At 43.2% G+C, this 288358-nt stretch overlaps 2 protein-coding genes and 1 long non-coding RNA gene across 5 annotated transcripts; 2 read left to right on the top strand and 1 right to left on the bottom strand.

Annotated features, from left to right (window-relative positions):
• Positions 1–25332: 25332 nt before the first annotated feature.
• Positions 25333–36780, bottom strand: LOC137417141 (uncharacterized). 2 transcript variants are annotated; one of them, XR_010982389.2, is made up of 3 exons: positions 36723–36780; positions 26558–26678; positions 25333–26434 (listed from the first exon to the last, which is right to left on the bottom strand). It is a non-coding gene; the product is annotated as an uncharacterized LOC137417141 (long non-coding RNA). The 2 variants fall into 2 exon arrangements; XR_013622764.1 differs by lacking the exon at positions 36723–36780 and adding an exon at positions 26930–27483.
• A 29893-nt stretch (positions 36781–66673) lies between these two features.
• LOC137417145 (alpha-(1,3)-fucosyltransferase 7-like) lies at positions 66674–148451 on the top strand. Its single transcript, XM_068102934.2, has 5 exons — positions 66674–66819; positions 122395–122619; positions 131742–131925; positions 138218–138392; positions 144133–148451. The coding sequence occupies exons 1-5, from the start codon at positions 66765–66767 to the stop codon at positions 144739–144741; spliced, it is 1248 nt and encodes a 415-aa protein (XP_067959035.2). The 5' UTR covers positions 66674–66764; the 3' UTR covers positions 144742–148451.
• A 6540-nt stretch (positions 148452–154991) lies between these two features.
• LOC137417152 (alpha-(1,3)-fucosyltransferase 7-like) lies at positions 154992–279499 on the top strand. 2 transcript variants are annotated; one of them, XM_078774823.1, is made up of 5 exons: positions 154992–155154; positions 223170–223340; positions 267349–267532; positions 273483–273657; positions 276936–279499. In XM_078774823.1, exons 1-5 carry the CDS (start codon positions 155067–155069, stop codon positions 277554–277556), a joined length of 1239 nt encoding a protein of 412 aa, XP_078630949.1. In that variant the 5' UTR covers positions 154992–155066; the 3' UTR covers positions 277557–279499. The 2 variants fall into 2 exon arrangements, with proteins under 2 accessions (XP_078630949.1, XP_078630951.1); XM_078774825.1 differs by lacking the exon at positions 154992–155154 and adding an exon at positions 159597–159770.
• The last annotated feature ends 8859 nt before the right edge of the window (positions 279500–288358 follow it).

Here is a 288358-nt window from a genome sequence, read left to right as displayed (position 1 = left end):
TTTTTTGTGCTAATGTGTGTTCAATGTGCTAGCTCTTACACGAGCCTCGATCTTGTATACAATTTTTTTTAATACCCCTAGGCCCTCACCCGGTAGACTAAAAGTATACTACACCGACTAAGGGTATTTTAAACAGTATGACGGTATGTTAAACCAATCTCAGTGGTTGCTAGAAGACATAGAAGACATGTAGAATTATACTAACGAAATCTTAAGACTTTAAACAAACAAAAAATTACCTATTTTAGGGGGTCAAACACTCCGTAGACCTCCTTAGACCCTGATTTTTTTGATGCCATGACCAAACGTTGGTACATCACGGGTGATGAAGGTTGTGGTCAATTTTTATCGAAATAGTGGGTGTATTTTCAGAGCAGAAAGCAAATTCCTATTTTGGGGGATAAAACCTGGATGCACTATGACCCCCCAGTAGACCCCCTTGAACAACAATTCTTTTTTTTATGCCGTTAAATACTAACTTAATTCCACCACTGTACCAACCTTTTCTTCAATCTTCTCAAGCCAGCCGTAAGGGGAGAAGATGTCAGCATCTCTTCGGTAGGTTAAAGTCAAATTGAACATTCCGTCAAGTTGATTTGTGAAAATTTGGTGGAGCCTCCAAGCAAAACCAAATCCATCGTTGATCTTGCCTCCTTCTTGTTGGCAACTGGTACCTACGTACAATAGGTTATGTGCAAGTTCCCATGTCTCAAAACAAAATAATTTTAATTCAGCAACTTACGAGGATGTGCAAGGAAATTGGACACAGAAAGAGGTTGTTTAATCCAACATGTCTGTGCTTTGTCATCACCATATTAAGTCAATATATCAGGTTATGGGCTTAATTTCACTATGGGGGAGGAGACGGGAGGTTGAAGAATCGAGGAGATTTGGGGGAGGATGGAGAGTTGATGATGAATCGTTGATGAAATTGAATGTAGAGAAGAGCAGTGGGACAGGCACAGACACATCACCAGATTGCTTTGATTTTTGTATGATCCACGAAGTGAAAAGCGGGTTCAGCAATTGATTCACTCTAACTTGACGTTCCGCAACCTATGGGTCACGACCCAATGTTTCAGTCGCAAAGGATTTTCAATGGGTCGCACTGTAGCGGTTACCGCTGGATGCACACAATCGCCTTGCACCGGCCAGAACACGGCCAGACGCGCCTCTCCCGGGCATGCCCGGACTCACTGTTCCCGGGCACGCCCGAACCTCCCGGGCACGCCGGGTCTCGTCTTTCCCGGGCATGCCCGCTCTCGCCTTTCCAGGGCTCGCCCAGAGCGTCCGGGCATGCCCGCTATCGCCTTTCCAGGGCTCGCCCAGAGCGTCCGGGCATGCCCGCTATCGCCTTTCCAGGGCTCGCCCAGAGCGTCCGGGCATGCCCGCTATCACCTTTCCAGTGCTCGTCCAGAGCGCCCGGGCACGCCCAGCCTCGAATTGCCAGGCCGCAGCCAAACACGCCCGGGCAGGTCCAGACTCGCCTTTCCAAGGCTCGCCCTTGATACCCGGGCATGCCCGGTATAGCTTTTGCCGGGCAAACTTCCCGACATAAATGTGTATATATATTGCTGCCCGATAAACGGGCTTGTCAGAATACCTGAGCTGTTTTGTTTCAATAAAGCAACTCGGACGAATTCCGTCTTTGGTCGCGTCAATTCTTTCGACTCGCGTTGGAGCGCAGTTCCTTCATTGGTGACCTACCGACATGGATACGGCAGTGACGCTTAAACTGCCTACCTTCTGGGAGGCTCACGCGGCTGTTTGGTTCGCTCAGGCGGACTCTCAGTTCGCCCTGCGAGGCATCACCGCGGACGACACCCGCTTCCACCATGTTGTGGCGGCGCTCGGTTCCGCCACCGCGGCCCGCGCCTTGAGCCTCCTCCAGCACCCGCCGGCTGCTGACAAATACGACGCGCTGAAGACGCTCCTCCTCGACGCTTTCGCCCTCTCACCGGCAGCACGCGCACGGCGCCTGCTTGACCTGCCCGAGCTCGGCGACACGCGCCCGTCCGAGCGCATGGACTATATGCTCTCGTTGCTCGGTGAGCACTCTCCGGATTTTCTGTTCCGCGAGCTGTTCCTTCGCCAGCTGCCTCACCCGGTACGCCTCGCCCTGGCTGGCACGTTGATCACGGATTCCCGCGCCCTCGCCAGGGAAGCCGATAAGATCTCCTCGGCGGGCCAGCACATCGGCGCGGTTACCTGGAGCCCGCCGCCGTCCGAGGCGAAGCCCACGACGCCCAAGCGCCCTGCGCGGTTGGAGGCCGAACTGCCGGTGCAACTGGCGGCCGCCACGCCGCACCGCCCGCTTCCGACACGACAGCCGGGGCCCCCACCTGACCGGGCGTGGTGTTATTACCACGCCAGGTTCGGACACAAGGCTCGGACGTGCCGGCCCCCGTGCACTTTCGGCAGGTCGGGAAACGGCCGGGCCGGCGTTCATTCCCAGCCATGAGCGCCGGCCACTCGGGCAACTTGCTGTTTATTCGGGACAAAGCGTCTGGGCGGCGTTTCCTGTGCGACACCGGCGCCCAACTGAGCGTCATACCCGCCTCCGAGCAGGACAGGCTGGACGCAGTTTGCGGCCCCTCTTTGGTCGCTGCTAATGGCTCGGCCATACGCACTTTCGGCCCACGCGTCGTCACCCTCTGCTTCGGCAGCCAGCGCTTTCAATGGACTTTTGTTACCGCCAGCGTCCCCGTGGCTTTGCTGGGTGCCGACTTCCTCTGCGCGCACGGGCTGCTGGTCGACGTCAAACGACGTCGCCTTGTCCACGCCGAGACCTTCAGCTCCCTGGCGTGCACAATGAGCAGCTCCGCGCCGACCGAACTGGCGTGCGCCCTCCCGGCAACGAACGAGTTCGCTCGCATGCTCGTGGAATTCCCGGCCCTCACGCGGCCGACGTTTTCGGCCGTCACGGTGCGGCACGGGATCGAGCACCACATACCCACTACGGGCCCGCCGGTCTACGCCAGGGCCCGCCGCCTCGACCCAGCCAAGCTCGCCGTGGCGAAGGCCGAATTCGACGCGTTGGAGCACCTCGGCATCGTGCGGCGCTCCGATAGAGCGTGGGCCTCGCCACTGCACATCGTGCCAAAGCCGGGGGGTGGGTGGCGCCCGTGTGGTGACTACCGCCATCTCAATGATGCTACCACCCCCGACAGGTACCCGATCCCGCATATTCAGGACTTTTCCGCCCGTTTGGCGGGACGGGTCATCTTTTCGAAAATTGACCTGATACGGGGCTACCACCAGGTACCTGTCCGGGCGGCCGACGTCCCGAAGATGGCCGTCATCACGCCGTTCGGCCTGTTCGAATTTTTGCGGATGCCGTTTGGCCTCAAGAACGCGGCCCAGGCGTTCCAGCGCTTGATGGACGGCATGCTGCGCGACCTGCCGTTTCTTTTCGTCTATCTGGACGACATCCTCGTCGCCAGCACGTCCCGCGCCGAGCACCTCCTCCACCTCCGAACACTGTTCAGTCGCCTCAGCGAGCACGGCTTAATTGTCAACCCGGTCAAATGCCACTTCGGCACGACGACCGTTGACTTTTTGGGCCACCGCATCACCAAGACCGGGGCCGTGCCGCTGCCGACCAAGGTCGAGGCCATCACCACGTTCCCGCGTCCCCGTTCCATCAAGGCCCTCCAAGAGTTCCTCGGCATGGTGAATTTTTATCACCGATTCGTGCCCCGCGCTGCTCAGCTCATGCGGCCCCTTTACGAGGCCCTCCGGGGCAAGCCGGCCAAGCATGACATTGTTTGGTCCGCGGCCATGGACGCGGCCTTTGCCAGCGCCAAACGGGCCCTCGCCGACGCAACGCTGCTGGCTCACCCGGTGCTCAACGCGCCCATCGCCCTCACTACGGACGCCTCCAACTACGCGGTGGGCGCCGTCCATGAGCAATGGGTGGACGGGGTTTGGCAGCCACTCGCTTTTTTCAGCCGGCAACTCCGGCCGAACGAGTTAAACTACAGCACGTTCGACCACGAGCTGCTCGGGCTATTCCTGGCCGTTCGCCATTTCCGACACCTCCTGGAGGGCCGCCTGTTCACGGCTTTCGTCGACCACAAGCCGTTGGTCTACGCAATGGCTAAGGTCACGGAGCCGTGGTCGGCCCGCCAGCAGCGCCACCTCTCCGCCGTGTCGGAGTTCACCACGGACATCCAGCACGTCGCCGGCAAAGACAACGCCGTGGCCGACTGCCTTTCGCGGGCCAGCGCGAACGCGGTCCACCTCGGCTTGGACTTCGCGCTCATGGCGGCCGACCAGACCACCGACGCCTCGGTGCAGGCACTCCGCGCGGCGGACACGGGCCTCCGCCTGGCCGACATCCCCTTCGCGGGCACCGTCCTGCTCTGCGACGTCTCCCAGGGCCAGCCTCGCCCCATCGTGCCCGTTTCCTGGCAGCGCCGCATCTTCGCCTCCATCCACGGCCTTTCTCACCCGGGCCGGAAAGCTTCTCAGAAGCTGGTGTCGGCGCGTTTCATCTGGCATGGCCTTCGATGAAACATCCGCGACTGGGCCAACGCCTGCACGGCCTGCCAGCGAGCCAAGGTCCACCGCCACACCCAGGCCCCGCTGGCACCTTTCGCCGTGCCTGAACGGCGTTTCGACCACGTCCACGTGGACCTGGTGGGTCCCCTGCCCCCCTCGCGGGGGTTCACCCACCTGCGCACCATGGTGGACAGGACCAGCAGGTGGCCGGAGGCCGTGCCCCTCACCTCCACCACCACCGCCGACGTGGCGCAGGCGTTCATCGCCACCTGGGTCGCGCGCTTCGGCGCACCAGCGGACATCTCGTCCGACCGCGGCCCACAGTTCACGTCTGAGCTTTGGGGTGCGGTCGCCCGTTCGTTGGGGGTCACGCTGCACCGCACCACGGCCTACCACCCCCAAGCCAATGGGTTGTGCGAGCGGTTTCACCACTCCATGAAGGCCGCACTCATGGCCGGCCTTCAGGACGACGGTTGGGCCGACCGGCTGCCGTGGGTCCTTTTGGGCCTTCGCACGGCCCCCAAGGAAGACCTCCAGGCATCCGCCGCCGAGCTCGTCTACGGCCAGCCGCTCCGCGTCCCGGGCGAATTCGTGCCCGACGCTACCAGTCCCTGGTCCGCCGCTCTCCAGCGCTCGGACCTCCAGGAGGCCGCCCGACGACTTGCCCCCGTGCCGACGTCCCGCCACGGTGGCCCCCAGTCCTACGTCCCCCCGGCGCTTCGCACAGAGGAGTACGTCTTTGTGCGTCATGACGCGCACCGGGGGCCACTCCGGCCGCCGTACGACAGGCCCTTCCGGGTCCTGCGACGGGGCGACAAGTCTTTCATCGTCGACTTCGGCGGCCGGCTGGACCGGATTTCTGTGGACCGCCTCAAACCGGCGCACATGGACGTCGACCGACCACCACGGTTGGCCCTTCCTCCGTGGCGAGGCCGCCCCCCGTCCACAGTTCCCCCCGCTCGACCACCCACCACCATGTCGGACCCCTCCCCACGACCCTCCAGGGGTCGCTTCGGCCGGGTCATCCGGACCCCCCTTAAATTGACCCTGCCGGTGCAGGTCGATTCTGGAGGGGTGTGTGTAGCGGTTACCGCTGGATGCACACAATCGCCTTGCACCGGCCAGAACACGGCCAGACGCGCCTCTCCCTGGCATGCCCGGACTCACTGTTCCCGGGCACGCCTGAACCTCCCGGGCACGCCCGGTCTCGCCTTTCCAGGGCTCGCCCAGAGCGTCCGGGCATGCCCGCTATCGCCTTTCCAGGGCTCGCCCAGAGCGTCCGGGCATGCCCGCTATCGCCTTTCCAGGGCTCGCCCAGAGCATCCGGGCATGCCCGCTATCACCTTTCCAGGGCTCGCCCAGAGCGTCCGGGCATGCCCGCTATCGCCTTTCCAGGGCTCGCCCAGAGCGTCCGGGCATGCCCGCTATCGCCTTTCCAGGGCTCGCCCAGAGCGTCCGGGCATGCCCGCTATCACCTTTCCAGTGCTCGTCCAGAGCGCCCGGGCACGCCCAGCCTCGACTTGCCAGGCCGCAGCCAAACACGCCCGGGCAGGTCCAGACTCGCCTTTCCAAGGCTCGCCCTTGATACCCGGGCATGCCCGGTATAGCTTTTGCCGGGCAAACTTCCCGACATAAATGTGTATATATATTGCTGCCCCATAAACGGGCTTGTCAGAATACCTGAGCTGTTTTGTTTCAATAAAGCAACTCGGACGAATTCCGTCTTTGGTCGCGTCAATTCTTTCGACTCGCGTTGGAGCGCAGTTCCTTCAGCACGATCGTTTCAGAAATCGCGGGAAAAAAACTTTATCGATGATTTACTTCTCCCGACTGAACAGAACAGAGATCAAACGAACGCCGACACAAACTTTATAATGTGGACTCTTCTACCGCGATGTACCGATGTACCGCGCATGCATCCGGTCAGTCAGATCATACGTTTAGTTTCCGACACGCGAATGTCCATTGCTTTTCATTCGAAAGATTGAGCTGTGAGCGTAAGGTACTCGCCATGGCTAGAAAGTATCAGCCTGTGTTCCTGAACTATAGGTTCACCTTGAATATCGATAAGCACAATGTTCATCGACCACAGTGTGTGATATGCCTTGACGTGTTGGCCAACGAGTCCCTCAGGCCCCAAAAGCTGAAACGGCACCTCGAGAAGAAACATGGAGATCATGTCAACAAGTCGCGGGAGTTTTTTCTCCGGAAAGAACTCGAGATGAACAACAGCAAGTCAGTAATGAGTTCGGCTGTTTTTCCATCGAAGGGACTGACCAAAGCCAGATACCTGGTGGCGGAGAAGATAGCCAAAGAAAAGAAACCGTACACTATTGCGGGTAAGTTATTTGTTTTTTTGTCGTAAAAGTATTTCACTGCATTGGCGGTTTGTAGGTTCATAAAGTAATACATGGCGCTGTAAGTATAGTTAAATTTAGTTTTTCATTTCGTCTTTAGAATATTGATGTGTCGGGTTCTTGCTTACTATTACTCATGCCATGTATACGTTGGTATATCACAACTCCGTAAGTTTTATTGTTTGTTGCAATACAGCCATTCTTATCTTTGCCTCTTTTTTTAAAGTACGTATGGCAATCACATCGTACATATTGAATTTTTATAATGCCTTCGAACAGCGGTTCTTAACCTGGGGGTCGTGACGTACGCGCATACGCGAACAAAATACTGTGTGGTACGTACCTTTGTTAGGTTCCTAAAAATGGTCTCAACAAATTGATATGTTATTTATGACCCCTTCATGACCCCCCGGAAAACCCCAAACGACCCCCAGGTTCCGACCCGCTACCTTGGAACAAAATCAAGATTAATCATACAGTGAAAAATGTTCATGTTATTTTATTTATCTTGTATTGCAGAGCAACTCATCCTGCCATGCACCAAGGCGATGTGCAGAGAAGTGCTTGGAGAGACGGCGGCTTCCAAGATAAGCACCAATTCCGCTTTCTGCCGACACGATTCGCCGATGGATAATGGACATGGGCGAAGACATCGAGCACCAGCTGTACGCAAACCTAGAGGCCAACAAGTTTGTCATCCAGTTGGACGAGTCAATGGACATCGCACAGAAGGCGTTGATCCTCATCTTTGTTCGTTATCGGCATGGCGATGACTTTATGGAGGATCTTCTGGCATGTGACGAGCTAAAGACCAAGACCACGGCCGCAGAAATATTCACAGTCGTCAACAAACACATCGCATTGCACAGCCTCAGGTGGGAAGACTGTGTTGGCGTTTGTACCGATGGTGCGGCATCGATGACAGGTCGGCGCAGCGGTGTCATTAAGCTCATCCAAGATATGGCACCAGAGGCAAGCTGGACCCACTGCTTCCTCAACCGCGAGGCTTTAGCGGCGAAAGAGATGTCACCTGGACTTGCCGAAGTAATGGACATTGCAGTGAAAACAATCAACCATCTCAGGAAGAGCGCCCTAAATTCGAGGTTGTTTGCAGAGCTGTGTAAGGAGCAAGATGCAGAACACACTACGGTGCTGTATTTTGCAGCTGTTCGCTGGCTCTCCAGAGGAGATGCTTTGGCAAGATTGTATGAACTTCGCGACCAGGTCCTCGCATTATTGGAGGTGGCTAGGTCAGACCTGGCAGTCTACTACAAAAACAACAAATTCATCGCAACATTGGCATACATGGCCGACATCTTCAACTTGTTGAACAATCTGAATGTAAGGTATCTCGACAGACTACGATCTATTGTAGCACACGTTTATTGACACCCCCGATACAGGCCCGATTCACAGCAGCGCCATCCGAGCTGGGCCATAACTTCCAGAAAAACCGAAATAAACCCACGGTCACGGTGTGGGGATACAACGGTGAATATTTGCAGCTTCATACATGACATCCTCCTCTTTAAGTCCAAAATTACCAAGATCAATACGTGCTAGATTTCAAGAATTGACATTTCAAAAGCAACATTTCCAAAATATGTGAAAATATGTGTGCAAACGATTATGAGAATAATGAAAATACGTGAAAATAGAACATGTCACCATGAAAATAGAACGTGTGTCATCGTGAAAATAGAACATGTGTCAACATGAAAATAGAACATGTCAACATGAAAATAGAACATGTGTCAAAGTGAAAATAGAACATATTCAAAGATTCAAACGGTCGGGTGCTTTTCTCTCACACATTGAGCATCGCGGTGTACCAGTGGATACAGAGTCTGAGGTGATTCCTTTGGGTCGCGGTGTACCAGTGGATACAGAGTCCGAGGTGATTCCTTTGGTCTCCACGAAGGGTGTAGCATTCGCAGAGGTTTTCGGGACATCCGAGCCGGCTGGAGCGGAAACGTTCATCCAGTCACGTCCATCAGGAAACGTCCATCCAAACGTGGAGTGGAAACGTCCAGTGGCGGGTCGAACTGTTGTTCTGACTGTGACGATGCTGCAGGCTCTATCGACTCACAGTGACGGTAGGTTATGTGGTCCTGATGTCGACGAATTTCGCGGCCGTCCTGCAGGCGAATCATGCAGGACAATGGACCTGGCTTCTCGATGATGTCCACGTCGCACCTGCACCAAAATTTCGGGCAAACACTGGATCTCCTATGTTGATACAGCGACTGTTGGACGACTTAGCGTGCACCAACTTTTGATTAAGCTGGCTCTGATAAACATTTGATGATATATCTGGTTTGAGATTGTCAAGTGTCGATCTCAAGTGTCGTTTCATCAATAACTCAGACGGAGCTGCACCGGTTGTTGATTGTGGCGTGATGCGGTATTTGAACAGGAGACGAGACAGCTTTGTTTCCAGGGTTCCCTCCAGAAGTTTCTGCAATCCGGAATTGATGATTCTCACGGAAGGTTCGGCCAAGCCATTTGAAGCCTGGTGATGTGGGCTGACAAACTTGTGTTTGATGCCGTTCCGACGTGTGAACTCGGCAAACTCGGAACTGGAAAAACACGAACCGTTATCACACACGATCATCCTGGGCAGACCATGAGTGGCGAAACAGTGTCTGAGTCTTTCGATGACAATGGCTGACGTAGTACCACGCGTCACATAGGCATCAATCCATTTTGTGTGCGTGTCCGTAATTATTAGAATCATGCTGCCGTTAATAGGCCCGGCATAATCGAGATGTAGGCAATGCCACGGTTCGCTGGGCCATTCCCAGGGATGCAATGGCGCTTTCGCATGTGTATTCCGGGTGCTCTGGCAGGGGTAACAATGTCGAACATGATGTTCGATATCAGCATCAAGATTCGGCCACCACACATAGTTTCTGGCGAGTGATTTCATCCTCACAATCCCAGGGTGACAGTCATGGATTTCATCCATGACCCTGGAATGCAGATTTTCCGGGATCACGACACGACATCCCCAGAGTAGGCAACCATTTTCCACGCTGAGTTCGTTTTTACGTGCTTTAAAAGCCGCAAAAGCTGGGTCACCTTCAGGTAGCAAATGCCATCCAAGCTGTACAGCCTGGACAGTTCTAGACAGAACGGAGTCTCGTCGAGTATGAGTGCGGATCTGGCCAGAATCGACAGCACAATCTTCCAGATGATCCATCTGTGCGATAATGGATCCTGGTGTAGGCGAATCATCAACGGATTCTGGAAGGGGTAACTGACTCATGGCATCTGCATTTGTGATAGACGAACCGGGCTTATAACATATGGTGTAGTCATAAGCAGCGAGAAACAGGGACCAGCGGATGATCCTGGGCGGTCGTGTGTCAGATGTCGCCTTAGTTGGACCAAACAGACTGATCAGCGGCTTGTGATCAGTGCGAATCGTGAAATGATGTCCAAGAAGGTACTGGCGAAATTTGCTGATGCCGAAAACGATTCCCAATCCTTCCTTGTCAAGTTGGGAATTTCTTCTCTGCAGGGGACAACGTTCTGGATGTAAATGCAACAGGTCTTTCCGTACCATCAGGCATCACGTGTGATAATACACTCTCCACTCCATACCGACAGGCATCGCATGTCAACACAAGATCCTTCTCTGGATCAAAATGAACGAGAACATTGGACGATTTGAGCAGATCCTTAGAGGTCTGGAATGCTGATTGTTCAGTGGACCCCCAGCTCCAGAAGACTCCTTTCCTCAAAAGCCAATAAAGGGGGCCCAAAACGTCGGTCACATTCGGGATGTAACGACCATAGAACTGAAGCAAACCGAGGTATGACTTCAATTCGGTTACGTCTCGTGGAGCCGGAGCATCCTTTATAGCTCGGATTTTCTCATCTGTCGGGTGTAGACCCTCGGCATCTATCGTATGACCCAGGTACGTGACTGATGGCACCATAAACTTGCACTTGTCTCGACGCAAACGTAGGCCAGAGTCCGAAATCTTCTTCAGAACTCTATCCAGGTTTTGTAGATGTTCCGCGTCCGTACGACCAGTAACCAGAATATCATTCTAGTAACAAACGACGTTGCGTTCGGCGGCAAACAAACTGTCCATGACACGCTGATAAATTCCAGGTGCAGATTTCACTCCAAAACTGAGTCGGTGGTACCTGTACAACCCATGATATGTGTTGATGGTAAGATACCGGCACGCAACTCTGGTTAACACCAGAGTTGCGGATGGCCTAAACGGTCTTATTCGGAGGCAACTACCCCAACACGGATTCAGCTATATGTCGCGCGGGAGGAAGAAGGAAAATGGAAGGCTGCGGCAAAAGCTTACCTCCAGCGCACCAACGTAGCTCTGGTCCTGTAAGGGGATTAACTCAAGCGGGCACAGGTTTAACAGGGGATGCAAAATAATACAAGGGTTTATTAAAGGAAAAAGGCAAGGACAGGAAAAAGCACGTGCCGGTAACAAATATCCGAATCGGGATGTCCCCACATGACAGATTTCAGAAACGAGACGAGGGGATATGAATTAATAAAAATAACACGTTCGTCGTGTAATTGGGAAAGGTAATGTAGTGTGCAGTCTTATCGGTCTGTAGTCTTGCGTGTAACACGGCCCCGCTCACGTGCCACCAGGCCCCGCTCCAAGCCTCTCGCCACTCCCACGAGGTCCGTGCACCAAGCTCCAAAGCTCCGAGCACCGCTCCAAGCACCAGCACCGCTCCCAGCACCACAAGGTCCCACAGCAGGAAAAGCACCGCACGTCAAACGCAGGCTAGCGGCTCCAAGCGAGGTCGACCCTCAACTCAAGCACGAACACAGAATGACGAAGAACGGCAAAAAGGGAAAGAGAGCGCGAGTCCACTGCACGCCAAGTCCCGCTTCGAGCCACGTTTCAGCCAATGAAGCAACTCTCACAATCCTCTCCCTGTCTGAACTCCACTGCTGGCCAACACCTCTGCTTGCCAACTCACTCACTCCACTACATCTCAAGACTCGCTCCAGAAGCAACTCTCCATCCTTCCAACTCAGACCAACTCTCTCAAGACTAACTCGACCAGATCTCCACCTCAAACCAACTGCCGCGCAACTCACTCACTCCACGAAAGTCCTGCCGCCCCTCGTATCACTCCGCGGCGGTGACGTCAGCCTTGGCACGCCACCCAATCAGTGGCCTCCACCGAATCGCAGGCCTGTGGTGTGGTCATAGCACGTGGCACTCGAGGTGGAGAGGCCTGTCGGAGGTGTAAATGGCGGCGGCCATGCGGCGGTGTCCTGGCCTGGTTTCCTTCCTAAGTCATGTCAGGGGAGGGCGTTATTTAGTGTTGTACTGAAGGTCCTACCTACGTGTCTAAGTGGTGTGCAGTGCCAAAAGAGACAAAGGTTTGGCTGACCAGGTGAGACATACAAGGGCACTACTCTTTAATCCCTAACTCTACTTAACACATGAACCTCCTGGTAGATTCACAAGTATACATCTTAACCCGACAAATGCCTACACATACTAACTTAAAGGTACATAGTGGGTTCTAGCTATCGTGACATATCGGAGCATAATCCCTATTCAGATCTAGCTGCTCTACATATTGCTCTACCCCGCCAGACATAACAATACTGTTTCGAATTCTCGTCCAAGCGGAGCTGTAGATAGGCAGATTTGAGATCGAGTTTCGTAAAAGTCTTGCCTCTCGTGAGATGAGCATAGAGGTCTTCGATCCTCGGGATTGGATATTTATCCAATGAAGAACACTTGTTCACGGTCATTTTATAATCTCCACATATGCGGATGGACTGTTCCTATTTTATGACCGGAACGATGGGCTCCGCCCATTCGGCATACTGGATTTGCTCGATGATGCCCAGATTTTCAAGATGATCCAGTTCCTTGTCAATCCGCTCCCGCAGCGCGAAAGGGACTGGGCGAGCTCTGCAAAATATGGGATTGGCATCCCGGTCAACACTGAGTTTAGCCGTATGTCCTTTCAAGGTTCCAAGCTCATCCTTGAAGACATCCGGGTACGTATCCAGCACATTTTTGAGTGTGTATGCTGCGGTAGGAGAAACATTGGCTGCCCGGAGTTGATGAATGCTTTTCCACTTCAGTTGGATTATGCTCAACCAGTTCCTGCCGAGTAAGGAAGGGCCCTTTCCAGGAATGACGATCATGGGTAGGTGAAACTCACAGTTATCGTAGCCCACCGTGACGTCACATGTACTGCAGGGAACAATCTTCTCACCTGTATAGGTGGAGAGTCCATAGGTAGTAGGTTTCAGATGGGGTTGGTCAGCATCACTCCACAGGTTTGTGAAAACAGCATGGCTGATGAGCGAGATGGCCGCACCAATGTCGACATCCGCTTTCCTCCGACAGTCTTTTATATTGCATCCCCGACCCACGAAAAGATCGTTATGAACGATCGTGTGATTTGTGGTTGATAAACCTAGGAACATCTCAGTAGATGATTTGGTCATCTCAATTGATGATGAACTTGTAAAATGGGTTGTTATTGTCCGCATGTCTGTCCGTCCGTCCATTCGTCTGGTTCTCGGTCCGTTAACTTTTTGCTATTTTTGCAACTACTCCCTCACCACCAAGCTCCCTGTTTTGAATCTTGACACATGAATACAAGACAGTAGCCCACACAATCTCAGGCTTAGAATCTTCGATTTTGGACCACAGTGCAGGTTTTTTTGGATCACATACATACATACATACATACATACATACCACCCCTGAGAGATTGTGTGGGCTTCTAGGGGGTCCCCCCAAATCAGCAGAAGTCTGAACTGCAACCTCAGGAGATGATGGTCAGCCTACTAGGGGCTATTTTTAACATCAACCTCCAGCCCCTCCAAACAGAGAAGTCAAACTTAAACTGGGTGGTATCCATTATTCTAGTCAATGTGAGGAGCATAAGGTTCAGGAGTAAAGATAATGTTGTCGTGCGAATCCCTCAAGGTTAAGACCAGGGATCGCGGATGGACCAGAACGGATTTAATTGCGGCGACGACCAACTCGGATTCGGCTATAAAATGCGGGAAGAGGAAGGGAAGTGGAAGCTGCGGCAAAAGCGCTTACCTTCAGCGAACCAAGGGCAGCTTCGATCTTGCAGGGAATTAATGAACTCACAAACGACAACCCAATTCAATGCACACAAATAAACGTTTATTCCGGAACCCGAGACAATGAAACGCGACGATGATAAAATAATGCTCCTAAATTGGGATCCCACACACCAGACTCAACAACAGGACACAGGGATGAATGAACAAAAGAAATCGCTGTGTACTTGTGAATGTAGGGTGCGGTCTTATCTGTCCGTTGTCTTGCAGTGTATTGTCCAACACGGCTCCGAACTCCGGTGCGGAGAAATCCTCCGTTCGCCTTGCACGCTTCGCTAGGCCCGAGCCAACGCCCTCGCCGTTTGCACACGAGGTCCCGCCCATTCACAGCACCGAGCCTCGCTCCCGCACCACGCAGATGGTGAACCAACGACCACCAGGACCTCTCAAGACCAAGAAAAAGCGCAAGAGCTTCAAGCACAGAGAGATGTCGTGCAGCGCAAGACAGCCAGAGACATGCAGCGCAAGAGGCAGAGAGTGCGAGGGCTAGAGCTAGAGCTGCTGAAATGTCGTGCAGCGCACTTTTATAACCTTGGTGGTGACGTCAGCCTTGGCGTGCCACCAACCAGTGCCTTCCACCAAACCTTCCAGCTCCTTCCCTCCAATCACACGTTCCCTGTGGAGTGGTCATAGCTCGTGGTGTAGCTGACGGCGGCCACCCAGCAGTGCCCCGATCTGGCTTCTTCCAAAGTCGTTGTAAGGGATGGGGATTTAATTACTGTGTGCGCTAAAGGGCCTATCTAAGTGTTTACAGGTGTGCGTTGCCATAAGGGACAAAGGTTTGATTACCAGGTGTGACACACAAGGGCTGTTATCTTTAATCCCTACAACTACCTAGCACACGAACATCCTGGTATGTTCACAGGTATACTCCTTAACCGACAAACCGGACTAAACACACAGAACTTATTACAGAGCAGATTCCTTATCGCGACAGACGAAGCATGTTACCTATGTAGATATACCTGACTCTAGATATTGCTCTACCCTCCCGACATAACAATATTGATGGTAACAGCAACATAAAGCAGAAAATATCTCATGTGGGGGATCTCCAAAAAATCAATGAAAGATATTTTTGGACAGATCTTGATGAGATCGACAACAATCAAGCAAAATATTTTGGTATCTGTGGAGTTTTGAAGTTGCATTTATCGTGCTTATTACCTTATTACCACTGTATTCGAGGACACCAAGTACAGTAAGTACAGCGGTTAACCAACCAAATTTACCTTAAATGTTCAAATCATGATAGAAGCATGATATTTGGTGGAAAGGTACTTTATTATCTATAAAATAGCCTCGAATGGGCTGACAGTCACCTCGAGGTTGTAGTTCAGACCACTGACCACTCCCCCCTGGGAGTCCTCCGTAACCTTTCGGGAGGCCCCCCTGATAGGAAATTGAAACATCTAAGACCGGGCGATGCTGCGGACCATCGAATAGAAATGCTACATCGGGTTTCAGAGCAATCGATTGGTAAATAAGGGATAAGTATGGATCCGAAGTTTTGGGGGGAAACCTCGCTGGGAGGTCCCATAATCCGAAATTTGGATGGACATCCGCACATCACGACCCATTTTATAAGTTCATCTCTTCGAGAATCTAAATTAGATGACCTAACAATGCAATTTGGATATGGATCATGCCAGGTGTACTTGACACTGAAACCAGAACGAATCAGGATTTTGTATCTGGAGACTCTTTCATTCATATTGATGATTTCTCATCACAATAGAACTTGCAAAATACCTTCATTGGTCATCATTATAGTGAAGAGGTACTATTTAATAGTTATACAATATGGTACAGCTTGTCATCTCAACTCTAAAGGCAAGTGGTTCCCCAAGGTATGGTGTGACCATGTATTCTAGGCTCTGTGGGCTCGGTTGTATATGTTTGTTTGTCCATGTACTATGGCCCTTGGCCTGCAATATGTATGAGTATATTAGTCGGACAAGCTTTATACAATTGTGTACTTTAGTCGTAGCCATGGGGCTGTAGTGCACATCCTTGGCTTTGTTACATTGTTTGATTTTTTTTTTTACATACTCGTACACCCACTTAATGTGGGTGTGGCAGAGGGAGTCATGTTATTATCATTATTGCCAATAATTATTACAATTACTAATGTTAGATCAGAATAGTTAAGAGGTCACACCAATTAAAGTTGTATGGCATGTTACTATTTGTTTTGCAGCAATCTCCACCCATACCACCTGCACAAGAATCCATCCTCCCCAAAAAGCAGGAGCTTGCTGTCTGGGTGACATCACACTGGACTGAAAAGCTCGCTCGTGTGATACATTTCCGTTGTCTCCAACCGCACATTTCTGTTAAGGTTTTTGGACGCTACGACCAACCACTTTGCTCAGAATGGCCTTGCATGAAGGCCAGGCTTTCTCTCTACAAGTTCTACCTTGCTTTTGAGAACTCAAAGCAAAGAGACTACATCACTGAGAAGTTCTGGCACAATTAATTTCTGGCGGGGCTCGTTCCAGTTGTGTTTGGCACAACCAGGAAAAATTACGAGGATTTTGTGCCTGGGGACTCTTTCATTCATGTTGATGATTTTTCATCACCTGCAGAACTAGCAGCACACCTTCACTACCTGGATCAAAATGACTCAGCTTATCAAGCTTACTTTGACTGGCATGCCAAATTTAGACTGCACACCAACAAAACATTTATCTCACGATTATGTGACATTTGTCACAACCTGTCAAGCTTACCAGGTTATAAGGTATATCAAAACCTTACAGCATGGTATTGGAGCTAAAGTCTTTCGTCAAATTTTCCAAATTCTAGATATAAAAAGAAACAGCCACTACAGCCACAGCAACTTTATTGAAAGAAATGCCGGCAACAAAGAATGCACAGCAGAATATAAAATCCTTAATTTAAGATCCTCCTGACGGACTCAAATACACACAAGGGGAGAAATAAATGAAAGTAACAAAATGTCAAATGCGTGTACTCAGCTTCAAGCAGCTCTTGAACCTCATCGGAGATCGTCACAGTCCCCGCGTCCTTGCAAGGCAAAACGCGCTTTGCCGCGAAGCTCGTAAGCGAGAACCAGGCCCAGAGGTGCGCAGTCTGCTCCTCCAGCCGCCACACCCATTCACCTGCCATCTGCCACACACAGTACCCAGACGACGTATAGCCAGCACCGACTAGCCAAGGAGAGGACAACGCGGTCGCTCGAACTGATGAAAGCCAGGGACCAAGAGGACCAAGTGCATGACCGCGTCCGTTCGTGTTGAAATCCAGATGCCGCGAGAGATAGAAATACGACTGCTCATAATCACTGTCCCAACGCTAGATATATAAAATGTGACCGTTCTCAATGAAATCCCGAAGCAGAGAGAGAGGTAATGAATCCGACTACTCTTCACCGAACCCTAAATCCGACTGCTTCCTTCCCACGCCTCCTCCCCCCAAGCAACTCTCCCTCCCATAGATCTCCCGATGTCCCTGCTCTCAAATGTTGTGCTTGTGTCTTTCCCCTCTCTCCCCATCTCGTCTCCCGCTCCCTTTATTATGTCTTATGTGTGCGTTTGTTTTTTGTCATTAATGTTAGCTCTTACACGAGCCTCAATGTTGTATACAAAAAAAAAAAAAGCTAAGAGCAAAAATGTTGGGAACACAGTCTTTTTGTTTCCAAGGCTGTTACGTCACCCGACGATGTCCACGCGCGTCCCAATCATTGGCCGCCACCACATCACTCTATGTCTAACCAATCTTCAATCATCATCAATGGTACCCGATCCAATGTTTCTTCGGGCGTGGCCTCATCGCCACTTGTCGGCTTTTGTGATCACCAGATCAGTGGTATTAGCAGTATTTGAATAATGTCCTGGTTCCAGTTGCTTTATTTAGTGTTGTTGATGTGCTTGCTTGTCTTGACTAGGTGTGTGTGCTGCATTGTCATAAGGAACAGATGGGAAATAACAGAGGCTATTACATACAGGGGATTTACCATTAATCCCGAATTAATTAACATAACCCCACCCCTCGTCATGGGGACAATTATACGCTTTTACACAACATCCGGTCTAACGGGTTCCCTACTTATTTAAATGGGGGTTCTTCTTCTTCATCACCACATTCGGAGCACACTACCAATACAAGTCTACCTGCACTGAGGTATTGCATTGCCTACCCCCCACAAAGGTAACTATGTAAACCAGAAATGAGTACCTTCCCCTCCCTCTCTTCATATTCGCTGGGCACCTTTGCTATTCCTTGCTATAATTGAAGGACCAGTGTGCATGTGTGTGTGTGTGTGTGTGTGTGTGTGTGTATGTGTGTGTGTGTGTGTGTGTGTGTGTGTGTGTGTGTGTGTGTGTGTGTGTGTCAAAGGTCAAAGTCTATAATAGGTCTATAACTTGAGAATGGCTGAAGTGATTTAATTGAACCTTGGTACAGGTATGTATAATGATGTAAAGATTCAATGATTAGAATTTGCAGTCAAGAGGTCAAAGATCAACGTCTGTAATAGGTCTATAACTTGAGAACGGCTGAAGATATCTAATTCAAAACTTGTTTCAGGTATGTATAATGATGTAAAGCTTAACTCATTTGATTTTGGGGTCAAAGGTCAAAGTCTGTCATCTATTATATAATAGAGATGTATGTCTGTGTGTGTGTTTGTCTGTCTGTGTGTCACCATTTTTCTCAGAGATGGCTGAACGGATCTTCGTCAAACTTTCAGAGGATTATCAGTGAGTGCCTGGGAGTGTTCTAGGCAAAAAAATCCAAAAAACAACAGTTTGAAAAAAAAATAAATCGTTTTTTTGGAGTTAAAAAAAATAAATGCTCGATAGTGCCTAAGCCTTTTAAAATTAATGACAGTTCTCTGTGTACTTTCTTCCTGACAAGGTGGAAAAGTTTATGTCAACCCTCGACTGATTCTGCAACTGGACCTGACGGCATCAGTCCTCGGGTCCTAAAATCCTGTTCTTCCGCTCTTTCACTCCCTCTCTCTGTTCTCTTCACCCTCTCTTTTGCTCAAGGTCAACTGCCATCTGCTTGGAAATCAGCCAACATCACCGCTTTGCACAAAAAAGGTGCAAAAACAGATCCTAGCAACTACAGACCAATCAGCCTTCTCCCAATTATCAGCAAAGTCATGGAATCCATCATTGCTTCACATATGAAATCTTTCCTCTTCTCCCATGGCTTGATCTCTGATCATCAATTTGGTTTCAGACCAGGTCACTCTACTCTGGACATGCTGCTTCTGCTGTCTCAACAATGGATGGAGGTCCTCAATGCCAAACAGGAAATTAGAGCTGTCTCCCTCGACATATCACGTGCCTTCGATACGTTCTGGCACCCTGCTCTGCTCACCAAACTCTCCTCCTTTGGTATCCATGGAAATCTCCACGCATGGCTGGTGGACTTCCTCTCTAGTCATAGTCAACGTGTGGCCCTGAATGGGTTTCTCTCATCTCCTCTTCCTGTTCAGGCTGGAGTACCCCAAGGTAGTGTTCTGGGCCCTGTGCTTTTTCTGGTCTTCATCAATGATCTCTCCGACTCTCTTGAAAATCCTCTCTATCTCTCTGCTGCTCCATTCCTCATCGCTCAGATCGGCAGTCTGCAGCCTCCTCACTCTCTGCAGACCTGGACAAAATCACAGACTGGGCAAACAAGTGGAACATGTCTTTCAATCCTGACAAATCTCACACTCTTACGATGTCTCTCCGAAAAGACCGACTGGACAACCTTCCCATCCACTTTCTGAATAATCCTCTCCAAGAAGTTCTGTCACTCAAGCTTTTGGGTCTCACTATCTGCCATGATCTTTCCTGGGAAAACCACATTTCCAAGCTGGCCTCGAAAGCAAGTCGCCGACTGGGCATCCTCCGTCGTGCGAATTCCTTGGCACACCTGAATTCCTCACCACATACAAGGCTTTCATCCGCAGCTCAATGGAATACTGCTCTCCCCTCTGGGCTGGTGCTCCTGCCTCACACCTAGCTCGTCTTCACGCTGTTGAAACCAAAGCGTTCAGAATCATTGGAATCTCCTTCAATGGCGGGGCTCCAGCTCCTTCCCTTATGGCTTATGATGCATAAGCACCACAAAAAAAAACAACATTGCCAATATTAACTTTCATGTGATTGGAAAAGACTATTTCGAAACAAATCAAGCATTCGAAACGAATTTTGTCATATCGAGTGCAGTATCTTATTCTCTACTCTCATAAGATGACAGAGGAGACAGAGAATATCACTTTCTTGTGAACGATTTAATCAACACTTGAAAGAACAAACTAAATTCGAGTTTACACCATATTTATTTCATTACAGCGCACACGAGGTTCCAGCGAGGTTCCATGACCTTTCCCAAGTGTCATGTTTATTATTACTAGGGCATGCCCGTACGTGGGTGCAATGCCCGTACGTGGGTACGTGGGTACGTGGGTGCGAGTACGGTGACAATCCCCCCCCCCCTCTATTTACATGAAATGGTTTGGTCCATGAAATGTTTTGGTCCATTCGCAACGCCAAAGCGAACGGCGAACGGCTTGCGAGTACAGTGACAATCCCCCCCCTCTATTTACATGAAATGGTTTGGTCCATTCGCAACGACCACAGAACCCCCCCCCCTCTATTTACATGAAATGGTTTGGTCCATTCGCAACGCCAAAGCGAACGGCGAACGGCTAAATCGCCATAGCTCGGTAAGTACTTGTCCGATTAATATGAAACCTTGAAAAGGCACATCCTCGGGTCCCCAGCAATATACCTGGCAAGTTTAAAGTATATCGGACCCGTGGTTGTCGAGAAACAGCGGTCACAGACAAACATACAAACACACATACACACATACACACATACACACATACACACATACACACAGAGATTAATGGAATTATAGATAGACTAGGGCATGCCCGTACTATATATAAGCTAGGACGTGCCCGTACGTGGGTGCCCGTTCCTTGCAAAAAAAAAAAAACTGCAAAAAAAAAAAAAACTGCAAAAAAAAAACAATGGTTTGGTCCATTCGCAACGACCACAGAACCCCCCCCCCCTCTATTTACATGAATGGTTTGGTCCATTCGCAAAGCCAAAGCGAACGACCACAGAACCCCCCCCTCTATTTACATGAATGGTTTGGTCCATTCGCAAAGCCAAAGCGAACGACCACAGAACCCCCCCCCCCTCTATTTACATGAATGGTTTGGTCCATTCGCAACGGCAAAGCGAACGGCGAACGGCTAAATCGCCATAGCTCGGTAAGTACTTGTCCGATTAATTTCAAACCTTGAAAAGGCACATCCTCGGGTCCCCAGCAATATACCTGGCAAGTTTCAAGTATATCGGACCGGTAGTTGTCGAGAAACAGCGGTCACAGACAAACGTACAGACGTACAGACGTACAAACGTACAAACGTACAGAGATTACTGGAATTATAGATAGACTAGGGCATGCCCGTACTATATATATATCTAAAATTATATCCCCCCCCTCTATTTACATGAAATGGTTTGGTCCAAAGCGAACGGCTTGCGAGTGGTGACAATCCCCCCCCTCTATTTACATGAAATGGTTCGGTCCAAAGCGAACGGCTTCCGGAGTTTGGTAAAGAAATCGCCATCGCGTGCACAAACGCGCAGGAAAGCGAATGAATCGCAAATTCGTTTTTATTAGTTTTAAAACATAGTTTAACGCCAACATAGTTTGCAAACGTGAAATAAATGAATACGCTCTCAAATGTGCCATCCGAGGCAGAGTGTGTCCGCCACGTTCGGCACACGCGATAGTTCGCTGCTCTCTGATTGGTTGAATCGTTTTTTGGACATAGCTCGGTAAGTAATTGTCCGATTAATATGAAACCTTGAAAAGGCACATCCTCGGGTCCCCAGCAATATACCTGGCAAGTTAAAAGTATATCGGACCCGTGGTTGTCGAGAAACAGCGGTCACAGACAAACAAACGTACAGACGTACAAACGTACAGAGATTACTGGAATTATAGATAGATTAGCACTGGCGTGACTCGGCACGCTCTGCGCACCTCACCACACGTCGTTTCAGAGTGGTAGGCATCTTTGACCATTTTGGTGTCTTTTGGGTCTTCATGGGGTTTTGGGTCTTCAGGGCCATTTGGGTCTTCAGGGTCTTTTGGATCCTCTTGGCCTTTAAGGGTATTTTGGGTCTTTGAGGTGTTTTGGATCTTCAGGGTCTTTTGGGTCTTCGATGTCTTCAGAGGCTTTTGGGTCTTAAGGGTCTTTTGTTTCCTCTGGGTCTTTAAGAGTCTTTGGGGGTGTTTTGCTTATTTGGGGTATTTTGGTTCTTTGGGGGTATTTAAGGGTCTTTTGGGTCTAAAGGGTCTTTGTGGTCTTCAGGGTGTTTTGGGTCTTTGGAATCTTCAGGGTGTTTTGGGTCCTTAGGATGTTTGGGGTCTTTGGGGTCTTTTGGGTCTTCTGGGTCTTTTTGGTCTTTGGGGGTGTTTTGGGTATTTTGGGTCTTTGGTGTCTTTTGGGTCTTCGTTGTCTTCAGGGGCTCTTGGGTCTTTCGGGTCTTTTGGTTATTCTTGGTCGTTAAGGGTCTTTTTGACTTTTTGGGTCTTCAGGGTGTTTTGGGTCTTCAGGGTGTTTTGGGTCTTTTGGGTCTTCATGGTCTTTTGGGTCTTCGGGGTATTTTGGGTCTTTGGTGTCTTTTGGGTCTTCGGTGTCTTCATGGGCTTTTGGGTCTTTCGGGTCGTTTTGTTATTCTTGGTCTTTAAGGTTGTTTGGGTCTTTTTAGGTCTTTTGGGTCTTCAGGGTATTTTCGGTCTTCAGGGTATTTTAGGTCTTCGGGGTCTTTTTGGTCATCAGGGTTTTTTTTTTGGTTTTTTTTGTATACTGAATCGAGGCTCGTGAAAGAGCTAACATTTACTTCACAAACAAATCAACCAGACAAACAAAACACACAAAAAGCGGAAAACAAGATGGGGAGAGAAGGTGAAGCACACAAACACAACATTTGAGAGCAGGGAGATGTGTGGAAGGGAGAGGGCTTGGGGGGAGGAGGCATGGGAAGGGGGGGGGGGTGGAGGGAGAAGTATAAAACACAAGGACACCAATGACTTCCAGGACAGAAGTTGGTATTTCAAAAAAGTGGAATTGGGGTGAAATTAGCGGGGGTAGAAAAGATCAAGGTTTTGGATGGGGGAAGATAAGAGATGGTGGTGAACAGCTGTTTTAAAGACCTGGAGGGTGGAGTGGGATTGAAGAGAGTGAGGGAGTTTGTTCCAGAGGCGGGAGAAAAGAGGAATGAAGGAGTGAAGGTGAGCAGAGAGTCTTGATTTTGGCAGTTTGACCATAAGAGGGTTGCTGGCAGATCTTGTGCGACCTGTAGGAATATTTGCGGGACAGAGCCCAGAGAGAGACCAGAGGCCAGAGAGGAGTCGGTAGAAGATGGAAAGACCACCAACCTGCCTGCGGTGAGTGAGTGAGAGGCCCTTGGAGTTAGCTTCATCGCGGGAGATTCCAATGATTCTGAATGCTTTGGTTTCAACAGCGTGAAGACGAGCTAGGTGTGAGGCAGGAGCACCAGCCCAGAGGGGAGAGCAGTATTCCATTGAGCTGTGGATGAAAGCCTTGTATGTGGTGAGGAGCTCAGGTGTGCCAAGTAAGGACTTCGCACGACGGAGGATGCCCAGTCGGCGACTGGCTTTGGAGGCCAGATTTGAAATGTGGTTTTCCCAGGAAAGATCATGGCAGATAGAGAGACCCAAAAGCTTGAGTGACAGAACTTCTTGGAGAGGATTATTCAGAAAGTGGATGGGAGGGTTGTCCAGTCGGTCTTTTCGGCGAGACATAGTAAGAGTGTGAGATTTGTCAGGATTGAAAGACATGTGCCACTTGTTTGCCCAGTCTGTGATTTTGTCCAGGTCTGCAGAGAGTGAGGAGGCAGCAGACTACCGATCTGAGGGATGAAGAATGGAGCGACAGAGAGTAGAGTCATCAGCAAAGAGATACAGAGGATTTTCAAGAGAGTCAGAGAGATCATTGATGAAGACCAGAAAAAGCACAGGGCCTAGAACACTGCCTTGTGGAACTCCAGCCTGAACAGGAAGAGGAGATGAGAGAAACCCATTCAGGGCCACACGTTGACTACGACTAGAGAGGAAGTCCGCCAGCCATGCGTGGAGATTTCCATGGATACCAAAAGAGGAGAGTTTGGTGAGCAGAGCGGGGTGTATTTTGGGTCTTCGGGGTGGTTTGGGTTTTCTGGGTGTTTTTGGTCTTTGGGGTGTTTTGGGTCTTTGAGGTGTTTTGGGTCTTCGAGATGTTTTGGGTCTTTGGGGTCTTTTGGGTCTTCTGGGTGTTTTGGGTCTTTGGGGTGTTTTGGGTCTTCGGGGTGTTTTGGGTCTTCGGGGTGTTTTGGGTCTTCGGGGTGTTTTGGGTCTTCGGGGTTTTTTGGGTCTTCGGGGTGTTTTGGGTCTTTGGGGTGTTTTGGGTCTTTGGGGTGTTTTGGGTCTTTGGGGTGTTTTGGGTCTTCGTGGTGTTTTGCGTCTTCAAGGTGTTTTGGGTCTTCTGGGTGTTTTGGGTCTCCGTGGTGTTTTGCGTCTTGAGGGTGTTTTGGGTCTTCTGGGTGTTTTGGGTCTTCTGGGTGTTTTGGGTCTTTGGGGTGTTTTGGGGCTTCGGGGTGTTTTGCGTCTTGAGGGTGTTTTGCGTCTTGAGGGTGTTTTGGGTCTTCTGGGTGTTTTGGGTCTTTGGGGTGTTTTGGGGCTTCGGGGTGTTTTGGGTCTTTGGGGTGTTATGGGTCTTCGTGGTGTTTTGCGTCTTCAGGGTGTTTTGGGTCTTCTGGGTGTTTTGGGTCTTCGTGGTGTTTTGCGTCTTGAGGGTGTTTTGGGTCTTCTGGGTGTTTTGGGTCTTTGGGGTGTTTTGGGTTTTTGGGGTCTTCAGGGTTTTTTTGGGTCTTCAGGGGTCTTGGTGTTCTGAAGGGTTTTGGGGGAATTAAAGGGTCGTCAAAGGCCTGAGGGGTCTCAGCAGCCTTAGTTTTTTTCGATTGCTTAAACACGATTTTGAAAACAGGGCCCATTTTGTCAAAACACTACACACAATTCACACAACCACACACACAAGTAGCAGAACACCTCAGATCCTTTGCAAAATGAAACACTCTTGTAAAAACTATACACTCATTTATAAAAACCATATTTTGTTACCATATGAAACACACACGTTTCATATGACTTAATTCTGTTTGAACCAGTTACACACTGCTGTTGCTAACCTAAAACACTTTTAGCAATTCTACTTCTCAGTGATTAGAGTACTGCAAGGGAAGCACACAGAGAAAGTGCAAATATACAATAAATTCACCAAACACCACACAAGACCAATGCTGCAGACTGATGAAAATATAATTTATTTCTCTCCATATACCCAAATCAGTCAACATGTCAACATGGAGAATCACAACAAAACATGTCCCAGTTTTCATGCTACTACAGTAGTGTGCATAACACTGTAAGCCCAGCAAATATCAGACAAACATAAAATACTGTATCCAGTACAGGTTACAATTACAGTAAAAAGAAGAAAAAAATCTGAAAAAAACTGAAAATACAGTACAGAAAATACTAGACATTATCTCTTCGACGAGCTGGATCTAGCCAGAGAATGTCATCAACATCACAGGCGATATCCTGATTGGCAAGACAACGTGGGAAGAACCGTCCTGAATGTCGGATCCATCCTTGCACAGCTCATGAATTCCATCGTGACGGAATCACCATGTGCACTCTAATTTTGAACATATAAGGTAATTATCTTGAATGCTAAGAAGAGCAGAGAGAATTCAATTATATGTATTGAACCAGAACTGTCACATGGCTACAGACGAGTACTACTCTCAGTGAGGCAGACCAGGTAATGTGACGGAATCACACGTGGGTGACGATTTTCATGGAATTCATCAGCTGCGGCGTCGATTTGGTCACAGGCCTCCTCCATGGCCTGAATGAGGAGTACCTGAGCCTGGGGCCCGAGATCGTAAACCCTCCACCGCCATGACGAGAAAAACTCTTCGATTGGGTTTAGAAACGGAGAGTATGGTGGAAGGTATAGTACTGTAAACTGTGGATGGTGTTGAAACCAGTTCTGGACCAGAGCAGAGCGGTGGAACGACACATTGTCCCAGACGACAATGTATTGCATCTGGTGCACTTGGTTTACTGCTGTGACGATGTTGTGCAATCGGTCCAAAAATGTGAGAATGTGAGGTGTGTTCTAAGGGCCCATACTGGCATGACGGAGGAGGACCCCAGTCTGTGTAATGGCAGCGCAAAGGGTGATGTTACCCCCACGTTGCCCTGGGACATTGATTATAACCCTGTGGCCAATGATATTTGTGCCTCTCCTTCTTGCTTTTGTGAGGTTGAACCCTGCCTCATCTATGTATATGGAGTCATGCGGGATTTCCTCAGCATCCATCTGTAAAACTCTCTGAAATACAGTGAAAGACAAGATTGTGTAGTTCAGCATCGATCTAGTACACAGTAAATTTACATGTAAAAAGGTTACGTGTGCAGTATGCAACATCACAGTGCTAAAGTGAACAATACACACCTCCACATACTCATGCCGCAGCTGTTTGACCCTCTCTGAATTCCGCTCAAAAGGCACTCGATAAAGTTGTTTCATTTGAACCTGATGTCCTTTCAGGATGCGTGCCAGTGTTGACTGAGACCTGATGGACATTATTGAAAATGGCATGGTCATGGTCACCGATAACGTTGGCTTGAATTTCTCTGAGCCTGATAGCATTATTGGCCAAAACCATGTTTATGGTTTTGTAACCATAACCATGTATACTGTAACCATGTATACTGTAAAATGTCACAGGAAGGGGTATCAAAAGTGCTGACATGGTGCATACAATAAGCAGCTGATTACTGTAACTGTAGACAGATATTTTTTTACCTGTTTTCTTGTACTTACCTGTTTTTTTTACCTGTTTTCTTGTCATTAGGACGAAATGTCCTAATGACAGATGCCACTGTATATCTGCTAAGATTTGGCTGAACTCTTAGTCCAGCCTCCCGCAGCGTCAATCCGTGGTTCACGACATGGTCAACTAGCGTTGCGCGAATTTCATTTGATAAATTTGGTCCTCTTCTTCTTTGAGCACGTTCTCCTCCTGCTTCAGGTCTTCCTCTTCCTCTACCTCCTTCTCCTCCTCCTCCGTGGATTCCCCCTGTCACCCTCACTCTTCTTCTTCTGACTCCTTCCATTTTGGTTGAAGACAGGTGAACTCACCTGCTGCATTTTTATAGTGCTTAAACCTGATTGGTGTGTCTACAATTAAGCAATCATGTGTTTGCGCACCTGATGGCTGTGTTTAACCAATTGGCTCATAGGTGTGGTAATTTGACAGTCAGTGCTTTGGAATTGCAAGGAAGTGACATTGAAGAGCCGGGGCTCTTGCTTGATACGGACGAAAATGACGGGCAAGACACAAACTCGTCCGAGAAGATGTTTATTCTCAAAACCAACTCGGGAACACTGAAAAGCCCGTTTATCGGGCTGCATTATAAAGCACAACCAGAAACCGAAACCGAAAGCCACGCCTCTCAGGCGAGGCGTGCTTCGGTGGTCACGTGATCAACAGGTGTAGCTGATTATACCCGCACGCGCGGCACGCTTTGGTGGTCACGTGACCAGCCACTCTGGCGCCGCGGATCCCCGCCGGTGACGTCACCGGCTGGAGCAAGGAGATTTTGATGCTGGTCTTGCTTGGGGGACCCATGGGTCGCTACAACATCATGATATACTTCTGTGTCTAATGTATACAAGTGTGTTTAGTGTTTTGCAAATCACTGTGTGTATTGTTTTGCAAAAAGTGTGAGGCTGACATTGTGCTTATAGTGGTGCAAATCTGGGCCGATGTTTTGCTCCTTGAGTGTAAGGTTTTGATAATTGTGTAATACTTTTGATTTTAGTGTTTATGCAATCGGAAAAAACTGTAATGCAATTAAGAGGGTTAATTAAGAGGGTGGTAATTTTTTTTAAAGAAGAAGAAGACGTTTTCGTCGCATATAGACATCACGATATACATAACCATATACGTTTGCTCTATTATAATAATATTTTATTTTAATAGCTCTAAGTAAACAAACAAAAGAATATCCATGTATCGGTTACACTCTGCGTTGTTAAAAAAACACCCAAGCACCAATTACAATTTGTTAGCTGTGAGTAAAAACTCACTCACATTATTAAATCTTCCAATCACAAGGAAGTCCTGAACAAGGACTTCCACACGAGCAATTCTATTCTGACCTCTGACTGCCGACAAAACATGTACATCAGTGTAATATGAAGTCTTCAAACTTACACTTCATTCATCAAACATTGACTCAAATATATTGATCATGCAATCACACCATCTCCTCTCATACACCTGTTTTCGCCATCACCCGCACCAATCCTATACGAGTAAAAGGTGTATCCCTCACCACATCTCAGTTTCTGCTATATTTACCTTAGACTGATCTGATGCTTTCATGACATCATTCACTTCTTCCCCAACATCAGACACACCACATTTTTGCACAAATACAAATTCAACCGCTCTCTTCACCGTAATCTTAATCACCAAATGTCCGTCCGTCTGTCTGCCCGTCCGTCCGTCCGTTCGAAGGTACCGCAAAAACGGCTGAACCGATCGCAATGATATTTTGGGTGGGTAAACCTGGGATCCGCTGGAGTAAAATAGGCCATATTGTTTGTCCAATTTCAGCTTTCGTCTCCAGCATTCTCAGGTTTGGACTCCCGCATAACGTTCGCTTCGCATCGCAATGACGGAGAGCACCAACATGGCGGCTGTTAGATCAACGTGCATGTACATCTGATTACTTGATAAACGTACCAGAGAAAACAAATCGTTTGGGCAATGGGCTCTCCAATATTCCATGTGTTCACGGTTTGAATAACGTAACGTAACGTTTGTGACGATGTTTCATTGTGACGATGTTGTGACGATGTTTGTGTTCACGGTCGTGTTTGATGTGACGGTGTGAACGTAATTTCGTAATGTTTTTCGTTTTTATTTTCGTAATCGTTTAATGAACGATTAATGTTTAATAAACGTTTAATAAGCGTAAGAATAATGATTAATGATCATTAAATGAATGAATGAATGAATGAATGTATTGAATAATGCCATGGCGTCGCGTTGGCAGCAGTGACAAAATAAAACTGTTTGCCAAGAACTTCAAAGAGAGAAAAGGAACTTTTATCAGCAATGTCGTCTATCCTGAAATTCGTCGTCTATCCTGAAGTTCGAAGATGAAGAAGAGGTACAAAATCATTCCATTTTTTTCCTAAAGAAAAGCGGAGCCGACCGACAGTTGATATCACGATTTGAAACACGATGGAATAATATTTACCGATATGAACAGTGATGTGGTATTTTTATTGCAATTCTAAAAATACTGTTTAGATTTTGATGATTTGCTTGTGATATTTCACGGATGTTTATATAAATCGATAAATAATCATTTGCGCCTCCCAATTGAAGCCCCGCCCTGAGGGCGGGTACCGTTGCCAGTAAGATAAAAAGCAATGAAATATAGTGAAACATGTTTTTTTATTTGCATGTTTATTGCACGCCTCTTTATTAGTATTCGAGAACAAAATGTGAAAAAAATTACATGATTCAACAATACTTTAAGAATAGACAGTGAGGACATTTTGTACAATTTCGTGTGCATGTGCATACTTGTGGTTTCTCAAATTCCTTGAGACCTGTGAAATGGGTTTCGTTACAAGAACTATGAAAGGGTAGAACTGGGTACACTTTTCAAGCATTAAATCAGAAGCATCTGATCTGCCGGTCATTGTTGGTCATTTAAAACCAGAAGCATCTGATCTGCCGGTCATTGTTGGTCATTTAAAACCAGAAGCATCTGATCTGCCAGTCATTGTTGGTCATTTAAAACCAGAAGCATCTGATCTGCCGGTCATTGTTGGTCATTTAAACCAGAAGCATCTGATCTGCCGGTCATTGTTGGTCATTTAAAACCAGAAGCATCTGATCTGCCGGTCATTGTTGGTAATTTAAACCAGAATATTCTGATCTGACGGTCATTGTTAGCCATTTAAACCAGAATCATCTGATCTGCCGGTCATTGTTGGTCATTTAAAACCAGAAGCATCTGATCTGCCGGTCATTGTTGGTAATTTAAACCAGAATATTCTGATCTGCCGGTCATTGTTGGTAATTTAAACCAGAATATTCTGATCTGACGGTCATTGTTGGTCATTTAAACCAGAATCATCTGATCTGCCGGTCATTGTTGGTCATTTAAACCAGAAGCGTCTGATCTGCTGGTCATTGTTGGTCATTTAAAACCAGAAGCATCTGATCTGCCGGTCATTGTTGGTAATTTAAACCAGAATATTCTGATCTGACGGTCATTGTTGGTCATTTAAACCAGAAGCATCTGATCTGCCGGTCATTGTTGGTCATTTAAACCAGAAGCATCTGATCTGCCGTTCATTGTTGGTCATTTAAAACCAGAAGCATCTGATCTGCCGGTCATTGTTGCTAATTTAAACCAGAATCATCTGATCTGCCGGTCATTGTTGGTAATTTAAACCAGAATATTCTGATCTGACGGTCATTGTTGGTCATTTAAACCAGAATCATCTGATCTGCCTGTCATTGTTGGTCATTTAAACCAGAATATTCTGATCTGACGGTCATTGTTAGTCATTTAAACCAGAATCATCTGATCTGCCTGTCAGTGTTGGTCATTTAAACCACAATATTCTGATCATTGTTGGTCGTTTAAACCAGAATAATCTGATCTGCCTGTCATTGTTGGTCATTTAAACCAGAAGCATCTGATCTGCCGTTCATTGTTGGTCATTTAAAACCAGAAGCATCTGATCTGCCGGTCATTGTTGCTAATTTAAACCAGAATCATCTGATGTGCCGGTCATTGTTGGTAATTTAAACCAGAATATTCTGATCTGACGGTCATTGTTGGTCATTTAAACCAGAATCATCTGATCTGCCTGTCATTGTTGGTCATTTAAACCAGAATATTCTGATCTGACGGTCATTGTTAGTCATTTAAACCAGAATCATCTGATCTGCCTGTCATTGTTGGTCATTTAAACCAGAATATTCTGATCTGACGGTCATTGTTAGTCATTTAAACCAGAATCATCTGATCTGCCGGTCATTGTTCGTCATTTAAACCAGAAGCGTCTGATCTGCTGGTCATTGTTGGTCATTTAAAACCAGAAGCATCTGATCTGCCGGTCATTGTTGGTAATTTAAACCAGAATATTCTGATCTGACGGTCATTGTTGGTCATTTAAACCAGAAGCATCTGATCTGCCGGTCATTGTTGGTCATTTAAACCAGAAGCATCTGATCTGCCGTTCATTGTTGGTCATTTAAACCAGAAGCATCTGATCTGCCGGTCATTGTTGCTAATTTAAACCAGAATCATCTGATCTGCCGGTCATTGTTGGTAATTTAAACCAGAATATTCTGATCTGACGGTCATTGTTGGTCATTTAAACCAGAATCATCTGATCTGCCTGTCATTGTTGGTCATTTAAACCAGAATATTCTGATCTGACGGTCATTGTTAGTCATTTAAACCAGAATCATCTGATCTGCCTGTCAGTGTTGGTCATTTAAACCACAATATTCTGATCATTGTTGGTCGTTTAAACCAGAATAATCTGATCTGCCTGTCATTGTTGGTCATTTAAACCAGAATCATCTGATCTGCCTGTCATTGTTGGTCATTTAAACCAGCCATGAATGAGCCAATGAGCCATGAATTCCTATAGCCATTAATGAGCTTCCTTCACCTCTCTACTGGCAGTTTGGCCCACCCTGCTTGTGCAAACTGCTCCAGTTCTCCCAGATTTGAAGGGTGCCTTCTCCCAACTGCTGTTTTCAGATCTCCCCACAGGTGTTCAATGGGAATTATATGTGGACTCATTGCTGGCCACTTCAGAACAGTCCAGCGTTTTGTCTTTTATTTTTTTGGTATACAAGATCGAGGCTCATGTAAGAGGTAACATTAATGGTCTTGAACCATTCCTGTGTGCTTTTTGAAGTATGTTTGGGGTCATTGTCCTGCTGCAAGGTCCATGACCTTCGACGGAGACCCATCTTTCTGAGATTGGGTTGAACATTGCGCTCCAAAATGCCTTGGTAATCTCCTGATTTAATGATGCCATGCACACATTCAAGGCACCCAGTGCCAGAGGCAGCAAAGCAACCACAAAACATCACTGAACCTCCTCCATGTTTGACTGCAGGGAAGGTGTTCTTTTCTTTGAAGGCTTTAATTTTGTTTTCTGTAAACATAAAGATTATGTGTTTTAGCAAAAAGCTCTAATTTGGTCTCATCTGTCCACAGGACATTCTCCCAGAAGGATTTTGGCTTGTTCAGATGAGTGTTGGCAAACTCCAGTCGCGCTTTCTCAGCAGTGGGGTCCTCCTGGGTCTCCTACCATAGAACCCCCTTTCATTGAGATGGCGACGGATGGTGCGGGTTGAAACTGTCGTACCTTGTGTCTGAAGGTCAGCTTGAATCTGTTTGGCAGTTGATCGAGGTGCTTTCTCCACCATTCGAATAATCCTTCGCTGCAATCTTCAATCAAGTTTTCTATTGCGGCCACGTCCAGGGAGGTTGGCTGCAGTGTCATGGACCTTAAACTTCCTGATAACATTGCATGCGGTGGACACAGGAACATTAATGTCTCTAGTGATGGACTTGTAGCCTTGAGATTATCCATGCTTGGCTATAATCTTGTGTCTGACCTCCTCAGACAATTCTCTGGTTTTCTTTATTCTCTCCATGCTCATTGCGGTACACACAGTGACACAGCAGAATGACTCCTTTTCTCCATTCAAACTGGTTGATTGATGATTTTTTTATGTTGCAGGCACCTGCATCTCACCACAGGTGAGTTCAATTCCAAAGTAAAGGAGAATTAACTGCTTGAAATCTAATTATTTCTAACAACTTCTAAAAGGTGCCAATAATATTGTCCGTGCCATTTTAGGATTCGTGTGTGGAATAAGCTGCTAAGACTTAGTAATTTTTCAGCTTTTTCTTTTGTTCCATTGCAAACCAAAAAACACATATGTGGATACCAACAGATTTTTTAATTTCAACAATTTTCTGGAAGAAATGGTGCATTATTTGAAAAAAGTGCAAGGGTGCCAATATTTTTGGCCCCGACTGTTTGTCTGTATCAGCTTTGCACATCTGGATTTGGGAAGTTTTTCCCATTCTTCCTTGAATGAAGATTTGCTCAAGCCCTGTCAAGTTGGATGGGGAGCATCGGTGAACAGTAATCTTCCAGTCTTTCCACAGATTCTCAATGGGGTTCAGGTCTGGGCTTTGGCTGGGCCACTCACGGACTTTCCCATTATTATTGATCTGAAGCCATTCCGGTGTTGCTTTGGTTGTATGCTTGGGGTCATTGTCCTGTTGGAACATAAATCTTCACTGCAGTCGAAGGTCTTTTGCACTCTGAAGCAGGTTCTCCTCAATGGTTTGCCTGTATTTGGTTCCATTCATTGTTCCCTTTATCCTTCCAAGTTTCCCAGTCTCTGCCGCTGAAAAGAATCCTCATAGCATGATGCTGCCACCACCATGCTTCACGGTAGGGATGGTATTAGATGGGTGATGGCGGTGCTCTGTTTCTACCAGACGTAGCGCTTTGCATTCAGCCCAAAGAGTTCAATTTTCATCTCATCAGACCACTGACTTTTTTAGCTCATGGTCTCAGTCTTTCACATGCTTTTTTGCAAACTCTAGGCATGCTGTTATGTGCCCTTTTCTCAGGAGTAGCATTTGCCTGGCCACTCTCCCATAAAGCCTAGATTTGTGAAGTGCTGCTGAGACTGGTTTCCTTCCAGTACATTCTCCCACTGCAGCCAAGGAACTCTGTAGTTCTGTCAGAGTGGTCATTGGGTTATTCTTGGTCACTTCCCTAACCAAGGTCCTTCTTTCCTGGTTACTCAGTTTGGTCGGATGGCCAACTCTCGGAAGAGTCTGGGTGGTTCCATATTTTTTCCATTTCCCAATGTTGGAGTTCACTGTGCTCTTGGGAACTTTCAACACTCTAGAAATTGTTTGATACCCTTCCCCAGATCTATGCCTCCTCCCAATTTTATCGTGGAGTTCTACGTACAGTTCCTTGGTCTTCATGGTAGAGTTTCTGCTCTGACATGCACTCTCAACTGTGGGACCTTATTTAGAAAGGTGTGTTTGTTTCTAAATCATGTCCAATCAATTGAATTTGCAACAGGTGGACTCTAATCAAGTTGTAGAGACATCTCAAGGTTGATCAAAAGAAATTGGATGCACATGAGCTCAATTTGGAGTGTCATAGCAAAGGGGTTGAATACTTATTGATTCATGACATTTCAGCGTGCCAAGGGAAGAGAGAAAACGCCGGCCAGTGAGACGTTTTACTCGCCGTCCGTGACGTCTGCCCTCCTCTCGAATCTTCCGATCGCGTTGGTCTCCTCTCATTGGCCAAGTGCTTTTTTCCCTTCGTGTCACGCCATCCGTCGGTGGCCAATCAGTGTGTCGCTCCTTCCACTAATCACGGGGAAGCTATCTGCCCTTCCCCTGACCAATCACACGTCCTTCCCTACCCTGCCAATCGGTGGCCTGCTCTTTGCTCCCCCGACCCCCCTGTCAATCAAGAGTCCTTCTGGGCGTGGCTCTCAGCCTGCCTGGTCGATGTCTGATCGTCATGGTGTACCACTGCACAGCCGCTTGCTGTCTGCTCTTCCGGTCAGTTTTATCGTCTTGTGGCAGAGGGTGGATTTAATTCATGTGGGCGCTAATGGGGCTAACTAATGTATGTGATGTGATGCCATGAGGGACAATGGATAAATCACAGAGGTTTGACATACCTGGGAGTTAGCCGTATCCCTATTCTACCTATCACCCGATCATCCTCGTATGATCACAGGTACACACCTAATCCGACAGTCGGGCTCCATAACTTATTGCATCAAGATTCCCTATCCCGACGGATGAAGCACCTACCTATGCAGATCTACCTGGATTTATATATGCCCTACCCAACCGACATAACACTATTTTATAAAAATTTCTGCAACGGAAATTCCACTTTGATGTCATGGGGTATTATGTGTCGATCAGTGACAAAAAAAATCTCAATTTAATCCATTTTAAATTCAGGCTGTAACACAACAAAATGCGAAAAGGTCAAGGGGTGTGAATACTTTTTGAAGGCACTGTATGTGCTCAATTGAACAAGACCAAAAGTCTAACAGCGGTGTAGCCAGGCTTGTAAAATATTATAATCCACAAACACACATGATTATCTTTTTAAACAGTCGCTAATGCTGCTTATAACATAATACAAAGAAATTTGGAGGAATCCCAACATCCATGAGGTAAGTTGTACTTCCAGAAGAGAGCGAAAATATACTGTAATCTATATACCCCACAAGGGTTGTGGGTGTGCTCATTCACCAAGCAGCTAGCTAGCGCTTGCCAAGCCTGCCGTTCCTTAAGGGTTTTGAATGGAGTGCTTGCTCGAATGCTTAAACCACTTGGCGATCTCTCCACAAGAAACTTGGGAAATGAATACAAACCCAATGTTCTTGAAGCCCAACCATAGATTGACTGTAATCTATATACCCCAAAGAGGAATGACCCTTTCTGCCGCTCCCGTAGTGAGCTGGTGTAGGCCTACTCGTGAATGAAAAAGTCGGTCGGTGGTCAGCCGTCGTAATGACATCATCGATGTAATGACGTAATGGACACAAAACTGACACTACGTTAATATGTAGAAGATTGTCCGTTTAACTTCCAGTATGTTTGCAGTCACTACAAAGGGAATAGTGTTACGATTAGATTTACTATAATATTAACGTTACGTTAACGTTATTTCGAAAATTATATTACCATTTAAAAAACGAGACAAATTCATTACTTCCGCGGTTATTAATATTAGTGCCGAACACCGCACATCGTTGATCATGAACCATACACCGCTTCAATCCATTAACTTTCCATTCACGACATTGGGATTAAAGTGTTATGGAATATATTTACCATGTTATTATTATTATTAATAATACGAAAACGATACTCCTGAAACGATACTCCTGAAACGATACACTACTGTATTAAGAAACCTGGGATTAATTTGTCTGAAGCGCTCCGAAGTTTAGCCATAACGCCTTAGGCCTATACCTACTGTACCGTATTGTTGGAAGAGCCGTAACGCTGTTGCTTTCGATATTTGATGGTCATTTCAACAATCGGTTTGTGCTTCATACTGAATGACAAACGTGAAGGTAGAGCATGGCGATTGTGATATATGACAGGTTCGACGATATGTTCGGCATGAACAAAATTGGAATTAAAATGGTGGATTGTGGAGAGTCAGCCGTTGTATGCCGTAATGACATCAGATGTAATCACATCACCCTGTCATGTGACCAGATCCTCAGCTCTGATTCGTCTACGTTTGAGGGGACATACATACATACGGATGGACAAACACTGTTCTGGACCGCTTTGCCCTATGGGCTATGCCGTAAAAAGTACAGCCTCACACAATGCAGGGCGAAGGAAGGAATGAAATGGGTAATGCAGAGGAGGAATCGGCACTTGGGACTTAACTCTTAAGCACTGTGGACTTGGACAATGGAGGACTCAATCCCTGGAAGGATTCAGGCTCATCTAGAATCGCTTACCTTTGACTCTGCTCTTTGCGCTATTCTCGTCCTTCACCAAACCGCACATTTACCCACGAGCCTGTTAACAGCAACAATTGAGTATTTTTTTAGAGAAAGAAAAGTAGCAATTGGACCATCAGTTGTTGATATATGAATGAAAATATGAGGGCGAGAAACTGATATTAAGAGGAATTTAGGGCAAATTCACAAATAAATATGGGGTTTCCTTGTCATATAACATTTTGGATACTTTTCTGTTCAAACACGATCAATAATGTATTATTACTCCCGCCAGGGAGTAATGCATTCGATCGTGTCTGTGTGTGTGTGTGTGTTCGTGTGTTTGTGAACAAGATATCTGGAAAAGTTCTGAACGGATTTGGATGAAAGTTGGTGGGATGATTGCCCTTGGGATAAGGAAGAATTGATTAGTTTTTGGTGAAGCTCAGGATATTATTCCCGATCCAGGAATTTTTTGAAGGATTTTTTTTACCATTAGAAGACAGGGCTCATTTTTTTTTAAACATTATCTTCTATATATTCTATATTTAACATTGTGATATGAAAATAGTTTTCATATTTGTTGTAAATGTAGTTTAAACTCGTGGTTATGCGTTAGAGCGGTGTATTTTTTTTAGCAGCGTCGTCTTCAATGTTCATTTTTTTTTCTAATAAAGACATATTCTGTCATTTTAAAACCACCAAAGTGTGTATTAGGTTTCCCCGTTTCATAAAATGTATCGTTTGATACGTATAATGCTTTAAAACAGTTTTTTTTTTAAAACCTCAGAAGAGATATCAACATTTAGCTCAGCGAATGTCATTCGCGGTGTCAGTATTTGATGAACTTATAAAGACTTAGTTCCAGATTTTTCAATGGCTGAGGTATATTAACAAACGAATAAGACAGATTTGGCAAAATTCGAACTTTTAAAAAAAAGATCGCATATTCACCCAGGGTTGTGAGAGGCTGAAGAAGAAGAAACCTCGCATGGGCTTCCCAGACCAAATAAATAATTCTGGCTCTGCGATTTTCAGGTTTATTTATCTATATATCTACATATCTGGGCAGTGTCTTGTTGTCACTGAACTACTCCCTGAAACTTTTATTTCCATGGTTGTGGTGTTTTTAATAACGTGGTGGTGGTTTTGAATCACGTGGTGGTGAGGTATTTTGCATTATGTGGCGGTGAGGTGTAAAATGACATGGTGGTGAGGTGTTTTTAAATCACGTGGCTGTGAGGTGTTTTTAATTTCGTGGCTGTGAAGTGTTTTTAATTTCGTGTTTCGTGGCTGTGAGGTGTTTTTAATCTAGTGTTTTGTGGCTGTGAGGTGTTTTTAATTTAGTGTTTTGTGGCTGTGAGGTGTTTTTAATTTCGTGGCTGTGAAGTGTTTTTAATTTCGTGTTTCGTGGCTGTGAGGTGTTTTTAATTTAGTGTTTTGTGGCTGTGAGGTGTTTTTAATCTTGTGTTTTGTTGCTGTGAGGTGTTTTTAATCTAGTGTTTTGTTGCTGTGAGGTGTTTTTAATCTAGTGTTTTGTTGCTGTGAGGTGTTTTTAATTTCGTGTTTTGTTGCTGTGAGGTGTTTTTAATCTAGTGTTTTGTTGCTGTGAGGTGTTTTTAATTTCGTGTTTTGTGGCTGTGAGGTGTTTTTAATCTAGTGTTTTGTGGCTGTGAGGTGTTTTTAATCTCGTGTTTTGTGGCTGTGAGGTGTTTTTAATCTAGTGTTTTGTGGCTGTGAGGTGTTTTTAATCTCGTGTTTTGTTGCTGTGAGGTGTTTTTAATTTCGTGTTTTGTGGCTGTGAGGTGTTTTTAATCTAGTGTTTTGTTGCTGTGAGGTGTTTTTAATTTCGTGTTTTGTGGCTGTGAGGTGTTTTTAATCTAGTGTTTTGTTGCTGTGAGGTGTTTTTAATCTAGTGTTTTGTGGCTGTGAGGTGTTTTTAATTTAGTGTTTTGTGGCTGTGAGGTGTTTTTAATCTAGTGTTTTGTGGCTGTGAGGTGTTTTTAATTTAGTGTTTTGTGGCTGTGAGGTGTTTTTAATTTAGTGTTTTGTGGCTGTGAGGTGTTTTTAATTTCGTGTTTTGTTGCTGTGAGGTGTTTTTAATTTCGTGTTTTGTTGCTGTGAAGTGTTTTTAATCTAGTGTTTTGTGGCTGTGAGGTGTTTTTAATTTAGTGTTTTGTTGCTGTGAAGTGTTTTTAATCTAGTGTTTTGTGGCTGTGAGGTGTTTTTAATTTAGTGCTTTGTGGCTGTGAGGTGTTTTTAATTTAGTGTTTTGTTGCTGTGAAGTGTTTTTAATCTAGTGTTTTGTGGCTGTGAGGTGTTTTTAATTTAGTGTTTTGTGGCTGTGAGGTGTTTTTAATCTAGTGTTTTGTGGCTGTGAGGTGTTTTTAATTTAGTGTTTTGTGGCTGTGAAGTGTTTTTAATCTAGTGTTTTGTGGCTGTGAGGTGTTTTTAATTTAGTGTTTTGTGGCTGTGAAGTGTTTTTAATCTAGTGTTTTGTGGCTGTGAGGTGTTTTTAATTTAGTGTTTTGTGGCTGTGAGGTGTTTTTAATTTCGTGTTTTGTTGCTGTGAGGTGTTTTTAATTTCGTGTTTTGTTGCTGTGAGGTGTTTTTAATCTAGTGTTTTGTGGCTGTGAGGTGTTTTTAATTTAGTGTTTTGTGGCTGTGAGGTGTTTTTAATCTAGTGTTTTGTGGCTGTGAGGTGTTTTTAATTTAGTGTTTTGTGGCTGTGAAGTGTTTTTAATTTAGTGTTTTGTGGCTGTGAAGTGTTTTTAATCTAGTGTTTTGTGGCTGTGAAGTGTTTTTAATTTCGTGCTTTGTGGCTGTGAGGTGTTTTTAATTTCGTGTTTTGTGGCTGTGAAGTGTTTTTAATTTCGTGTTTTGTGGCTGTGAGGTGTTTTTAATCTAGTGTTTTGTGGCTGTGAGGTGTTTTTAATTTAGTGTTTTGTGGCTGTGAGGTGTTTTTAATCTAGTGTTTTGTGGCTGTGAGGTGTTTTTAATTTAGTGTTTTGTGGCTGTGAAGTGTTTTTAATTTAGTGTTTTGTGGCTGTGAAGTGTTTTTAATTTCGTGCTTTGTGGCTGTGAGGTGTTTTTAATTTCGTGTTTTGTGGCTGTGAAGTGTTTTTAATTTCGTGTTTTGTGGCTGTGAGGTGTTTTTAATTTCGTGTTTTGTGGCTGTGAAGTGTTTTTAATTTCGTGTTTTGTGGCTGTGAGGTGTTTTTAATTTCGTGTTTTGTGGCTGTGAGGTGTTTTTAATTTCGTGTTTTGTGGCTGTGAGGTGTTTTTAATCTAGTGTTTTGTGGCTGTGAAGTGTTTTTAATTTCGTGTTTTGTGGCTGTGAGGTGTTTTTAATTTCGTGTTTTGTGGCTGTGAGGTGTTTTTAATTTCGTGTTTTGTGGCTGTGAAGTGTTTTTAATTTCGTGTTTTGTGGCTGTGAAGTGTTTTTAATTTAGTGTTTTGTGGCTGTGAAGTGTTTTTAATTTCGTGTTTTGTGGCTGTGAAGTGTTTTTAATTTCGTGTTTTGTGGCTGTGAAGTGTTTTTAATTTCGTGTTTTGTGGCTGTGAAGTGTTTTTAATTTCGTGTTTTGTGGCTGTGAAGTGTTTTTAATTTCGTGTTTTGTGGCTGTGAAGTGTTTTTAATTTCGTGTTTTGTGGCTGTGAGGTGTTTTTAATTTCGTGTTTTGTGGCTGTGAAGTGTTTTTAATTTCGTGCTTTGTGGCTGTGAAGTGTTTTTAATTTCGTGCTTTGTGGCTGTGAAGTGTTTTTAATTTCGTGTTTTGTGGCTGTGAGGTGTTTTTAATCTCGTGTTTTGTGGCTGTGAGGTGTTTTTAATTTCGTGTTTTGTGGCTGTGAGGTGTTTTTAATCTAGTGTTTTGTTGCTGTGAGGTGTTTTTAATCTAGTGTTTTGTTGCTGTGAGGTGTTTTTAATCTAGTGTTTTGTGGCTGTGAAGTGTTTTTAATCTAGTGTTTTGTTGCTGTGAGGTGTTTTTAATTTCGTGTTTTGTGGCTGTGAGGTGTTTTTAATCTAGTGTTTTGTGGCTGTGAAGTGTTTTTAATCTAGTGTTTTGTTGCTGTGAGGTGTTTTTAATTTCGTGTTTTGTGGCTGTGAGGTGTTTTTAATCTAGTGTTTTGTGGCTGTGAGGTGTTTTTAATTTAGTGTTTTGTGGCTGTGAGGTGTTTTTAATTTCGTGTTTTGTGGCTGTGAAGTGTTTTTAATTTCGTGTTTTGTGGCTGTGAAGTGTTTTTAATTTCGTGTTTTGTGGCTGTGAAGTGTTTTTAATTTCGTGCTTTGTGGCTGTGAAGTGTTTTTAATTTCGTGTTTTGTGGCTGTGAGGTGTTTTTAATTTAGTGTTTTGTGGCTGTGAGGTGTTTTTAATTTCGTGCTTTGTGGCTGTGAAGTGTTTTTAATTTCGTGCTTTGTGGCTGTGAAGTGTTTTTAATTTAGTGTTTTGTGGCTGTGAGGTGTTTTTAATCTAGTGTTTTGTGGCTGTGAAGTGTTTTTAATTTCGTGTTTTGTGGCTGTGAAGTGTTTTTAATCTAGTGTTTTGTGGCTGTGAGGTGTTTTTAATTTAGTGTTTTGTGGCTGTGAAGTGTTTTTAATTTAGTGTTTTGTGGCTGTGAGGTGTTTTTAATTTCGTGTTTTGTGGCTGTGAAGTGTTTTTAATTTCGTGTTTTGTGGCTGTGAAGTGTTTTTAATTTCGTGTTTTGTGGCTGTGAAGTGTTTTTAATTTCGTGCTTTGTGGCTGTGAAGTGTTTTTAATTTCGTGCTTTGTGGCTGTGAAGTGTTTTTAATTTCGTGTTTTGTGGCTGTGAGGTGTTTTTAATTTCGTGTTTTGTGGCTGTGAAGTGTTTTTAATTTAGTGTTTTGTGGCTGTGAGGTGTTTTTAATTTCGTGTTTTGTGGCTGTGAGGTGTTTTTAATCTAGTGTTTTGTGGCTGTGAAGTGTTTTTAATTTCGTGTTTTGTGGCTGTGAGGTGTTTTTAATTTCGTGTTTTGTGGCTGTGAGGTGTTTTTAATTTCGTGTTTTGTGGCTGTGAGGTGTTTTTAATTTCGTGTTTTGTGGCTGTGAGGTGTTTTTAATTTCGTGTTTTGTGGCTGTGAAGTGTTTTTAATTTCATGTTTTGTGGCTGTGAAGTGTTTTTAATTTAGTGTTTTGTGGCTGTGAGGTGTTTTTAATTTCGTGTTTTGTGGCTGTGAGGTGTTTTTAATCTAGTGTTTTGTGGCTGTGAAGTGTTTTTAATTTCGTGTTTTGTGGCTGTGAGGTGTTTTTAATTTCGTGTTTTGTGGCTGTGAGTTGTTTTTAATTTAGTGTTTTGTGGCTGTGAGGTGTTTTTAATTTCGTGTTTTGTGGCTGTGAAGTGTTTTTAATTTCGTGTTTTGTGGCTGTGAAGTGTTTTTAATTTCGTGTTTTGTGGCTGTGAGGTGTTTTTAATTTCGTGTTTTGTGGCTGTGAAGTGTTTTTAATTTCGTGCTTTGTGGCTGTGAAGTGTTTTTAATTTCGTGTTTTGTGGCTGTGAGTTGTTTTTAATTTAGTGTTTTGTGGCTGTGAGGTGTTTTTAATTTCGTGTTTTGTGGCTGTGAAGTGTTTTTAATTTCGTGTTTTGTGGCTGTGAAGTGTTTTTAATTTCGTGTTTTGTGGCTGTGAGGTGTTTTTAATTTCGTGTTTTGTGGCTGTGAAGTGTTTTTAATTTCGTGCTTTGTGGCTGTGAAGTGTTTTTAATTTCGTGTTTTGTGGCTGTGAGGTGTTTTTAATCTCGTGTTTTGTGGCTGTGAGGTGTTTTTAATTTCGTGTTTTGTGGCTGTGAGGTGTTTTTAATCTAGTGTTTTGTTGCTGTGAGGTGTTTTTAATCTAGTGTTTTGTTGCTGTGAGGTGTTTTTAATCTAGTGTTTTGTGGCTGTGAAGTGTTTTTAATCTAGTGTTTTGTTGCTGTGAGGTGTTTTTAATTTCGTGTTTTGTGGCTGTGAGGTGTTTTTAATCTAGTGTTTTGTGGCTGTGAGGTGTTTTTAATCTAGTGTTTTGTGGCTGTGAGGTGTTTTTAATTTAGTGTTTTGTGGCTGTGAGGTGTTTTTAATTTCGTGTTTTGTGGCTGTGAAGTGTTTTTAATTTCGTGTTTTGTGGCTGTGAAGTGTTTTTAATTTCGTGCTTTGTGGCTGTGAAGTGTTTTTAATTTCGTGTTTTGTGGCTGTGAGGTGTTTTTAATTTAGTGTTTTGTGGCTGTGAGGTGTTTTTAATTTCGTGCTTTGTGGCTGTGAAGTGTTTTTAATTTAGTGTTTTGTGGCTGTGAAGTGTTTTTAATTTAGTGTTTTGTGGCTGTGAGGTGTTTTTAATTTAGTGTTTTGTGGCTGTGAAGTGTTTTTAATTTCGTGTTTTGTGGCTGTGAGGTGTTTTTAATTTAGTGTTTTGTGGCTGTGAAGTGTTTTTAATTTCGTGTTTTGTGGCTGTGAAGTGTTTTTAATTTAGTGTTTTGTGGCTGTGAAGTGTTTTTAATTTAGTGTTTTGTGGCTGTGAGGTGTTTTTAATTTAGTGTTTTGTGGCTGTGAAGTGTTTTTAATTTCGTGCTTTGTGGCTGTGAAGTGTTTTTAATTTAGTGTTTTGTGGCTGTGAAGTGTTTTTAATTTCGTGTTTTGTGGCTGTGAGGTGTTTTTAATTTAGTGTTTTGTGGCTGTGAGGTGTTTTTAATTTAGGGTTTTGTGGCTGTGAAGTGTTTTTAATTTCGTGTTTTGTGGCTGTGAAGTGTTTTTAATCGAGTGTTTTGTGGCTGTGAGGTGTTTTTAATTTAGGGTTTTGTGGCTGTGAAGTGTTTTTAATTTAGTGTTTTGTGGCTGTGAGGTGTTTTTAATTTCGTGTTTTGTGGCTGTGAAGTGTTTTTAATTTCGTGCTTTGTGGCTGTGAAGTGTTTTTAATTTCGTGCTTTGTGGCTGTGAAGTGTTTTTAATTTCGTGTTTTGTGGCTGTGAGGTGTTTTTAATTTCGTGTTTTGTGGCTGTGAAGTGTTTTTAATTTAGTGTTTTGTGGCTGTGAGGTGTTTTTAATTTCGTGTTTTGTGGCTGTGAGGTGTTTTTAATCTAGTGTTTTGTGGCTGTGAAGTGTTTTTAATTTCGTGTTTTGTGGCTGTGAGGTGTTTTTAATTTAGTGTTTTATGGCTGTGAGGTGTTTTTAATTTAGTGTTTTGTGGCTGTGAGGTGTTTTTAATTTCGTGTTTTGTGGCTGTGAGGTGTTTTTAATTTCGTGTTTTGTGGCTGTGAGGTGTTTTTAATTTCGTGTTTTGTGGCTGTGAAGTGTTTTTAATTTCGTGTTTTGTGGCTGTGAAGTGTTTTTAATTTAGTGTTTTGTGGCTGTGAAGTGTTTTTAATTTAGTGTTTTGTGGCTGTGAGGTGTTTTTAATCTAGTGTTTTGTGGCTGTGAAGTGTTTTTAATTTCGTGTTTTGTGGCTGTGAGGTGTTTTTAATTTCGTGTTTTGTGGCTGTGAGGTGTTTTTAATTTCGTGTTTTGTGGCTGTGAGGTGTTTTTAATTTCGTGTTTTGTGGCTGTGAAGTGTTTTTAATTTCGTGTTTTGTGGCTGTGAAGTGTTTTTAATTTAGTGTTTTGTCGCTGTGAGGTGTTTTTAATTCCGTGTTTTGTGGCTGTGAAGTGTTTTTAATTTCGTGTTTTGTGGCTGTGAGGTGTTTTTAATTTCGTGCTTTGTGGCTGTGAAGTGTTTTTAATTTCGTGTTTTGTGGCTGTGAGGTGTTTTTAATCTCGTGTTTTGTGGCTGTGAGGTGTTTTTAATTTCGTGTTTTGTGGCTGTGAAGTGTTTTTAATTTCGTGTTTTGTGGCTGTGAGGTGTTTTTAATTTCGTGTTTTGTGGCTGTGAAGTGTTTTTAATTTAGTGTTTTGTGGCTGTGAGGTGTTTTTAATTTCGTGTTTTGTGGCTGTGAAGTGTTTTTAATTTCGTGTTTTGTGGCTGTGAAGTGTTTTTAATTTCGTGTTTTGTGGCTGTGAGGTGTTTTTAATTTCGTGTTTTGTGGCTGTGAGGTGTTTTTAATTTCGTGTTTTGTGGCTGTGAAGTGTTTTTAATTTCGTGTTTTGTGGCTGTGAGGTGTTTTTAATTTCGTGTTTCGTCGCTGTGAGGTGTTTTTAATTTCGTGTTTCGTCGCTGTGAGGTGTTTTTAATTTCGTGTTTTGTGGCTGTGAAGTGTTTTTAATTTCGTGCTTTGTGGCTGTGAAGTGTTTTTAATTTAGTGTTTTGTGGCTGTGAGGTGTTTTTAATTTAGTGTTTTGTGGCTGTGAAGTGTTTTTAATTTCGTGTTTTGTGGCTGTGAGGTGTTTTTAATTTAGTGTTTTGTGGCTGTGAGGTGTTTTTAATTTCGTGTTTCGTCGCTGTGAGGTGTTTTTAATTTAGTGTTTTGTGGCTGTGAGGTGTTTTTAATTTCGTGTTTTGTGGCTGTGAAGTGTTTTTAATTTCGTGTTTTGTGGCTGTGAGGTGTTTTTAATTTCGTGTTTTGTGGCTGTGAAGTGTTTTTAATTTCGTGTTTTGTGGCTGTGAGGTGTTTTTCATTTAGTGTTTTGTGGCTGTGAGGTGTTTTTAATTTCGTGTTTTGTGGCTGTGAAGTGTTTTTAATTTCGTGTTTTGTGGCTGTGAGGTGTTTTTAATTTCGTGTTTTGTGGCTGTGAGGTGTTTTTAATTGTGGCTGTGAAGTGTTTTTAATTTCGTGTTTTGTGGCTGTGAGGTGTTTTTAATTTCGTGTTTTGTGGCTGTGAGGTGTTTTTAATTTCGTGTTTTGTGGCTGTGAAGTGTTTTTAATTTCGTGTTTTGTGGCTGTGAAGTGTTTTTAATTTCGTGTTTTGTGGCTGTGAAGTGTTTTTAATTTAGTGTTTTGTGGCTGTGAAGTGTTTTTAATTTCGTGTTTTGTGGCTGTGAAGTGTTTTTAATTTAGTGTTTTGTGGCTGTGAAGTGTTTTTAATTTCGTGTTTTGTGGCTGTGAGGTGTTTTTAATTTAGTGTTTTGTGGCTGTGAGGTGTTTTTAATTTAGTGTTTTGTGGCTGTGAAGTGTTTTTAATTTTGTGTTTTGTGGCTGTGAAGTGTTTTTAATTTCGTGTTTTGTGGCTGTGAAGTGTTTTTAATTTCGTGTTTTGTGGCTGTGAGGTGTTTTTAATTTCGTGTTTTGTGGCTGTGAAGTGTTTTTAATTTAGTGTTTTGTGGCTGTGAAGTGTTTTTAATTTAGTGTTTTGTGGCTGTGAAGTGTTTTTAATTTCGTGTTTTGTGGCTGTGAAGTGTTTTTAATTTAGTGTTTTGTGGCTGTGAAGTGTTTTTAATTTCGTGTTTTGTGGCTGTGAAGTGTTTTTAATTTAGTGTTTTGTGGCTGTGAGGTGTTTTTAATTTCGTGTTTTGTGGCTGTGAAGTGTTTTTAATTTCGTGTTTTGTGGCTGTGAAGTGTTTTTAATTTCGTGTTTTGTGGCTGTGAGGTGTTTTTAATTTCGTGTTTTGTGGCTGTGAAGTGTTTTTAATTTCGTGTTTTGTGGCTGTGAGGTGTTTTTAATTTCGTGTTTTGTGGCTGTGAGGTGTTTTTAATTTAGTGTTTCGTGGCTGTGAAGTGTTTTTAATTTCGTGTTTTGTGGCTGTGAGGTGTTTTTAATTTCGTGTTTTGTGGCTGTGAGGTGTTTTTAATTTCGTGTTTTGTGGCTGTGAAGTGTTTTTAATTTCGTGTTTTGTGGCTGTGAAGTGTTTTTAATTTAGTGTTTTGTGGCTGTGAGGTGTTTTTAATTTCGTGTTTTGTGGCTGTGAAGTGTTTTTAATTTCGTGCTTTGTGGCTGTGAAGTGTTTTTAATTTCGTGTTTTGTGGCTGTGAGGTGTTTTTAATCTAGTGTTTTGTGGCTGTGAAGTGTTTTTAATTTCGTGCTTTGTGGCTGTGAAGTGTTTTTAATTTCGTGTTTTGTGGCTGTGAGGTGTTTTTAATTTCGTGTTTTGTGGCTGTGAAGTGTTTTTAATTTAGTGTTTTGTGGCTGTGAGGTGTTTTTAATTTCGTGTTTTGTGGCTGTGAAGTGTTTTTAATTTCGTGTTTTGTGGCTGTGAAGTGTTTTTAATTTCGTGTTTTGTGGCTGTGAGGTGTTTTTAATTTCGTGTTTTGTGGCTGTGAGGTGTTTTTAATTTCGTGTTTTGTGGCTGTGAAGTGTTTTTAATTTCGTGTTTTGTGGCTGTGAGGTGTTTTTTATTTCGTGTTTTGTTGCTGTGAGGTGTTTTTAATTTCGTGTTTTGTGGCTGTGAGGTGTTTTTAATCTAGTGTTTTGTGGCTGTGAAGTGTTTTTCATTTCGTGTTTTGTGGCTGTGAGGTGTTTTTAATTTCGTGTTTTGTGGCTGTGAGGTGTTTTTAATTTCGTGTTTTGTGGCTGTGAAGTGTTTTTAATTTCGTGTTTTGTGGCTGTGAGGTGTTTTTAATTTCGTGTTTTGTGGCTGTGAGGTGTTTTTAATTTAGTGTTTTGTGGCTGTGAGGTGTTTTTAATTTCGTGTTTTGTGGCTGTGAAGTGTTTTTAATTTAGTGTTTTGTGGCTGTGAAGTGTTTTTAATTTCGTGTTTTGTGGCTGTGAAGTGTTTTTAATTTCGTGTTTTGTGGCTGTGAGGTGTTTTTAATTTAGTGTTTTGTGGCTGTAAAGTGTTTTTAATTTAGTGTTTTGTGGCTGTGAAGTGTTTTTAATTTCGTGTTTTGTGGCTGTGAAGTGTTTTTAATTTCGTGTTTTGTGGCTGTGAGGTGTTTTTAATTTCGTGTTTTGTGGCTGTGAAGTGTTTTTCATTTCGTGTTTTGTGGCTGTGAGGTGTTTTTAATTTCGTGTTTTGTGGCTGTGAAGTGTTTTTAATTTAGTGTTTTGTGGCTGTGAGGTGTTTTTAATTTCGTGTTTTGTGGCTGTGAAGTGTTTTTAATTTAGTGTTTTGTGGCTGTGAAGTGTTTTTAATTCAGTGTTTTGTGGCTGTGAAGTGTTTTTAATTTAGTGTTTTGTGGCTGTGAGGTGTTTTTAATTTCGAGTTTTGTGGCTGTGAAGTGTTTTTAATTTCGAGTTTTGTGGCTGTGAAGTGTTTTTAATTTCGTGTTTTGTGGCTGTGAAGTGTTTTTAATTTCGTGTTTTGTGGCTGTGAGGTGTTTTTAATTTCGTGTTTTGTGGCTGTGAGGTGTTTTTAATTTCGTGTTTTGTGGCTGTGAAGTGTTTTTAATTTCGTGTTTTGTGGCTGTGAAGTGTTTTTAATTTAGTGTTTTGTGGCTGTGAGGTGTTTTTAATTTCGTGTTTTGTGGCTGTGAAGTGTTTTTAATTTAGTGTTTTGTGGCTGTGAAGTGTTTTTAATTTAGTGTTTTGTGGCTGTGAAGTGTTTTTAATTTAGTGTTTTGTGGCTGTGAGGTGTTTTTAATTTCGAGTTTTGTGGCTGTGAAGTGTTTTTAATTTCGTGTTTTGTGGCTGTGAAGTGTTTTTAATTTCGTGTTTTGTGGCTGTGAGGTGTTTTTAATTTCGTGTTTTGTGGCTGTGAAGTGTTTTTAATTTCGTGTTTTGTGGCTGTGAGGTGTTTTTAATTTCGTGTTTTGTGGCTGTGAAGTGTTTTTAATTTAGTGTTTCGTGGCTGTGAAGTGTTTTTAATTTCGTGTTTTGTGGCTGTGAGGTGTTTTTAATTTCGTGTTTTGTGGCTGTGAAGTGTTTTTAATTTCGTGTTTTGTGGCTGTGAGGTGTTTTTAATTTCGTGTTTTGTGGCTGTGAAGTGTTTTTAATTTAGTGTTTTGTGGCTGTGAAGTGTTTTTAATTTAGTGTTTTGTGGCTGTGAGGTGTTTTTAATTTCGTGTTTTGTGGCTGTGACGTGTTTTTAATTTCGTGTTTTGTGGCTGTGAGGTGTTTTTAATTTCGTGTTTTGTGGCTGTGAAGTGTTTTTAATTTCGTGTTTTGTGGCTGTGAGGTGTTTTTAATTTCGTGTTTTGTGGCTGTGAAGTGTTTTTAATTTCGTGTTTTGTGGCTGTGAGGTGTTTTTAATTTCGTGTTTTGTGGCTGTGAAGTCTTTTTAATTTAGTGTTTTGTGGCTGTGAAGTGTTTTTAATTTCGTGTTTTGTGGCTGTGAGGTGTTTTTAATTTCATGTTTTGTGGCTGTGAAGTGTTTTTAATTTCGTGTTTTGTGGCTGTGAGGTGTTTTTAATTTCGTGTTTTGTGGCTGTGAGGTGTTTTTAATTTCGTGTTTTGTGGCTGTGAAGTGTTTTTAATTTCGTGTTTTGTGGCTGTGAGGTGTTTTTAATTTAGTGTTTTGTGGCTGTGAAGTGTTTTTAATTTCATGTTTTGTGGCTGTGAAGTGTTTTTAATTTAGTGTTTTGTGGCTGTGAGGTGTTTTTAATTTCGTGTTTTGTGGCTGTGAAGTGTTTTTAATTTCGTGTTTTGTGGCTGTGAAGTGTTTTTAATTTCGTGTTTTGTGGCTGTGAGGTGTTTTTAATTTCGTGTTTTGTGGCTGTGAAGTGTTTTTAATTTCGTGTTTTGTGGCTGTGAGGTGTTTTTAATTTCGTGTTTTGTGGCTGTGAGGTGTTTTTAATTTAGTGTTTCGTGGCTGTGAAGTGTTTTTAATTTCGTGTTTTGTGGCTGTGAGGTGTTTTTAATTTCGTGTTTTGTGGCTGTGAGGTGTTTTTAATTTAGTGTTTTGTGGCTGTGAAGTGTTTTTAATTTCGTGTTTTGTGGCTGTGAGGTGTTTTTAATTTCATGTTTTGTGGCTGTGAAGTGTTTTTAATTTCGTGTTTTGTGGCTGTGAGGTGTTTTTAATTTCGTGTTTTGTGGCTGTGAGGTGTTTTTAATTTCGTGTTTTGTGGCTGTGAAGTGTTTTTAATTTCGTGTTTTGTGGCTGTGAGGTGTTTTTAATTTAGTGTTTTGTGGCTGTGAAGTGTTTTTAATTTCGTGTTTTGTGGCTGTGAAGTGTTTTTAATTTAGTGTTTTGTGGCTGTGAGGTGTTTTTAATTTCGTGTTTTGTGGCTGTGAAGTGTTTTTAATTTCGTGTTTTGTGGCTGTGAAGTGTTTTTAATTTCGTGTTTTGTGGCTGTGAGGTGTTTTTAATTTCGTGTTTTGTGGCTGTGAAGTGTTTTTAATTTCGTGTTTTGTGGCTGTGAGGTGTTTTTAATTTCGTGTTTTGTGGCTGTGAGGTGTTTTTAATTTAGTGTTTCGTGGCTGTGAAGTGTTTTTAATTTCGTGTTTTGTGGCTGTGAGGTGTTTTTAATTTCGTGTTTTGTGGCTGTGAGGTGTTTTTAATTTCGTGTTTTGTGGCTGTGAAGTGTTTTTAATTTTGTGTTTTGTGGCTGTGAAGTGTTTTTAATTTAGTGTTTTGTGGCTGTGAGGTGTTTTTAATTTCGTGTTTTGTGGCTGTGAAGTGTTTTTAATTTCGTGCTTTGTGGCTGTGAAGTGTTTTTAATTTCGTGTTTTGTGGCTGTGAGGTGTTTTTAATCTAGTGTTTTGTGGCTGTGAAGTGTTTTTAATTTCGTGCTTTGTGGCTGTGAAGTGTTTTTAATTTCGTGTTTTGTGGCTGTGAGGTGTTTTTAATTTCGTGTTTTGTGGCTGTGAAGTGTTTTTAATTTCGTGTTTTGTGGCTGTGCGGTGTTTTTAATTTCGTGTTTTGTGGCTGTGAGGTGTTTTTAATTTCGTGTTTTGTGGCTGTGAAGTGTTTTTAATTTCGTGTTTTGTGGCTGTGAGGTGTTTTTAATTTAGTGTTTTGTGGCTGTGAAGTGTTTTTAATTTCGTGTTTTGTGGCTGTGAAGTGTTTTTAATTTAGTGTTTTGTGGCTGTGAGGTGTTTTTAATTTCGTGTTTTGTGGCTGTGAAGTGTTTTTAATTTCGTGTTTTGTGGCTGTGAAGTGTTTTTAATTTCGTGTTTTGTGGCTGTGAGGTGTTTTTAATTTCGTGTTTTGTGGCTGTGAAGTGTTTTTAATTTCATGTTTTGTGGCTGTGAGGTGTTTTTAATTTCGTGTTTTGTGGCTGTGAGGTGTTTTTAATTTAGTGTTTCGTGGCTGTGAAGTGTTTTTAATTTCGTGTTTTGTGGCTGTGAGGTGTTTTTAATTTCGTGTTTTGTGGCTGTGAGGTGTTTTTAATTTCGTGTTTTGTGGCTGTGAAGTGTTTTTAATTTCGTGTTTTGTGGCTGTGAAGTGTTTTTAATTTAGTGTTTTGTGGCTGTGAGGTGTTTTTAATTTCGTGTTTTGTGGCTGTGAAGTGTTTTTAATTTCGTGCTTTGTGGCTGTGAAGTGTTTTTAATTTCGTGTTTTGTGGCTGTGAGGTGTTTTTAATCTAGTGTTTTGTGGCTGTGAAGTGTTTTTAATTTCGTGCTTTGTGGCTGTGAAGTGTTTTTAATTTCGTGTTTTGTGGCTGTGAGGTGTTTTTAATTTCGTGTTTTGTGGCTGTGAAGTGTTTTTAATTTAGTGTTTTGTGGCTGTGAGGTGTTTTTAATTTCGTGTTTTGTGGCTGTGAAGTGTTTTTAATTTCGTGTTTTGTGGCTGTGAAGTGTTTTTAATTTCGTGTTTTGTGGCTGTGAGGTGTTTTTAATTTCGTGTTTTGTGGCTGTGAGGTGTTTTTAATTTCGTGTTTTGTGGCTGTGAAGTGTTTTTAATTTCGTGTTTTGTGGCTGTGAGGTGTTTTTAATTTCGTGTTTTGTTGCTGTGAGGTGTTTTTAATTTCGTGTTTTGTGGCTGTGAGGTGTTTTTAATCTAGTGTTTTGTGGCTGTGAAGTGTTTTTCATTTCGTGTTTTGTGGCTGTGAGGTGTTTTTAATTTCGTGTTTTGTGGCTGTGAGGTGTTTTTAATTTCGTGTTTTGTGGCTGTGAAGTGTTTTTAATTTCGTGTTTTGTGGCTGTGAGGTGTTTTTAATTTCGTGTTTTGTGGCTGTGAGGTGTTTTTAATTTAGTGTTTTGTGGCTGTGAGGTGTTTTTAATTTCGTGTTTTGTGGCTGTGAAGTGTTTTTAATTTAGTGTTTTGTGGCTGTGAAGTGTTTTTAATTTCGTGTTTTGTGGCTGTGAAGTGTTTTTAATTTCGTGTTTTGTGGCTGTGAGGTGTTTTTAATTTAGTGTTTTGTGGCTGTAAAGTGTTTTTAATTTAGTGTTTTGTGGCTGTGAAGTGTTTTTAATTTCGTGTTTTGTGGCTGTGAAGTGTTTTTAATTTCGTGTTTTGTGGCTGTGAGGTGTTTTTAATTTCGTGTTTTGTGGCTGTGAAGTGTTTTTCATTTCGTGTTTTGTGGCTGTGAGGTGTTTTTAATTTCGTGTTTTGTGGCTGTGAAGTGTTTTTAATTTAGTGTTTTGTGGCTGTGAGGTGTTTTTAATTTCGTGTTTTGTGGCTGTGAAGTGTTTTTAATTTAGTGTTTTGTGGCTGTGAAGTGTTTTTAATTTCGTGTTTTGTGGCTGTGAGGTGTTTTTAATTTCGTGTTTTGTGGCTGTGAAGTGTTTTTAATTTAGTGTTTTGTGGCTGTGAGGGGTTTTTAATTTAGTGTTTTGTGGCTGTGAGGTGTTTTTAATTTAGTGTTTTGTGGCTGTGAGGTGTTTTTAATTTCATGTTTTGTGGCTGTGAAGTGTTTTTAATTTCGTGTTTTGTGGCTGTGAAGTGTTTTTAATTTCGTGTTTTGTGGCTGTGAGGTGTTTTTAATCTTCTATATATTCTATATATATACATATACTGTATATATATTCTATATATATATACATATATATATATATATATATATATATATATATATATATATATATATACATATATATATATACATACATACATACATACATACATACATATATATAATTATATACTGTATATCTATATTATAATAGCCGCAGATGATTCTGTCTGTCTGTCTGTCTGTTCGCCGTCTGTCCAGGGTGTGGCTTACTCGGTTTGCAGAGTAGCTCCACCCATAGCTCCACCCATTCTGGGAGAGGATTCATATAATTATAAACAAATATCCACCATTTTATTAACTCGCATAGCTTTGAGGCATGTTTTGTAGGCCCGTGGTGTCTTGCTCTCTCTCCCAGTTTTATTTCAAATCAAATTCGATATATCATTTCATTTTTCACAGTCGCTAACATAGTTTTAGACTCGGTTGAAAAAAAACGGGAAGAAAATCCGATGAAAGTTGCCGTTTATAGAACGAAATGATTTCTCAAACGCCTGTAAACTAAAGCCCATTCATTGAGTCACCCTCACGATTTTATCTCGAATTCACCATCTGATTTAATTTTTATCGATGGTTTTAGACTCGGTGTCAGAAATAATTGAGAACACTCACTCACACACGGGAAATTGCCGAGATATATTTATAAAAATCGTGCCACGAAAATACACCGCCTAAAATAACAGTCGGGGAAAATGTCGACATATATTAAAAATTCGCTTTTTCTTTTCCGTTAACATATACTAGTACCCGACTGCAAAGCCGCAATGAGCCGGTGAAGCCAAAGCCTCTTGCCACTATTTTACCCATCACGATGGCTTCAGTGGGTTAGGTAGTTGGTAGTAGGTAGGTGTAGTAGGTACTGTACCTGGTAAGACTTGGTAAAAGAGAAGAGCAGACAGTCCTCCCCAATAGCAATACCTACATACAATAAATCAAATGTCACAAGAAGCTTAAGGAAGTAACTATACGATGTGCTAGCTTAGGGCCTATTTTAAGAAATTTTAACTGGGCTTAACATACGTTTTCACAGTATGTGTGTCGTCTTCTAACTTCAGTCGCTGTCAGGACTGGTTCTCTCCGGGCACTGCGGCTTCCTCCACCAGAAGAAGATAGCTTGCAGTAAGATCAGTGCCGACAGGTCAGATGACGCCGTTTCAACGGCAATGTGTGACTGTCATTAATCAAACCATGTCGATCGCGCTGATTGGCTGACCTAAGCTGATCGCTGATTCGTCAGCTCACAAAATCTCGCAAATTCAGACCTAAAATGAGAAATGACACCATTTGCATTCTGGATGAGATTAAAATTGATAAAATTTCCTTCTTGATTAATTCGGTGAATTCCGTCTCAACTTCGGATATTTCCGGCTGTGAAAAACTATCCCCTACGGCCGCGAGATTTCTAAAAAATAATTATTAGTCAATTTTAGAATATTTGATGCCGTTTTCACCCTCCGAAACGCGTAATAAGCTTTTTTGAAATAATTTTTGAAATGCTCGAATCTCATTGGTTCCGGTGTTTGGTGACTATTTTCGTTGAAGATAACGAGGTTGGTTTTAAAATATTTTAATGACACATTAGAGGTGCATCAGATGGTGAATCAAACAAAGACGGGTGAAACAAACTCCTATTGAACGTTTTCTCAATTTTTTAATGCAAACTTCCGTATCCGGACGATGGCGGCCTCCATTGAGTGATTTGGTTTCTGAAATATTTTTTCAAATGCTCGCATCTCATTGGTTCCGGTGTTTGGTGACGATTTTCGTTGAAGATAACCAGGCCCGTGCAGGCCGAGGTTGGTCCTAAAGTATTTTAATTACAAATTGGAGGTGCATAAGAATGTGAATCAAACAAAGACGGGCGAAACAAACTCCTATTGAACGTTTTTCAATTTGTTATGCATACTTCCGCATCCACAAGATGGCGGCCTCCATTGAGCGATTTGGTGCGTCACAGCTTCAGAATTCTCAAGCCAAGGGATCCAGCATAATCTGGTGACTGGTTTTCAACATAATACGTACGCGTTTATTCACAACACCGGCTTCGCCGGCTATTACTTTTATTTTGATGACAGTCGTCACAAAAACGACATATATTTCTTCATTCTTATTTCATTCAACATCATTATCCGGAAGTAAAACATGTTTCAGGAAATTACCGAGATATTTCTTCGTTTTTTTGTTTGTTCGTTATGTGCGCATACACTTTAAATAGGTTTATTTGAAATCTTTAATTTTCACAATCTTGCCATTTGTCATTTGATGATTACGAGACACTTCTTCTTGAGGATCATGACAATTCATGCATTGCATGGAAACTTCCATTTCCAAAATGAATGAGACGATCGATGAAGAACGCAGACTTGAACAGGATCAGGCAAGAAAACGAATGAGACGGGAGAAAAACGAGAGAAACGAGACGGAAAAAAGCCGATTGGAGAGGTGAGTGAGGGGCGATTGGAGAGGCGAGTGAGGAGCGATTGGAGAGGCGAGTGAGGAGCGATTGGAGAGGCGAGTGAGGAGCGATTGTAGAGGCGAGTGAGGAGCGATTGGAGAGGCGAGTGAGGAGCGATTGGAGAGGCGAGTGAGGAGCGATTGGAGAGGCGAGTGAGGAGCGATTGGAGAGGCGAGTGAGGAGCGATTGGAGAGGCGAGTGAGGAGCTATTGGAGAGGCGAGTGAGGAGCGATTGGAGAGGCGATTGAGGAGCGATTGCAGAGGCGAGTGAGGAGCGATTGGAGAGGCGATTGAGGAGCGATTGGAGAGGCTATTGAGGAGCGATTGGAGAGGAGAGTGAGGAGTGATTGGAGAGGCGAGTGAGGAGCGATTGGAGTGGCGAGTGAGGAGCGATTGGAGAGGCGAGAGGTGCGATTGGAGAGGAGAGTGAGGGGCGATTGGAGAGGCGAGTGAGGTGCGATTGGAGAGGAGAGTGAGGAGCGATTGGAGAGGAGTGTGAGGAGGTATTGGAGAGGAGTGTGAGTAGGTATTGGAGAGGAGATGGAGGAGCGATTGGAGAGGAGACGGAGGAGTGATTGGAGAGGAGTGTGAGGAGGTATTGGAGAGGAGTGTGAGGAGGTATTGGAGAGGAGTGTGAGTAGGTATTGGAGAGGAGTGTGAGAAGGTATTGGAGAGGAGTGTGAGAAGGTATTGGAGAGGAGTGTGAGAAGGTATTGGAGAGGAGTGTGAGAAGGTATTGGAGAGGAGTGTGAGAAGGTATTGGAGAGGAGTGTGAGAAGGTATTGGAGAGGAGTGTGAGAAGGTATTGGAGAGGAGTGTGAGAAGGTATTGGACAGGAGTGTGAGAAGGTATTGGAGAGGACTGTGAGAAGGTATTGGAGAGGAGTGTGAGAAGGTATTGGAGAGGAGTGTGAGAAGGTATTGGAGAGGAGTGTGAGAAGGTATTGGAGAGGAGTGTGAGAAGGTATTGGAGAGGAGTGTGAGAAGGTATTGGAGAGGAGTTGTAGAAGGTATTGGAGAGGAGTGTGAGAAGGTATTGGAGAGGAGTGTGAGAAGGTATTGGAGAGGAGTGTGAGGAGGTATTGGAGAGGAGTGTGAGGAGGTATTGGAGAGGAGTGTGAGGAGGTATTGGAGAGGAGCGAGGGGTTGGAAAGGAGCGAGGAGCGATTGGAGAGGAGTGATTGGAGAGGCGAGTGAGGAGCGATTGGAGAGGTGAGTGAGGAGCGATTGGAGAGGCGAGTGAGGAGCGATTGGAGAGGCGAGTGAGGAGCGATTGGAGAGGCGAGTGAGGCGCGATTGGAGAGGCGAGTGAGGCGCGATTGGAGAGGCGAGTGAGGCGCGATAAGAGAGGTGAGTGAGGCGCGATTGGAGAGGAGTGTGAGGGGTTGGATAGGAGTGTGAGGGTTGGAGTGGAGTGTGAGGAGGTATTGGAGAGGAGTGTGAGGAGGTATTGGAGAGGTGTGTGAGGAGGTATTGGAGAGGAATGTGAGGAGGAGTGGGATTGGAGAGGCGTGAGAGTGGAGAGAGGAGAGTGTCAGGTGGAGAGGAGTGAGGGGTCACATATTATCTGAAATAAATAAATTGTGTTCATTACATCATTTCTGGATCTGATGAATTGCCAGTAACCATTTTGAAAAATTGAATGTGCAGCTTCTAACTCAATATGTCGAAATGTCACACACATCCATGCCCATGGGATTCCCACGGGTGACCCCACTCGTGTATATATACAGACGTGGCATTTAATATGCAATATTTTTTTTGTGGGGGTGAACTTACTTTTCAAGATGACTTAGAACCAAAAGTTCTTTGGAATTATGTTTAAATTATTCTAGATTTTGTTATTGTGACCTTTAAAAGAAACAAAAACCACATTTGACATTTTTTTTTTTTTTTTTTTTTTTTGTTGTATACAAGATCGAGGCTCGTGAAAGAGCGAAAATTAATCACACAGAAAGACAAACAGACACATAAAACAAATAACATCGGGAGCGGTAGACAAGATGGGGAGAGAGGGGGAAGGACACAAACACAACATTTGAGAGCAGGGACCGAGAGACATGGAGACATCGAGAGATCTGTGGGAGGGAGAGGGCTTTGGGGGGAAGGCATGTGAAGGGGGGAGGCATGTGAAGGGGGGGAGGCATGTGAAGGGGGGGGGGGGGGGTGGGAGAGGTATAAACATATGGACACTGCCAGGATTTCCAGGAAATAAGTTGGAATTTCAAACAAGGTGGATCTGGGGTGAATTAGTGGGGGTAGAAAAGATCAAGGTTATGGATGGGGGAAGATAAGAGATGGTGGTGAACAGCTGTTTTAAAGACCTGGAGGGAGGAGAGGGATTGAAGGGAGTGTGGGAGTTTGTTCCACAGGCGGGAGAAAAGAGGAATGAAAGAGTGAAGGTGAGCAGAGAGCCGAGATTTCGGCAGTTTAACCATCAGAGGGTTGCTGGCAGATCTTGTGCGACCTGTAGGAATATTTGGGGGACAGAGCACGGAGAGAGCTGGGGGAGCAAGGCCGGAGAGGAGTCGGTAGAAGACAGAAAGACCACCTACCTGCCTGCGGTGAGTGAGTGAAAGGCCCTCAGAGATAGCTTCATCGCGGGAGATTCCAATGATTTTGAAAGCTTTGGATTCAACAGCGTGAAGCCGAGCCAGGTGTGAGGCAGGAGCACCAGCCCATAGGGGAGAACAGTATTCCATTGAGCTGCGGATGAAAGCCTTGTATGTGGTGAGGAGCTCAGGTGTGCCGAGGAAGGACTTCGCACGACGGAGGATGCCCAGTCGGCGACTGGCTTTGGAGGCCAGCTTGGAAATGTGGTTTTCCCAAGAAAGATCATGGCAGATAGTGAGACCCAAAAGCTTGAGTGACAGAACTTCTTGGAGAGGATTGTTGAGAAAGTAGATGGGAGGGTTGTCCAGTCGATCTATTCGGAGAGACATAGTAAGAGAGTGAGATTTGGCAGGATTGAAAGACATGTTCCACTTGTTTGACCAGTCTGTGATTTTGTCCAGGTCTTCAGAGAGTGAGGAGGCTGCAGACTGCCTATCTGAGGGAAGAGGAATGGAGCGGCAGAGAGTGGAGTCATCAGCAAAGAGATAGAGAGGATTTTCCAGAGAGTCAGAGAGATCATTGATAAAGACCAGAAAAAGCACAGGGCCCAGCACACTTCCTTGGGGAACTCCAGCCTGAACAGGAAGGGGAGATGAGAGAAATCCATTCAGGGCCACACGTTGACTACGACCAGAGAGGAAGTCCGCAAGCCATGCATGGAGATTTCCATGGATACCATAGGAGGAGAGTTTGGTGAGCAGAGCTGGGTGCCAGACTGTATCAAAGGCCCTTGATATGTCAAGGGAGACAGCTCTGATTTCCTGTTTGGCATTCAGGACCTCCATCCATTGTTGAGACAGCAGAAGCAGCATGTCCAGAGTAGAGTGACCTGGTCTGAAACCAAATTGATGATCAGAGATCAAGCCATTGGAGAAGAGGAAAGATTTCATATCCGAAGCAATGATGGATTCCATGACTTTGCTGATAATTGGGAGCAGGCTGATTGGTCTGTAGTTGCAAGGATCTGTTTTTGCACCTTTTTTGTGTAAAGCGGTAATGTTAGCTGATTTCCAGGATGCTGGCAGATGACCTTGAGCAAAAGATAGGGTGAAAAGAACAGAGAGAGGGTGAGATAGAGCGGCAGAGCAGGATTTTAGGACCCGTGGGCTGATGCCGTCTGGTCCAGTTGCAGAATCAGAGTCGAGGTTTGACAAAAACTCCTCCACCTTGTCAGGAGAGAAGGACACAGAGTCCAGGAGCATTTGGGTTCGACTGGGAAAGGTGGGAACAGAGAGAGATGGGTTTGGGACTAAGGATTTCGAGGCGAACACAGAGTTGAGGCATTCGGCTTTGTCACGTGCGATGTCAACTGTGTGGCCATTTGAGGTAAGGGAGGGGATGGAGGGGGAACAAACACCAGAAACGGATTTGACCAGACGCCACCAGGATTTGGAGGAAGGAGACAGGTTTGAGAGTTCATTCTTGAGTGAGGAGAGATAGTGCTTCCTGGCACTCCTGAGGGTAGACACACACTTGTTCCGAGCTTGGTGGAAGGAACTGAGATTTCCTTCAGTTGGATTAGCCTTCCAAGAGGCAAAGGCAAGTTGTTTCAGGGCAACTGCCTCACCACAAGATTCAGTGTACCATGGACGGGAGGAAGGGTAAGACAATTGAAGGCGAGATGGGATAAATCTGTGCATGAGAGAGATCAGTTTGCTTTGGAAGAATTCCCAGGAAGAATTGATGTCAGAGGCAGTGGAGATGGGAGACCAATCCAGACGATTGATGGCTGCTTGAAGACCGTCCCAGTCAGCCTGAGTGAAATGCCAGACTCGTCGACGCTGAGGAGGCTCTCTGAGAATGGCCAGAGAGATGTCCACTTTGACAAGCACATGATCAGAAGAACCGATTGGAGCAGAAGAAGAGCAGCAGACATTAGCAGGGAAGTTTGTCATAACCAAGTCTAGAAGAGAAGATACTCCATTGGCTGAGATCCGGGTCGGGAAATTGACAGATTGTGTCAATCCCAGTGAGTCACAGAAGTCCTTTGCTGAGGTGCCATGACTAGTGAGAGAGGAACCCACACCCAACCAGGTGGCATGATGACAGTTGAAGTCACCACATATGAGGAAGAGAGAGTTGGGATGAGTGGATAGAAGTTGGTCCATGTTGTCAGACATTGAAATGGAGATGGAGTCATCACTGTTTGGGGGACGGTACAGAACACATATGAACAAAAGGTGGGAGCGGAGAGGAAGCCGTAACCAGAGGTACTCCTGCGGGTGAGGAGGAAAGAGAGCAGTGCAAGGAGAGTGAGGAAGAGAGTTTTTGACAAAGATAGCCACCCCACCACCAGGCCGAGGCTCAGGTCTATCATACCGGAGGAGGGAGTAACCAGGAAGAGATATTAAGGAATCAGAGACATCTTGAAGGAGGAAAGTCTCTGTTAAGCAGATCAAGTCTGGATTGTCAGAAGCAACCTGTATGGAGAGATCAGTCAGGTTTGAGCGAAGGCCCCGGATGTTTGAGGTCCATACCGTTAATGAAGAGAGAGGGGGAGCATCGGGTACAGGACAGGGGAGGGGAGGAGTAGGGTAAGATGAAGGATGAGAGGGGGAGGTAGGGAGAGCAGTTGATAGTGTTTCAGATGTTGCAGAAGAGTTCCAAGAAAGGGAAGGATGAGGAGGATGAAAGGTTTGCTGGTGAAGGGATGCGGCACAGTGAGGGGTTGTTTGAGGGGGGGCAGAGGAAAGTAGAAGGTTTGGGGGGGTGGAGGTATGAGATAGAAGGGAGACGAAGTGGGGAGGAGGCAGCTTGGAGGAGGAGGGTGGAGGAGAGAGAATTGGAGAGGAATGGTATGGGGGGAGAATTGAATGGGAGGGATTGGGGGGGAGTTTTGAAGGGGAGGAGTGAGGGGGGAGTTTAGGAGGGGAGGGGCAAGGGGGGAGTTTTGGAGGGAAGGGGAAAGGGGGGAGATCAGGAGTGGAGGGGCAAGGGGGGGGATTAGGAGGGGAGGGGCAAAGGGGAAGTTTAGGAGGGGAAGGGCAAGGGGGGAGTTCAGGAGTGGAGGGGCAAGGGGGGAGTTTAAGAGTGGAGGGGCAAGGGGGAAGTTTCGGAGTGTAGGTGCAAGTGGGGGGATTTGGATGGGAGGGGCAAGAGGGGAGTTTAGAAAGTGGATGATTAATGAAAGACGAACATTGACAACAAATTGGGTTTGTTGTGATTTTCAAGTTAGCAATCCGGTTCAGGATGATGGAGGAGGGATGGAATGAATGTGAATTTAGACCATGTAGTGAGGGAGACGTATAAGATATTGAATTTCTTTTTTTTGAAGTGGAATGAGTTGGAGAGGAAATTGAGAAAAGCCTTTTAAATAGGAAGAAAAACAGCGTGTTGTAATATACCACTGAATAAAAAACAGAAGGGGAAAGGTTAAACATATTTAAAAATATTTAAACAGAACTATGAACAATCTTATATGCACAAAAATACCAACGGGGGGAGAGCCGAGAGGGACCACCACGAGTCACGTGAACAGGGCAAACGGTGGATGGCAAGGAGATAATGGGGGTGGGGCGAACAGCACACCTGGACAGAAAATACAGGATGAGACAACAGTACACGTGGAGAAAATAAAATAAATGTTTTTTTTTTTTTTTTTTTTTTGGGGGGGGGGGGGGGGGGGAATTAGAACGTTAGACAGTATTATGTTCGGGGTAGAAGGGAAAAAACCAAGAGCCAAGCAAAACACACTTAAGTTAACAAAACACCGACGGGGGTACAACTACAGTACAAGGCCACACACAAGGGCAGAAAACGATTAATTAATTACGAGTTACAGGAAATTCAAACCAAAACTAACTATAATCAAACAATATCACATGGACGATAAAATAACGAATTGAAATTTGACAATCTATCTGGGGAAATGGGGGAGAAACACGTGGTCGAAGAACGAACGAACGAATAAGAATGAATAAACGAATGAGCACAGAGAAGGTAGTCTTTTTTTTTTGTTTTTTTTTAGTTGAGATTTACATAAGGAAGTAGGCTTTGGGGTGGAAAGACTGCGAAAACAGAGAACGAAAGTTATTGGATCACAAACGACAGGCGCTGAGAGAAAAACAAAGCCTCAAGGTTGTACAGTGTACACTGTACAAGACCTCGAGACGACACGAATTAACGCGATTTTCAATACAGGTATGAAAGATTTGCACCGAAAATCTTTGACGGGACAATAAACGTACATACACCATAAAAGAAATACAGTTATAACGAAAATACAAATTGGAACAATGACTTAACTTCGATTTCGATGGAGAGCGTGGAGACCTGCGAAAAAACGAACCGTCGCCCATTGTTATTTCGAAGCAAATAAATTGATCCTTGAAAGTGATGTAAACTGATATCGAACTCAATTCACAGACAGTACTGTGTTAAACTTCTGTACGTTTTCCAGAAGTATCTCTTTATTTTGCACATTAGCCAAAAAAAATTTCAACAAAAACAAAAGCTAAATTATGACTGGGATTAAGGACAGTAAAATTACAATTCAGTACTTCGTGTAACCCCCACGAGCATTCAGGAGAGCACGTACACGTTGAGGAATGCTGTTCACGAGATTTGCCAAGGTCTGGACAGGAATCGCTTGCCATGCAATGACAATAGACTGCTACAATTCACGCACAGAGGTGGCTGCTGGTCCAAGTTGTCGATTTGACGCGTTAATTCTGCCCACATGTTCTCTGTCGGATTCATATCCGGGGACATGGCAGGCCACTCCATATGCTCTACACCACGGTCAGCAAGAAAGTGTTGGATCATGCGAGCATGATGAGGCCGTGCATTGTCATCTTGGAAGACAAAGTTTCCTCGAAAGGCTGCACGAGCAAATGGAAGCAATGTTTCTTCCAGAATGACCCTGTACTTGAACTGGTTCAGGTTTCCATTCAGAACAACCATGTCAGTTTTGCCCCGTGCATGAAAAGCAGCCCAAATGGTCACCCCACCACCTCCAGCTTGGACTCTTGACACTATACAATCTTCGTTGTGGGCTTCGTGCACTTGTCTGCGCACTTGGACGTGGCCATCTTGACGATAGACCAGAAATCTAGACTCATCACTGAAGGTCACGTGATTCCAGTGTCCTGGCTGCCATTGACGGTGCTCTCTGGCCCACTGCAATCGGCGCTGGCTGTGTTGTCTGGTCAGGCGTGGCTTTCTCAGGGGACACCTGGCACGATAGCCTGCTTGAACCAGTCGTTGGTTGACTAGCCTTCTGGATACAGGCACATTTGTCAGTTGCTGCCACTCAGCCCTAAGCCGATTAGCTGACTTGGTACGGCCATTGCAGACTAACCGGTGCAGCTGGCGATCATCTCTCCTTGTGGTTCTGCGTGGACGTCCTGGCCTTGGTATTGGAGTAGGGACACCCCTCTGAGCATTTCGTTTCAGGATCTTTGACACCTGACCTTGAGTGATGCCATACTGCCGAGCAACAGCATGCTGTTTCATGCCAGAATTTCATAAAGCCACCAGTCCATGACAAACAGCATTGTCAAGTTGACGGACCATCTCCAGAGGAAGCGGCAATAACTTTTGTAGACGTGCAGCAGTTGTTTTCCACTAATACAGAACGCAACAACCCTTATATACCCGATTGTGAAGCCAATCGTCAAATGTACCTGTCCTTACATTTTGTCACGCCACCTGTGATATAATCCTGTTATTGACTTCTTGCTGCGAAAGACAATCAGTGACATGGTTCTTTCAACAAAGACATCACCGAAGGGTAAAATAAACTCACCAGATTGATATACAGAGTTCAGAAAGTAAACCCAAGTCACGGAAAAAAAAAAATTCCATATTAAATGCCAAGTCTGTAGTTAGTAGAGTGAAGTGCGTTTTTGTGTATTTCGGAGTTTTAGGAACCAACAATATAAGTAATTGAAGTTTTGCATTTTTCTTGTATTCGTCATCTATCTATTGGAATAATAAAAGAGAGTGTGTGTGTCTGTCTCCATAACTCCAAAACCATGAAACCTAGCAGCCCATGAAACCTTAACTACTGTCAAAAAGCGACAGGTACTCCTGTTAATCCACCTTGTCGCTCAGGTCTATTATCTCATATCCTTCAGCATGAAACTCTCATGCTCACAGGACTCATTTTCCCCAAGATACCTTTGGTGTCCTTCAAGGTTTTTCCTCATTTGTCTCATCTGTCGTACTGACAAATTCAAAGGGAGGCACAACGCGCCCCTCCCTTTATATTATTGGGTAAAATGCCAGGGGTATATAAAAGGCCCCTATATATAAGGGTATCTGCCAATGTGCCATGTGGCAAAGTATAGAAAAGAAGAGACATTCAAAAAAAAATCTCGTGTGCATGCTGTACTACCCTAGTGTTCTAGAAATGTTCATATAAAGGGGCGCCCCACATCTGGAAAATAAAATACATTTACTTCTTCATGCAGGTGTACGAGAAAGGGGCGCCCCACATCTGGAAAATAAAATACATTTACTTCTTCATGCAGGTGTACGAGTCAATTTGGCACCCCTTTACATGAAATTTTGGTATAAAAGAGGTATAAAACAAATGGACACTGCTCGGACTTCCAGGAAAGAGGTTGGTATTTCAAAAAAGTGGATCTGGGGTGAATTAATGGGGTATTGGGGTTCAAGGTTTTGGATGGAGGAAGATAAGGGATGATGAACAGCTGTTTTAAAGAGCTGGAGGGAGGAGAGGAATTGAAGAGAATGAGGGAGTTTGTTCCAGAGGCAGGAGAAAAGAGGATTGAAAGAGTGAAGGTGAGCAGAGAGTCTTGATTTTGGCAGTTTCAACAGAATAGGGCTGCTGGCAGATCTTGTGCGACCCGAAGGAATATGTGGAAGATAGAACACAGACAGACCTGGGGGAGCTAGGCCGGAGAGGAGTCAGTAAAGGACAGAAAGACGACGAACCTGCCTGCAGTGAGCGAGTGAAAGGCCCTCTGAATCAGCTTCATCGCGGGAGATGCCAATGATTCTGAAAGCTTTGGTTTCTACAGCGTGAAGCCGAGCTTGGTGTGAGGCAGGAGCACCAACCCAGAGGGGAGAGCAGTACTCCATTGAGCTGCAGGTGAAAGCCTTGTATGTGGTGAGGAGCTCAGGTGTGCCAAGGAAGGACTTTGCACGACGGAGGATGCCCAGTCGGCGACTGGCTTTGGAGGCCAGCTTGAAATGTATTTTTCCCATGAAAGATCATGGCAGATAGTGAGACCCAAAAGCTTGAGTGACAGAACTTCTTGGAAAAGACTGTTGAGAAAGTAGATGGGAGGGTTGTCCAAACGGTCTTTTCTGAGAAACAAAGTTAGAGTGTGAGATTTGTCAGGATTGAAAGACATGTTCCACTTGTTTGACCAGTCTGTGATTTTGTCCAGGTCTGCAGAGAGTGAGGAGGCTGCAGACTGCCGATCTGAGGGATGAGGAATGGGGCGGCAGATAGTGGAGTCATCAGCAAAGAGATAGAGAGGATTTCCGGAGAGTCGGAGATATCATTGATGAAGACCAGAAAAAGCACAGGGCCCACAACACTACCTTGGGGAACTCCACCAGAACAGGAAGGGGAGATGAGAGAAATCCTCTCAGGGCCATACGTTGACTGCTTCCGGTGAGGCAGTCCACAAGCCATGCGTGGTTTCCATAGATACCATAAGAGGAGAGTTTGGTGAGCAGAGCGGGGTGCCAGACCGTATCGAAGGCACGTGATATGTCAAGGGAGACAGCTCTGATTTCCTCTTTGGCATTAAGGACCTCCATCCATTGTTGAGACAACAGAAGCAACATGTCCAAAGTAGAATGACCTGGTCTGAGTCCAAATTCTGAATCTCGTCTTCACGCTGTTGAAACCAAAGCATTCAGAATCATTGGAATCTCCCGCAATGAAGCTAACTCCAAGGGCCTCTCACTCACTCACCGCAGGCAGGTTGGTGGTCTTTCCGTCTTCTACGGACTCCTCTCTGGCTTTGCCCCCCAGCTCTCTCTGGGCTCTGTCCCGCAAATATTCCTTCAGGTTGCACAAGATCTGCCTGCAACCCTCTTATGGTTAAACTGCCAAAATCAAGACTCTCTGCTCACCTTCTCTCCTTCATTCCTCTTTTCTCCCACCTCTGGAACAAACTCCCTCACTCTCTTCAATCCCACTCCACCCTCCAGGTCTTTAAAACAGCTGTTCACCACCATCTCTTATCTTCCCCCATCCAAAACCTTGATCTTTTCTACCCCCGCTAATTTCACCCCAATTCCACTTTTTTGAAATACCAACTTCTGTCCTGGAAGTCCTTGGTGTCCTTGTGTTTTATACTTCTCCCTCCCCCCCACCCCCCTTCCAATTCCACTTTTTTGAAATACCAACTTCTGTCCTGGAAGTCCTTGGTGTCCTTGTGTTTTATACTTCTCCCTTCCCACACCTCCTCCCCCCAAGCCCTCTCCCTTCCACACATCTCCCTGCTCTCAAATGTTGTGTTTGTGTGCTTCCCCTTCTCTCCCCATCTTGTCTTCCACTCCCTCTTTTTATATATTTTGTTTGTCTGGTTGATTTGTTTGGGAAGTAAATGTTAGCTCTTTCACGAGCCTCGATTCAGTATACAAAAAATAATAATAATAATAATAATAATAATAATAATAATAATAATTGATGATCAGAGATCAAGCCATTGGAGAAGAGGAAGGATTTGATATCAGAAGCGATGATGGAATCCATGACTTTGCTGATAATTGGGAGAAGGCTGATTGGTCTGTCGTTGCAATGATCTGTTTTTGCATCTTTCTTATGTAAAGCGGTGATGTTGGCTGATTTCCAAGCAGATGGTAGATGACCTTGAGCAAAAGAGAGGGTGAAGAGAACAGAGAGAGGGAGTGAAAGAGCTGCAGAGTAGGATTTTACCATCCGTGGGCTGATGCCGTCGGGTCCAGTTGCAGAATCAGAGTCGAAGTTTGACAAAAACTCCTCCACCTTGTCAGGAGAGAAGGACGCAGTGTCCAGGAGCAGTTGGGTTCGACTGGGTAAGGTGGGTACAGAGAGAGACGGGACACAATATTTTGAGGCAAACATAAAGTTGAGGCGTTCAGTTTTTTCACGTTCAGAGTGAGCTAAATACAGGTTAAACATAAATACCTGTATTTTCACCTGCGACTACAGGTGCTGACAATGAAGGGCGTTTTTTTTTTTATGTCTCGAAACTGCTTACCTTTAAAAAAGAAGCATCCTCCCTATCTGATGACGTGCTGTATAATTTCCCTCCGCCTCTAAATCTCAATACGCCCTTGTATTATACATTTTAGTAGTTTCCGTGTACATGCCTTTAACCCTCGACTAATGTAAGGTGTGAAACCTAAAGTGAAACATCGTATCATAACGTTGATTTCAAAAGAATCCTCGAGTCCATCAATGATGGATAACGTCATCAACAGGAATCTGCAGGTACCATCTTGGAAGAAAGCAGGTAAACATAATAGCGCTTTTAAATGTGACCGACCTGTTCACACAAAAATATTTTACTCCTAAATAATGGAAACATCTCTCAAGATGTTTCAAATATAAAGTTCCAGCAATGATAGAACATGTTACGTTTGTGAAAAGTTCGTAATTCTTGTCAATCATTAGTTCTTGTTGGAGTTGGAACGAGTCCCGGCAGGTGTACGGTAGAAATAACACACTTAACATTATTGAGGTTTCTACTCTGCTTTCAATTTCTCACTCGACTATAAATATTGGATTGGTGTTTCGCAGGCATGCTGCTGTACAACTACCAAGTGTGCTGTCCTGTCTCTCGGATTGATGTTAAGCCGGATGTCCGGTCTGCTCGTATTTCTTGTTGGACGTTAATGATCCCATTCAAATTTTTTTGAGGCACCTTCTTTGCAAGAGCGAGGCTCATGGAAGCGCATGGTACAACTGACATTGAGACAAACATCAAGGTAATGAACAAACAGGAAACGAGGAGAGGGAAAGAGATAAGTGGGTTTGTTTGACGATCATTCCGAAGAATGCAGTGAGTGAGGATGTGGTGCACATCAAAATCGAGTCGATTCGGTCTTGTCACACAACCAACATGTCCACCAAGTTTCGTCCAAATCCGTCCATAACTTTTTGAGATATCATGCTATGTATCGTTTTTGGCCCCATCTCCCAATGGTGAACTAGAACGGGCACTCGGTAGAGCGCATACCTTCGCCGCAGCTACTGTTCTGTACTTGGCATGGGAGTGTAGGGAACAGAACAGTGAACAGTTTGGTGCTGATTTCATGCAAATCGGATAAGAATTGACCGAGTTATGACAAAAAACGCACATTTTGCAAGGTCGTGACCCCCCTGACCTTTGACCCCCAACCGCTAACAAGGGTAATGTCTTCACTGGGTCATGTCGTATATCACAAGATCGGGCATTGAATTCTGAACATTTTGGCATTAGTTGCATGCCAATTGGATAAAAATTGACCGCGCTATGGTAAAAATACGATTTTGACCTTTTCGTGACCTTGACCTTGACCTTTGACCCGATTGCTCCCAAAATCTAATCAAATGTGTCCCGTATAATAACCAATCATCCCACCAAATTTCATGCAATTCGGTTGAATACTTTTTGAGTTATGCGAATAACATACACACACACACACACACAGACATACAAATAAATACACAGCGATCAAAACATAACCTTCCGCTTTTGCGAAGGTAACAATGAATGAATGAAAAATATATGCATTCATTCTTCACCATTGGGAGATGGGGCCAAAAAACGATACATAGCATGATATCTCAAAAATTATGGACGGATTTGGACGACACTTGGTGGACAGGTTGGTTGTGTGACAAGACCGAATCAACTCGATGTTGGTGAAGATTTACATGTGGATTCGGATACGCGAATTATTTAATTTCAATTTGATTCTTCACCATCGGGAGATCGGGCGAAAACCGATACATAGCACGACATCTCAAAAAAAAAAAAAATGGTGAAGAATCACTTAAAAATCCGAGTAGCCGGACCCGAATCCGGATGTTCCCCAAAATCTCATCATTTTGTCGTTGTCACATACGCTACCTCTCTGCCAAATTTCGTCGGAATCCCTCCACAACTTTTCGAGATATTTTGTTTACAAACAAACAAACAACCAAACGGAGAAACGGGCAGACAGGAGTGAAAACATAACCTCCATCCACCATTGGTGGCGGAGGAAATTAAATAACCCTCGTATCCGAATACATATTCAGATCTTCACCATAATCGAAACAATTTGGGCTTGTCACACACCGAACCTGTCCACCAAATTTCGTCGGAATCCGACCACAACTTTTTGAGATATCTTGTTCACAAACAAACAGACAAATGAAAAATCGGTCAGAGTCCGAGGACTTGCCGGAATTTACATTTTTATCGGCCATTTAGGACAAATATCGCGGCCGAACCACGTGACCAATGACGTCATCATTAACATATTTTATTTCCCATGGAGAGTTCTTTACAATGAGCCATGTCTCAATTTTTTCTGTTCAGCAGTTTTGGAGATATAGTGGTGCAAAGTTTTGCCGTTTTTCCAAGATGGCGGCCGACCACGTGACTGATGACGTCATCATTAACATATTTTATTCCCCATGGAGAGTTCTTTACAATGAGCCATGTCAATTTTTTCCATTCTGCACTTTTGGAGATTTAGTGGTGCAAAGTTTTCCCATTTTTCCAAGATGGCGGCCGAACCACGTGAACGATGGCATCATCATTAACATATTTTATTCCCCATGGAGAGTTCTTTCCAATGAGCCATGTCTCAATTTTTTCTATTCAGGACTTTTGGAGATGTGGAGGTGCAGAGTTTTTTGGTTTTTCCAAGATGGCGGCCGAACCACGTGACCGATGACGTCATCATTAACATATTTTATTCCCCATGGAGAGTTCTTTACAATGAGCCATGTCTCAATTTTTTCTGTTCAGCACTTTTGGAGATATAGTGGTGCAAAGTTTTGCCGTTTTTCCAAGATGGCGGCCGACCACGTGACATATGACGTCATCATTAACATATTTTATTCCCCATGGAGTTCTTTACAATGAGCCATGTCACAATTTTTTCTGTTCAGCACTTTTGGATATAGTGGCGTAACGTTTTGCCGTTTTTCCAAGATGGCGACCGAACCACGTGACTGATGACGTCATCATTTACATATTTTATTCCCCATGGAGAGTTCTTTACAATGAGCCATGTCTCAATTTTTTCTGTTCAGTACTTTCGGAGATATAGAGGTGCAAAGTTTTTCGGTTTTTCCAAGATGGCGGCCGAACCACGTCACCGATGACGTCATCAATTGTGCACAGTCTATGCCAGGGCAAGACCAATATGTGTGCAAAGTTTGGCGATTCTACGTGCAACGGTGTAGACGCAGTGCTGCAAACAGACAGACAGACAAACAGACAGACAGACAAATGAAAAATCGGTCAGAGGCCGAGGACTTGCCGGAAAGTACTTTTTTATCGGCCATTTAGGACAAATATGGCGGCCGAACCACGTGACATATGACGTCATCATTAACATATTTTATTCCCCATGGAGAGTTCTTTACAATGAGCCATGTCTCAATTTTTTCTGTTCAGCACTTTCGGAGATATGGAGGTGCAAAGTTTTTCGGTTTTTCCAAGATGGCGGCCGAACCACGTGACTGATGACTTCATCAGTAACATATTTTATTCCCCATGGAGAGTTATTTACAATGAGCCATGTCTCAATTTTTTCTGTTCAGCACTTTCGGAGATATGGAGGTGTAAAGTTTTTCGGTTTTTCCAAGATGGCGGCCGAACCACGTCACCGATGACGTCATCATTTGGGCACAGTATATTAGAGGGCAAGACCAATATGTGTGCCAAGTTTGGCGATTCTACGTGCAACGGTGTAGACGTAGTGCTGCAAACAGACAAACAGACAGACAGACAGACAGACAGACAGACAGACAAACAAACGAACAGATCAACATACTTGCCGGAAATTTTTTCCGGCAAGTAACAAACAGACAAACAGACAAACAGACAAACAAACGAACAGATCAACATACTTGCCGGAAAATTTTTCCGGCAAGTAATGAAAAATCGGTCAGAGACCGAGGACTTGCCGGAATGTACTTTTTTATCGGCCATTTAGGACAAATATGGCGGCCGAAACACGTGACCGATGATGTCATCATTAACATATTTTATTCCCCATGGAGAGTTCTTTACAACGAGCCATGTCTCAATTTTTTCTATTCAGCACTTTCAGATATGGAGGTGCAAATTTTTCCCAAGATGGCGGCCGAACCACGTGACATATGACGTCATCATTAACATATTTTATTCCCCATGGAGAGTTCTTTACAATGAGCCATGTCTCAATTTTTTCTGTTCAGCACTTTTGGAGATATAGTGGTGCAAAGTTTTGCCGTTTTTCCAAGATGGCGGCCGACCACGTGACATATGACGTCATCATTAACATATTTTATTCCCCATGGAGTTCTTTACAATGAGCCATGTCTCAATTTTTTCTGTTCAGCACTTTTGGAGATATAGTAGTGCAAAGTTTTGCCGTTTTTCCAAGATGGCGGCCGACCACGTGACATATGACGTCATCATTAACATATTTTATTCCCCATGGAGTTCTTTACAATGAGCCATGTCTCAATTTTTTCTGTTCAGCACTTTTGGAGATATAGTAGTGCAAAGTTTTTCGGTTTTTCCAAGATGGCGGCCGAACCACGTCACAGATGACGTCATCAATTGGGCACAGTCTATTCCAGGGCAAGACCAATAAGTGTGCAAAGTTTGGCGATTCTACATGCAACGGTGTAGACGCAGTGCTGCAAACAGACAGACAGACAGACAGATGAAAAATCGGTCAGAGACCGAGGACTTGCCGGAATTTACTTTATTATCGGCCATTTAGTACAAATATGGCGGCCGAACCACGTGACCGATGATGTCATCATTAACATATTTTATTCCCCGTGGAGAGTTCTTTACAATGAGCCATGTCTCAATTTGTTCTATTCAGCACTTCCGGAGATATGGAGGTGCAAAATTTTTCTGTTTTTCCAAGATGGCGGCCGAACCACGTGACTGATGACATCATCATTAACATATTTTATTCCCCATGGAGAGTTCTTTACAATGAGCCATGTCTCAATTTTTTCTGTTCAGCACTTTCGGAGATATAGTGGTGCAAAGTTTTGCCGTTTTTCCAAGATGGCGGCCGACCACGTGACATATGACGTCATCATTAACATATTTTATTCCACATGGAGAGTTCTTGACAATGAGCCATGTCTCAATTTTTTCTATTAAGTGCTTTTGGAGATATGGAGGTGCAAAAATTTTCGGTTTTTACAAGATGGCGGCCGAACCACGTGACTGATGACGTCATCATTAACATATTTTATTCCCCATGGAGAGTTCTTTACAATGAGCCATACCTCAATTTTTTCTATTCAGGACTTTTGGAGATGTGGAGGTGCAGAGTTTTTCGGTTTTTCCAAGATGGCGGCCGAACCACGTGACCGATGACATCATCATTAACATATTTTATTCCCCATGGAGAGTTCTTTACAATGAGCCATGTCTCAATTTTTCTGTTCAGCACTTTTGGAGATATAGTGGTGCAAATTTTTGCCGTTTTTCCAAGATGGCGGCCGACCACGTGACATATGACGTCATCATTAACATATTTTATTCCCCATGGAGAGTTCTTTACAATGAGCCATGTCTCAATTTTTTCTGTTCAGCACTTTTGGAGATATAGTGGCGCAAATTTTTGCCGTTTTTCCAAGATGGCGGCCGACCACGTGACATATGACGTCATCATTAACATATTTTATTCCCCATGGAGAGTTCTTTACAATGAGCCATGTCTCAATTTTTTCTGTTCAGTACTTTCGGAGATATAGAGGTGCAAATTTTTTCGGTTTTTCCAAGATGGCGGCCGAACCACGTCACCGATGACGTCATCAATTGGGCACAGTCTATTCCAGGGCAAGACCAATATGTGTGCAAAGTTTGGCGATTCTCCGTGCAACGGTGTAGACGCAGTGCTGCAAACAGACAGACAGACAGACAGATGAAAAATCGGTCAGAGACCGAGGACTTGCCGGAATGTACTTTTTTATCGGCCATTTAGGACAAATATGGCGACCGAACCACGTGACCGATGACGTCATCATTAACATATTTTATTCCCCATGGAGAGTTCTTTACGAGCCATGTCTCAATTTTTTCTATTCAGCACTTTCGGAGCTGTTGAGGTGCAAAGTTTTCGGTTTTTCCAAGATGGCGGCCGAACCACGTGACATATGACGTCATCATTAACATTTCTTATTCCCCATGGAGAGTTATTAACAATGAGCCATGTCTCAATTTTTTCTGTTCAGCACTTTCGGAGATATGGAGGTGCAAAGTTTTTCGGTTTTTCCAAGATGGCGGCCGAACCACCTGACCGATGACGTCATCATTAACATATTTTATTCCCCATGGAGAGTTCTTTACAATGAGCCATGTCTCAATTTTTTCCATTCTGCACTTTTGGAGATATAGTGGTGCAAAGTTTTTGCCGTTTTTCCAAGATGGCGGCCGAACCACATGACCGATGGCATCATCATTAACATATTTTATTCCCCATGGAGAGTTCTTTACAATGAGCCATGTCTCAATTTTTTCTATTCAGCACATTCAGAGATATGGAGGTGCAAAATATTTCGGTTTTTTCCAAGATGGCGGCCGAACCACGTGACATATGACGTCATCATTAACAAATTTTATTCCCCATGGAGAGTTCTTTACAATGAGCCATGTCTCAATTTTTTCTGTTCAGCACTTTTGGAGATATAGTGGTGCAAAGTTTTGCCGTTTTTCCAAGATGGCGGCCGACCACGTGACATATGACATCATTAACATATTTTATTCCCCATGGAGAGTTTTTTACAATGAGCCATGTCTCAATTTTTTCTGTTCAGCACTTTTGGAGATTTCGTGGTGCAAAGTTTTGCCGTTTTTCCAAGATGGCGGCCGACCACGTGACTGATGACGTCATCATTAACATATTTTATTCCACGTGGAGAGTTGTTTACAATGAGCCATACCTCAATTTTTTCTATTCAGGACTTTTGGAGATGTGGAGGTGCAGAGTTTTCGGTTTTTCCAAGATGGCGGCCGAACCACGTGACTGATGACATCATCATTAACATATTTTATTCCCCATGGAGAGTTCTTTACAATGGGCCATGTCTCAATTTTTTCTATTCAGCACTTTCGGAGATATGGAGGTGCATAGTTTTTCGGATTTTCCAAGATGGCGGCCGAATCACGTGACCGATGACGTCATCATTAACATATTGTATTCTCCATGGAGAGTTCTTTGCAATGAGCCATGTCTCAATTTTTTCTATTCAGTACATTCAGAGATATGGATGTGCAAAGTTTTTCGGTTTTTCCAAGATGGCGGCCGAACCACGTGACTGAGGACGTCATCATTAACATATTTTATTCCACATGGAGAGTTCTTCACAATGAGCCATGTCTCCATTTTTTCTGTTCAGCACTTTTGGAGATATAGTGGTGCAAATTTTTTCGGTTTTCCCAAGACGGCGGCCGAACCACGTGACTGATGACGTCATCACTAACATATTTTATTCGCCATGGAGAGTTCTTTACAATGTGCCATGTCTTAATTTTTTCTGTTCAGGACTTTCGGAGATATGGAGGTGCAAAAATTTTCGGTTTTTCCAAGATGGCGGCCGAACCACGTGACTGATGACGTCATCATTAACATATTTTATTCCCCATGGAGAGTTCTTTACAATGAGCCATGTCTCAATTTTTTCTGTTCAGTACTTTCGGAGATATAGAGGTGCAAATTTTTTCGGTTTTTCCAAGATGGCGGCCGAACCACGTGACTGATGACGTCATCATTAACATATTTTATTCCCCATGGAGAGTTCTTTACAATGAGCCATGTCTCAATTTTTTCTGTTCAGGACTTTCGGAGATATGGAGGTGCAAAAATTTTCGGTTTTTCCAAGATGGCGGCCGAACCACGTGACTGATGACGTCATCATTAACATATTTTATTCCCCATGGAGAGTTCTTTACAATGAGCCATGTCTCAATTTTTTCTGTCAGCACTTTGAGATATCGAGGTGCAAAAATTTTCGGTTTTTCCAAGATGGCGGCCGAACCACGTGACTGATGACATCATCATTAACATATTTCATTCCCCATGGAGTTCTTTACAATGAGCCATGTCTCAATTTTTTCTGTTCAGCACTTTTGGAGATATAGTAGTGCAAAGTTTTGCCGTTTTTCCAAGATGGCGGCCGACCACGTGACATATGACGTCATCATTAACATATTTTATTCCCCATGGAGTTCTTTACAATGAGCCATGTCTCAATTTTTTCTGTTCAGCACTTTTGGAGATATAGTAGTGCAAAGTTTTTCGGTTTTTCCAAGATGGCGGCCGAACCACGTCACAGATGACGTCATCAATTGGGCACAGTCTATTCCAGGGCAAGACCAATAAGTGTGCAAAGTTTGGCGATTCTACATGCAACGGTGTAGACGCAGTGCTGCAAACAGACAGACAGACAGACAGATGAAAAATCGGTCAGAGACCGAGGACTTGCCGGAATTTACTTTATTATCGGCCATTTAGTACAAATATGGCGGCCGAACCACGTGACCGATGATGTCATCATTAACATATTTTATTCCCCGTGGAGAGTTCTTTACAATGAGCCATGTCTCAATTTGTTCTATTCAGCACTTCCGGAGATATGGAGGTGCAAAATTTTTCTGTTTTTCCAAGATGGCGGCCGAACCACGTGACTGATGACATCATCATTAACATATTTTATTCCCCATGGAGAGTTCTTTACAATGAGCCATGTCTCAATTTTTTCTGTTCAGCACTTTCGGAGATATAGTGGTGCAAAGTTTTGCCGTTTTTCCAAGATGGCGGCCGACCACGTGACATATGACGTCATCATTAACATATTTTATTCCACATGGAGAGTTCTTGACAATGAGCCATGTCTCAATTTTTTCTATTAAGTGCTTTTGGAGATATGGAGGTGCAAAAATTTTCGGTTTTTACAAGATGGCGGCCGAACCACGTGACTGATGACGTCATCATTAACATATTTTATTCCCCATGGAGAGTTCTTTACAATGAGCCATACCTCAATTTTTTCTATTCAGGACTTTTGGAGATGTGGAGGTGCAGAGTTTTTCGGTTTTTCCAAGATGGCGGCCGAACCACGTGACCGATGACATCATCATTAACATATTTTATTCCCCATGGAGAGTTCTTTACAATGAGCCATGTCTCAATTTTTTCTATTCAGCACTTTCGGAGATATGGAGGTGCTAATTTTTCGGTTTTTCCAAGATGGCGGCCGACCACGTGACTGATGACGTCATCAACATATTTTATTCCCCATGGAGAGTTCTTTACAATGAGCCATGTCTCAATTTTTCTGTTCAGCACTTTTGGAGATATAGTGGTGCAAATTTTTGCCGTTTTTCCAAGATGGCGGCCGACCACGTGACATATGACGTCATCATTAACATATTTTATTCCCCATGGAGAGTTCTTTACAATGAGCCATGTCTCAATTTTTTCTGTTCAGCACTTTTGGAGATATAGTGGCGCAAATTTTTGCCGTTTTTCCAAGATGGCGGCCGACCACGTGACATATGACGTCATCATTAACATATTTTATTCCCCATGGAGAGTTCTTTACAATGAGCCATGTCTCAATTTTTTCTGTTCAGTACTTTCGGAGATATAGAGGTGCAAATTTTTTCGGTTTTTCCAAGATGGCGGCCGAACCACGTCACCGATGACGTCATCAATTGGGCACAGTCTATTCCAGGGCAAGACCAATATGTGTGCAAAGTTTGGCGATTCTCCGTGCAACGGTGTAGACGCAGTGCTGCAAACAGACAGACAGACAGACAGATGAAAAATCGGTCAGAGACCGAGGACTTGCCGGAATGTACTTTTTTATCGGCCATTTAGGACAAATATGGCGACCGAACCACGTGACCGATGACGTCATCATTAACATATTTTATTCCCCATGGAGAGTTCTTTACGAGCCATGTCTCAATTTTTTCTATTCAGCACTTTCGGAGCTGTTGAGGTGCAAAGTTTTCGGTTTTTCCAAGATGGCGGCCGAACCACGTGACATATGACGTCATCATTAACATTTCTTATTCCCCATGGAGAGTTATTAACAATGAGCCATGTCTCAATTTTTTCTGTTCAGCACTTTCGGAGATATGGAGGTGCAAAGTTTTTCGGTTTTTCCAAGATGGCGGCCGAACCACCTGACCGATGACGTCATCATTAACATATTTTATTCCCCATGGAGAGTTCTTTACAATGAGCCATGTCTCAATTTTTTCCATTCTGCACTTTTGGAGATATAGTGGTGCAAAGTTTTTGCCGTTTTTCCAAGATGGCGGCCGAACCACATGACCGATGGCATCATCATTAACATATTTTATTCCCCATGGAGAGTTCTTTACAATGAGCCATGTCTCAATTTTTTCTATTCAGCACATTCAGAGATATGGAGGTGCAAAATATTTCGGTTTTTTCCAAGATGGCGGCCGAACCACGTGACATATGACGTCATCATTAACAAATTTTATTCCCCATGGAGAGTTCTTTACAATGAGCCATGTCTCAATTTTTTCTGTTCAGCACTTTTGGAGATATAGTGGTGCAAAGTTTTGCCGTTTTTCCAAGATGGCGGCCGACCACGTGACATATGACATCATTAACATATTTTATTCCCCATGGAGAGTTTTTTACAATGAGCCATGTCTCAATTTTTTCTGTTCAGCACTTTTGGAGATTTCGTGGTGCAAAGTTTTGCCGTTTTTCCAAGATGGCGGCCGACCACGTGACTGATGACGTCATCATTAACATATTTTATTCCACGTGGAGAGTTGTTTACAATGAGCCATACCTCAATTTTTTCTATTCAGGACTTTTGGAGATGTGGAGGTGCAGAGTTTTCGGTTTTTCCAAGATGGCGGCCGAACCACGTGACTGATGACATCATCATTAACATATTTTATTCCCCATGGAGAGTTCTTTACAATGGGCCATGTCTCAATTTTTTCTATTCAGCACTTTCGGAGATATGGAGGTGCATAGTTTTTCGGATTTTCCAAGATGGCGGCCGAATCACGTGACCGATGACGTCATCATTAACATATTGTATTCTCCATGGAGAGTTCTTTGCAATGAGCCATGTCTCAATTTTTTCTATTCAGTACATTCAGAGATATGGATGTGCAAAGTTTTTCGGTTTTTCCAAGATGGCGGCCGAACCACGTGACTGAGGACGTCATCATTAACATATTTTATTCCACATGGAGAGTTCTTCACAATGAGCCATGTCTCCATTTTTTCTGTTCAGCACTTTTGGAGATATAGTGGTGCAAATTTTTTCGGTTTTCCCAAGACGGCGGCCGAACCACGTGACTGATGACGTCATCACTAACATATTTTATTCGCCATGGAGAGTTCTTTACAATGTGCCATGTCTCAATTTTTTCTGTTCAGTACTTTCGGAGATATAGAGGTGCAAATTTTTTCGGTTTTTCCAAGATGGCGGCCGAACCACGTGACTGATGACGTCATCATTAACATATTTTATTCCCCATGGAGAGTTCTTTACAATGAGCCATGTCTCAATTTTTTCTGTTCAGGACTTTCGGAGATATGGAGGTGCAAAAATTTTCGGTTTTTCCAAGATGGCGGCCGAACCACGTGACTGATGACGTCATCATTAACATATTTTATTCCCCATGGAGAGTTCTTTACAATGAGCCATGTCTCAATTTTTTCTGTCAGCACTTTGAGATATCGAGGTGCAAAAATTTTCGGTTTTTCCAAGATGGCGGCCGAACCACGTGACTGATGACATCATCATTAACATATTTCATTCCCCATGGAGAGTTCTTTTCAATGGGCCATGTCTCAATTTTTTCTATTGAGCACTTTCGGAGATATGGAGGTGCAACGTTTTTCGGTTTTTCCAAGATGGCGGCCGACCACGTGACATATGACATCATCATTAACATATTTTATTCCCCATGGAGAGTTCTTTACAATGAGCCATGTCTCAATTTTTTCTGTTCAGCACTTTTGGAGATATAGTGGTGCAAAGTTTTGCCGTTTTTCCAAGATGGCGGCCGACCACGTGACATATGACGTCATCATTAGCATATTTTATTCCCCATGGAGAGTTCTTTACAATGAGCCATGTCTCAATTTTTTCTGTTCAGTACTTTCGGAGATATAGAGGTGCAAAGTTTTTCGGTTTTTCCAAGATGGCGGCCGAAGCACGTCACCGATGACGTCATCAATTGGGCACAGTCTATTCCAGGGCAAGACCAATATGTGTGCAAAGTTTGGCGATTCTACGTGCAACGGTGTAGACGCAGTGCTGCAAACAGACAGACAGACAGACAAACAGACAAACAGACAAACAGACAAACAAACGAACAGATCAACATACTTGCCGGAAAATTTTTCCGGCAAGTAACAAACAGACAAATGAAAAATCGGTCAGAGACCGAGGACTTGCCGGGATGTACTTTTTTATCGGCCATTTAGGACAAATATGGCGGCCGAACCACGTGACCGATGATATCATCATTAACATATTTTATTCCCCATGGAGTGATGATGGAGATGTTCCCAGCGTGATGGAGAGTTCTTTACAATGAGCCATGCCTCAATTTTTTCTATTCAGGACTTTTGGAGATGTGGAGGTGCAGAGTTTTTCGGTTTTTCCAAGATGGCGGCCGAACCACGTGACCGATGACATCATCATTAACATATTTTATTCCCCATGGAGAGTTCTTTACAATGAGCCATGTCTCAATTTTTTCTATTCAGCACTTTCGGAGATATGGAGGTGCTAGGTTTTTCGGTTTTTCCAAGATGGCGGCCGACCACGTGACATATGACGTCATCATTAACATATTTTATTCCCCATGGAGAGTTCTTTACAATGAGCCATGTCTCAATTTTTTCTATTCAGGACTTTTGGAGATGTGGAGGTGCAGAATTTTTCGGTTTTTCCAAGATGGCGGCCGTACCACGTGACCGATGACATCATCATTAACATATTTTATTCCCCATGGAGAGTTCTTTACAATGAGCCATGTCTCAATTTTTTCTATTCAGCACTTTCGGAGATATGGAGGTGCTAAGTTTTTCGGTTTTTCCAAGATGGCGGCCGACCACGTGACTGATGACGTCATCATTAACATATTTTATTCCCCATGGAGAGGTCTTTACAATGAGCCATGTCTCAATTTTTTCTGTTCAGCACTTTTGGAGATATAGTGGTGCAAATTTTTGCCTTTTTTCCAAGATGGCGGCCGACCACGTGACATATGACGTCATCATTAACATATTTTATTCCCCATGGAGAGTTCTTTACAATGAGCCATGTCTCAATTTTTTCAGTACAGTACTTTCGGAGATATAGAGGTGCAAATTTTTTCGGTTTTTCCAAGATGGCGGCCGAACCACGTCACCGATGACGTCATCAATTGGGCACAGTCTATTCCAGGGCAAGACCAATATGTGTGCAAAGTTTGGCGATTCTCCGTGCAACGGTGTAGACGCAGTGCTGCAAACAGACAGACAAACAGACAGACAAACAGACAAACAGACAAACAGACAAATGAAAAATCGGTCAGAGACCGAGGACTTGCCGGAATTTACTTTTTTATCGGCCATTTAGGACAAATATGGTGGCTGAACCACGTGACCGATGACGTCATCATTAACATATTTTATTCCCCGTGGAGAGTTCTTCACAATGAGCCATGTCTCAATTTTTTCTGTTCAGCACTTTCGGAGATATCGAGGTGCAAAGTTTTTCCAAGATGGCGGCCGAACCACGTGACCGATGACGTCATCATTAACATATTTTATTCCCCATGGAGAGTTCTTTACAATGAGCCATGTCTCAATTTTTTCTATTCAGGACTTTTGGAGATGTGGAGGTGCAGAATTTTTCGGTTTTTCCAAGATGGCGGCCGAACCACGCGACCGATGACATCATCATTAACATATTTTATTCCCCATGGAGAGTTCTTTACAATGAGCCATGTCTCAATTTTTTCTATTCAGCACTTTCGGAGATATGGAGGTGCTAAGTTTTTCGGTTTTTCCAAGATGGCGGCCGACCACGTGACTGATGACGTCATCATTAACATATTTTATTCCCCATGGAGAGTTCTTTACAATGAGCCATGTCTCAATTTTTTCTGTTCAGCACTTTTGGAGATATAGTGGTGCAAATTTTTCCTTTTTTCCAAGATGGCGGCCGACCACGTGACATATGACGTCATCATTAACATATTTTATTCCCCATGGAGAGTTCTTTACAATGAGCCATGTCTCAATTTTTTCAGTACAGTACTTTCGGAGATATAGAGGTGCAAATTTTTTCGGTTTTTCCAAGATGGCGGCCGAACCACGTCACCGATGACGTCATCAATTGGGCACAGTCTATTCCAGGGCAAGACCAATATGTGTGCAAAGTTTGGCGATTCTCCGTGCAACGGTGTAGACGCAGTGCTGCAAACAGACAGACAAACAGACAGACAAACAGACAAACAGACAAACAGACAAACAAACGAACAGATCAACATACTTGCCGGAAAATTTTTCCGGCAAGTAACAAACGAACAGATCAACATACTTGCCGGAAAATTTTTCCGGCAAGTAACGAACAGATCAACATACTTGCCGGAAAAAAATTTCCGGCAAGTAACAAACAGATGAAAAATCGGTCAGAGACCGAGGACTTGCCGGAATGTACTTTTTTATCGGCCATTTAGGACAAATATGGCGGCCGAACCACGTGACCGATGACGTCATCATTGACATATTTTATTCCCCATGGAGAGTTCTTTACAATGAGCCATGTCTCAATTTTTTCTGTTCAGCACTTTTGGAGATATAGTGGTGCAAAGTTTTGCCGTTTTTCCAAGATGGCGGCCGACCACGTGACATATGACATCATCATTAACATATTTTATTCCCCATGGAGAGTTCTTTACAATGAGCCATGTCTCAATTTTTTCTGTTCAGCACTTTTGGAGATTTCGTGGTGCAAAGTTTTGCCGTTTTTCCAAGATGGCGGCCGACCACGTGACTGATGACGTCATCATTAACATATTTTATTCCCCATGGAGAGTTCTTTACAATGAGCCATGTCTCAATTTTTTCCATTCTGCACTTTTGGAGATATAGTGGTGCAAAGTTTTCCCGTTTTTCCAAGATGGCGGCCGAACCACGTGACCGATGGTATCATCATTAACATATTTTATTCCCCATGGAGATTTCTTTACAATGAGCCATGTCTCAATTTTTTCTATTCAGCACTTTTGGAGATATGGAGGTGCTAAGTTTTTCGGTTTTTCCAAGATGGCGGCCGAACCACGTGACCTATGACGTCAGCATTAACATATTTTATTCCACATGGAGAGTTCTTTACAATGAGCCATGTCTCAATTTTTTCTGTTCAGCACTTTTGGAGATATAGTGGCGCAACGTTTTTCGGTTTTTCCAAGATGGCGGCCGAACCACGTGACCTATGACGTCATCATTAACATATTTTATTCCCCATGGAGAGTTCTTTCCAATGAGCCATGTCTCAATTTTTTCTATTCAGCACTTTCGGAGATATGGAGGTGCAAAGTTTTTCGGTTTTTCCAAGATGGCGGCCGAACCACGTGACTGATGACGTCATCATTAACATATTTTATTCCCCATGGAGAGTTCTTACCAATGAGCCATGTTTCAATTTATTCTGTTCAGCACTTCCGGAGATATGGAGGTGCAAAGTTTTTCGGTTTTTCCAAGATGGCGGCCGACCACGTGACATATGACGTCATCATTAACATATTTTATTCGCCATGGAGAGTTCTTTACAATGAGCCATGTCTCAATTTTTTCTGTTCAGCACTTTTGGAGATATCGTGGTGCAAAGTTTTGCCGTTTTTCCAAGATGGCGGCCGACCACGTGACTGATGACGTCAACATTAACATATTTTATTCCCCATGGAGAGTTCTTTACAATGAGCCATGTCTCAATTTTTTCTGTTCAGTACTTTCGGAGATATAGAAGTGCAAAGTTTTTCGGTTTTTCCAAGATGGCGGCCGAACCACGTCACCGATGACGTCATCAATTGGGCACAGTCTATTCCAGGGCAAGACCAATATGTGTGCAAGGTTTGGCGATTCTCCGTGCAACGGTGTAGACGCAGTGCTGCAAACAGACAGACAAACAGACAGATGAAAAATCGGTCAGAGACCGAGGACTTGCCGGAATTTACTTTTTTATCGGCCATTTAGGACAAATATGGCGGCCGAACCACGTGACCGATGATGTCATCATTAACATATTTTATTCCCCGTGGAGAGTTGTTTACAATGAGCCATGTCTCAATTTTTTCTATTCAGGACTTTTGGAGATGTGGCATTGCAAAGTTTTTCGGTTTTTCCAAGATGGCGGCCGAACCACGTGACTGATGATGTCATCATTAACATATTTGATTCCCCATGGAGAGTTCTTTACAATGAGCCATGTCTCAATTATTTCTATTCAGTACTTTCGGAGATATGGAGGTGCAAATTTTTCTGTTTTTCCAAGATGGAGGCCGAACCACGTGACTGATGACGTCATCATTAACATATTTTATTCCCCATGGAGAGTTCTTTACAATGAGCCATGTCTCAATTTTTTCTATTCAGCACTTTTGGAGATACAGAAGTACAAATTTTTTCGGTTTTTCCAAGATGGCGGCCGAACCACGTGACTGATGACGTCATCATTAACATATTTTATTCCCCATGGAGAGTTCTTTACAATGAGCCATGTCTCAATTTTTTCTATTCAGCACTTTCGGAGATATGGAGGTGCAAAATTTTTCGGTTTTTCCAAGATGGCGGCCGAACCACGTGACTGATGACGTCATCAATTGGGCACAGTCTATTCCAGGGCAAGACCAATATGTGTGCAAAGTTTGGCGATTCTACGTGCAACGGTGTAGACGCAGTGCTGCAAACAGACAGACAGACAGACAGACAAACAGACAGACAAACAGACAAACAAACAAGATGGCGGCCGACCACGTGACTGATGACGTCATCATTAACATATTTTATTCCCCATGGAGAGTTCTTTACAATGAGCCATGTCTCAATTTTTTCTGTTCAGCACTTTTGGAGTTATAGTGGTGAAAATTTTTGCCGTTTTTCCAAGATGGCGGCCGACCACGTGACATATGACGTCATCATTAACATATTTTATTCCCCATGGAGAGTTCTTTACAATGAGCCATGTCTCAATTTTTTCTGTTCAGCACTTTTGGAGATATAGTGGCGCAACGTTTTTCGGTTTTTCCAAGATGGCGGCCGACCACGTGACTGATGACGTCATCATTAACATATTTTATTCCCCATGGAGAGTTCTTTACAATGAGCCATGTCTCAATTTTTTCTGTTCAGCACTTTCGGAGATATGGAGGTGCAAAGTTTTTCGGTTTTTCCAAGATGGCGGCCGAACCACGTGACTGATGACTTCATCAGTAACATATTTTATTCCCCATGGAGAGTTATTTACAATGAGCCATGTCTCAATTTTTTCTGTTCAGCACTTTCGGAGATATGGAGGTGTAAAGTTTTTCGGTTTTTCCAAGATGGCGGCCGAACCACGTCACCGATGACGTCATCATTTGGGCACAGTATATTAGAGGGCAAGACCAATATGTGTGCCAAGTTTGGCGATTCTACGTGCAACGGTGTAGACGTAGTGCTGCAAACAGACAAACAGACAGACAGACAGACAGACAGACAGACAGACAAACAAACGAACAGATCAACATACTTGCCGGAAATTTTTTCCGGCAAGTAACAAACAGACAAACAGACAAACAGACAAACAAACGAACAGATCAACATACTTGCCGGAAAATTTTTCCGGCAAGTAATGAAAAATCGGTCAGAGACCGAGGACTTGCCGGAATGTACTTTTTTATCGGCCATTTAGGACAAATATGGCGGCCGAAACACGTGACCGATGATGTCATCATTAACATATTTTATTCCCCATGGAGAGTTCTTTACAACGAGCCATGTCTCAATTTTTTCTATTCAGCACTTTCAGATATGGAGGTGCAAATTTTTCCCAAGATGGCGGCCGAACCACGTGACATATGACGTCATCATTAACATATTTTATTCCCCATGGAGAGTTCTTTACAATGAGCCATGTCTCAATTTTTTCTGTTCAGCACTTTTGGAGATATAGTGGTGCAAATTTTTGCCGTTTTTCCAAGATGGCGGCCGACCACGTGACATATGACGTCATCATTAACATATTTTATTCCCCATGGAGTTCTTTACAATGAGCCATGTCTCAATTTTTTCTGTTCAGCACTTTTGGAGATATAGTAGTGCAAAGTTTTGCCGTTTTTCCAAGATGGCGGCCGACCACGTGACATATGACGTCATCATTAACATATTTTATTCCCCATGGAGTTCTTTACAATGAGCCATGTCTCAATTTTTTCTGTTCAGCACTTTTGGAGATATAGTAGTGCAAAGTTTTTCGGTTTTTCCAAGATGGCGGCCGAACCACGTCACAGATGACGTCATCAATTGGGCACAGTCTATTCCAGGGCAAGACCAATAAGTGTGCAAAGTTTGGCGATTCTACATGCAACGGTGTAGACGCAGTGCTGCAAACAGACAGACAGACAGACAGATGAAAAATCGGTCAGAGACCGAGGACTTGCCGGAATTTACTTTATTATCGGCCATTTAGTACAAATATGGCGGCCGAACCACGTGACCGATGATGTCATCATTAACATATTTTATTCCCCGTGGAGAGTTCTTTACAATGAGCCATGTCTCAATTTGTTCTATTCAGCACTTCCGGAGATATGGAGGTGCAAAATTTTTCTGTTTTTCCAAGATGGCGGCCGAACCACGTGACTGATGACATCATCATTAACATATTTTATTCCCCATGGAGAGTTCTTTACAATGAGCCATGTCTCAATTTTTTCTGTTCAGCACTTTCGGAGATATAGTGGTGCAAAGTTTTGCCGTTTTTCCAAGATGGCGGCCGACCACGTGACATATGACGTCATCATTAACATATTTTATTCCACATGGAGAGTTCTTGACAATGAGCCATGTCTCAATTTTTTCTATTAAGTGCTTTTGGAGATATGGAGGTGCAAAAATTTTCGGTTTTTACAAGATGGCGGCCGAACCACGTGACTGATGACGTCATCATTAACATATTTTATTCCCCATGGAGAGTTCTTTACAATGAGCCATACCTCAATTTTTTCTATTCAGGACTTTTGGAGATGTGGAGGTGCAGAGTTTTTCGGTTTTTCCAAGATGGCGGCCGAACCACGTGACCGATGACATCATCATTAACATATTTTATTCCCCATGGAGAGTTCTTTACAATGAGCCATGTCTCAATTTTTTCTATTCAGCACTTTCGGAGATATGGAGGTGCTAATTTTTCGGTTTTTCCAAGATGGCGGCCGACCACGTGACTGATGACGTCATCAACATATTTTATTCCCCATGGAGAGTTCTTTACAATGAGCCATGTCTCAATTTTTCTGTTCAGCACTTTTGGAGATATAGTGGTGCAAATTTTTGCCGTTTTTCCAAGATGGCGGCCGACCACGTGACATATGACGTCATCATTAACATATTTTATTCCCCATGGAGAGTTCTTTACAATGAGCCATGTCTCAATTTTTTCTGTTCAGCACTTTTGGAGATATAGTGGCGCAACGTTTTGCCGTTTTTCCAAGATGGCGCCCGAACCACGTGACTGATGACGTCATCATTTACATATTTTATTCCCCATGGAGAGTTCTTTACAATGAGCCATGTCTCAATTTTTTCTGTTCAGTACTTTCGGAGATATAGAGGTGCAAATTTTTTCGGTTTTTCCAAGATGGCGGCCGAACCACGTCACCGATGACGTCATCAATTGGGCACAGTCTATTCCAGGGCAAGACCAATATGTGTGCAAAGTTTGGCGATTCTCCGTGCAACGGTGTAGACGCAGTGCTGCAAACAGACAGACAGACAGACAGACAAACAGATGAAAAATCGGTCAGAGACCGAGGACTTGCCGGAATTTACTTTTTTATCGGCCATTTAGGACAAATATGGTGGCTGAACCACGTGACCGATGACGTCATCATTAACATATTTTATTCCCCATGGAGAGTTCTTTTCAATGAGCCATGTCTCAATTTTTTCTGTTCAGCACTTTCGGAGATATCGAGGTGCAAAGTTTTTCCAAGATGGCGGGCGAACCACGTGACCGATGACGTCATCATTAACATATTTTATTCCCCATGGAGAGTTCTTTCCAATGAGCCATGTCTCAATTTTTTCTATTCAGCACTTTCGGAGATATGGAGGTGCAAAGTTTTTCGGATTTTCCAAGATGGCGGCAGAACCACGTGACAGATGACGTCATCATTAACATATTTTATTCCCCATGGAGAGTTCTTTACAATGAGCCATGTCTCAATTTTTTCTGTTCAGCACTTTTGGAGATATAGTGGCGCAACTTTTTGCCGTTTTTCCAAGATGGCGACCGAACCACGTGACTGATGACGTCATCATTTACATATTTTATTCCCCATGGAGAGTTCTTTACAATGAGCCATGTCTCAATTTTTTCTGTTCAGTACTTTCGGAGATATAGAGATGCAAATTTTTTCGGTTTTTCCAAGATGGCGGCCGAACCACGTCACCGATGACGTCATCAATTGGGCACAGTCTATTCCAGGGCAAGACCAATATATGTGCAAAGTTTGGCGATTCCACGTGCAACGGTGTAGACGCAGTGCTGCAAACAGACAGACAGACAAACAGACAAACAGACAGACAGACAGACAAACGAACAGATCAACATACTTGCCGGAATCTTTTCCGGCAAGTAACAAACGAACAGATCAACATACTTGCCGGAAAAAAATTTCCGGCAAGTAACAAACAGATGAAAAATCGGTCAGAGACCGAGGACTTGCCGGAATGTACTTTTTTATCGGCCATTTAGGACAAATATGGCGGCCGAACCACGTGACCGATGACGTCATCATTAACATATTTTATTCCCCATGGAGAGTTCTTTACAATGAGCCATGTCTCAATTTTTTCTGTTCAGCACTTTTGGAGATATAGTGGTGCAAAGTTTTGCCGTTTTTCCAAGATGGCGGCCGACCACGTGACATATGACATCATCATTAACATATTTTATTCCCCATGGAGAGTTCTTTACAATGAGCCATGTCTCAATTTTTTCTGTTCAGCACTTTTGGAGATTTCGTGGTGCAAAGTTTTGCCGTTTTTCCAAGATGGCGGCCGACCACGTGACTGATGACGTCATCATTAACATATTTTATTCCCCATGGAGAGTTCTTTACAATGAGCCATGTCTCAATTTTTTCCATTCTGCACTTTTGGAGATATAGTGGTGCAAAGTTTTCCCGTTTTTCCAAGATGGCGGCCGAACCACGTGACCGATGGTATCATCATTAACATATTTTATTCCCCATGGAGATTTCTTTACAATGAGCCATGTCTCAATTTTTTCTATTCAGCACTTTTGGAGATATGGAGGTGCTAAGTTTTTCGGTTTTTCCAAGATGGCGGCCGAACCACGTGACCTATGACGTCAGCATTAACATATTTTATTCCACATGGAGAGTTCTTTACAATGAGCCATGTCTCAATTTTTTCTGTTCAGCACTTTTGGAGATATAGTGGCGCAACGTTTTTCGGTTTTTCCAAGATGGCGGCCGAACCACGTGACCTATGACGTCATCATTAACATATTTTATTCCCCATGGAGAGTTCTTTCCAATGAGCCATGTCTCAATTTTTTCTATTCAGCACTTTCGGAGATATGGAGGTGCAAAGTTTTTCGTTTTTTCCAAGATGGCGGCCGAACCACGTGACTGATGACGTCATCATTAACATATTTTATTCCCCATGGAGAGTTCTTACCAATGAGCCATGTTTCAATTTTTTCTGTTCAGCACTTCCGGAGATATGGAGGTGCAAAGTTTTTCGGTTTTTCCAAGATGGCGGCCGACCACGTGACATATGACGTCATCATTAACATATTTTATTCGCCATGGAGAGTTCTTTACAATGAGCCATGTCTCAATTTTTTCTGTTCAGCACTTTTGGAGATATCGTGGTGCAAAGTTTTGCCGTTTTTCCAAGATGGCGGCCGACCACGTGACTGATGACGTCAACATTAACATATTTTATTCCCCATGGAGAGTTCTTTACAATGAGCCATGTCTCAATTTTTTCTGTTCAGTACTTTCGGAGATATAGAAGTGCAAAGTTTTTCGGTTTTTCCAAGATGGCGGCCGAACCACGTCACCGATGACGTCATCAATTGGGCACAGTCTATTCCAGGGCAAGACCAATATGTGTGCAAGGTTTGGCGATTCTCCGTGCAACGGTGTAGACGCAGTGCTGCAAACAGACAGACAAACAGACAGATGAAAAATCGGTCAGAGACCGAGGACTTGCCGGAATTTACTTTTTTATCGGCCATTTAGGACAAATATGGCGGCCGAACCACGTGACCGATGATGTCATCATTAACATATTTTATTCCCCGTGGAGAGTTGTTTACAATGAGCCATGTCTCAATTTTTTCTATTCAGGACTTTTGGAGATGTGGCATTGCAAAGTTTTTCGGTTTTTCCAAGATGGCGGCCGAACCACGTGACTGATGATGTCATCATTAACATATTTGATTCCCCATGGAGAGTTCTTTACAATGAGCCATGTCTCAATTATTTCTATTCAGTACTTTCGGAGATATGGAGGTGCAAATTTTTCTGTTTTTCCAAGATGGAGGCCGAACCACGTGACTGATGACGTCATCATTAACATATTTTATTCCCCATGGAGAGTTCTTTACAATGAGCCATGTCTCAATTTTTTCTATTCAGCACTTTTGGAGATACAGAAGTACAAATTTTTTCGGTTTTTCCAAGATGGCGGCCGAACCACGTGACTGATGACGTCATTGTAGTGAAATCGTATCCGTACTGAACCCGGGTGGGGATGCTCGCTGCTCGCTGTCATTGTTGTCCCCCACTAGGGGCGTAACTATAAGACCCGTTGCTGTGTCAGTGCTCCGAGACTTCTCCCTTGTGACATGTTACATCGGTAGCCTCGTTAATGGTACGCCTTTATAGAATATCTAGCTTGCTTGCATTGACTGATATGAATGGCTTTATGAGATGTCGCATCGTATGCTTATTGTGTATTTCTACTTACAGGAATGATGTGATGATCTAAATGCAATTAAACCAAACCGTTGGACTAAAAGTTGTGCGGACCTGAATGGTTTTCCACAACACTTAATTGCATTTATGATCTGCTGACATGGCTGGCAACAAGACGTTGACGGTGTCCATTTTCAGCGCCGACCCACAAGCCACGGACGGAGGCTTGCAACTCAAGCACTGGCTCAAGCAACTGGAGCATCTCTTTAATGAGCCTGATACCGCTCCGACGCCTGCCGCGAAGCTGGCAATATTACACTCAAAAATCGACTACCGGGTCTACCACGCGGTCGCTCAATGCACGACGTATGATCTTACCGTCGCGGAGCTCAAGCGGCTTTATATAAAAGAAAAAAGCCCTGTGTATGCGCGTTATTTGCTGCAGACGCGACGGCAGCAACCCAACGAGCCTATGGATCATTACGCCCAGGAGCTCCGGCAGCTCATGCTGGACAGCGCCCAGCCACGGACTCCCGAGCAGGCTAAAGATGATCGTCTTTTAGATGCCTTCATAGCAGGGGTCTCCTCTCAGGAACTACGTCTCAAACTCTTGGAGAAGACTGACCTGACCTTCGCTACGGCGGTTGAGCAAGCGACGGTGTATACTGAAGCGCGGATGCAATCGAACGCCTATGATCGCACGCGCCTTTTGGCGGGCACCTCACTACACGCCCGGCCGGAGAGGACCACTGACGAGGACGTGGATCCGCCTGCTGAACTCCGGGATGCTCCGGAGGATGACCCTACCCTGACAGCTGCCGTTACGACCAGCAGACCCAAGGCCTTGCGCGGGGCCGCATGTTTTTTTTGTGGAGGGCCTCGTCATGCCCGAGTCGTGTGTCCGGCACGTGACGCTATTTGCCATTTGTGCTCGCTAAAGGGACATTACGCGAAAGTGTGCAAGAAATCGGCACGCGGCTCGCGGCCCTTCGACTCGCGCAGCCGCGGTCGCGCAGGCGCGGCAACCTTGAACGGGCTTGTAGCAGAACCCACGAGCCCAGCGCCTTACCCGTCTTCGAAGGGGAGGGCCCCTCGCTGCGGCCCGCTGGGCGCTCAGACAACCTTGACTGGCGCCACCGGAAAGCCACCACCGTCTCATTCTCCATCGGGGACAAAGGCCGCGTCCTTGGCCAAACCTCGAGCCACGCAAGGGAAGAAACAGCTTTCGAATACTACGGAAGCCTTTTGTCAAAGCGACCAAACGAAAAAGGCGATTTCGACTACTACTACGGAAGCCATTTGTCAAAGCGACCAAACGAAAAAGGCGATTTCGAATACTACGGAAGCCTTTTGTCAAAGCGACCAAACGAAAAAGGCGATTTCGGCTACAACGGAAGCCTTTATCTGCCAGGAGTGTCAAAAGGCGATGTCAAATACTACTGAGGCCTTTTCTCATCGGATTTTGAATCGCGAAACACCGGAATGCTGGGGAAAGCCCTCTGATGACGATAATGGATTCCCCATGGTCAACGCAGACTCCGGCCACGATCGCAAAACTGCTGCTGGTGTAGGATCCACCCGCGAGGCTGGTCCGACCCATTCGGGGGGCTCAGTCCCGCTCCCAGCTGCCTCGTCTGGCCTGGCTCAAGCCCTTATTCCCCTTATGGTTGAGGGCCATTGTGTTCAGGCCTTGGTGGACACCGGATCTACGGATAGTTTTATCGACCAGCGACTTGTGCTCAGGCATGGATGGCGGATCGGGCGGTCTACACGACGGATCTTCATGGCATCCCAGGGACTCCGGCTTAGCACAAAAGGGGAATGCCGATTGAAACTAGTGCTAAAGGGACGGGTCTTCCCTGATGTACACCTTATGGTTTTACCCGCATTATGTGCTGATATTCTGCTAGGACACGATTTTCTTAAGCTGCATGGACGTCTGGTAATGGAGTTCGGTGGGCCTGACACTCTTGTTGTGGGGGCGGACGACGCGCTAACGGTGTGCGCCCTAGCGCAAATGGACGTCCGTCCGCTTTCGCTGTTCCCCAATCTAACCTCCGACTGTACCCCTGTCGCGGTAAAATCGAGACGCTACTCCCGCGCGGACATGCAATTCATTGCGGACGAAACGACTCAGCTCTTGAAAGACGGCATCATAGAACCTAGTAGGTCGCCGTGGCGTGCCCAGGTCTTAGTGGTGCGCAGTGAGGCCCATCGCAAACGCATGGTAATCGACTATTCCCAAACGATTAACCGCTTTACACAGCTGGATGCCTACCCCCTTCCGGGGATGGACGCGCTAGTGCAACAGGTGTCCCAGTATTCGGTCTATAGTACTCTCGATCTCCGTAGTGCGTACCACCAGATCCCTATCTCTAGGGCGGGTCGTATCTATACCGCTTTCGAGTCGGGGCAGCGGTTGTACCAATTTACACGATTGCCCTTTGGGGTGACGAACGGGGTCGCTTGTTTCCAGAGGGCCATGGATGACCTCGTTGCGCGGGAGCACTTAACCGATGTTTTCGTCTACCTCGATAACCTTACGGTTTGTGGATATGACCAAGGGCACCATGACGCTAATCTGAAGCGCTTCCTTGAGGTCGCGCAACGGTATCACTTAACTATGAACGAGGATAAGTGCCGATACTCCCTACGCACCATAGATCTTCTGGGGTACACCGTGACCCATGGCTCTGTCTCTCCGGATAAGGAACGTCTGCGACCTTTGCTCGACATGGCCCCTCCCTGCGATCGGGCTTCCCTGAAACGCGTCCTTGGGCTGTTCGCCCATTACTCCAAATGGGTGCAAAATTTCTCCGCGAAACTTCGCCCCCTTGTGGCCTGCGACACCTTTCCCCTGAGTTCGGCCGCATTGACGGCCTTTGAAGGACTTAAGACCGACATCGCCCGAGCCGCCGTAGCAACCATTGACGAGAGCGGCTCGTTCGTCCTCGAAAGTGACGCCTCGGATCAGGCCATCGCGGCGACCCTCTCCCAAGGGGGACGTCCCGTGGCTTTCTTTTCACGGACTCTTACCTCCGCTGAGCGGCGGCACTCGTCCGTTGAAAAGGAAGCGTATGCGATCGTCGAGTCTATTCGGCGATGGCGCCCGTACCTACTCGGGCGGAGCTTCCAAATCATCACGGACCAGCAAAGCGTTGCGTTCATGTACGACACCTTACACGCCCAGCGCATTAAGAACGAGAAAATCACTCGCTGGCGTATCGAACTCGCCGACTTCTGTTACACCATCAAATATCGCCCAGGGAAGGATAACCAGGCCGCCGATGCCTTATCGCGCCCCACTACATGTGCTGGTATCACCTCGTTGGAGGGCCTACGGGTGCTGCATGCTACTGCGGGCCATCCCGGCGTAACGCGTTTCGCTCATTTCGTGCGGAGTGGGAATCTCCCTTACTCGATTGACGATATCCGCCGTATCTGTCGCGACTGCGCTATCTGCGCGGAAATCAAACCGCGTTTCTATAACCCCCCTATGGGGACTCTGGTGAAGGCTACACGCCCGTGGGAACGCTTGGCGATGGATTTCAAGGGCCCTTTGCCGGTGTCGAGCGGCTCTCGCTATCTGCTCACTATCGTTGATGAGTACTCACGATTCCCCTTTGCTTATATGTGCGCGGACATGACTGCTGCCACGGTGATGCGTTGCTTACAGAACTTGTTCTCAATGTTCGGTTACCCGGCCTATGTCCATACCGACCGGGGTGCAGTCTTCTTGTCTCAGGAGGTGCGCGGCTATCTGCTCCAAAACAACGTTGCGTCTAGTTACACCACGCCGTATAGACCCCAGGCTAATGGGCAGATCGAACGCTTCAACGGGATTATCTGGAGGGCCGTCATGCTCCATCTCCGGACCCACGGCCGGGGCCTCGATAAATGGGCTTGGTCGCTACCTGCGGCGTTGAACTCAATCCGGGCACTCCTGAGTACGGCAACTAACCAAACTCCCCACGAGCGTCTTTTCCACCACCCCAGGAGCTCGGGGTGTATACGGTCTTTGCCCAGTTGGCTCGCTGGGCCCGGGCCGGCCTACCTTAAACGGGCAGTTCGCGCGAGCAAGTACGACCCCCTTGTGGACAAAGTGCAGATTCTCCAGGCTAATCCTGAGCATGCTCGTGTGATGACGTCTGATGGTCGTGAGACTACTGTCTCCGTTCGTCATCTTGCCCCTTGCGGGGTCGACGACCTTAGTAGGGAATCGGACGAACCAGTCGAACCCGTCTATGAGACTATGACCTCTCCCGACGCTCCCATCGCCGACAGTCCACCGACCCTCCCCCCGTCGAGACTGCCCGGGTCCGACGACTTGGCGTTACCCCCTTCATCACCCGACCCTGTTGACGCCTCTGACACCGGGGATACAGGGTTACGAGACGCCGTACCCGGGGAATTTCGAACGCGTGCTGGCAGAGAAATTCGCCGCCCGGCCCGCTACGGTTGGGCCGACTAATACTCCGCGCCCATGCTGACGCTCACTCGCTTTTAGCCACGCGGCCGTATAATCCTGACGGGGGGTGAATGTAGTGAAATCGTATCCGTACTGAACCCGGGTGGGGATGCTCGCTGCTCGCTGTCATTGTTGTCCCCCACTAGGGGCGTGACTATAAGACCCGTTGCTGTGTCAGTGCTCCGAGACTTCTCCCTTGTGACATGTTACATCGGTAGCCTCGTTAATGGTACGCCTTTATAGAATATCTAGCTTGCTTGCATTGACTGATATGAATGGCTTTATGAGATGTCGCATCGTATGCTTATTGTGTATTTCTACTTACAGGAATGATGTGATGATCTAAATGCAATTAAACCAAACCGTTGGACTAAAAGTTGTGCGGACCTGAATGGTATCTACTTTCGGAGATATGGAGGTGCAAATTTTTCTGTTTTTCCAAGATGGAGGCCGAACCACGTGACTGATGACGTCATCATTAACATATTTTATTCCCCATGGAGAGTTCTTTACAATGAGCCATGTCTCAATTTTTTCTATTCAGCACTTTTGGAGATACAGAAGTACAAATTTTTTCGGTTTTTCCAAGATGGCGGCCGAACCACGTGACTGATGACGTCATCATTAACATATTTTATTCCCCATGGAGAGTTCTTTACAATGAGCCATGTCTCAATTTTTTCTATTCAGCACTTTCGGAGATATGGAGGTGCAAAGTTTTTCGGTTTTTCCAAGATGGCGGCCGAACCACGTGACTGATGACGTCATCAATTGGGCACAGTCTATTCCAGGGCAAGACCAATATGTGTGCAAAGTTTGGCGATTCTACGTGCAACGGTGTAGACGCAGTGCTGCAAACAGACAGACAGACAGACAGACAAACAGACAGACAAACAGACAAACAGACAAACAAACAAGATGGCGGCCGACCACGTGACTGATGACGTCATCATTAACATATTTTATTCCCCATGGAGAGTTCTTTACAATGAGCCATGTCTCAATTTTTTCTGTTCAGCACTTTTGGAGTTATAGTGGTGAAATTTTTTGCCGTTTTTCCAAGATGGCGGCCGACCACGTGACATATGACGTCATCATTAACATATTTTATTCCCCATGGAGAGTTCTTTACAATGAGCCAAGTCTCAATTTTTTCTGTTCAGCACTTTTGGAGATATAGTGGCGCAACGTTTTTCGGTTTTTCCAAGATGGCGCCAGAACCACGTGACTGATGACGTCATCATTTACGTATTTTATTCCCCATGGAGAGTTCTTTACAACGAGCCATGTCTCAATTTTTTCTGTTCAGTACTTTCGGAGATATAGAGGTGCAAAGTTTTTCGGTTTTTCCAAGATGGCGGCCGAACCACGTCACCGATGACGTCATCAATTGGGCACAGTCTATTCCAGGGCAAGACCAATATGTGTGCAAAGTTTGGCGATTCTACGTGCAACGGTGTAGACGCAGTGCTGCAAACAGACAGACAGACAGACAGACAGACAAACAGACAAACAGACAGACAAACAAACAGATCAACATACTTGCCGGAAAATTTTTTCCGGCAAGTAACAAACAAACGAACAGATCAACATACTTGCCGGAATCTTTTCCGGCAAGTAACAAACGAACAGATCAACATACTTGCCGGAATCTTTTCCGGCAAGTAACAAACAAACGAACAGATCAACATACTTGCCGGAAAATTTTTCCGGCAAGTAACGAACAGATCAACATACTTGCCGGAATCTTTTCCGGCAAGTAACAAACGAACAGATCAACATACTTGCCGGAAAATTTTTCCGGCAAGTAACAAATGAAAAATCGGTCAGAGACCGAGGACTTGCCGGAATGTACTTTTTTATCGGCCATTTAGGACAAATATGGCGGCCGAACCACGTGATAGATGACGTCATCATTAACATATATTATTCCCCATGGAGAGTTCTTTACAAAGAGCCATGTCTCAACTTTTTCTATTCAGCACTTTTGGAGATATGGAGGTGCTACGTTTTTCGGTTTTTCCAATATGGCGGCCGAACCACGTGACCTATGATGTCATCATTAACATATTTTATTCCCCATGGAGAGTTCTTTACAATGAGCAATGTCTCAATTTTTTCTATTCAGCACTTTCAGAGATATGGAGGTGCAAAATTTTTCGGTTTTTCCAAGATGGCGGCCGAACCACGTGACATATGACGTCATCATTAACATATTTTATTCCACATGGAGAGTTCTTTACAATGAGCCATGTCTCAATTTTTTCTGTTCAGTACGTTCGGAGATATAGAGGTGCAAAGATTTTCGGTTTTTCCAAGATTCGGTTTTTCCAACCGTTGCCCTTACACACATAGTCAAACTGCGCCAGGTACGCGCGTAGATCACTCTTGCCGTCATACGGCGCGAGTGGGACCTTGTGGGACCACCTCGTATGCGAGTCGTTGCCCGCCTGCCGGACCCCGTGCGTCGCCCCTTGCGGGGTCAGCGCGGGGCCGAACCGGCCAGGCCCCCACAGTACATTACCCCCAAGGGGCTCCCGTTCCTCCCCTGTCCCTCTAAAAACTACCCCTGTTGGTGTCGATGCATGGGTCACACTTCCACAACCCGCTACCCATTCCATCCCACCACAACCTTGCTCACTCACACCTCGCACCTCTCCCATCACCGGACCCTCTCGCTTGCACCCTCGTTCCATACCCTCCGGACCAGCCATACACCTCACTCTTGGCCTCTCACGAACATCCGGGTCTATCTCGACCCCCAAGCTTATTAAATCACCTGGCGCATCATACGCACGACCATATTGGTCACCACTTACACCGGGTCCTCTTTCTCTTCGCTTCTCCTCCATCACCTGCGAATGCCTCATCCGGTTAATGAGCACATCATCACGATCCGAACACAGACTTTGGACCAATTCTTTTACTTTCTCCTTTATCTCTTTCTTATCCTCTCTCCGTCGCTTCTTAATTTCGCTCACCCCTTCTTCCACTTCTTCTAATTTCTGCTTCACCTCCTTCATCTCCTCGTGCGCCCCCTTAAGTTCTTCCTCTAACTCCACCTTATTTTTTTCTATATGCTCCCGCACCTCCCGCTCTTTAACCTCCATCACCTCTACCACCTTGTTCATTTTCCTCGTCAGGTCCTCATGTACCGTCTGACACTCTTTTTTAATTACCCCTACGTCCTTTTTCATCTCCTTCTGTGTCGATTTTAAACCCTCTATTACCGCTGTGTTCTTCTTTACCTGGCCCCCAACTCCTTTTGTCCCATTGTCAGTTGTTCTACTCCCAGCGTCAACTCCTCTATACCACCTTGCAATTTTACAGTCCCCTTTCTCACCTCCTTCTCCATGCGCTCCTTACAGTGCCTCACCTCCTCGCGCACTCCTCCGACCTCCTCACTCACACCTCTTCTGATCTCTTCTCCCATCACTTGCATCTCCTGCCCAGATGCCACCCTCATCTGCTCCATTTCCTCCCTGTGAGCATCCAATTTAGTTTCTACCCCCATTCTGACCCCCTCTATCTGCTGCCCCATTTGTTTAACTTCCCTTTCCGCTTGGTCCCTCATGTCCCTCAATTTGCCTTCCATACTGTTTTCTAACCCCTCTAACCCCTTTTTCATCCCTTCCATTTGATTCTCTTGAGCGGCCATTCTGTTTTCTACCCCCGTTAACCCCTCCTGTATTTCCCCTAATCTATTGTCTAATCCCTCAAATTTGTTTCCTAATCCCTCTATTCTACTCCCTAACCCTCCGATCTGGACCCCCATGTCCTCCCTCAATTTCTCGCTATTGGACCCCATGTCCTCCCTCAATTTCTCGCTATTGGACCCCATTCTTTGTTCTAACCGTTGGCTATTGGCCCCCATGTCCTCCCTCAATTTCTCGCTATTGGACCCCATCCTTTGTTCTAACCGTTCGCTATTCTGGGCCATAAGGGCCTTCATTTGTATTAAAAAAAAGGTTCAAATCACCAGCGGCGCTGCTACGGTCGCGGGCGCGGTCGCCGTAGCCATCTGCGAGGCGCCATTTTGCGCGCCCGTAACCTCGTGCGCGAGGACGCCATTTTGCGAACCTGCCGCCCTCACTGCTTCGCTCTCCTCATGTCCCTCAATTTGGTCCTGGATCGACCCTGCCTCACTCTCCTCTACCGGAACCCAGCCGTCTTGATCTGCCATAGCGCGACTTTCAAAATTCGGGTTTTTTGTAAAACAAAACAATTTCCAACTGCTCGTAATTTTGAGCGCGTTAAGCGCGCTTCGGGCCTCGTATCTCACTCCTCGACACCAATTGTTACGGATCGCGGATTAGATGTTATTATGGGCCGAGCGGATGGTCCACCGCGACCTAACAGTTCCCCCGATTCTTCCCCAACTCACCCGATTCCACTCGAACGTTGGCCAAATCGCGCTACGCTAAATCAATGATGGAAAGGACACAACGACTGGGATAGATGAAACGATGCAAGGGGTACAGTTCTCAAGACCTCCGGAGGAGGATATAATTACAGTGGGGGAGAAAAGGGGTAGATTACAAGGTAGAGTGAGGTAAAAGACACAGAAGAGATAGGCACTTAAATACCGTCTTATCTTAACCCAGACAGACCACAGACAAACGGAACAAGGCTGACTTACACAGGGATTGATGGCAGGAAGGGACAGGTAGTCGATAGCACAAGGTGCACCTTGGCTCGGGGACAGGATCAAGCATGGTCCAAGAGATGCAGGGAGGCCTCACAGCGCTCGGAGGTGGCGTCTTTCTTTCTCCAAGCTCAGCGCGTATCTGACGTCACCTCCCTCTTCCTGCGCATGCTCAGCGGGGAGTGACACGCCCTCGGCTGATTGGCTCCGCCCCAGATGGGACCGTTCCGCCGCTTCTATTGGGTGCGGGGGTTACCGGGCTCCGCCCTTGACGAGGAGCTGACAGGGAGCCCCTATTTGGTAACCCCGTCGAGCACATGTTCGATGGCGGCTCGTTGGAAAGGCCTGGTGCCCTCCCAACACCCCCTACCAACCAAGCCGGTGTGAGGACGCGCACTCCCCGCGCCCGCCGCTGCTGTTGTTGTTGTTGTTGTTGTTGCTGAACCGTGAGGAAGAGCTGCGGGGAGGTATTGGGAGGTCCTAAACTTCCTAACGGTGCCATACAATCACATTCTCGTGCAACCAAGAGTCAGAATTAATGGAAACGAGTCCTTAACTGACATAGACTAAGAATAACTAGCAAGATGTCCTATAGTTGTCTTACATGAGATGCGGTGAACCTGGGCACGACATTTAATGGGGGAAATAGGGGGAGGTCGGGTCTACAGAGTGTTGTTTACAGAAAATGGGACTAGGGAATGGGGGATTGGGGATAGTTGGGAAGTATTGAGGAAATAGGGGAATATTTACAAGCGGATATGGATGGATGCAAATCCCATATCCGCAACAATATGTACAGTTGGTTTGTCCAATTTTTCAATCATTCCCTCTCTTCCTCTCTTCCTCTCTTTCTCTCTTTCTCATGTAGAATATTTCATCATCTGGATTAGACAATTTCTTTCACTGAGGTGTCTTTCACTGAGGTGAGGCTTCCGTCTGACCACCCTGCCATAAAGCCCAGATCGGTGGGGTGTTGCAGTGATGGTTGTCCTTCTCGAAGTTTCTCCCATCTCCACACAGGATCTCTGGAGCTCAGCCAGAGTGACCATCTGGTTCTTGGTCACCTCTATTACCAAGGCCTTTCTCCCCATTTGCTCAGTTTGGCCGGGCAGCCAGCTCTAGGAAGAGTCCTGGTTGTTCCAAACTTCTTCCATTTAAGAATTATGGAGGCCACTGTGCTCTGGGAACCTTCAATGCAGCAGAATTTTTTTTTAGGCTTCCCCAGATCTGTGCCTCGACATAATCCTGTCTCTGAGCTCTGCAGGCAGTTCCTTCGACCTCATGGCTTGGTTTTCGCTCTGATATGCATTGTCAGCTGTGAGACCTTACATAGACAGGTGTGTGCCTTTCCAAATCATGTCCAATCAATTTAATTTACCACAGGTGGACTACAATGAAGGTGTAGAAACATCTCAAAGATGATCAAGAGAAATGGGAGGCACCTGAGCTAAATTTCAATTGTCATAAAAAAGGGTCTTAATACTTATGTAAATGTGATTTTTCAGTTTTTTTTCTTTTTAATAAATTTGCAAAACTTTCTAAAATCCTGTTTTCTATTTGTCATTATGGGGTATTGAGGGAAGATTGATGAGGGAAAAAATGGATTTAAACGATTTCAGCAAAAGGCTGCAACATAACAAAATGTGAAAAACATGAAGGGGTCTGAATACTTTCTGGATGCACTGTATATATGGATATATACATATATATATATATATATATATATACATATATATATACAGTATATATTATTATATATATATATATATATATATATATATATATATATATTTCTTTTTTTTTAAGGGGTATAAAAGTGTATATATATGTATATTTATCTATCTATATAATATTCTCCATGGGTGATTCTGTCTCTAAGTCTGTCTGTGGGTCTGTCCGGGGGTGTGGCTATACCTGGTCTGGGAGGGGCTTCAAAAACAAATATCCACCATGTTGTTTACTCGCATAGCTTTGAGGCCTCTTTTGTTAGGCCCACGGTTTCTTACTCTCTCACGGCTTTATCTCGACTCTAATTCACCATCTGATTCCATTTTTCACAGTCGCTACCATGGTTCTAGACTCGGTTGCATAAAACGAAAAGGAAATTCAATTAAAAGTTGCCCTTTATAGAATGAAATGCATTTTCGAAGGCCTGTAACATAAAGTCCATTGAGATTCTCTCACGGCTTTATCTCGACTCTAATTCACCATCTGATTTCATTTTTCGCAGTCGCTAACATGGTTTTAAACTCGGTTGCAAATAATGGGAAGGAGATTTGTTAAAAGTTAACGCACAGGCAGGAAATCATATCGGCATCATCAAATCGGCACGGTTTATCATCTTCCACCCAAATTACACAGACGATAAATATTCGATGAAAGTTAACTTTTATAGAGCAAAATGCATTTTTAATGAGAAGGCCAGTATAATGTTAACTAACTATGGAATACAATATTTATTAATAACGTTTGGTTTTAATCTATTTTTACTTTTTAAAGCGAAAAGTTTTCGATACATTCAAGTTTAAAAATGAAGTCACCCGTGACTGATGTGCATTTTTAGACTTAATCAACACGTCTTCGATCATAAATTACTTTTTGAAGAAACAAAGGTACATTTTAATTACAACTCAAGCAAAGGAAACCAGGCAATGCCTGTTTCGTTCGGAGCGATTATACACCGCCGTGTTTTCTTCACAAAATCGTGAAATCAAACACCTTGAAATCAATCGTGAACCTTCGCTCAAACATGTCTGATCTCTCCATACAGGTTGCTTCTGACAAACCAGACGTGATCTGCTTAACAGAACCTTTCCTCCTTCATGATGTCTCTGATTCCTTGGTATCTCTCCCAGGTTACTCCCTACTCCGGTATGATAGACCTGAGCCTCGTCCTGGAGGTGGGGTTGCTATCTTTATAAAAAAACTCTCTTCCTCACTCGCCCTGCACTGCCCTCTCTCCACCTCACCCCCAGGAATACCTTTGGCTACGGCTTCCCCTTCGCTCCCACCTTTTGTTCATATGTGTGTTGTACCGTCCACCAAACAGTGATGACTCCATCTACATCTCGCTGTCTGAGAATATGGACCAACTTCTATCTACCCATCCCAACTCTCTCTTCCTCATATGTGGTGATTTCAACTGTCAACATGCCAGTTGGATGGGTGTGGGTACGTCTCTCACCAGCCATGGCTCTTCAGCAAAGGACTTCTGTGACTCACTGGGACTGACACAATTTGTCAATTTCCCGACCCGGATTTCAGTCAACGGAGCATCTTCTCTTCTGGACTTGGTTATGACTAACTTCCCTGAAAATGTCTGCTGCTCTTCTTCTGCTCCAATCGGCTCTTCTGATCATGTGCTTGTTAAAGTGGACATCTCTCTGACCATTCTCAGAGAGCCTCCTCAGCGTCGACGAGTCTGGCATTTCACTCAGGCCAACTGGCACGGTCTTCAAGCAGCCATCAATCATCTGGACTGGTCTCCCATCTCTACTGCCTCTGACATAAATTCTTCCTGGGAATTCTTCCAAAGCAAACTGCTCTCTCTCATGCACAGATTTATCCCATCTCGTCTTCTGTTGTCATACCCTTCCTCCCATCCATGGTACACGGAATCTTGTGGTGAGGCTATTGCCCAGAAACAACTTGCTTTCGTCTCCTGCAAAGCAAATCCAACGGAAGGAAATCTCATTTCCTTTCACAAAGCCCGAAACAAGTGTGTGTCCACCCTCAGGAGAGCCAGGAAACAATATCTCTCCGTTCTCAGGACCGAACTCTCTTATCTGTCTCCCTCTTCCAAATCCTGGTGGCGTCTGGTCAAATCTGTTTCTGGTGTTTGTTCCCCCTCCATCCCCTCCCTCACCTCAAATGGCCACACGGCTGACTCCGCACGTGAAAAAGCTGAATGCCTCAACTCTGTGTTTGCCTCTAAATCTGGTGTCCCAAACCCATCCCTCTCTGTACCCACCGTACCCAGTCGTACCCAGCTGCTCCTGGACTCTGTGTCCTTTCCTCCTGACAAGGTGGAAAAGTTTCTGTCAACCCTCGACACGGATTCTGCAACTGGACCTGACGGCATCAGCCCACGGGTCCTAAAATCCTGTTCTTCCGCTCTTTCACTCCCACTCTCTGTTCTCTTCGCCCTCTCTTTTGCTCAAGGTCATCTTCCATCTGCTTGGAAATCTGCCAACATCACCGCTTTGCACAAAAAAGGTGCAAAAACAGATCCCAGCAACTACAGACCAATCAGCCTTCTCCCAATTATCAGCAAAGTCATGGAATCCATCATTGCTTCAGATATGAAATCTTTCCTCTTCTCCAATGGCTTGATCTCTGATCATCAATTTGGTTTCAGACCTGGACACTCTACTCTGGACATGCTGCTTCTGCTTTCTCAACAATGGATGGAGGTCCTCAATGCCAAACAGGAAATTAGAGCTGTCTCCCTTGACATATCACATGCCTTCGATACGGTCTGGCACCCCGCTCTGCTCACCAAACTCTCCTCTTTTGGTATCCATGGAAATCTCCACGCACGACTGGCGGACTTCCTCTCTAGTCGTAGTCAACGTGTGGCCCTGAATGGGTTTCTCTCATCTCCTCTTCCTGTTCAGGCTGGAGTTCCACAAGGCAGTGTTCTAGGCCCTGTGCTTTTTCTGGTCTTCATCAATGATCTCTCTGACTCTCTTGAAAATCCTCTGTATCTCTTTGCTGATGACTCTACTCTCTGTCGCTCCATTCTTCATCCCTCAGATCGGTAGTCTGCTGCCTCCTCACTCTCTGCAGACCTGGACAAAATCACAGACTGGGCAAACAAGTGGCGCATGTCTTTCAATCCTGACAAATCTCACACTCTTACTATGTCTCGCCGAAAAGACCGACTGGACAACCCTCCCATCCACTTTCTGAATAATCCTCTCCAAGAAGTTCTGTCACTCAAGCTTTTGGGTCTCACTATCTGCCATGATCTTTCCTGGGAAAACCACATTTCAAATCTGGCCTCCAAAGCCAGTCGCCGACTGGGCATCCTCCGTCGTGCGAAGTCCTTCCTTGGCACACCTGAGCTCCTCACCACATACAAGGCTTTCATCCGCAGCTCAATGGAATACTGCTCTCCCCTCTGGGCTGGTGCTCCTGCCTCACACCTAGCTCGTCTTCACGCTGTTGAAACCAAAGCATTCAGAATCATTGGAATCTCCCGCGATGAAGCTAACTCCAAGGGCCTCTCACTCACTCACCGCAGGCAGGTTGGTGGTCTTTCCATCTTCTACCGACTCCTCTCTGGCCTTGCCCCCCCAGCTCTCTCTGGGCTCTGTCCCGCAAATATTCCTACAGGTCGCACAAGATCTGCCTGCAACCCTCTTATGGTCAAAGTGCCAAAATCAAGACTCTCTGCTCACCTTCACTCCTTCATTCCTCTTTTCTCCCGCCTCTGGAACAAACTCCCTCACTCTCTTCAATCCCACTCCACCCTCCAGGTCTTTAAAACAGCTGTCCACCACCATCTCTTATCTTCCCCCATCCAAAACCTTGATCTTTTCTACCCCCGCTAATTTCACCCCAATTCCACTTTTTTGAAATACCAACTTCTGTCCTGGAAGTCATTGGTGTCCTTGTGTTTTATACTTCTCCCTCCACCCCCCCCCCCCCTTCCCATGCCTCCTCCCCCCAAGCCCTCTCCCTTCCACACATCTCCCTGCTCTCAAATGTTGTGTTTGTGTGCTTCACCTTCTCTCCCCATCTTGTTTTCCGCTCCCGCTTTTTGTGTGTTTTGTTTGTCTGGTTGATTTGTTTGTGAAGTAAATGTTAGCTCTTTCACGAGCCTCGATTCAGTATACAAAAAAAAACAAACAAAAAAAAAAACAAAAAAAAATCTTTCCCAAAAATTTTAAAAAAATTTAAATCAATATATTAGAAATGAATTTTTATTATTATGAATATAAAATTCTATATCTATCTATAATTCCAGTAATCTCTGTCTGTCTGTCTGTACGTCTGTACGTTTGTTTGTTTGTCTGTGACCGCTGTTTCTCGACAACTACCGGTCCGATATACTTGAAACTTGCCAGGTATATTGCTGGGGACCCGAGGATGTGCCTTTTCAAGGTTTCATATTAATCGGACAATTACTTACCGAGCTATGTCCAAAAAACGATTCAACCAATCAGAGAGCAGCGAACGATCGCGTGTGCCGAACGTGGCGGGCACACTCTGCCTCGGATGGCACATTTGAGAGCGTATTCATTTATTTCACGTTTGCAAACTATGTTGGCGTTAAACTATGTTTTACAACTAATAAAAACGAATTTGCGATTCATTCGCTTTCCTGCGCGTTTGTGCACGCGATGGCGATTTCTTTACCAAACTCCGGAAGCCGTTCGCTTTGGACCAAACCATTGCATGTAAATAGAGGGGGGGGATTGTCACCACTCGCAAGCCGTTCGCTTTGGACCAAACCATTTCATGTAAATAGAGGGGGGGGGATATAATTTTAGATATAGATATAGTACGGGCATGCCCTAGTTAATAATAATAAGAATAAGTATTTATTATGAATATTACTATTAATTTATTTGAATATGAATATTTATGAATAAAATAAATTATTAATATTAATTTATTATGAAATGAATTTTTTTGATTTGAATTAGAAATGAATGAAATTTGAAATATTAGGAATTTGAATGTTTCATTCTTTGGACGTAGTCACAATAAAAAGTTTCAATTAGGTACTCTGCACACGGGGGCAAGGGGTGAGCATCGTTTACATGTCGCCACTCACGTTTGTAAATGCTATCTCCAAAATGAATAAAATAATGAGGAACAGAACGAGACCGCCAATGAACGTTAACACAGACTTGCACGGGTTGCTGAGCAACAAAGACATTGGAAGGTAATATGTGCTCAGCAAACATATACAAGAGCAGCTGTAATGAATCCAGATGAAGTATCGGATAATATTGTTGAAGGTCATCATTGCGGTGAGAGTCCGATGACATCACCGTGCGTGTACTGTTCTGCGAAACATTTCACTAATGAATGAACAGGACAAGGGGACGATTTTCACAGTATTGCTCCAAGAGAAAAGTTCATTTACCTCTAATATTTGCCGTACCTGCTCGATTGGAACAACTGCCAGAGTGAGGGGGGAGAGGAGACTGAGGGAGGGGGAAGAGGAGACTGAGGAGGGGGAGAGGCGACTGAGGAGGGGGAGAGGAGACTGTGGGAGGGGGAGAGGAGACTGGGGAAGGGGGAGAGAAGACTGGGGGAGGGGGAGAGGAGACTGGGGGAGGGATGAGAGGAGACTGGGGGAGGGGAGATTGGGGGTGGGGGAGATGATGAAGGGAGAGGACAAGAGGAGACTGGGGGAGGGGGAGAGGAGACTGAGGAAGAGCAAGAGGAGACTGGGGGAGGGCGAGAGGAGACTGGGGGAGAGACTCAGGGAGGGCGAGAGGTGACTGAAGGAGGGGGTGAGGAGACTGGGGGATTGGGAAAGGAGTGAGGGGGAGTTGGAAAGGAATGAGGGGGGAGGAATAAAGCGACCCCCACTCTCTCCTGTGTGTGACCCACTCTCCCCCGTGTGTGACCCACTCTCCCCCGTGTGTGACCCGCTGTCCCCATGTGTGACTTATTCTCCCCCGTGTGTGACCCTGTGTGTGACCACAAAGGTCAAATTTTCCCACAAAGGCCAAGACCACAAAGGACCCACTCCCCCAGTGTGTGACCCACTCCCCCAGTGTGTAACCCACTCCCCCAGTGTGTGACCCACTCCCCCAGTGTGTGACCCACTCCCCCAGTGTGTGACCCACTCCCCCCATGTGTGACCCTCTCCCCCAGTGTGTGACCCACACACCCCATGTGTGACCCACTCTCCCCCGTGTGTTTGACCCACTCTCCCCCGTGTGTTTGATCCACTCTCCCCCGTGTGTGTGACCCACTCTCCCCCGTGTGTGTGACCCACTCTCCCCCGTGTGTGTGACCCACTCTCCCCCGTGTGTGTGACCCACTCTACCCCGTGTGTTTGACACACTCTCCCCCGTGTGTTTGACCCACTCTCCCCTGTGTGTGTGACCCACAGGGAGGGAGAGGATTTGAGGCCTTGAAGTCACATTTGACATGCGATGTAATTGCACATTTCAAACTGTATTTCCCATGTGCACACACATGCATTCACATGTTATCAGAAGTAAATAAATTCTGTAGATGACATCATTTGTGGATCTGATAAAGTGCCAGTAACCATTTTGTAAAACGGAATGTGCAGGTGCAGCATTTAACTCAATATTTTCAAATGTCACACACGTCCATGCCCGTGGGATTCCCACGGGTGCCCCCACCAAGGGGTGTTGCAAAACATTTTACCTTTTTTCCCCCAAATAACCCGTCACGGTTGTGCATCAAACGTGCATCAAAGGAAGCATGCCTCGGGGGGAAAGAAGGTAAAATGTTTTGCAACACCCCGTAGTATCTTTCTATAATTCACCAAATGTCTGTCTGTCCGTCCGTTTGAAAGTACTGCAAAAACGGCTGAACCGATCGCAACAATATTTTGGGTGGGTAATCCTGGGACCTCCTGGAGTAAAATAGGCTATATTGTTTTTCCAATTTTCCAATTTTTCCAATTTTCCAGTTTTTCCAAACACGATGGAATAATATTTGCCGATATGAACAGTGACGTGGTTTTTATTGAAATTCTACAAATACTGTTTCGATTTTGATGAGAAGTATGAACCTGCCGCTAATGCGGAAGTGGACAGATGACGGCAATGCGCGGGTTTGATAATATCCCAATACAACCGTCATTCAATCATAATGTTAAATCGTTAAACGTTAATCGTGTTCATCGTTTTGTGAAAGTATCAATTGATAATTGGAATTGAGTGAATACAATTACGATTTTGAATTCGTAATTGTATTCAACCAACCATACGGAACTTCACATCAGGATTTAAATATTTGTTTATGTCACGAATGTTGTTAAAAGTTTATTTTTTATATTAATGTTATTTAATTTGTGGTTGGAGTTATGCTGTTTGGAATGAAAAAAGAGTTATCGAGTTCAAGTGAATGACGGAATGCCGTGATGGTTTTTACTTTCTAATCGTGAAATTCGGGGATCACCATAGTGCAGATTTGCCATTGACTGGGAATGGAACAAACGTACCCGTTTGTTTGCGAACGGGTACGTTTTTCATGGAAGTGTTTCACAAACTTGCTGTCCATGTCTGACGTGCGACTGAAGGTGCTGCAGGAATGTGGAATTTATTGGTTTCATGCTTTAGCATTCGCCGTTTCTGCATTGTCTGTTTGTTTCTGGCCTCCCACCGGTGCATAGCACGGGTACCACACCAGTTTATATAATATACCAGTGGAAGCCGACAAACGAATTTTCAGTCCCCATGTTGAAATTGCATAAAGAGAAACGATCTCATATAAAGGGGGGAGTGCTTTGCGCCTCCGTTTGATTGTGTCCTTTGAGCGGATCAGGATGTCTGAAGCGATCACACTTTCATGAAATGATCCAGATTGCCACAAAGTGGCAGTGTAGAGACAGATCTGAAGAAAAGAAGACCGAAAGTCTAACAGCGGCCCATCCGGGCTTGTTTGATACTTTAGTTGAAGAGCATCGTCTGACCTGGGTGGGGATACCAGCAAGCAAATAATGTAAGTATTTAATTTTTAATTTAAGTACTGTAAGTCTCTAAGGTCTGTCACCAATTTTTTAGGTGATTCTTCACCATTGAGAGATTGGGCCAAAACGATACATAGCGGGATATCTCAAAAGGTATGGATGGATTTGGACGAAACTTGTTGAACAGGTTGTGTGTGTGACAAGGAAGAATCGATTCAATTTTGGTGAAGATCCGGATCCGGGTCCAGCCAGTAGAATTTTTTTAGTAATTCTTCACCATTGAGTGATATGGCCAACCAGGCAGAGGTATGCTCTCCACTGAGTGCCGTTCTAGTTACCCTGTGCTTGCGAAGCGAAAAGCAGGGTTAGGCATTCGTTGCGTACGTGTGCCGTGTCTGCATTTTTAAAATTCATTTTCTCGTCAACCGTTGGTCCGATTGACACAAAATTTTACTATAGGAGTGCCTCTGCCTGTAGAATTTCTTATTCATAATTATGACGTCATAGGTCACGTGGTACAACCGCCATCTTGGAAAAAAGTTACACCTCAATATCTCCCAAACCACCCAATGGAAAAAGTTGAAACGAGGCTCATTGTGAATTACTCCCCTTGGCGAACAAGATAGTTTAATGATGATGTAATTGGTGGCTTAATTATGACATCATAATTCGACAAACAAGTACAATTCTTGATTTGATGAGTATGAATTTTTTTCGCTGCAATTCCTGGTCCGATTGACATGAAATTTTCACCATAGGAGCAACTCCTCCTGTAGAATATTTTAATGATAATTATGACGTCATAAGGCACGTTGTATAGGCGCCATCTTGGAAAAACTTTGCACCTCTATATCTTTGAAACCATCAATGGAAAAAATTGAAACATGGCTCATTGTCAAGTCCTCCCCATGGGGAATAGCATATGTTTGTGATGATGTCATGTCATTTGTGATGATGCCTTCGTTATGACGTCATAATTTGACAAGAACAACGCTTGATCCGATCAGTATGAATTATTTTTCTCTGCAACTGTTGGACTGATGGACACGAAATTTTCACCGGAGCGTTTACTCCTGCATGATATTGTTGCGGTTTTAGAACAATCACTTGTAAATACAACATTAAAGGTTAAAGGTAGCACCGTTAGTTAGGCCACAGCAACACGTAGGCCACCATAGGAACTCAGTTATTTCATTATTATGTGTTTCAGATAAGGCCGTGTTTCCAATAGTTGAATCTGCGTTGCATCAATTAAATAAGAGGAGGTCCCCAATTCATTTCGTTCATTTTGCAACCTCTCTCTCCCAATTCTATTACGCACCTTTTGTTAGCAGCGTTCGCTGCCTCGCTGAGCTTCCGCCCAGGCACCGCCATTAACCATGCGGTCGGCTCGAGGAAGAAGGGGGCGGGGCGCCAGGAACAAGGTGTGGCCACGTCAACTAGCCATCAAAGGTGTGGCCGGTAAGCCCCCACCAGCCAACCAGGGCTGAGGTGAGCTCACTGGCGGGCGTGGCTTGATGAAGTGCGTCGTGATCTGGGAGCGCGTGATATAAGCGCGAGCGCAAGCCTTTTCATCAGGTCCGATGAGAGAGACGAAACTGCGCAGAGCCCCTTTTATGGACTTCGAGGAGAGACGGCTTGTGGTACTGCTTCGGACTGCGCAGAGAACCTGTTCAGCGGCGCCCTTGCATACGAACATTGAGCGAGAGAGAGTGTTTGGCACAATATACGTATTACGTATGGAGCATCCCAGTCCCCCCCGCTATATGTAAGGTCCGCTCGCGGGCAACGACATGCGGTGCGCTGCCGGCCTGCTGCCTTTTCCACCACCACCACGGCACGAGTTCGGACCGGACGACGAGCCTAGACATCTACCTGGACCTTCCACCATACCCACTACAATCCCGTGTGAGTGTGTATGTTTGTCCGGGGTTGCAAGTTAAGACTGTATAGCTAAGCCTGCCCTGTGTCCTTCTCCTTCTTCTTCTTTCTTGTATTTTTTTTTTTTTTTTTTTATTTTTTTTTTTGTATACAATATCGAGGCTCGTGAAAGAGCGAACATTAATCACACAGAAAGACAAACCGACACATAAAACATATAACATAGGGAGCGGTAGACAAGATGGGGAGAGAGGGGGAAGGACACAAACACAACATTTGAGAGCAGGGACCGAGAGACATGGAGACATCGAGAGATCTGAGAGAGGGCGAGGGCTTTGGGGGGGGGGGGCGTGGGAAGGGGGCAGTGGGAGAGGTATAAAACATATGGACACTGCCAGGACTTCCAGGAAAGAAGTTGGAATTTCAAACAAGGTGGATCTGGGGTGAATTAGCGGGGGTAGAAAAGATCAAGGTTTTGGATGGGGGAAGATAAGAGATGGTGGTGAACAGCTGTTTTAAAGACCTGGAGGGAGGAGTGGGATTGAAGGGAGTGAGGGAGTTTGTTCCAGAGGCGGGAGAAAAGAGGAATGAAAGAGTGAAGGTGAGCGGAGAGCCGAGATTTCGGCAGTTTAACCATCAGAGGGTTGCTGGCAGATCTTGTGCGACCTGTAGGAATATTTGGGGGACAGAGCACAGAGAGAGCTGGGGGTGCAAGGCCGGAGAGGAGTCGGTAGAAGACAGAAAGACCACCTACCTGCCTGCGGTGAGTGAGTGAAAGGCCCTCAGAGATAGCTTCATCGCGGGAGATTCCAATAATTCTGAAAGCTTTGGTTTCAACAGCGTGAAGCCGAGCTAGGTGTGAGGCAGGAGCACCGGCCCATAGGGGAGAACAGTATTCCATTGAGCTGCGGATGAAAGCCTTGTATGTGGTGAGGAGCTCAGGTGTGCCGAGGAAGGACTTCGCACGACGGAGGATGCCCAGTCGGCGACTGGCTTTGGAGGCCAGCTTGGAAATGTGGTTTTCCCAAGAAAGATCATGGCAGATAGTGAGACCCAAAATCTTGAGCGACAGAACTTCTTGGAGAGGATTGTTGAGAAAGTAGATGGGAGGGTTGTCCAGTCGATCTTTTCGGAGAGACATAGTAAGAGTGTGAGATTTGTCAGGATTGAAAGACATGTTCCACTTGTTTGACCAGTCTGTGATTTTGTCCAGGTCTTCAGAGAGTGAGGAGGCAGCAGACTGCCGATCTGAGGGAAGAGGAATGGAGCGGCAGAGAGTGGAGTCATCAGCAAAGAGATAGAGAGGATTTTCGAGAGAGTCAGAGAGATCATTGATGAAGACCAGAAAAAGCACGGGGCCCAGAACACTGCCTTGGGGAACTCCAGCCTGAACAGGAAGAGGAGATGAGAGAAACCCATTCAGGGCCACACGTTGACGACGACTAGAGAGGAAGTCCGCCAGCCATGCGTGGAGATTTCCATGGATACCAAAGGAGGAGAGTTTGGTGAGCAGAGCGGGGTGCCAGACCGTGTCGAAGGCACGTGATATGTCGAGGGAGACAGCTCTAATTTCCTGTTTGGCATTGAGGACCTCCATCCATTGTTGAGACAGCAGAAGCAGCATGTCCAGAGTAGAGTGACCTGGTCTGAAACCAAATTGATGATCAGAGATCAAGCCATTGGAGAAGAGGAAAGATTTCATATCAGAAGCAATGATGGATTCCATGACTTTGCTGATAATTGGGAGAAGGCTGATTGGTCTGTAGTTGCTAGGATCTGTTTTTGCACCTTTTTTGTGCAAAGCGGTGATGTTGGCTGATTTCCAAGCAGATGGCAGTTGACCTTGAGCAAAAGAGAGGGTGAAGAGAACAGCGAGAGGGTGAGATAGAGCAGCAGAGCAGGATTTTAGGACCCGTGGGCTGATGCCGTCGGGTCCAGTTGCAGAATCAGAGTCGAGGGTTGACAGAAACTTTTCCACCTTGTCAGGAGGAAAGGACACGGAGTCCAGGAGCAGCAGGGTACGACTGGGTATGGTGGGTACAGAGAGGGATGGGTTTGGGACACAAGATTTAGAGGCAAACACAGAGTTGAGGCATTCAGCTTTTTCACGTGCGGAGTCAGCTGTATAGCCGTTTGAGGTAAGGGAGGGGATGGAGGGGGAACAAACACCAGAAACGGATTTGACCAGACGCCACCAGGATTTGGAAGAGGGAGACAGATAAGAGAGTTCGGTCTTGAGAACGGAGAGATATTGTTTCCTGGCTCTCCTGAGGGTGGACACACACTTGTTTCGGGCTTTGTGAAAGGAAATGAGATTTCCTTCCGTTGGATTTGCTTTCCAGGAGACGAAGGCAAGTTGTTTCTGGGCAACAGCCTCACCACAAGATTCCGTGTACCATGGACGGGAGGAAGGGTATGACAACTGAAGACGAGATGGGATAAATCTGTGCATGAGAGAGAGCAATTTACTTTGGAAGAATTCCCAGGATGAGTTGATGTCAGAGGTGGTAGAGATGGGAGACCAGTCCAGATGATTGATGGCTGCTTGAAGACCGTGCCAGTTGGCCTGAGTGAAATGCCAGACTCGTCGACGCTGAGCAGGCTCCCTGAGGATGGTCAGAGAGATGTCCACTTTAACAAGGACATGATCAGATGATCCGATCGGAGCAGAAGAAGAGCAGCAGACATTTTCAGGGAAGTTAGTCATAACCAAGTCCAGAAGAGAAGATGTTCCGTTGACTGAGATCCGGGTCGGGAAATTGACAGATTGTGTCAGTCCCAGTGAGTCGCAGAAGTCCTTTGCTGAGGAGCCATGGCTGGTGAGAGAGGTACCCACACCCAGCCAACTGGCATGATGACAGTTGAAATCACCACATATGAGGAAGAGAGAGTTGGGATGAGTAGATAGAAGTTGGTCCATATCATCAGACAGCGAGATGTAGATGGAGTCATCACTGTTTGGTGGACGGTACAACACACATATGAACAAGAGGTGGGAGCGAAGGGGAAGCCGTAGCCAGAGGTATTCCTGGGGGTGAGGTGGAGAGAGTGCAGTGCAGGGCGAGTGAGGAAGAGAGTTTTTGATAAAGATAGCAACCCCGCCTCCAGGACGAGGCTCAGGTCTATCATACCGGAGGAGGGAGTAGCCCGGGAGAGATACTATGGAATCAGAGACATCATAAAGGAGGAAAGTTTCTGTTAAGCAGATCACGTCTGGTTTGACAGAAGCAACCTGTATGGAGAGATCAGTTAAGTTTGAACGAAGGCCCCGGATGTTTGAGGTCCATACCGTTAATGAAGAGGAAGGGGGAGCATCAGATACAGAACAGGGGGGAGGAGGGGTAGGGTAAGATGTGGAAGAGGTGGAAGAGGTAGGGAGAGCTGTTGAAGGTGTGTCAGAGATTTCAGAATAGCTCGGAGAAAGGGAAGGATGGGGCGGACAAAAGGTTTGATGGTGATTGGGTGAGCCACAATGAGGTGTTATTTGAGGAGGGGGAAGAGCGAGGCAGAAGGTTGGGGGAGATGGAGGTGAGAGTTTGAAGGGGGAAGAAGCGGGGAGGACGCTTTGAGGAGGGGGAGTGAGCGGGGGGAAATTGAGAAGCAATGAGGGTGGGGAGATTTGAAGGGGAGGGGTGAGGGGGGAGTTTGGGAGGGAAGGGACAAGGGGAGGGATTTGAAAGGGATGGGATATGGGGGAGATTTGGAGGGGAGGGGTGAGGCAGGAGTCTAGGAGGGGAGGGGCGAGGGGGCGTCTTGGCGGGGAGGGGTGAGGGAGTAGTTTAGGAGGGAGGGGGCAAGGGGGGAGATTTGAAAGGGATGGGTGATGGGGAAGATTTGGAGGGGAGGGGTGATGGGTAAGATTTGGAGGGGAGGGGTTATGGGGAAGATTTGGAGGGGAGGGGTGAGATTGGATTTTTGAAAGTGTACGATTTATGGGAAACGAACATTTATTGCAAAATGAGTTTCTTGTGACCTTCGAGTTAAAAATACGTTTAAGGACGCTGGATGGAGGATGGAGTGCAGGAGAGTTTAGGGAATGTAGAACAAAGGCACTATAGGAGATGGATATTTTTTTTGGGATGAATTGATTTGGTGAGCAAGTCGAAAGCAGCCTTTTAAAGAAGAAGAAGAAAAAGGTGTTATAAAATATGACGGAATACATAACTTGAGGGGAAAGTGTAAACATTGAAGGTTAATGAGTGAAAACTATCTGGGGAAATGGGGGAGAAACACGTGGTCGAAGAACGAACGAACGAATAAGAATGAATAAACGAATGAGAACAGAGAAGGAAATGTTTTTTTTTGTTTTTTTTTTTTTTTTTTTAGTTGAGATTTACACAAGGAAGTAGGCTATGGGTGAAAAGCCTGGGAATACAGAGAACGAAAGTTATTGGATCACAAACGACGGACCACTGAGAGAAAAACAAAGCCTCAAGGTTGTACAGTGCACACTGTACAAGGCCTTGCTCGCGACACGGCAAACAGACGATCAATTTATGAAAGATAAACACCGAGAAACAACCAAAGTTGCACACAATAACTTCACACACCGAAAGATAAATACAGTTTCGACAAAATACAATTGTGAACAGACTTAACTTCGAAAAACGTGGAGACCGTGTGGAGCTTCGAAAATCCCTGCCGCCGTCTCCAAGATCTCGCGAGATCGAGATCGAGTATATTTCTTTCCTTTCCTCTTCTTTTTGGTTGTTAATAAATTCACCTTGTTCTTTCTTGGTTTTTCCCTAATCCGATCGCCTCCGTCTTTTCTTCCATTGAGTACATGTGGCACGATTTTGGAACCGCTATAATCGGGTTAGTCTTTGTTAACGGCCTGAGTCGCGGCTCGCTTCGCTCGGCGTGTCCACTAACGCCGCGGCTCCGGCGGGGCTCATTTCCTCGCTCCCCGGAAGGCGCTGGTAATTAGGTAATAGGAACAATTTGGCCTACCACCCTATTCAGTGCTGACTGGAAGTGAGGTCATAGCTCCAGGACTCGGGACGGCCAGCTTAAAGGACAAGGGGATTAACCCCCCCTTGATAAGGGGATTAACCCCCCCTTGATAAGGGGAGCGCCGACCCCCGAAGCCATAACAATATTTAAATGATAATTATGACGTCATAGGTCACGTGGTGCAGGTGCCATCTTGGAAAAACCGAAAAACGTTGCAACTCTATATCTCCAAAACCGCTCCATGGAGAAATTGAAATATGGGTCATTGTAAAGAACTCCGCATGGAAAATAGGTGTTGTTACCAACGACGTCATTGATGCCGTAATTATGACGTCATAATTCGAGAGGGACAACGCTTGGTCCGATCAGTTTGAAATTTATTGTGTGTGATCTATGCAACAATTATGTTAGAGAATATAAATTTTTGATGTAATTGCTCATGTGGTCTGGCAGCCATATTGGATCAAAGAAATAAAACGTTCAAAAACAGAAGAGTTGGCTCACACCAAGTTCACTGTGCAGGCAGGGTAAGTATTCTATGAATACCATTTCGTTTAACTATGTTATATGTCGTTTTTCGACCGATCTCTCAATGGTGAAGAATCACTTACGAAATTAAATAATAATCGTATTATAATCCATATTCAGATCTTCACCAACATCGAATCGATTCGGTCTTGTCACACACCCAATCTATCCACCAAGTTTCGTCCGAATCTGTCCATAATTTTTTGAGATATCCTGCTATATATCGTTTATGGCCCTATCTCCTGATGGTGAAGAATCATTTAAAAACTCATAGTAGCCGCATCCCGATCCGGATCTTCACCAAAATCTAATCGTTTCGTCGTTGTCAAATACACAACCTCTCCCCAAAGTTTCGTCCGAATTTGTCCACAACTTTCTGAGATATCCTGCCTGCTATATATCGTTTTTGGCCCCATCTCCCAATGGCGAAGAATCACTTAGAAATCATATTAGCCGGATTCTAATCCGGATGTTCACCAAAATCTAATAATTTCACAAATAAACAAACCCACAAACGGACAAACGGTCCGATCTCTCAATGGTGAAGAATCGCTTTAAAAAATATATTAGCCGGATCCGGATTTGGATCTTCACCAAAATCTAATCGAATTCTAAAATCCTCAATTTTCATCCGATTGACTTGAAATTTGAATAGGATTTTTATATCAGCTAACTGAATTAAAACACCAACTATTTTTGAGATCAGCTTAGGCCAAGAGGTCAACATAGGCCAACCACTTTTTTTCGAATTTCTAAAATCCTCAATTTTCATCCGATTGACTTGAAATTTGAATAGGATTTACAGATGGGCGAAGTGAATTGAACCACCAACTATTTTTGAGATCAGCATAGACCAAAAGGTCAACATAGGCCAAAGGTCAACAACGATTTAAAATTTTGAAAATCCTCAATTTTCATCCGATTGACTTGGAAATTTGAATTGGATTTACATATCAGCTTACTGAAACCAACCAACAACTATTTTTAGGTCAACATAGGACAAAAGTTCAACATAGGCCAAATTTCTAAAATTGTCAATTTTCATCCGATTAACTTAAACTTTGAAGACGATTTGCATATCAGGTTACTGACTTCAACCACTAATTATTTTTGAGGTCAAAAGGATGCTTTACTGAGTGCCATTCTACTTTGTTCTGTTTTGCCAAGTGTCACTCTATGAGTGATTTTTTCATTTGTCTGTCCGCTCACTTATACTTGCCTACAGGTCACAGTTTTTAACCGATCTTCACAAAACTTCAGCAAATGGTAGAGTTCGTGGTCCAACAAAATCCTATATACCTTTGAGGTCAAAAGGTGAAAAGGTCAACATAGGCCAAAGGTCAACCACTTTTTTCGCATTTCTAAAATCCTCAATTTTCATCCGATTGATTTTAAATTTGTAAAAAAAAATTCATATCAGCGAACTGAATTCAACCACCAACTATTTTTGAGATCAGCATAGGCGAAAAGGTCAACATAGGCCAAAGGTCAACAACAATTTAAAATTTTGAAAATCCTCAATTTTCATCCGATTGACTTGGAATTTGAATGGGATTTTCATATCAGCGAGCTGAATTCAACCACCAACTATTTTTGAGATCAGCCTAGGCCAAAGGTCAACCACTTTTTTTTGAAATTCTAAAATCCTCAATTTTCTTTCAATTGTCTTGAAGTTTCAAACTCAGCTTTACTGAGTGCCATTTTACTTTGTTCTGTTTTGCCAAGTGTCACTCCATGAGTGATTTTTCATTTGTCTGTCCGCTCACTTATACTGGCCTACAGGTCACAGTTTTTAACCGATCTTCACGAAACTTCACCAAATGGTGAATGGTAGTTGAATGGGATTTTCATATCAGTGAACTGAATTCAACCACCAACTATTTTTGAGATCAGCATAGGCCAAAGGTCAACCACTTTTTTTTGAAATTCTAAAATCCTCAATTTTCTTTCAATTGTCTTGAAATTTGAATATGACTTTCATATCAGCAAACTTAATTCAACCACCAACTATTTTTGAGATCAGCGTTGGCCAAAAGGTCAACATAGGCCAATGGTCAACCACTTTTTTTTGAATATCTACAATCCTCAATGTTCATCAGATTTGCTTGAAATTTAAATAGGATTTACATATCAGCTTACTGAAACCAACCACCAACTATTTTTAGGTCAACATAGGCCAAAAGGTCAACACAGGCTAAATTTCTAAAATTGTCAATTTTCATCTGATTAACTTAAACTTTGAAGACGACTTGCATATCAGGTCACTGACTTCAACCACTAATTATTTTTGACGTCAAAAGGATGCTTTACTGAGTGCCATTCTTCTTTGTTCTGTTTTGCCAAGTGTCACTCGATGAGTGATTTTTCATTTGTCTGTCCGCTCACTTATACTTGCATACAGGTCAAAGTTTTTAACCGATCTTCACGAAACTTCACCAAATGGTAGAGTTCTTGGTCCGACAAAATCTTATATATCTTTGAGCTCAAAAGGTCAAAGGTCAACGCAGGCCAAAGGTCAACCACTTTTTTCGAATCTCTAAAATCCTGCATTTTCATCCGATTGATTTGAAATTTGAATAGGATTTAAATATTGGCTAACTGAATTTATCCACCTACTATTTTTGAGATCAGCGTTGGCCCAAAGGTCAACATAGGACAAAGGTCTACCACTTTTTTTTGAATTTCTAAAATCCTCAATTTTCATCCGATTGACTTGAAATTTGGAAAGGATTTTCATATCAGCTAACTGAATTTATACACCAACTATTTTTGAGATCAGCTTAGGCCAAAAGGTGAACATAGGCCAAAGGTCAAGCACTTTTTTCGAATTTCTAAAAACCTCAATTTTCATCCAATTCACTTGAAATTTGAATCAGACTTTCATATCAGCAAACTTAATTCAAGCACCAACTATTTTTGAGATCAGCATAGGCCAAAAGGTCAACATAGGCCAAAGGTCAACCACTTTTTAAAATAACTACAATCCTCAATTTCCATCAGATTTACTTGAAATTTGAATAGGATTTACATATCAGCTTACTGAAACCAACCACCAACTATTTTTAGGTCAACATAGGCCAAAAGGTCAACATAGGCCAAATTTCTAAAATTGTCAATTTTCATCCGATTAACTTAAACTTTGAAGACGATTTCTATATCAGGTCACTGAATTCAACCACTAATTCTTTTTTTTAGGTCAAAAGGATGCTTTACCGAGTGCCATTCTACTTTGTTCTGTTTTGCCAAGTGTCACTCTGAGTGATTTTTCATTATTGTCTGTCTCTCTGTTTGTTTGTCACTCACCTACAGGTCACAATTCCAAATCGATCGTCGTGAAACTTCATCAAGTTGTATAGGTCGTCACAATTGAGAAGCCTCTTGATTTTAAGGTCAACATAGGCCAAAAGGTCAACATAGGCCGAATTTCTAAAATCCTCAATTTTTATCTGATTGACTTGAAATTTTAAGAGGATTTGCATATCAGTCACTGAATTAAACCACGAAATATTTTTTGGGTCATCATAGACCAACAACTTATTTTCGGGATTTTGCAAGTATCATGCTATGCACGACATATTTCTTGTTTGTTTGTTTATACTCTCGTGATTGGTGACCTTCAGGCTTAAATTGTTGTGCAATTTGATGATGACATGTTGTGCAATTTCCCTGTGCCTCGAAACTGCTTTCGTCCTCACGTTAGATATTTTATTAATCTCCATGCTCATGCCTTTTACGTTCGACTCATGTGATCCCAAAAGGGAAACACAAATCGTAATGTTGAATGAAAATAATCTTTTTAGTTAAGCTATAATGGACAAAGTCATCAACACGAAGCAGGTGCCATCTTGAAAGAAAGCAGGTAACGCATTGCGACCTACCTGTTCACACGAAAGCTTTCACTCTTAATGTAGGTGTTTTAAATATGAAATTTAAATAGTGAAAAAATACACTGCGGAGTGAAGGCGAGCAGATCGTCTTGATTTTGGCAGTTTAACCATAAGAGGGTTGCAGGCAGATCTTGTGCGACCTGCAGGAATATTTGGGGGTCAGAGCCCAGGGAGAGCTGGGGGAGCAAGGCCGGAGAGGAGTCGGTAGAAGACAGAAAGACCACCAACCTGGCTGCGGTGAGTAAGTGAAAAGCCCTCGGAGTTAGCTTCATCACGGGAGATTCCAATGATTATGAAAGCTTTGGTTTAAACAGCCTGAAGCCGAGCTAGGTGTGAGGCAGGAGCACAAGCCCAGAGGGGGAGAAGAGTATTGCATTGAGATGCGGATGAAAGCCTTGTATGTTGTGAGGAGCTCAGGTGTGCCAAGGAAGGACTTCGCACGACGGAGGATGCCCAGTCGGCGACTGGCTTTGGAGGCCAGATTTGAAATGTGGTTTTCCCAGGAAAGACCATGGCAGATTGTGAGACCCAAAAGCTTGAGTGACAGAACTTCTTGGAGAGCATTATTCAGAAAGTAGATGCGAGGGTTGTCCAGTCGTCTTTTCGGAAAGACATAGTCAGAGTGTGAGATTTGTCAGGATTGAAAGACATGTTCCACTTGTTTGACCAGTCTGTGATTTTGTCCAGGTCTGCAGGGAGTGAAGAGGCTGCAGACTGCCGATCTGAGGGATGAGGAATGGAGCGGCAGAGAGTGGAGTCATCAGCAAAGAAATAGAGAGGATTTTCAAGGGAGTCAGAGAGATCATTGATGAAGACCAGAAAAAGCACAGGGCCAAGAACACTGCCTTGGGGAACTCCAGCCTGAACAGGAAGGGGAGATGAGAGAAACCCATTCAGGGCCACATGTTGATTACGACGAGAGAGGAAGTCCGCAAGCCATGCGTGGAGATTTCCATGGATACCATAGGAGGAGAGTTTGGTGAGCAGAGTGGGGTGCCAGACCGTATCGAAGGCACGTGATATGTCAAGGGAGACAGTTCTAATTTCCTGTTTGGCATTAAGGACCTCCATCCATTGTTGAGACAGCAGAAACAGCATGTCCAGAGCAGAGTGATCAGAGATCAATGCATTGGAGAAGAGGAAAGATTACATATCCGAGGCATTGATGGATTCCATGACTTTGCTGATAATTGGAAGAAGACTGATTGGTCTGTCGTTGCAATGATCCGTTTTTGCATCTTTTTTGTGTAAAGCGGTGATGTTGGCTGATTTCCAAGCTGATGGCAGATGACCTTGAGCAAAAGAGAGAGTGAAGAGAACAGAGAGAGGGAGTAAAAGAGCGGCAGAACAGGATTTTAGGACCCGTGGGCTGATGCCGTCAGGTCCAGTTGCAGAATCAGAGTTGAGGGTTGACAGAACTTTTCCACCTTGTCAGGAGGAAAGGACACAGAGTCCAGGAGCAGCTGGGTACGACTAAGTACGGTGGGTACAGAGAGGGATTCTATTTGGGACACAGGATTTAGAGGCAAACACAGAGTTGAGGCATTCAGCTTTTTCACGTGCGGAGTCAGCTGTGTAGCCGTTTGAGGTAAGGGGGGGGGGGGGGGGGATGGAGGCGGAAGAAACACCAGAAACGGATTTGACCAAACGCCACCAAGATTTGGAAGAGGGAGAAAGGTTTCTGAGTTCGGTCTTGAGAGTGAAGAGATATTGTTTCCTGGCTCTCCTGAGGGTGGACACACACTTGTTTCGGGCTTTGTGAAAGGAAATGAGATTTCCTTCCATTGGATTTGCTTTCCAGGAGGCGAAGGCAATTTGTTTCTGGGCAACTGCCTCACCACAAGATTCCATGTACCATGGATGGAGGAAGGGTATGACAACTGAAGATGAGATGGGATAAATCTGTGCATGAGAGAGAGCAATTTACTTTGGAAGAATTCCCAGGATGAGTTGATGTCAGAGGCGGTAGAGATGGGAGACCAGTCCAGATGATTGATGGCTGCTTGAAGACCGTGCCAGTTGGCCTGAGTGAAATGCCAGATTCGCATTAAACATTTTGTGAGTTACTTTAGCAAGCTTTGAACTGGCTCTCTGCTCACCTTCACTCTTTCATTCCTCTTTACTCAGGCCTCTGGAACAAACTCCCTCACTCTCTTCAATCCCACGCCTCCCTCCAGGTTTTTAAAACAGCTATTCACCACCATCCCCGTTTATTCACCCCATATCGACTTTTTTGAAATACCAACTTCTTTCCTGCCTAGAAGTCCTTGCAGTGTTCAAGTGTTTTATACTTCTCCCACTCCTCCCTCCCCATTCCCACGCCTCCTCCCCCAAAGCCCTCTCCCTCCCACAGATCTCCCGATGTCCCTGCTCTCAAATGTTGTGTTTGTGTGCTTTCCCTTCTCTCCCCATCTTGTCTACCATTACCCTTATTATATGTTTTACGTATCCGTTTTTTTTTGTGATTAATGTTAGCTCTTTCACGAGCCTCGATCTTTTTCCAAAAAACAAAATTCAAACTGAAATACAACTCAAAAGTACAAAATAATTTTGTTGCATTTCTTGAGATAATAATTGTTTAGGAAGAATTATCAGTTGGGGATGATTTTACAATAATTTCTTTAAGATTATTGATATTTATCTTCTTCTTTAACAGGAAGAAAACTTCTGGATGATATTAACTGTTCGTTGAAACTACTGAAGATTTTTGTTGCGCTGTTGATGATCTTCTCTTTTATCATCATTACCCTGCCTTATACAAGAGAGATACTTACATCAAAAGGGCTGCCTCCATCAAAAGAGCTTCCTTCATCAAAAGAGCTTCCTTCATCAAAAGGGCTGCCTCCATCAAAAGAGCTTCCTGCACAAGCAACTCAAAAAAGCTAAGAGCCTTCCTTGTCAGTAGATATTCTCAGATACACTACCGGTCAAAAGTTTTAGAACACCTCAATTTTTCCAGTTTTTATTGAAATTTACGCAGTTTAATGTCTCAATGTACTCTGAAATGAAGCATAGAACAAATAAACAATTGGAGATAAAAAAGAAATCGTAGAATCATTTTGTTTAACAAAATTTAATTTAAATTTTTGACTCAGCAAAGTAGCCACCTTTTGCAGATATACAGTCACGTGAAAAAGTAAGTACACCCCATCTAAAGTTTCGACTTTTTCAACATATTTCAACATACAGCTATTTGATCTTCATTTCAACAATATTGATAGATAAAGGTGATATAATAGAACAAATATCATCAAACATTTAGGGGGGTTGACTCAGCCTGTCATCCTTCCGAGGTCGGCTAATTGAGTACCAGTTCACTGGTAAATCCCTGTTTGTCGTTAAAGGCGGCAAAAAGGGTTGGCGTCAGGAAGGGCATCCGGCCGTAAAACATTGCTTCAAAAAGGGGACCAAAAAACAACAACCACGGTTCCCGAAAAAGGCCAACCCCCGCTTTCCGGGGAAAAAATGGCCTCTAAAGGTGGTTATTATTATATATATATTTACATTTTGTAGTCTATTGTATAATTTAAATAAACATAAATGCAAATTTCGCATGTGGAAAAAGTAAGTACACCCTTGGCTCCAATAGGTGGTATTGCCCCCTTTGGCAGAAACAACCTGAAGTAAGCGTTTCTTATAACTGTCTACCAGTCTCTGACATCCACTGGGAGAAATTTTTGCCCACTCCTCCATGCAGAATTCTTTCAGCTGTGCGATGTTTGAGGGGTTTCTTGCATGCACAGCTCGTTTCAAATCCCCCCACAACATCTCGATGGGATTTAGATCCGGGCTTTGACTTGGCCATTCCAGAACCCTCCATTTCTTTCTTTTCAGCCATTCCTTGGTGGATATACTGGTATGTTTAGGGTCATCGTCATGTTGCAAAGTCCACCTTCGGTTGAGCTTCAACTTTCTGACAGATGGCCTCACATTATCCTCAAGCACCCTCTGGTACAATGAAGAATTCATAGTAGATTCTATGATGGTGAGCTGCCCAGGCCCTGATGCAGCAAAGCTGCCCCAAACCATAATTTTCCACCACCATGCTTTATAGTTGGTATCAGGTTCTTGTGGTCAAATGCTGTCTTTGTTTTTCGCCAAACATGTCTTCTGGTACTGTGGCCAAATAGCTCTACCTTTGACTCATCTGTCCAGAGCACATTGTTCCAGAAGTGCTGGTCTTTGCCTAGGTGTTCATTGGCAAACTTTAGTCTTGCCCTGATGTTCTTTCTGGACAGCAAAGGTTTCCTCCTGGCACACCTCCCATGGAGATCAAATTTATGCAGCCTCTTTCTAATGGTAGATACGTGCACTTTGAACTCGTGCACTCTAGAGCTGAACTTGCCGGGGCGGCCTGGCCTGAACAAGTTGGCAGTTGTTTGGAATCTTCTCCACTTGTAAATGATCTTCCGGACAGTCGAATGATTGATTTCAAATTGTTTGGAGATCTTTTTAAATCCCTTCCCAGACTCGTAGGCATCTATAACCTTCTTTCTGAAGGCCTCAGAGAGCTCTTTTGGTCTAGGCATGGTGACGCCGCAGACTTCAACAACAAAGAGCAAACCAAACTAAATGTCTGAGGTTTAAATAAGACAGGTTCCTCCAAGATCCTCTCTAACAATGTTCTAATCATTTGCACCTGAGCTGGTGCACCTGATTCTAATTTTAGGTATTTGAAGTAGTGATAAATGTAGGGGTGTACTTACTTTTTCCACATGCGAAATTTGCATTTATGTTTATTTAAATTATACAATGGACTACAAAATGTAAATGTTTCATGATATTTGTTCTATTATATCACCTTTATCTATCAATATTGTTGAAATGAATTTCAAATAGCTGTATGTTGAAATATGTTGAAAAAGTCGAAACTTTAGATGGGGTGTACTTACTTTTTCACGTGACTGTATACTCAAAAGGTTATGTATGGATTCGGACAAATCTCGGTGGACCTTAAGACCGTTTATAACTCTTAACACCCATTAAGACCCTTAAGATCACACAGCCCCTTTTTAACCCTAATAGCCCTGAAGACCCCCAAGACCCGTTTTACCTTTCATAACCCTAAGAATATTTAAGACCCCGAATATCCCTCAGAGCTTTTAAGACCCTTTATAACCCCAAGACCCTTTCAGACCCTTTAGACCCCGAAGACACTTGAGATCACGAAGACCTAAAATACCCTTTATAACTCTAATATCCCTTAAAACCCCTTGGAACCTTTGCAACCCTAAGGCTCCATAAGACCCCGAAGATCTCTATGAATTACCGACGATCAGAACATATCTTTTAGACATGTAGACCTTTAGAGCCCTTAGTTGGTTTTCTCAGGTCGGTTGGTTTTCGTGTAAACAGGTTCCCGCAGCAATGCAAGTTGTGTGAAAGGAAGTTTTGTGTAAGAATTCAAATAAATAAACAAGAAGACGTCATGCAGAGCACGATATTTGCAACATCCACCCCCCCCCCTTTTCCCCCCAAAAAAGGTTTCCATTGATCCAGCAAACTGTTTATTTACTCAAGATTAAAATTGACGATATTGATCAAAGCTCGGGTCAAGAGGATGAAAAGTGACGATTTTTCAGATGAAAATTGATGATTTTGGAAGTTTGACGTTGAGTTAACCTTTGACCTTTTGACCTCAAAAATAGTTGGTTTCCCAATTCAGTGAGGCACTGTGCAAATGCTGTTAAATATCCAAGTCAATCAATGTGGAATCAGCCGTTGTACTCCGTAATGACATCACAGGCATAATCACATCACATCACCCCTGTCATGTGACCAGATCCTCAGCTCTGATTCGTGTAGGTTTGATAGGGACATACACACACACACACACACACACACACACACACACACACACACACACACACAAAACTCATTCTTATAATATACCATCGGAAGTAATCGATGTCCTCCAGGGAAATTCAATGAAATATGTATTTAAATATTTCCTGCATGACAATCACAAAACATATTACTCAATAACCCCCAGGCAAATTGAGGCATAATGATCTTTCTTTCTGTCTTTGTTTGTTTTTTGTTCTTTCTGTCTTTCTTTCTGTCTTTGTCGCGCCACCCACTCATAAGAATGAACTCACTTGAGGCCTGAGCACGGAGGTGTTGTAATAAACCTGTGTAAAGTAATCTATATTATAAAAGGAGGCGTGTCTATCTGTCTGTCTGTTTGTTTGTTTGTCGTGTTATAACTTGAGATCTACGATTTCAATAAATCCATCTACCGTGGAATCAGGGAACTCCCGGGAAGGGTTGTGATGCCAAAAAGGGTCGGTTTGTGTGTATGAATACACGGGCACTCGTCTCGAAACTGCAAAAGCCAACTTGCAATACTGGTTATTCCCACACGAAGGGCAGGATCTCCCAGGAATCCTTTTTTGTTCTTGCTCCACAGAATCTTACGCACACACAGCGCATGCGCGAAAGGCCTCCTTCGAATTAATATGTCGTTTTGTGATCTGATTACGAGCCAATCCTGGGCAGATCACGAGAGCAGTAACGTCCTGTCCAGGATTGGTTCATAACCACATAAATGTTTACAACTTGTATTGGGCACGTTTGTGCTCTGTCAAGAGTGTGGCCCTCCACCGTCCACACCAACAGTCAATCGTACAAATATCGGGGATGCCTCTTCACGGTGGTTGTACCCCCGAATATATATATATACAGACGGCATTTTATATGGAATATTTTTTTTGTGGGGGTGAACTTACTTTTCAAGATGTCTTAGAACCAAAAGTTCATTGGAATTATGTTGAAATTATTCTAGATTTTGTTAATGTGACCTTTAAAAGAAACAAAAACCACATTTGACATTTCGAAACAAATAAATTGATCCTTGAAAGTGATGTAAACTGATATCGAACTCAATTCACGGACAGTACTGTGTTAAACCTCTGTACGTTTTCCAGAAGTATCTCTTTATTTTGCACATTAGCCAAATTTTTTTTAAACGAAAACAAAAGTTAAATTACGACTGGGATTACGGACAGTAAAATTACAGTTCAGTACTTCGTGTAACTCCCACGAGCATTCAGGAGAGCACGTACACGTTGAGGCATGCTGTTCACGAGATTTGCCAAGGTTTGGACAGGAATCGCTTGCCATGCAGTGACAATAGCCTGCTGCAATTCACGCACAGAGGTCGGCTGCTGGTCCAAGTGGTCGATTTGACGCGTTAATTCTGCCCACAAGTTCTCTATCGGATTCATATCCGGCGACATGGCAGGCCATTCCATATGCTCTACACCACGGTCAGCAAGAAAGTGTTGGATCATGCGAGCACGATGAGGCCGTGCATTGTCATCTTGGAAGACAAAGTTTCCTCGAAAGGCTGCACGAGCAAATGGAAGCAATGTTTCTTCCAGAATGGCCCTGTACTTGAACTGGTTCAGGTTTCCATTCAGAACAACCAGGTCAGTTTTGCCCCCTGCATGAAAAGCAGCCCAAACGGTCACCCCACCACCTCCAGCTTGGACTCTTGGCACTATACAATCTTTGTTGTGGGCTTCATGCACTTGTCTGCGCACTCGGACGCAGCCATCTTGACGATAGACCAGAAATCTAGACTCGTCACTGAAGATCACGTGATTCCAGTGTCCTGGCTGCCATTGACGGTGCTCTCTGGCCCACTGCAATCGGCGTTGGCGGTGTTGTCTGGTCAGGTGTGGCTTTCTCATGGGACGCCTGGCACGATAGCCTGCTTGAACCAGTCGTTGGTTGACTAGCGTTCTGGATACAGGCACATTTGTCAGTTGCTGCCACTCAGCCCGAAGCCGATTAGCTGACTTGGTACGGCCATTGCGGACTAACCGGTGCAGCTGGCGATCATCCCTCCTTGTGGTTCTGCGGGGACGTCCTGGCCTCGGTATTGGAGTAGGGACACCCCTCTGAGAATTTCGTTTCAGGATCTTTGACACCTGACCTTGAGTGATGCCATACTGCCGAGCAATAGCACGCTGTTTCATGCCGTAATTTCGTAAAGTCACCACTCCATGACAAACAGCATTGTCGAGTTGACGGACCACCTCCAGAGGAAGCGGCAATAACTTTTGGAGACGTGCAGCAGTTGTTTTCCACTAATACAGAACGCAACAACCCTTGTATACCCACCCGACTGTGAAGCCAATCATCAAATGCACCTGTCCGTACATTTTGCCACGCCACCTGTGATATAATCCTGTTGTTGACTTCTTGCTGCGACAGACAATCAGTGACATGGTTCTTTTAACAAATAAATCACCAAAGTGTAAAAGAAACTCACCAGATTGATGTATTGAGTTAAGAAAGTAAACCCAAGTCAAGAAAAAAATATATATTCCATATTAAATGCCAAGTCTGTATATATCTCTATATATATATATATATATATATATATATATATATATATATATATATATATATATATATATATATATATATCTGTCTCTGTCTCTGTCGTGGCGTCATGACGGCTGTGAGCAACTTCTCTGTGTTGTGGTGAGTCCTTTGTGTGTTTAATCTCCTCTCCTGCCCTATCCCTCCCTCTCCTTTTCCATCCTGTGTGGTTTGGCGTTTTGTTTTCATCTTTTCTGTCCGTTTGTCTTCGAGAGAGAGAGAGCGCACAGTCCGGTGTTGAGAGGGTCCTAAGCCGGCGGTCTGGCATGGCCGCCGGGGGGCGGTCTTTTCTTCACTTTCTGGCTGTGTTCAATGGCTTGATGCTATAGCTGATCTGTTTGTTGGTGTTCGACAAACATTGGGTTTTCTCGGTTCTCGGTTCCGAACGTGTCTTTGGTCGAGTTAGAATGGCGGGCGAACGTTTCCGCATTGATACGTACGAATCGCTAACTCGTAAACACGGGCTAGCTTGTGTTCCTCCCAACGAGGTGGAAATTAACGATGTGATTTCCGCCATTGGAAACATCGTTGGTGCACACAGCATTCGCGCTGCCTCGTATGAATAAGAAATTCGTCGTATTTTTGTCCGAGGAGCACATGGTAGCGAGTGTAGTCGAACAAGGCTTGTTCATTGAGCCGAACACGTTCCTCTCTGTTTTCGCTTTACAAGCCCCGACGGTAAAGATTAACATCAGTAATATCCCGCCATTTATTAGAAATGAGGATTTACGTGAACAATTAAACAAGTTCGGTAAGGTCGTATCGAGGATTTCGATGGTGCCGATGCGAAATGTTTGCGATCGATTCAAACATGTCATGTCCTTCAAGTTCAAGAGAGTGGTGTACATGATACTGCCTGCAAATGTAAAAACGCTCAATGTCGTGTTGAGTGTGAAAATCAACGGATTTGAATACAAAATGGATGCCTCCTCGGAGGCTATGACGTGTTTCGAGTGTGGGGCTTACGGGCATGTGAGGAGTGCCTGCCCCAATGCGGTTACACCGCAGGAAAGCGGAGGATTGGTGAGGGGCGACTCGTCTTCACCGCACACCGACGGGGAGGAGGCACATCGAGTGGTTAATCCATCCACCGCACCGACTGCGGTAAGCGAAGCGCCAGACCCGACCACTCCGACCGGGGGGAGGGAGTGATAGATTTAGAACGTGAGGTGACTAACCCCGCCCCCAAGCCCCGCCCGACCATCCACCGCCAGACCACCTACCACCCCCACACGAATCGCCAGGGGTCGTTTCGGCCGGGTCATCATGACCCCCCTCAAACTGACTCTCCCGGTGCATGTTAATTCTGGGGGGGCGCATGTAGCGGTTACCAGAAGCATGGCACATTGGCACAATTACCTTGCACCGGCCGATGACGCAACCAGCGAGCGGTCTCTTGTCTGGACTCGCCCGGGCGTGTCCAGACTTGCCTTTCCAGCGTGAACACTTGTCTTGCATACCACGCCCCGTTGAGAGGCGTGGCTTACCTATTTGCATACCACGCCCCACCTGAGAGGCGTGGCTTTTTGTGTGTTGAGTTTGCCTTATAAATTGCCGCCCGTTCGATGGGCTGATTCAGTGCTTTTGAGTTCTTTCGTGTTGAGCTAAAATAAATAGCTCGGTGAAACTTCGTTCCTGTGTCGTCCATTTTGTCTGGCTTTATTGTGCGAGCACAGCTCCCACAACCTCAATTTTTCCAGTTTTTATTGAAATTTAAGCAATTCAAGTCCAGTGAATAACCTGAAATGGTACAAAGGTAAGCAGTAAACTGCTCGAGGTTAAAAAAAATGTTTAGGTCAGCAAAAACGGGAAAATAATGTAAATTGCTCAGTTATATTGTAAAAAAAAAAGGCCTTCTTCAGGGAACAAATAATGGGTTAACAACTTACAGCTTTTCTGCAGCAATGTAAGTAAACTAAGCCTTGAAAGTTGATGCAAACAATTCCTACAGGTGTCCCAACCTCTGCTGATTACTTGATTACAAACCCCCTGTCTGTATAAAAGCAGTATTGGAACAGACTGTTATTACACCCTCTGAAGCATTATTTGGACAATATTGCACTGCAGGAAGAAGTATATTGGAAACTGGAGGAAACTCTGACAGGAAGAGGTCTGGCAGACCCAAAGCCACAACAGAATCAGAAGACAAGTTTCTGAGAGTCAACAGCTTGCGTGATAGGCGGCTCACAGGACAACAGCTTCAAGCACAGCTTAACACTGGTCGAAGTAAGCAAGTCTCAGTTTCAAATGTGAAGAGAAGACTTTGAGCTGCAGGTTTGACAGGTCGAGTGGCAGTAAGAAAGCCATTGCTAAGATGGCAAAATAAGAAAAAGAGGCTTGCCTGGGCCATGAAGCACCGCCAGTGGACTACTGAAGACTGGAAGAAGGTCTTATGGACCGATGAATCAAAATTTGAAATCTTTGGTTCATCACGCAGGGTTTTTGTATGCAGTCAAGTAGGTGAAATGATGGTTCCTCAGTGTGTGCGACACCAACTGTCAAACATGGAGGAGGAAGCGTGATGGTCTGGGGCTCTTTTGCTGGATCCAGAGTCGGCGACTTGCACAGAGTGACTGGCACCCTGAACCAAAAGGGCTACCACAGCATTTTGCAGCACCATGCAATACCCTCTGGTATACGCCTAGTTGGTCAGGGGTTCATCCTACAGCAAGATAATGACCCTAAACACACCTCCAGGCCATGTCAAAACTACCTTCGAGGAAAAGAACAAGACGGTAGGCTTCAAATCATGGAATGGAAAGCACAGTCTCCAGACTTGAACCCCATCGAGCTGGTTTGGGATGAACTGGACAGAAGGGTGAAAGCAAAGCAACTACAAGTGCAACACATTTGTGGGAACTTCTGCAACAGTGTTGGGAAGAACTTCTCGAACAATATTTGATTTCCATTGTATATAGAATGCCACTCGTGTGTTCGGCGGTTATATTTAAATTAAATTTTGTTAAACAAAATGATTCTATGATTTCTTTTTTAAATCTCCAATTGTTTATTTGTTCTCTGCTTAATTTCACAGTACATTGAGACATTAAACTGCAATAAATTTCAATAAAAACTCGAAAAACGGAGGTGTTCTAAAACTTTTGACCGGTAGTGTATGTATATATATATATGTATATATATATATATATATATATATATATATATATATATATATATATATATATATATATATATATATATGTCTCAAAAAACTATAACGTGTTGATAAATTTGTGAAATTTAATCAGCAATTTTGGATCATTCATGTTTTGGATCAAACTATCATCCAACAAGAAAAATGTCTTGTACAAATTATCGAAATTTAGCTTACGGTTTATAAATAAATGAAATTAAAATTTCTGCAATAGGTTTTACACAAGCTTCTTATGTTGCAGAACTTTACTCTTTTAGATTTGCTTTATAAGTAACACAATGATGATGTACATTGTACAGGTGGATGAGAGTTGGATGCTAACTTGCCTGCAGAGTTTACCAACCTCTGCTCTTAATAAAGTTCACAATGCTTTTGGAATTGCACTTAAAAGCAGAATGTTCGATAATAAACTATGGAGTTTTATCACATTATTGTGAAAGTGATATTTTTCTCTGCAGATACTTCTATTTTGATACTCCTTTGGTGGACACCGTGGGGATTGCCGCAAACCAGAGAGAGACATGATTGCCAAAGATATGGCTTCAACAATTGTATCCTATCCACTTACCAAAGTGACATGGATGCTGCAGACTTCTTTATCCTTCACCATTCACAGCTCAGTGGGTACCCAAAATCCATGAGGTAAGGCATGCGAAATTGTTGATCGTTTGTTAGCCCCCATTAGACTTAGTCCAAAATGGGGGCTTTGGGATTGGGTCTCGTCCGTTCATCTGTGCGTGCGTCTTCAACCATATCTCGGAAATGTATGGACCGATTTTGTTCATAATTGTCAAAAACACAATATGCGATGGTAAAACACAATATGCGATGGTAAAACACAATACGCGATGGTATACATATGCACATCATTTTGTTATGTGCTGTGATCAAAGATGGCCTACTGGCAGCCATTTTAGTTGTATAAAAACCCCGATGTTGAACACGTCTTCAACCATTTCTTGGACTTGCATTTACCGATCTTGTTCAAACTTGGCACACAGATAACGAATGATGGCTTACAGATGCACGTCATTTTCTTTCGAGATCGGATCCAAAATGGCCGATTGGTGGCCATTTTGTTACTTAAACGTGTCCCCAACCATTTATTGGACATGCATGGACCGATTTCGTTAAAACATGGCACAAAGACAATACAAGAGAGTATTGGGAGGGAGAGGTGTACAATAATTGATTGATTAATTGTGAAATTAAAATAAATATATAATAATCGTAAAATAAATAATTTATTAATCAATTGGCTAATGGCATACCTCAACCACCAGTGTTTCATCCGAATGTGTAACTTTTTAAAAAACTAATTAAATAATTAATTAATCAAATTTTTTATAATTTATCGATTAATTGACTAATCGATAAATTATTAAGTGATTAATCAATAAATCCTAAATATCCTTTATAATTATAGCCACATCATTTGGTCACTATCATGTGCAAATATTAGCTTCCCAGCTTAAAAGGTGCCCGAGATATTGCCCAGATGAGAAAAAATAAATAAGGGATTAATAAGGAAAATAAATAAATAATAATCGTAAAGTAATTAAATTATGAATCAATTGGCTAATAGAATACCTAAACCACCACCGTTTCATCCCAATCTGTAACTTTAACTGAGTACTCCCTTTCAGTGCGCGAATCACCCTTTCACCCTTTCGGTGCCCGGCGATGACATCATTCAGCGTCTTGGGATGGAATAGGAAAGGAGCTGTGTACAATTGTACCCAGACTCTGGACAAATCATTGATGGATGTCATAGGTCAGTATAGCATGTCGGATATGAAGATTGAATTGAACTAAAATAACCAATGGGGTGGAAACAACTCGGAGGAAAAGGTATCACATGCGTCGGCGTTCATCAACAATCAGCAATCACTGGAAAACATGACTGCAGATATATGTCTTTGCAATCTCAACACAATCAGGATAAGATGCAATCGTGCAGACATCCAGGAGGTTGCCAAGCATGACGCAGGCAGGTCGGGTGCAGGGGATAGTTGAGGGCCGGCCAGCGATAGCACCGAAGAACGGATGAATGGCTGAGTGGACAGTGGACACCGATGGATGGTGGAAGGTAGTGATCCATACCAGGCTGTACAGCTGTGGCAACCTCCAAAGGGACCTCCAGGACCCAGAGTGGCACAGGCAGCAGGAGCGGTATACGTGGTGGCACAAGGGGTGGTGGTGTCCACCAATCCCAGGTATACTCCAGGTTGCAATCAGACGAAAAAGGATAGGGTTGGAAAATCATGCCTGTTGGGGAATGATGGACGTGAGCCTGGAGCCTACAACATTCGTCCTTGCGAACCCCATAGGCGGTTAAATGCAGCTGACCATCCACGATCCGACGGACGTAGTACCGTGGGTGGTCCAGTGATGACACAATATGTCTCTGTCGTGCCGAGGACTCACCACGTTCCACAGTGAGGCACACAAGGCCACCACCAGGAGGCAAATCCATACACAAATGATTCAGGGCATCGAGCAGTGTCGCCCTACACCTGTCGTTGACAAAACAGGCAGTAGTGAAGGAAGCGACAGTCCCCCAAAGAACAAAAACCACCCTGCGGTCGTATTTAAGAATGTCAGCAGCAAAGGAAACTGCAACTGTGTCTGGGGAGCTCACAGTTGTCTGCTCAATGACCGGGTATGGAAAGTGTCCACCGAGCTTTATGGGGAGGTCTGTGGTGCTGGACATTCTGCTCTGATCAGTCACAGAGTGGGCAAAGCAAGGTTCTGGCTAAATTCGTAGAGTTGGCTCTCCATAGTAAATCTGCTCAAAGTCAGAGGATATCATAAGTTGCTTATAGCTTGATGCAGGCTGTTATCATTTGTAATCAACAATGGGATTGCAGCTAGTACGTGTCTATCCACACGTCTGGCGGTCAGCTTGGGTTAGGCCTTGAAGGCCTCAAAAGGGCGACTCGTTGGTTTCTTTCCCCAGGTTAAGCCGTCGCTAAGAGAATATAAAACGTTTAGGTGGAGGGAAAGACTATTCAGGACATTTTGTCACCAGTTCTCAAAAGACTGACAAATTGGAATCTCCCGCGATAAAGCTGAATGTGAGGGCCTTTCACTCACTTGCCGCAGGCAGGTAGATGTTCTTTCTGTCTTCTACCGACTCCTCTCCGGCCTTGCTCCCCCAGCTATATCTGTGCTCTGTTCCCCAAATATTCCTACAGGTCGCACAAGATCTGCCTGCAACCCTCTTATGGTTAAACTGCCAAAATCAAGACTCTCTGCTCACCTTCTATCTTTCATTCCTCTTTACTCCCACCTCAGGAACAAACTCCCTCACTCTCTTCAATCCCACTCCTCCCTCCAGGTCTTTAAAACAGCTGTTCACCACCATCTCTTGTCTTCCCCCATACAAAACCTTGATCTTTTCTACTCCCGTGAATTCACCCCAGATCCACTTTTTGAATTACCGACTTCTTTCCTGGAAGTCCTAGCAGTGTCCATTTGTTTTATACCTCTCCCCTCCCCCCTTCCCATGTCTCCTCCCCCCAAGCCCTCTCCCTCCCACAGATCTCACGATGTCCCCGTTCTCTGCTGTTGTACTTGTGTGCTTCCCTCTCTTTCCCCATCGTGTCTTTTTTGTAATTAATGTTAGCTCTTAGACGAGCCTCGATCTTGTATGGAACAAAAATAGAAAGAAAAAAGACGTAACTGTTTCCAACTTCATCAAACTCCATTGTTTGGGACCCGATGTGTCGATTCCGATGTGTCGATTCCGATGTGTCGTCCCAATAAGCCGCCATATAGCAGTGCGGAGTTCTTCGGCTGTTTCGGGGAGCCGGTCAGGCATTTACATATGACCAAGTCGGTGGAGAAATCGTCTTGGTGCTCGATGTATATTTGCCACGTTTTACACCGCCCTGACGAAATGACAAAGCCCGTGATATACAGATAGTATTCTCCTGGCTGGTTGCTCACGTACATGTGAATGCGCTCGTGTAGAATGAGGCGCCATTTTTACCGATCGTTCGTCGCCGATTGGTGAGCCAGCGGGTGAATGAGTTCGAAGACGCTGTCACCACGCCAGCAAAGGAACGCCCTCTCCTTCCTTTGGAGCAAACGTCCAAACAAACACGTACAGGCTTATGTTATAACGTCAGCTTTTAATAATCACACTTTCGGATGACGAGGCAACATCGGTCCAGGATGGACACGACACCGGAACAGCCGGACCACGCATGCGCAATACCGACCACGCATGCGCAATACCGACCAAGCATGCCTACATCACTTCACTAACAGCTGTGACATTAACATATAATGGTGTAGAGTATTGGTGAACTACAGGTTTGTTTTCTGACTCGTGCTCCGATTTGTGTTCAAAATATATAATTTAATTGAAATTGTGTCGTTCATCGATTATATAGACTGACGTCTGTGGACAAACAGACAGACAGATAGTTAGAGTGAATCAAATGCTGAACCTGCTTTTCACTTCGTGGATCATACAAAATACGCCATTTCTGTCTGTCTGATGAATTTTTGACCCCAATACATTCTGTGGTTACTTGTCCAATCTCAACCAAACTTGACAGGATGACCAAGGGTTACATCATGAAGGTTGTGGCACATTCATTTGCCCCCCTCCCCAAGGGGGTTTTCTCCCCCGAGTGGGTTTTCCCCACCATTGCAGTCAATGGGTTGCATATTGAGGTGTATAGCCATATTAAGTTAGCTTTATCGTGGCGTTTTTCCAAGGCCGCTTCGAATAACAAATCCAACGACAATAGCGTTATATTAATGTTATTACAAAACAATATGAACACCAATAATATCCACCCCCCCCCCCCCCAAAGGGATTTCCAGCGAGTCAACGTATATAAATAGCTTATCATGGCGATGTCGTGGGAGCAATGGCCTCCACCAGCAGTAATGAACATTAATGAACAGTAATGATTACTAGTACCGACTGCAAAGCCGCAATGAGCCGGCGAAGCCAAAACCTCTTGCCACTATTTTACCCATCACCATGGCATCAGTAGGTTAGGTAGTTGGTAGTAGGTAGGTAGGTAGTTGGTAGTAGGTAGTTGGTAGTAGGTAGGTGTAGTAGGTACCGTACCTGGTAAGACTTGGTAAAAGAGAAGAGCAGACAGTCCTCCCCAATGGCAATACCTGCATACAATAAATGTCACAAGAAGCTTAAGGAAGTAACTATACGATGTGCTAGCTTAAGGCCTATTTTTAACTGGGCTTAACATACGTTTTCACAGTAAGTGTGTAGTCTTCTAACTTCAGTCGCTGTCAGGCGCCAGGGCTGGTTCTCTGACTCTCCGGGCACGGCGGCTTCGTCCACCAGAAGAAGTTAGCTTGCAGTGATTAATTCGGTGAATTCCATCTCAACTTCGGATATTTCCGGCCGTGAAAAACTATCCGTATTTCTAAACTAAATATGTAAACCGCTTATACCGTATTTCTGGCCGTGAAAAACTATCCCATACGGCCGCGAGATTTCTAAAAAATAATTTTTCGTCAATGTGAGAATATTTGACGCCGTTTTCACCGTCCGAAACGTGTAATAAGCTTGTAAAAAAATATTTTTTCAAATGCTCGAATCTCATTGGTTCTGGTCTTTGATGACGATTTTCGTTGAAGATAACGAGGTTGGTCTTAACGTATTTTAATTACTAATGAGAGGTTTCATTAGATTATGAATCAAAGAACGACGGGTGAAACAAACTCCTTTTGAACTTTTTCGCAATTGTTTTATGCAAACTTCCGCATCCGGTCGATGGCTGTCTCCAGCACTCCATCCAGTGAGCACTTTCATTTTAGAAATATTTTTGCAAATGCTCGACTCTCATTGGGTCCGGTGTTTGGTGACGCGTTTTGTTGAAGACAACCAGACCCGTGCGGGGCGATGTTGGTCTTAAATTATTTTATTAATACATCGGAGGTGCATAAGATTGTGAATCAAACGACGACGGGTGAAATAAACTCCTAATGAACATTTTAAATTTGTTATGCATACTTCCGCCTCCGCAAGATGGCTGCGCCCACTGCGCTTCGGATTCTCGAGCCAAGGCATAATCAGGTTTTCAACATAATACATACTCGTTTATTGACAACACCGGCTTCGCCGGCTATTATGAACCACAAACACGTATGATTAGCTTTTCAAACAGTCGCTAATGCTGTTTATAACACTAAATGAAGAAATTTGGAGGAATCCCGACATGCATGAGTTAAGTTTGACTTACAGAACTGAGCGAAGATCTACTGCACTCTAGGTACCCCATAAGTGTTGGGGTAATATCATGACCCTTCTTGGCGCTCACGTGGCGTTTTTCGTCGTGAACTTTGGAAACTCGCTCCTTCTGTTTAACACGAAACTGAAAGGGAGGAAGCCCGGGTTATGCACATTTACCAAGCAGCTAGCTAGCGCTTGCAAAGCCAGCCGTTCATGAAGGGTTTTGAATGGAGTGCTTGCTCGAATGCTTAAACCACTTGGCGATCTCTCGAAAAGAAAGTTGGTAAATGAATACACACCCAATGTTTTTGAGACCAGACAATAGATCGAATGTAATCTATATACCCCAAAGAGGAATGACCCTTTCTGCCCCTCCCGTAGTTAGCGGATGTATGAGTAAATCAAAGCAATCTGGTGATGTGTCTGTGCCTGTCCCACTGCTCTTCTCCACATTAAGTTTCATCAACGATTCATCATCAACGCTCCATCCTCCCCCAAATCTCCTCGATTCTTCAACCTCACATCTCCTCCCCCATAGTGAAATTAAGCCCATAACCTGATATATTGAATTAATATGGTGATGACAAAGCACAGACATGTTGGATTAAATAACCTCTTTCTGTGTCCAATTTCCTTGCACATCCTCGTAAGTTGCTGAATTAAAATGAGTTTGTTTTGTGACATGGGAACTTGCACATAACCTATTGTACGTAGGTACCAGTTGCCAACAAGAAGGAGGCAAGATCAACGATGGATTTGGTTTTCCTTGGAGGCTCCACCAAATTCTTTCACAAATCAACTTGACGGAATTTTCAATTTGACTTTAACCTACCGAAGAGATGCTGACATCTTCTCCCCTTACGGCTGGCTTGTGAAGATTGAAGAAAAGGTTGGTACAGTGGTGGAATTGTCAGAAAAAGCAGTAATATTATATACTGTATAGTATAGGGTTACAACACACCCATGAGCTCGCAATCTAGCCCCTAGTCCAATGTCGAACCAGCTATGCACTTTCGCCCTGATGTTTCACAGGCAGGGCGATTCCTCAATGAGAGCACCATGCATCGGAGGAACGTTAAACTCGGCGTCCTGTCTGCGAACATTAATTGGTGGACGTTAAAGATCCCACTGTGTGCTTCGCAAAGTTTATTTTTGTTATTGTCTTGACAAAGTACAAATACCTGCCCAAATCACCATAAGTCATTCGTCAGGTTCTTGAAAGCAGAGGCCAAAAACGTTCCCTGGTCGACCTCACAATGAGGTGGAAATAATTTGGGCAGTTGAAGTAGTTGAGACCTCAGTGATTTTTAGCTCACCTGGAACACAGTTCCAGGGAGCTTATGGGATGGTCGCATCGTCAGTCTGTCAGTCTGTAAACATTTGCAACTTCTCGGAAACTGCTGCTGGGATTGTGACAAAACGTGGCACAAATTATACTTGGTATGTTGCAACTCAAGTTTGTTCTCGGCATTGAAAAAAAAAGAATCGGTGTTCAAGGGGGTCTTCTGGGTGTCAAAGTAGATCCAGGTTCTATCCCCCATAATAGTGTTGTGGATCTCCTGGTCGGCCTTTCCCCTTACCAAGGGGGGATTAGTCCCGTTGTCTTTGACTAGCCGACGGGATCCGGAGCTATGACGTTTCTTCCGTATGGCGTTAAATAGGGTTGTAGGCCGAATTCCTATTACCTAATTACTAACGCCGCCCAGGAAGCAAGGAAATAACCTCTGCCCGAATCACGGATACAGGTGGAAACGCCGAGCAGTAGCGATCCGTGACCCGAGCCGTTATCAAGGACTAGATCCCGATCTGAGCGGTTCTAATCGTGCCACGCTTACCCAATGGAGGAAATCACTGATACGGTTGGATTAGGAAGAAAAGGAATAAGAAGTGATTTATTTACACAATGTACAGTACCAAGAAGAAGACACAGTGCAGCTTAAATACAGTCTTAACTTATCCCAGGACACGGGCCCGTTTCACACTCAGACACACTCACACGGGGTTTGAGATGGACAGGTCGATGGTCCAGGGATGGCGTCCGGCAGCTTGTTCCGGTCCCCGACTCGCACCGCGAAGAAGGTTGAACAGACGGCAGGCATTCCCCGCGGTTCGTTCGCGCGGATCGGACAATTACAGGGCGAACGGTAAGCTGGGCTAGGCGGTTACACTTGCGTGGCTGCGTACGTAATAGACGAATATTCGCTCTCAATACCAGTTCAATATGAGTTCAAGTTCAAGCCACTGATCCAATTCTGTAACCAAGCGCCTCTCCCGCAGAAGTCCTCTTTGCCACAGTGTCCCCCAGCGAGTCCTTTCGACGCAATCCTTTGGTTCAATGCGCTCTCCCACAAGTCCTGTTAGCACACTCGCTCCCCTCAGAGGTCCTTGACGATGCCAAACATGCGAGTCCTTTTCCACACGTCCTTTCCACAATGCCACTGGTGCAAGTCCTTGCGAGGGCTTTGTGCGTGCGCTTATATAGACACGCCCAGCGAACCCTCTGGAATCTCCCAGCCGCGCCATTACCACGCCCTATCAGGCCATGTCACCTCAGCCCTGATTGGCTGGTGGCCCTTACCATTGCTGTCTCCCCCGCTCCAACCTCGACGCCGCCCCCACCCCCCCTTTTCGGGCCTACCTCGTGTCCCTTGACTAGTGAGCACCCTACTTCACTGTGGAACGAATTGTACCCATAGAGGTAGAATCGGAGGGTGGAGGCAAAATGAAAGGGGGGCTATCTTATTTCGTTTACACAATGCAGATGATTACTAAGGGAAATGGCCTTATCCTCACACATACTAAGACATAACTAACATCCTAAGTGGGTCTACGTGTTGCTTGGGGACTAACTACGGGGGCAACCTTTAACCTTTAATGATGTTACTTGTGTGCGTTCTCAAAACCGCAACAATAGGAATTTGCTTTCTGCTCTGAAACTACACACACTATTTCGATAAAAATTGACCACAACCTTTATCACCCGTGATGTACCAACGTTTGTTCATGGCATAAAAAAAAATCAGGGTCTCAGGAGGTCTACGGAGAGTTTGACCCCGTAAAATAGGTATTGTTTTGTTTGTTTAAAGTCTTATGATTTCGTTAATATAATTCTACATGTCTTCCTTGTCTTCTAGTAACCACTGAGATTGGTTCAAAATACCGTCATACTGTTTAAAATATCCTTAGTCGGTGTAGTATACTGCTTTATTCTAACGGGTGAGGCCCCAGTGATATTAAAAAGGAAAAAATTGAATACAACATCGAGGCTCGTGTAAGAGATAGCACACATTAGCACATAAAACACAAAAAACATAAACGGACACATGAAACAATAAAGGGAGCGGGAAACAAGATAGGGAGGGAGAGGGAAGCACACAAGCATAACAATAGAGAAAAAGGACATTGGGAGATCTGTGGAAGGGAGATGGCTGGTGGGAGGGGGACGGAAGGGGTACATGGTATAAAATAAATTGACACCATTAGGAATTTCAGGAATGAATTTGATGATTGAAAGAGGTGGATTTGGGGTGTATTAACGCCGGTAGTAAATATCAAGGTTATGGATGGAGGAAGACAAGAGATGGTGGTGAACAGCTGTTCTCAAGACCTGGAGAGAGGAGTGGGATTGAAGAGAGTGTGGGAGTTTGTTCCAGAGGTGGGAACAAAGAGGAATAAAAGAGTGAAGGTGAGCAGAGAGTCTTGATTTTGGCAGTTTTACAAGAAGTGGGTTGCTGACAGTTCTTGTGCATCCTGCAGGAATATTTGGGGGGGACAGCACAGACAGAGCTGGAGGAGCGAGGCCGGAGAGGAGTCGGTAGAAGACAGAAAGACCACCAACCTGTCTGCGGTGAGAGAGTGAAAGGCCCTGAGAATCAGCTTCATCGCGGAAGAGACCAATGATCCTGAAAGCTTTGGTTTCTACAGCGTGAAGGCGAGCTAGGTGTGAGGCAGGAGCACCAGCCTCGAGGGGAGAGCAGTATTCCATCAAGCTGTGGATGAAAGCTTTGTATGTGGTGAGGAGCTCAGAGGTGCCAAGGAAGGACTTCACATCACAGAAGATGCCCAGTCGGCGACTGGCTTTGAAGGACAGCTTGGAAATGTAGATTTCCCATTTAGTAGTCGTAGATATAATTAATGAATACCAAAAAAAGCACAGGGCCCAGAACACGGCCCTGAGGAACTCCAGCCTGAACAGGATGGGGGAGATGAGAGAATTCCATTCAGGGTCACACGTTGACTGCAACCGGAGAGGAAGTCCGCAAACCATGTGTGGAGATTTCCATGGATACCATAGGAGGACAGTTTGGTGAGCAGAGTGGGGTGCCAAACCGCATCGTAGGGATGTGATATGTCAAGGGTGACAGCTCTGATTTCCTGTTTGGCATTGACGACCTCCATCCATTGTTGAGACAGTAGACGCAGCATGTCCAGAGTAGAATGACCTGGTCTGAATCCAAATTGATGATCCGATATCAAGCCGTTGGAGAAGAGGAAGCATTTCATGTCAGAAGCAATGATCGATTCCATGACCTTGCTGATAATTGGGAGCAGGCTGATTGGTCTGTATTTGCAAGGATCTGTTTTTGCACCTTTTTATGTGAAGCGGTAATGTTGGCTGATCTCCAAGCGGATGACAGATGACCTTGAGCAAAGAAGACGGCGAAGAGACCAGAGAGAGGGTGAGATAGAGTGGTGAGCAGGATTTTAGGACCCGTGGGCTGATGCTGTCAGAGCAGGATTTTAGGACCGTGGGCTATTGCCTCTATTTTTAGCTCACCTGGAACTTATTTCATACTCTTACATTTGTAGGGGGTAGGGATATCCTAGACCAGGAAGAGTGTATGAATTAGTATGGTCCGTGTATCACGATGTGGAAGAGGAACCACCATGTAATAATGAGGGAATCTGTTTATCCCGGATGTCGTGTGAGGTGTATCTTCATCCCTATTGAGGAGTGGGGTATGTTAATTAGCTCAGGGATTATGGGTAATTTATCCTTTGTGTGTCGTTACCTCTGTAATTTATTTTCTATGTCCCTTTTGGCACCACACCATAAACAAGAGCCAATCACACGCATTTAAACACCTTAACTAAAACCTACCGAAAGCCAGGACATTGAGCGCTGCTGCTGATGACATTGACTTTGGAAGCGCACAGGACGGGTGGGCCAAGGGCCACGCCTAGAAGGGCAGTGATTGGTCAGGGATTTGATTGGCACAAGCCCGGGGTAAGATTGGACTTTCTGATAGGAGCAGTGCAGGACAGGTAGGGATCGACTCACTGATTGGTGAATCACCCCATATGACATCATAGCCTGGGTGATAATAGACATTATCTATAGACGCTAGTAGACATAATAGACGCTAGTGGACATTTCTCTCTTCTTCTTGGCTTTTCACTCTAGCGGACATTTTGCTCTCTTCTCCTTGGCTCCTGGGTCTGACTGAGTTCCCTCTTGCGCTTTTTCTCACCTGGACTTCGTACGAACGGTGGCATTTTTCTCTCGGGCTCAAGGGAGCGATCGTGAATGGCCGTGTTTGGTGATCTTGCTGGTGGTCGTGAGGAGGAAGAGCCGCGGCTTTCCAAGAAAGAGTGATGGGTGGACGAGCGCTACTGGCTCGCTCGGAGTGAGCGCCACAAACAGCGAGGCCTCATTCCCGCCAACGAATGTGTGGTTCCCGCCAACTAACGTGTGGTTCCCACCAACTAACGTAGGGTTCCCGCCAACGAACATGCGATTCCTGCCAACAAACGTGCAGTTCACACCAACGAATGTGCGGTTCCAGCCAACAAACGTGCGGTTCCTGTCAACGAACATGCGGTTCCCGCCAACGAACGTGCGGTTCCCGCCAACGAACATGCGGTTCCCGCCAACGAACATGCGGTTCCCGCCAACGAACATGCGGTTCCCGCCAACAAACGCGCGGTTCCCGCCAACGAACGTGCAGTTCCCGCCAATGCCCCGGACGATTTCCACGATTACTGACAAGACGCCACCAGTGATCAGAGTTAAGTGCACACAGAAACATATTTATTTTCAGTTATCTTTCCCTTTCGTCTTTCTTTGGGTCTGTTTGTGGGGACGTCCCATTTAGGAATTTAGTTTAGCATGCATTTTCTCTGTTCCGGCATTTATTTAAATAAATCTGTTCTTTTTGTACATTTTAAAACCTTTTGCGTTTGAGTTATTTTTTTTTCAGGTGCGGAGACGTTGAGTGGAAGCCGTTCAGGTATGGTTCCGGTTTCTCCCCCTCCCTCTTGCTTCCCCATGCGTATTCTCCACCATTTGAACTGAACACCTCGGAGTAACAGCTCGTTTGGTCATCCGTGATACCCCATGGTGTTCACCAAGGGTAGTCACACGACAATACTTTGACAAGAAAGACAAGATTTATTGTGTGGTGAATGCGTTTTTACGCCATGTCACCTGAACTTTTCTTGATGTTTTTGACAAAAAATATAATTGATTATGTCCTTGCAAAGCATGTCATGCACAGAAATCGTTTTGGTTTTTTTATCTTCAAATAGTATTGGTTATCATATCAGTAAAATTTACAGTCACTGCCACAAAGCAAATGACAAATTGAGAGTGGAATCGTGTCAACTTTGCCGTCTTTTTCTTGCTCTAGGCCAAAAATACTTCTGCCATAAAAGCGAATATGAATGCAACCACACCCCAAGTGCATCGTCCTACCATGAAACCTCCAAAGGAGCTTGCTGTGTGGGTGGTATCACACTGGGGTGAACACCTCGCTCGAGTGAAATATGTCCACAGACTACAGCCACACCTCTCTATTAAAATCTTTGGAAGCCACGGGGAACGACTTTGCAGAGATTGGACCTGCATGAAAGCCACACTTTCAAAATACAAGTTCTACCTTTCATTTGAAAACTCAGAATTTCGCGACTACATCACTGAGAAATTATGGCATAATGCATTTCGGGCAGGGCTCGTGCCGGTTGTGCTTGGCACAACCAGAAAGAATTATGAGGATTTCATTCCTGCGGACTCTTTCATTCATGTTGATGATTTCTCATCACCAGCAGAACTTGCTGCATACCTTCACTACCTGGACCATAATGATACAGCTTATCAAGCTTATTTTAACTGGCACACAAAATATATTCTACATGACAAGTACCCACTTCATGAACGACTATGTGACATCTGCAAACATGTGCCTCACTTTCCAGCATATAAAACATACAAGAGTATCAAACAATGGCATTGGAACTAACAAGTTTTGTTCCTCTCCTTCTTTAATCAAATAAATCAGGTATTTGCATTCCAACTCAAACTTCCTTCTACTTTTGCGGTAATAACTTGTCAATTTCTAACATCAGTAAAAGAACTGGCAACACTTTTGAGGGCATCTGCACATCATCCAAATGGAAATTATTGGTAGAAATTGATCATTGGTAACACTCAGCACCCTGTGACCTCCACCACCCTCACATTCCCATTGGTCCTCCTCAAAAAGCCAGCAACATTAATAATAATAATAATAATAATTCATTTATTTTGTATAGCGCTTTTCCAGAAGCCCAAAGGCGCTTTGACAGAGTGGCAAACATAATGCATAACAATACATGAAAACAACAATTGCAAAAAGACAAGAATCAATAGGGAAATATTTAAAGCAAAAGGAGGGAGAAGGAGAAGAGATAGTCAGGGGTTAAATGCTGTGGGTTGAATGTTGAATGCAGTGTTGAACAGGTGGGTCTTTAGTGATGTTTTGAATGTGGTGAGTGAGGAGGAGTCTCTGATGGTGTGAGGTAGTGAGTTCCAGAGGGTGGGAGCAGCGATGGAGAAGGCCCTGTCCCCCCAGGATCTGAATTTGGTCCGGATGGAGGGGGTCAGGAGGTTGGTACCAGCAGAGCGGAGGTTGCGGGTGGGAGTGTGTCTGGAGAGGAGGTCAGCCAGGTAGGATGGGGCCAGGTTATGGAGGGCTTTGTATGTCAAGAGGAGGATTTTGTACTGGATTCTCTGGGGGATGGGGAGCCAGTGAAGCTTGTAAAGGACGGGGGTGATGTGGTCACGGGTCCCGGAATGGGTGAGTAGACGGGCAGCGGAGTTCTGAATGTATTGGAGTTTATTGGTGATTTTTGAGGGTGAACCATAGAGGAGGCTATTGCAGTAGTCCAGACGGGAGGTGATGAAGGCGTGGATGAGGGTTTCTGCAGCCGTGGAGGAGAGGGATGAGTGGAGACGGGTGATGTTTTTCAGGTGAAAGAAGGCTGACTTTGTGATCTGTTTAGTGTATTTGTTGAAGGAAAGGGTTTGGTCAAAGATGACGCCAAGATTCCGGATGTGAGGGGAGGTGGATACTGGGATACCGTCGATGTTGAGGGCAAAGTTATGGGTGGATTTTGTGAGCGTTTTTGGGCCAATGATGATTATTTCAGATTTATCACAGTTAAGCTTGAGGAAGTTGATTTGAAGCCAGGATTTTATTTCAGTGATGCAGTTTGTCAGGATAGAGTGGGTGTCGGTGGAGACGGACTTGGTGGAGATGAAAAGCTGGATGTCATCGGCGAAGCAGTGGAATTGGAGACCATGACGGCGGATTAAGTGACCGAGCGGGGACAGGTAAAGGATGAAGAGGAGGGGGCCAAGAACTGAACCTTGGGGGACACCTTGGGGGAGGGGAGCAGTGGGGGATTTGCAGTTATTGATGGAGATGAACTGGCATCTGTCAGAGAGGTATGATTTAATCCAAGAGAGGGCAGTGCCGGTAACGTTAAAGGTGGATTCAAGTCGGGTGAGGAGGATAGTGTGATCGATGGTGTCAAAGGCAGCGCTGAGGTCGAGGAGGACGAGAATGTTGAGGTTGCCAGCGTCAGAGGAGAGGAGAAGGTCGTTGGTGATTTTGAGGAGAGCAGTTTCAGTACTGTGGTTGGAGCGGAATCCGGATTGGAATGTTTCATACAGGTTATTGGCAGAGAGATGATGTTTGAGTTGAGTGGCTACAGCGCGTTCCAAAACTTTTGACAGAAAGGGTAGGTTGGAGATGGGTCTGAAGTTGTTTAGGGTGTCAGGGTTTAGACCAGGTTTTTTTAGAATGGGGGTAACAGCAGCAATTTTGAGGGAAGGTGGGACGATGCCTGTAGACAGGGAGGAGTTTATTGTTGCAATGATAAGTGGAGAGAGAGCAGGGAGGGAGGCTTTGACAAAGCTGGAGGGGATGGGGTCAAGAGTGCAGGTGGCAGTTTTCATTCCTATGAGGAGTTCAGAGAGGTCAGTAGGGGAGATTGGGGAGAACCGAGACAGGGGATGGCAGGACAAGGGGGGGCAGAAACATTATCATTGGCAGAAACATTAACATTGTGGACCACGGCACAGAAAATAAAACTATAAATTGGCGATGAATAAAAATATTTCAAGGAATCGATAGCTTGAAGGAGTATAATTGATCAGGATTCTGAAAATGTGGTGTAATGTCCCCCATTACCAATTGGCTTGTACTCATTTTGCCAACCTGGGAAGGATGACAGTCTGAGTCAACCCACCTGGTGTACAACTATTGGGGACGCCTCTTCGCGGTGATTGTGCCCTCCAACGCAAGTCGGGGGATAAATCTTCCCCAATCTTCCCGGATTCGTCAAGGCAGCATGGTCACGGTTAAAGTGCCCCATGGACCGGCCCTTTCCCTTTTGTCTCTCTCTCGCTTTAGTAGTAGTACTTTAGTGGTCATAGTAGTAGTATATGTAGTAGTCGTAGTAGTTGTATATGTAGAAGTGGTAGTGGTCGTAGTAGTACTAGTAGTAGAAGTAGTTGTCATAGTAGTAGTTTATGTAGTCGTGGTAGTCGTAGTAGTACATGAGTCGTCGTAGCAGCAGTCGTTGTAGTAGTAGTAGTAGTAGTAGTAGTATATGTAGTGGTATATGTTGCAGTCATCATTGTAGTCATAGTATATGTAGTAGTCGTCGTTGTAGTCGTAGGAGTAGTATATGTAGTAGTAGTAGTAGTCATAGTCGTAGTAGTAGTAGTCGTCCTCGTTGCAGTGTATGTAGTAGTAGTTGTAGTATATGTAGTAGTCGTCGTTGTAGTATATGTAGTATTATATGTTGTCGTCGAAGGAGTAGTATATGTAGTAGTAGTCGTCGTCGTAGTAGTAGTAGTCGTTGTCGTTGCAGTATATGTGGTAGTAGTTGTAGTATATGCAGCGGTATATGTAGTAGTATATGCAGTGGTCATCAATCTAGTATATGTAGTATTCTATGTTGTAGTCGTAGGAGTAGTATATGTAGTAGTAGTAGTCGTCGTCGTCGTCGTAGTAGTAGTCGTCGTTGCAGTATATGTTGTAGTAGTTGTAGTATAAGTAGAAGTATATGTTGTAGTTTATGTAGTAGTCGTTGTAGTATATGTAGTATTATATGTTGTAGTCATAGGAGTAGTATATGTAGTAGTAGTCGGCGTAGTAGTAGTAGTGCTTTTGTTGGAAAGGCTGTTGGAAAGAGTTGCGCTCAGAGCTCATGAAAGCTCAGGCAAACATATGTTCCCAGTTTAATGTCGCTCAATTCCTCATCTCTGCAAGTCCATGGTTTGAACTACAGTAGACAAGGTAGAGCATTTTGAAGAGAAAGCACGACCCAGACAGATAAGGGGAAGGGAAAAGCACACCAAAGAACACCAAAAAAAGAACCAAATCACACATTTATACAAATAAGAGCAATGTTCCTTGCGGGGAAAAACTACAAAGTGCATCATTTATGGTCCAGGTTTCCTTAAACTTTTGAACATTGTTACTATATTCTGCCGCCTTGTACTCCGAAATAATGCGTGAGCGTATCTTGATACGCTTTGTACCCTTCGTACAAAAATCTTTGTACCCTTTGTACCCTTCAGACATACAGAACTGTGTTCCACCACATTCCTCTCAATTTTTCCTTCCTGGTTTTATATATTGCCATTTTCTCACAGGCTACAATAAAGTTAACAAGGAGATCTCGTGACTTGCTTCGTTTCTTTACCGGGTGCCCGATGATAAAAAGTGTTGGAGAGAAGTGAAGCCAGAAGCGCAAGAGAAGATTTTTCATCAGTAAGAAAACTGGTTCAAGACGAACCATTGAAGGTATATGTGAAATATAGTTTCCCTTTCACCACGAAAGCAGCATTCCTCTGGGAAGTTAGTGAAATGCCGCATCATAGATCCAGAGCTCAGTGCACCATGTAGCAACCTCCAACTTAAATCTGCCATCATTTTTGGCGTTGGGTAGATATAGAGTGAATCCCAATGTGGATGAACAGTCGAAGGAAGTGGAATAATCTCACGCCAGGGAGTATCCAGTCGGGTTGCAAGAGCTATATAATGGAGCGAGTGGATCACTAGCAGGTATATATTTTTCCTTGATAGCCCACAGAACGACATTCCCACTGTGCCAGGGGTCTTACTCATATTGTTTGCAGGTATTGGCTGAGAGAGCTCGCAACATCGTGGTCCGATTTTAAAATCCATGGAGTTACCGATGGACATCTGTCCAGTTCCATCGCCCTCTTTGGGATTTTCTAGATATTCCAGACAATCGGGAGGCAAGGAGCTTTTGACCTCTTCACGTCTCCTGGAGGGGATCCTGATTGTCCTTAGGCCCATTTTCGCTGCGAGTTCCTTGGGTAAAAGAAGACTTCTCTTCCCATCGTTCAGAAGGTCTCCCACTGTGGATATGCTACCAGTGAAGAGGTTCCTTCTTACTGAAAAGGAAGCCAGAGTTAGGCCCTGTAGAAGAGGGTTGAGAATGAGCGGTTCTTCTAACAGGTCCTTGCCTGGATGAGGAACTGTTCTTTGTATGTCGACTACATTCCAAGCCTTCAGCATTTCTTGATAAAAAAGAGGCAATGTAGAACGAGACAGGCTCCGAGTTGTAATGAAAAAAAGATTCCTTTTGTACCCAAGATTGAGCACTTTGCTGAAGACGTATGATGCCAGTGAGCACCATTGTGGTGCATGGTTCACATGTAGGTAGCGTTGAATGGTCTTTAGCCTGGATGCGTGGTCGTGGCTTCGAAGGCAGCCTCCTCACTCTCTGCAGACCTGGACAAAATCACAGACTGGGCAAACAAGTGGAACATGTCTTTCAATCCTGACAAATCTCATACTCTTATGATGTTTCTCCGAAAAGACCGACTGGACAACCCTCCCATACACTTTCTGAATAATCCTCTCCAAGAAGTTCTGTCACTCAAGCTTTTGGATCTCACTATCTGCCATGATCTTTCCTGGGAAAACCACATTTCAAATCTGGCCTCCAAAGCCAGTCGCCGACTGGGCATCCTCTGTCGTGCGAAGTCCTTCCTTGGCACACCTGAGCTCCTCACAACATACAAGGCTTTCATCCACAGCTCAATGGAATACTGCTCTCCCCTCTGGGCTGGTGCTCCTGCCTCACACCTAGCTCGTCTTCACGCTGTTGAAACAAAAGCGTTCAGAATCATTGGAATCTCCCGTGATGAAGCTACCTCCGAGGGCCTTTCACTTACTCACCGCAGGCAGGTTGGTGGTCTTTCTGTCTTCTACCGACTCCTCTCCGGCCTTGCTCCTCCAGCTCTCTCTGGGCTCTGTTCCCCAAATATTCCTACAGGTCGCACAAGATCTGCCTGCAACCCTCTTATGGTTAAACTGCCAAAATCAAGACTCTCTGCTCACTTTCACTCCTTCATTCCTCTTTTCTCCCGCCTCTGGAACAAACTCCCTCACTCTCTTCAATCCCACTCCTCCCTCCAGGTCTTTAAAACAGCTGTTCACCACCATCTCTTATCTTCCCCCATCCAAAACATTGATCTTTTCTACCCCAGCTAATTTCACCCCAAATCCACTTTTTTGAAATACCAACTTCTTTCCTGGAAGTCCTTGGTGTCCTTGTGTTTATACTTCTCCCACCCCCCCCCCTTCCCACGCCGACTCCCCCCAAGCCCTCTCCCTCTCACACATTCCCGACGTCCCTGCTCTCAAATGTTGTGTTGATGTGCTTCCCCTTCTCTCCCCATCTTGTCTACCGCTCCCCTTTTTATATACTTTGTTTGTTTGTCTGTTTGATTTGTTTGTGTGATAAATGTTAGCTCTTTCATGAGCCTCCATTATGTATACAAAAAAAAAGAGAGGTCAAAGGTCAGAGGTCATGTCAGGTAAAAATGTGATAACGTGAGAACAGCTTAACCGATTTAAATCAAACTTGGTGCCTGTGTTATAATGATCTAATAATGTGGGCGGGGGCATATCGGTCGACATCCTGACGTGATGATGATTGTCTGGAAAATGTGACCGACATTCCAAAAAGTCTGTTTTGTTTTTTTGGATACAAGATTGAGGCTCGTTTAAGCGTGAGCACATCAAACACATGTTAGCACATAAAACACAAAAAACATAAACGGACATGTAAAATAATAAAGGGAGGGGGAGACAGGATGGGGAGAGAGGGAAGCTCACAAGCACAACAGTAGAGAACAGGGACATCGGGAGATCTGTTCGAAGGGAGAGGGCTGGGGGGGGGGGGGAGGGTGGAGAGGAGGAAAAGGGTACATGGTACAAAACAAATTGATACTACAAGGAATTTCAGGAATGAAGTCGGGGATTGAAAGAAGTGGATTTGGGGTGTATTAACGGGGGTACAAAATATCAAGGTTTTGGATGGGGGAAGATAGGAGATGGTGGTGAACAACTGTTTTAAAGATCTGGAGGGAGGAGTGGGATTGAAGAAAGTGTGGGAGTTTGTTCCAGAGGCGGGAGAAAAGAGGAATGAAAGAGTAAAAGTGAGCAGAGAGTCCTGATTTTGGCAGGTTCACCAGAAGAAGGTTGCTGGCAGTTCTTGTGCGTCCTGCTTGAATATTTGGGGGACAGAGCACAGAGAGAAATGGGTGAGTGAGTGAAAGGCCCTCAGAATCAGTTTCATCGTGGGAGATTCCAATGATTCTGAAAGCTTTGGTTTCAACAGCGTGAAGACGAGCTTGGTGTGAGGGAGGAGCACCAGCCCAGAGGGGAGAGCAGTACTCCATTGAGCTGCGGATGAAAGCCTTGTATGTGGTGAGGAGCTCAGGTGTGCCAAGGAAGGACTTCGCACGACGGATGATGCCCAGACGGCGACTGGCTTTGGAGGCCAGCTTGGAAATGTGGTTTTCCCAGGAAAGACCATGGCAGATAGTGAGACCCAAAAGCTTGAGTGACAGAACTTCTTGGAGAGGATTATTCAGAAAGTGGATGGGAGGGTTGTCCAGTCGGTCTTTTCGGAGAGACATTGGAAGAGTGTGAGATTTGTCATGATTAAAAGACTTGTTCCACTTGTTTGACCAGTTTGTGATTTTGTCCAGGTCTGCAGAGATTGAGGAGTCTCCAGAGTGCCGATCTGAGAGATTAGGCCGTGGGACGAGCGCTAGAAAACTCGTTTTCGAGTTTCGTTCACAAGATCCGAGGCACTGCAAAATACACAGCTTACAATTATGCTAAAAATCTGTATTATAACAATCGAATTGTTCTTTTTGACAAAAGTTGCACATTATGGACAAATCTACGAACAAACCACAGACATACTGCGCCAGAAACATTGACAGCACAATGTACGAACTGGCGGCGTTTGGTGAGACACAACACACGTGCGTGCACTGAGTACTGTGTGTATCTGTGCATAAGCGCCACACACGTACGTTCACTGAGTACGGTGTGTATCTGTGCATAAGCACCACACATGTGCATGCACTGAGTACGGTGTGTATCTGTGCATAAGCACCACACATGTGCGTGCACTGAGTACGGTGTGTATCTGTGCATAAGCACCACACATGTGCGTACACTGAGTACGGTGTGTATCTGTGCATAAGCACCACAAATGTGCGCGCACTGAGTACGGTGTGTATCTGTGCATAAGCACCACACATGTGCGTGCACTGAGTACGGTGTGTATCTGTGCATAAGCACCACACATATGCGTGCACTGAGTACGGTGTGTATCTGTGCATAAGCACCACACATGTGCGTGCACTGAGTAGGGTGTGTATCTGCGCATAAGCACCACACACGTGCGTGCACTGAGTACAGTGTGTATCTGTGCATAAGCACCACACATGTGCGTGTACTGAGTACAGTGTGTATCTGTGCATAAGCACCACAAAAAAAAAACATTGCCAATATTAACTTTCATGTGATTGGGAAAGCCTATTTCGAACCAAATCAAGCATTTCAAAACGAATTTTGTCATATCGAGTGCAGTATCTTATTCTCTACTCTAATAAGATGACAGAGGAGACAGAGAATATCACTTTCTTGTGAACGATTTAATCAACACTTGAAAGAACAAACTCCCTTGGCGTTTACACCAGATTTATTTCATTACAGCGCACACGAGGTTCCAAGACTTTTCCCAAGTCTCATGTTCATTATTATTTGCACTAGCGTGACTCGGTGCGCTCAGCGCGCCTCACCACACGTCGTTTAAGAGGGGTAGGCATCTTTGACCATTTTGGTGTATTTTGGGTCGTCATGGTGTTTTGGGTCTTCAGGGCCATTTGGGTCTTCAGGGTCTTTTGGATCCTCTTGGCCTTCATGGGTATTTTGGGTCTTTGAGGTGGTCTGGGTCTTTGGTGTCTTCAGAGGCTTTTGGGTCTTAAGGGTCTTTTGTTTCCTCTGGGTCTTTAAGAATCTTTGGGGTGTTTCGGTTCTTTGGGTGGGTGGGGGGGGTATTTAAGGGTCTTTTGGGTCAAAAGGGTCTTTGGGGGTTTCAGGGTGTTTTGGGTCTTCAGGGTGTTTTGGGTCTTTGGGGTCTTCTGTGTCTTTTTGGTCTTTGGGGTGTTTTGGGTCTTCAGGGTATTTTGGGTCTTCTTGGTGTTTTGGGTGTTCAGGGTATTTTGGGTCTTCGGTGTCTTTTGGGTGTTCGGTGTCTTCAAGGGCTCTTGGCTCTTTTGGGTATTTTGGTCCCTCTTGGTCTTTAAGGGTCTTTTGGGTCTTCAGGTATTTTTTTTGGTCTTTGGGATCTTTTTGGTCTTCAGGGTTTTTTGGGTCTTCGGGGTGTTTTGGGTTTTCTGAGTGTTTTGGGTCTTCAAGGTGTTTTGGATCTTCGGGGTGTTTAGGCTCTTTGGGGTGTTTTGGGTCTTCGGGGTGTTTTGGGTCTTTGTGGTGTTTTGGGTCTTCGGGGTGTTTTTGGGCTTCAGGGTGTTTTGGGTCTTTGGGGTGTTTTGGGTCTTCTGTGTGTTTTGGGTGTTCGGGGTGTTTTGGGTCTTCGGGGTGTTTTGGGTCTTCGGGGTGTTTTGGGTCTTCGGGGTGTTTTGGGTCTTTGAGGTGTTTTGGGTCTTCGGGGTGTTTTGTGTCTTCGGGGTGTTTTGGGTCTTCGGGGTGTTTTGGGTATTCGGGGTGTTTTGGGTCTTCAGGGTCTTTTGGGTCTTCGTGGTCTTTTGTGTTTTTGGGTATTCAGGGTCTTTTTGAGACTCGGGCCTTGAAGGGTATTTTGTTTCTTTGGGGTGTTTTGGGTATTTGGGGTCTTCAGGGTATTTTGGGTCTTCAGGGGTTTTGGTGGTCTGAAGGGTCTCAGCAGTCTTAATGCAATTAAGAGGGTTAATTAAGAGGGTGGTAATTTTTTGGAAGAAGAAGAAGAAGAAGAGGACGTTTTCGACGCATATAAACATCACGACATAACGACATACATAACCATATACGTTTGCTCTTTTATAATAAGACTAGTGGGGTCACCCGTGGGAATCCCACGGGCATGGACGTGTGTGACATTTCGACATATTGAGTTTGATGCTGCACATTAAATTTTACAAAATGGTTACTGGCAATTCATCAGATCCAGAAATGATGTAATGAACACAATTTATTTATTTCACATAATATGTGACCCTCACTCCTTTCCACCTGACACTCGCCTCTCTCCACCCTCACGCCTCTCCAATCCCACTCCTCCTCACACTCTCCTCCAATACCTCCTCACACTCCCCTCCAATACCTGCTCACACTCTCCTCCAATACTCCCTCACACTCCTCTGCAATTCCTCACACTCTTCTCCAATTCCTCACTCTCCTCTCCAATCGCCTCACTCTCCGCTCCAATCGGAGAAGAAGAAGAAGACGTTTTGTCGCATATAAACATCACGACAAAACGACGTACATAACCATATACGTTTGCTCTATTATAATAAGATTTCATTTTAATGGCTCCAAGTAAACAAACAAAACAATGTCCATGTATCGGTTACAATCTGCGTTGTTAAAAAACACCCAAGCACTAATTACAATTTGTTAGACGGGTTTGGGACACAAGATTTTGAGGCAAACACAAAGTTGATGCGTTCAGGTTTTTCACGTGCAGAGTGAGCTAAATACAGGTCAAACTTAAATACCTGTATTTTCACCTGCGGCCGCAGGTACTGGCAATGAAGGGCGTTTTTTATTTTTACCTCTCGAAACTGCTTACCTTTTAAAAAGAGCATCCTCCTTATCTGATGACGTGCTGTATAATTTCCCTCCGCCTCTAAATCTCAATACGCCCTTGCATTATACATTTTAGTACTTTCCGTGTACATGCCTTTAACCCTCGACTAATGTAAGGTGTGATACCTAAAGGGAAACATCGTATCATAATGTTGATTTCAAAAGAATCCTCGAGTCCATCAATGATGGATAAAGTCATCAACAGGAAGCTGCAGGTACCATCTTGGAAGAAAACAGGTAAACATAATAGCGCTTTTAAATGTGACCGACCTGTTCACACAAAAGGATTTTACTCCTAAATAATGGAAACATCTCTCAAGGTGTTTCAAATGTAAACATCCAGGAATGATAGAACATGCTACGTTTGTGAAAAGTTCGTAATTCTTGTCAATCATTAGTTCTTGTTAGAGTTGGAACGAGTCCCGGCAGGTGTACGGTAGAAATAACACACTTAACATTATTGAGGTTTCTACTCTGCATTCAATTTCTCACTCGACTGTAAATATTGGATTGGTGTTTCGCAGGCATGCTGTTGTACAACTACCAAGTGTGTTGTGCTGTCCCTCGGATTGATGTTAAGCCGGATGTCCGGTCTGCTCGTATTTCTTGTTGGACGTTAAAGATCCCATTCAAACTTTTTTGAGGCACCTTCTTTGCAAGAGCGAGGCTCATGGAAGCGCATGGCACAGCTGACTTTGAGACAAACATCAAGAGAATGAACAAACAGGAAATGAGGAGAGGGAAAGAGATAAGTGGGTTAGTTTGACGATCATTCCGAAGAATGAAGTGAGTGAGGATGTGGTGCACATCAAAATCGAGTCGATTCGGTCTTGTCACACACCCAACATGTCCACCAAGTTTCGTCCAAATCCGTCCATAACTTTTTGAGATATCGTGCTCTGTATCGGTTTTAGCCCGATCTCCCAATGGTGAAGAATAACTTTAAAATCCTCGTAGCCGGACCCGAATCCGGATGTTCACCAAAATGTTATCATTTCGTCGTTGTCACATACACCACCTCTCTGCCAAATTTCGTCGGAATCCCTCCACAACCTTTCGTGATATTTTGTTCACAAACAAACAAACACACGGACAGACAGACAGGAGTGAAGACATAACCTCCATCCACCTTTTTGGCGGAGGTAAATAAATAACCCTCGTATCCGAATACATATTCAGATCTTCACCATAATCGGAACAATTTGGGCTTGTCACACACCCAACCTGCCCACCAAGTTTCGTCCGAACCTGTCCACCAAGTTATTTTTCTGACCCAAAAGCTTGAGTGACAGAACTTCTTGGAGAGGATAGTTCAGAAAGTGGATGGGAGGGTTGTCCAGTCAGTCTTTTCGGAGAGACATAGTAAGAGTGTGAGATTTGTCATGATTGAAAGACATGTTCCACTTGTTTGACCAGTTTGTGATTTTGTCCAGGTCTGCAGAGAGTGAGGAGTCTCCAGAGTGCCGATCTGAGAGATTAGGCCGTGGGACGAGCGCTAGAAAACTCGTTTTCGAGTTTCGTTCACAAGATCCGAGGCACTACAAAATACACAGCTTACAATTATGCTAAAAATCAGTATTATAACAATCGAATTGTTCTTTTTGACAAAAGTTGCACATTATGGACAAATCTACGAACAAACCACAGACATACTGCGCCAGAAACATTGACAGCACAATGTACGAACTGGCGGCGTTTGGTGCACTGAGTACTGTGTGTATCTGTGCATAAGCGCCACACACGTACGTTCACTGAGTACGGTGTGTATCTGTGCATAAGCACCACACATGTGCGTGCACTGAGTACGGTGTGTATCTGTGCATAAGCACCACACATGTGCGTGCACTGAGTACGGTGTGTATCTGTGCATAAGCACCACACATGTGCGTACACTGAGTACGGTGTGTATCTGTGCATAAGCACCACAAATGTGCGCGCACTGAGTACGGTGTGTATCTGCGCATAAGCACCATACATGTGCGTGCACTGAGTACGGTGTGTATCTGTGCATAAGCACCACACACGTGCGTGCACTGAGTACGGTGTGTATCTGTGCATAAGCACCACACATATGCGTGCACTGAGTACGGTGTGTATCTGTGCATAAGCACCACACATGTGCGTGCACTGAGTAGGGTGTGTATCTGCGCATAAGCACCACACACGTGCGTGCACTGAGTACAGTGTGTATCTGTGCATAAGCACCACACATGTGCGTGTACTGAGTACAGTGTGTATCTGTGCATAAGCACCACAAAAAAAAAACATTGCCAATATTAACTTTCATGTGATTGGGAAAGCCTATTTCGAACCAAATCAAGCATTTCAAAATGAATTTTGTCATATCAAGTGCAGTATCTTATTCTCTACTCTAATAAGATGACAGAGGAGACAGAGAATATCACTTTCTTGTGAACGATTTAATCAACACTTGAAAGAACAAACTCCCTTGGCGTTTACACCAGATTTATTTCATTACAGCGCACACGAGGTTCCAAGACTTTTCCCAAGTCTCATGTTCATTATTTGCACTAGCGTGACTCGGTGCGCTCAGCGCGCCTCACCACACGTCGTTTCAGAGGGATAGGCATCTTTGACCATTTTGGTGTATTTTGGGTCGTCATGGTGTTTTGGGTCTTCAGGGCCATTTGGGTCTTCAGGGTCTTTTGGATCCTCTTGGCCTTCATGGGTATTTTGGGTCTTTGAGGTGGTCTGGGTCTTTGGTGTCTTCAGAGGCTTTTGGGTCTTAAGGGTCTTTTGTTTCCTCTGGGTCTTTAAGAGTCTTTGGGGTGTTTCGGTTCTTTGGGGGGTGGGGGGGTATTTAAGGGTCTTTAGGGTCAAAAGGGATCTTTGGGGGTTTCAGGGTGTTTTGGGTCTTCAGGGTGTTTTGGGTCTTCGGGGTCTTCTGGGTCTTCTGTGTCTTTTTGGTCTTTGGGGTGTTTTGGGTCTTCAGGGTATTTTGGGTCTTCTTGGTGTTTTGGGTGTTCAGGGTATTTTGGGTCTTCGGTGTCTTTTGGGTGTTCGGTGTCTTCAAGGGCTCTTGGCTCTTTTGGGTATTTTGGTCCCTCTTGGTCTTTAAGGGTCTTTTGGGTCTTCAGGTATTTTTTTTGGTGTTTGGGGTCTTTTTGGTCTTCAGGGTTTTTTGGGTCTTCGGGGTGTTTTGGGTTTTCTGAGTGTTTTGGGTCTTCAAGGTGTTTTGGATCTTCGGGGTGTTTAGGCTCTTTGGGGTGTTTTGGGTCTTCGGGGTGTTTTGGGTCTTTGTGGTGTTTTGGGTCTTCGGGGTGTTTTTGGGCTTCAGGGTGTTTTGAGTCATCGGGGTGTTTTGGGTCTTTGGGGTGTTTTGGGTCTTCTGTGTGTTTTGGGTGTTCGGGGTGTTTTGGGTCTTCGGGGTGTTTTGGGTCTTCGGGGTGTTTTGGGTCTTCGGGGTGTTTTGGGTTTTTGAGGTGTTTTGGGTCTTCGGGGTGTTTTGTGTCTTCGGGGTGATTTGGGTCTTCGGGGTGTTTTGGGTATTCGGGGTGTTTTGGGTCTTCAGGGTCTTTTGGGTCTTCGTGGTCTTTTGTGTTTTTGGGTATTCAGGGTCTTTTTGAGACTCGGGCCTTGAAGGGTATTTTGTTTCTTTGGGGTGTTTTGGGTATTTGGGGTCTTCAGGGTATTTTGGGTCTTCAGGGGTTTTGGTGGTCTGAAGGGTCTCAGCAGTCTTAATGCAATTAAGAGGGTTAATTAAGAGGGTGGTAATTTTTTGGAAGAAGAAGAAGAAGAAGAGGACGTTTTCGACGCATATAAACATCACGACATAACGACATACATAACCATATACGTTTGCTCTTTTATAATAAGACTAGTGGGGTCACCCGTGGGAATCCCACGGGCATGGACGTGTGTGACATTTCGACATATTGAGTTTGATGCTGCACATTAAATTTTACAAAATGGTTACTGGCAATTCATCAGATCCAGAAATGATGTAATGAACACAATTTATTTATTTCACATAATATGTGACCGCTCACTCCTTTCCACCTGACACTCGCCTCTCTCCACCCTCACGCCTCTCCAATCCCACTCCTCCTCACACTCTCCTCCAATACCTCCTCACACTCCCCTCCAATACCTGCTCACACTCTCCTCCAATACTCCCTCACACTCCTCTGCAATTCCTCACATTCCTCTGCAATTCCTCACACTCCTCTCCAATTCCTCACTCTCCTCTCCAATCGCCTCACTCTCCGCTCCAATCGGAGAAGAAGAAGAAGACGTTTTGTCGCATATAAACATCACGACAAAACGACGTACATAACCATATACGTTTGCTCTATTATAATAAGATTTCATTTTAATGGCTCCAAGTAAACAAACAAAACAATGTCCATGTATCGGTTACAATCTGCGTTGTTAAAAAACACCCAAGCACCAATTACAATTTGTTAGACGGGTTTGGGACACAAGATTTTGAGGCAAACACAAAGTTGATGCGTTCAGGTTTTTCACGTGCAGAGTGAGCTAAATACAGGTCAAACTTAAATACCTGTATTTTCACCTGCGGCTGCAGGTACTGGCAATGAAGGGCGTTTTTTATTTTTACCTCTCGAAACTGCTTACCTTTTAAAAAGAGCATCCTCCTTATCTGATGACGTGCTGTATAATTTCCCTCCGCCTCTAAATCTCAATACGCCCTTGCGTTATACATTTTAGTACTTTCCGTGTTCATGCCTTTAACCCTCGACTAATGTAAGGTGTGATACCTAAAGGGAAACATCGTATCCTAATGTTGATTTCAAAAGAATCCTCGAGTCCATCAATGATGGATAACGTCATCAACAGGAAACTGCAGGTACCATCTTGGAAGAAAACAGGTAAACATAATAGCGCTTTTAAATGTGACCTACCTGTTCACACAAAAAGATTTTACTCCTAAATAATGGAAACATCTCTCAAGGTGTTTCAAATGTAAAGATCCAGTGATGATAGAACATGCTAAGTTTGTGAAAAGTTCGTAATTCTTGTCAATCATTAGTTCTTGTTAGAGTTGGAACGAGTCCCGGCAGGTGTACGGTAGAAATAACACACTTAACATTATTGAGGTTTCTACTCTGCATTCAATTTCTCACTCGACTGTAAATATTGGATTGGTGTTTCGCAGGCATGCTGTTGTCTAACTACCAAGTGTGTTGTCCCTCGGATTGATTTTAAGCCGGATGTCCGGTCTGCTCGTATTTCTTGTTGGACGTTAAAGATCCCATTCAAACTTTTTTTGAGGCACTTTCTTTTCAAGAGCGAGGCTCATGGAAGCGCATGGTAAAACTGACATTGAGACAAACATCAAGAGAATGAACAAACAGGAAAAGAGGAGAGGGAAAGAGATAAGTGGGTTCGTTTGACGATCATTCCGAAGAATGCAGTGAGTGAGGATGTGGTGCACATCAAAATCGAGTCGATTCAGTCTTGTCACACACCCAACATGTCCACCAAGTTTCGTCCAAATCCGTCCATAACTTTTTGAGATATCGTGCTCTGTATCGGTTTTAGCCCGATCTCCCAATGGTGAAGAATAACTTTAAAATCCTCGTAGCCGGACCCGAATCCGGATGTTCACCAAAATGTTATCATTTCGTCGTTGTCACATACACCACCTCTCTGCCAAATTTCGTCGGAATCCCTCCACAACCTTTCGTGATATTTTGTTCACAAACAAACAAACAAACGGACAGACAGGAGTGAAAACATAACCTCCATCCACCTTTTTGGCGGAGGTAAATAAATAACCCTCGTATCCGAATACATATTCAGATCTTCACCATAATCGGAACAATTTGGGCTTGTCGCACACCCAACCTGCCCACCAAGTTTCGTCCGAACCTGTCCACCAAGTTATTTTTCTGACCCAAAAGCTTGAGTGACAGAACTTCTTGGAGAGGATAGTTCAGAAAGTAGATGGGAGGGTTGTCCAGTCAGTCTTTTCGGAGAGACATAGTAAGAGTGTGAGATTTGTCATGATTGAAAGACATGTTCCACTTGTTTGACCAGTCTGTGATTTTGTCCAGGTCTGCAGAGAGTGAGGAGGCTGCAGACTGCCGATCTGAGGGATGAGGAATGGAACGGCAGAGAGTGGAGTCATTAGCAAAGAGATAGAGAGGATTTTCAAGAGTCAGAGAGATCATTGTTGAAGACCAGAAAAAGCACAAGCCGCAGAACACTGCCTTGGGGGAACTCCAGCCTGAACAGGAAGGGGAGATGAGAGAAACCCATTCGGGGCCACACGTTGACTACGACTAGAGAGTAAGTCCGCAAGCCCTGCGTGGAGATTTCCATGGATACCATAGGAGGAGAGTTTGGTGAGCAGAGCGGGGTGCCAGACCGTATCAAAGGCACGTGATATGTCAAGGGAGACAGCTCTAATTTCCTGTTTGGCGTTGAGGACCTCCATCCATTGTTCAGACAGCAGAAGCAGCATGTCCAGAGTAGAGTGACTTGGTCTCAAACCAAATTGATAATCAGAGATCAAGCCATTGGAGAAGAGGAAAGATTTTATATCCGAAGCAATGATGGTTTCCATGACTTTGCTGATAATTGGGAGAAGGCTGATTGGTCTGTGGTTGCAAGGATCTGTTTTTGCACATTTTTTGTGTAAAGCGGTGATGTTGGCTGATTTCCAAGCTGATGGCAGATGACCTTGAGCAAAAGAGAGGGTGAAGAGAACAGAGAGAAGGAGTGAAAGAGCGGCAGAGCAGGATTTTAGGACCCGTGGGCTGATACTTACTTAAGTATTGTCGCGCAACTCCAATTAACATCAGAGTTGTGGATCGCCTAAACGGTCTTATTCGGAGGCAACTATCCAAACACGGATTCAGCTATGGCCGCGCGGGAGGAAAAAGGGAAATGGAGGCTGCGGCGAAAGCACTGAACTGCAGCACGCTGGCGTAGCTCCGTCCTGTGAAAGGAAATTAACTCAAGCGGCACAGGTTTGAATGGGGATGCAAAATAATACAACGATTTATTCAAATAAAAGCAAGGACAGGAAAAGCACGTGCTGGTAAATCTAATATCCTAATCAGGACGTCCCCACTCACACTTCAGATACAAACGAGGGGCTGCGAATGAAAGAAAAGAACACGTCATGTCGTGTACAGTGTACGCGGAGCTCGGGCTTATCTGTCTCGTTGTCTTGGTGGCTGCCGTCCAACACCGCTCCGTCCAACACCGCTCTGACCGGCCCGATCGCACACCATGAGGTCCCTCGCTCTAAGTTCCACAAGGCCTCTCAGCACCGAGCACCAAGCACCGATCACCACGAGGTCGACAGCAGGACAGCGAGCTCCACTCAGGCTACACCTCAGCCCAACTCGGGTCGGGATCTCTGAACGACTCAACCGGGCTGCTCAAAACAACCCCTATGGCTCAACTGCCAACTCTGCGAACTGCGCACTGTGAACTGCCAACGCAACACGGGCTCTCTCTCCTCGTGCTGAACTCAGGATCTCAACTCGACTCGGGTGCACACAAACTCTTGACTCAGACCTCACTCAACGTGCTGAACTCTCTACTCAACTCAAACCTCACTCCTCCGGCTCAACTGCCGAAAATGGCGTCCGGCCCTCGGTAATATCTCTGCCGATGACGTCAGCATTGGGCCACTCCTCAGCCAATCAGAGCCTCCCCCGGCTCGCCGGCTTGTCCAGGGGCACGCCCACTGCGCCACTGCCACTCCCGTCCCCTATTCCTTGGGTTATAGCACGTGCTAGGTGAGGTGGGTAGGCCTCTCGGAGGTGTAAATGGTGGCGGCCAAGGGTGGCGGTGTTCCAGCCTGATTTCTTCCTAAGTCATGTCAGGGGGGGAAGGGCGTCATTTAGTGTTGTACTAAAGGTCCTAGCTAGTGTTTAAGTGGTCTGCAGTGCCATAATGGACAAAGGTTTGACGACTAGGTGAGACAGACAAGGGCTCTACTGATTAACCCCTACACTAACTAACACACGAATCTCCTGGTAGATTCACAATTATACACCTTAACCGACAAAACGCCTAAACATGGACTTATTACAGGAAGTATTCCTTATCGCGACATCTCGAAGCATGTTACCTACTGAGATCTACTCTGTTCTACATTTTGCTCTACCAAATTCGTAACAGTATTATCTGCTCATCTGTGTCTTTTGTAATTCCTGTGAATAAAATTAACCTTAAATCTCTTCTCCTTTTAAATCATATAATTGGTAAGTCAAAGGAATTGTATTCATTACATCAACAATTTTAAAGAATTCATCAGTCCATCTTTGTGTAAACTTTCTCAAAACGACTTTTCCATCTATATATCTTACAATATCACCAACTTTGAACTTTGGCTTTCTCATATTAATCTCCTTTTCGTATTCTAATTTTGAAAATGTTTCCGATGGTTTTGATTTTGTTGATGAATGAACTGTATTATAATAATTGTCTACAATGTCCTGAATCATAGATACCCATTGTTGAGAACCGAGTGGAGTGAATTTTTTATATTGTCTCTCTTTCAAAGTGTGATTAAAACGCTCAATAACAACTGCCTTTTCATCGTTAAGGTGCTGTATAATGTAATATTGTTATGAATTTGGGGTAGGGGGGAATATCTATATCCAGGTAGATCTGCATAGGTAGGTGCTCCGATGATTGTGACAGAAGAACCATCTCGATGTACATACAGTAACTCAGGGACCTGTAGCTCGGATGTCGGATAAGTTGGATATTTGTCCCTGTTATGAGGGGGCGGGGCATGCTCATTAGTTCAGGGATTATGGGTAAAATTCCCTTGTATGTCATGCCCCCTGTCACTATCCCGTTGTCCCTTTTGGCACCGCACCATGGACACTCAGTTAGCCCCACTAGAGCACACATTAATTAATCCCCTCCGCCACAATCAGACTTACAGGAAGAACGGGCAGGAAGCCTGATCGGGGCACCGCCGATGGGGCCGCAGCCAGCCACATCACCAGCTGGCACAGCAACACAGATTGTGCAAGGCAGGCAATAGCCACGCCCTGAAGGACTCTTGATTGACAGGAGGGGGGAAGGGCGAGCAACACCAAGAACACCGATTAGAAAGTAAAGAAGGACTGGTGTTTGGCCACCGACCAATGGCATGGGAGCAGGGCTCCAAGTGCTCGGCCAATGGGAGGGGCCGGAGGAGATGAGAAGAATCGAGAAGTCGATGGGGTACCGCACTGGTTGGTGGAGAGGATGGCTGACGTCACGGGACGGCGAGTAGAAACCTCTCGCTTGCCGGCATTTTCTCCCTTCCTTTGGCCCTCTCGCCTTGGACTGTCCGATTGAGCTCTCCCCTTTGTCCTTCTGGTGTTGGCTGCCTTCCTGTTTGGACCTCCCTTCTGCCCTAGCTTTTCATTTCCGTTTTGGAGTTTCGCTTCGAAAGACGTTGGAGCGCCGACGGTTCTCTTCCCCGGGGTTCATGTGCGAACAGTGAGCGCATGAGCTGCAGCAGCCGGGAGACCATTGCATGCTCGCTCGCTTGGCTCGAGAGGCCTGGTGAATGTGGGAGGGGTGGAGGCGGTGGAACGCCAGCAGACGGGACCGAGCGTTTCACGCTGACTAGAGCTGCATCGTTTGGAGCCTGAACGATCCCTGACACTGCCAGACACAGATAAGACGCACCACAGAACACAACACGACAAACTGTTTATTGTATTATCCTTCCCATCGTGTATTCGAAGTCTGTGTGTAAGAGCGCTCAATGGGGGGTTTAGTTTTTATTGTCGCGTTCCATTGTTCGCGGGTTCCGTAATAAATATTTCTTTCTTGTACATTTTACCTTCGTCTTGGGCTGTTATTCATTTGCAGGTGAAGACATCGTCGGACCGACAGGTAAGTTTGGTAGTGTTGGCAGCAGGTGCTCACCACATTGGCCAGCTGGAGCTAGAGCAGCTGTGTTCCTCACAGGGGGTGGGGGGGGGAGGTGAGGGATGGATGGTGGGTCACACCGTTATGGACACTGATGGGCCATGTTGGCGTTTTGACTGCTCGGCTTGTCCCGATGACCCTTGCACGGTAGAGGTGCGGAGCTGTCGTGGCCAAATATAGTAGAGTAGTGATAATCACTGTTGGATGCAGTTCCACATACCTGCCAGTACAGTGGGGATAAAAGATCAATTTGGAGAAGTTTGATTGGTCCAATGAGAAATTTGGGGATTTTGAGGGTGGATAGCACTTTGGACCTGACCAACTGGTAGATACCTGCACATCAAGGTAGAGGTAAGGCCTTGATGGTTACTGTCCCAAGATTCAGGACTTGCTATGTAAATTGGGGACATCTAATTTGGAGTAGGGGGCGGGTGAGAGTGATGACATGGTCGGTGAGGGGGATGGGATGTGTGTCACACAGTGTCTTGTGGGTGGCGTTTGTTTATGTGAATAGGTGGTGTTTTATGTGGTCGTGAGTTTGGAAATGGAGATATGAGTGACTGTGATTATTGAAATGTGCTTTTTGGAATGTGTGATTTAAATGTGAACGGGGATTTCACATAATAGCAGGCCATGGCAAGTCTTGTAACGAACGTAAACGAACGTAAACGAACGAAACGAAAAAACTTACGAAAAAACGAAATGTGAAAAATATTGTTACAGACGCGGTGGTGGATGTTGGTTTACCGAGCGGTTTGGTATGACCGCGCCTGCACGTTTACCCGATTATACTCGAACGTTGACTAAGTCGCGCTATGCTAAATCAATGATGGAAAAGACACAACGGCTGGATTAAAATGACACGACACCAAGGGTTCAGTTCTCAAGACCTCCGGAGGAGGTTATATTAGGGCGGAAGGTCAGATTACAACGACAAGAGGGACAGCATAGAAAGGCAGGCACTTAGACACACTCTTATATTAACCCCGACAGACGACAGATAAACGGGACAAAAACTGACTCACACGGGGATTGATGGCAAGGAAAGCGGGTAGTCGATGGCTCAAGGTGCACTCTTGGCTCAAGGACAGAATCGACCCGGTCCGGTCCAAAGATGCGGGGAGGTATCGTCGCGCTGGGGGTGGCATCCTCTGCTCTCCGTAGTTCAGGCGCATCTCTCCACATCCGGTAAGTCGCTGCGTATATCCGGCGGGGAGTGACACGCCCTCGGCTCGTTAGCTCCGCCCCAGATGGAATCGGCCCGTTGCTTCTCATTGGGTGCGTGCGGGGGGGTTACCGGCTCCGCCCTTGACGAGGGGCCGACAGGCAGCCCCTTCTTGGTAACCCCGTCGGCGCACATGGGTAATGGCGGCTAACCTAGCCGGAGTGAGGACGCACACTCCCCGCACGCCGCGCCCCTCTGTTGTTGTAGTTGTTGTTGTAGTTGTTGTTGTAGTTGTTGTTGTAGTTGTTGTTTCATGGGGAAGATGGGAGGAGGTAAGGGGAGGTCCTAAACTCACTACTGGTGCCATACGATCACATTCTGGTGCAACGAAGAGTCAGAATTAATGGAAACGAGTCCTTAACTGACATAGACTAAGAATAACTAGCAAGATGTCCTATAGTTGTCTACGTGAGATGCGGTGAACCTGGGCACGACATTTAATGGGGGAAAAAGGGGAAGGTCGGTTCTACAGAGTGTTATTTACAGGCAATGGGACTAGGGAATGGGGGATTGGGGATAGTTGGGGAGTATTGGGGAAATAGGGGAGTATTTACAAGCGGATATTGAGGCCAAATGCCATATCCGCAACATTGCACCCTTCTCTACCCTCGGGGCGTCCCGAACCGATAAATTTTTACCTATTTTAGTGTGGCACTCAGATGTAGTTCCCTCTACTATTAACTCTACCCTGAGTGCGACAGTTTTACAGATGTTCACAAATGAGTAAATATGTCCCCCTGCGACGTTGCACCCTTCTCCTCACAGAAACACACCCACAGGATAACCGAATTGCGGAAAGAATTCGCAAACTACACATACAGCCGGTAGGGAGCATTATTTACACAAGACTACGCTGATATTTACACTACGATCCAGGACCTGTTTTTGGAGGAACACATGCAGATGTTATGCATAGAGAGAGCACGCATGCCAGCATCGATACACCAACCCACGAGTGCTCTGTGGCCTTACGGCCTTTAATAATGTGCAGAGCACCCCATCCAAGCACCAAAAGCACCACCCCATAACACAGTCAGCACCATCCGGTGCACCAATAAAGTGTTTATAAATCACCGGTGGTGTCGCAGCCGGCCGATGTTCTGCCGCTGGTCTTGCCTTCATGTGGTGCACTTGGCCTTCTTGCTTCTTTAAAAATAAAGAAAGGCACCAACCGCGTCCATTTCTTTATTGTGGCCGTCAGGGGGCCAACTATTAGTGGTTCACCTGTATGGCATAGGTGCCACGTTGACCCATAGGTCCATCCATGGGTGGTGCTTGCCCGCAAAAGAACTGCGGTCCATGGTGGGTGGCCACAAACATTGCGGTCCATATGGTGTATCGATCCCGGCAGCAAGCAGCGAAAGTGCAGGCCCACAACTGCGGAGCCAGCACCTCTCTCTCCTCTCTCTCTGCCCCAAAGCCAGATCCTCGGAGGAGGGAGACAAAAGAAGAAGACAAGTGAGTAAGGTGATAAGGGCGCAAAAGTGCACGCAATATTAGGTAATGCACACTAGGGGCACATGGGAACCAGGTGAGACAGGTACGTTCCTACCGTACGCCCCCCCCCCCACCAGGTAACCTACATGGCCCCTCCCTTACCCCTTACTGTATCCACAAAACACAACACTACCCATAAACATCTACTTTACCAATCAACAAACGTCCCTACTGTCTTCCCCGTTCCTCCCATAAACCAAATTCGTCTTCTCTCCCTCCTAACCAATCAAATTTGCCATTTTCAACTCAACATCATAATTTGCTATCACCAATTCATCATCAGTCCCTCCTAGGGAGGGAGAGATGGAATCACCCCAATGTCTCATCCACGTCGTGATGCGTCTCACAAATCCTCACAGCAATTCTCATTTCCTGCAACAAAACAAAGAAAACACAGGTGTGGAGTCATCATCATCACCACAGGTAAGTGGCTGCGTATGGTGCGACAGGTTCATCAATCCTAACTATTTCCTAAATGACTTTAACAACTTTACACTACCCGGGGTCTTTCTCCGGCCAAACCATTGGCCCTCTTACACTATGGGTTCTAAAAACCAGTTCCCATTGACCAAACTGTGGTGCTTTTCAATTTGGGGTCTCACTCCCCCGATTCATCTCCCGGTGCCCTCGCACAATTTCTGGGCCGCGACGTGTAGCTCTCCCAACAGGTCTACCCACCTGCACACCTCCACCACTGCAGTTGCCTCCGAGCTTACCTGCTCCTTACCCTAACCTAACTACCTGGGGAAGGCCCTCTGGCGCTCTCCCCACTCGGTGCCCTCTCTGGCACTGGGCTACCCGGGTCCGTCCTCCGGATCCTCGGGCCCCATCCACAACTCTACCGGCTCCCAGAGCCCACCTGCGGCCTCACCTGGCCGACATCCTCACAGTGGTGGAGTGCCCAACCAACTACACACACTAACAGGCTACACGCCCAGCCATTTCCACAACACTAATGCACCCATTCACAATACCATTCTGCAACCGCACCACAAATGCCAATATCCAACCACAATTTACCTGTACCCTCTACCTAACACTTACACTACCCGCCCCGGGTACTCGTGAAAGGGGTCCACTCTTCCCCCATCCACACCTTCGCACCATGCACACCACTCCGTACCACTTACTCCAACTCTCTCCACACACCTGTACCTGCACACCTGTGCTCTCACACCTGGTGCCACCTGCACCCTTCTCTCCCCAAGCGCATTCGCGCTGATCCACAACACTCATTACTCACACACTGTTCCACACACCTGTCCAGTTGCACACCTGTGCAATCACACCTGTTCAATTCTCACACACACGGCATCATCTCAGCTAACTACTCCCTTCTGAAACTTGCGCTTCCCAGTCGTCCCTTTAAACTATTGCGCTCCCTCGTCATTATCATCCATACTAATCTACCTGCGTCCCCACTACAGGTATCAGTCACTAACTAAACTTAACGTCACCTAATGTCATCTTCGCTAGATCCCTACAATATAACCTAACCCACCCGGGCTAGTTTCCACTGCCATACACCCCATAAGCTATTGCGCATTTGCCCCACATGGGAAGGGTGGCAGGGATGCCCCCCTTACCCACCGGGCCCATCGCTCACTACCAATTTTGCACATCCAATTTCAACAAATCAAAAATTTGCCAATCACTACCCATCATCTGCCAATCACGACTGCCAATCCCTTGCCAATCATCAAATTTTGTTTTTCTCTAATTTTGGGGCCAAAACACTAACCTCATCACACAGTCTACTCACTAATGCCTCTCGGTGCGCCAATTCCTGTCCAAAGCCCGGCTTCGTAAAGCCAAGCCATGAATGCGGGTTGTTCTGTGCCAGCGGCAGGATGCGTCCGGCACTCGGTGCAGGGACGGGGGCTTACCCGGGCCGAGATCCCACGCACCATCTCGGCGTGGAGCCATCCAATGTCCCGATCTCGACCTGCCGGACTGCCTCAACAAAAAGTGGTCGCCATGACGACCCTTTCTATCGGGCTGCCCGCTCCGCCTAGTGGAGCACGGACGCGGCCGTTCAAAGCGAGGCCCAGCACGCACCGAGGGCCCGCTTCGGCTAAAAGTCGCTCTAACCTCTAACCCGTTTAACGTCGATGCTTCACCTGCATGCTTACACCCCGCAGCCCGTTCCTTGCTCACACATCCAGCCGTGCCCATGCTCCTCGTACCTTTCCTTACACACCCAGGTACCCTCATTCTACTCACAGCCTTGGTCACACACCTGACCACCGAACACTTTGGCACACATTCGTTGGTCGCACACCTCACCAACACACCTCTTCGCGCCCCCTCCTCGGTCACCTCCTCTGTGACAATCACAGGTGTGCCCTCATTCGCACACCCAACCACGTGCCTCACTACCAATTCCAGCGTGCATTCCCACTCACGCTCTACCATTCCAGGTGTGCATCCTTCCATCCCAGGTGTACATCCTCGCTCACCTGTCACAACCAACTCACTCTCCTTGTCACTCTCACTACTCTCACCTCCATTCTTGACAGCGCACTCACCCTTACTCTTGACAGCGCACTCTTTCCTCATGCACCTGTCCATCACACACCTTTCTCGCGCACACTCTCCTGTTACACCCTCTGTAACACTCACCACAGGTGTGCATTCTTCCTTGCCTTTGACAGCGCACTCTTTCCTCATGCACCCGTCCGTCACACACCTTTCTCGCGCACACTCTTGCGCACACTCTCCCGTCACACCCTCTGTAACACTTACCACACCGCGCTTCCATGTGCTCCCTCGCACACGCGCTACGACCGACTCACTCTCGCCAGCACCCTCACTCCTTGGCACGCACTTTTTCCTCACACACCCCAGAGTCGGACTTTCTCGCACACCTCTTTTTTCGCACACCAGACCTGTCGCACACTTCACCAACGGCCTCTCACGAACACCCGGGTCCATCTCGACCCCCAAGCTTCTTAAATCCCCTGGCGCATCATACGCACGACCATATTGGTCACCACTTACACCGGGTCCTCTTCCTCTTCGCTTCTCCTCCATCACCTGCGAATCCCTCATCCGGTTAATGAGCACATCATCACGATCCAAACACAGACTTTGGACCAATTCTTTTATCTCCTCTTTTATCTCTTTCTTATCCCCTCTCCGTCTCTTCTTAATTTCGCTCACCCCTTCTTCCACTTCTTCTAATTTCTGCTTCACCTCTTTTATTCCCCGGTACGTCTCCTCTAGCTCGTCCTCCAAGGCTACCTTGACCGTTTCCATATGCGTCCTCACCTGCCGGTCCTTCGTCTCCATTACCTCTATCACCTCGTCCAGCCTCGTTGTCAGTCCCTCACGTACCATCTGACATTCCCTCTTCGTCGCTATCAAGTCATCTTTTAGTTCTTTCTGTGTCACTTTTAAACCTCCTAATACCGCAGTGTTCCTTTGAACCTGCTCCACTAACTCCGTCTGTCCCACCGTCAGCTGCTCCACCTCCTGCGTCAGGTCCTCTATGCCCCCTTGTAACTTTACAGTCCCCTTTCTCACCTCCTTCTCCATGTGCTCCTTACAGTGCCTCACCTCCTCGCGCACTCCTCCGACCTCCTCACTCACACCTCCTCTGATCTCCTCTCCCATCACTTGCATCTCCTGCCCAGATGCCACCCTCATCTGCTCCATTTCCTCCCGGTGAGCATCCAGTTTAGTTTCTACCCCCACTCTAACCCCCTCTATCTGCTGCCCCATTTGGTTAACTTCCTTTTCCGCTTGGTCCCTCATGTCCCTCAATTTGCCTTCCATCCTGTTTTCTAACCCCTCTAACCCCTGTTGCATCCCTTCCATTTGATTCTCTTGAGCGGCCATTCTGTTTTCTACCCCCATTAACCCATTTCTCACCTCTTTTATCCCGTTGTCTAACCCCTCAAAATTATTGTCTAACTTCCCAAATTTCTTGTCTAACTCCTCAAAATTATTGTCTAACTTCCCAAATTTCTTGTCTAACTCCTCAAAATTATTGTCTAACTTCCCAAATTTCTTGTCTAATCCCTTAAAATTATTGTCTAACCCCTCACCGGTACCCCTCGCTTCGTCCCTCATTACCCCCATTTGGTTTCCCATTACCCCCAATTGCTCACTCTGAGCATCCATCCGGTTCCCCATTACCCCCATTTGGCCCTCCATTCGCTCACCCTGAGCCCTCATTCCCACAATTTGGTCTCCCATTCGTTCCATAAGGGCCCTCATTTGCAGGAGGAAAAGGTTCGAATCCACCAGGGGCGCTGCCACGGTCGCGGGCGTGGACGCCGTGGCCACCTCGTGCGCGACAACGCTATTTTGCGACCCTGCCGCCCTCACTGCTTCGCTCTCCTCGCGTCCCTCAATTTGGTCCTGGACCGACCCTGCCTCACTCTCCCCTACCGGACCCCAGCTGTCTTGATCCACCATAGCGCGACTTTCAAAATTCGGGTTTTTATTTTCGTAAAACAAATTCAAATTTCGCCGTTATAATTTCGAGCGCGGGAAACGCGCTCCGGATCGAATTCTACCTCCCCAACACCAATTGTTACCCTAGTGGTACAATTGGTGTTCCAAAATTTGGGCCTAATAAATTTAGTCCCAGGTCCGAATTCCACTCCTCGACACCAATTGTTACAGACGCGGTGGTGGATGTTGGTTTACCGAGCGGTTTGGTATGACCGCGCCTGCACGTTTACCCGATTATACTCGAACGTTGACTAAGTCGCGCTATGCTAAATCAATGATGGAAAAGACACAACGGCTGGATTAAAATGACACGACACCAAGGGTTCAGTTCTCAAGACCTCCGGAGGAGGTTATATTAGGGCGGAAGGTCAGATTACAACGACAAGAGGGACAGCATAGAAAGGCAGGCACTTAGACACACTCTTATATTAACCCCGACAGACGACAGATAAACGGGACAAAAACTGACTCACACGGGGATTGATGGCAAGGAAAGCGGGTAGTCGATGGCTCAAGGTGCACTCTTGGCTCAAGGACAGAATCGACCCGGTCCGGTCCAAAGATGCGGGGAGGTATCGTCGCGCTGGGGGTGGCGTCCTCTGCTCTCCGTAGTTCAGGCGCATCTCTCCACATCCGGTAAGTCGCTGCGTATATCCGGCGGGGAGTGACACGCCCTCGGCTCGTTAGCTCCGCCCCAGATGGAATCGGCCCGTTGCTTCTCATTGGGTGCGTGCGGGGGGGTTACCGGCTCCGCCCTTGACGAGGGGCCGACAGGCAGCCCCTTCTTGGTAACCCCGTCGGCGCACATGGGTAATGGCGGCTAACCTAGCCGGAGTGAGGACGCACACTCCCCGCACGCCGCGCCCCTCTGTTGTTGTAGTTGTTGTTGTAGTTGTTGTTGTAGTTGTTGTTGTAGTTGTTGTTTCATGGGGAAGATGGGAGGAGGTAAGGGGAGGTCCTAAACTCACTACTGGTGCCATACGATCACATTCTGGTGCAACGAAGAGACAGAATTAATGGAAACGAGTCCTTAACTGACATAGACTAAGAATAACTAGCAAGATGTCCTATAGTTGTCTACGTGAGATGCGGTGAACCTGGGCACGACATTTAATGGGGGAAAAAGGGGAAGGTCGGTTCTACAGAGTGTTATTTACAGGCAATGGGACTAGGGAATGGGGGATTGGGGATAGTTGGGGAGTATTGGGGAAATAGGGGAGTATTTACAAGCGGATATTGAGGCCAAATGCCATATCCGCAACAATATCAAATAAGTCTTGTTGAAGAGATAACCAAAAGAAAAGTAAATAAAACAAATAAGCGAATACATTTAAGTACAAATAAATTAGATGCTCATCCCAGAGGAGTCAGCATCCTTGAATGGAAAGAAAATTTTGATGCTTGCCAAGAAATCAATGGGAAAATAATTTACTGCAACTTTAAAATGATATGTGGCTCAGGAGGTGCTCAAACAAGGACATTAAGAGAGGTGTATCATTTCATCTCTGCTCAACAAAGATACTTGAACCAAGAACCAAGTTCCAACATATTGTTTGTTAATACACTTGATGGTGATGAGTGTTATAAGAACATTAACTTATTCCCAAAATTAAAACATAAACAAATATTAATTGGTCCACTTAGTGAGTATAATCAAATGCAGTCCCCCTCACAAATCCCCTTTACCCCAATTTTCCCTTTCACCACAGGTAGTAGGAAAATGTGGTGTCTTGAATGCGCCGACTAACAGCAAACAAACGTAGTGAGTGAGAATGAGCGTCAGTGAATGTGTGTTGAACATCTTGAAATCTTGAGAATGGGAATGAATTGAAGGATAAAATCTAATTGAAAATCCAGTGAGTCAATAACTAATTAACCTTAATTTTCTCCATTGACTTCAATGTTAAATTTTAGTGCGCTTCAGAACCACTTTTCTTTCAGCACCCCATTTTCCCACTACTGACCTATGTTGACATTTTGGCCTATTTTGATCTCAAAAATCGTTGGCAATTGAATTCAGTTCACTGGTATAAAAATCCTATTCAAATTTCAAGTCAATCTGATGAAAATTGTGGATTTTAGAAATTTGAAATGGTTGTTGACATTTGGCCTATGTTGACTTTTTGTCTTGTGTTGACCTCAAAAATAGTTAGTTGTTGAATTCATTTGGCTGATTTGAAAATCCGATTCCGATTTCAAGTCAATCCGATGGAAATTGAGGATTTTAGAAAATTGAAATAAAAGTGGTTGATCTCTGGCCTATGTTGACCTTGTGACCCATGTTGATCTCAAAAATAGTAGGTGGTTGAATTCAGTTCGCTGATATGAAAATCCAAATCAAATTTCAAGTCAATCGGATTAAAATTGAGGATTTTAGAAATTAGAAAAAAGTGGTTGACCTTCGGCCTATGTTGACCTTTTAGCCTATGTTGACCTCAAAAATAGGTGGTGGTTTAATTCAGTTCGCTGATATGAAAATCCTATTCAAATTTCACGTCAATTGGATGAAAATTGAGGATTTCAGAAATTTGAAGAAAAGTGGTTGACCGTTGGCCGTCAAATTTTCACCATAGGAGGGACTCGGTCTGTAGAATATTTTAATGGTAATTATGACGTCACACGTCACGTGGTTCGGGTGCCATATTGTTTTTCTTGAAAACACGAAAACCCCTTTTTCTCTGCAACGGCTGAACAGATCGAGGCCAAACTTTGCAGGCAGAATCGCATACCCATAACGAACAAAAAAGTCAAGGAGCATGACGTCATGCGTCACATGGTTTCAGAGTTATGACGTTTTTAAGCATGAACCTTTAAAACCGAGCCGCTCCCTCATTTTTGATCCAATCGAGGGGAAACTTCACATATCTGTTCAGCACGTCAGTCTACTAAAATGTCCTTTTGGAATTTGCGATAGGTCACGTGGTTTGGCAGATATCGTTAATTAAACGAAAATATTTTTTTTTAATGGATATCTCTTGTTTATTCTCGAGTTCTCCTCAAGCCGCACCGCGCGCCCTCAGCCTCGTCTGCGACGTCAACAGCGCGACACAGCGAGCGCTTTCGGGAGCCAAGCCGAACAACATATAGGTTTGGGACTATATGCCGATATTGTTAGTGCCAAGAACACATCGATTATTGATCGTGAACTGGAAAATATAATAAATTACTGATATTAAAGCGCCTTTGGGCTTCTTGAAAAGCGCTATACAAAATAAATGAATTATTATTATTATTATATTATATTTAGCGACTCGAAAGGTTCTTTTTCAACAAATTATTTTGTCGTGCTTCTGCTGACCTGTCTGCAAGGTGTATAAATCGAAGTCCCGATTGCGAATCACATGTGAGCCCGTCCTGAGGTAATTAGTGATTGGGAACGATTCAGAACCTGTGGATAAATAACCCTTGGTAATTTCCCCAACAGTTTTCCGGACGACAGACTGCCGGTAGGGGACATGTATTGCAGCGCAATACTCAGAATGCTTGTTTATCCAGGAATATATAATGTGGATGGAGGTTATATATTCATCCAGGTTATTTATCCAGGAATATATAATCTGGATGGAGGTTATATATTGTTATGTCAGTAGGGTGGTGATATGTAGAGCCAGGTAGACTGAATAGGTATCATGCTTCGTCTGTCGTGGTAAGGAATCTGACCTTGTAATAAGTTCTTCATGTGTAGGCGTTTTGTCGGTTAAGATGTATACCTGTGAGCATACCAGGATGTTCGAGTGATAAATAGAGTAGGGATTAAAGAGTAGCACCCCTGTGTGTCCACACCTGGTAGCCAAACCTTTGTCCCTTATGGCAATGCACACCTGTAGACATTTAGTTATGTCCCTAGCGCAACATTAAATAATTCCCTTCCCTGACAGTGACTTCGGAAGGAAACCAGGCCAGGACACCACCGATGATGGCCGCCGCCACCTACACCTCCGGCAGGCCTATCCACCTCGAATAGCACGCGCTATGACCATGCTACAGAGAACGAGTGTTGGGGTGGCGCGGTAGGCGCGAACCTCCAGCCAACGAGTCGATGGAGGGCACTGATTGGGTGGCGCGCCAGGGCTGATGTCACCACCGCGGGAAGGTTATTTAAGGGAGCGCTGAACGCCATTTGCTCTCTTGTGGTTCATGTTCTTGGAGATCCAGCAGTTCATCGCACATGCGGTTCTTGCTTGCGCAGCTTCCTCTTGCAGCACGTCCTTCCCTGGCTGTCGTGTGTGATCGGTGCTCCTGAAGCTTGGAGTGGTGTACGGACCTCGCGGGCGTTGGCTCACCATCTGCGTGTGCTTGGAGCGGTGTTCGGTGCTGTGGTGCTGGAGTGAGGGACCTCGTGGGTGCGTCGGGGCCGAACCGAGCCGTGTTGGATGGCAGCCAAAGACAAGACGACAGGACAGATAAGGCCAATCCCCATTGCAAATTACACGACGAGACATTTCTTTTCGTAATTCATTTTCCCCCATCTGTGTTTGAGATCTGGTGTGTGGGATCCCAATTTAGGAGTTTTAGATTTATTATCGCGTTTTCTTGTCCCTGTGATTCTTTTCAATAAACCCTTTAGTCTAGTAGGAAGAGGTGGGTATCATGCAACCCCCGGAAATATACTTCTAATCAGTGTTACTAGATTGGAAAAATTGTGTAGAAAATGATGAGCTATGTTAAAAAGTTGTCAAAATGTCCCCCGTATTATTTTTATGCAAATTAGTGCCGCCATTATAAAAAAAATCTAGTTTTACTATATCTCGGCCAATATTGCAGATAACTGAACAAATAAGGTGGCTAGACCCATGTTTTGAGGGTCAAAGATCATGACAAAACTATTCTTAAAGTGATCACATGTGTCTGTGTCATGCTAGTATGCAAATTAGTGCCGCCATTATAAAAAAATCTAGTTTTACTATATCTCGGCCAATATTGCAGATAACTGAACAAATAAGGTGTCTAGACCCATGTTTTGAGGGTCAAAGATCATGATAAGACTATTCTTAAAGTGATCACATGTGTCTGTGTCATGCTAGTATGCAAATTAGTGCCGCCATTACAAAATAATCACATTTTTACCAATTAAGAGACTCTTGTATTGCAGATAACTGAACAAATAAGGTGTCTAGACCCATGCTTTGAGGGTCAAAGATCATAATAAAACTATTCCTGAAGTGGCCACATGTATCTCTGGCATGCTATTATGCAAATTAGTCCTGCCATTACTGCCATTTCCTATTTTCGTAAATGTACTCAATACCTCCGTTAATAGGTCTGCATCCTCGTCGATGCCAACTGATGTTGCTGGATATTCAACCTCCAAACCAACAAGGTAAGAAGTTAACTCAGCTACACACACACATGTGGATGTCAGTTTCTGCATGGAATCAGAAACAAGCAGCATCACAGCTGAGCTAGCTAGCACCATGTTAGCTATAGCTAGCCTCTTAAAATCTACGTAGGGTTCCAGCTTAATTGTTGTTATCATTGCTGGTATAACTAAAACATTTGTTAGTGCCAAACATTAGCTACACACACATGTGGACGTCAGTTTCTGCATGGAACCAGAAACAGGCAGCATCAGAGCTGAGCTAGCTAGCACCATGTTAGATATAGCTAGCCTCTTAAAATCTACGTAGGGTTCCAGCTTAATTGTTGTTATCATTGCTGGTATAACTGAAGCATTTGTTAGTGCCAAACATTAGCTACACACACATGTGGACGTCAGTTTCTGCATGGAACCAGAAACAAGCAGCATCAGAGCTGAGCTAGCTAGCACCATGTTAGATATAGCTAGCCTCTTAAAATCTACATAGGGTTCCAGCTTAATTGTTGTTATCATTGCTGGTATAACTAAAACATTTGTTAGTGCCAAACATTAGCTACACACACATGTGGACGTCAGTTTCTGCATGGAACCAGAAACAGGCAGCATCAGAGCTGAGCTAGCTAGCACCATGTTAGCTATAGCTAGCCTATTACAATCTACGTAGGGTTCCAGCTTAATTGTTGTTATCATTGCTGGTATAACTAAAACATTTGTTAGTGCCAAACATTAGCTACACACACATGTGGACGTCAGTTTCTGCATGGAACCAGAAACAGGCAGCATCAGAGCTGAGCTAGCGAGCACCATGTTAGCTATAGCTAGCCTCTTAAAATGTACGTAGGGTTCCAGCTTAATTGTTGTTATCACTGCTTGTATCCCAAAAACATTTGTTCGCATCAAGCATTAGCTACACACACATATGGACGTCAGTTTCTGCATGGAACCAGAAACAGGCAGCATCAGAGCTGAGCTAGCGAGCACCATGTTAGCTCTAGCTAGCCTCTTACAATCTACGTAGGGTTCCAGCTTAATTGTTGTTATCATTGCTGGTATCACTAAAACATTTGTTCGTGCCAAACATTAGCTACACACACATGTGGACGTCAGTTTCTGCATGGAACCACAAACAGGCAGCATCAGAGCTGAGCTAGCGAGCACCATGTTAGCTATAGCTAGCCTCTTAAAATGTACGTAGGTTTCCAGCTTAATTGTTGTTATCACTGCTTGTATCCCAAAAACATTTGTTCGCATCAAGCATTAGCTACACACACATATGGACGTCAGTTTCTGCATGGAATCAGAAACAGGCAGCATCAGAGCTGAGCTAGCGAGCACCATGTTAGCTATAGCTAGCCTCTTAAAATGTACGTAGGTTTCCAGCTTAATTGTTGTTATCACTGCTTGTATCCCAAAAACATTTGTTCGCATCAAGCATTAGCTACACACACATATGGACGTCAGTTTCTGCATGGAATCAGAAACAGGCAGCATCACAGCTGAGCTAGCGAGCACCATGTTAGCTATAGCTAGCCTCTTACAATCTACGAGGGTTCCAGCTTAATTGTTGTTATCATTGCTGGTATAACTAAAACATTTGTTAGTGCCAAACATTAGCTACACACACATGTGGACGTCAGTTTCTGCATGGAACCAGAAACAGGCAGCATCAGAGCTGAGCTAGCGAGCACCATGTTAGCTATAGCTAGCCTCTTACAATCTACGTAGGGTTCCAGCTTAATTGTTGTTATCATTGCTGGTATCACTAAAACATTTGTTCGTGCCAAACATTAGCTACACACACATGTGGACGTCAGTTTCTGCATGGAACCAGAAACAGGCAGCATCAGAGCTGAGCTAGCGAGCACCATGTTAGCTATAGCTAGCCTCTTAAAATGTACGTAGGTTTCCAGCTTAATTGTTGTTATCACTGCTTGTATCCCAAAAACATTTGTTCGCATCAAGCATTAGCTACACACACAGGTGGACGTCAGTTTCTGCATGGAATCAGAAACAGGCAGCATCACAGCTGAGCTAGCGAGCACCATGTTAGCTATAGCTAGCCTCTTACAATCTACGAGGGTTCCAGCTTAATTGTTGTTATCATTGCTGGTATAACTAAAACATTTGTTAGTGCCAAACATTAGCTACACACACATGTGGACGTCAGTTTCTGCATGGAACCAGAAACAGGCAGCATCAGAGCTGAGCTAGCGAGCACCATGTTAGCTATAGCTAGCCTCTTACAATCTACGAGGGTTCCAGCTTAATTGTTGTTATCATTGCTGGTATAACTAAAACATTTGTTAGTGCCAAACATTAGCTACACACACATGTGGACGTCAGTTTCTGCATGGAACCAGAAACAGGCAGCATCAGAGCTGAGCTAGCTAGCACCATGTTAGCTATAGCTAGCCTCTTACAATCTACGTAGGGTTCCAGCTTAATTGTTGTTATCATTGCTGGTATCACTAAAACATTTGTTCACATCAAGCATTAGCTACACACACATGTGGACGTCAGTTTCTGCATGGAATCAGAAACAGGCAGCATCAGAGCTGAGCTAGCGAGCACCATGTTAGCTATAGCTAGCCTCTTAAAATCTGCGAGGGTTCCAGCTTAATTGTTGTTATCATTGCTGGTATCACTAAAACATTTGTTAGTGCCAAACATTAGCTACACACACATGTGGACGTCAGTTTCTGCATGGAACCAGGAACAGGCAGCATCAGAGCTGAGCTAGCGAGCACCATGTTAGCTATAGCTAGCCTCTTAAAATCTACGGAGGTTTCCAGCTTAATTGTTATCATTGCTGGTATCACTAAAACATTTGTTAGCATCAAACATTAGGCTACTGCAGAACATGATGGTTGCATTCAGAACATCTGTTATCAGATTGAGAAGTCCAGATTTCATAACAGGGCGCCTTTAACATTAATGGTGATTTCTCATTCGTTTCTCTAACAGTGGTGGTCGAAGTAGACATTAAGTCGGCATGCCCAAAAGAAAACGGAGTGTAGATCCTGCAGCCCACAAATGCTCTCCACCTGCATGCATCCTTCATGTGCCATCCATGTCTGATCATGGTCATTTTACACCCCTCACTAAAATCAAAGGAACTGCTACAGAAAAACTACAACAGCTTCAGAAGATCCGGAATCGACGTCTCCACCAAACACATGAGTCCCCATATCGTATGCAATCAGTGTGTGACCAGATCCCGACAACTCTCCCCGATGACCTGGAAAGTGTTGGGTATCACCGCAACTGGTATCAGCGCTTTACTGGCAACCTTCAGCTTCTGGGAGATGGTACAGAACCAGAACCATCAACCTCACAGTGGCATCACTCCCCTCGTAAATCAGGGGGTTCTGCTGGACCCATCTTCCCGCCAGAGTGCATTTTCTGTGACAAAGTGGAGATCAAAGATGGTCATCGCAAAACTGAGAGACCTGTATACTTCACATCTTATAAGAACAAAGAAAATGCATGGGAGCAAATTGAATCAGGGGCTGAGAAAATGGGTCTAGTTCGACTTCATAGACAGGTGAAAAGCAAAGACCTCTTTGCTTGTGAGGCCAAACACCATCCGTCATGCTTTACATCTTTCCGCACAGCATTCAGTAACGACGAGCGCGGGACTTGCAGAGCCGAAGGAGCAAAATATACCGAGCAGGCTTGCATGTCAGCCGCCCATGAAAATGCATTCGTCTCGGTACTGAAACACATTCCAACTCAGGTCGTCCAACAAAATGAGGTCCTGCAGCTATCTTCCTTGCGCTTGCTCTATATCGAAGAACTTAAATCGAATGGGTACGAAAACTCAAATTATCGCTCCGAGAAACTACTGAAACGCCGACAGAATGACCCAATCAAGGAGCATATCCACTTCATGAAGGTGATGCGATTTTTTCTTTCAGTCTTATATTTAAATATTGGTAAAATTGGTAAATTATAAGTGATTATCTGTGATTTTTGTCTAGATCTAGAATTGGTTGTGACTGAAGTGCAATGCCCCTTTGTGTTTCAGGTTGAGGTGCGTGAGCTCCCCACAATCTACAGCAACCAGGAAGAGACTGATACAAGGGTGGTACTGTACCAGTACCTCCATCATGCTGCTGCCCTCGGATACAAGAATGCTGTGGTCAGAACACCTGACACAGATATCTTCATGATTCTTCTCTACCATGCTCATGCCATCAAGCTGATTGTATACCTGGATACGGGGTCAGGGAAACATCGACAACTTCTCAACCTCTCTGAGCTTGCAGAATCCCTGGGAGAAGACTACTGCGCCGCTCTTCTTGGGTTCTATGTGTTCAGCGGAGAAGACTGTACCAGTGCCTTCAAAGGGATGGGGAAGGTGGGGCCCTTGAAAAGGCTGGAGAAGAACCCCAGGTTTCACAAGGCGTTTAGTCAACTCTGTGACTACTGGACTCTCAAGCCTGAGGTGCTGAAGCAGTTGGAGCAATTCACCTGTCTGATGTATGGACAGAGTCGTGAGTCTTCAGTGGACGTCGTCCGTGCCAAGTTGCTACGCAAAATGGTTGGGGAAGACAAGAAACTCACTTCCAAGTCTAAGGTCGACCTGGCTCGACTTCCTCCATGCCACTCTGCTCTGAAGCTGCACGTCCAACGTGTGAACCGCCGTGTCGCCTTGTACAAGCGAGCTGATGACGCTATTCTGGAAAAGCCAAAACCCTATGATGAGGGGCAAGGATGGATGAGGACTGATGAAGGAGTGTTGAAACCAGTATGGTCCTGCGGTCCTGTCCTACCAACCTCGCTAGTTGATCTCTTGGACACTGGAGAGCGTGAACAGGAAGAGGAGGAGGACGAGGAAGGAGAGGATGAGTTGGACTCTGAAGATTTCATTGAAAACGATGATGAGTGATTCATAGTGGAGAAGCATTTACCTGACTGTTTATCTGGAATGGGAAAGAGAAGAGTTCTATTATGATGTTTGACCCTTGTACTACAAAATAAATAAACATTGGTTAAAAACACAACAACATCTGTCTAGACACCTTATTTGTTGTTATTTGCAATATTGGAGTCTCTTAATTGGTAAAAATGTGATTATTTTGTAATGGTGGTACTAATTTGCATACTGGTATGACACAGACACATGTGATCACTTTAAGAATAGTTTTATTATGACCTTTGACCCTCAAAACATGGGTCTAGACACCTTATTTGTTCAGTTATCTGCAATATTGCCTGAGATATAGTGAAAGTAGATTTTTCGATAACGGCGACAATAATTTGCATAAAAATGATACGTGGGACATTTTGACAACTTTTTAACATAGCTCATCATTTTCTACACAATTTTTCCAATCTAGAAACACTGATTAGAAGTATATTTCCAGGGGTGCATGATACCCACCTCTTCCTACTAGACTACTTGTATTATTTTATATTCTCTGTTACACCTGTGCCCGTGTCGAGTTAATTTTCCCTGCAGGATCGGAGTGTCCGTTGGAGTTCGATCGCCGTCCACAGTTAAGCGCTTACGCAGCTTCCACCTTCCTTCTTCCTCCCGCGTGACCATAGTAAAATCCGTATTGATTGTTGCCTCCGAATAAAGCCGTTTAGGCCTATCCGCTGTCTCTGTTGTTAACCGGAGTCGCACGACAATATTCACACAGGTTATTTATCCAGGAATATATAATCTGGATGGAGGTTATATATTCATCCAGGTTATTTATCCAGGAATATATAATCTGGTTGGAGGTTATATATTCATACAGGTTATTTATCCAGGAATATATAATCTGGTTGGAGGTTATATATTCATCCAGGTTATTTATACAGGAATATTTAATCTGGTTGGAGGTTATATATTCATCCAGGTTATTTATACAGGAATATATAACCTGGATGGAGGTTATATATTCATCCAGGTTATTTATACAGGAATATATAACCTGGTTGGAGGTTATATATTCATACAGGTTATTTATACAGGAATATATAATCTGGATGGAGGTTATATATTCATACAGGTTATTTATACAGGAATATTTAATCTGGATGGAGGTTATATATTCATCCAGGTTATTTATCCAGGAATATATAATCTGGATGGAGGTTATATATTCATACAGGTTATTTATACAGGAATATATAATCTGGATGGAGGTTATATATTCATACAGGTTATTTATACAGGAATATTTAATCTGGATGGAGGTTATATATTCATACAGGTTATTTATACAGGAATATATAACCTGGATGGAGGTTATATATTCATCCAGGTTATTTATACAGGAATATATAATCTGGATGGAGGTTATATATTCATCCAGGTTATTTATACAGGAATATTTAATCTGGTTGGAGGTTATATATTCATCCAGGTTATTTATACAGGAATATATAACCTGCTCGGAGGTTATATATTCATCCAGGTTATTTATACAGGAATATATAACCTGGATGGAGGTTATATATTCATCCAGGTTATTTATACAGGAATATATAACCTGGTTGGAGGTTATATATTCATACAGGTTATTTATACAGGAATATTTAATCTGGATGGAGGTTATATATTCATCCAGGTTATTTATACAGGAATATATAACCTGGATGGAGGTTATATATTCATACAGGTTATTTATACAGGAATATTTAATCTGGATGGAGGTTATATATTCATACAGGTTATTTATACAGGAATATATAATCTGGATGGAGGTTATATATTCATACAGGTTATTTATACAGGAATATATAATCTGGATGGAGGTTATATATTCATACAGGTTATTTATACAGGAATATATAACCTGGATGGAGGTTATATATTCATCCAGGTTATTTATACAGGAATATATAACCTGGATGGAGGTTATATATTCATCCAGGTTATTTATCCAGGAATATATAACCTGGTTGGAGGTTATATATTCATCCAGGTTATTTATACAGGAATATATAATCTGGATGGAGGTTATATATTCATCCAGGTTATTTATACAGGAATATATAATCTGGATGGAGGTTATATATTCATCGGGGTTATTTATACAGGAATATATAACCTGGTTGGAGGTTATATATTCATCCAGGTTATTTATACAGGAATATATAATCTGGATGGAGGTTATATATTCATCCAGGTTATTTATACAGGAATATATAACCTGGTTGGAGGTTATTTATTCATCCAGGTTATTTATACAGGAATATATAATCTGGATGGAGGTTATATATTCATCCAGGTTATTTATACAGGAATATATAACCTGGTTGGAGGTTATATATTCATCCAGGTTATTTATACAGGAATATATAACCTGGTTGGAGGTTATATATTCATACAGGTTATTTATACAGGAATATATAATCTGTATGGAGGTTATATATTCATCCAGGTTATTTATACAGGAATATATAATCTGGATGGAGGTTATATATTCATCCAGGTTATTTATACAGGAATATATAATCTGGATGGAGGTTATATATTCATCCAGGTTATTTATACAGGAATATATAACCTGGTTGGAGGTTATATATTCATCCAGGTTATTTATACAGGAATATATAACCTGGTTGGAGGTTATATATTCATACAGGTTATTTATACAGGAATATATAACCTGGTTGGAGGTTATATATTCATACAGGTTATTTATCCAGGAATATATAATCTGGATGGAGGTTATATATTCATCCAGGTTATTTATACAGGAATATATAACCTGGTTGGAGGTTATATATTCATACAGGTTATTTATCCAGGAATATTTAATCTGGATGGAGGTTATATATTCATCCACGTTATTTATACAGGAATATATCATCTGGATGGAGGTTATATATTCATCCAGGTTATTTATACAGGAATATATAACCTGGTTGGAGGTTATATATTCATCCAGGTTATTTATACAGGAATATATAACCTGGTTGGAGGTTATATATTCATACAGGTTATTTATACAGGAATATTTAATATGGATGGAGGTTATATATTCATCCAGGTTATTTATCCAGGAATATATAATCTGGTTGGAGGTTATATATTCATACAGGTTATTTATCCAGGAATATATAATATGGATGGAGGTTATATATTCATCCAGGTTATTTATACAGGAATATATAATCTGGTTGGAGGTTATATATTCATCCAGGTTATTTATACAGGAATATATAATATGGATGGAGGTTATATATTCATCCAGGTTATTTATACAGGAATATATAATCTGGTTGGAGGTTATATATTCATCCAGGTTATTTATCCAGGAATATATAATATGGATGGAGGTTATATATTCATCCAGGTTATTTATACAGGAATATATAATATGGATGGAGGTTATATATTCATCCAGGTTATTTATACAGGAATATATAATCTGGTTGGAGGTTATATATTCATCCAGGTTATTTATACAGGAATATATCATCTGGATGGAGGTTATATATTCATCCAGGTTATTTATACAGGAATATATAATCTGGATGGAGGTTATATATTCATCCAGGTTATTTATACAGGAATATATCATCTGGATGGAGGTTATATATTCATACAGGTTATTTATACAGGAATATATAACCTGGTTGGAGGTTATATATTCATACAGGTTATTTATCCAGGAATATTTAATCTGGATGGAGGTTATATATTCATCCAGGTTATTTATACAGGAATATATCATCTGGATGGAGGTTATATATTCATACAGGTTATTTATACAGGAATATATAACCTGGTTGGAGGTTATATATTCATACAGGTTATTTATACAGGAATATATAATCTGGTTGGAGGTTATATATTCATACAGGTTATTTATCCAGGAATATATAATCTGGATGGAGGTTATATATTCATCCAGGTTATTTATACAGGAATATATAACCTGGTTGGAGGTTATATATTCATACAGGTTATTTATCCAGGAATATTTAATCTGGATGGAGGTTATATATTCATCCACGTTATTTATACAGGAATATATCATCTGGATGGAGGTTATATATTCATCCAGGTTATTTATACAGGAATATATAATCTGGATGGAGGTTATATATTCATCCAGGTTATTTATCCAGGAATATATAATCTGGATGGAGGTTATATATTCATCCAGGTTATTTATACAGGAATATATCATCTGGATGGAGGTTATATATTCATCCAGGTTATTTATACAGGAATATATAATCTGGTTGGAGGTTATATATTCATCCAGGTTATTTATCCAGGAATATATAATATGGATGGAGGTTATATATTCATCCAGGTTATTTATACAGGAATATATAATATGGATGGAGGTTATATATTCATCCAGGTTATTTATACAGGAATATATAATCTGGTTGGAGGTTATATATTCATCCAGGTTATTTATACAGGAATATATCATCTGGATGGAGGTTATATATTCATCCAGGTTATTTATACAGGAATATATAACCTGGTTGGAGGTTATATATTCATCCAGGTTATTTATACAGGAATATATCATCTGGATGGAGGTTATATATTCATCCAGGTTATTTATACAGGAATATATAACCTGGTTGGAGGTTATATATTCATCCAGGTTATTTATACAGGAATATATCATCTGGTTGGAGGTTATATATTCATCCACGTTATTTATACAGGAATATATCATCTGGATGGAGGTTATATATTCATCCAGGTTATTTATACAGGAATATATAACCTGGTTGGAGGTTATATATTCATCCAGGTTATTTATACAGGAATATATCATCTGGATGGAGGTTATATATTCATCCACGTTATTTATACAGGAATATATCATCTGGATGGAGGTTATATATTCATCCACGTTATTTATACAGGAATATATCATCTGGATGGAGGTTATATATTCATCCAGGTTATTTATACAGGAATATATAATCTGGTTGGAGGTTATATATTCATCCAGGTTATTTATCCAGGAATATATAATCTGGTTGGAGGTTATATATTCATCCAGGTTATTTATACAGGAATATATCATCTGGATGGAGGTTATATATTCATCCAGGTTATTTATACAGGAATATATAATATGGATGGAGGTTATATATTCATCCAGGTTATTTATACAGGAATATATAACCTGGTTGGAGGTTATATATTCATACAGGTTATTTATCCAGGAATATTTAATCTGGATGGAGGTTATATATTCATACAGGTTATTTATACAGGAATATATAATATGGATGGAGGTTATATATTCATCCAGGTTATTTATACAGGAATATATCATCTGGATGGAGGTTATATATTCATCCAGGTTATTTATCCAGGAATATATAATCTGGTTGGAGGTTATATATTCATCCAGGTTATTTATACAGGAATATATAATATGGATGGAGGTTATATATTCATCCAGGTTATTTATACAGGAATATATAACCTGGTTGGAGGTTATATATTCATACAGGTTATTTATCCAGGAATATTTAATCTGGATGGAGGTTATATATTCATACAGGTTATTTATACAGGAATATATAATATGGCTGGAGGTTATATATTCATCCAGGTTATTTATCCAGGAATATATAATCTGGTTGGAGGTTATATATTCATACAGGTTATTTATCCAGGAATATATAATATGGATGGAGGTTATATATTCATCCAGGTTATTTATCCAGGAATATATAATCTGGTTGGAGGTTATATATTCATCCAGGTTATTTATCCAGGAATATATAATCTGGTTGGAGGTTATATATTCATACAGGTTATTTATCCAGGAATATATAATATGGATGGAGGTTATATATTCATCCAGGTTATTTCTACAGGAATATATAATATGGATGGAGGTTATATATTCATCCAGGTTATTTATACAGGAATATATAATATGGATGGAGGTTATATATTCATCCAGGTTATTTATCCAGGAATATATAATATGGATGGAGGTTATATATTCATCCAGGTTATTTATCCAGGAATATATAATCTGGATGGAGGTTATATATTCATCCAGGTTATTTATACAGGAATATATAATCTGGTTGGAGGTTATATATTCATCCAGGTTATTTATACAGGAATATATAATCTGGTTGGAGGTTATATATTCATCCAGGTTATTTATACAGGAATATATAATCTGGATGGAGGTTATATATTCATCCAGGTTATTTATACAGGAATATATAATCTGGATGGAGGTTATATATTCATCCAGGTTATTTATACAGGAATATATAATCTGGTTGGAGGTTATATATTCATCCAGGTTATTTATACAGGAATATATAATCTGGATGGAGGTTATATATTCATCCAGGTTATTTATACAGGAATATATAATATGGATGGAGGTTATATATTCATCCAGGTTATTTATACAGGAATATATAATCTGGATGGAGGTTATATATTCATCCAGGTTATTTATACAGGAATATATAATCTGGATGGAGGTTATATATTCATCCAGGTTATTTATACAGGAATATATAATCTGGATGGAGGTTATATATTCATCCAGGTTATTTATACAGGAATATATAATCTGGTTGGAGGTTATATATTCATCCAGGTTATTTATACAGGAATATATAATCTGGATGGAGGTTATATATTCATCCAGGTTATTTATACAGGAATATATAATATGGATGGAGGTTATATATTCATCCAGGTTATTTATACAGGAATATATAATCTGGATGGAGGTTATATATTCATCCAGGTTATTTATACAGGAATATATAATCTGGATGGAGGTTATATATTCATCCAGGTTATTTATACAGGAATATATAATATGGATGGAGGTTATATATTCATCCAGGTTATTTATACAGGAATATATAATCTGGATGGAGGTTATATATTCATCCAGGTTATTTATACAGGAATATATAATCTGGATGGAGGTTATATATTCATCCAGGTTATTTATACAGGAATATATAATATGGATGGAGGTTATATATTCATCCAGGTTATTTATACAGGAATATATAATCTGGATGGAGGTTATATATTCATCCAGGTTATTTATACAGGAATATATAATATGGATGGAGGTTATATATTCATCCAGGTTATTTATCCAGGAATATATAATCTGGTTGGAGGTTATATATTCATCCAGGTTATTTATACAGGAATATATAATCTGGTTGGAGGTTATATATTCATCCAGGTTATTTATCCAGGAATATATAATCTGGTTGGAGGTTATATATTCATCCAGGTTATTTATCCAGGAATATATAATCTGGTTGGAGGTTATATATTCATCCAGGTTATTTATCCAGGAATATATAATCTGGATGGAGGTTATATATTCATCCAGGTTATTTATACAGGAATATATAATATGGATGGAGGTTATATATTCATCCAGGTTATTTATACAGGAATATATAATCTGGATGGAGGTTATATATTCATCCAGGTTATTTATACAGGAATATATAATCTGGATGGAGGTTATATATTCATCCAGGTTATTTATACAGGAATATATAATATGGATGGAGGTTATATATTCATCCAGGTTATTTATACAGGAATATATAATCTGGATGGAGGTTATATATTCATCCAGGTTATTTATACAGGAATATATAATCTGGATGGAGGTTATATATTCATCCAGGTTATTTATACAGGAATATATAATATGGATGGAGGTTATATATTCATCCAGGTTATTTATACAGGAATATATAATCTGGATGGAGGTTATATATTCATCCAGGTTATTTATACAGGAATATATAATATGGATGGAGGTTATATATTCATCCAGGTTATTTATCCAGGAATATATAATCTGGTTGGAGGTTATATATTCATCCAGGTTATTTATACAGGAATATATAATCTGGTTGGAGGTTATATATTCATCCAGGTTATTTATCCAGGAATATATAATCTGGTTGGAGGTTATATATTCATCCAGGTTATTTATCCAGGAATATATAATCTGGTTGGAGGTTATATATTCATCCAGGTTATTTATACAGGAATATATAATATGGATGGAGGTTATATATTCATCCAGGTTATTAATACAGGAATATATAATCTGGTTGGAGGTTATATATTCATCCAGGTTATTTATACAGGAATATATAATCTGGATGGAGGTTATATATTCATCCAGGTTATTTATACAGGAATATATAATCTGGATGGAGGTTATATATTCATCCAGGTTATTTATACAGGAATATATAATCTGGTTGGAGGTTATATATTCATCCAGGTTATTTATACAGGAATATATAATCTGGATGGAGGTTATATATTCATCCAGGTTATTTATACAGGAATATATAATATGGATGGAGGTTATATATTCATCCAGGTTATTTATACAGGAATATATAATCTGGATGGAGGTTATATATTCATCCAGGTTATTTATACAGGAATATATAATCTGGATGGAGGTTATATATTCATCCAGGTTATTTATACAGGAATATATAATCTGGATGGAGGTTATATATTCATCCAGGTTATTTATACAGGAATATATAATCTGGTTGGAGGTTATATATTCATCCAGGTTATTTATACAGGAATATATAATATGGATGGAGGTTATATATTCATCCAGGTTATTTATCCAGGAATATATAATCTGGTTGGAGGTTATATATTCATCCAGGTTATTTATCCAGGAATATATAATCTGGTTGGAGGTTATATATTCATCCAGGTTATTTATACAGGAATATATAATCTGGATGGAGGTTATATATTCATCCAGGTTATTTATACAGGAATATATAATCTGGTTGGAGGTTATATATTCATCCAGGTTATTTATACAGGAATATATAATCTGGATGGAGGTTATATATTCATCCAGGTTATTTATACAGGAATATATAATCTGGTTGGAGGTTATATATTCATCCAGGTTATTTATACAGGAATATATAATCTGGTTGGAGGTTATATATTCATCCAGGTTATTTATACAGGAATATATAATCTGGTTGGAGGTTATATATTCATCCAGGTTATTTATACAGGAATATATAATCTGGATGGAGGTTATATATTCATCCAGGTTATTTATACAGGAATATATAATCTGGTTGGAGGTTATATATTCATCCAGGTTATTTATACAGGAATATATAATCTGGATGGAGGTTATATATTCATCCAGGTTATTTATACAGGAATATATAATATGGATGGAGGTTATATATTCATCCAGGTTATTTATACAGGAATATATAATCTGGATGGAGGTTATATATTCATCCAGGTTATTTATACAGGAATATATAATCTGGATGGAGGTTATATATTCATCCAGGTTATTTATACAGGAATATATAATCTGGATGGAGGTTATATATTCATCCAGGTTATTTATACAGGAATATGTAATCTGGTTGGAGGTTATATATTCATCCAGGTTATTTATACAGGAATATATAATCTGGATGGAGGTTATATATTCATCCAGGTTATTTATCCAGGAATATATAATATGGATGGAGGTTATATATTCATCCAGGTTATTTATCCAGGAATATATAATCTGGTTGGAGGTTATATATTCATCCAGGTTATTTATCCAGGAATATATAATCTGGTTGGAGGTTATATATCCATCCAGGTTATTTATACAGGAATATATAATATGGATGGAGGTTATATATTCATCCAGGTTATTTATCCAGGAATATATAATCTGGTTGGAGGTTATATATTCATCCAGGTTATTTATCCAGGAATATATAATCTGGTTGGAGGTTATATATTCATCCAGGTTATTTATACAGGAATATATAATATGGATGGAGGTTATATATTCATCCAGGTTATTTATACAGGAATATATAATATGGATGGAGGTTATATATTCATCCAGGTTATTTATCCAGGAATATATAATCTGGTTGGAGGTTATATATTCATCCAGGTTATTTATCCAGGAATATATAATCTGGTTGGAGGTTATATATTCCTCCAGGTTATTTATCCAGGAATATATAATCTGGTTGGAGGTTATATATTCATCCAGGTTATTTATCCAGGAATATATAATCTGGTTGGAGGTTATATATTCATCCAGGTTACTTATACAGGAATATATAATCTGGATGGAGGTTATATATTCATCCAGGTTACTTATACAGGAATATATAATCTGGATGGAGGTTATATATTCATACAGGTTATTTATACAGGAATATATAATATGGATGGAGGTTATATATTCATCCAGGTTATTTATACAGGAATATATAATATGGATGGAGGTTATATATTCATCCAGGTTATTTATCCAGGAATATATAATCTGGTTGGAGGTTATATATTCATCCAGGTTATTTATCCAGGAATATATAATCTGGTTGGAGGTTATATATTCCTCCAGGTTATTTATCCAGGAATATATAATCTGGTTGGAGGTTATATATTCATCCAGGTTATTTATCCAGGAATATATAATCTGGTTGGAGGTTATATATTCATCCAGGTTATTTATACAGGAATATATAATATGGATGGAGGTTATATATTCATCCAGGTTATTTATACAGGAATATATAATCTGGATGGAGGTTATATATTCATCCAGGTTATTTATACAGGAATATATAATATGGATGGAGGTTATATATTCATCCAGGTTATTTATACAGGAATATATAATCTGGTTGGAGGTTATATATTCATCCAGGTTATTTATACAGGAATATATAATCTGGTTGGAGGTTATATATTCATCCAGGTTATTTATACAGGAATATATAATCTGGATGGAGGTTATATATTCATCCAGGTTATTTATACAGGAATATATAATATGGATGGAGGTTATATATTCATCCAGGTTATTTATACAGGAATATATAATCTGGTTGGAGGTTATATATTCATCCAGGTTATTTATACAGGAATATATCATCTGGATGGAGGTTATATATTCATCCAGGTTATTTATCCAGGAATATATAATCTGGTTGGAGGTTATATATTCATCCAGGTTATTTATACAGGAATATATCATCTGGATGGAGGTTATATATTCATCCAGGTTATTTATCCAGGAATATATAATCTGGATGGAGGTTATATATTCATCCAGTTTATTTATCCAGGAATATATAATCTGGTTGGAGGTTATATATTCATCCAGGTTATTTATCCAGGAATATATAATCTGGATGGAGGTTATATATTCATCCAGTTTATTTATCCAGGAATATATAATCTGGATGGAGGTTATATATTCATCCAGTTTATTTATCCAGGAATATATAATCTGGTTGGAGGTTATATATTCATCCAGGTTATTTATCCAGGAATATATAATCTGGTTGGAGGTTATATATTCATCCAGGTTATTTATCCAGGAATATATAATCTGGTTGGAGGTTATATATTCATCCAGGTTATTTATCCAGGAATATATAATCTGGATGGAGGTTATATATTCATCCAGGTTATTTATACAGGAATATTTCATCTGGTTGGAGGTTATATATTCATCCAGGTTATTTATACAGGAATATTTCATCTGGATGGAGGTTATATATTCATCCAGGTTATTTATACAGGAATATATCATCTGGATGGAGGTTATATATTCATCCAGGTTATTTATACAGGAATATTTCATCTGGATGGAGGTTATATATTCATCCAAGTTATTTATCCAGGAATATATAATCTGGATGGAGGTTATATATTCATCCAAGTTATTTATACAGGAATATTTCATCTGGTTGGAGGTTATATATTCATCCAGGTTATTTATACAGGAATATTTCATCTGGATGGAGGTTATATATTCATCCAGGTTATTTATACAGGAATATATCATCTGGATGGAGGTTATATATTCATCCAGGTTATTTATACAGGAATATTTCATCTGGTTGGAGGTTATATATTCATCCAAGTTATTTATCCAGGAATATATAATCTGGATGGAGGTTATATATTCATCCAGGTTATTTATACAGGAATATATCATCTGGATGGAGGTTATATATTCATCCAGGTTATTTATACAGGAATATTTCATCTGGATGGAGGTTATATATTCATCCAGGTTATTTATACAGGAATATTTCATCTGGTTGGAGGTTATATATTCATCCAAGTTATTTATCCAGGAATATATAATCTGGATGGAGGTTATATATTCATCCAGGTTATTTATACAGGAATATATAACCTGGTTGGAGGTTATATATTCATCCAGGTTATTTATACAGGAATATTTCATCTGGTTGGAGGTTATATATTCATCCAGGTTATTTATACAGGAATATTTCATCTGGATGGAGGTTACATATTCATCCAGGTTATTTATACAGGAATATTTCATCTGGATGGAGGTTATATATTCATCCAGGTTATTTATCCAGGAATATATAACCTGGTTGGAGGTTATATATTCATACAGGTTATTTATCCAGGAATATATAATCTGGATGGAGGTTATATATTCATCCAGGTTATTTATACAGGAATATATAATCTGGTTGGAGGTTATATATTCATCCAGGTTATTTATCCAGGAATATATAATCTGGATGGAGGTTATATATTCATCCAGGTTATTTATCCAGGAATATATAATCTGGATGGAGGTTATATATTCATCCAAGTTATTTATCCAGGAATATATAATCTGGATGGAGGTTATATATTCATCCAGGTTATTTATACAGGAATATATAATCTGGATGGAGGTTATATATTCATCCAGGTTATTTATACAGGAATATATAATCTGGATGGAGGTTATATATTCATCCAGGTTATTTATCCAGGAATATATAATCTGGATGGAGGTTATATATTCATCCAGGTTATTTATCCAGGAATATATAATCTGGATGGAGGTTATATATTCATCCAGGTTATTTATACAGGAATATATAACCTGGTTGGAGGTTATATATTCATACAGGTTATTTATCCAGGAATATTTAATCTGGATGGAGGTTATATATTCATCCAGGTTATTTATACAGGAATATTTCATCTGGATGGAGGTTATTTATTCATCCAGGTTATTTATACAGGAATATATAACCTGGATGGAGGTTATATATTCATCCAGGTTATTTATCCAGGAATATTTAATCTGGATGGAGGTTATATATTCATCCAGGTTATTTATACAGGAATATTTCATCTGGTTGGAGGTTATATATTCATCCAGGTTATTTATACAGGAATATATCATCTGGATGGAGGTTATATATTCATCCAGGTTATTTATACAGGAATATTTCATCTGGTTGGAGGTTATATATTCATCCAGGTTATTTATACAGGAATATTTCATCTGGATGGAGGTTATATATTCATCCAGGTTATTTATACAGGAATATATAACCTGGATGGAGGTTATATATTCATCCAGGTTATTTATCCAGGAATATTTAATCTGGATGGAGGTTATATATTCATCCAGGTTATTTATACAGGAATATTTCATCTGGTTGGAGGTTATATATTCATCCAGGTTATTTATACATGAATATTTCATCTGGTTGGAGGTTATATATTCATCCAGGTTATTTATACAGGAATATTTCATCTGGTTGGAGGTTATATATTCATCCAGGTTATTTATACAGGAATATTTCATCTGGATGGAGGTTATATATTCATCCAGGTTATTTATACTGGAATATTTCATCTGGTTGGAGGTTATATATTCATCCAGGTTATTTATCCAGGAATATATAATCTGGATGGAGGTTATATATTCATCCAGGTTATTTATACAGGAATATATCATCTGGATGGAGGTTATATATTCATCCAGGTTATTTATCCAGGAATATATAATCTGGTTGGAGGTTATATATTCATCCAGGTTATTTATACAGGAATATATAATATGGATGGAGGTTATATATTCATCCAGGTTATTTATACAGGAATATATAACCTGGTTGGAGGTTATATATTCATCCAGGTTATTTATACAGGAATATTTCATCTGGTTGGAGGTTATATATTCATCCAGGTTATTTATACAGGAATATATAACCTGGTTGGAGGTTATATATTCATCCAGGTTATTTATCCAGGAATATATCATCTGGTTGGAGGTTATATATTCATCCAGGTTATTTATACAGGAATATTTCATCTGGTTGGAGGTTATATATTCATCCAGGTTATTTATACAGGAATATTTAATCTGGATGGAGGTTATATATTCATCCAGGTTATTTATACAGGAATATTTCATCTGGTTGGAGGTTATATATTCATCCAGGTTATTTATACAGGAATATATAACCTGGTTGGAGGTTATATATTCATACAGGTTATTTATCCAGGAATATATAATCTGGTTGGAGGTTATATATTCATCCAGGGTATTTATACAGGAATATATAATATGGATGGAGGTTATATATTCATCCAGGTTATTTATACAGGAATATATAACCTGGTTGGAGGTTATATATTCATACAGGTTATTTATCCAGGAATATTTAATCTGGATGGAGGTTATATATTCATCCAGGTTATTTATACAGGAATATTTCATCTGGTTGGAGGTTATATATTCATCCAGGTTATTTATACAGGAATATTTCATCTGGTTGGAGGTTATATATTCATCCAGGTTATTTATACAGGAATATTTCATCTGGATGGAGGTTATATATTCATCCAGGTTATTTATACAGGAATATTTCATCTGGTTGGAGGTTATATATTCATCCAGGTTATTTATACAGGAATATTTCATCTGGATGGAGGTTATATATTCATCCAGGTTATTTATACAGGAATATTTCATCTGGTTGGAGGTTATATATTCATCCAGGTTATTTATACAGGAATATTTCATCTGGATGGAGGTTATATATTCATCCAGGTTATTTATACAGGAATATTTCATCTGGTTGGAGGTTATATATTCATCCAGGTTATTTATACAGGAATATTTCATCTGGTTGGAGGTTATATATTCATCCAGGTTATTTATCCAGGAATATATAATCTGGATGGAGGTTATATATTCATCCAGGTTATTTATACAGGAATATTTCATCTGGTTGGAGGTTATATATTCATCCAGGTTATTTATACAGGAATATTTCATCTGGTTGGAGGTTGTATATTCATCCAGGTTATTTATCCAGGAATATATAATCTGGTTGGAGGTTATATATTCATCCAGGTTATTTATACAGGAATATATAATATGGATGGAGGTTATATATTCATCCAGGTTATTTATCCAGGAATATATAATATGGATGGAGGTTATATATTCATCCAGGTTATTTATCCAGGAATATATAATCTGGTTGGAGGTTATATATTCATCCAGGTTATTTATACAGGAATATATAATATGGATGGAGGTTATATATTCATCCAGGTTATTTATCCAGGAATATATAATCTGGTTGGAGGTTATATATTCATCCAGGTTATTTATCCAGGAATATATAATCTGGTTGGAGGTTATATATTCATCCAGGTTATTTATACAGGAATATATAATCTGGATGGAGGTTATATATTCATCCAGGTTATTTATACAGGAATATATAATCTGGATGGAGGTTATATATTCATCCAGGTTATTTATACAGGAATATATAATCTGGTTGGAGGTTATATATTCATCCAGGTTATTTATACAGGAATATATAATATGGATGGAGGTTATATATTCATCCAGGTTATTTATCCAGGAATATATAATCTGGATGGAGGTTATATATTCATCCAGGTTATTTATACAGGAATATATCATCTGGATGGAGGTTATATATTCATCCAGGTTATTTATCCAGGAATATATAATCTGGTTGGAGGTTATATATTCATCCAGGTTATTTATCCAGGAATATATAATCTGGTTGGAGGTTATATATTCATCCAGGTTATTTATACAGGAATATATAATATGGATGGAGGTTATATATTCATCCAGGTTATTTATCCAGGAATATATAATCTGGTTGGAGGTTATATATTCATCCAGGTTATTTATACAGGAATATATCATCTGGATGGAGGTTATATATTCATCCAGGTTATTTATACAGGAATATATAATCTGGATGGAGGATATATATTCATCCAGGTTATTTATACAGGAATATATCATCTGGATGGAGGTTATATATTCATCCAGGTTATTTATACAGGAATATATAATCTGGATGGAGGTTATATATTCATCCAGGTTATTTATACAGGAATATATAATCTGGTTGGAGGTTATATATTCATCCAGGTTATTTATCCAGGAATATATAATCTGGATGGAGGTTATATATTCATCCAGGTTATTTATACAGGAATATATCATCTGAATGGAGGTTATATATTCATCCAGGTTATTTATACAGGAATATATAATCTGGTTGGAGGTTATATATTCATCCAGGGTATTTATACAAGAATATATAATATGGATGGAGGTTATCTATTCATCCAGGTTATTTATACAGGAATATATAATCTGGATGGAGGTTATATATTCATCCAGGTTATTTATACAGGAATATATAATCTGGTTGGAGGTTATATATTCATCCAGGGTATTTATACAAGAATATATAATATGGATGGAGGTTATCTATTCATCCAGGTTATTTATACAGGAATATATAATCTGGATGGAGGTTATATATTCATCCAGGTTATTTATCCAGGAATATATAATCTGGTTGGAGGTTATATATTCATCCAGGTTATTTATACAGGAATATATAATATGGATGGAGGTTATATATTCATCCAGGTTATTTATACAGGAATATATCATCTGGATGGAGGTTATATATTCATCCAGGTTATTTATACAGGAATATATAATCTGGATGGAGGTTATATATTCATCCAGGTTATTTATACAGGAATATATCATCTGGATGGAGGTTATATATTCATCCAGGTTATTTATACAGGAATATATAATCTGGATGGAGGTTATATATTCATCCAGGTTATTTATACAGGAATATATAATATGGATGGAGGTTATATATTCATCCAGGTTATTTATCCAGGAATATATAATCCGGTTGGAGGTTATATATTCATCCAGGTTATTTATACAGGAATATATAATCTGGTTGGAGGTTATATATTCATCCAGGGTATTTATACAGGAATATATCATCTGGATGGAGGTTATATATTCATCCAGGTTATTTATACAGGAATATATAATCTGGTTGGAGGTTATATATTCATCCAGGTTATTTATACAGGAATATATAATCTGGTTGGAGGTTATATATTCATCCAGGTTATTTATACAGGAATATATCATCTGGATGGAGGTTATATATTCATCCAGGTTATTTATACAGGAATATATAATCTGGTTGGAGGTTATATATTCATCCAGGGTATTTATACAGGAATATATAATCTGGTTGGAGGTTATATATTCATCCAGGTTATTTATACAGGAATATTTCATCTGGATGGAGGTTATATATTCATCCAGGTTATTTATACAGGAATATATAATCTGGATGGAGGTTATATATTCATCCAGGTTATTTATACAGGAATATATAATCTGGATGGAGGTTATATATTCATCCAGGTTATTTATACAGGAATATATAATCTGGATGGAGGTTATATATTCATCCAGGTTATTTATACAGGAATATTTCATCTGGATGGAGGTTATATATTCATCCAGGTTATTTATACAGGAATATATAATCAGGTTGGAGGTTATATATTCATCCAGGTTATTTATACAGGAATATATAATCTGGATGGAGGATATATATTCATCCAGGTTATTTATCCAGGAATATATAATCTGGATGGAGGTTATATATTCATCCAGGTTATTTATCCAGGAATATATAATATGGATGGAGGTTATATATTCATCCAGGTTATTTATCCAGGAATATATAATCTGGTTGGAGGTTATATATTCATCCAGGTTATTTATACAGGAATATATAATCTGGATGGAGGTTATATATTCATCCAGGTTATTTATACAGGAATATATAATCAGGTTGGAGGTTATATATTCATCCAGGTTATTTATACAGGAATATATAATCAGGTTGGAGGTTATATATTCATCCAGGTTATTTATCCAGGAATATATAATATGGATGGAGGTTATATATTCATCCAGGTTATTTACACAGGAATATATAATCAGGTTGGAGGTTATATATTCATCCAGGTTATTTATCCAGGAATATATAATATGGATGGAGGTTATATATTCATCCAGGTTATTTATACAGGAATATATAATCAGGTTGGAGGTTATATATTCATCCAGGTTATTTATACAGGAATATATAATCAGGATGGAGGTTATATATTCATCCAGGTTATTTATACAGGAATATATAATCTGGATGGAGGTTATATATTCATCCAGGTTATTTATACAGGAATATATAATCTGGATGGAGGTTATATATTCATCCAGGTTATTTATACAGGAATATATCATCTGGATGGAGGTTATATATTCATCCAGGTTATTTATCCAGGAATATATAATCTGGTTGGAGGTTATATATTCATCCAGGTTATTTATCCAGGAATATATAATCTGGATGGAGGTTATATATTCATCCAGGTTATTTATACAGGAATATATAATCTGGATGGAGGTTATATATTCATCCAGGTTATTTATACAGGAATATATAATCTGGATGGAGGTTATATATTCATCCAGGTTATTTATACAGGAATATATAATCAGGTTGGAGGTTATATATTCATCCAGGTTATTTATACAGGAATATATAATCTGGTTGGAGGTTATATATTCATCCAGGTTATTTATACAGGAATATATAATCTGGTTGGAGGTTATATATTCATCCAGGTTATTTATACAGGAATATATAATCTGGATGGAGGTTATATATTCATCCAGGTTATTTATACAGGAATATATAATCAGGTTGGAGGTTATATATTCATCCAGGTTATTTATACAGGAATATATAATCTGGTTGGAGGTTATATATTCATCCAGGTTATTTATACAGGAATATATAATCTGGATGGAGGTTATATATTCATCCAGGTTATTTATACAGGAATATATAATCTGGATGGAGGTTATATATTCATCCAGGTTATTTATACAGGAATATATAATCTGGATGGAGGTTATATATTCATACAGGTTATTTATACAGCAATATATAATCTGGTTGGAGGTTATATATTCATCCAGGTTATTTATACAGGAATATATAATCTGGTTGGAGGTTATATATTCATCCAGGTTATTTATACAGGAATATATAATCTGGATGGAGGTTATATATTCATCCAGGTTATTTATACAGGAATATATAATCTGGATGGAGGTTATATATTCATCCAGGTTATTTATACAGGAATATATAATCTGGATGGAGGTTATATATTCATCCAGGTTATTTATACAGGAATATATAATCTGGATGGAGGTTATATATTCATCCAGGTTATTTATACAGGAATATATAATCTGGATGGAGGTTATATATTCATCCAGGTTATTTATACAGGAATATATAATCAGGTTGGAGGTTATATATTCATCCAGGTTATTTATACAGGAATATATAATCTGGATGGAGGATATATATTCATCCAGGTTATTTATCCAGGAATATATAATCTGGATGGAGGTTATATATTCATCCAGGTTATTTATCCAGGAATATATAATATGGATGGAGGTTATATATTCATCCAGGTTATTTATCCAGGAATATATAATCTGGTTGGAGGTTATATATTCATCCAGGTTATTTATACAGGAATATATAATCTGGATGGAGGTTATATATTCATCCAGGTTATTTATACAGGAATATATAATCAGGTTGGAGGTTATATATTCATCCAGGTTATTTATACAGGAATATATAATCAGGTTGGAGGTTATATATTCATCCAGGTTATTTATCCAGGAATATATAATATGGATGGAGGTTATATATTCATCCAGGTTATTTATCCAGGAATATATAATATGGATGGAGGTTATATATTCATCCAGGTTATTTATCCAGGAATATATAATCTGGTTGGAGGTTATATATTCATCCAGGTTATTTATACAGGAATATATAATCTGGATGGAGGTTATATATTCATCCAGGTTATTTATACAGGAATATATAATCAGGTTGGAGGTTATATATTCATCCAGGTTATTTATACAGGAATATATAATCAGGTTGGAGGTTATATATTCATCCAGGTTATTTATCCAGGAATATATAATATGGATGGAGGTTATATATTCATCCAGGTTATTTATACAGGAATATATAATCAGGTTGGAGGTTATATATTCATCCAGGTTATTTATACAGGAATATATAATCAGGATGGAGGTTATATATTCATCCAGGTTATTTATCCAGGAATATATAATCAGGTTGGAGGTTATATATTCATCCAGGTTATTTATACAGGAATATATAATCAGGTTGGAGGTTATATATTCATCCAGGTTATTTATCCAGGAATATATAATATGGATGGAGGTTATATATTCATCCAGGTTATTTATCCAGGAATATATAATCAGGTTGGAGGTTATATATTCATCCAGGTTATTTATACAGGAATATATAATCAGGTTGGAGGTTATATATTCATCCAGGTTATTTATCCAGGAATATATAATATGGATGGAGGTTATATATTCATCCAGGTTATTTATCCAGGAATATATAATCTGGTTGGAGGTTATATATTCATCCAGGTTATTTATACAGGAATATATAATCTGGATGGAGGTTATATATTCATCCAGGTTATTTATACAGGAATATATAATCTGGATGGAGGTTATATATTCATCCAGGTTATTTATACAGGAATATATAATCTGGATGGAGGTTATATATTCATCCAGGTTATTTATACAGGAATATATAATCAGGTTGGAGGTTATATATTCATCCAGGTTATTTATCCAGGAATATATAATATGGATGGAGGTTATATATTCATCCAGGTTATTTATCCAGGAATATATAATCTGGATGGAGGTTATATATTCATCCAGGTTATTTATCCAGGAATATATAATATGGATGGAGGTTATATATTCATCCAGGTTATTTATCCAGGAATATATAATCTGGTTGGAGGTTATATATTCATCCAGGTTATTTATACAGGAATATATAATATGGATGGAGGTTATATATTCATCCAGGTTATTTATCCAGGAATATATAATCTGGTTGGAGGTTATATATTCATCCAGGTTATTTATACAGGAATATATAATCTGGATGGAGGTTATATATTCATCCAGGTTATTTATACAGGAATATATAATCTGGATGGAGGTTATATATTCATCCAGGTTATTTATACAGGAATATTTCATCTGGATGGAGGTTATATATTCATCCAGGTTATTTATCCAGGAATATATAATCTGGATGGAGGTTATATATTCATCCAGGTTATTTATACAGGAATATATCATCTGGATGGAGGTTATATATTCATCCAGGTTATTTATCCAGGAATATATAATCTGGTTGGAGGTTATATATTCATCCAGGTTATTTATACAGGAATATATAATATGGATGGAGGTTATATATTCATCCAGGTTATTTATACAGGAATATATAATCTGGATGGAGGTTATATAATCATCCAGGTTATTTATACAAGAATATATAATATGGATGGAGGTTATATATTCATACAGGTTATTTATACAGGAATATATAATCTGGATGGAGGTTATATATTCATCCAGGTTATTTATACAGGAATATATAATCTGGATGGAGGTTATATATTCATCCAGGTTATTTATCCAGGAATATATAATCTGGTTGGAGGTTATATATTCATCCAGGTTATTTATACAAGAATATATAATATGGATGGAGGTTATATATTCATCCAGGTTATTTATACAGGAATATATAATCTGGATGGAGGTTATATATTCATCCAGGTTATTTATCCAGGAATATATAATCTGGATGGAGGTTATATATTCATCCAGGTTATTTATACAAGAATATATAATCTGGATGGAGGTTATATATTCATCCAGGTTATTTATCCAGGAATATATAATCTGGATGGAGGTTATATATTCATCCAGGTTATTTATACAAGAATATATAATCTGGATGGAGGTTATATATTCATCCAGGTTATTTATACAGGAATATATAATATGGATGGAGGTTATATATTCATCCAGGTTATTTATACAAGAATATATAATATGGATGGAGGTTATATATTCATCCAGGTTATTTATACAGGAATATATATTCTGGATGGAGGTTATATATTCATCCAGGTTATTTATCCAGGAATATATAATCTGGATGGAGGTTATATATTCATCCAGGTTATTTATACAGGAATATATAATCTGGATGGAGGTTAAATATTCATCCAGGTTATTTATCCAGGAATATATAATCTGGATGGAGGTTATATATTCATCCAGGTTATTTATACAGGAATATATAATATGGATGGAGGTTATATATTCATACAGGTTATTTATACAGGAATATATAATCTGGATGGAGGTTATATATTCATCCAGGTTATTTATACAAGAATATATAATATGGATGGAGGTTATATATTCATCCAGGTTATTTATACAGGAATATATATTCTGGATGGAGGTTATATATTCATCCAGGTTATTTATACAAGAATATATAATATGGATGGAGGTTATATATTCATACAGGTTATTTATACAGGAATATATAATCTGGATGGAGGTTATATATTCATCCAGGTTATTTATCCAGGAATATATAATCTGGATGGAGGTTATATATTCATCCAGGTTATTTATACAGGAATATATAATCTGGATGGAGGTTATATATTCATCCAGGTTATTTATACAGGAATATATATTCTGGATGGAGGTTATATATTCATCCAGGTTATTTATACAGGAATATATAATATGGATGGAGGTTATATATTCATCCAGGTTATTTATACAGGAATATATAATATGGATGGAGGTTATATATTCATCCAGGTTATTTATACAGGAATATATAATATGGATGGAGGTTATATATTCATCCAGGTTATTTATACAGGAATATATAATATGGATGGAGGTTATATATTCATCCAGGTTATTTATCCAGGAATATATAATATGGATGGAGGTTATATATTCATCCAGGTTATTTATACAGGAATATATAATATGGATGGAGGTTATATATTCATCCAGGTTATTTATACAGGAATATATAATATGGATGGAGGTTATATATTCATCCAGGTTATTTATACAGGAATATATAATATGGATGGAGGTTATATATTCATCCAGGTTATTTATCCAGGAATATATAATCTGGTTGGAGGTTATATATTCATCCAGGTTATTTATACAGGAATATATAATATGGATGGAGGTTATATATTCATCCAGGTTATTTATACAGGAATATATAATATGGATGGAGGTTATATATTCATCCAGGTTATTTATCCAGGAATATATAATATGGATGGAGGTTATATATTCATCCAGGTTATTTATACAGGAATATATAATCTGGTTGGAGGTTATATATTCATCCAGGTTATTTATCCAGGAATATATAATCTGGTTGGAGGTTATATATTCATCCAGGTTATTTATCCAGGAATATATAATCTGGTTGGAGGTTATATATTCATCCAGGTTATTTATACAGGAATATATAATATGGATGGAGGTTATATATTCATCCAGGTTATTTATACAGGAATATATAATCTGGTTGGAGGTTATATATTCATCCAGGTTATTTATCCAGGAATATATAATCTGGTTGGAGGTTATATATTCATCCAGGTTATTTATACAGGAATATATAATCTGGTTGGAGGTTATATATTCATCCAGGTTATTTATACAGGAATATATAATCTGGTTGGAGGTTATATATTCATCCAGGTTATTTATCCAGGAATATATAATCTGGTTGGAGGTTATATATTCATCCAGGTTATTTATACAGGAATATATAATATGGATGGAGGTTATATATTCATCCAGGTTATTTATACAGGAATATATAATATGGATGGAGGTTATATATTCATCCAGGTTATTTATACAGGAATATATATTCTGGATGGAGGTTATATATTCATCCAGGTTATTTATCCAGGAATATATAATCTGGATGGAGGTTATATATTCATCCAGGTTATTTATACAGGAATATATAATCTGGTTGGAGGTTATATATTCATCCAGGTTATTTATCCAGGAATATATAATATGGATGGAGGTTATATATTCATCCAGGTTATTTATTCAGGAATATATAATATGGATGGAGGTTATATATTCATCCAGGTTATTTATACAGGAATATATATTCTGGTTGGAGGTTATATATTCATCCAGGTTATTTATCCAGGAATATATAATCTGGTTGGAGGTTATATATTCATCCAGGTTATTTATACAGGAATATATAATATGGATGGAGGTTATATATTCATCCAGGTTATTTATACAGGAATATATAATCAGGTTGGAGGTTATATATTCATCCAGGTTATTTATCCAGGAATATATAATATGGATGGAGGTTATATATTCATCCAGGTTATTTATACAGGAATATATAATCTGGATGGAGGTTATATATTCATCCAGGTTATTTATACAAGAATATATAATATGGATGGAGGTTATATATTCATCCAGGTTATTTATACAGGAATATATATTCTGGATGGAGGTTATATATTCATCCAGGTTATTTATACAAGAATATATAATATGGATGGAGGTTATATATTCATACAGGTTATTTATACAGGAATATATAATCTGGATGGAGGTTATATATTCATCCAGGTTATTTATCCAGGAATATATAATCTGGATGGAGGTTATATATTCATCCAGGTTATTTATACAGGAATATATAATCTGGATGGAGGTTATATATTCATCCAGGTTATTTATACAGGAATATATATTCTGGATGGAGGTTATATATTCATCCAGGTTATTTATACAGGAATATATAATATGGATGGAGGTTATATATTCATCCAGGTTATTTATCCAGGAATATATAATCTGGTTGGAGGTTATATATTCATCCAGGTTATTTATCCAGGAATATATAATCTGGTTGGAGGTTATATATTCATCCAGGTTATTTATACAGGAATATATAATATGGATGGAGGTTATATATTCATCCAGGTTATTTATACAGGAATATATAATATGGATGGAGGTTATATATTCATCCAGGTTATTTATCCAGGAATATATAATCTGGTTGGAGGTTATATATTCATCCAGGTTATTTATCCAGGAATATATAATCTGGATGGAGGTTATATATTAATCCAGGTTATTTATCCAGGAATATATAATCTGGATGGAGGTTATATATTCATCCAGGTTATTTATACAGGAATATATAATCTGGATGGAGGTTATATATTCATCCAGGTTATTTATACAGGAATATATAATCAGGTTGGAGGTTATATATTCATCCAGGTTATTTATACAGGAATATATAATATGGATGGAGGTTATATATTCATCCACGTTATTTATACAGGAATATATAATCTGGATGGAGGTTATATATTCATCCAGGTTATTTATACAGGAATATATAATCAGGTTGGAGGTTATATATTCATCCAGGTTATTTATACAGGAATATATAATATGGATGGAGGTTATATATTCATCCAGGTTATTTATACAGGAATATATAATCAGGTTGGAGGTTATATATTCATCCAGGTTATTTATCCAGGAATATATAATATGGATGGAGGTTATATATTCATCCAGGTTATTTATCCAGGAATATATAATCTGGTTGGAGGTTATATATTCATCCAGGTTATTTATACAGGAATATATAATCAGGTTGGAGGTTATATATTCATCCAGGTTATTTATCCAGGAATATATAATATGGATGGAGGTTATATATTCATCCAGGTTATTTATCCAGGAATATATAATCTGGTTGGAGGTTATATATTCATCCAGGTTATTTATCCAGGAATATATAATATGGATGGAGGTTATATATTCATCCAGGTTATTTATCCAGGAATATATAATCTGGATGGAGGTTATATATTCATCCAGGTTATTTATACAGGAATATATATTCTGGATGGAGGTTATATATTCATCCAGGTTATTTATACAGGAATATATAATATGGATGGAGGTTATATATTCATCCAGGTTATTTATACAGGAATATATAATATGGATGGAGGTTATATATTCATCCAGGTTATTTATACAGGAATATATATTCTGGATGGAGGTTATATATTCATAGAGGTTATTTATACAGGAATATATAATATGGATGGAGGTTATATATTCATCCAGGTTATTTATACAGGAATATATATTCTGGATGGAGGTTATATATTCATCCAGGTTATTTATTCAGGAATATATAATATGGATGGAGGTTATATATTCATCCAGGTTATTTATTCAGGAATATATAATATGGATGGAGGTTATATATTCATCCAGGTTATTTATACAGGAATATATAATATGGATGGAGGTTATATATTCATCCAGGTTATTTATACAGGAATATATAATATGGATGGAGGTTATATATTCATCCAGGTTATTTATACAGGAATATATAATATGGATGGAGGTTATATATTCATCCAGGTTATTTATACAGGAATATATAATATGGATGGAGGTTATATATTCATCCAGGTTATTTATACAGGAATATATAATATGGATGGAGGTTATATATTCATCCAGGTTATTTATCCAGGAATATATAATATGGATGGAGGTTATATATTCATCCAGGTTATTTATACAGGAATATATAATATGGATGGAGGTTATATATTCATCCAGGTTATTTATACAGGAATATATAATATGGATGGAGGTTATATATTCATCCAGGTTATTTATCCAGGAATATATAATCTGGTTGGAGGTTATATATTCATCCAGGTTATTTATACAGGAATATATAATCTGGTTGGAGGTTATATATTCATCCAGGTTATTTATCCAGGAATATATAATCTGGTTGGAGGTTATATATTCATCCAGGTTATTTATCCAGGAATATATAATCTGGTTGGAGGTTATATATTCATCCAGGTTATTTATACAGGAATATATAATATGGATGGAGGTTATATATTCATCCAGGTTATTTATACAGGAATATATAATATGGATGGAGGTTATATATTCATCCAGGTTATTTATCCAGGAATATATAATCTGGATGGAGGTTATATATTCATCCAGGTTATTTATCCAGGAATATATAATCTGGATGGAGGTTATATTTTCATCCAGGTTATTTATACAGGAATATATAATCTGGATGGAGGTTATATATTCATCCAGGTTATTTATACAGGAATATATATTCTGGATGGAGGTTATATATTCATCCAGGTTATTTATCCAGGAATATATAATCTGGATGGAGGTTATATATTCATCCAGGTTATTTATACAGGAATATATAATCTGGTTGGAGGTTATATATTCATCCAGGTTATTTATCCAGGAATATATAATATGGATGGAGGTTATATATTCATCCAGGTTATTTATTCAGGAATATATAATATGGATGGAGGTTATATATTCATCCAGGTTATTTATCCAGGAATATATAATCTGGATGGAGGTTATATATTCATCCAGGTTATTTATACAGGAATATATAATCTGGATGGAGGTTATATATTCATCCAGGTTATTTATACAGGAATATATATTCTGGATGGAGGTTATATATTCATCCAGGTTATTTATCCAGGAATATATAATCTGGATGGAGGTTATATATTCATCCAGGTTATTTATACAGGAATATATAATCTGGTTGGAGGTTATATATTCATCCAGGTTATTTATCCAGGAATATATAATATGGATGGAGGTTATATATTCATCCAGGTTATTTATTCAGGAATATATAATATGGATGGAGGTTATATATTCATCCAGGTTATTTATACAGGAATATATATTCTGGTTGGAGGTTATATATTCATCCAGGTTATTTATCCAGGAATATATAATCTGGTTGGAGGTTATATATTCATCCAGGTTATTTATACAGGAATATATAATATGGATGGAGGTTATATATTCATCCAGGTTATTTATCCAGGAATATATAATCTGGTTGGAGGTTATATATTCATCCAGGTTATTTATACAGGAATATATAATATGGATGGAGGTTATATATTCATCCAGGTTATTTATACAGGAATATATATTCTGGATGGAGGTTATATATTCATCCAGGTTATTTATACAGGAATATATAATATGGATGGAGGTTATATATTCATCCAGGTTATTTATACAGGAATATATAACCTGGTTGGAGGTTATATATTCATCCAGGTTATTTATACAGGAATATATAATATGGATGGAGGTTATATATTCATCCAGGTTATTTATACAGGAATATATATTCTGGATGGAGGTTATATATTCATCCAGGTTATTTATACAGGAATATATATTCTGGATGGAGGTTATATATTCATCCAGGTTATTTATACAGGAATATATAATATGGATGGAGGTTATATATTCATCCAGGTTATTTATACAGGAATATATAATATGGATGGAGGTTATATATTCATCCAGGTTATTTATACAGGAATATATATTCTGGATGGAGGTTATATATTCATCCAGGTTATTTATACAGGAATATATATTCTGGATGGAGGTTATATATTCATCCAGGTTATTTATACAGGAATATATAATATGGATGGAGGTTATATATTCATCCAGGTTATTTATCCAGGAATATATAATCTGGATGGAGGTTATATATTCATCCAGGTTATTTATCCAGGAATATATAATCTGGATGGAGGTTATATATTCATCCAGGTTATTTATACAGGAATATATAATCTGGATGGAGGTTATATATTCATCCAGGTTATTTATACAGGAATATATAATCTGGATGGAGGTTATATATTCATCCAGGTTATTTATACAGGAATATTTCATCTGGATGGAGGTTATATATTCATCCAGGTTATTTATCCAGGAATATATAATCTGGATGGAGGTTATATATTCATCCAGGTTATTTATACAGGAATATATCATCTGGATGGAGGTTATATATTCATCCAGGTTATTTATCCAGGAATATATAATCTGGTTGGAGGTTATATATTCATCCAGGTTATTTATACAGGAATATATAATATGGATGGAGGTTATATATTCATCCAGGTTATTTATACAGGAATATATAATCTGGATGGAGGTTATATATTCATCCAGGTTATTTATACAAGAATATATAATATGGATGGAGGTTATATATTCATACAGGTTATTTATACAGGAATATATAATCTGGATGGAGGTTATATATTCATCCAGGTTATTTATACAGGAATATATAATCTGGATGGAGGTTATATATTCATCCAGGTTATTTATCCAGGAATATATAATCTGGTTGGAGGTTATATATTCATCCAGGTTATTTATACAGGAATATATAATCTGGATGGAGGTTATATATTCATCCAGGTTATTTATACAGGAATATATAATCTGGATGGAGGTTATATATTCATCCAGGTTATTTATCCAGGAATATATAATATGGATGGAGGTTATATATTCATCCAGGTTATTTATACAGGAATATATAATCTGGATGGAGGTTATATATTCATCCAGGTTATTTATCCAGGAATATATAATCTGGATGGAGGTTATATATTCATCCAGGTTATTTATACAAGAATATATAATCTGGATGGAGGTTATATATTCATCCAGGTTATTTATCCAGGAATATATATTCTGGATGGAGGTTATATATTCATCCAGGTTATTTATACAGGAATATATAATATGGATGGAGGTTATATATTCATCCAGGTTATTTATACAGGAATATATAATCTGGATGGAGGTTATATATTCATCCAGGTTATTTATACAAGAATATATAATATGGATGGAGGTTATATATTCATCCAGGTTATTTATACAGGAATATATATTCTGGATGGAGGTTATATATTCATCCAGGTTATTTATCCAGGAATATATAATCTGGATGGAGGTTATATATTCATCCAGGTTATTTATACAGGAATATATAATCTGGATGGAGGTTAAATATTCATCCAGGTTATTTATCCAGGAATATATAATCTGGATGGAGGTTATATATTCATCCAGGTTATTTATACAGGAATATATAATATGGATGGAGGTTATATATTCATACAGGTTATTTATACAGGAATATATAATCTGGATGGAGGTTATATATTCATCCAGGTTATTTATACAAGAATATATAATATGGATGGAGGTTATATATTCATCCAGGTTATTTATACAGGAATATATATTCTGGATGGAGGTTATATATTCATCCAGGTTATTTATACAAGAATATATAATATGGATGGAGGTTATATATTCATACAGGTTATTTATACAGGAATATATAATCTGGATGGAGGTTATATATTCATCCAGGTTATTTATCCAGGAATATATAATCTGGATGGAGGTTATATATTCATCCAGGTTATTTATACAGGAATATATAATCTGGATGGAGGTTATATATTCATCCAGGTTATTTATACAGGAATATATAATATGGATGGAGGTTATATATTCATACAGGTTATTTATACAGGAATATATAATCTGGATGGAGGTTATATATTCATCCAGGTTATTTATCCAGGAATATATAATCTGGATGGAGGTTATATATTCATCCAGGTTATTTATACAGGAATATATAATCTGGATGGAGGTTATATATTCATCCAGGTTATTTATACAGGAATATATAATATGGATGGAGGTTATATATTCATCCAGGTTATTTATACAGGAATATATAATATGGATGGAGGTTATATATTCATCCAGGTTATTTATCCAGGAATATATAATATGGATGGAGGTTATATATTCATCCAGGTTATTTATACAGGAATATATAATATGGATGGAGGTTATATATTCATCCAGGTTATTTATACAGGAATATATAATATGGATGGAGGTTATATATTCATCCAGGTTATTTATCCAGGAATATATAATATGGATGGAGGTTATATATTCATCCAGGTTATTTATACAGGAATATATAATATGGATGGAGGTTATATATTCATCCAGGTTATTTATACAGGAATATATAATCTGGTTGGAGGTTATATATTCATCCAGGTTATTTATCCAGGAATATATAATCTGGTTGGAGGTTATATATTCATCCAGGTTATTTATCCAGGAATATATAATCTGGTTGGAGGTTATATATTCATCCAGGTTATTTATACAGGAATATATAATATGGATGGAGGTTATATATTCATCCAGGTTATTTATACAGGAATATATAATCTGGTTGGAGGTTATATATTCATCCAGGTTATTTATCCAGGAATATATAATCTGGTTGGAGGTTATATATTCATCCAGGTTATTTATACAGGAATATATAATCTGGTTGGAGGTTATATATTCATCCAGGTTATTTATCCAGGAATATATAATCTGGTTGGAGGTTATATATTCATCCAGGTTATTTATACAGGAATATATAATCTGGTTGGAGGTTATATATTCATCCAGGTTATTTATACAGGAATATATAATCTGGTTGGAGGTTATATATTCATCCAGGTTATTTATCCAGGAATATATAATCTGGTTGGAGGTTATATATTCATCCAGGTTATTTATACAGGAATATATAATATGGATGGAGGTTATATATTCATCCAGGTTATTTATACAGGAATATATAATATGGATGGAGGTTATATATTCATCCAGGTTATTTATACAGGAATATATATTCTGGATGGAGGTTATATATTCATCCAGGTTATTTATCCAGGAATATATAATCTGGATGGAGGTTATATATTCATCCAGGTTATTTATACAGGAATATATAATCTGGTTGGAGGTTATATATTCATCCAGGTTATTTATCCAGGAATATATAATATGGATGGAGGTTATATATTCATCCAGGTTATTTATCCAGGAATATATAATCTGGTTGGAGGTTATATATTCATCCAGGTTATTTATACAGGAATATATAATATGGATGGAGGTTATATATTCATCCAGGTTATTTATCCAGGAATATATAATCTGGTTGGAGGTTATATATTCATCCAGGTTATTTATACAGGAATATATAATATGGATGGAGGTTATATATTCATCCAGGTTATTTATACAGGAATATATAATCAGGTTGGAGGTTATATATTCATCCAGGTTATTTATCCATGAATATATAATATGGATGGAGGTTATATATTCATCCAGGTTATTTATACAGGAATATATAATCTGGATGGAGGTTATATATTCATCCAGGTTATTTATACAAGAATATATAATATGGATGGAGGTTATATATTCATCCAGGTTATTTATACAGGAATATATATTCTGGATGGAGGTTATATATTCATCCAGGTTATTTATACAAGAATATATAATATGGATGGAGGTTATATATTCATACAGGTTATTTATACAGGAATATATAATCTGGATGGAGGTTATATATTCATCCAGGTTATTTATCCAGGAATATATAATCTGGATGGAGGTTATATATTCATCCAGGTTATTTATACAGGAATATATAATCTGGATGGAGGTTATATATTCATCCAGGTTATTTATACAGGAATATATATTCTGGATGGAGGTTATATATTCATCCAGGTTATTTATACAGGAATATATAATATGGATGGAGGTTATATATTCATCCAGGTTATTTATCCAGGAATATATAATCTGGTTGGAGGTTATATATTCATCCAGGTTATTTATCCAGGAATATATAATCTGGTTGGAGGTTATATATTCATCCAGGTTATTTATACAGGAATATATAATATGGATGGAGGTTATATATTCATCCAGGTTATTTATACAGGAATATATAATATGGATGGAGGTTATATATTCATCCAGGTTATTTATCCAGGAATATATAATCTGGTTGGAGGTTATATATTCATCCAGGTTATTTATCCAGGAATATATAATCTGGATGGAGGTTATATATTAATCCAGGTTATTTATCCAGGAATATATAATCTGGATGGAGGTTATATATTCATCCAGGTTATTTATACAGGAATATATAATCTGGATGGAGGTTATATATTCATCCAGGTTATTTATACAGGAATATATAATCAGGTTGGAGGTTATATATTCATCCAGGTTATTTATACAGGAATATATAATATGGATGGAGGTTATATATTCATCCACGTTATTTATACAGGAATATATAATCTGGATGGAGGTTATATATTCATCCAGGTTATTTATACAGGAATATATAATCAGGTTGGAGGTTATATATTCATCCAGGTTATTTATACAGGAATATATAATATGGATGGAGGTTATATATTCATCCAGGTTATTTATACAGGAATATATAATCAGGTTGGAGGTTATATATTCATCCAGGTTATTTATCCAGGAATATATAATATGGATGGCGGTTATATATTCATCCAGGTTATTTATCCAGGAATATATAATCTGGTTGGAGGTTATATATTCATCCAGGTTATTTATACAGGAATATATAATCAGGTTGGAGGTTATATATTCATCCAGGTTATTTATCCAGGAATATATAATATGGATGGAGGTTATATATTCATCCAGGTTATTTATCCAGGAATATATAATCTGGTTGGAGGTTATATATTCATCCAGGTTATTTATCCAGGAATATATAATATGGATGGAGGTTATATATTCATCCAGGTTATTTATCCAGGAATATATAATCTGGATGGAGGTTATATATTCATCCAGGTTATTTATACAGGAATATATATTCTGGATGGAGGTTATATATTCATCCAGGTTATTTATACAGGAATATATAATATGGATGGAGGTTATATATTCATCCAGGTTATTTATACAGGAATATATAATATGGATGGAGGTTATATATTCATCCAGGTTATTTATACAGGAATATATATTCTGGATGGAGGTTATATATTCATAGAGGTTATTTATACAGGAATATATAATATGGATGGAGGTTATATATTCATCCAGGTTATTTATACAGGAATATATATTCTGGATGGAGGTTATATATTCATCCAGGTTATTTATTCAGGAATATATAATATGGATGGAGGTTATATATTCATCCAGGTTATTTATTCAGGAATATATAATAAGGATGGAGGTTATATATTCATCCAGGTTATTTATACAGGAATATATAATATGGATGGAGGTTATATATTCATCCAGGTTATTTATACAGGAATATATAATATGGATGGAGGTTATATATTCATCCAGGTTATTTATACAGGAATATATAATATGGATGGAGGTTATATATTCATCCAGGTTATTTATACAGGAATATATAATATGGATGGAGGTTATATATTCATCCAGGTTATTTATACAGGAATATATAATATGGATGGAGGTTATATATTCATCCAGGTTATTTATCCAGGAATATATAATATGGATGGAGGTTATATATTCATCCAGGTTATTTATACAGGAATATATAATATGGATGGAGGTTATATATTCATCCAGGTTATTTATCCAGGAATATATAATCTGGTTGGAGGTTATATATTCATCCAGGTTATTTATACAGGAATATATAATCTGGTTGGAGGTTATATATTCATCCAGGTTATTTATCCAGGAATATATAATCTGGTTGGAGGTTATATATTCATCCAGGTTATTTATCCAGGAATATATAATCTGGTTGGAGGTTATATATTCATCCAGGTTATTTATACAGGAATATATAATATGGATGGAGGTTATATATTCATCCAGGTTATTTATACAGGAATATATAATATGGATGGAGGTTATATATTCATCCAGGTTATTTATCCAGGAATATATAATCTGGATGGAGGTTATATATTCATCCAGGTTATTTATCCAGGAATATATAATCTGGATGGAGGTTATATATTCATCCAGGTTATTTATACAGGAATATATATTCTGGATGGAGGTTATATATTCATCCAGGTTATTTATCCAGGAATATATAATCTGGATGGAGGTTATATATTCATCCAGGTTATTTATACAGGAATATATATTCTGGATGGAGGTTATATATTCATCCCGGTTATTTATACAGGAATATATAATCTGGTTGGAGGTTATATATTCATCCAGGTTATTTATCCAGGAATATATAATATGGATGGAGGTTATATATTCATCCAGGTTATTTATTCAGGAATATATAATATGGATGGAGGTTATATATTCATCCAGGTTATTTATACAGGAATATATAATCTGGTTGGAGGTTATATATTCATCCAGGTTATTTATACAGGAATATATAATATGGATGGAGGTTATATATTCATCCAGGTTATTTATACAGGAATATATATTCTGGATGGAGGTTATATATTCATCCAGGTTATTTATACAGGAATATATAATATGGATGGAGGTTATATATTCATCCAGGTTATTTATACAGGAATATATAACCTGGTTGGAGGTTATATATTCATCCAGGTTATTTATACAGGAATATATAATATGGATGGAGGTTATATATTCATCCAGGTTATTTATACAGGAATATATATTCTGGATGGAGGTTATATATTCATCCAGGTTATTTATACAGGAATATATATTCTGGATGGAGGTTATATATTCATCCAGGTTATTTATACAGGAATATATAATATGGATGGAGGTTATATATTCATCCAGGTTATTTATACAGGAATATATAATATGGATGGAGGTTATATATTCATCCAGGTTATTTATCCAGGAATATATAATCTGGTTGGAGGTTATATATTCATCCAGGTTATTTATCCAGGAATATATAATCTGGATGGAGGTTATATATTCATCCAGGTTATTTATACAGGAATATATATTCTGGATGGAGGTTATATATTCATCCAGGTTATTTATCCAGGAATATATAATCTGGATGGAGGTTATATATTCATCCAGGTTATTTATCCAGGAATATATAATCTGGATGGAGGTTATATATTCATCCAGGTTATTTATACAGGAATATATATTCTGGATGGAGGTTATATATTCATCCAGGTTATTTATCCAGGAATATATAATCTGGATGGAGGTTATATATTCATCCAGGTTATTTATACAGGAATATATAATCTGGTTGGAGGTTATATATTCATCCAGATTATTTATCCAGGAATATATAATATGGATGGAGGTTATATATTCATCCAGGTTATTTATTCAGGAATATATAATATGGATGGAGGTTATATATTCATCCAGGTTATTTATACAGGAATATATATTCTGGTTGGAGGTTATATATTCATCCAGGTTATTTATCCAGGAATATATAATCTGGTTGGAGGTTATATATTCATCCAGGTTATTTATACAGGAATATATAATATGGATGGAGGTTATATATTCATCCAGGTTATTTATCCAGGAATATATAATCTGGTTGGAGGTTATATATTCATCCAGGTTATTTATACAGGAATATATAATATGGATGGAGGTTATATATTCATCCAGGTTATTTATACAGGAATATATATTCTGGATGGAGGTTATATATTCATCCAGGTTATTTATACAGGAATATATAATATGGATGGAGGTTATATATTCATCCAGGTTATTTATACAGGAATATATAACCTGGTTGGAGGTTATATATTCATCCAGGTTATTTATACAGGAATATATAATATGGATGGAGGTTATATATTCATCCAGGTTATTTATACAGGAATATATAACCTGGTTGGAGGTTATATATTCATCCAGGTTATTTATACAGGAATATATAATATGGATGGAGGTTATATATTCATCCAGGTTATTTATACAGGAATATATAATATGGATGGAGGTTATATATTCATCCAGGTTATTTATACAGGAATATATATTCTGGATGGAGGTTATACATTCATCCAGGTTATTTATACAGGAATATATATTCTGGATGGAGGTTATATATTCATCCAGGTTATTTATACAGGAATATATAATCTGGATGGAGGTTATATATTCATCCAGGTTATTTATACAGGAATATATATTCTGGATGGAGGTTATATATTCATCCAGGTTATTTATACAGGAATATATAATCTGGATGGAGGTTATATATTCATCCAGGTTATTTATACAGGAATATATATTCTGGATGGAGGTTATATATTCATCCAGGTTATTTATACAGGAATATATAATCTGGATGGAGGTTATATATTCATCCAGGTTATTTATACAGGAATATATATTCTGGATGGAGGTTATCCATTCATCCAGGTTATTTATACAGGAATATATATTCTGGATGGAGGTTATATATTCATCCAGGTTATTTATACAGGAATATATATTCTGGATGGAGGTTATATATTCATCCAGGTTATTTATACAGGAATATATATTCTGGATGGAGGTTATACATTCATCCAGGTTATTTATACAGGAATATATATTCTGGATGGAGGTTATACATTCATCCAGGTTATTTATACAGGAATATATATTCTGGATGGAGGTTATATATTCATCCAGGTTATTTATACAGGAATATATATTCTGGATGGAGGTTATACATTCATCCAGGTTATTTATACAGGAATATATATTCTGGATGGAGGTTATATATTCATCCAGGTTATTTATACAGGAATATATAATCTGGATGGAGGTTATATATTCATCCAGGTTATTTATGCAGGAATATATATTCTGGATGGAGGTTATATATTCATCCAGGTTATTTATACAGGAATATATAATGTGGATGGAGGTTATATATTCATACAGGTTATTTATCCAGGAATATATAATCTGGATGGAGGTTATATATTCATCCAGGTTATTTATACAGGAATATATATTCTGGATGGAGGTTATATATTCATCCAGGTTATTTATACAGGAATATATATTCTGGATGGAGGTTATATATTCATCCAGGTTATTTATTCAGGAATATATAATATGGATGGAGGTTATATATTCATCCAGGTTATTTATACAGGAATATATATTCTGGTTGGAGGTTATATATTCATCCAGGTTATTTATCCAGGAATATATAATCTGGTTGGAGGTTATATATTCATCCAGGTTATTTATACAGGAATATATAATATGGATGGAGGTTATATATTCATCCAGGTTATTTATACAGGAATATATATTCTGGATGGAGGTTATATATTCATCCAGGTTATTTATACAGGAATATATAATATGGATGGAGGTTATATATTCATCCAGGTTATTTATACAGGAATATATAACCTGGTTGGAGGTTATATATTCATCCAGGTTATTTATACAGGAATATATAATATGGATGTAGGTTATATATTCATCCAGGTTATTTATACAGGAATATATATTCTGGATGGAGGTTATATATTCATCCAGGTTATTTATACAGGAATATATAACCTGGTTGGAGGTTATATATTCATACAGGTTATTTATACAGGAATATATAATCTGGATGGAGGTTATATATTCATCCAGGTTATTTATCCAGGAATATATAATCTGGTTGGAGGTTATATATTCATCCAGGTTATTTATCCAGGAATATATAATCTGGTTGGAGGTTATATATTCATCCAGGTTATTTATCCAGGAATATATAATCTGGTTGGAGGTTATATATTCATCCAGGTTATTTATACAGGAATATATAATATGGATGGAGGTTATATATTCATCCAGGTTATTTATACAGGAATATATAATATGGATGGAGGTTATATATTCATCCAGGTTATTTATCCAGGAATATATAATCTGGTTGGAGGTTATATATTCATCCAGGTTATTTATCCAGGAATATATAATCTGGATGGAGGTTATATATTCATCCAGGTTATTTATCCAGGAATATATAATCTGGATGGAGGTTATATATTCATCCAGGTTATTTATACAGGAATATATATTCTGGATGGAGGTTATATATTCATCCAGGTTATTTATCCAGGAATATATAATCTGGATGGAGGTTATATATTCATCCAGGTTATTTATACAGGAATATATATTCTGGATGGAGGTTATATATTCATCCAGGTTATTTATACAGGAATATATAATCTGGATGGAGGTTATATATTCATCCAGGTTATTTATCCAGGAATATATAACCTGGATGGAGGTTATATATTCTCCCTTGTCTGTTTGTTACTTGCGAAATCGAAGATTTTTCAAGTGCAGTATATTGGTCGGTTGCATTTCTAATCGTCTGTCTCTGTTTGTTTGTCACTCACCTTCAGGTCACAATTCTAAACCGATCGTCATGAAACTTCATCAAGTTGTAGAGGTCGTCACAATTGAGAAGCCTCTTGATTTTAAGGTCAACATAGGCCAAAAGGTCAACATCAGCCGAATTTCTAAAATGCTCAATTTTTATCTGATTGACTTGAAATTTTAAGAGGATTTGCATATCAGTCACTGAATTAAACCACGAAATATTTTTGGGGTCATCATAGACCAACAACTTATTTTAGGGATTTCGCAAGTAAGCGGGTACTCAAGGATATGTGTCGAGGATAAGGATTGTTACTTGGAATGGCTCACCAAGCCTCTGAAAAATACTTGGAAAGTACCTGAGAGAAAGGGCTGTGCCTCGATCTGCCCAACTACCTCTTTAATACTTGCTGAGGCAATATCGATCGATTAACAAACGTTGTGTTTTGTTATATTAACATTGAGCAGGAGGAAAGCATTAAACATTTTGTGAGTTACTTTAGCAAGCTTTGAACTGACTCTCTGCTCACTTTCACTCTTTCATTCCTCTTTTCTCCCGCCTCTGGAACAAACTCCCTCACTGTCTTCAATCCCACTCCTCCCTCCAGGTTTTTAAAACAGATTTTCACCACCATCCCCGTTTATTCACGCCAGATCCACTTTTTTGAAATGCCAACTTCTTTCCTGGAAGTCCTTGCAGTGTCCATGTGTTTTATACTTCTCCCACTCCTCCCCTCCCCCCTTCCCACGTCTCCTCCCCCCAAGCCCTCTCCCTCCCACACATTCCCGATGTCCCTGCTCTCAAATGTTGTCCTTGTGTGCTTCCCCCTCTCTCCCCATTCCCACGCATCCTCCCCCCAGCCCTCTCCCTCCCACACATTCCCGATGTCCCTGCTCTCAAATGTTGTCCTTGTGTGCTTCCCCTTCTCTCCCCACTCCCATGCCTCCTCCCCCCAGCCCTCTCCCTCCCACACATTCCCGATGTCCCTGCTCTCAAATGTTGTCCTTGTGTGCTTCCCCCTCTCTCCCCATTCCCATGCCTTCTCCCTCCCAGCCCCCCTTCTCACACCCTTCCCCCCCCAACACCCCCCATCCCCACGTCTCCTCCCCCCAAGCCCTCTCCCTCCCACAGATCTCCCGATGTCCCTGCTCTCAAATGTTTTCCTTGTGTGCTTCCCCCTCTCTCCCCATCTTGTCTACCGTTACCCTTATTATATGTTTTATGTGTCCGTTTTTTTTTGTGATTAATGTCAGCTCTTTCACGAGCCTCGATCTTGTGTGCAACAAAAAACAAAAAAAAACTGAAATGCAACTCAAAAGTATAAAATAATTTTGTTGCATTTCTTGAGATAATAAGTGTTTCGGAATAATTATCAGTTGGGGATGATTTTACAATAATTTCTTTAAGATTATTGATATTTATCTTCTTCTTTAACAGGAAGAAAACTTCTGGGTGACATAAACTGTTCGTTGAAACTACTGAAGATTTTTGTTGCGCTGTTGATGATCTTCTCTTTTATCATCATTTCCCTGCTTTATACAAGAGAGATACTTACATCAAAAGAGCTTCCTTCATCAAAAGAGCTTCCTGCACAAGCAACTCAAAAAAGCTAAGATCGTTTTCAGTAGATATTCTCAGATATTTCTAAAAAAACATTCGAATAAGCAAAAAACACCACTTGTGCTCACTGGTGCGTCGCACACTTTGGGGCCATTGAGTGTACCATTGATTCAATGACCACGAGGTTGGACTTTTGCTCATATATAGCATTGTTTTGTGTTACTGATGAACTGATAACTTTTATTTGTATTTCGACCCATTTAACTTTTTGTGTTTAATAGTTGAGAGACAAGTCAGCACACCAACTAACATTTTAGGAACGATTGGCTATTGTTGTTGTTGTTGTTGTTCTTGTATTGCCCCGGACAGTTCTTTCGAACCAGAAACAAACAGTTGGCATGGAGACAGCCGATCGATCTCGCAGAAGTGACCCAGAGATCCCCTACATCCAGCATGATGTACCCCCACCTTCACGAAGTCAGCGTCATGACAGAGTGAGAGAGAGAGACAAAAAATATTCCCTTTCCAAGGCCATTTTCCCTGCTAGAGCAGGGGTTAGCCTTGCGGGCTCCATGACAATCAGCATGGTTCCCTTTTTGAGGCAATGTTTTTATGGCCGGATGCCCTTCCTGACACCAACCCTTTAGTCGCCTCTTACGACACGCAGGGATACGGTGTACCTATTCTAAACCGAGGCACACACCAGCACATTCATCCCAGCAAGCGGGTACTCAATTTGCCGACCTCGGATGAATGACAGGGTGTCAACTCCCACTGGCATTAATTCAATGATTGACCAGGATTTGAACCCAGGATCCGAGGCTCCCAAGCCAGCACCCTAACCGCTAAGCCAACACTAGGCGAGAGACAGAGACCGAGAGAAACCGAGAGAGACCGAGAGAGACCGAAGGACAGAGAGAGAGAAAGAGAGAAAGAGAGAAGAGGGATAGGGCCCGGTGACAGATCGGTACTCGGCACGTGACAAATCGGTCTAATACCAATGGATTTGACCAATGTATATGGTCAAATAACAAATCCGGGCAGCAGGAAAATGGGGAAGATTTGGCTCATGATTTGCATTGGGGGTACAACCACCGCGAAGAGGCATCCCCCACGTTTCTATGTTTGACTGTTGGTGGTAACAGTGGAGGACCACACTCTTGACAGAGCACAAAGGTGCCCATATACAAGTTGTAAACATTTCTGTGGTTATGAACCAATCCTGGACATGACGTTACTGCTCTGGTGATCTGCCCAGGATTGGCTCATAATCAGATCACAAAACGACATATTAATTCGAATTAGGCCTTTCGCAACGTGTGCTTTCAGTTTTGAGACGTGTGCCTGTGTATTCATACACACAAACCGACCCTTTTTGGCATCACAACCCTTCCCGGGAGTTCCCTGATTCCACGGTAGATGGATTTATTGAAATCGTAGATCTCAAGTTATAACACGACAAACAAACAAACAGACCGACAGATAGACACGCCTCCTTTTATAATATAGATTACTTTACACAGGTTTATTATAACACCTCCGTGCTCAGGCCTCAAGTGAGTACATTCTTATGCATTGCCTGAGTTTACCTGGGGGTGATTGAGTAATATGTTTTGTGATTGTCATGCAGGAAATATTTAAATACATATTTCATTGAATTTCCCTGTATAACACCGATTACTTCCGATGGTATATTAATATAAGAACTAGTATAACTCGGTGCGCTCCGCGTGCCTCACCACACGTCGTTTCAGAGGGATAGACATCTTTGACCATTTCGGTGTCTTTTGGGTCTTCGGGGTCTTTTGGGACTTCAGTGTCTTCAGGGGCTTTTGGGTCTTAAGGGTCTTCAGGGTGTTTTGGGTCTTCAGGGTGTTTTGGGTCTTCACGGTGTTTTGGGTCTTTGGGGTGTTTTGGGTCTTCAGCGTATTTTGGATCTTTAAGGGTATTGTCTTCAGGGGTCTTGGTGGTATTGAGGGTCTCGGGGGACTTAAAGGGACATCAAAGTTCTGAAGGGTCTCAGCAGTCAAAACGTAAATTAAGAGGGTGTTAATTATATTTGAAGAAGAAGAAGAAGACCTTTTGGTCGCATATAAACATACATACAAACAAACAGACATACACACAAACCGACATAACAATATACATTTATTCTATTATCACTAGATGGTATTCATAGAATACTTACCCTGTGCAGTCAACTTGGTGTGAGCCAACTCTTCTGTTTTTGAACGTTTTTTTTTTGATCCAATATGGCTGCCAGACCACGTGAGCGATGACATCATCAATTTATATTCTCTAAATAATTGATGCATAGATCATGTTCAATAAATTTCAAAATGATCAGACTAAGCGTTGTCCCTGTCGAATTATGACGTCATAATTATGACACTAATGACATCATCGTTAACAAAACCTATTCCCCATATGGAGTTATTTACAATGAGCCACGTTTCATTTTTTTCCATAGAGCGGTTTTGGAGATATAGAGGTACAACATTTTTCGGTTTTTCCAAGATGGCACCTGTAACACATCACCTATGACGTCATGATTATCATTAAAATATTCGAACGGAGGAGGTGTTCCTATCGTGAAAATTTCGTGTCCATCAGACCAACAGTTGCTGAATTTTTTTCAATAATGATCAGATGGATAAGTGTTGTATTTGTCGAATTATGACGTCATAACGAAGGCACCGATGACATCATCATTAACATATTTTATTCCCCATGGTGAGTCGGTGACAATGAGCCAGGTCTCAATTTTTTCCATGAAGTGGTTTCAGAGATATAGAGGTGCGAAGTTTTTCCAAGATGGCGCCTGTACCACGTGACCTATGACGTCATAATAATAATTGAAATATTATACAGGAGTAGGCCCTCGTATGGTGAAAATTTCATGTCAATCGAACCAAGAATTGCAAAGAAAAAAAATTCATACTGATCTAATCAAGCTGGTGTACTTGTCGAATTCTGACGTCATAATTAAAGTACTGATGAAATCATCATTAACAGATCTTATTCCCCAAGTGGAGTACTTGACAATGAGCCATGTTTCAGTTTTTTCCCATGGAGCGGTTTCGGAGATATAAAGGTGCAACTTTTTTTCGATTTTTCCAAGATGGCGCCTGTACCACGTGACATATGACGTCATAATTATCATTTTTAAAATTCCACAGGAGGAGCCGCTCATATTCTGAAAATTTCGTGCCAATCGGACTAACAGTTGCAGAGGAATTTTTTTTTCATACTGATAGGATCAAGTGTTGAACTTGTCGATTATGATATCATAATTAAGGCACCGATGACATCATCATCAACATGTCTTATTCCCCATGGTGAGTACTTGACAATGAGCCATGTTTCCATTTTTTCCATTGAGCGGTTTGGGAGATATAGAGGTGTAACGTTTTTCCAAGATGGTGCCTCTACCACATGAGCTATGGCATCATAATATTAACTAAAATATTCTACAGGAGGACGCCCTCCTATGGTGAAAATTCCATGTCAATCGGACCAATGGTTGCCGAGAAAATGAATTTTTAAAATGCAGACATGGCACACACTTTACTTTTCTGAAATGCAGACACGTACGTACCTGAATGCTTTTTAAAATGCAGACATGGCACACACTTTACTTTACTGAAATGCAGACACGTACGTACCCGCTTTTCGCTTCGTGAGCGCACAGTAATAAGATTAAGTCCTTGCCCCCCCCCAAATCGAAAATCCAAACTACACCTATGGTTGCAAGTCTGGATGTGATCGACCCAGAACTGCAGGAGAAGTAGTGACAAACACATATTGTTACGTGCTCCTCCCAGACCCCCTGGTCACGATGTACCTCCGAGCCCTGAGAGGAGCCACGGCAGAAAAATATGTTATTCTGTGTCAGAAACAATAGTGAAACCACACCAATGATTAATCAACAAACAAATATTGTATTAAAAATCACACAAGAATAACGGTACAACAAATAGCAATCAAAAGTATACTCAATACATCTTATGATGGTACCATCAACTAGCATAGAATAACTCACGGTGTTCCAAGTGAGTGGAAAAACCTTCCCCAATGTCTCTATATTCCCGTCCTCAAGACGAAGTTGACTCGCTCCAGCAATCGCGAGAACAATGTCCAATCGAGACCAGAATCCCATGCGGATGGCAAGGGCAGTCGCACCGCCGAAGCAGCTCTCGGGCGTAGGCGGTCAAAGCGACGCAAAAAGTCACGTGGTCCAAAACCAAAGGCAAACTCGCGGCGGAATTGGAAATCCCAAAGGCGCCCTCCAGATATGAACGTTCCCGGTTCAGTCAGCGAACCGCCACTTACTCTTCAAACTCAGCGATGCGCACACACATCCCCGAAAGACGACAGGATGGTGAAAAAAGCTGACGCGTAGCCAAGAGCTTTTATTGAACAAAGCGCGAGTGTCAAAATGGCCGACGGCTCTTACTTGAGTCGACACGGCCCTGCGATGATTCTTGAGAATCGCAACGCCCAAACCTGACCACGCAGGTTTTTCAATCCCCCAGCGATAACACCTATCGCAGGAACTCCTTTCAAGGAAACTCAAAGTTCACTCGCGACTTTCGTTCAACAACGCTCGCTACGGAGCTGGAAGCTACTCGCTTCTTGTCCGACTTCCCTCGCCACGCCTTCGCCTTCTTCTTCTTCCTCTTCTTCCGGTTCCCGATCCGGTTTCCTGTTTCATTTAAGGTTAACCCTTTTACATTTTGATAATACTAATGGCCATTTCACTTAAACGATGATAATAATAATACATAGAACCAGAAGTGTTTCAAGTGGATGAAAACCACAACAGCGGAAGTGATGAATCCGTAATACTTCCCCCCCTCAAGAAAGAAAGTTTGAACACAGCGAGAACTTTCTTTGCAGGCAAACTCTGTAAACAAACAAAAGTACACTCACAACCCAAATCATCAATTCCCGTGAGCAACAATAATCAATATTCCCCAAAAATAAAGCAACAAAACTTCGAACAACCCACAGAGATTTCCAAAGTTAATTCACTCTGGACAAAGCATCAGCAACAACATTGTCCCTGCCCTTACATGTTCAATTTCCCCGTTGAACTCTTGCAAAGCCAAACTCCATCTCATCAACCTCTGATTTTTATTTTTAGATTCGGTTGAATGAAGGTTAAGGGGTTGATCAAAAAATCTAAAATCAAGCAAATTGATAGCACTTTTTCCGGGAGGCCGAGCTGAGAACCAGGTTTCATGGTGGTTGGGTGGTGAGGCCTGGAAGTATTCACTACATGGACGCCTTTAGGAACGTGGAGTTCGCTGTTAATCCGTGTAGGAAAGTTCACTACATGGACGCCTTGAGGAACGTGGAGTTCACGGTTAATCCGTGTAGGAAAGTTCACTACATGGACGCCTTTAGGAACGTGGCGTTCACGGTTAGTCCGTGTAGGAATCTTGGCTTGGCTGCTCCGCAGCATTCAGTACTTCAACTCTTCCTAATTTTCATAATAATCACGGTTGGACCGCTTGTCGCTGTAGTCTCGTGAATAGCGGTCTCCTTCTCGGCCAATACCCTGATAATCATTCCTTCGGGAGCTGCCGTAACTCTGGGAGCCTCCATAGTAATATAGATTGTGACCACCACCAAAACTACCTCCACGTTGACCTCCTCTGTAGCCCCCTCGACACCTATGAAATGCCTTCTCTACTGTTATGGTCCGACCCTCCAACTCCTTGCCATTCAGATCCTTTTCTGCATCTCTGGCATCCTTTGTGTTTTCAAACGTGACAAAGCCAAACCCTTCTTGACTTTTGTGTCTCCCTGTCTTTTATCAGCAGCACTTCCAAAAGCGGGCCATATTTGCCGAAGACAGAGGCCAGAACATCTTTCCTTGTTTTGAAGTTCAGTCCACCTACAAAGAGCTTGCCAACATTGCCTCCATCCCTGACTTGTGTAGTGTTACTTTCCATACTAGGCTTTGTAAGAAACATCGGGTTACCAGAAACCTGACCACCGGCCAAATCATTCCCGATAACAAAAGATACTCCCTCTCCAGGAAGAGTGGCTTGTAAACCTACGGGGACCGGCCCTGACACCAAATCAGACTCTAAATGGATGACATGAAGTGGAGCTTTAACACAGTCACCAACCCCCTGTAAACGAACACTAACACCAGTTGCCGTCTTCTCTGACAATGGCAAAATGCCTTCAAGCATCAAAGTTTGATGTGCTCCTGTGTCCCTCAATACCCTAACCGGTTTCTGGTTAGTCGAGTCTCCATCCAGTGACACAAACCCCTCTGAAATAAATGGTTGGTAACCCTTTTGAGGGCGATTTCTCACATTTGCCATTGCATTCGGAGTTGTACTAGTCTGACTCCGCTCCTGATTTTCCCTTTCCATAGCATAACATTGGGACATCACATGTCCAGGTTTCTTGCAAAAAGCGCAAGTAGGCCCGGAGGAGAACCTCGTGGTCTGCCTCGAGCCCCCCGGAAGATAGGTCTGTCTTGGAACTGTAGTCTTCTGATTTCTAAAAGTCGTGGTATCAGAGTTGTCCTCATAGTCATCTCGAGGCCGCCCCCATGAATTTTCGTTCTCCGCACCGGATGTACCATAACTCCCCTGGCGAACTCTAGGCGAGACGTTAGGTTTGTGGAACCCCATCCTGTGTGTTAAGGCATAGTCATCTGCCATGGTTAGTGGTTACTGCCTCATACAACTTTGGTACTTTCCTTTCCTCCAGATGTACTTTAATGTCCTCGTGGACACACTGTTGGAATTCCTCCACCAGGATCAATTGTCGCAATAGTTCAAAGTCTTTCCCAACCCCTTTTGAATCAGACCACCGATCAAACATGGTTTCTTTCATTCTGGCAAACTCCACATGGGTCTCACTCTCCCTCTTCCTGGCATTCCGGAATTTTTGCCGGTAAGCTTCAGGGACCAATTCATAGGCTTTGAGAATGGTTTTCTTCACTATCTCATAAATCTGCACATTGTTCAATCGGTAAAGCCGAATAAATATCTTGAGCTTTACCCACCAGAACACTTTGCACTAACATGGTCCAGGACTCCTCAGGCCTTTTTAGCATTCGAGCCACTTTCTCAAAGTGTAAAAAAAACTTGGCTACCTCTTTTTCATTGAAGAGTGGAACCAGCCTCACATGTCTACCAACATCCCAGGTGTTCTGACTAGTTGTCGAACCAGTCGGCATGGATGCTACCTCTCCCCATTCTTTCATTAAATCCAGCTCCTTGAATTTAATTTCCTTCTGAAGTGCCATGTCACGTTCCCTTAACTCCCTCTCGGCTGTTCTCTCCTCTGCTCTTTCCTTTTCTCTTCTCTCTTCTCTCTTCGAGTTCCCTTGCAGCTCTCCTTTCCTCTGTTCTTTCCTGTTCACTTCTTTCTTCGAGTTCTCTTTCCTGTGCTGCTCTTCTTTCCTCGAGTTCTCTTTCAGTTCTCCTTTCCTCTGCTCTTTTTTCTTCTAACCTTTCCTTGAGTTCTCGTTCCTGTGCTTTTAACCTTTCCTGGCTCTGCAATTGCATCTCCATTTTCCAGAGCTCCACATTTTCTTGTTCCTCGGGTAACCAATCCAAGACTACCTCTTTCCATGTTCCTAGTCCCACCAGAGATTCTACCACCAATGTCTGCATCTCTGCTTTCTTCATATTAGCTCGGACCTCCAAGTTAAAATGTCTGGCCAATATCAAGAGTTCCGATTTTTTTTAATGCTTGGAACTGTGCCTCACTAGGGGACGCCGCAAACTTTCCTGTGTCAAACACCATGGTGACTATCCGTTAACACCTGTTAACCTTCACACAAAAAATTTCCATTTTTTTTGAAAAATTTAGGAATGTTGGAAAAAATTCCAAATTTGGGAATTCTGGGAATGTTAGGGAATTTTTTCCCAGACGAAATTTAGGGAATTTAATCCACAGTACGAGATTTAGGGAATTTAATCAGCAAAGCCGAGCCCCCAATTTCTCCACAGTACGAGCCCCCAATTTCAATCTGGGTCAATCCCGAACGGATGTTATTAGGGAATTTCATCCCGCACGAAGACCCAATTTCGAGCCCATGAGTCAACTGGACGAGCCCCCAATTTCTGTTACGTGCTCCTCCCCGACCCCCCGGTCATGATGTACCTCCGAGCCCCGAGAGGAGCCACGGCAGAAAAATATGTTATTCTGTGTCAGAAATCAATAGTGAAACCACACCATTGATTATTATCAACAAACAAATATTGCATTAAAAATCACACAAGAATAACGGCACAACAAATAGCAATCAAAAGAAAGTACACTCAATACATCTTATGATGGTACCATCAACTAGCATAGGATAACTCACGGTGTTCCAAGTGAGTGGAAAAACCTTCCCCAATGTCTCTATATTCCCGTCCTCAAGACGAAGTTGACTCGCTCCAGCGATCGCTAAAACAATGTCCAATCGAGACCAGAATCCCGTGCGGATGGCAAGGGCAGTCGCACCGCCGAAGCAGCTCTCAGACGTAGGCGGTCGAAGTGACGCAAAAAGTCACGTGGTCCAAAACCAAAGGCAAAAACGTGGCGGAATGGGAAATCCCAAAGGCGCCCTCCAGATATGAACGTTCCCGGTTCAGCGTTTGAACCGCCACTTACTCTTCAAACTCAGCATTGCGCACACACATCCCCGACAGACGACAGGATGGTGGAAAAAGCTGACGCGTAGCCAAGAGCTTTTATTGAACAAAGCGCGAGTGTCAAAATGGCCGACGGCTCTTACTTGAGTCGACACGACCCGGCGATGATTCTTCAGAATCGCAACACCCAAACCTGACCACGCAGGTTTTTCAATCCCCCAGCGATAACACCTATCACAGGAACTCCTTTCAAGGAAACTCAAAGTTCACTCGTGACTTTCGTTCGACAACGCCCGCTACGGAGCTGGAAGCTACTCGCTTCTTGTCCGACTTCACTCGCCACGCCTTCGCCTTCTTCCTCTTCCTCTTCTTCCGGTTCCCGATCAGGTTTCCTGTTTCATTTAAAGTTAACCCTTTTACATTTTGATAATACTAATGGCCATTTCACTTAAACAATGATTTTTGTATACTGAATCGAGGTTCGTGAAAGAGCTAACATTTACTTCACAAACAAATCAACCAGACAAACAAAATACCCCAAAAGAGGGAGCGGAAGACAAGATGGGGAGAGAAGGGGAAGCACACAAACACAACATCCGAGAGCAGGGAGATGTGTGGAAGGGAGAGGGCCCGGGGGGAGGAGGCATGGGAAGGGGGGGGGGGGGCAGGGAGAAGTGTAAAACACAAGGACACCAAGGACTTCCTGGACAGAAGTTGGTATTTCAAAAAAGTGGCATTGGGGTGAAATTAGCGGGGGTAGAAAAGATCAAGGTTTTGGATGGGGGAAGATAAGAGATGGTGGTGAACAGCTGTTTTAAAGACCTGGAGGGTGGAGTGGGATTGAAGAGAGTGAGTGGGTTTGTTCCAGAGGCGGGAGAAAAGAGGAATGAAGGAGTGAAGATGAGCAGAGAGTCTTGATTTTGGCAGTTTAACCATAAGAGGGTTGCAGGCAGATCTTGTGCGACCTGTAGGAATATTTGCGGGACAGAGCCCAGAGAGAGCTGGGGGGGGGGGGGCAAGGCCAGAGAGGAGTCAGTAGAAGACGGAAAGACCACCAACCTGCCTGCGGTGAGTGAGTGAGAGGCCCTTGGAGTTAGCTTCATCACGGGAGATTCCAATGATTCTGAATGCTTTGGTTTCAACAGCGTGAAGGCGAGCTAGGTGTGAGGCAGGAGCACCAGCCCAGAGGGGAGAGCAGTATTCCATTGAGCTGTGGATGAAAGCCTTGTATGTGGTGAGGAGCTCAGGTGTGCCAAGGAAGGACTTCGCACGACGGAGGATGCCCAGTCGGCGACTGGCTTTGGAAGCCAGATTTGAAATGTGGTTTTCCCAGGAAAGATCATGGCAGATAGTGAGACCCAAAAGCTTGAGTGACAGAACTTCTTGGAGAGGATTATTCAAAAAGTGGATGGGAGGGTTGTCCAGTCGGTCTTTTCGGAGAGACATCGTAAGAGTGTGAGATTTGTCAGGATTGAAAGACATGTTCCACTTGTTTGCCCAGTCTGTGATTTTGTCAAGGTCTGCAGAGAGTGAGGAGGCTGCAGACTGCCGATCTGAGGGATGAAGAATGGAGCGACAGTGAGTAGAGTCGTCAGCAAAGATATAGAGAGGATTTTCAAGAGAGTCAGAGAGATCATTGATGAAGACCAGAAAAAGCACAGGGCCCAGAATACTGCCTTGGGGATCTCCAGCCTGAACAGGAAGAGGAGATGAGAGAAACCCATTCAGGGCCACACGTTGACTACGACTAGAGAGGAAGTCCGCCAGCCATGCGTGGAGATTTCCATGGATACCAAAAGAGGAGAGTTTGGTGAGCAGAGCGGGGTGCCGGACCGTATCGAAGGCACGTGATATGTCAAGGGAGACTGCTCTAATTTCCTGTTTGGCATTGAGGACCTCCATCCATTGTAGAGAAAGCAGAAGCAGCATGTCCAGAGTGGAGTGTCCAGGTCTGAAACCAAATTGATAATCAGAGATCAAGCCATTGGAGAAGAGGAAAGATTTCATATCTGAAGCAATGATGGATTCCATGACTTTGCTGATAATTGGGAGAAGGCTGATTGGTCTGTAGTTGCTGGGATCTGTTTTTGCACCTTTTTTGTGCAAAGCGGTGATGTTGGCAGATTTCCAAGCAGATGGAAGATGACCTTGAGCAAAAGAGAGGGTGAAGAGAACAGAGAGAGGGAGTGAAAGAGCGGAAGAACATGATTTTAGGACCCGTGGGCTGATGCCGTCAGGTCCAGTTGCAGAATCAGAGTCGAGGGTTGACAGAAACTTTTCCGCCTTGTCAGGAGGAAAGGACACAGAGTCCAGGAGCAGCTGGGTACGACTGGGTACGGTGGGTACAGAGAGGGATGGGTTTGGGACACAAGATTTAGAGGCAAACACAGAGTTGAGGCATTCAGCTTTTTCACGTGCGGAGTGAGCCGTGTGGCCATTTGAGGTGAGGGAGGGGATGGAGGGGGCACAAACACCAGAAACAGATTTGACCAGACGCCACCAGGATTTGGAAGAGGGACACAGATAAGAGAGTTCGGTCCTGAGAACGGAGAGATATTGTTTCCTGGCTCTCCTGAGGGTGGACACACACTTGTTTCGGGCTTTGTGAAAGGAAATGAGATTTCCTTCCGTTGGATTTGCTTTCCAGGAGACGAAAGCAAGTTGTTTCTGGGCAATAGCCTCACCACAAGATTCCGTGTACCATGAACGGGAGGAAGGGTATGACAACTAAAGACGAGATGGGATAAATCTGTGCATGAGAGAGAGCAATTTACTTTGGAAGAATTCCCAGGATGAGTTGATGTCAGAGGCAGTAGAGATGGGAGACCAGTCCAGATGATTGATGGCTGCGTGAAGACCGTGCCAGTTGGCCTGAGTGAAATGCCAGACTCGTCGACGCTGAGGAGGCTCTCTGAGAATGGTCAGAGAGATGTCCACTTTAACAAGCACATGATCAGAAGAGCCGATTGGAGCAGAAGAAGAGCAGCAGACATTTTCAGGGAAGTTAGTCATAACCAAGTCCAGAAGAGAAGATGCTCCGTTGACTGAGATCCGGGTTGGGAAATTGACAGATTGTGTCAGTCCCAGTGAGTCACAGAAGTCCTTTGCTGAAGAGCCATGGCTGGTGAGAGAGGTACCCACCCCCAGCCAACTGGCATGGTGACAGTTGAAATCACCACATATGAGGAAGAGAGAGTTGGGATGGGTAGATAGAAGTTGGTCCATATTATCAGACAGCGAGATGTAGATGGAGTCATCACTGTTTGGTGGACGGTACAACACACATATGAACAAAAGGTGGGAGCGAAGGGGAAGCCGTAGCCAAAGGTATTCCTGGGGGTGAGGTGGAGAGAGGGCAGTGCAGGGCGAGTGAGGAAGAGAGTTTTTTTTATAAATATAGCAACCCCACCTCCAGGACGAGGCTCAGCTCTATCATACCGGAGGAGGGAGTAACCTGGGAAAGATACCAAGGAATCAGAGACATCATGAAGGAGGAAAGATTCTGTTAAGCAGATCACGTCTGGTTTGTCAGAAGCAACCTGTATGGAGAGATCAGTTAAGTTTGAGCGAAGGCCCTGGATGTTTGAGGTCCATACTGTTAAGGAAGAGGAAGGGGGAGCATCGGATACAGGACAGGGGGGGGGGGGGAGCGGTAGGGTAAGATGTGGAAGAGGAGGAAGAGGTAGGGAGAGCTGTTGAAGGAGTGTCAGAGATTACAGAATAGCTTGGAGAAAGGGAAGAATGGGGCAGACAAAAGGTTTGATGGTGATTGGGTGAGGCGCAGTGAGGTGTTATTTGAGGAGGGGGAAGAGTGAGGCAGAAGGTTGAGGGAGAGGAAGGGGGAAGAAGCGGAGAGGACGCTTTGAGGAGGAGGGGTGAGAGGGGAGTCTAGGAGGGGAGGAGTGAGGGAGAGTCTCAGAGGGGAGGGGAGTGGGGGGAGTTTCGGAGGGAAGGGGCAGGGGGGGAGATTTGAAAGGGATGGGTGATGGGGAAGATTTGGGGGGGAGGGGTAAGGGGGAAGATTTGAAAGAGATGGGTGATGGGGAAGATTTGGAGGGAAGGGGTGAGATTGGATTTTGAAAAGTGTACGATTAATGGGAAACGAACATTTATTGCAAAATGAGTTTCTTGAGGCATTCGAGTCAAAAATACATTTGAGGACGCTGAAGGATGGGTGGAGTTCTGGAGAGTTTAGGGAATGAATGAAAGATGCACTGTAAGAGATGGAATTTTTTTTTGGAATGAATAGATTTGGTGAGCAAGTCGAAAGCATCCTTTTATAGAAGAAGAAGAAAAAGGTGTTATAGAATATGACAAAATAAAGTTCTTCAGGGGACAGATGAAACACTTTTTAACAACGTGATCACGTGATCACAAACAACGTGGTCGAAGAACGAACGAACAAATAAGAATGAACAAACCGATAAGAACAGGTAAGGAAATATATATATATATTTTTTTTTTGAGATTTTAAAACAAGGAAGTATGGGGTGAAAAGACCGTGAAAAACAGAGACCGAAAGTAATTTGCAGTGCGATCGAAGAACCGCTGAGACAAAAAAAAAAAGCCTCAAGCCAAGGTGGAACACGGTAGCCTACTAGCACTACACTAGGCCTCAGAATACACGATACGAAAAAAACGATGATTCTGTACACAGGTATGAAAAACCAACACCGAGAAACCTATTAAAGTCACCCCAATAGGTACATACACCGAAAGAAAGATACAGATTCGACAAACACACAATTGTGAAAAATTACTTAACTTCGAAAGCGTGCGCGCGGGGACAGCTTTGAAGAGACGTGACGACCAATCTTGCGCATCAATTGCGATAATAATAATACATAGAACCAGAAGTGTTTCAAGTAGATGAAAACCACAACAGCGGAAGTGACGAATCCGTAACAATATACACACACAAACACGAATGACACACACACACGGAAACACACGTACACACATACACATATATACACACACGTACACACATACACATATATACACACGTACACACAAACACACGTACACACAAACACACATACACACAAACACACGTACACACACACATATACACACAAACACATACAAACACATACACACAAACACACATACACACAAACACACGTACACACAAACCCAGGTACACACAAACACACATACACATAAACACACGTACACGCATACACATACACACGAACACATGCACACACAGCAACACAAACACACACACACAAACACACACACAAAAACACACATGCACACAAACACACGTACACACATACAAATATACACGCAAACACACACATACACATACACACAAACACACATACACACATGCACACATACACACAAACACACATACACACAAACTCACACACACAAACACACATGCACATGTACACACAAACACACGTACACACAAACACACGTACACACGTACACACGTACACACAAACACACGTACACACATACACACAAACACACATACACAAACATACATACACACAAACATACAAACACACACACACAAAGACACAAACACACATACACACAAACACATGTACACACAAAAACACACAAACACACACACATACACACATACACACATGCACACGTACACACAAACACACGTACACACAAACACATATACACACAAACACATACAAACATACACACAAACACACATACACACATACACACATGCACACGTACACACAAACACACGCACACACAAAACAAATGTACACACAAACACACGCACACACAAACACACGTACACACATACAAATATACACACAAACACACACAAACACAAGCACAAACACACATACACACATGCACACATACACACAAAAACACATACACACAAACACACATACACACTAACACACATGCACATGCACACACAAACACACGTACACACGAACACACGTACACACATATACACAAACACACACACACAAACACATGTACACACAAACACACATACACAAACATACATAAACACAAACATACAAACACACACACACAAAGACACAAACACACATACACACAAACACATGTACACACAAACACACACAAACACATACACACAAACACACATACACACAAACACACAAACATACGTACACACAAACACACATACACACAAACACATGTACACACATACACATATACACACAAACACATACAGACAAACACACATACACACGGACACACAAACACACAAACACAAAAACAAATGTACACAAACACACGCACACACAAACACACGTACACACAAACAAATATACACACAAACACACAAACACACAAACACACATACACACATACACACATGCACACATACACACAAACACACAAACACACATACACACATACACACAAACACACATACACACAAACACACGTACACACAAACACACGTACACACAAACACATGTACACACATACACACAAACACACTCATACACACAACCACACACATACACACAAACACACACACACACAAACACGCGTACACACACACACAAACACACATACACATATGCACACATACACATATGCACACAAACAAACACATACACACAAACACACATACACACATGCACACACACACACATACACACATACACGTACACACATACACACATACACAAACATACAAACACACATACACACAAACATATAAACACACACACAAACACACGTACACACAAACACACGTACACACATACACATATACACACACACGTACACACAAACACACGTACACACAAACACACGTACACACATACACATATATACACACAAGTACACACAAACACATACACATAAACACACGTACACACAAACACAAATACACACAAACACAAACAAACACACACACACACACACACACACACACAAACAGACATACACACAAACACACATACACACAAACACATGTACACACATACACACAAACACACGTACACACATACACACAATCACATACACACAAACACATGTACACACACAAATATACACACAAACACATACAAACACATACACACAAACACACATACACACAAACACACGTACACACAAACCCAGGTACACACAAACACACATACACACAAACACACATACACACATACACACAAACACATACACACATGCACACACAGACACACAAACACACACATACACACAAACACGTACACACAAAAACACGTACACACATACAAATACACACACAAACACACAAACACATACACACAAACACACATACACACATACACACATGCACACATGCACACAAACACACAAACACACATACACACAAACACACATGCACATGCACACAAAAACACATGTACACACAAACACACAAACACCAGTACACACATACACACAAACACACGTACACACATACACACAAACACACACACACACACACAAACACACATACAAATGTACACACATAAACACATACACAAACATACATACACACAAACATACAAACACACACACACAAAGACACAAACACACATACACACAAACACATGTACACACAAACACACACAAACACATACACACAAACACACATACACACAAACACACGTACACACATACACACATACACATTTACACACAAACACACACAAACACATACACACAAACACACATACACACATGCACACATACACACAAACACACGAACACACAAACACACATACACAAAAACAAATGTGCACACAAACACATGCACACACAAACACACGTACACACATACAAATATACACACAAACACAAACACGCAAACACACATACACACATGCACACATACACACAAACACACGTACACACAAACACACGCACACACAAACACATGTGCACACGTATACACAAACCCACATACACACAAACACACACAAACACATACATGCAAACACAAACACACACACAAACACACAAGCACACGTACACACAAACACACGTACACACAAACACACGTACACACATACACACAAACACACACATACACACAAACACACACATACACACAAACACACATACACACACACACACACATACAAACACACATACACACACACACACATACACACATTCACACAAACACACACACACACACAAACACACGTACACACAAACAAACGTACACACAAACACACATACACATATACACACAAACACACAAACACACATAGACACATGCACACGTACACACAGACACACATACACACAAACACACATAGACACACACACAAACACAAACACACATACACATGTACACATGTACACACATACGCAAACATACAAACACACATAGACACAAACATATAAACACACACACAAAGACACGTACACACAAACACACGTACACACATACACATATATACACACACGTACACACAAACACACGTACACACAAACACACGTACACACATACACATATAAACACACAAGTACACACAAACAAGTACACATATACACACGTACACACAAACACGAACACATAAACACACATACACACAAACACACATACACAATCACATACACACAAACACACGTACACACACATATACACACAAACACATACACACAAACACACATACACACAAACACACGTACACACATACACACAAACCCAGGTACACATAAACACACACACACACAAACACACATACACGCATACACAGACACACAAACACACACACACACACAAACACACATACACAAAAACACACATACACACAAACACACATACACACAAAAACACGTACACACATACAAATACACACACAAACACATACACACAAACACACATACACACATACACACATGCACACATACACACAAACACACATACACACAAACACACATACACACAAACACGCATGCACATGTACACACAAACACATGTACACACAAACACATACACACAAACACACATACACATAAACACACGTACACACAAACACACATACACACAAACACACGTACACACATACACATATGCACACAAACACACACAAACACATACACACAAACACACGTACACACAAACACACATACACAAAAACAAATGTACACACAAACACATGCACACACAATCACACGTACACACATACAAATATACACACAAACACACAAACACAAACACACATACACACATGCACACATACACACATACACACAAACACATGTACACACAAACACACGTACACACAAACACACGTACACACAAACACATGTGCACACGTAGACACAAACCCACATACACACATACACACAAACACACACAAACACATACACACAAACACACACACATACACACACAAGCACACGTGCACACAAACACACGTACACACAAACACACGTACACACAAACACATGCACACACATAAACACAAACACACACATACACACACATACACACAAACACACACACACACAAACACACATACACACAAACACATACACACACACACACACACACACACACACACACACACGTACACACAAACACACGTACACGCAAACACACATACACATATACACACAAACACACACAAACATACACACAAACACACATGCACACGTACACACAAACACACATGCACACGTACACACAAACACACAAACACACATACACACGTACACACATACACACATACATATACACATAAACACACACACACACACAAACACAAACACACATACACATGTACACACATACACACATACACAAACATACAAACACACATATACAGAAACATATAAACACACACACAAACACACGTACACACAAACACACGTACACAAATACACATATATACACACACGTACACACAAACACACGTACACACGTACACACAAACACACGTACACACATACACATATATACACACAAGTACACACAAACACGCACACATAAACACACGTACACACAAACGCATGTACACACATACACAAATACACACAAACACAAACATACACATACACACATGCACACAAACAGACATACACACAAACACACATACACACAAACACACGTACACACGTACACACATACACACAATCACATACACACAAACACAATGCACAAACACACGTACACACAAACGCACAAACACACACAAACATACACACAACAGTCCATGAATTATATTTAATGAATTACGCTGAGGTAATGTGAAGGCGTTTAATGGATCTGAATAAGGCTTACTATATAGTGTCGGTGTACCCAGAGGTAAAATGTCAAGTTTACCCCGAAGTAAGGTGAACGGAGTCGGCAAGCACGATATGTTCCTGGGTGTCATGAGTTATCCACCGATTGCGTGTCACGTCAACCAGTAAGGTCGAAAGAAAAATAAGCGTATCCAGAGGTGTGGGAAAATAACGTTAGGCTGGAGACCAAAGCTGAAATTGGAAGATTTGCATTATGCCTATTTTACTGCAGGGGTTCCAGGAATACACACAAAAAATCGTTGCGATCGGTGCAGCCGTTGTTGCGGTACCTGGGAACGGACGGACGGACGGACGGACATTTGGTGAATTCTAGTAAAATGAGTTTTCTGTGTGTGTGTGTGTGTGTATGTGTTTGTGTGTGTTTGTGTGTATGTGTGTATGTGGGTTTGTGTCTACGTGTGCACATGTGTTTGTGTGTACGTGTGTTTGTGTGTACGTGTGTTTGTGTGTGTGTGTGTGTGTGTGTGTGTGTGTGTGTGTGTGTGTGTGTGTGTGTGTGTGTGTGTGTATGTGTTCTTAGACAGCAACATTCCTAAAAAGCTATTTTATGGTAAGGTTGCAGGTGAAATATTTAGGACTGTGAGAGCAACAACACACAGCTCTGAACTGGTCAATAAATTACAACTAGTCAGACGCATGTTAGCGCAGGGAGCTACAGTTGGTAGATTAAACCAAGTTTTCTTTAAAATCACAAAACGACACCAAATCGAATTAGTAAAATACTAGCAACGGTACCCGCCCTAAGGGCGGGGCTTCAATTTGGTGGCCCAAATGAAAAGGAAAAAAATTAGAAATTGAAGGCTTTTATTTTATTTTAAACGATTCATATAAACATCCGTCAAATCATATCACACGCAAATCATCAAAATCTAAACAGTGTCTTACTATAATTCACCAAATGTCCCACAGTGATCGATACACTATGATCGTGATGATCGTGATCGTGAATCGTGATCGATAATCGTGTTCACAATCGCTATGTCTTATATCAATACGGTAAAATACAATACAAAGTAAAAGATACGTATATCTTAAAATAAAATATTACATCTCATGGTGTAAAATACATCTCATGTTAAATATATAAATAATAATATACAGACTTGGCATTTAATATGGATTTTTTTTCTTCTTGACTTGGGTTTACTTTCTGAACTCAGTATATCAATCTGGTGAGTTTATTTTACCCTTCGGTGATGTCTTTGTTGAAAGAACCATGTCACTGATTGTCTTTCGCAGCAAGAAGTCAATAACAGGATTATATCACAGGTGGCGTGACAAAATGTAAGGACAGGTACATTTGACGATTGGCTTCACAATCGGGTATATAAGGGTTGTTGCGTTCTGTATTAGTGGAAAACAACTGCTGCACGTCTACAAAAGTTATTGCCGCTTCCTCTGGAGATGGTCCGTCAACTTGACAATGCTGTTTGTCATGGAGTGGTGGCTTTACGAAATTCTGGCTTGAAACAGCGTGCTATTGCTCGGCAGTATGGCATCACTCAAGGTCAGGTGTCAAAGATCCTGAAACGAAATGCTCAGAGGGGTGTCCCTACTTCAATACCGAGGCCAGGACGTCCACGCATAACCACAAGGAGGGATGATCACCAGCTGCACCGGTTAGTCTGCAATGGCCGTACCAAGTCAGCTAATCGGCTTAGGGCTGAGTGGCAGCAACTGACAAATGTGCCTGTATCCAGAAGGCTAGTCAACCAACGACTGGTTCAAGCAGGCTATCGTGCCAGGCGTCCCCTGAGAAAGCCACGCTTGACCAGACAACACAGCCAGCGCTGATTGCAGTGGGCCAGAGAGCACCGTCAATGGCAGCCAGGACACTGGAATCACATGACCTTCCGTGACGAGTCTAGATTTCTGGTCTATCGTTAAGATGACCGCGTCCGAGTGCGCAGACAAGTGCATGAAGCCCACAACGAAGATTGGATAGTGCCAAGAGTCGAAGCTGGAGGTCGTGGGGTGATTGTTTGGGCTGCTTTTCATGCAGTGGGCAAAACTGACCTGGTTGTTCTGAATGGAAACCTGAACCAGTTCAAGTACAGGGTCATTCTGGAAGAAACATTGCTTCCATATGCTCGTGCAGCCTTTCGAGGAAACTTTGTCTTCCAAGATGACAATGCACGGCCTCATCGTGCTCGCATGATCCAACACTTTCTTGCTGATCTGACCGTGGTGTAGAGCATATGGAGTGGCTTGCCATGTCCCCGGATATGAATCCGATAGAGAACTTGTGGGTAGAATTAACGCGTCAAATCGACAACTTGGACCAGCAGCCTACCTCTGTGCGTGAATTGCAGCAGGCTATTGTAAGTGCATGGCAAACGATTCCTGTCCAAACCTTGGCAAATCTCGTGAACAGCATGCCTCAACATGTACGTGCTCTCCTGAATGCTCGTGGGGGTTACACGAAGTACTGAACTGTAATTTTACTGTCTGTAATCCAGTCATAATTTAGCTTTTGTTTTTGTTGAAATTTTTTTTGGCTAATGTGCAAAATAAAGAGATACTTCTGGAAAACGTACAGAAGTTTAACACAGTACTGTCCGTGAATTGAGTTCGATATCAGTTTACATCACTTTCAAGGATCAATTTATTTGTTTCGAAATGTCAAATGTGGTTTTTGTTTCTTTTAAAGGTCACATTAACAAAATCTAGAATAATTTCAACATAATTCCAATGAACTTTTGGTTCTAAGTCATCTTGGAAAGTAAGTTCACCCCCACAAAAAAAATATTCCATATTAAATGCCAAGTCTGTAATATATCATGTAAATATATCATCATGTAATAATATACATATGGTATAATATGTCATATATCATATGCCATATGGTATATGCCATATGGTATATGGTATATATGTTATAATATGTCATCATATAAATATATCATCATGTAATAATATACATATGGTATAATATGTCATATGTCATATGCCATATGGTATATGCCATATGGTATATGGTATATATGGTATAATATGTAATCATATAAATATATCTCATGGTGTGGTTAGTAAAATACAATACGAATAGTAAAAATATTATTCATGAGATTTTTATGTAAATACAGTGCAATATAAGAATTAAATATACTACAAATCAATGTTGTTAGGAATCAGTGGTTGCTAGGATACGGCAACATGCCAAAAACCGTTTTCAATGACAGTTTGAACATTCTAAATACAGTTTGATCGAGAGGTAGGTGGTGTGGTGGTGCTGGTTGGTAGATTGGTGTATTTAAGGTAAGATGTGCGTGATTTAATGATATTATCATGTTATCGAGTGTGTATAGTAGGGTCTATATCCGAAAAAAACTCACCTAACCCCAAAAGAATTGATACAAAAGGTTTTTCAATGGATTCTGGTACCATTGGTCATGCTAAATAACATACTAAAAATCTAGTAACATCTGACTTCCGGAAAGGGGTCATTTTCAAGATGGCGTCCAAGATGGCTGCCGGGAGCTTAAAATGGCCATATCTCAATTATTATTCAACCTAGAAAGGTGGTTTTGGTGTCTAACCCTAGGTTTTAGGGCCCAAGGAATCCAATTGAATCAATAAAATTACCATCAGTTAATTATTTATTGACAAGTCCAAGATGGCATCCCAAGGTGACATCCTGATCCATTAAAATGGCTCTGTCGAATAGTAGTCAACTTCGAGAGATTTTTTCAGTGTGTATACTGTAACATATTATTCTGACTTGTATTTGCATTGTTGTTGTGGTTTATCGGACGCGCTTATTCGTCAGACACGAGTGAATCATCACCGCGTCAATAAACGCGCTTTCCGCTTCCGGCACGATGGAGTCTGCTTGAGTTCGTTACATGGTGTCAGAAGTTCGTTTTATTCATGCCATAAGCCGCCATTCGTCTCCATAAATATGGCATCTCCGAACTTTGATCATCCCTCGATCGACTGGGAGAGTCTGGATCTCTACCAGGAGTTTTGCCGGTTCAGAAATCACGTCAGTTTTGTCTCGTCAGGGCCGCTCGCAGACATTACGAAGCCTCGTCAAGCAGGATGGCTCGGAACGTGGATCGGCGAACAAGGTCGTCAAATCTACCAAACTCTATCTTGGGAGGAAGGAGAGAAAGACGACCCGCAGGAAGTGCTGAACAAATTCCAGAACTATGTGCAGCCCAGAAAGAACAAAAGAGTTGCCAGACACCGACTGAAACAAAGGCGCCAGCGGAGTGGTGAGTCTTTTGATCATTTCATAAAAGATCTGAGGATAATTCTCATGGATTGCGATTACCAAGACCCAGACGACATAATCGTCGATTGCATCATTGATGGCAGCCATGATAAGAGGGTCCAAGAGAAATTACTCGATAGGGGTGAGGAGCTCTCACTAGCTAAAGCTATAGAAATTGGCCAACAGCTAGAGCTCTCGCAGAAACATATGAGAATAGTCCGAGATGAAGATGCTCTCATCTCAGCCCTCAGATCTGAAAACGAACGAACTCAGCACCAGACTCAACGTTGTAAGAGCAAGCCTGATAGGCATACACAAGCCACCGAGCTGTTCAAAGCTGAGAATCGGTTTCGGAATGACGGTCCCTGCAGCAAATGTGGCCAGTCAGTGCACAGGCAAGCCAAGTGTCCAGCAATTAATTCTAGCTGCTCCTACTGCAAGAAGCCTGGTCACTGGTTTGCGGCGTGTCGGAAGAGACTGCGCGACCTAAAGTCCCTTGATGAGGAGACCAGTCTAGATCATGTAGATCTTCCTCAAGAACTCGTCAAGGAATCTGAAATTTTAAGGATCTCCGCTCTACAACCAAGCATCAATACGGCTACTCATGACAAGTGGGCACAGACCGTCACGTTGCTGGGTCAGCCGACTCGGTTCCGGATTGACACGGGTGCAAGGTGCAACACACTAACACTCAACGACTACCAGTTAGTCCAGCACCTCGCAGGCGATCTACAATCGTCGCATAAAGTTCTTAAAACATACTCGAACCATACTATCCATCCTGTCGGTACCGTGACACTCCCTCTCTCTCACAAAAACAAGACCGTTAGAGCCAGTTTTGAGGTCATTGACCTCGATCAGGAGAATGTAATGTCAGGCGCTACCTCGGAAGCCCTAGGCCTCATTGTCAAGCTCGATAAGTTGTCTCTTGTTCAGCCTCTAGTCAATGTGTCTCAGGAAGCAGTAATCTCTGAGTTTCCAGAAGTTGCCAAGACAACTGGAACTCTTCCCGGAACTTATCGGATCAAGCTTGTAGAAGGGTCACAGGGAGTAGTTCACGCTCCTCGCAGACAGCCTGCAGCATTGAGAGAGCAAATAGTTGACAAGCTACAAGAGATGGTCACCGAAGGTCACATCGCGAAGGTAGAACGACCGACTGAGTGGGTGAGTTCCATGGTAGTAGCTCTTCGCAACGGCAAAGTCCGCATCTGTATAGACCCCAAAGACTTAAACAAGTGCACAAAACGTGAGCACTACCCAATGAGAACTGTTCAGGAAGTTTTAGCTCAAATCCCTGGAGCCAAAGTATTTTCTGTGCTTGACGCCCGCAGTGGGTTCATGCAAATTCGCCTTGACGAGCCTTCTTCATTCTTGACCACGTTCAATACACCTGTAGGGAGATACCGCTGGCTGCGTCTCCCTTATGGATTGCGGTGCTCGCCGGAGATATTCCAGCGAATCATGGACCAGATGCTAGAAGGGATAGAATGGGCAACAGCGGTAATGGATGACATTTTAGTTGCTGGTCGTGACATCACCCACCACGACTGTGTACTGAAGCGAGTTATGCAACGAGCTACAAGTTATAACCTGCAACTAAACTTCCGAAAATGCCTCATCCGGCAAACCTCAGTCCCTTATGTAGGCCACCTGCTTACTGCAGAAGGAGTGCTACCAGATCCATTCAAGACGAAGGCAGTTGAGAAAATGCCACGTCCAACAGACAAACAAGGCGTCAAGCGTTTCCTTGGATTCGTTCAGTATTTAGGGAAGTTTATTCCCAACCTAAGTGACACAAGCAAGCCTCTCCGTGATCTCTGCAAGGCGGACGTGGAGTTCTCCTGGCAGTCAGCTCAGGAGCTGTCCTTCAAGAAGCTGAAGCAAGCATGTATTTCGGCCCCGGTCCTTCAGTACTACGATGTAAGTCAGCCAGTTGAAATACAAGCCGATGCCAGCCAAAACGCTGTAGGAGCCTGTTTGCTCCAGAATGGCAACCCTATAGCGTTCACATCACGCAGTATGACCGATACTGAGTGTCGCTACGCTATGATTGAGAAGGAAATGCTCTCAATCGTCCATGCAACAGAAGCATTTCACTACTATATCTTTGGAAAATCAGTAGTGGTATATAATGACCATAAACCCCTTGAGGAAATCTTCAAGAAGCCTCTCCTATCTTCTCCCATGCGTTTACAGCGTATGTTGCTCAAGCTTCAACGGTATGACTTGGAGGTTAACTACTGCCGTGGTTCTGAGATGGTGCTCCCCGACACATTGTCCCGTGCACCTCTACCGGACACCGACTCAGAAGCTGGGAAAGACCTTGAGCCTGTGAACATGTTCCAGTTCCTTGCAATCACGAGTGGGAAATACCTCGAAATCCAGGAAGCTACTCTGAGTCAAATGAGCCTTCTCTGCGGTGTCATTGCAAGTGGATGGCCTGACTCCCGAAAGGAAGTCCCAGCACAGGTCCGTCCGTACTTTGACTCCAGAACGCAATTGGCAGTCTCAGACAGTGTTGTCTACAAAGGCATGCGCCTTGTCATCCCGCCAAGCCTCAGACCCAGAATGCTGAGCTTGATTCATGAATCGCACCTCGGAGTGAACAAGTGTAAGCAGCGTGCTCGCGAGGTCATGTATTGGCCCTCAATGAACTCTGACATCGAAGAAACTGTACGGAATTGTTGCAAGTGTGCAGAGTATCAAAGCGCTCAGCAACGGGAGCCTATCTTGCCGACTTACACGCCTGATCTTCCATTCATCGAAGTTGGAAGCGACGTTTTTGACTTCGAATCAAAGCAGTATTTGCTCACGGTCGATTATTACTCCAAGTTTGTGGAGGTGGATTGCCTCAAGGACATTACAGCTCGCTCTGTAATCGAAGCTCTCAAGCAGCAGTTTTGTCGACATGGTATTCCAGAGAAGCTGCGAAGCGATTCCGGAAGTCAGTACACGTCAGAGGAATTTTCTCAGTTTTGCAAAGAATATGGCATAACTCACGACATTGTGTCCCCCAAGCACCAACGTGCCAATGGAGAGGCAGAAAGAGCGATCCAGACAGTGAAAAGGCTCTGGAAGAAGTCAGCAGATAAGTACTTAGCCCTGCTAGACTACCGCACCACTCCACTTGAAGGAATAAACTTGTCCCCGGCTCAGCTCCTAATGGGAAGACACCCCAGAAACACACTGCCTTGCAACCGCACTCTTCTCATGCCTGCGCGGTATGACCATCACCTTGTGAGATCACGCCTTGACACACAGAAGGAGAAACAAAAATACTATCATGACAAGCCATCTATGTCAGATTTGCCACCGCTCCAGCCGGGTGACAGTGTTAGGATGTTGCCAAACCCGGAGGCCAGGCATTGGATTCCGGCTGTAGTTGAGGCGCCACAACAGCCCCCGGTCATATTTGCTGAGGACCCCAAACAATGTGTACCGGCGTAACAGGCTCCATCTCCGCAGAGTGCCTCATTCAGCCAATGTTGGCCCGGTGGGAAGTCAGCCACTCTCTCGCTTTTACTCTTCCCAGGACATGAGGGACTTCCCTGATCCCACCACTCAACAGGACACCCCAGTGGGGAACTGCTGCAAGTCCCCAAGTCCAAGTGAGCAAGCATCTGAATCCCAAAGTCTCCCATCAGTGTCATCGCCTCGAGCCACTGCATCTCCCAGAAATACCAAGTTCATCACAAGGAGTGGCAGAGCGGTTAACCCTCCCAGACGTCTGGATCTTTAAATTTGAATCAATTGATTCACGTGATCTGAATGTGATGCTGTTTGTTAATTAATTCATTGTAAGTTTTACTTTATAGAGTTATTTGCTTTGCTGGTTTCCTTTAAAGTGGCTTCCTTGAAAGAAAGGAGGATGTAACGTATTATTCTGACTTGTATTTGCATTGTTGTTGTGGTTTATCGGACGCGCTTATTCGTCAGACACGAGTGAATCATCACCGCGTCAATAAACGCGCTTTCCGCTTCCGGCACGATGGAGTCTGCTTGAGTTCGTTACAGTATACCTAGGTTTAAGGCACCCAGAAAATCATCAAAATTACTTAAATAAGCACAAAGTAATCAGGTAATCCAGTAAGCCAGGTTTACCAGCCCATTAGGCATTTGTTGTCTTATACAGTTAGTCGCTATTCATCGTCATCCTCCGACTCCTCTGGAAGAAACTTGTTATGTGGATTGTCACATTCTTCAAGTTGGCACGGTCCACAGGCAGTAGTACATGGTAGTTCATATCGTCTACAAGAGCAGCGGAGTGTCTTGCAGGCAGTGGAGCAGTTACAATGAATGACATCAAGAGACTGTCTGGAGCAAAACAAGTGTACATTTCTTTTGGAAATGTCTAAAAAATATGGATTTTGTTTTTGCATACATGTACCAAATAATATACTTATTCCTTTTGAGATGAAAATAAATTGTTTGTCAGATTTTTCAGTCCCCCCCTCCCCTCCCTCCCCAATATAAAATAGTCTGTCCCTTGCCATAACCTCTCAAGCTTTGTACAAACCTTTGTCTGTAATGATCACTGAATACTGTGGACTGGAGTCACAGGTGGCAGTGGTGTAGACACATTACACTCTTATCTCCAATCTGAAACACACACTTGGTTCATTAGCTGGTGAGTCGGAGGATGACGATGAATAGCGACTAACTGTATAAGACAACAAATGCCTAATGGGCTGGTAAACCTGGCTTACTGGATTACCTGATTACTTTGTGCTTATTTAAGTAATTTTGATGATTTCCTGGGTGCCTTAAACCTAGGTATACACACTGAAAATATCTCTCGAGGTTGACTACTATTCGACAGAGCCATTTTAGTGGATCAGGATGTCACCTTGGGATGCCATCTCCGGACTTGTCAATAAATAATTAACTGATGGAAATTTTATTGATTCAATTGGATTCCCTGGGCCCTAAAACCTAGGGTTAGGCACCAAAACCACCTTTCTAGGTTGAATAATAATTGAGATATGGCCATTTTAAGCTCCCGGCGGCCATCTTGGACGCCATCTTGAAAATGACCCCTTTCCGGAAGTCAGATGTTACTAGATTTTTAGTATGTTATTTAGCATGCCCAATGGTAACATAATCCATTGAAAAACCTTTTGTATCAATTTTTTGGGGGTTCAACTATATATTGACCCCTCGAGTAAGGAAAGTTATAAATATATGATAATAAAGCGCGGCGTTACGCGCGCTGCTTGTGAGCAAGGAGGAAGCGGACAAGCGGTAACATATAAACGTCTTTATTGTAAGACTACACTGTAACACTGTCCCGCTCCGGGCTGGGCGCCCGGTGTATATCATGAGGCCACGCCTACCCCTCGGACGTGGCCACCGCCCACTTGGTGCGTGGAATGATGTCACCACGCCAGTGGGCTTTTGTGTCCGCCACACGCGCCCCCCCAGAATTCCCGCGCACCTGGAGGGCCAGTTTGCGGGGCAGACGAATGACCCGGCCGAAGCGCCCCCTGGCGATCGGCGGCGTCCGGGTGCAGGGATGCCAGGTGGGATGCCCCTGGCTGCTCCTGGGATGGGTGCAGGACCGGGGGGCGGCGTGGCGGCGGGGCTGGGCGGTGCCGGGGTCCGCCCGCAGGAGGGCGGCCCCGACGTGGGGGTCGGGCCACTGGCGGTGGATGGTCCACGTCGAGGTGGGCCGGCTTGAGGCGGTCTACCGAAACGCGGTCAGGAGTACCGCCGATGTCCAGGGTGAAGTGCTTCGCCCCGGTCTCCAGCACGCGGAAAGGCCCGTCGTACGGGGGCCGCAGTGGTGTCCGATGGGCATCGTGGCGGACGAAGACGTACTCCGCCGTGCGAAGCTCCGGGGCGACGTGCGTCGGTGGGTGCCCGTGGCATGCCGTTGGCACCGGGGCGAACCTCTGGGCGGTCTCTTGCAGAGCGGAGCGCTGCTGTGCCGCGGACCATGGTGCCGTGGAGTCGGGGAGGAACTCGCCCGGCACCCGCAGCGGTTGCCCGAAGACCAACTCCGCCGCGGATGCGCGCAGGTCCTCCTTGGGCGCCGTCCGGAGGCCCAGCAGGACCCAGGGGAGCCTGTCGACCCAGCCGCCGTCGCGGAGGGTGGCCCGGAGCGCGGCCTTCAATGAGCGGTGAAATCGCTCACACAGGCCGTTAGCCTGGGGGTGGTAGGCCGTGGTTCGGTGCAGCCGGACCCCGAGCCCCTGCGCAACCGCCCCCCAGAGCTCCGAGGTGAACTGGGGGCCGCGGTCGGATGAGATGTCTGAGGGGGCGCCGAACCGGGCGACCCAGGTGGCGATGAAAGCCTGTGCGACATCGGCCGCCGTTGTCGACGCCAAGGGCACGGCCTCCGGCCACCGGGTGGTGCGGTCCACCATGGTGAGGACGTGGGTGAAACCCCGCGAGGGGGGCAGAGGTCCCACCAGGTCCACGTGGACGTGGTCAAACCGGCGTTCCGGCACCGTGAACGGGGCCAACGGGGCCTGGGTGTGCCGGTGCACCTTGGCGCGCTGGCACGCGAGGCATGTCCTGGCCCAGCCGCGGACGGCCTTCCGGAGGCCATGCCAGACGAACTTGGCGGCGATCAGCCTTTGGGAGGCCCTCGCGCCCGGGTGGGACAGGCCGTGGATGGCGTCAAACACCTGGCGCTGCCAGCCCGCGGGCACAATGGGGCGAGGACGCCCGAGGGAGACGTCGCACAAGAGGGCCGCGCCTGCGCCGTCGAACGGCACCTCGGTGACGCGGAGGCCCGTGACGGCGGTCCGCAAGGCCTGGACGTCGGGGTCAGCGGCCTGGTCCGCTGCCATCCGGGCATAGTCGATGCCGAGGTGGACTGCGTGGGCGACGGCCCGGGAAAGGCAATCCGCCACCGGGTTGTCCTTCCCCGCGACGTGCTGGATGTCCGTCGTGTACTCGGACACGGCCGAGAGGTGACGCTGCTGCCGGGCCGACCACGGCTCGGTGACCTTGCCCATCGCGAAGATCAGCGGCTTGTGGTCGACGAAGGCAGTGAACGCCCGGCCCTCGAGCAGATGGCGGAAGTGCCTGACCGCCAAGTGCAGTCCGAGCAACTCGCGGTCGAAGGTGCTGTAACGGCGTTCGGGCGGGCGAAGCTGCCGGCTAAAGAACGCCAGCGGTTGCCAAGCTCCACGCACCCATTGCTCGTGCACCGCGCCCACCGCGTAGTCCGAGGCATCGGTGGTGAGGGCGATCGGTGCATCGGGCGCCGGGTGCGCGAGCATGGTGGCGTTAGCCAAGGCGAGCTTCGCGCCCGTGAACGCCGTGTCCATCTGCTCGGTCCAGGTAACGTCGCCTTTGCCCGGCTTACCTCGGAGAGCTTCGTGCAGGGGGCGCAGGAGCTGGGCGATACGGGGCAGGAACCGATGGTAAAAGTTCACCATGCCCAGGAACTCCTGCAGCCCTCTGATCGTGCGGGGGCGCGGAAACCCCTTCACCGCCTCCACCTTGGCCGGCAGGGGGACGGCTCCGTGCCTGGTGACACGGTGCCCCAGAAAATCGATTGTGGCGGCGCCGAACCGGCACTTTGCGGGGTTCACAATCAGGCCATGCTGGCCCAGGCGTTCGAAGAGCGTGCGGAGGTGGCGTAGGTGCTCTTCGCGGGACGCGCTGGCGACGAGGATATCGTCCAGGTAGACGTAGACAAAATCCAAGTCGCGCAGGACGCTGTCCATCAGTCGCTGGAACGCCTGAGCCGCATTCTTCAGACCGAAGGGCATGCGCAGGAACTCGAAGAGTCCGAATGGCGTGATGACCGCCGTCTTCGGGACGTCCTCCGGCCTGACGGGGACCTGATGGTAGCCGCGTATGAGGTCCACCTTCGAGAAGAAGGACCTGCCCACCAAACGGGCGGAAAAGTCCTGAATGTGGGGGACGGGGTAGCGGTCGGGAGTCGTGGCGTCATTGAGACGGCGATAGTCCCCGCACGGTCGCCATCCCCCGCCGGGCTTCGGCACGATGTGCAGCGGCGACGCCCAAGCGCTCTCTGAGCGCCGAACGATGCCGAGTCGCTCCAGGGTAGCGAACTCCGCTTTTGCCACCGCCAGCTTCGTCGGCTCGAGGCGGCGTGCCCGGGCGTAGACCGGTGGCCCGACGGTGGGGATGTGATGGGCCACCCCGTGCTTGACGGCCCCCGCCGAGAAGGTGGGCCGCGTGAGGGCCGGGAAGCCGGCGAGGAGGCGGGTGAATGCGTCCGCTGCCGGAAGCGTACAGACCAACGTGGCCGGAACCGAATCGTTCGGCAAGCCGCTTGGCAAGCCGCTCGTTGAGCTGGGCAATGCACATGCGAGCGAGCTGAACGTCTCGGCCTGGACAAGCCGTCTGCGCTTGACATCGACCAGGAGCCCATTAGCGCACAGGAAGTCCGCACCAAGCAGTGCCATGGGCACGTCGGCGGTGACGAACGTCCATCGGAAAACCTGCCCTCCAAACCGCAGAGAGAGGCAGCGTTTTCCGTACGTACGGATGGGCGTCCCGTTCGCGGCAAGCAGCGCGGGGCCCCCACCCGCGGCGTGCTTGTCTGACGTGCCGGCGGGAATGACACTCACCTGTGCTCCCGTGTCGCACAGGTAACGGCGCCCGGAGAAGGTGTCCGTTATGAACAGCAGGCTGCTCGAACGGCCGGCGCTCATCGCCACAATTGAGCGCCGGCCCGGGCGTTTCCCGACCCGTTGAAGGAGCACGGCGGATGACACCGCCGAGCTTCGTGGCCGAACTTGGCGTGGAACCAGCACCAGGAGGTGGAGCTGGAGGAGCGCGGCTGGCTCCGCCAGGCCGGTGGAGTCGACGGGTTTCCCCGCGGTGGCGGTTTTCGCCGCGGCGTTGGGCGGGGCGTGGCGGCGTTCACGAGGTGCGTATCAGCATGCTGCTGAAACTCAGCGTGCTGTAGAAGATGATGCTGTGGAACAGCAGCGTCGAAGGCCGTGACGGCCACGCCAACGCTCGCCCGCGTGTCCGAAGCGGCGAAGTACTTGTCCGCCTCGGCCGCCAATGCTCGGGGTTCCGTTAGCCCGGTCCCGGCCAACGCGAGGCGAACCTGCGCTGGAAGTTGGCGACGGAAAAGCGCCCGGAATAGCGAACCGGGGGCTTCATCGCCCAACAGTGACAGCATATGGTCCATTCGGACCGACGGGCACGTCTCACCGAGCTCGGGGAGATCCAGGAGGCGGTCGGCCCGTGCGTCGTCCGTGAGGCTGAACGTGGCTAGGAGTAGCCGCTTGAGTGCCTCGTACTTGTGGCCGTCCGGTGGGTGGCGAAGGACGGACACAACTCGAGCGGCCATGCCGGGCCCGAGGGAGGCGACGACATGGCAGTAGCGCAGGTCGTCGTTGGTGAGGCGCCGAAGCTGAAATTGGGCTTCGGCTTGAACGAACCAGACCTCGGCCTGGGCCTCCCAAAATTCGGGAAGTTTAATCGCCATTGACTTGTCGTTGGCCATTGCAATGGCGTCGTGTTCGGAAGGATCGCTACGGCAGATCCAACGTCGAGGGTCACCAGTAAAGCGCGGCGTTACGCGCGCTGCTTGTGAGCAAGGAGGAAGCGGACAAGCGGTAACATATAAACGTCTTTATTGTAAGACTACACTGTAACACTGTCCCGCTCCGGGCTGGGCGCCCGGTGTATATCATGAGGCCACGCCTACCCCTCGGACGTGGCCACCGCCCACTTGGTGCGTGGAATGATGTCACCACGCCAGTGGGCTTTTGTGTCCGCCACAATAACACATTAAATCCTATTGCGAGTAAAGTTGGAATAAGTGATGTTGCATTGATGGGTTGACTGACTGCCTGGAACCAACTGAGTTTGTAGATCGACTGATTTACCATCTCTTTTTTTTTTTTTTTTTTTTGAATACAACATCGAGGCTCGTGAAAGAGCAAACATTAATCACACAAAAAGTCAAACCGACACACAAAACACAAAATAAGGGGAGCGGTAGACAAGATGGGGAGAGAGGGGGAAGGACACAAACACAACAGTGGAAAGCAGGGACATTGACAGATCTGTGGGAGGGAGAGAGCTTGGGGGGAGGTGCGAGAGGTATAAAACATATTGACACTGCAAGGACTTCCAGGAAAGAAGTTGGAATTTCAAAATAAGTGTATCTGGGGTGAAAATTAGAAGGGGTAGAAAAGATCAAGGTTTTGGATGGGGGAAGATTTGTGGGAGGGAGTTTGTTCCAGAGGTGGGAGAAAAGAGGAATGAAGGAGAGAAGGTGAGCAGAGAGACGAGATTTTGGCAGTTCAACCATAAGAGGGTTGCTGGCAGATCTTGTGCGACCTGTAGGAATATTTGGGGGACAGAGGACAGAGAGAGCTGGGGGAGCAAGGCCGAAGAGGTGTCGGTAGAAGACAGAAAGGCCACCAACCTGCCTGCGGTGAGTGAGTGAAATGCCCTCGGAGTTAGCTTCATCGCAGGAGATTCCAATGATTCTGAAAGCTTTGGTATCAACAGCGTGAAGCCGAGCTAGGTGTGAGGCAGGAGCACCGGCCCAGACGGGGGAACAGTATTCCATTGAGCTGCGGATGAAAGCCTTGTATGTGGTGAGGAGCTCAGGTGTGCCAAGGAAGGACTTCGCATGACGGAGGATGCCCAGACGGCGACTGGGTTTGGAGGACAGCTTGGAAATGTGGTTTTCCCAAGAAATATCATGGCAGATAGTGAGACCCAAATGCTTGAGCGACAGAACTTTTTGGAGAGGATTGTTGAGAAAGTGGATGGGAGGGTTTTCCAGTCGGTCTTTTCGGAGAGACATAGTAAGAGTGTGAGATTTGTCAGTATTGAAAGACATGTTCCACTTGTTTGACCAGTCTATGATTTTGTCCAGGTCTGCAGAGAGTGAGGAGGCTGCAGACTGCCGATCTGAGGGATGAGGAATGGAGCGGCAGAGAGTGGAGTCATCAGCAAAGAGATAGAGAGGATTTTCCAGAGAGTCGGAGAGATCATTGATGAAGACCAGAAATAGCACAGGGCCCAGAACACTACCTTGGGGAACTCCAGCCAGAACAGGAAGGGGAGATGAGAGAAATCTATTCAGGGCCACACGTTGACTACGACCAGAGAGGAAGTCCGCAAGCCATGCGAGGAGATTTCCATGGATACCATAGGAGGAGAGTTTGGTGAGCAGAGCTGGGTGCCAGACCGTATCGAAGGCACGTGCTATGTCAAGGGAGATAGCTCTGATTTCCTGTTTGGCATTGAGGACCTCCATCCATTGTTGAGACAGCAGAAGCAACATGTCCAGAGTAGAATGACATGGTCTGAATCCAAATTGATGATCGGAGATCAAGCCATTGGAGAAGAGGAAGGATTTGATATCCGAAGCAATGATGGAATCCATGACTTTGCTGATAATTGGGGGCAGGCTGATTGGTCTCTAGTTGCAAGGATCTGTTTTTGCACCTTTTTGTGTGAGGCGGTAATATTTGCTGATTTCCAAGATGCTGGCAGATGACATTGAGCAAAAGAGAGGGTGAAAAGAACAGAGAGAGGGAGAGATAGAGCAGCAGAGCAGGATTTTAGGACCCGTGGGCTGATGCCGTCTGGTCCAGTTGCAGAATCAGAGTCGAGGTTTGACAAAAACTTCTCCACCTTGTCAGGAGAGAAGGACACAGAGTCCAGGAGCAGTTTGGTTCGACTGGGTAAGGTGGGAACAGAGAGGGATGGGTTGGGACACAACATTTTGAGGCAAACACAGAGTTGAGGCATTCGGCTTTGTCATGTGCGCTGTCAACTGTGTAGCCATTTGAGGTAAGGGAGGGGATGGAGGGGGAACAAACACCAGAAACGGAATTGACCAGACGCCACCAGGATTTGGAGGAAGGAGACAGGTTTGAGAGTTCATTCTTGAGTGTGGAGAGATAGTGCTTCCTGGCACACCTGAGGGTAGACACGCACTTGTTCCGAGCTTGGTGGAAGGAACTGAGATTGCCTTCAGTTGGATTTGCCTTCCAAGAGGCAAAGGCAAGTTGTTTCAGGGCAACTGCCTCACCACAAGATTCCGTGTACCATGGACGGGAGGAAGGGTACGACAACTGAAGACGAGATGAGATAAATCTGTGCATGAGAGAGCAGTTTGCTTTGGAAGAATTCCCAGGAAGAATTGATGTCAGAGGCAGTAGAGATGGGAGACCAGTCCAGATGATTGATGGCTGCTTGCAGACCATGCCAGTCAGCCTGAGTGAAATGCCTGACTCGTCAGCGCTGAGGAGGCTCTCTGAGAATGACCAGAGAGATGTCCACTTTAACAAGCACATGATCAGAAGAACCGATTGGAGCAGTAGAAGAGCAGCAGACATCTATTGATGTGGATCCATGATCGAGGTTGTGGATCCGCCGTTTGGAGAGGTCCTGGGCTGAAAGGATTGAAACCTCGACGAGAAACGGTGCCCAGCTGATGATCCGTGCATTCGGGAAACTCGTCAATTGCTTACAGGTTAAGGCTCTTGCTTTAGGTAGAGAAACTATGTTTGAGGTTTACAATTTAAATAAAGTTGAATATTGGATGTTGTGAAATTAACATCATTTACAACAATCCTTTAAATTATTTATATTTAAGTTTAGGAACAACCGATACTGTACAATTAATTAAGTGTGTGTGTGTGTGTGTGTGTGTGTGTGTGTGTGTGTGTGTGTGTGTGTGTGTGTGTGTGTGTGTGTGTGTGTGTGTGTGTGTGTGTGTGTGTGTGTGTGTGTGTGTGTGTGTGAAAGAGAGAGAGAGAATTGTGAGGAACAGAAATAAAAAAACGAGATGTGTGTGATCATTGACATTTCTTTTGGTGAGGCTTCTTCCGCTGATTTGTCATTATCTTTTGGTGGAAAATCCACTATAGTTTCTTATATATTTATATGTTTCTTCTATGTTGATATGATTTTAATGTGTTTGTTAAACTACATTTATATGATATTTTAATGTTTGTTCAACTACATTTCAAAATATGAAAGCGATGAAATTATACAAAATGGAAGGTAAAGCAGGGCAGCCCCCTGCTGAACTGGCCTCCCTGGGGACTAACCATCCTCAGAGGATTTGTGTTCCTCGACAAGGTAATGCTGTAGTTAACTCGGATATCCAGCTGTAGGAGGTGGCCATTCTGGGTTAGCCAATGGGGAACACTTGTCCGAAGTCAAAGTGCGTAAATGTGGGATTTGCAATTGCAAACCTTGTCTTATATTTACCACAAACAATATAATTAATTGTACAGTAACGGCTAGATGTTACAAGTTAAAAGAAACAAAATAATTAATTACATGTAAAACCTCAAATATAGTTTACCTATTGACCTGTAGCAAATCCTGTACGTTTATGTCTTTCAATCCTGACAAATCTCACACTCTTACTTTGTCTCTTCGAAAAGACCGACTGGAAAACCCTCCCATCTACTTTCTCAACAATCCTCTCCAAGTAGTTCTGTCGCTCAAGCTTCTGGGTCTCATTATCTGCAATGATCTTTCCTGGGAAAACCACATTTCCAAGCTGGCCTTCAAAGCCAGTCTCCGACTAGGCATCCTCCGTCGTGCGAAGTCCTTCCTTGGCACACCTGAGCTCCTCACCACATACAAGGATTTCATCCGCAGCTCAATGGAATACTGCTCTCCCCTCTGGGCCGGTGCTCCTGCCTCACACCTAGCTCGGCTTCATGCTGTTGAAACCAAAGCTTTCAGAATCATTGGAATCTCCTGCGATGAAGCTATCTCTGAGGGCCTTTCTCTCACTCACCGCAGGCAGGTTGGTGGTCTTTCTGTCTTCTACCGACTCATCCCCGGCCTTGCTCCCCCAGCTCTCTCTGTGCTCTGTCCCCCAAATATTCCTACAGGTCGCACAAGATCTGCCAGCAACCCTCTTATGGTTAAACTGCCAAAATCAAGACTCTCTGCTCACCTTCACTGTTTCATTCCCCTTTTCTCCCGCCTCTGGAACAAACTCCCCCACTCCCTTCAATCCCACTCCTCCCTCCATGTCTTTAAAACAGCTGTTCACCACCATCTCTTATCTTCCCCCATCCAAAACCTTGATCTTTTCGACCCCTGCTAATTCACCCCAGATACACTTTTTTTGAAATTCAAACTTCTTTCCTGGAAGTCCTCGCAGTGTTGATGTGTTTTATACCTCTTCCACCTCCCCCCAAGCCCTCCCCCTCCCACATTTCTCAAGATGTCCTTGCTCTCAAATGTTGTGTTTGTGTCCTTCCCCCTCTCTCCCCATCTTGTGTTCTGCTCCCCTTATTTTGTGTTTTATGTGTCGGTTGCCTTTTTGTGTGATTAATGTTCGCTCTTTCATGAGCCTCGATCTTGTATACCAAAAAAAGCAAAAAAAAAGCAGTGCGATGATGCAATATGTTGCTGAAACAATGCAGAGATGTAATGTAAGAATGAATGCACACAGGCGCGGCATGAAAAACCCAGATAAAACTGCTGGTTGTCCACTACGTACCCATCATTTTACTTCTGGATATTGTGAAAATGCGAGCTTCAGTGTTCAGGTTATAGAAAAGATAAGCGGAAATGGCCGTAAAAAGAATGGGATGGAAGATAAGACAATCACACAATTGCGTAAGCGTAGAGAACTTTTCTGGTTTAAAGAATTAAGAACTGCTTACCCTTATGAATTAAATGAAAGAATTAATGACACATATACACAGCAAAATGGACAAAACATCATCACGTCTGTTTTTAACACCTTACCACGAGACTCTCAGAGACAGAGAGTACATAACTATGGACGTAAATGTCCAATTATAGACACACCACAACAAATTGTAAATGAATGGTTAGATCTTAACAAATCCAATATCTGCACATTACTTAACAGCAGCAGAATTAAGATCAATACCTTAATAAAAAAAACAACTGAAAGAAGTTTGGCAAATCGTGAACAGATTAATGGAAGAGGACGATCAAGGGGAACTCCCAATCCAACACATGGAAGTAATTCTGGACATGATTGATCATAAAATGTACAAAGAGAAACCGAAAAAAGTGAATCGGAGAAAAGACAATGATATCATCAAAATTATACTTCATAACAAAGGGGTGGAAATTATAAATATCGAGAAAATACTTCAACATAAGAAAGTGTGGAGTAAACTTCCAGAAACAATACAACAGAGAGAGCGACCAAGAGTTGTGTGCACTTTGGGAAATGCAATTCGGGGAAAGATCTTCAACTACAAGGACACTGTACAATCTATAGACATGGAGGAATCTATATTATAATAGGCGAAGGTGATTCTGTCTGTCTGTCTGTCTGTCTGGGGGTGTGGCTTACTCCGTTTAGACAGTAACTCCACCCATTCTGGGAGAGGCTTCATGTAAACAAATATCCACCATTTTATTAACTCGAATGGCTTTGAGGCCTGTTTAGTTAGGCCCGTGCTGTCTTTCTCTCTCACACAGGTTTATTTCAAATCAAATTCGATATATCATTTCATTTTTAACAGTCGCTAACATAGTTTTAGACTCGGTTGAAAAAAAAACGGGAAGAGAATCCCATGAAAGTTTCCGTTTATAGAACGAAATGAATTCTCAAAGGCCTTTAAAATATAAAAGCCCATTCATTGAGTCACCCTCACGATTTTATCTCGAATTCACCATCTGATTTCATTTTTATCGATGGTTTTAGACTCGGTGTCAGAAAGAATTGAGAACATTCACGCACGCACGGGAAAATGCAGAGATATATTTTTTAAAATCGCCCCACGATGATACACGAAAATACACCACCTAAAATAACAGTCAGGGAAAATGCCGACATATATTAAAAATTCGCTTTTTCTTTTCCGTTAACATATATTACTTTTACTTTTGATGACATTCGTCACAAAATGACATATATTTCTTGGTTCTTAATTCATTCAACATGATTATCCGGAAATTAAATATGTTTCAGGAAATTACCGAGAGATATTTCTTGGTTTTTTTATTTATTAGTTATGTGCGCATACCCTTTAAATAGGTTTGTTTGAAATCCTTAATTTTCACAATGTAATTTACTTGCCATTTGATGATTACGAGACACTTCCTCTTGAGGATCGTGACAATTCATGCGTTGCGTGGAAACTTCCATTTCCAAAATGAATGAGACCGGAGAGGAGCGAGGAGCAAGGAGCGAGGCGTTGGAGAGTGAGGAGCGAGGAGTTGGAGAGTGAGGAGCGAGGGGTTGGAGAGTGAGGAGTGAGGGGTTGGAGAGCGAGGAGATAGGGGTTGGAGAGCGAGGAGCTAGGGGTTGGAGAGCGAGGAGCGAGGGGTTGGAGAGCGAGGGGCGGGGGGTTGGAGAGTGAAGAGCGAGGGGTTGCAGAGCGAGGAGCAAGGGGTTGGAGAGCGAGGCGCGAGGGGTTGGAGAGCAAGGAGCGAGGGGTTGGAGGAGCGAGGGGTTGGAGAGCGAGGAGCTAGGGGTTGGAGAGCGAGGAGATAGGGGGTGGAGAGCGAGGAGCTAGGGGTTGAAGAGCGAGGAGCTTGGAGTTGGGGAGTGAGGAGCAAGGGGTTGGAGAGCGAGGCACGAGGGGTTGGAGATCGAGGAGCTAGGGGTTGGAGAGCGAAGAGCTAGGGGTTGAAGAGTGAGGAGCTAGGGGTTGGGGAGCGAGGAGCTAGGGGTTGGAGAGTGAGGGGCTAGGGGTTGGAGAGGAGTGATAAATTGGAGAGGAGTGAGGGGTTGGAGAGCGAGGAGCGTGGGGTTGGAGATCGAGGAGCGAGGAGTTGGAGAGTGAGGAGCGAGGAGTTGGAGAGGAGCGAGAAATTGGAGAGGAGCGAGGGATTGGAGAGTGAGGAGTGAGGGGTTGGAGAGTGAGGGGCGAGGAGTTGGAGAGTGAGGAGTGAGGGGTTGGAGAGTGAGGGGCGAGGGGTTGGAGAGCGAGGAGCGAGGGGTTGGACAGAGAGTAGCTAGGGGTTGGAGAGCGAGGAGCTAGGAGTTGGGGAGCGAGGCACGAGGGGTTGGAGAGTGAGGAGCAAGGAGCTAGGGGTTGGAGAGCGAGCGGTTGGAGAGCGAGGGGTTGGAGAGCTAGGGGTTGGAGAGTGAGGAGCAAGGGGTTGGGGAGTGAGGAGCTAGGGGTTGGGGAGTGAGGAGCTAGGGTTTGGGGAGTGAGGAGATAGGGGTTGGAGAGTGAGGGGCTAGGGGTTGGAGAGGAGTGAGAAATTGAAGAGGAGTGAGGGGTTGGAGAGGGAGGAGTTGGAGAGTGAGGAGCTAGGGGATGGAGAGTGAGGAGCTAGGGGTTGGAGAGTGAGGAGCTAGGGGTTGGAGAATGAGGAGAAATTGGAGAGGAGCGAGGGGTTGGAGAGCGAGGAGTGAGGGGTTGGAGAGTGAGGAGTGAGGAGTTGTAGAGTGAGGAGCGGGGAGTTGGAGAGTGAGGGGCGAGGCATTGGAGAGTGAGGAGCGAGGGGTTGGAGAGTGAGGAGCGAGGAGTTGGAGAGCGAGGAGCGAGGGGTTGGAGAGCAAGGAGCTATGGGTTGGAGAGCGAGGAGCTAGGGGTTGGAGAGTGAGGAGCGAGGGGTTGGAGAGTGAGGAGCGGGGGGTTGGAGAGTGAAGAGCGAGGGGTTGCAGAGCGAGGAGCGAGGGGTTGGAGAGCGAGGAGCGAGGGGTTGGAGAGCAAGGAGCGAGGTTTGAGAGTGAGGAGCGAGGGGTTGGAGAGCGAGGAGCTAGGGGTTGGAGAGCGAGGAGATAGGGGGTGGAGAGTGAGGAGCTAGGGGTTGGAGAGTGAGGGGCTAGGGGTTGGAGAGGAGTGAGAAATTGGAGAGGAGTGAGGAGTTGGAGAGGAGCAAGAAATTGGAGAGGAGCGAGGGGTTGGAGAGCGAGGCACGAGGGGTTGGAGATCGAGGAGCTAGGGGTTGGAGAGCGAGGAGCTAGGGGTTGAAGAGTGAGGAGCTAGGGGTTGGGGAGTGAGGAGCTAGGGGTTGGGGAGTGAGGAGCTAGGGGTTGGAGAGTGAGGGGCTAGGGGTTGGAGAGGAGTGAGAAATTGGAGAGGAGTGAGGAGTTGGAGAGGAGCAAGAAATTCGAGAGGAGCGAGGGGTTGGAGAGCGAGGAGCACGGGGTTGGAGAGCGAGAAGCGAGGAGTTGGAGAGTGAGGAGCGAGGAGTTGGAGAGGAGCGAGAAATTGGAGAGGAGCGAGGGATTGGAGAGCGAGGAGCGAGGGGTTGGAGAGTGAGGGGCGAGGAGTTGGAGAGTGAGGAGTGAGGGGTTGGAGAGCGAGGAGTTGGAGAGTGAGGAGCGAGGGGTTGGAGAGCGAGGAGCTAGGGGTTGGAGAGCGAGGGGCTAGGTGTTGGACAGCGAGGAGCTAGGGGTTGGAGAGTGAGGGTTTGGAGAGCGAGGGGATGGAGAGCGAGCAGCTAGGGGTTGGAGAGTGAGGATTGAGGGGTTGGGGAGTGAGGGGCGAGGGGTTGGACAGCGAGGAGCTAGGGGTTGGAGAGCGAGGAGCTAGGAGTTGGGGAGCGAGGCGCGAGGGTTGGAGAGTGAGGAGCAAGGAGCTAGGGGTTGGAGAGTGAGGTGCGAGGAGTTGGAGAGTGAGGAGTGAGGGGTTGGAGAGCGAGGAGTTGGAGAGTGAGGAGCGAGGGGTTGGAGAGCGAGGAGCTAGGGGTTGGGGAGTGAGGGGCGAGGGGTTGGGCAGCGAGGAGCTAGGGGTTGGAGAGCGAGGAGCTAGGAGTTGGGGAGCGAGGCGCGAGGAGTTGGAGAGTGAGGAGCAAGGAGCTTGGGGTTGGAGAGCTAGGGGTTGGAGAGCGAGGAGTTGGAGAGCTAGGGGTTGGAGAGCGAGGAGCATGGGGTTGGGGAGTGAGGAGCTAGGGGTTGGGGAGTGAGGAGCTAGGGTTGGAGAGTGAGGGGCTAGGGGTTGGAGAGGAATGAGAAATTGAAGAGGAGTGAGGGGTTGGAGAGTGAGGAGCGAGGGGTTGGAGAGCGAGGAGTTGGAGAGTGAGGCTGTAGGGAATGGCGAGTGAGGAGCTAAGGGTTGGAGAGTGAGGAGCTATGGGTTGGAGAGTGAGGAGTTAGGGGTTGGAGAGTGAGGAGCTAGGGGTTGGAGAGTGAGGAGAAATTGGAGAGGAGCGAGGAGTTGGAGAGCGAGGAGTGAGGAGTTGGAGAGCGAGGAGTGAGGAGTTGGACAGCGAGGAGCTAGGGGTTTGAGAGCGAGGAGCTAGGGGTTTGAGAGCGAGGAGTGAGGGGTTGGAGAGCGAGGAGCGAGGGGTTGGAGAGCGAGGGGTTGGAGAGCGAGGGGTTGGAGAGTGAGGAGCGAGGGGTTGGAGAGCGAGGAGCTAGGGGTTGGAGAGCGAAGAGCTAGGGGGTTGGAGAGCAAAGAGCTAGGGGTTGGAGAGCGAGGAGCTAGGGGTTGGGGAGTGAGGAGCTAGGGGTTGGGGAGTGAGGATATAGGGGTTGGAGAGTGAGGAGCTAGGGGTTGGAGAGGAGCGAGAAATTGGAGAGGAGTGAGGGGTTGGAGAGTGAGGAGCGAGGGGTTGGAGAGTGAGGAGCTAGGGGTTGGAGAGCGAAGAGCGAGGGGTTGGAGAGCGAGCGGTTGGAGAGCGAGGGGTTGGAGAGCGAGGAGCTAGGTGTTGGAGAGCACGGAGCGAGGGGTTGGAGAGTGGGGAGGAAGGAGTTGGAGAGCACGGAGCGAGGGGTTGGAGAGTGGGGAGCAAGGAGTTGGAGAGTGAGGGCCGATTGGAGCGGAGAGTGAGGAGCAATTGGAGAGGAGAGTGAGGAGCGATTGGAGAGGAGAGTGAGGAGCGATTGGAGGGGAGTGTGAGGAATTGGAGAGGAGTGTGAGGGATTGGAGAGGAGTGTAAGGAAGTATTGCAGAGGAGTGTGAGGAGGTATTGGAGTGGAGTGTGAGGAGGAGTGGGATTGGAGAGGCGTGAGGATGGAGAGAGGAGAGTGTCAGGTGGAGAGGAGTGAGAGGTCACATATTAAGTGAAATAAATAAATTGTGTTCATTACACCATTTCTGGATCTCATGAATTGCCAGTAACCATTTTGTAAAATTTAATGTGCAGCATCTAAATCAAGGTGTCCAAATGTCACCCACGTCCATGCCCGAGGGATTCCCACGGGTGACCCCACTAGTGATTAAATAACACCCATCATTGTAATTGTGAACATTCCGCATTCAAAGATCCACATCATACACACGTCATCACAGGTGATCTCAGAATCACCTGGATGTGAAAGATAAAAGATTACGTGCATTACTTACAAAAGGACCAAATCATAGAGAAAATAAAAGAATAAACTGGACTGAAGCAATGGAACTTACAATGATGGGACTGGGCGAATGGATGAAAGAACAAATTGATAAACAAAAAGTACCAAACACACAAATGGCTTTATGGTTGGAGGAGGTAGAGAAACATGTGAAAAGGAGAGTTGTTGATTTGAAAAGAAAGTTCGAATTAATAATCCAAAGTCAATTTTAAACAATCCAGAGACACGTGATTGCTTAAGGCAGCTTCAAACACATTATGTTATTGTTCCAATTGATAAAGCAAATAATAATATTGCATTTGTATGTAAAACATTCTACATTCAAACATTTTTGGAAGAATTGGGCTTAGACACGGAAATTTCAAAGACCTACAAAATAAGTAACGATAACGAAACAGACTTGATACAACACCAGACAAATCACTCAACGGTGAGAAGAATGTTAGTTCCGGATAAACACCATAAATTACCATCATTTACTGGATCCCAAAAATGCACAAACACCCTTTAACACCTTTTTATAAGTGAAATTCAAATTTCTGCAATAGGTTTTACACAAACTTCTTACATTGCAGAACTTTCCTCTTTTAGATTTGCTTCATAAGTAACACAATGATGATGTACATTGTGCAGGTGGATGAGAGTTGGATGCTAACTTGCCTGCAGAGTTTACCAACCCCTGCTCTCAATAAAGTTCACAATGCTTTTGGAATTGCACTTAAAAGCAGAATGCTCGATAATAAACTATGGAGTTTTATCACATTGTTGTGAAAGTGATATTTTTCTCTGCAGATAGTTCTATTTTGATACTCCTTTGGTGGACACCGGGAGGATTGCCGCAAACCAGAGAGAGACGTGATTGCCAAAGATATGGCTACAACAATTGTATCGTTTCCACTTACCACAGTGACATGGATGCTGCAGACTTCTTTATCCTTCACCATTCACAGCTCAGTGGGTACCCAAAATCCATGAGGTAAGGCATGCGAAATTGTTGATCGTTTGTTAGCCCCCATTAGACTTAGTCCAAAATGGGGGCTTTGGGATTGGGTCTCGTCCGTTCATCCGTGCGTGCGTCTTCAACCATATCTCGGAAATGCATGGACCGATTTTGTTCATAATTGTCAAAAACACAATATTCGATGGTAAACACACAATATGCGATGGTAAAACACAATATGCGATGGTAAAACACAATATGCGATGGCAAACACACAATATGCGATGGTAAAACACAATATGCGATGGTAAAATAAAATATGCGATGGTAAAACACAATATGCGATGGTAAACACACAATATGCGATGGTAAAACACAATATGCGATGGTAAAACACAATATGCGATGGTAAAACACAATATGCGATGGTAAAACACAATATGCGATGGTAAAACACAATATGCGATGGTAAAACACAATATGCGATGGTAAACACAATATGCAATGGTAAAACACAATATGCGATGGTAAACACACAATATGCGATGGTAAAACACAATATGCGATGGTAAAATACAATATGCGATGGTAAAACACAATATGCGATGGTAAAATACAATATGCGATGGTAAAACACAATATGCGATGGTAAAACACAATATGCGATGGTAAAATACAATATGCGATGGTAAAACACAATATGCGATGGTAAAATACAATATGCGATGGTAAAACACAATATGCGATGGTAAAACACAATATGCGATGGTAAAATACAATATGCGATGGTAAAACACAATATGCGATGGTAAAACACAATATGCGATGGTAAAACACAATATGCGATGGTAAAACACAATATGCGATGGTAAACACACAATATGCGATGGTAAAACACAATATGCGATGGTAAAATACAATATGCGATGGTAAAACACAATATGCGATGGTAAAATACAATATGCGATGGTAAAACACAATATGCGATGGTAAAACACAATATGCGATGGTAAAATACAATATGCGATGGTAAAACACAATATGTGATGGTAAAATACAATATGCGATGGTAAAACACAATATGCGATGGTAAAACACAATATGCGATGGTAAAATACAATATGCGATGGTAAAACACAATATGCGATGGTAAAACACAATATGCGATGGTAAAACACAATATGCGATGGTAAAATACAATATGCGATGGTAAAACACAATATGCGATGGTAAAATACAATATGCGACGGTAAAACACAATATGCGATGGTAAAACACAATATGCGATGGTAAAACACAATATGCGATGGTAAAACACAATATGCGATGGTAAAACACAATATGCGATGGTAAAACACAATATGCGATGGTAAAACACAATATGCGATGGTAAAACACAATATGCGATGGTAAAACACAATATGCGATGGTAAAACACAATATGCGATTGTAAAACACAATATGCGATGGTAAAACACAATATGCGATGGTAAAACACAATATGCGATGGTTAAACACAATATGCGATGGTAAAACACAATATGCGATGGTAAAACACAATATGCGATGGTAAAACACAATATGCGATGGTAAAACACAATATGCGATGGTAAAACACAATATGCGATGGTAAAACACAATATGCGATGGTAAAACACAATATGCGATGGTAAAACACAATATGCGATGGTAAAATACAATATGCGATGGTAAAACACAATATGCGATGGTAAAATACAATATGCGATGGTAAAACACAATATGCGATGGTAAACACAATATGCGATGGTAAAACACAATATGCGATGGTAAAACACAATATGCGATGGTAAAATACAATATGCGATGGTAAAACACAATATGCGATGGTAAAACACAATATGCGATGGTAAAACACAATATGCGATGGTAAAATACAATATGCGATGGTAAAACACAATATGCGATGGTAAAACACAATATGCGATGGTAAAACACAATATGCGATGGTAAAACACAATATGCGATGGTAAAACACAATATGCGATGGTAAAACACAATATGCGATGGTAAAACACAATATGCGATGGTAAAACACAATATGCGATGGTAAAACACAATATGCGATGGTAAAACACAATATGCGATGGTATACATATGCACATCATTTTGTTATGTGCTGTGATCAAAGATGGCCTACTGGCAGCCATTTTAGTTGTATAAAAACCCCGATGTTGAATACGTCTTCATCAATTTCTCGGAATTGCATTTACCGATCTTGTTCAAACTTGGCACAAAGATAACGAATGATGGCTTACAGATGCACATCATTTTCTTTCGAGATCGGATCCAAAATGGCCGACTGGTGGCCATTTTATTACGTAAATGTGTCCCCAACAATTTATTGGACATGCATGGACCGATTTCGTTAAAACATGGCACAAAGACAATACAAGAGAGTATTGGGAGGGAGAGGTGTACAATAATTGATTGATTAATTGTGAAATTAAAATAAATATATAATAATCGTAAAATAATTGATTTCTGAATCAAATGGCTAATAGCATACCTCAACCACCAGTGTTTCATTTGAATCTAACTTTTTTAAAACGAATTAAATAATTAATTAATAACAAATTAAATAATTACTCGATTAATTGACTAATCAATAAATTATTAAGTGATTAAGCCATAAATCCTAAATATCCTTTATAGCCACATCACCTGGTCACTATCGTGTGCAAATATCAGCTTCCTAGCTCAAAAGGTGCCCGAGATATTGCCCAGATGAGAAAGAAAATAAATAAGTGATTAATACGGAAAATAAATAAATAATAATCGTAAAGTCATTAAATTATGAATCAATTGGCTAATAGAATACCTAAACCACCACCGTTTCATCCCAATTTGTAACTTTAACTGAGTACTCCCTTTCAGTGCACGAATCTCCCTTTCACCCCTTCGGTGTCTGGCGATGACGTCATGCAGCACCATGGGATGGAATAGGAAAGGAGCTGTGTCCAATTGTACCCAGACTCTGGACAAATCATTGATGGATGTCATGGGTCAGTATAGCATGTCATATATGAAGATTGAATTGAACTAAAATCACCAATGGGGTGGAAACAACTCGGAGGAAAAGTTATCACATGCGTAGGCGTTCATCAACAATCAGCAATCACTGGAAAACATGACTGCAAATATATGCCATTGCAATCTCAACACAATCAGGTTGAGATGCAATCGTGCAGACATGCAGGAGGTCGCCAAGCGTGACGCAGGCAGGTCGGGTGCAGGGGATAGTTGAGGGCCGGCCAGCGATAGCACCGAAGAACAGATGAATGGCTGAGTGGACAGTGGACACCGATGGATGGTGGAAGGTAGTGATCCATACCAGGCTGTACAGCTGTGGCAACCTCCAAAGGGACCTCCAGGACCCAGAGCGGCACAGGCAGCGGGAGCGGTATACGTAGTGGCACAAGGGGTGGTGGTGTCCACCAATACCAGGTATACTCCAGGTTGCAATCAGACTAAAAAGGATAGGGTTGGAAAATCATGCCGGTTGTGGTAGGATGGACGTGAGCCTGGAACCCACAACATTCGTCCTTGCGAACCCCATGGGCGGTTAAATGCAGCTGACCATCCATGATCCGACGGACGTAGTACCATAGGTGGTCCAGTGATGACACAATATGTCAGTGTCGTGCCGAGGACACACCACGTTCCACAGTGAGGCACACGAGGCCACCACCAGGAGGCAAATCCACACAAAAATGATTCAGGGCATCGAGCAGTGTTGCCCTACACCCGTCGTTGACAAAACAGGCAGTAGTGAAGGAAGCGACAGTACCCCAAAGAACAAAGATCACCCTGCGGTTGTATTTAAGCATGTCAGCAGCAAAGGAAACTGCTACCGTGTCTGGGGAGCTCACAGTTGTCTGCTCAATGACCGGGTATGGAAAGTGTCCACCGAGCTTTATGGGGAGGTCTGTGGTGCTGGACATTCTGCTCTGATCAGTCACAGAGTGGGCAAAGCAAGGCTCTGGCTAAATTCGTAGAGTTGGCTCTCCATAGTAAATCTGCTCAAAGTCAGAGGATATCATAAGTTGCTTATAGCTTGATGCAGGCTGTTATCATTTGTAATCAACAATGGGATTGCAGCTGGTACGTGTCCATCCACACGTCTAGCAGTCAGCTTGGGTTAGGGTTAGGCCTCAAAGGCCTCGAAGGGCGACTTGTTGGTTTCTTTCCCCAGGTGAAGCCGTCGCTAAGAGAATATAAAAAGTTTAGGTGGAGGGAAAGACTAATCAGGACATTTTGTCACCAGTTCTCAAAAGACTGACAAATTGGAATCTCCCGCGATAAAGCTGATTGTGAGGGCCTTTCACACACTTGCCACAGGCAGGTAGATGTTCTTTCTGTCTTCTACCGACTCCTCTCCGGCCTTTCTCCCCCAGCTCTATCTGTGCTCTGTCCCCCAAATATTCCTGCAGGTCACGTAAGATCTGCCAGCAACCTTCTTATGGTAAAAATGGCCAAAATCAGGACTCTCTGCTCACCTTCTATCTTTCATTCCTCTTTACTCCCACCTCTGGAACAAACTCCCCCACTCCCTTCAATCCCACTCCTCCCTCCAGGTCTTTAAAACAGCTGTTCACCACCATCTCTTATCTTCCCCCATACAAAACCTTGATCTTTTCTACCCCCGTTAATTCACGCTAGATCCACTTTTTGAATTACCGACTTCTTTCCTGGAAGTCCCAGCAGATGAATTTTTGACCCCAATACATTCTGTCGTTACTTGTCCAATCTCAACCAAACTTGCCACGATGACCAAGTGTTACATAATGAAGGTTGTAGCGCATTCATTTGCCCCCCCCCCTCCCCAAGGGGGTTTTCTCCCCGAGCGGGTTTTCCCCGCCATTGCCGTCAATGGGTTGCGTGTTGAGGTATATAGCCATATTAAGTTAGCTTTATCGTGGCGTTTTTCCAAGGCCGCTTCGAACAACAAAACTAACGATAATAGCGTTATATTAATGTTATTACAAAACAATATTAATACCAATAATATCCCACCTCCCCAAGGGGTTTTTCCGGAAAGTCAACGTATATTAATGGCTTATCATGGCGTTTTCGTGGAAGCAACGGCCTCTACCAGAAGTAATGAACGTCAATGAACAGTAATGAATATTATGAACCACAAACACGTATGATTAGCTTTTTTAACAGGCGCTAATGCTGTTTATAACACGAAATGAAGAAATTTGGAGGAATCCCAACATGCGTGAGATAAGTTTTACTTTCAGAACTGAGCGAAGATCTACTGTATTCTCGGTACCCCATAAGTGTTGGGTTAATAACATGACCCTTCGTGGTGCGACGTGGCGTTTTTTGTAGTGAAATTTTGAAACTCGCTCCTTCTGTTTAACACAAAACTGAAAGGGACGAAGCCCGGGTTGTGCTCATTTACCAAGCAGCTAGCTAGCGCTTGCAAAGCCAGCCGTTCATGAAGGGTTTTGAATGGAGTGCTTGCTCGAATGCTTAAACCACTTGGCGATCTCTCGAAAAGAAAGTTGGTAAATGAATACACACCCAATGTTTGTGAGACCAGACAATAGATCGAATGTAATCTATATACCCCAAAGAGGAATGACCCTTTCTGCCCCTCCCGTAGTTAGCGGATGTATGAGTAAATCAAAGCAATCTGGTGATGTGTCTGTGCCTGTCCCACTGCTCTTCTCCACATTAAATTTCATCAACGATTCATCATCAACGCTCCATCCTCCCCCAAATCTCCTCGATTCTTCAACCTCACATCTCCTCCCCCATAGTGAAATTAAGCCCATAACCTGATATATTGACTTAATATGGTGATGACAAAGCACAGACATGTTGGATTAAATAACCTCTTTCTGTGTCCAATTTCCTTGCACATCCTCGTAAGTTGCTGAATTAAAATGAGTTTGTTTTGTGACATGGGAACTTGTACATAACCTATTGTACGTAGGTACCAGTTGCCAACAAGAAGGAGGCAAGATCAACGATGGATTTGGTTTTGCATGGAGGCTCCACCAAATTCTTTCACAAATCACTTTGACGGAATTTTCAATTTGACTTTAAACTACCGAAGAGATTCTGACATCTTCTTCCCTTACGGCTGGCTTGAGAAGATTGAAGAAAAGGTTGGTACAGTGGTGGAATTGTCAGAAAAAGCAGTAATATCATATACTGTATAGTATCGGGTTACAACACACCTATCAGCTGGCAATCTAGCCTCTAGTCCAATGTCGAACCAGCTATGCACTGTCACCCTGATGTTTCGCAGGCAGGGCGATTCATCAATGAGGGCACCATGCATCAGAGGAACGTTAAACTCGGCGTCCTGTCTGCGATCATTAATTGGTGGACGTTAAAGATCCCACTGTGTGCTTCGCAAAGTTTATTTTTGTTATTGCCTTGACAAAGTACAAATACCTGCCCAAATCACCCTTAGTCATTCGTCAGGTTCTTGAAAGCCGAGGCCAAAAACGTTCCCTGGTCGACCTCACAATAAGGTGGAAATAATTGGGGCAGTTGAAGTAGTTGAGACCTCAGTGATTTTTAGCTCACCTGGAACACAGTTCCATGGAGCTTATGGGATGGCGCATCGTCAATCTGTCAGTCTGTAAACACTTGCAACTTCTCCGAAACTGCTAATGGGATTGTGACAAAACTTGGCACAAATGATACTTGGCATGTTGCAACTCAAGTTTGTTCAAGGCATAAAAAAAAGAATCAGGGTTCAAGGGGTCTAACGGGTGTCAAAGTAGTTCCAGGTTTTATCCCCCAAAATAGGAATTTGCTTTCTGCTCTGAAACTACACACACTATTTCGATGCAAGTTGATCGCAACCTTCATCACCCGTGATGTACCAACGTTTGTTCATGGCATAAAAAAAAATCAGGGTCTTAGGAGGTCTACGGAGAGTTTGACCCCCTAAAATAGGTATCGTTTTGTTTGTTTAAAGTCTTATGATTTCGTTCGTACAATTCTACATGTCATCTGTCTTCCAGCAACTACTGCGATTGGTTTAAAATGCCGTCATACTGTTTAAAGAACTCTTCGTCAGTGTAGTATGCTGCTTTATTCTTCCGGCTATCTAGCCTCTAGTCTAGGGGATATTTACTTACTCTACTGTAAATACCCCTAAATACCCCCTACTTACTCTACTGTGCTTACTCTACTGCCCTAGTGAGGGCCTAGGGGTATTTAATAAAAAAAACTTGAATACAACATCGAGGCTCGTGTAAGAGCTAGCAAACATTAGCACATAAAACACAAAAAACATAAATGGACACGTGAAACAATAAAGGGAGGGGGAGACAAGATGGGGAGGGAGAAGGAAGCACACAAGCATAACAGTCGAGAACAAGGACATTGGGAGATCTGTGGAAGGGAGATGGCTGGTGGGTGGGGGGAAGGGGAAAGGAGATATGCACGGGGAAGCAACAGGGAGGGGGAGAAATGCAAGTGCGAAAAATGCAGTACACGGTATAAAACAAATTGACACCACTAGGAATTTCAGGAATTAATTCGGAGATTGAAAGAGGTGGATTTGGGGTGTATTAACGGTGGTAGAAAATAGAAAGGGAGAAAAAAAGGTTTTGGATGGGGGAAGATATGAGTTGGTGGTGAACAGCTGTTCTCAAGACCTGGAGAGAGTAGTGGGATTGAAGAGAGTGTGGGAGTTTGTTCCAGAGGTGGGGAAAAAAGAGTAATAAAAGAGTGAAGGTGAGCAGAGAGTCTTGATTTTGGCAGTTTTACAAGAAGAGGGTTGCTGGCAGTTCTTGTGCATCCTGCAGGAATATTTGGGGGACACAGCACAGAAAGAGCTGGAGGAGCTAGGCCAGAGAGGAGTCGGTAGAAGACAGAAAGACCACCAAACCTGTCTGTGGTGAATGAGTGAAAGGCGCTTAGAATCAGCTTCATCGCAGAAGAGACCAATGATCCTGAAAGTTTTTTTTTTTTACAGCGTGAAGCCCAGCTAAGTGTGATCCAGGAGCACCAGCCCAGAGGGGAGAGGAGTATTCTATTAAGCTGCAGATGAAAGCTTTGTATGTGATGAAGAGCTCAGAGGTGCCAAGAACGCGCTAGCAGACATTTCTCTCTCTTCTTCTTGGCTTTTTGCTGTCACGGGCATTTTGCTCTCTTCTCCTTGGCTCCTCGCCCTGACCGATATCCCTCTTGCGCTTTTTCTCACATGGACTTCGTACGAACGGTGGCATTTTTCTCTCGGGCTCAAGGGAGCGATCATGAACGGCTATGTATGGAGATCTTGCTGGTGGTTGTGAGGAGGAAGAGCCGCAGCTTTCCAAGAAAGAGCGACGGGTGGACGAGCGCTGTTGGCTCGGTCGGAGTGAGGGCGACACACTGCGAGGCCTCGTTCCCGCCACTGAACGTGTGGTTCCCACCAACGAACATGCTGTTCCCGCCAACAAACGTGCAGTTCCCGCCAACGAACGTGCGGTTCCTGCCAACTAACGTGCGGTTCCTGCCAACTAATGTGCAGTTCCTGCCAACTAACGTGCAGTTCCTGCCAACTAACGTGCGGTTCCCGCCAACAAACATGCGGTTCCCGCCAACGAACGTGCGGTTCCCGCCAACTAACGTGCGGTTCCCGCCAACGAACGTGCGGTTCTCGCCAACGAACGTGCGGTTCCCGCCAACTAACGTGCGGTTCCCGCCAACGAACGTGCTGTTCCCGCCAACGAACGTGCAGTTCCCACCAACGAACGTGCGGTTCCAGCCAACGAACCCCGGACGATTTCCACGAATACTGACGAGACCCCACCAGCGATCAGAGTTAAGTGCACACAGTAGCATATTTATTTTCAGTTATCTTTCCCTTTCGTCTGTCTTTGGGTCTGTTTGTGGGGACATCCCAGTTAGGAATTTAGTTTATCACGCATTTTCTCTGTACCGGCATTTATTGAAATAAATCTGTTATTTTTGTACATTTTAAATCCTTTTGCGTTTGAGTTATTATTTTCAGGTGTGGAGACGTTGAGTGGAAGCCGATCAGGAAAGGTGCCGGTTTCTCCCCCTCCCTCTTGCTTCCCCGTGCATATTCTCCGTCATTTGAACTGAAAGCCTCATAGTAACAGCTCGTTTGGTCATCGGTGCTACCCTAAGGTGTTCACCAAGGGTAGTCACACGACAATACTTTGATAAGAAAGACAAGATTTATTGTGTGGTGAATGCGTTTTTACCCCATGTCACCTCAACTTTTGTTGATGTTTTTGACAAAAAATATAATTGATTATGTCCTTGCAAAGAATGTCACGCACAGAAATCGTTTTGGTTTTTTTCTCTTCAAATAATATTGCTTATCATATCAGGAAAATTTACAATCACTGCCACAAAGCAAATGACAAATTGAGAGTGGAATCGTGTCAACTTTGCCGTCTTTTTCTTGTTCTAGGACAAAAATACTTCTGCTATAAAAGCGAATATGAACGCAACCACACCCCAAGTGCATCGTCCTACCATGAAACCTCCAAAGGAGCTTGCTGTGTGGGTGGTATCACACTGGAATGAACACCTCGCTCGAGTGAAATATGTCCACAGACTACAGCCACACCTCTCTATTAAAATCTTTGGAAGCCACGGGGAACGACTTTGCAGAGATTGGACATGCATGAAAGCCACACTTTCAAAATACAAGTTCTACCTTTCATTTGAAAACTCAAAATTTCGCGACTACATCACTGAGAAATTATGGCATAATGCATTTCGGGTAGGGCTCGTGCCGGTTGTGCTTGGCACAACCAGAAAGAATTATGAGGATTTCATTCCTGCGGACTCTTTCATTCATGTTGATGATTTCTCATCACCAGCAGAACTTGCTGCATACCTTCACTACCTGGACCATAATGATACAGCTTATCAAGCTTACTTTAACTGGCACACAAAATATATTCTACATGACAAGTACCCACTCCAACTCTCACTATATGAACGACTATGTCACATCTGCAAACATGTGCCTCACTTTCCAGCATATAAAACATACAAGAGCATCAAACAATGGTATTGGAACTAACAAGTTTTTTTTCCTCTCCTTCTTTAATCAAATAAATCAGGTATGTGCATTCCAACTCAAACTTCCTTCTACTTTTGCGATAATAACTTGTCAATTTCTAACATCAGTAAAAGAACTGGCAACACTTTTGAGGGCATCTGCACATCATCCAAATGGAAATTATTGGTAGAAATTGATCATTGGTAACACCCAGCACCCTGTGACCTCCACCACACTCACATTCCCATTGGTCCTCCTCAAAAAGCCAGCAACATTATCATTGTGGACCACGGCACAGGAAATAAAACTATAAATTGGCGATGAATAAAAATATTTCAAGGAATCGATAGCTTGAAGGAGTATAATTGATCAGGATTCTGAAAATGTGGTGTAATGTCATACATAATTCACATCCATGATTCACATACATAAACATGTGATTCACATACATAAACATTGTCTTAATATAAATACTGTTCTTACCTTAATGACTAAAGTAGGTACAATCGCTCTTCCCTTCCATGAGCGTAAACGTCCACAATGTCCTCTGGAATCAGCTTCACATCGCCTTCTATGTGAAGAAGAATCAGTGACGAAAATCTTTCTCCCTCCATGGTTCGGCACAAACAGTTTCTAATCCGTCCATTGCAGAAAAGCTTCGTTCCGAAGTTGCTTCATTTGTGAAAATCCTTCATTTGTGAAAAATCACAAATTTCAAAGTTAGTATTCTGATTTTGGAAAAGGATTGAACCAATCCCATCACTCCCTGCAAATACCGCGATATCTTCCGTGGCTGGGGGAAGAAATCCACGCACTTGGGTTCCATTTCGCTTTGTTACCCACGTTTAAATATAGGATTTAAAAAAATCTTAATTGTAAACTACTGAAAAAAATTAGGGGGGGAATTGACCCCCTTTCCCCCACAAACTCTGCCGGTGGTCTGATGTCATTACGGCAGTACGGCGGCTGACTCTCCACACCGCCATTTTGATACCAATTTGTTCAAGCCGTACATGTCGTCGAACCTGTCGTATATCACAATCGCCATGCTCTACCTTCACATTTTTCATTCAGTGTGAAACACAAACAAACGGATTGTTAAATTGACCATTAAATATCGAAAGCATAGGCGGTATGTACCCAACCCTTGTGGGATATAATCTAGATTACAGTAGATATTCCCTCAGTTCTGTAAGTACAACTTACCTCACGGATGTCGGGATTCCTCCAAATTTAGATAATTTGCATTGCTTATAGACTTTGCATTTTGGGTCATCTGGGACTTTTGGGTTCTCAGGGACTTTTGGGTCCTCGGGCCTTTTTGGTCTTCTGTGTCTTTTGGGTCTTCGGGGACTTTTGGGGCTTCAGGGACTTTTGGGGACTTTTGGGTCATCTGAGTCTTTTGGATACATATAGATACTTTGCATTGTTTACATAGTTGCTAAAATACTTCAAGCATTTAGCTGTCTTCATATACATGCACTAAATGGAATTCACAGCTCTCTTGCACGACACTCTGCATCCTCTACAGTCACCCACTCCTGGCACCACACGTATTGCTCCCAAATTTATCCCCTCCTTTAGGGCTTAGGCCATGCAAGCACGTCTGCTTCCGTCCAGTAAGCAAGAGGCAGTTGACCCTCGTACTTTCTCTATCTTGTGTTCCTTTCTCCCTCCACGTGTGGTCTGATGGTTACCTTGTATTGTGTATAGCTGGTAGATAGGGCAAAGGATTAAGTCTGCATCTCGTCCATTTCCTTTGATTTGTAAATATCGCTGCATTCTTCATTGCTTGAGATCACTTGAACATTTTGAATCTGCATTCGCCAATTGTTCCCTTTATGTGCACCTTTCTTCCCCCTTACCCCACTAAATATTAAAGTCCTTGAGTCTCCCTCCCCCTTTCGTTTTGCATAATTATCCCTGTTTTTATAAATAAATCCCTTGCTGACCTTCCTTTCCAATCTGTTTGTGTCTGTCATTTCCTCCATTGATGCAGCGCTATTCCCACATTAAGTTAGACGAGGAGCTTATCATTCCCCAATTCATTGGCTCATTATGGTCCGGCATGCACTGGCAGTAAAGCTCGGCCACCCTAATTCAAATCTAATTAAGATAACATTGGTGCACACCTGACCCCATTTCTCCCCAATTGGAAAGTCACGTGGTACAGGTAAACGGTGGTTAGACAGAGAATCCTGAGACCGCGTGGTGGATAGCAACCTGCCGTGGTACAAAGTTATTTGTGCTTGCTGGCCTCAGGCCCCGCCCTGTGGTATGCACCAAGTTGACTGTGTAGCCTTTACAATTAAGATTTTTTTTAAATCCCATATTTAAACGTGGGTAACATCAGGTTTAAAAAAAAAAATCCCCGCCAATAAATTCGAACTTTTTTTTTTTTTCCAAATTTTTTTTTTCCCACTTAAAAGAATCTCTGAAAGTTTGACCATCTTTGATATGTTCAGCCATCTCTGAGAAAATGGTGACAGCCAAATAGCTCTTTTGTAGTATAGATTGCACCATTTCTAGAAACGTGAGCCCATTGGTCCATTGTACCAAATTTTCATTGGTCTTCGAGCAAGTTTCATCAAGAAAACAAGTTTCATAAGTCTTACCATCTAGTAAACCTTGTAGCATACCTGCCTGCTGGACCCGGTGGTTATTTTGGGTCCTTGGGGTCTTTTTGGTCATTGGAGACTTCTGGGTCTCCTGGGTGTTTTGGGTCCTGAGGGACTTTTGTGTCTTTTGGATCCTTGGGGACTTTTGGGTCATCTGGGACTTTTGGGTCTTTTGGATCCTTGGGGACTTTTGGGTCATCTGGGACTTTTGGGTCCTCAGGGACTTTTGGGACCTCGGGCCTTTTTGTTCTTCTGTGTCTTTTGGGTCTTCGGGGACTTTTGGGTCTTTGGGGACTTTTGGGTCATCTGAGTCTTTTGGGACTTTTGGGTGCTCAAGGACTTTGTATCTTTGGGTCCTTGGGGACTTTTAGGTCTGCTGGGTCTTTTGGGTCCTCGAGAACTTTTGAAGTAATTGGGTCCTTTCAGTTATCTGGGTATTTTGGGTCTTCTGGGTCTTTGGGTTCTTGGGGACTTTTGGACTAAGATATGTTAATGATTATGTAATTGGCGCCTTCATCATAACGTCATAATTTGACAAGTATAATGCTTCATCTGATCAGTATTACTTTTTTTCCTCTGCAACTGTTGGTCTGATGGGCACGAAATTTCACCATAGGAGTGCCTCCTCCTGCAGAATTTTTTTATTCAGAATTATGACGTCATAGGTCACGTGGTACGGACACCATCTTGGAAAAACGTTAAACCTCGAAATCTCCCAAACCACTCAATGGAAAAAAATTGATACATGGCTCATTGTCAAGTACTCACCATGTGGAATAATGTTTGTTGATGGTGATGTCATCGGTGCCTTAATTATAACGTCTTAATTCGACAAGTACAACACTTGATCTGATCAGTATGAATAAAACAAAAATTCCTCTGCAACTGTTAGTCCGATGGACACCAAATTTTCAGAATATGTGCGGCTCCTCCTGAAGAATTTTTTTGTGATAATTATAACGTCATAGGTCATGTGGTATAAGCGCCATCTTGGAAAAAAATCGAAAAAAGTTGCACCTCTATATCTCCGAAACCGCTCCATGGAAAAATTGAAGCATGGCTCATTGTCAAGCACTCCACTTGGGGAATAAGATATGTTAATAATGACCATCAGTGCCTTTGTTATGACGTCATAATTCGACAAGTATAACACATCCGATCATTATGAATTTTTTTTCTCAGCAACTGTTGGTCTGATGGGCACAAAATTTTCAGCATAGGACGCCTCCTCCTGTAGAATATTTTAATGATAATCATGACGTCATAGGTCATGTGATACAGGCGCCATCTTGGGAAAACCGAAAAATGTTGCACCTCTATATCTCCAAAACCGCTGCATGGAAAAAATTGAAACATGGCTCATTGTAAAGAACTCCATATGGGGAATAGGTGATGTTAACGATGACGTCATTGGTGCCATAATTATGACGTCATAATTTGACAGGGACAACGCTTAGTCTGATCAGTTTGAAATGTATTGAGCGTGAACTATGCAACAATTATATTGGAGAATATATATATATTTATGATGTCATCGCTCACGTGGTCTGACAACCATATTGGATCAAAGAAAAAAAATGTTCAAAAACAGAAGAGTAAGCTCGCAACAAGTTGACTGCACAGGGTAAGTATCTATATTATAATAGGCTACGGTGATTCTGTCTGTCTGTCTGTCTGGGGGCGTGGCTTACTCTGTTTACAGAGTAGCTCCACCCATTCTTGGAGAGGCTTCATGTAAACAAATATCCACCATTTTATTAACTCGAATAGCTTTGAGGCCTGTTTAGTTAGGCCCGTGCTGTCTTTCTCTCTCACACAGGTTTATTTCACCTCTAATTCGATATATCATTTCATTTTTAACAGTCGCTAACATAGTGTTAGACTCGGTTGAAAAAAAACGGGAAGAGAATCCCCTGAAAGTTTCCGTTTATAGAACGAAATGAATTCTCAAAGGCCTGTAACAAAAGCCCATTCATTGAGTCACCCTCACGATTTTATCTCGAATTCACCATCTGATTTAATTTTTATCGATGGTTTTAGACTCAGTGTCAGAAATAATTGAGAACATTCACGCACACACGGGAAATTGCCGAGATATATTTTTTAAAATTGCGCTGCGATGATACACGAAAATACACCGCCTAAAATAACAGTCGGGAAAAATGCCGACATATATTTAAAAATTCGCTTTTTCTTTTCCGTTAAGATATATTCCATTTACTTTTGATGACAGTCGTCAGAAAACGACATATTTCTTCATTCTTATTTCATTCAACATTATTATCCGGAAGTAAAATATGTTTCAGGAAATTACCGAGAGATATTTCTTCGTTTTTTTTTTATTAGTTATGTGCGCATACACTTTAAATAGGTTTTTTTTAAATCTTTAATTTTCACAATGTAATTTACTTGCCATTTGTCATTTGATGATGATGAGACACTTCCTCTTGATGATCGTGACAATTCATGCGTTGCGTGGAAACTTCTATTTCCAAAATGAATGAGACGATCGATGAAGAACGCAGACTTGAACAGGATGCAGCAAGAAAACGAATGAGACGGGTGAACGAGTCCGTCGCCGAACGTCAATGCAAACTTGAACATGATGCAGCAAGAAAAAGAACGAGACGGGAGAAAAACGAGAGAAACGAGACGGGGAAAAGCCGATTGGAGAGGAGAGTGAGGAGAGATTTGAGAGGCGAGTGAGGAGCGATTGGAGAGGCGAGTGAGGAGCGATTGGAGAGGCGATTGAGGTGCGATTGGAGAGGCGAGTGAGGAGCGATTGGAGAGGCGAGAGGTGTGATTGGAAAGGTGAGTGAGGCGCGATTGGAGAGGAGTGTGAGGAGGTATTGGAGAGGAGTGTGAGGAGGTATTGGAAAGGAGTGTGAAGAGGTATTGTGGGATGTGGGATGTGAAATCCCCGTTCACATTTAACCAATACATCTCAAAACACAATAATCATCACTCAATCCATTATCTCCACCCTCATGACCACATAAAAACACATAACCACAACACAAAAACAAACGCCACCCACAAAGACTCTGTGGCACACATTCCATCACCCTCACCGACCATGTCATCACTCTCACCCGCCCCATACTCCAAATTACATGTCCCCAATTTAATAGCAAGTCCTGAAGCCTGGGACAGTATGCATTAAGGCCTTACCTCCACCTTGATGAGCAGGTAATTGCCGGTTAGTCAGGTCCAAAGTGCCATCCACCCTCACAATCCCAAAATGCATCCCATTGGTCCAATCAAATTTCACCAAATTTCACTTTTCTCCCACTATACTGGCAAGTATGTGGATCCGCCTCCAATGGTGAACTGTTCTAAACAACTACATGTGGCTACGACAGCTCCGCACCTCTACCGTGCAAGGGTCATCGATACAAGCTGAGCAGTCGAAGCGCCAACATGGCCCATGAGTGTCCATAAGGGTGTGACCCACCATCCATCCTTCGGCCCCTCTGCGAGGAACATGGCTGCATCAGCCCCAGCTGGCCAATGTGGTGAGCACCTGCTGCCAAAACACAACCACACTCACAACCTCGGCCCTGGGGGAGACGGTCGCAATGCGTGGCATTCCCCTCACTTCACCTACGCCACCCATGTCCCCTAGTCCACACAACTGCAGCCCCCAGTGCCCACCCACACTTGACCATGCCAATGTCCAGTCAACAGCCATGCTCCACAAGGAGACTCCTCCAGAAGACATGGTCCACACACCTCAGACACCCATAGCACCACGTTGACGCAAACTACACAACTCCATCCCCATGACCCGCATCCCAAATATTGGCACAGTCGCCCCCACAGCCAGTTGAAGGCTGTGGCTTGCTAACCTATCAATTTTATCACAGCCTCCAACACTCGGTCTAACACACCTGGATCAATAATGGTGGCACTGCTGTTAATACCCACAAGGGCATTTCAAAATTCACCCTTAAATTTGCATCTAACCCTCAGATGACATGCCAAATATTTGTCACATTTTACTAATCTCACCAAAGAAGGGTGCTTTGCCATACACATGCCAGCCGAGCAAGGCCCATAAGCTCGGCACGTTACACATTCCCGATTCATCAATCCCATGGACTCTCTTCCCAACCCGAGTGTCCACAAATCATAACGAGACATCTGTGGAAGATCATTCTCACCATCATGTTCCACAGATGCCCTAATGGTTGTCCGGCAGGCTATGTCCATCCCTGTCCATTCGGTTCGACCCGCGTCCATAGACCAGCACAGCATGGCAGGTCACCACATGCTGGCTGTCCCAGAGTCTCAGGGAGAGGGTGCCAGGCAGCATGCCCGGGCGATCACCATATCAAGCCCAAGTTGGCCGTCCGCGATGCCACCACCAAAGCGTGACCCGCAACACCTCCCCCTAGTGGTCCTCATATATGCCATCCCAGGCACCTGAGGAATCACCTCGGACCCCCTGGAGGTCTTAACCCCCACCAGGGTCCGGGGTGACCCTGCCGGCCCGAGCCACACACTCGAGCGGTGCCCCAATGGACAAGGGACTCTACCAGACCCCCCGTGGGGCCCAGGTCGTACCATGACACCCATGGCTGGACCCCACTTCCAAATCCTGCCAGCCCAGCCCCCCAGCTGTCTGGCATACCCAAATTTCGATAGGGGCAACTTTTGCCCGAGGCCATCCCCAATGACCTCTCCTGATCCACATTCCACAGCCCGGGGACCAACTCCCTCCATGGCTGCTCCAAATCCAATTCCCATTTTAATTTAATTTTAAATTTCCTTTTAGAAATTTTGATTTCCCGTCCCAAACCGCAGCTGCAGGTAACAACCCCTCCCTCAGGTTGGTCTGCTCCTCCCTGCAGCTGCTCCACATTCCCTACCGGGACCAAATTCTCTGAGGCCCTATCTCCCGACTCTCCAAGGTCCAAATCCAGCTGGGAGCCAAAACACTCCCCAGCTGGGTATGTAATTTCGGAACCTCCTGTACCCAATTGGTGTGCATGGTGAGGGTCCCCTCGGTCACCTCAACCACCTCCTCGGACCGATTCACTTTCTCCCCCAAACCCCTTTGGGACTGTGCAACCTCTACCTCCATGGGACTGTCCCAGGTCCCCAGCCACTGGGTCACATCATTTACATCCCCATCACCAATCTGGTGTGGCCCCGACAGGCCTTCCCCAATAAATACCCAGTCCGGCTCCATTACTCAGACCCCCCCTATTGTTACCCCCTCTTGCACTGCACAACTGCCCTTGTGCTGCATCATTCCAAATTCACCCCCCTGTTGAGGTGTTGCGGCATCCACCCGGCCCCGATAACCCTCCAGGCCTCCATGTATCAAACATTTCCCATTTACCTTCAATTGTTCATTCATCTCCCTTATTTCATTCCCCTGTTCACTCATTCGTTCGTTCATTCCACATGGGGTTTTCGTTTCTTTAATCTGGGCATCCAATCTTTCACTGCCAGCACCACTTTTCTCTTTCATTTCATCGTTTCTTTACTCATTCCCCTCATAATATCACTCATGCCCCTTATTATATTATATTAACATGGCCTGAAAAGACATAGTAATCAATGTTTCCCCAAAAATAAAGCAACAAAAATTTTACACCACCCCCAGAGCTTTCCAAAGTTAATTCGCTCTGGACCAAGCGTCAACAACGACATTATCACTGCCCCTCTGATTTTTACTTCGTTTTTTTTTTTGGGGGGGGGGATACTGAATCGAGGCTCGTGAAAGAGCTGACATTTACTTCACAAACAAATCAACCAGACAAACAAAATATATAAAAAGAGGGAGCAGAAGACAAGATGGGGAGAAATGGGGAAGCACACAAACACTTGAGAGCACACAACATTTGAGAGCAGGGAGATGTGTGGGAGGGAAAGGGCTTGGGGGGAGGAGGCGTGGGAAGAGGGGGGGGGTGGGAGAAGTATAAAACACAAGGACACCAAGGACTTCCAGGACAGAAGTTGGTATTTCAAAAAAGTGGAATTGGGGTGAAATTAGCGGGGGTAGAAAAGATCAAGGTTTTGGATGGGGGAAGACAAGAGATGGTGGTGAACAGCTGTTTAAAGACCTGGAGGGTGGAGTGGGATTGAAGAGAGTGAGGGAGTTTGTTCCAGAGGCGGGAGAAAAGAGGAATGAAGGAGTGAAGGTGAGCAGAGAGTCTTGATTTTGGCAGTTTAACCATAAGAGGGTTGCAGGCAGATCTTGTGCGACCTGTAGGAATATTTGCGGGACAGAGACCAGAGAGGGCTGGGGGGGCAAGGCCAGAGAGGAGTCGGTAGAAGACGGAAAGACCACCAACTTGCCTGCAGTGAGTGAGTGAGAGGCCCTTGGAGTTAGCTTCATCGCGGGAGATTCCAATGATTCTGAATGCTTTGGTTTCAACAGCGTGAAGACGAGCTAAGTGTGAGGCAGGAGCACCAGCCCAGAGGGGAGAGCAGTATTCCATTGAGCTGCGGATGAAAGCCTTGTATGTGGTGAGGAGCTCAGGTGTGCCAAGGAAGGACTTCGCACGACAGAGGATGCCCAGTCGGCGACTGGCTTTGGAGGCCAGATTTGAAATGTGGTTTTCCCAGGAAAGATCATGGCAGATAGTGAGACCCAAAAGCTTGAGTGACAGAACTTATTGGAGAGGATTATTCAGAAAGTAGATGGGAGGGTTGTCCAGTCGGTCTTTTCGGAGAGACATCGTAAGAGTGTGAGATTTGTCAGGATTGAAAGACATGTTCCACTTGTTTGCCCAGTCTGTGATTTTGTCCAGGTCTGCAGAGAGTGAGGAGGCTGCAGACTGCCGATCTGAAGGATCTGAAGGATGAAGAATGGAGCGACAGAGAGTAGAGTCATCAGCAAAGAGATAGAGAGGATTTTCAAGAGAGTCAGATAGATCATTGATGAAGACCAGAAAAAGCACAGGGCCCAGAACACTGCCTTGGGGAACTCCAGCCTGAACAGGAAGAGGAGATGAGAGAAACCCATTCAGGGCCACAAGTTGACTACGACTAGAGAGGAAGTCCGCCAGCCATGCGTGGAGATTTCCATGGATACCAAAAGAGGAGAGTTTGATGAGCAGAGCGGGGTGCCAGACCGTATCGAAGGCACGTGATATGTCAAGGGAGACAGCTCTAATTTCCTGTTTGGCATTGAGGACCTCCATCCATTGTTGAGAAAGCAGAATCAGCATGTCCAGAGTAGAGTGACCAGGTCTGAAACCAAATTGATGATCAGAGATCAAGCCATTGGAGAAGAGGAAAGATTTCATATCCGAAGCAATGATGGATTCCATGACTTTGCTGATAATTGGGAGAAGGCTGATTGGTCTGTAGTTGCTGGGAACTGTTTTTGCACCTTTTTTGTGCAAAGCGGTGATGTTGGCAGATTTCCAAGCAGATGGCAGATGACCTTGAGCAAAAGAGAGGGAGAAGAGAACAGAGAGAGGGAGTGAAAGAGCGGAAGAACAGGATTTTAGGACCCGTGGGCTGATGCCATCAGGTCCAGTTGCAGAATCAGAGTCGAGGGTTGACAGAAACTTTTCCACCTTGTCAGGAGGAAAGGACACAGAGTCCAGGAGCAGCTGGGTATGACTGGGTATGGTGGGTACAGAGAGGGATGGGTTTGGGACACAAGCTTTAGAGGCAAACACAGAGTTGAGGCATTCAGCTTTTTCACGTGCGGAGTCAGCCGTGTGGCCGTTTGAGGTGAGGGAGGGGATGGAGGGGGAACAAACACCAGAAACAGATTTGACCAGATGCCACCAGGATTTGGAAGTGGGAGACAGATAAGAGAGTTCTGTCCTGAGAACGGAGAGATATTGTTTCCTGGCTCTCCTGAGGGTGGACACACACTTGTTTCGGGCTTTGTGAAAGGAAATGAGATTTCCTTCCGTTGGATTTGCATTCCAAGAGACGAAAGCATGTTGTTTCTGGGCAAGAGCCTCACCACAAGATTCCGTGTACCATGGACGGGAGGAAAGGTATGACAACTGAAGACGAGATGGGATAAATCTGTGCATGAGAGAGAGCAATTTACTTTGGAAGAATTCCCAGGATGAGTTGATGTCAGAGGCAGTAGAGATGGGAGACCAGTCCAGATGATTGATGGCTGCTTGAAGACCGTGCCAGTTTGCCGGAGTGAAATGCCAGACTCGTCGACGCTGAGGAGGCTCTCTGAGAATGGTCAGAGAGATGTCCACTTTAACAAGCACA

This window comes from Myxine glutinosa, chromosome 3 (genome assembly GCF_964187855.1).
Source record: "Myxine glutinosa chromosome 3, kmMyxGlut1.1, whole genome shotgun sequence".
NCBI lineage: Eukaryota > Metazoa > Chordata > Myxini > Myxiniformes > Myxinidae > Myxine > Myxine glutinosa.
Note: the sequence above shows the minus strand (reverse complement) of the source record. Positions and strands in the feature narration are given on the sequence as shown.

Bases quoted from the DNA above. Each gene is read 5' to 3' on its own strand.
- LOC137417152 (XM_078774823.1), top strand. From the start codon at position 155,067: ATGTTGATTTCAAAAGAATCCTCGAGTCCATCAATGATGGATAAAGTC. The intron at 223,341-267,348 runs GCTAAGATCGTT...TTTTCTCTGCAG, and splicing joins TGCACAAGCAACTCAAAAAA to ATAGTTCTATTTTGATACTC. The intron at 273,658-276,935 runs GTTGGTACAGTG...TTCTTGTTCTAG, and splicing joins TTGAGAAGATTGAAGAAAAG to GACAAAAATACTTCTGCTAT.
- LOC137417145 (XM_068102934.2), top strand. From the start codon at position 66,765: ATGATGGATAACGTCATCAACAGGAATCTGCAGGTACCATCTTGGAAG. The intron at 66,820-122,394 runs GTAAACATAATA...CTTCTTTAACAG, and splicing joins ACCATCTTGGAAGAAAGCAG to GAAGAAAACTTCTGGATGAT. The intron at 131,926-138,217 runs GTAAGGCATGCG...TATTGTACGTAG, and splicing joins GGGTACCCAAAATCCATGAG to GTACCAGTTGCCAACAAGAA.